At 43.6% G+C, this 258,606-nt stretch overlaps 3 protein-coding genes across 7 annotated transcripts; 2 read left to right on the top strand and 1 right to left on the bottom strand.

The window, feature by feature from the left end:
- Nucleotides 1–100,035: 100,035 nt before the first annotated feature.
- On the bottom strand, nucleotides 100,036–182,487 carry RBPJL (recombination signal binding protein for immunoglobulin kappa J region like). The gene is made up of 12 exons (XM_061630595.1): nucleotides 182,418–182,487; nucleotides 157,910–158,024; nucleotides 125,509–125,634; nucleotides 118,694–118,764; nucleotides 116,393–116,508; nucleotides 108,368–108,542; nucleotides 106,779–106,916; nucleotides 105,664–105,776; nucleotides 104,361–104,501; nucleotides 103,495–103,650; nucleotides 101,349–101,452; nucleotides 100,036–100,527 (listed from the first exon to the last, which is right to left on the bottom strand). The coding sequence occupies exons 1-12, from the start codon at nucleotides 182,485–182,487 to the stop codon at nucleotides 100,254–100,256; spliced, it is 1,599 nt and encodes a 532-aa protein (XP_061486579.1). The 3' UTR covers nucleotides 100,036–100,253.
- MATN4 (matrilin 4) lies at nucleotides 157,672–220,654 on the top strand. Of its 5 annotated transcripts, XM_061631449.1 has the most exons (13): nucleotides 157,672–157,992; nucleotides 160,821–160,894; nucleotides 186,070–186,153; nucleotides 195,048–195,172; nucleotides 198,251–198,823; nucleotides 201,385–201,507; nucleotides 202,498–202,620; nucleotides 203,890–204,012; nucleotides 205,356–205,478; nucleotides 209,150–209,569; nucleotides 214,290–214,442; nucleotides 216,631–216,735; nucleotides 219,754–220,654. In XM_061631449.1, exons 4-13 carry the CDS (start codon nucleotides 195,094–195,096, stop codon nucleotides 219,807–219,809), a joined length of 1,878 nt encoding a protein of 625 aa, XP_061487433.1. In that variant the 5' UTR covers nucleotides 157,672–157,992; nucleotides 160,821–160,894; nucleotides 186,070–186,153; nucleotides 195,048–195,093; the 3' UTR covers nucleotides 219,810–220,654. The 5 variants fall into 5 exon arrangements, with proteins under 5 accessions (XP_061487433.1, XP_061487431.1, XP_061487434.1 ...); XM_061631447.1 differs by lacking the exon at nucleotides 160,821–160,894; XM_061631450.1 differs by lacking the exon at nucleotides 186,070–186,153.
- An 18,579-nt stretch (nucleotides 220,655–239,233) lies between these two features.
- On the top strand, nucleotides 239,234–246,439 carry LOC133387191 (waprin-Enh1-like). Its single transcript, XM_061631445.1, has 4 exons — nucleotides 239,234–239,354; nucleotides 240,810–240,947; nucleotides 243,949–244,080; nucleotides 245,074–246,439. The coding sequence occupies exons 1-3, from the start codon at nucleotides 239,267–239,269 to the stop codon at nucleotides 244,077–244,079; spliced, it is 357 nt and encodes a 118-aa protein (XP_061487429.1). The 5' UTR covers nucleotides 239,234–239,266; the 3' UTR covers nucleotide 244,080; nucleotides 245,074–246,439.
- The last annotated feature ends 12,167 nt before the right edge of the window (nucleotides 246,440–258,606 follow it).

Below are 258,606 nucleotides of genomic sequence, written 5' to 3'. Positions count from 1 at the left end.
GAACGTGTGTAGTCCAACAACATCTGGAGAGCCGCAGGTTCCACACACCTGTGTTAGTGGATCTGTATCAGAATCAGGGCATAGCAATACTATGAACACATCACTTTTATACCAGTAATTATCATGGCTTTCCCAAAGGATTGATCATCATAAATGAAATTTAGTGGTTCTGTTGATCCTCTGAGAAAGCTGTAGCCCTTTTCACAGAATTACAGTTCTGGGGGTTCCCTAGAGACTGGGAGAGGGAAAGGATATGAAGCCAGTTTAAGTTTGTACTGTGTAGATATACCCTTACAATCTCCAGTGTTATTGTTGTGTTTCTTTACCCTGTAAACCTCCTGGATTTTTTAATATATTTGATGAATTGGCTAAGCTCTACTAATTGTAATATTTAGATTTCCATTTCAGATGAAGATTTGTTTGATGTGCCTTCCGCTTGGCTCGTTTGTCCCGTTCGCCCTGTATTCCTGCTTCTTCGAAGTCCACAGCACCTTTGATAATGGCTGACCTCCATTTGGGACGTTCATGCGCCAAGACTTCCCAGTTCTTGATGTTCATGTTGCATTTTTTTTAGATTTGCTTTAAGAACATCTTTAAACCTCTTTTGCTGTCCACCGATATTCCATTTTCCATCCTTAAGTTGGGAGTAAAGTAGCTGCTTTGGAAGACGGTGATCAGGCATTCGAACAACATGGCCAGTCCAGTGAAGTTGATGTTGAAGGATCATTATTTCAACACTGGTAGTCTTTGCTTCTGCCAAAATGCTAACATTAGTCCTTCTGTCTTCCTAAGTAATTTGCAGAATTTTCCAGAGGCAGCATTGGTGGAATCTTTCAAGAAGCTGGGAGTGGCGTTTATAAATGGTCCATGTTTTATAGGTGTACAGTACGGTCAGTAGTACAATGGCTTTGTAAATAAGCATTTTGGTCTCCCTGCGAATATCCCGATCCTCGAACATTCTACGCTTCATTCGGGAGAATGCGGCACTCTCAGAGCTCAGGCAATGCTGAATTTCAGCATTGATGTCAGCTTTTACAGAGAGATGGCTGCCAAGATAGGGGAAGTGATCAACGTTCTCCAGCGTCACACCATTAAGCTGGATTGATGGTGCTACAGAGGAACTAGTTCGCACCTGTTGATGAAGCACTTTGGTTTTTTTAATATTAAGTGAGAGCCCAAGCAAAGTGCTGGATTTCTTGAGCTTTCTTTAACCACCAGGCGTTCTTAAGTTCTCTAGTTCTTCTTTGGACCTCAGCCTTTGCACTGGTATAGATTTTTTTCTTAGCAGCACAGTTAATGTCTTTCTGCCATATCTGGAAGGCTTTCCTTTTCTTGTTGATGATATGTTCAGTTTCACGATCATTCTCATCAAACCAATCCTGATGTTTCTTAGTTTGGTATCCAATAGTTTGTTCACATGCTGCAATAATGGATGTCTTCAGTTTAATCCAGTGTTCCTTGACATTTTCAGGGAGTTCCGTCGGTAGATGTTTCTTGAGAGTTGTTTGAAAGCAAGCTCGCTTAAAAGGATCTTGAAGGACATGGATGTTCATTTTATGCCTTGGTTTTCTTCCTTGGAGCCTACGTTGAGGAACAATATTAATGGCCATAGTGGATCAAATTAATCGGTGATCTGTCCAGCAGTCATCTGCACTCATCATGGCCCTAGCGAGGAGTACATCATGACGATCTCTGGCATGGACAATTACGTAATCTAGGAGATGCCAGTGTTTTGACCAAGGGTGCTTCCATGATGTTTTAAATTTATTTTTCTGACGAAAGAGTGTGTTTGTAATAACAAGATTATCCTCTGCACATTTAGTCAGAAGTAGAATGCCATTCAGGTTGCTATTGCCAACTCCTCCTTTCCCAATGGTTTCTGGCCATAAATTGAAATCTCTTGCATTGAAATCACCCAAGAGGATAATTTTATCCTCCTTAGGTATCTCTGATAAGATGGTGTCCAGCTGGTTATAAATTTTTTCCTTGATGTCTTCATCAGCATCTAATGTTGGTCCATAGGCACTTAGAGTAGTTGCCTGCTGGGTTTTGGCAAGTTTTAACCGGAGAGTTGAGAGTCGTTCATTAATGCCAACAGGAACTTCTGAAAAGAGTTTCACAAGATTATTTTTAATAGCAAAGCCTACTCCATGTATTTGTTGTTCTTATTCTAGCAGTCCTTTCCAGAAGAAGGTATAACCTCCTTTTTCTTTCTTCAGTTGTCCTTCTCCTGCTCTTCGAGTTTCTTGGAATGCTGCTATGTCAATATTAAAATGTCTCAACTCCCTCGCGATAATGGCAGTCCTGCATTCAGGACATTCACTACCTGTATTGTCCAGCAATGTCCATATATTCCATGTTCCAAAGTTCAATTGTCTTTTGCGACCGCTTAGTGGTGACCCCACTGGAAGCAGTAATCCAGTCAGGGAGAGAGATGAGGCAGACTTTGTTTAGGGCACTTTTTCTACCCTCCTCCCCATATGGGGTGAGCAGAGTGGATCCTGAATAGGACTGCTCAGTTGTGGATATAGCTGCTGAACTACTCAACTGCCTCGGTCCTTGAGCCAGGATGACTGTATCTGTATCCATCACCCATGTGCCGGTCCATGACTAGGGGCTTCCAGATTTCTCACTCCTGCCCCCATCACCATTTGCCGATCGCCATGGGACTTTTCATTTTGTTTGGTTTGGTTGGAAGACACCTGTGTGTGAATTTGTTCTATGTGGGGAGATCAGTGCACGATCAACACACAATCTTGACAGAAAAAGGCTTTGATCCAATGGCATGGATACCATGACATTTGGAAGTCTTTTATCTGCTGCAGCCTTCATCCGCCTTCACAGCCATTGTAATGTACACATTATTCGTTTTCATTTCTTATGATTCATACAGGAAGGCAAGGAAGTCTTCTTGTCTGCTAAAGCTTTGCATTTCAGAGAAGCCTAAAGAGTTGACTTGCAGCATGGACAAACTACACCCTTAACAAACTATAGCTCCCAGGATTCTTTAGGGGTAATAATGTGCTTTTAAATATATGGGTTGCACACAGCCTCAGTTTTGGTTCAGACTATGGTGGTTATGTGCCCTACTTTATAGAAGAGAGTCCTCAGTTTCAAGGGCTACCCAGTCTGAGACTGGTAAAGATAAAGACCCATAAGAAAAGGAGAGTAGGGGGCTTGAAGTTGCCCATCAACCTAGGCAGCACACTGAGCAGGCACACACAAGTAATGTGGTCAGTCTTCCTCACTGTGGTGCAATGTGTTGTATTTCTGTTTAAATTATATTGTTTCTAAATGTGTATTTATATAAATTAGCACATGAAGATTTTACGTAAATATGCACGCTCTTTTGCCCTCTTTTTTTGGTGACGCACTTTCTCTTTTCAGATAATGCATAAGTAGCCACTCTCTTTCAGACATCATGTCATGAACATGATCCTCTGAGTTCATTCCAAGAGTTGGAGGCTTGGCAATGCGCCACAGGCTTCTACACTTTCTTCTTCTACTTTGTGATTTTTGGTCTAATCATAGTTTGCTGCAATGTCCAAATTGGAAAACTCATTTTAGTATTGTCTCCAAAACATAGATTCATAGCCTGCTTCTAACCATAGTTTCAAATAATGGTTTTACAGCAAGCCTCTAACGATAGTTAGCCAATTCAGGTGACATGACAAACCATGGTTACAGAAAATAAGGAAGTGGAGGACTGTCCTGTTCAGAGCGGGATTCTTGAGGCTGAGACGCAGGTGCAATCAAATCTTGTTTTATTAAAGTAATGGATACATCAAAAGCGGTGCGCTTCATAGAAATCTCTAAGCTAGCTCACTAGAAGTCCCTAACCGCACTCTAGACATGCTCTGCAACGCATGTAGAAAGTTGACTCTGCAACGTAACCCAGAAAGCTGCAGTCTTAAGTAGGGAAAGTTTTAGATCATAATCTCTGACTCCTTTGCAAGTTCTGCCTCTGTCCTGTCCACTTCTCACGGCGTCGAGAGCGGGGTGACGGTGTGTGTGCTTCCAACGGCTCATCCAAAAGAACTGTCTCCTTAGCAACCGGCTCAAGGTCAGGGGGCGGTGACGCACTCGGGGCATCTCGAGAACAGCTTGGTAAACGGGGAATCAACGCCCCCTCTGTGACATCTTCCAACGGCTCCTCCGACGTGTCTGGAGGCAGCGCGCTTTCTGCTTCCAAGACCATGCCATCCATGGGAATTGGCCCGGAGTCAAACTCACTCCCCCTCCCAAGGTCTTATTCAGACTCAACATTTCCTTGGTCTTCCGCACCCTCTGACAGCTGGGAAACCTGGAACTCATGTCTCCCCCCTCCCTGGCCCTTGTGGGGCAGCGGAGGCTCAACAAGGAGAGAGCTTAAAGAGAGCGGGTGTGAGCCCATAACCCTACCCTTCAAGGTCCCTTCCAATTCTGTTGTAGGATTGGGATTTGGGATGGATGATGTCTGTGGGTCATCTCCAAGCCTGTAATCCTGTATCTGGAAGTTGGGATCTGAAGTGGAAGAAACCTGCTGTACTGGTCAAACAAGTCCCTTTCATAAGTTAATAGTTCTGGCCAAGTCAGTCTGTGAGTTAATGGGCCCGTTGAGTAGCTGATCTGCATACTAAAAGATGTGGTCCAGAGCAATTCTGTGGCTTATAGCAGTGGTTCCTAACCTGAGGTGTGTGATCCAAAGGAAGTAATCCAGAGGAAGCTGCAAACAGTAAGGAAATGAATTATTTATTTATTTAAAAAAAACCCCTTTTTATTCCCTGGATGCTGTCTGCTCCCCACTGCTGCTGCAGATGACACCTCCCCCTTGCTCCAAATGAGTGAGGAGGACTTTTGCTGAAGGGCCAGAGCATCTTGCACATGTGCTGAGGCATCTGCATATAAAACATCTGGCAGACACCACAGGAGGCTGAGGGTGGAGCTACCAGGAAGAAGGGGATTACTATCGTTGACTCCTGTCTCCTCGCACTGCTGCTGCTGACGACACCCTTACTCTGAACAAGAGGAGAGGGCTTTTCATGAAGCAAAAAGAAGCAAGGCTGCAAGCAAATACTGCTTTCCCCCTTCCTTCCTGGCAGCCAGCCTGCCTACCTTTCTTGGCTCCTGCTTCACTGCGACCTCCTTTCAAAATTTATTCTTATTTGCAAGGCTGCCTAGATCTCGCCTTTGGCTCAGGAGTTGCTCGCCCCCCATCTCTGAGGCTAAGGGAGTGTGCCAGCATCCCCCCTTTCTTCCACTTACACTCCGCCCCCCAATCTCTCTCTTCAAGATGCTGGGGCAGTTGAGGGCTTCCTCCCTCCCATGTGCCTGAATGCATGCACGCCTGCAGATGCTTGCAGGAGGGGCAGGTGTGTTTGTGTGTGTGTGTGTGCGTGCGCTGATATGTCTTCTGTTCCACTCTCATTCCCCAAGTGCGTGCTAACTAAGTCATCAGTTCTGACGATAATCCCAAGGCCTAAAAGCACTAAATCCCTCCCTCAATCTATCCACCCTTTTGTCTTCACAATATAGCATCCCCACCACTACCACATTAATGCTTTTTGATTATCATTATCATTATTAATTTTTAAAAAGGTCAGCAGGTTGGCTGAGGTCCACATACTGTGGCAGAAATGTATTAATTTATTTAATTATTATTGCATATATATCCCACCTTTCTTCCAAGTTGCTCAAGGTGGTCACATGGTTCCCCCCCTTTCCATTTTATCCTTACACCAACCCTGTGTGATAGGTCAGGCTGAGAGACTGTCTGGGGATTTGAACCTGGATCTTAGTCCAACATTGTAACCCACTGGTGTTGGGAGACAGGACTATACATCTTCAGACTGTGTATGTGGGGGGAGAGGGATACCAATTTGATTGGACTTTTGCATTGAGAAAAGAAAGCAACACCTCCCTGTCTGCAGGGAGCTTTTTATGGAAAGGGATATTTGCAGACGTGATTTTGCCATGCATCATTTTTTTCAATTAACAGACACTGCAATTACAATTAGCGGGGGGGGGGAGGTCACAAAATGTTTTGAGCTTACAAAGGGGGTCCCATACTCATAAAGGTTGGGAACCACTGGCTTATAGGAATCTTGGCAGAAAAGTAATTTTTCATCCCCCATCCTAGGGCCAGGAGGTGATATCTGTCAGTCTGAGGTGAAGCTGGAAGCTGGAAAGACATACAGAGGCTTGCCTCGCTCTCTGTGCTGAATCCAAAGCCATGGCTTTGGGGAGTCCCCTAGAAATGAGGAAGCAAGATCTGTTTGAGTGTTAACGCTGAGAATCCCTCCATGTTATGTTGTATATGTATGTAAATAAAACTATATATCCTAAGGATACCACAGTCTCTGGCTGACCTTCATTCCAAGGAAACCAAACCCTGGGTAAATGCAGTAACCCCTGGAAGTCTCATACTGCTCAGAGATTGTGGTGTGCACAACAATACTATGATTGGGTTTATGATATGTGAATTAGGCCTCTAGAGCGGAGGTTTCTCCTGGAAGACTAGTTACTTTCATAGCTCTGCCCCCTCTCTCAAAGTTTGCCCTCAAGCAATACTTCTATCAAAACTCCTCAAACAGATAAAAAGAATACAGCCTGCAAAAGATAAGAACTGGATCCAGACCTACTGAGATGCAGCAGCACTAAAATAAGGGGAAGGGATTTAATGGAGTCCCTGCCAACTCTCTGGGCAGGATAGCAGTAATGGCCAACTTCCTTGGGTCATTGTTTCTTAGAACTCTCCTGAAGGAAGGTGTGAAGCAGTCGGTGAGGGCGTGGCCTGGTAAGACTGAGAGGCCTGGAGGCCCTCAGTTCTTCACCCCTGGCCTATTAGCAAAAGTGAGTTTCATAGACAAATCATGTTCTTTGAAAATATTGATTTTCCTGGCTATAGGTGAACAGTCTTGCATCACCCATGGATGCATCGCTGCAAGATCCAAACCCTTCTTTTCAGCCAGATCCTTCTATTTTCAAATCTTATCATTCAGAGCTTTTTAAAATCCAGGCTATTAACAAAGCCTCACTGCTGGTGCCAAGTGGAACAGAATAATTGCCTGGCTTGGTGTCCACATGATCTTCAAGCTGAGCACTTGCCCTGTTTGGCAGCTGACTCCCCTTGACTCACAAGTTCATGCAGCAGCAGCAGCAGCAAGGCGGAGGGTAATCAGAGAAGGTCAGAACTGGAGCAGAAGGGAACAAAGGATTCTGCACAGAACGAGACAAATTTTCAGGGTAGCCGAGCAGGACAAAAAATGAGTGCAGGGACCAATTACACCCTTGGATAACAAAGGATTAGAGAAACAAAGGTTTATCACAAACAAAGGTTTGTGATTTATGGCTCTGTCACACCCAAAGGCAGTTTGCCCAGTTCCTTCCCTGAGTAGAAGCGAAACCCACAGAGTGCTAGGTCTCACCTAATCCCCGTCACTAGAAATGGCCCAGGCTTATAGCACTGTTGAAAAGAGATAATCCAGTCAATTCCAGCCTAAATAGCTGGATGCAGGAGGTGGCTTGCTTTGGGAGAGTGCTGATACCACATCCAGAAAATGTGCGCAAAAGGAACACAATGTTTTGCCCCTGTACGGGTTTACCAAGGAGAACATGCACTGTGCATCTCTAAGCTGCTGCAGATCTAGCCTCCTAGCACAGAGATTCTCAAATGCCACTCTGAGGCATACTAGTCTGCTGAAGACGGGCTGGAAAAATTAAGGTGCCATAGGGGGGTACAAGCATCATCCTATAACTCCCCCCCCCAGAATAGGAGGTCCCATTCAGAATTAATTCTTTCCTTTTCTAGTATTCAGGGAAAGGCATCACCCCCAAGTAGGGATGGAAAGATCTGTCAATTTCATTTCTCTCAGTTTCTCATTCTTCCAGTCTTAAATGAAGTGCTGCAGCAATTAGAATTTTTTTTAAAAAAAATCCTCATGAAAATTCTCCAGCATTTGAGTGGGAATTTTTCTTAATGACGCATGTTTGTATGCAGTTTTGACTAATGTACATTTTTTGCAAGCAATTTCTCATCATATAATGCATTTTGTATGCTATTTTTACTCTTATATTCATTTTTATGCGCATTTTCCCATAAAATGCATTTTTGTAATCAGTGTTTAGTTGGTGAACTGCATCACAAAATTTGAATAACTCCTAATTTCAAAGGATGGCTGTGCTTCAGTTCTCATGTTGTTTCAGAAAGTGCAAATTCGATAGATTCGGCTTGAAATGCAAACCGAATCTAATTTCTGCCCCATCCCCAAAGAGAAAGTGTGTATTTATTTTATTTATTTATAAAAATAATATATATCGCACAGGGGGGAGGAGAGCCTGGCTGGGAGTCCAGAGTCCCTGCTTGTGTCTCCTGGGAGTCAAGGGCCAGCTAAAGATCATCCCCACAGTGAGTGGCTCAGGGGTTACGTGCCCTGCCACCTGTGCAGCAGTGGGCAAGCTGCATAGTCCCAAGGAGCCCAGTTGCCCCCCAGCTGGCAGTTGCGGACAAGGAAGGGGCCAGCTTGTGCAGCTGTGGCCCCTAGCCAGCTGGGGAGGACTAGCCTCAGAGGGAGGCAATGGTAAACCCCCTCTGAATACCTCTTACCATGAACACCTTATTCATAGGGTCGCCATAAGTCGGAATTGACTTGAAGGCAGTCCATTTCCATTTTTTATTTCATTGTAATGGGCCTTTGTGTGCTGCAGATGTTCTAGGAAGCCTATGCAGAAATACAAATGCCAAGCACCTCCATTACCTGTATATTCTGTTAAATTTCTTCTTTTGTTGATGTGATTGCTGTATATTTTTCTGGAGTCAATGTAGATCTTTCTTTTTCTGTAAAAAATAAAAAGTTTATTAGGAAAAAACCCCCAACAAATGCCAAGCACCATCTTGGAAGACCACTATCCAAAGTGCATAGATGTACATATGCCAGGTGCATATGTACAAGAAAAGGAGAGGGAATCAGCTCATTTATTCATTACATTTCTTATCCCACCCCTTTTCGAAGGAGCTCCAGGCCAGTATAAATGGCAGCTAAGATGATCAAGGGGCTGGAGCACCCCCCTAACAGTATGGGGAACCTGTGACTCTCCAGATGTTAAGCTTCTTAGTTTGGGGGGGGAAATCAAATAATTGGGGACATGAAAAAGGTGTATAAAAACATGCACGGTGTGGAGAAATGTTTTTTCTCCTTCTCTCAAAAGACTAGAATCCAGGCCATCCAATGAAGCTGAACATTGGAAGATTCAGGACTGCACAAAATGAGGTACTTCTTCACACAGCGCATAGTTAAACTGTGGGATTCACTACCACAAGACATAGTGATGGCCACCAATTTGAGTGGCTTTAAAAGGGGCTTAGACACATTCATGGAGGATAAAGCTACTAGTCATGATGGCTATATTGCCTCCAGGATCAGAGGCAGCATGCCTCTGAAGATCAGTCGCTGGCAATCGCAAGGGGGAGGGGAAAAGTGCTGTTGTGCAGTGCTCTCAAGTCCTGCTTGTGGACCGCCCAATGGCATCTGGTTGCCCACTGCAGTAACAGGATGCTGGACAAGGTGGGCCTTTGGTCTGATTATCCAGCAGGCTTTTCTTATGATTTTATATTCCCGTTTTATCCTCACAACAATCCTGTGAGGTAGTATAGGTTGAGAGATGACAATTTACCATGTAAGAACATAAGAACATAAGAAGATCCTGCTGGATCAGGCCAGCGGCCCATCTAGTCCAGCATCCTGTTCTCACAGTGGCCAACCAGGTGCCTGGGGGAAGCCCGCAAGCAGGACCCGAGTGCAAGAACACTCTCCCCTCCTGAGGCTTCTGGCAACTGGTTTTCAGAAGCATGCTGCCTCTGACTAGGGTGGCACAGCACAGCCATCATGGCTAGTAGCCATTGATAGCCCTGTCCTCCATGAATTTGTCTAATCTTCTTTTAAAGCCATCCAAGCTGGTGGCCATTACTGCATCTTGTGGGAGCAAATTCCATAGTTTAACTATGCGCTGAGTAAAGAAGTACTTCCTTTTGTCTGTCCTGAATCTTCCAACATTCAGCTTCTTTGAATGTCCACGAGTTTTAGTATTATGAGAGAGGAAGAAAAACTTTTCTGTATTCACTTTCTCAATGCCATGCATAATTTTATACACTTCTATCATGTCTCCTCTGACCCGCTTTTTCTCTAAACTAAAAAGCCCCAAATGCTGCAACCTTTCCTCGTAAGGGAGTCGCTCCATCCCCTTGATCATTCTGGTTGCCCTCTTCTGAACCTTTTCCATGTAAGATTAGGTGAGGTTAATTGAATGTATAGGTCGCTTCACAGACAAAAAGATCCCAAATCCTAGAAAGTATTCATTCGCAAAAATCACCCAGCAACATAAAATAACCACGCCACCCACGTAAGAATGAACACCAAAATAAATGACCAAAGTCAGACCATTAGTGCACCCAGATGCCCAGGAGAATAAAAAAAATGCAGGTGAGCCTCCCAAGTGCCTGTCTCAAGGCTACCAAGGGAACGTCATAGCTGAATGGGAATTTGAAGCAACGTCTCCCCAGTTGTAGTTCAACACTCCAAATGCAGGGGTGCCTAATTCCCAGTACAGGGGCCTGATCTGGGCCCCAAACAAAATTTTCTGCCCCCCCCCCAATTCTGACAGCAGCAGTAGAAATGATTTTTTTTAAAAAGCAGGGAGCTCTGCACCCTGCCAAGCATGCAAATTGTCCCCTCCTCAGTCATCAGACTGATCATTTGATGAAAGGGGGCAATAACCCCTCCCCCATGTCAGCTAATCTGCACAGATCAGCTGATGAAGGAAGGCTGTGTGTCTTTGTGCGTGTGTGTCTGCATGCGAGAGTTTTGGGTGGTCAGTCACAGCTACTTTTTGCCACATCCACCACTAGTATATGGCCTCCAGAAGGGGGCATGTGACCCCCTGGATGATTGAAAGGTTAGCCACACCTGCTGTAATAGCTACCGCACATTAGATCTCCTTGGGTATCCGAAACATTAAGAAATGTGGGGGATGATCTTTCAGAAGGAGAGCAGAGATGTATGAGAGGAGGTTGCTGATTGTACCACTCTATAAAAGGAGCTGCTTTGAAGCCAGACCTCTTGTCTGTGCCAGGGTGCTCCCACTATTATTTTGGCTTGCAGCTTCCACTCCGAGGAGGAGTTCAAAGGAACACCCTTTCGCTCTTTTGTGGGCATCGCAAGTAGGTCTGGTGTGGGCAAGGCAGAAGGCCAGGAAGGAACATAGACAGACTCTTGCCACGGCAACAAAGAACAAAACTCAAAAAATTAGGTTAACTCTTGACAGTGAGGGACTGGAGGGGATATGTAAATGCCAGCTTCAGGATTTTGAGATCCCTTGGACAAGGTTCAATTGGCTGATCCCTCCCCCCTTCGGACTTTCTGTCTCTTGTAAGAATGGCAGCATTGTTGGGCTGATGGGCCCTTTGACAGTGGTGGGCATCCAGGCAACCTCACCACTCTGGAGCTGGTCCTGAATTATCTGGTGAAAATGAAACTGTACACATGGATATCTCAGTTCGACAGTATACCTCTGGATCCACAGAAGCTGGTTAGCCACTACAGGAATGTTGAAACCAGATAGGTCTCTGATCTGATCCATCTGGGCTTTTCCTACATTCTTAAAGGGAAGGGCTGTAGCTCAAGCACAGAGCATCGGCTTTGTGTACAAAAGGCCCCAAGTTCAATCCCCTGCATCGCCAGGTACAGCTCAGGGAGACCTCTGCCTGAGTTCCTGGAGATGCTACCATTCAATTTAAAACAATATTGAGTTAGGTGGACCAAGCCTTGATATAAGGGATCTTCCATGGTTCCTGTCCCCCATTACTGATGCCAGGGGACTTCTGGAATTGAAACCCTCATCATCTGACAGAGATCTTGTGAAGTTCTGTAGTTTGCAAGATAGACTTGGAATTTGTACTTTTTTTTTTCAGATTCTTGCTCTTCCTCTGAAGAACTCCAAACTCCCTCTGAAGAACTCCAAACACAATATACATTGGAACAGCCAAGCCCAGACCTGCCTGCCGTTATAGGAGCCAACATGAGGTTAAAAAAAACAATTGTATTTGCATCCCTCAGTCTTAAGCAACTCTCTTTTCAAGTGTAGATCATTATAGGTTGATAAATTAGGCCAAATCAGTATCCAGTATTGACAGGCAGTGCTTAGGGCCAAAACAGAAATAATGCCGGTGAAAGGCGTATTTTGCAATAGTGAATTCCATTATGTTCCATGAGCAGTATATTGGTTTTTCTCTCTGATTCATAAGATCTTGCAATGGGCTTGTTAAGAAAAACCAACAGAAACAGTGAAAGAAGGTTCTGAGTTTGATCAGAGCATCAGTGCTAGGTAAGGGAGGTTAATTCTATTTTATTTGCTTGTTTGCTTACTTGCTTTAAAGCAAGGGCAAGCAGGGTATAATCTACTGGTAGATCTGAGTGTGGTGCAGTAACAAGGATTAGGGCTCCAGGTTATTTAGAAGCATTAACCATGAAACAACCCTTCCCCTTTTAAATTAGGTTGTTTTGATGGAAAAAAAACTAGAGTGTATTTTTGTGTGACAGGATTGTGAGCTCAGTTCTGATACTGAAAACAAATTTCCTGTTCCTTAATTCTGTTGTGAGAGCCAGTGTGCTGTAGTGGTGAAAGTGCTGGACTAGGACCTGGGAGACCAGGGTTTGAATCCCCACACAGCCACGAAGCTCACTGGGTGATCTTGGGCCAGTCATTGCCTCTCAGCCTCGAAGGAAAGCAATGGTGAACCACCTCTGAATATCGCTTAAAATGAAAACCCTATTCATAGAGTTGCCATAAGTCGGGGTTGACTTGAAGGCAGTCCGTTTCCATTTTTTTCAGTTCTGTTGCAACCCTTGCCACTATTGCGCACCTGCTGCTGGCTGGTGGACTTCAGAGTTCTAGTGAAAAAATAACAACACAAACAAGAAGGGGAAGGGATGTAGTTCACTAGCTGGGCACTTTGCATGCAGAAGGCCCCAAATTTGATCCATGCCCTCTCCAGATTGGCCTGGGAAAGACTCCCTGTCTGAAACCATGGAGAGCAGCTGCCAGTCAGTGTAGATACTGAGTTGACTAGACAGCTTCCTATGTACTTATGCTCACCACCGGTTGAAAGCATTTTTTAACACCCTTGTCAGCTGAAAAAGCTCTCAAGAGTAGCTCATGTAAGATCAAGAGCAACAAGATAGTTCCTGCTAGGCTGCAGGCTTGCAATCTAAAATCGTAAGAGAAAGGGGAAAAGGAATGGGGAGGGAAGAAGAAAACAAGGAAACTCAGGCACCAATTATTTAAATTAAAAATGTAGTTCTTAAAATGAACAGGTGAAGTGTAAGTGCTACAGGAAGAGAAGTCAAATAGAACCAGGTCTCGTCCACATGGGAGTTTAATCTTGATTTCAAGGTACTTGTATATATATATTGCAGCATCCACATTATATCTTCTTCATCCAAGTAGTATCCTGCACTTTCTCCCCAATTAGTTGGGATTTTCCTGACCCACAAATATCTGATATAAAACTGCTCTGTTGCACTGAACCACTCTTCCTCCCGTTGGGTGCAGGAGAGACTCAGTACGAAAAGCATTAAGTGCTCCCTTCTGGTATAATGGGGAGGAGAGCCTGGCTGGGAGTCCAGAGTCTGTGAGTTCAAATCCCCGCTCGTGTATCCTGGCTGTCAAGTACCAGCTAAAGATCACCCCCACAGTGAGTGGCTCAGGGGTTACGTGCCCTGCCACCTGTGCAGCCGTGGGCAAGCTGCATAGTCCCAAGGAGCCCAGTTGTCCCCCAGCTGGCAGTTGCGGACAAGGAAGGGGCTGGCAAGGGGCTGCTTGTGCAGCTGTGGCAAGCTGAGCAGACCCTAGCCAGCTGGGGAGGACTAGCCTCAGAGGGAGGCAATGGTAGACCCCCTCTGAATGCCACTTACCATGAAATGCCTATTCACTGGGTAGCCATAAGTTGGGATTGACTTGAAGGCAGTCCATTTCCATTTTCAAGTGTGCAGGGAATGATGTTTTGCTTTCATCACACCCCTTTCCATGCACCCCACCTCTGTGCTCCTTTTCATTTTTTTTATGGCAGCAAATTCATTTTTTAATTTTCAAACCTGCTGTTTTGTGCAATATTGCTATATTGAAGAACAGCAGCACTGAGGGAGGGGCTGTATTGGGATCAGTATTGGGACCGGTGATTTTTAACTTGTTCATAAACAATCTAGAGAGTTAGGGGTGAGTGATGAGGTGGCCAAGTTTGCTGATGATGCTAAATTGTTCAGGGTTGTTAAAACAAGGAGGGATTGCAAAGAGCTCCAAAAGGATTTCTCCAAACTAAGTCAATAGGCGATAAAATGGCAAATGCAATTCAATGTAAACCAGTGTAAAGTTATGCATATTTGGAGCAAAAAATATCAGTTTCACATATATGCTCATGGGGTCTGAACTGGTGTTGACTGACCAGGAATGAGATCTTGGGACCTTAGTGAATAGCTCAATGGAGATGTCAATCCAGTGTGCAGCAGCTGTGAAAAAGGCAAATTCTGTGCTAGGGATCATTAGGAAAAGGACTGCAAATAAAACAGCCAATATCGTAATGCTGTTGTATAAATCTATGGTGTGGCCACATTTGGAATACTGTGTACGGTTCTGGTTGCCTCATCTCAAAAAGGATATTGTAGAGTTGGAAAAGGTTCAGAAGAGAGCAACCAGAATGATCAAGGGGATGGAGCAACTCCCTTATGAGGAAAGGTTGCAGCATTTGGGGCTTTTTAGTTTAGAGAAAGGGCGAGTCAAAGGCAACATGATAGAAGTGTATCAAATTATGCATGGCATGGAGAAAGCGAATAGAGAAAAGTGTCTCTCCCTCTTTCACCACATGAGAACTGGTGGACATTCAATGAAGCTGAATGTTGGAATATTCAGGACAAAGCATAGAATAGAATCATAGAATCATAGAGTTGGAAGGGGCCTTGTAGGCCATCAAGTCCAACCCCCTGCTCACAGCAGGAAATCCACAGCTAGAGCATCTCCCGCAGATAGCTGTCCAGCCTCTGCTTGAAGACATCCAGCGAAGGGGATCCCACCACCTCCCTAGGCAGTCGGTTCCATTGCCAAACCGCCCTTACTGTCAAGAAGTTCCTTCTAATGTCCAATCTGAATCTATGTTCCTGCAACTTAAAACCATTAGACCTAGTCCTACCCTCTGGGGCAGCAGAGAACAAATCTGTACCCTTCTCTATGTGACAGCCCTTCAGTTACTTAAAGAGTGCAATCATATCACCCCTCAGCCTTCTCTTCACCAGACTGAACATGCCAAGTTCCTTCAACCTTTCCTCATAAGACTTGTTCTCCATACTGGCTATCATCCTCGTCGCCCTCTTCTGAACCCACTCTAACTTGTCTATATCTTTCTTAAAATGAGGCGCCCAGAACTGAACACAGTATTCCAGATGAGGCCTGACCAATGCAGAATATAGTGGGACTATTACTTCCCTCGACCTGGAAACTATAGCTCTGTTTATGCAACCCAAAGCCACGTTTGCCTTTTTTGCCGCAGCATCACACTGCTGGGTCATGTTCAACTTGCGATCTACTACAATTCCAAGGTCCTTCTCACACGCACTACTGCTAAGCCGGGTATTTCCCATCCTGTACCCGTGCATTTTGTTTTTGTGGCCTAAATGCAGAATCTTGCATTTGTCTTTATTGAATTTCATTTTATTAATTTCAGCCCAATTTTCTAGTCTATCAAGGTCCCTTTGGATTTTATTCCTGTCTTCCATTGTGTTAGCTATCCCTCCCAGTTTCATATCATCCGCAAACTTCATAAGGCTTCCCTCCACCCCATCATCTAAGTCATTGATAAAAATGTTGAAGAGTATCGGCCCCAGGACAGAACCCTGTGGCACTCCACTCGAGACCTCCTTCCAGTCCGAAGCAGAGCCACCGACGACCACTCTTTGAGTACGGTTTTCCAACCAGTTGTGAATCCACCTGACAGTATTTCCATGTAGTCCGCATTTGACTAGTTTGCTAATCAAAAGGTCATGGGGGACTTTGTCAAACGCCTTGCTGAAATCTAGATAGATGACATCTACAGCATTTCCACCATCTACTAAGCTAGTGACCTGATCAAAAAAAGAGATGAGATTTGTTTGACAGGATTTATTCTTGACAAACCCATGCTGGCTCCTTCTAATCACAGCATTGTCATCTAGATAGTTGCCAATGGACTCTTTTATTATCCGTTCTAATATCTTTCCCAGTATTGAAGTCAGACTGACCGGCCTGTAATTCCCCGGATCTTCTTTTTTACCCTTTTTAAAGAGCGGGACGACATTTGCCCGTCTCCAATCCTCCGGCACCTCTCCCGTTCTCCAGGATTTCTCAAAGATGATGGCAAGAGGTTCCGAGAGTACATCCACTAGTTCCTTCAATACTCTGGGATGCAGTTCATCAGGCCCTGGAGATTTGAATTCATTTAGGTTAACTAGGTATTTCCTGACTATCTCCTTATCAATCTTGAACTGCAGTCCCGACCCCTTACTGAGATTGCTACTGATGCAAGGTTGCACACTGTTCCCTTTTTGGGAGAAAACGGAGTCAAAATAGGTGTTGAGCAGTTCTGCTTTTTCCTCGTTATCTGTCAACATTTTGCCATCCTCATTGAGCAGCAGTCCCACCATTTGCTTGGTCTTTCTCTTGCTTCGAACATATCTGAAAAACCCCTTTTTGTTGTTCCTCGCTTCCCTCGCCAGCCTCAGCTCATTCTGGGTTTTAGCTTTCCTTACGCTATTCCTGCAAGCCCGAGCCGCTCGTCGGTACTCTTCCTTGGTGATGCGTCCTTCCTTCCATTCTTTATACATGCTCTTTTTTACTTTTACCTCCTCCACCAGTCTTCCATGTAGCCACATTGGCTTTTTCCGATGTCTTCCATTTTTCTTCCTCTTTGGAATTGTTTGCGATTGTGCTTTTTGTAATACATTGTTCATGAACTCCCACGCTTCTTGGGCTCCTTTTTTCTTTAGTCTATTTAGCCACGGGATCCTACCCATCATTTCCCTGAGCTTGCTAAAATTTAGCCACGGGATCCTACCCATCGTTTCCCTGAGCTTGCTAAAATTGGCTTTCCTGAAATCCAAGGTCCATGTTTGACTATATTCTTCTTTGGCTTTCCCCAGAATCCCGAATTCCAGCATTACGTGGTCACTTTCCCCCAAGGTACCGACCGCTTTAATTCCCGTGACCAATTCGTCCGTGTTAGTTAAGATCAGGTCCAGGATTGCCGATCCCCTTGTTCCTTCTTCTACTTTTTGAAAGAGGAAATTATCAGCAAGGCCCATCAGGAATTTGTTGGAGGCTTTGTGCTTCGCAGAGTTTGTCTCCCAGCAGATATCCGGGTAGTTGAAGTCCCCCATCACTACTACTTCTTGCCTCCTTGAAAGCATCTCTTCACACAGTGCATAAACTATTGAATTCACTGCCAGAGGAGGCAGTGATGGCCACCAATTTGGATGACTTCAAATTTGGGTTAGACCAGAGCTTGGAAAAGTTACTTTTTTGAACTACAACTCCCATCAGCCCAATCCAGTGGCCATGCTGGCTGGGGCTGATGGGTGTTGTAGTTTAAAAAAGTAACTTTTCCAGGCTCTGGGTTAGACAAATTCATGGAGGATAAGGCTATCAATGGCTACTAGCCATAATTGCTATGCTCTGCCTCCACAGTCAGAGGAAGTATGCTTCTAAAAACCAGTTGCCGGTAGCCGCAGGAGGGGAGATTGCTTTTGCACTCAGGTCCTGCTTGTGGGCTTCCCATGGGCATCTGGTTGGCCACTGTGGGAACAGGATGCTGGACTAGATGGGCCACTGGCTTGATCCAGCAGGCTGTTCTTATGTTCTTCTTAGGGTTGTCAGGTGTCCAGGTTATGCCGGAGACTCTGGGTTTTGGGGGTCCTCTCTGGGTGAGTCACGTTAATCTCTGGTCTCTTAACTTTCATTAAAAAAAGTTTCTAGGTGGTCTGGTTTAAAAGATATCAACCAAAATGTCAGCTGCCCCTCCGCAACTTCTGTTAGTACCGGTTGCTCTAATCCCTGCCCTTTCAGGTTTTTAGCCAATAAGTGAAGTCAGGGTTGTGATTGACAAGATTTGTTGACCTCTGGCAATAGCTAAACAACATTTCAAGTTCTGAGAACAGTTTCCTTTTCCTGCTTGTCTCACATCAGAAATTCAGTAAATATAAAGCTTTCAGTGGCATAAAGAGTACATTCTCTGTACAGGACTGGGACTTGCTTCTGAGCAAGCATGCATAGGATTGCACTACAACAGAAGATCACAGCAGGATCTTGGTGGGCATACACAGTAAACAATTTTAGTTATAATTAAAATAAAAGTGTACATGCAGGTTTTTTAATTACTTGCAAAAATGGCATATTATATATGTTTTAAAAAGTGTACATGCTGCAGTGTTATACTTTTCTAATTAAGGAGTCAACAAATTTAAATTTTACTGGACTGTTGAAGAAGGCAGTTTATTTGTCTTATTCATAACCTGTTTTGAAAACCTTCTCAGTATGAAGTTTTTCTGGGAGTAAACCTTCAATGCTAATTCCACATACCTAGGCGTTAACCCCATTGAATTCAGTAGGACTTACTTTTGAGGTGACATGGTTAGGATTGTGCTGAAAATCAATGGAACTTTTCAGTGTTTCACATACTGGGAAGTGTTCAGTTGCTGTTGTTCCCAATCTACTGCCTGTGAACATAGACCAAACCACGTGTGTTTTCTCTTTGCCTGTTATTAATCACTGGAATTGGGTTGGCTGTCAAAGTGAGTTTATAGCAGCCCACAGGGTAGGCAGGAAAGTGTAGAGAATCTTCTTAACTTTTACTCATTTTCCAAACCTCTCTCCACAGTGAAGTCTGTAAAGATGTTTGAAGTGGCCATGCTAAAAGGCAGGCAGGGAGTTGCCAACCCTGCTTTGATATGGATATCATTGCAGAGGATCCCTAGTCAAGTCTCACCAACAGCACAATCCTTACAATATCTACTCAGAAGTAAGTCCTGTTGAGTTCTATGTGTTTATAATTGCAGCCTTCAGGGCATCAATCTTTTATCCCAAGTGCTCCCATCTAACATAGCCATAACACTAGGCTTTCTTCCTACAATGGCCTTCTGGTGATGGGCCTGGCCTGAGGGCACTTAAATCCTTCTTGCCAGATGTAAGTAGGCTAGATTAAATGTTCCTTCCCTAGGCTCTCTAAGCAGGTGAAAAAGAATCATCCTGTCACTTCAGCTGGACTTGGAAACACCCTCATTTAGCTAAGATTTCTATCTTAATTTCCAATCAGAGGGTTGTTTTTTTTGTTTAAGTGGTATGCTTCAAGCAACTGTGGTTGATGCTTAATGACATCACTAGGGACCACCCCTATGATATCACTAGGGACCACCCTATGACATCAATAGGGCATGCCCACATCACTAAGGCCCGCCCCTGAAATCTCAGGGTTTGGGATGCTTCTGACCTGGTAACTCTAGGCTTAGGAAGATAACAATAATTAAAATAGTGTGATCTCCTGGCAAAGCTGATGAAGTGGGCCCTGCTTCCTGTGCTGTCTTTCCAGTCAAAATCATGGCTGCAGCTTATGTTACTCCTGCTGAGAAAGAAAACAACAAACCCCATGTATCTGTATTGTGCATTTGTATTTTTTTGTTTTCTGCTGAAGGGCAAGCAGCAACTTAGAAAGGCGATGATTTTTGTCAGGGAAATAGTGCCAGAAGAAAAGAGAAGACACCTCCTCGCCTGACATCTCTGCTCTAATAAAACCTGGAGCCCAGTAAAGGGAGGTGAACAGTCTTAATGTGTATATCTTCTTCCATTTTATATCTGTCTTGGCTCCAAGTGTATGGCAGGAGGACTCACCAGAGTCCTTTCCTAAAAAGCTAAACCTCAGTAAACCCAGCTTCTTTGAGAGAATATAGACGAGGGCACCTTGACTACATGCAGAATGCTTTTCCTTTTATTATTTAGTCTAATGTCTGTTGGCTATGCTTTGGGTAACCTCTTGTGTTAGATAACTGCAAGGTTCAGAAACTGCAGCTGGTACAGAATTCAGTAGCCAGATTGCTGACCAGGGCAAGATGGTCTGAGCAAATAACACCAAACGCCTTGGGCTCCTTCTGGGAGGAAGGGCAGGATATAAATTTAATAAATCATAAATTTAAAAAGCACAATTGCATTGGCTACCAATTTGTTTCCAGGCTCAATTTAACGTGCTGGTTCTGACCTATAAAGCCTTATGCGGCTCAGGACCCCAATATCTCAAGGACTACCTCTCCCTGCATGAACCAACACAGACACTACGTTAGTCATCAGAGGTCCTCTTCCATATGCCATCTCTGGGGAGACGCAGAGTGGTGACATGAGAACAGGACTTTTACAGTGGTGGCTCCCTATTTGAGGAATGCTTTATATATATATCATCAAGGTGCATGACACTTTAAAGAGTGTAAGAGGATAGGTCCCTGCCTCCGAGAAACATGCAATCTATAATTCTGAAGAGGGGAAATGATAGAGGAAGGGAAGTGGAGGCAGGGTAGGGTTGCCTGGTGTCCGGTTTTGCCCAGAGACTCTGGATTTTTGGGGTGCTCTCGGAGACTCTGAGTGAGTCACCTTAATCTCCAGACTCTCAGCTTTCATTGTTTTTAAAATTAAGTTTCTAGGTGGTCTGGTTCCCGAGATATACACTAAAATGTCAGCCGCCTCCCACAACTTCAGTTAAATGAGCTTGTAGCTGGCTGCTCTAATCCCACCCTTTCAGGTTTGTAGCCAATAATTGGTCAGGATTGTGATTGACAAGGCAGTAACTAGAACCTTTGCAAGTCAGAAAACTTGTTTTTTCCTGCTTTTCTGAAAATCTCGTAATTTGAGTAAGTATATAGCTTTCAGTCTTTTTCTCTCTTGTGTGCAGGAGTCAAACAAGTTTAAATTTTCCTGGGCTGTTGAAGAGGGCACTGTTTGGAAAATATGAAGCTGTAATCCAGTACTAGCTTTTCTGGGAGTAAAGCTGCAATGCTACTCCCACGTATCCAGAGTAAACCCCATTGACTTCAATAGGACTTACTTTTGAGTAGACATGGGTAGGATTGTGCTGTAATTGATGGGACTTTTGAGTGAACATAGCAAAGAATTGTGTTTGTGTTTTAAATCTTTCTCTCCTCCTCCAAACCTATTTTTAAAAACAATTAGGCAGGGCTTATATAGGTATCACTGCTTTTATTATGTAGGAAACGTATACTGATTTTATTACTTTTAAATGTTCTGCAATGACCAACTGGTTTTGACAATACACTATTATATGGGGTGTATATTTTTACATCTCCAGTGTGTGTGTGTGTGTGTGTGTGTGTGTGTGTGTGTGTGTGTGTGTGTGTGCGTGTGTGTGTGTGTGCGTGTGCGTGGAGTCTTTCTAACAGGCTGCTGAGTACTTTCCAGGCTGGGTACTTTCCAGGCTGGTGTTCTGTTGTGTCCTTTGCAATGGTGGAGAAATTAAGTGAGAGAGGTCGGAGTTCCTTCTCTTTTTGACCTCAGAGAATGCATTGTTCCACTTTTTACAGGGCCTTTCCATGCGAAAAATAAGCACTGAAGTTCACCTGGCTCTGAATCAGCACCAGGATGCTCATGTGAGTCAGCAAGTAATAGATGGAGTTAGCCGTGCTTCAAGAGGGCATCCTAGTATTCAGCTCCCAAGACCTGTCCTTGAACTGCTATCTGCCCTCTGTTGTTTCTTCACTGTAAAACTCAACTGGAAGCTCACTGGGGCAGAGACATATATATCCCTCAACAGCTTGGGACCAGTTTACTTGAAGGGTTGCCTTACTCCATATACCACTTTGATCTGCAGAACTGGCACTTTTACAAATGCCACATAATATTCGATCTGCATTTGTAAGGAACTGATCCTTCAGTGTGGCAGCACCTAGTTTTTGGAACTCCCTGCCAAATGCCCATTGATATTTGGCTGTATTGTTTTCACATCTGCTACAACTTTTTATTTTGGCAAGCCTACCCAGACATGTAATTTTAACATATCTATATACAGTGCCGTGCAAAAGTAATCAGACCCCTGACCAGTGCTCTCATATTACTGAATTACAAATGGTACATTGTAATTTTGTTCTGTATGATATTTTATTTTGAAACACTGACACTCAAACTCAATTATTTGGTTTTATGTTGGGAAATGTTTGTAAGAAACATAAAAAACTGAAACATGTTGCTTGCATAAGGATTCAACCTCCACACATTAATAGTCTTTCCAACAGCCCTGTGAGGTAGGGTTGCAGATGAAACCAAGGCAGCTCACAATAAGAAATAAATCCCTTTAAAATCCAATAACCACAAAAACAAGTATAAACAGTTGCAAAACAGCTTAAGGTGGCATGATTCTGAATTTGGGGTTGGGTGAGTGTCCCTTATTACCTGAAGCTGCAGTTCTGTGCATGCTTCCCTGTTTGAGTAAGCTCCACTGAATACATTGGGACTTGCCTCTGAGTAAACAAATGTAGGATTGCACTATAAATATTTTTACAGGTTGTGTAAATAATAAACATATTTGACAGTCATGCTTATGTAAATATTTCTTTATACTATGTCCTGATAAGTATCTGATTTCACACTATGGTTGTACAGTATTATTTCCTCTACATTTTCAGTATGTCCTTCTTCCTTGGGGTGTTCATGGTTCCCCTCTGTTATTTTCATCCTGAGAGGCAGATTAGGCTGAGAGATGGTGAGTAGTCCATGGTCATCCAGTAAACTTTACAGCTCGCTTCCATTTAAAAGAATTAATTAAAACAATTTACATGCAGGCAAAGTTTATTAAGTAGATACACACATTTATTTATTTATTTATTTATTTATTTATTTATATCCCGCCCTTCCTCCCTGCAGGAGCCCAGGGCGGCAAACAGAAATGCTAAAAACACTTTAATACATCATAAAAACAGACCTTAAAATACATTAAAACAAAACAACATTAAAAACATTTTTTAAAAACATCTTTAAAAAGGGTTAAAAACATATAATTAAACATAGCATAAAGACATATTATTAAACAATACATATTATTAAACAATACATTTAAAGCACATCCAACTTGCATTTGATTTAAAGTATGTCTTACCCTAAAGAATCCTGGGAAGTGTAGTTTCCCTCTCACAGTTATAGTTCCCACCACCCTTAACAAACTACAGTTTCCATGATTCTGTGGTGTGATTAATGTGCTTCAAATATGTGTTGAATGTTGAATGTGCTTTAAATGAATGGTGTGGATCTGCCCTTGCTATGATGTGCATTCATTAGTGAATTGAAAAGAACAATGTTAAAATATACTTTTTAAACAGGGGAAGAGTTGCAGCTCAGTGGTAGGGCACATGCTTTGCATGTAAAGGTCCAAAACTCAATTTTTGGAAAACACTATTGCCTGGAATACTGGACAGCCAGTGCTAGTCCATGTCATCAGAACTCAGCTAAATGTCACCAAATGGCCTGAGTGGGTATAAGGCAGATTCCTTTGTTCCTAAAAATGGAAAGAGAGCAAAGGGTCACACTGATTCCTAAAGTTATTCATGTTTTTTAATTGTTGTAATGTGCTTGCAAGTCAGTCACGACTTATGGTGACCCTATGAATCAGCGACCTCCAATAGCATCTGTCGTGAACCACCCTGTTCAGATCTTGTAAGTTCAGGTCTGTGGCTTCGCTTACGGAATCAATCCATCTCTTGTTTGGTCTTTCTCTTTTTCCACTCCCTTCTGTTTTTCCCAGCATTATCGTCTTATCTAGTGAATCATGTCTTCTCATTATGTGTCCTAAGTACGATAACCTCAGTTTCATCATTTTAGCTTCTAGTGACAGTTCTGGTTTAATTTGTTCTAACACCCAATTATTTGTCTTTTTTGCAGTCCATGGGATGCACAAATTTTAATTACAACATTTATATACCACTTTATTGTAAAAAAATCTCAAAGCAGTTTACAGAAAGAATCAAAATAATAAAATTATTGGCAAAAACAGTTAAAGACAGGTATTTCAAAATACTCAAAATAATAAAACCAACAATGAGTTAAAAATAGATAAAAAATAATAGCTTCTACATGCCTGGGTAGGCTTGCCTATACAAAAATGTTTTAGCAGGTACCAAAATGAGTATCATGAAGGCACCTGCTAATGTCAGTAGGCAGGGAGTTCCAAAGCGTAGGTGCTGCCACACTAAAAGGCTGATTTCTTACAAGAGCAGAACAAGTACTATAACCCGTAACATGGAAAGCACACCTTGAACCTGGCCTGGTAGCAAATCAGCAACCAGTGCAGATTTCAGAGCAGAGGTATTATGTGCTGATAGGATCTCACTCATGTTAGCAATCCTGCCGAAGCATTCTACACTAACTGCAGCCCCCAGGTCAGGTTGTGCTGCATGGGGATTTCTGTGATCTTGGCTGACTGGCTGTCAGGATTTTTTTAGTTTTTGTTTTTGTTTTTGTTTAGGAATCCTGACTGGTTGTGGGATGCTGAGTTTTCTGCCTTACTCACAGGAATTTTGTTGTGGTTGGTATGGTATTGCATTTAAGAAATCATCATTGACTTTTGTTTTTGTTTTTCTATTTGCATTTCATTTACCTTTATCCTCGCTCCCTGTCATCCATAGAAGCAACAACAGTGGTTCCATGTGCTCTGCTCAACCCCCTTAAACCCACTGATGATGCTTCTTGTTGTTTGCCTGATGGTTTTTTCCTTGCCCAATAGTGGTAAAAGAGAATTTACATACTGGGCAGAGTAGCTGCAATTGTTATTGTTCCAAGTCTACTGCCTATGAAGGTACCAAACCATGTGTGTTTTCTCTCTGTCAATTATTATTCACTGGAATTGGGTTGGCTGTCAAAGTGAGTTTATAGCAGCCCACAGCAGACAGAAAAGAGCAAAGAATTGTCTTACTCTTACTCATTTCTCAGACCTCTTTCTGAAGTGAAGGGTCAAATCTGTAAAGAAATTTGGAGCAGCCATGTTAAAAGGTACAGGAGGGCTTTTGGGGCTGGGGGTTGCCAATCCTTCTTGGATATGGATATCTTTGCAGAGGATCCCTGGTCAAGCTTTACCAACAACACAATGCAAACCATATCTACTGAGAAGTAAGTCCTATTGAGCTCTATGGGACTTGGTTCCTTAGTAAGTGTGTTTAGAATTGCAGCCTTCAGGGGCATCCATGTTTACTCCTGAGTGCTCCCATCTCCATAACACTAGGCTCCTTTCTTCCTACAATGGCCTTCCGGTGACTGGCCTGGCCTGAGGGCATTTAAACCCTTTTTGCCAAAAGCAAGTTGGCTAGATTAAATGTTCTCTACCCAGCCCTCATCTTTTAGCTAAGATTTCTATCTTAATGTCCAATCAGATAAATGTTTTTTTTTTAATTGTATGCGCCAAGCAACTGTGGTTGATGCTTAATGTATCATGCTTAATGACATCACTCGGGCCCGCCCTGTGACATCTCTTGGGCCCGCCCCAAAATCTCAGGGTTTGGGTTGCTTCTGACCTGGCAACCCTAAGGCAGGGTTAACAGGGAAGAGATACACAATTTACCACTGGGTAACCACACTGTGCCTCCTTGTACACCGAAGAGCTGCCAGGTAGGTTCAAGCTCCAGCACCTCCTATCTGAGGGCCAAATGACATGCACATGCCTGTATTAAAATGGCAGCAGCTCTCTTCCAAGCTGTGTCCTCAGGAAGGGACAATCTGGAGCAGAGAAGTGGTGATAGAAGGGGTGCTTCCCCCTTTCTCTCCAGCTGTTTTTCTGCTGCAATTTCCCTGGGTGCCTTTTTTCCTCTCCCCTGTGGAAGAGGGTGTTTTTCCCCCTTTTGATCTCTACAGCTTTTATATAATGCTTTTGGGGCAAAGAAGCCCCCACCCAAATTGGTTTACAAAGCAATAAAATATAGTACCATAGCAGAAGGAGGTAGTCATCAGGGTTTGTTAGAAAGCTGGTGTGGTTTGTAGAGTGTCAGTTGATGTTGCGGGGGGAGGGAGAGTGGGAGACTTGGGCTCAAATAATCACCCAGCCATGAAGCTCACTGAGTGACCATGGGCCAGTTTCTATCTCTCCACTTAACCTACCTTCCAAGGTTGTTGTGAGGATAAAATGGGCAGAGGGATAGCCGTTGAGCTCCTCAGCGTATACAGTGGGATAAAAATTGTAATGAATTCATAAATAATTACATATTTTTGCATTCAACATGTGTGCTGTCCGCTAGAAACTGAGTAAACAGATGTTTCATGTGTCTTATAGGAACAGCAGAGGCTTCGCCTTATAGTGAGTAAGATCAGGAATCCCTTGAGCTCAGTATTGTCTACACCCGGGGTTTCCAAACTCCCCCCCCCCCCATGGATCTCTTGAAAATTGCCGCTGGTCTTGGTGGACCACTTACTGATTTTTCTGTGTGCTGTAGCAATTGTGCTAGATGCTGTATGATTTTTCATTGCATTTGTATTGCTTCTTTTATTTCTTTTCCAAGCTGTCATACAATAAAATACAATATAAGAAATAAAAGATATGATTAAAAGATAAAAATATGATTAAAAATCCATGTGAGTATTGAATGTGGACGTGTCACAGGCTACCTGAATGAGACCATTGGTGGTCCACAGACCACAGTCTGGGAACCTTCGGTCTACTCTGTGCTGACCAGCAGCAGTTTTCTAGGGTTTCAGATGGGGTTCTCTCCCACCCCTTCCTGGAAATGTTAGGGACTGAACCTGGGACTTTTTCATGCAAAGCATGTGCTCTGCCACTGAGCCACAGCCCGACCTCTTATTCTTAAACTATGATAACGGAGAGATATGGATGAGATGCTCAAGAGCTCCATACAATATACCTCAGTTAACTAATCCTTCAGGAAAGAAGATCCTTTTAACAAAGTATTTTTGGGTGGGGGGGGAAAGCACACACTCTGACAAGAGTCTAAATGTGGCTCCTTGTCGACTGGATTGCGGCTGCTGCGGGCAGCTCTCTCATGCGTGGCTGGAATGGCTCTCCTTGCCAGGTGGCATAGGCACCTCTGCAGTAAGGAGTGCTTTGGGGGGGGGAGAGAGAGACCAAGGACGGGGTGCGGGGGTGGTGGCTGCCCCTTGCCTGCCTGCTTGAGTGTACAAAGCCTTCAAGTGGTCTGTATGCAAGGCTTACCTGACCTCATTGTTTCATTTGTTAGTTTTGAATAAAAAGTTTGCTGAAATATGTTGAACTGGTCTTCTTTTTTTGTGATGTAGGAACCTATCTCTATTCTTTCCATGTTATTCCTACCTCTGGTACCAAAGTTTCTGCTAAAGAAGTAATGTCCAGGAACGCATCTGCTTTGTCAACTGTATTTTGATAGCCTGGAGCCTGCACTGCTAGGGAGCACACAAGGGGCATGCGAGGCTGACAGAATAACGAAATGAGCTCTTTGCTAATCCTTTCCAAAATAAACGGGGGGAAAACTCTTTGGTATATGGAAAGCACCCAGTTGCCTCTCTCGTTTTGTAATCTGCTGCCACCTGCTGCCCAGGTTCATTTCCTGCATCCCAGGCAGGTGTTCTCAGAAATTGGGTTTTTCTGTCTCTCTCTTTGTGTGTTTTTTGTTTCCATTCCATGCTCCTGGCGTCATCATGACCCCCCTGGAAGAGAGACGGGAGGAGAGGAAGGAAGGGGCAAATCAGATGTTTCCACTTCATTCTTTGGGAGCTGGAGTCAGCCCGATCATCCCAGATAACAGCTCAGCAGCATCCAGCTGGCGCTTGTCTCCGGACGTGAATATTTTTCTCCCACTTATTTTGCAAGCGAAGGTGCTCCCCCACCCCCGCAATTTTCTAGTAGATGATTCAGAGAAACAGGAAGAAAGGGGGTACTTTCCAAGCTGGTGTTCTGTTGTGTCCTTTGCAAATGGTGGAGAAATTAAGTGAGAGAGGTTTGACCTCGGGGAATGCGTTGTTCCACTTTTTACAGGGCCTTTCCATATGAAAAATAAGCCCTGAAGTTCACCTGGCTCTGAATCAGCACCAGGATGCTCATGTGAGCCAGCACTCAGCGAGTAATAGATGGAGTCAGCCATTCTTCGAGAGGGCATCCTAGTATTCAGCTCCCAAGTCCTGTCCTTGAACCGCTGTCCACCCTCTGTTCTCTCTTCACTGTAAAACTCAACTGTAAGCTCATTGGGGCAGGGATGTATATGTATCCCTCAACAGCTTGAGACCAGTTTACTTGAAGGATTGCCTTACTCCATATATCCTCATTTGACCACTGTGATCTGCAGAACTGGCACTTACTTACTGGCCACATAATATTTGATTCACATTTGATCCTTCAGTGTGGCAGCACCTAGTTTTTGGAACTCCCTGCCAAATGCCCATTGATATTTGGCTGTATTGTTTTCACATCTGCTACAACTTTTTATTTTGGCAAGCCTACCCAGACATGTAATTTTAACATATCTATATATACAGTGCTGTGCAAAAGGAATCAGACCCCTGACCAGTGCTCTCGTATTACTGAATTACAAATGGTACGTTGTAATTTCGTTCTGTATGATATTTTATTTTGAAACACTGACACTCAAACTCAATTATTGTAAGGTGACATTGATTTTATGTTGGGAAATGTTTGTAAGAAACATAAAAAACAGAAACATGTTGCTTGCATAAGGATTCAACCCACACACATTACTATTTGGTAGAGCCACCTTTCACTGCAGTAACAGCTTTAAGTGTTTTGGGGTAGGTATGTACCAGCTTTGCACACAGTGTTGGAGGGATTTTGGCCCATTCTTGGCAGATTCGCTTCAAGGACGTCGCTTGTGGACCGCACTTTTCAAAGAGTGTCACAGATTCTCAATGGGATTGAGATCAGGACTTTGACTGGGTTACTGTAGGAAATTCACTTTTTTCTTCTTGAGCCACTCCAGTGTTGCTTTGGCCTTGTGCTTCAGATCATTGTCCTGCTGAAAAGTGAATTTCCTCCCAAGCTTCAGTTTTTTAGTGGGCTGAAGCAGATTCTCTTGCAGTATTCTCCTGTATTTTGCTCCATCCATTCTTCCTTCAATTTTAACCAGATGTCCAGTCCCTGCTGATGAGAAGTATCCCCACAGCATGATGCTGCCACTTCACTGTGGGGATGGAGTGTCGTGAGGAATGGGCAGTGTTAGGTTTGCGCCACACATAGTTGAATTTTGGCCCAAAATCTCTATCTTGGTTTCATCTGACCATGAAACCTTTTCCCACATAACAGCTGGGGCACTCTCATGCTTTCTGGCAAACTCCAAACGTGCTTTCAGATGGTACTTTTTGAGTAATGGCTTCTTTCTTGCCACACTCCCATACAGGCCAGTGTTATGCAGAGATCTTGATGTGGTTGACTGGTGCACCCTTACTCCACTCCCAGCCACTGAACTCTGTAGCAGTGGTGTCACTAGGGTTGGTGTCACCTGGTGCGGTAACTCATGGTGTCACCCCCATGGACTTCCTCCCGTATCAGACCATACAGAATCCTTAGTAATGTTTTTTGTACTAATGTTACTCATAAATCGTAATTCCCATATATCACTGAATGTAATGGCAATAGTAGTGACATAAACTACTAGCAAAATTAAAATTACACCTTTAAATTACAATGTCATACGCACAGCTCAAATTCTTGCTCTTATTACTAATGGGATTTAATTATCTTGCATATGCCCATAGTAAATTTTCAGATACTTTCAGGCCCTCAGCAATTTTCAAGTGGTCTATGTAGAAGAAAGGTTTGGGAACCCCTGAAATAAGACACCTGCTTATGTCCCTATGCTGCTCTCTCCCCTCATTTAGGTGCCTGGGATGCATGCGTGTGGACACACCTCCTTACAATTATGGAAAGTGATTCTTAATAATAAGTCTCCAGACACAAAGTTACATAGGTATTTATCAGTTGTTTAGTAGAAAATTCAGAGCTGCAGGGTCCCTTCATGATAGTTACAGCCACATACACCCTTTTTTGCTCCTGGATTAAGAATGAGATCTTTGTTAATGCATTCTCTCACAACAACAAACATCTCTAGGAGCCAATCAGCATGTAAGTGGAGAGCGTTAGCAACTGAGAAGAGTCTTCTCAGTGGCTGACTCACCTCCTTTCACTCTGATTGGCTCCAATCAGCAGGAAAGGCAAGGAAGCCTATTAGAAGACTCTTCTCAGTGACTAACACATTCCCTTTTCATGCCGACTGTAGGATGCTTGGAGACATAGGGACCCTGCTCCCAAAAAAGCAGAGGGACTAAGATCCCCTGGGCGACTACCCTCCTGGTGCTTATGGACATGACCATAATATATTTTGTGACATGCAAGTTCGACATTATTTATTAAGTGTGTTTAGGATTACACTGATGGCATTCCCAAATATGTACTTTCACACAGACTTTGGTTTTCCATAACACAATGTTTGTCCAAGCCTCCACACTTGGGGGGGGCACTACTTGCACACCCCTTCCATAAGCACATCAAAGTTAGATACACACCTGAACCAAGACCCAGACAAAAGGGCACTCAAAACAAAAAGGTAATTACAGTGGCTGAGTAGATCTTGTACAGTGGTTATACTGACTGGGCAGCCACTGTCCTTCATATTTTACAAAATATTTTTTCCTATACAAAGATTAAATTTCTGTGTATGAAAAAGTAATATATGAAGTGGTCTCAACAGTGAGAAAAGTAAACAAGTGAATGGTGATCCAAATGCTTTTCATTCTCACGTTATGAAGCTAGCTGCCAGATGATGTATCACCTTCCCTACACATGCAGCGTAGATGGAAAAAACAGCACCCAAGCCACCATTCAATACGTGCACGTGTTCTTTCCAACATGAATCTACAGGTCTCAAAAAGTAATGTCTGACAAAGTCCTCAAACACCTTATAACATGCCTCAAACATGGTCTCTTGTTCTACCAGCATGCCTTCACACCATCACTTTGCCAAAACATAAGGATAGGTAAATTGCTTTTAGGGAGGTTCACAATTATGATTTCCTATTTATTTAATCTAAAAATATTTAAAATACATAAAAACAGCCAAGGGAAGATATTGGAGAAATATAAAATAAATACAAATAAAAAAGGGGGGGGGGAGGTGAAAAGACCTTAAATGTGCTACTCACCATCTCTCAGCCTATCCTCCCCTCAGGGTGAAAACAATGGAGAACCATGACCACCCCCAGAAAGAAGGGCACACTTAAAATGTAGAGGGAAAAATCATCTACAACCATAGTGTGAAATCAAATACTTATTGGGACACAGTATGAAGAAATATTTATATAAACATGACTCTCAAATATGTTTATGAATTACACAATCTGTAAATATATTTATAGTGCAATCCGATGTTTGTTTACTCAGAAGCAAGTCCCAATGTATTCAATGGGGCTTACTCAAACTGGGAAGTGTGCACAGAACTACAGCCTCAAGTGATAAGGACCTTGTTCTTTCAACTTGTTCTTTTAAGTTGAGACCTTATCCAAGTCTGAGTCTGTGTTGGAATTGCTTTTTAATATGTTTTGAAGCCTTTCCTTTTTTTAAAAAAAAATGTTTTTTTAAAGCTTTTAAAAAATATTTTCAAAGATGTTTTAATATATTTTAAAGTCTGTTTTTATGATGTTTTAAAGTGCTTTTAGTGCTTTTGTTTGCCGCCCTGGGCTCCTACTGGGAGGAAGGGCGGGATATAAATCAAATAATAAATAAATAAACTTCATTCACCCAACCCAAAATTCAGAATCATGCCTCTTTAGGCTGTTTTCCAACTGTTTATTCTTGCTTTATGGTTATTGGATTTTAAATGGCTTTATTTCTTGTTGTGAGCTGCCTTGGTTTCCAACCCTACCTCACAGGGTTGTTGGAAAGACTACACACACACACTGCAGATGTATAAATACATACAGCCCATATAATAGTTTATTGTCAAACCAGTTGGTCATTGCAGAAAAATCAGTATTAGTTTTTAAAAAATCAGTATTCGTTTCCTACAGAATAAAAACTGTAATACCTAAGTAAGTCCTGCCTACTTGCTTTAAAATAGGACTGGAGGAGGGGGGGACAGAAAGACAACACAAACACAATTCTTTTTTACATTCACTCCAAAGTCCCATTGATTTTCAGCACATTCATAACCATGTCTACTCAGAAGTAAATCCTATTGAATTCAATGGGATTTACTCTGGAGATATGGGATTAGCAATGCTTTTACCCCCACAAAAGCAAGTATTGGAAAGGTTTTGAAAACACTGCCCAGGATCTGACTCCTACACACAAGAGGGGAAATTCTGAAATATATATACTTACCCAATTTATGAGATTTTTCAGATAAATGGGGGGGGGGAGAACCACCATTTTCTAGCCTTGCAATGAGGTTTACTAGACACTGCCACAGGTCAAACAAACACTTCACTGATTGGCTGCAATCCTGAATGGGCGGGGTTAAAGCTACGATGTGCTATACAGTAGTTTAAAAAAAGATTTAACGGGGCGGCTGACGTTTTTATGTATATCTCGAGAACCGGACCACCTAGAAACTTTTTTTTTTAAATTAAAGCTGAGAATCACCCCCCTCTGATGGTGTCACCTGGTGTGGTCCGCACCCCCCAGATCCCCCTAGTGACGCCACTGGGGGGTGGCTGATGTTTTTATGTATATCTCGAGAACCTGACCACCTAGAAACTTAATTTTTTTTTAAATTAAAGCTGAGAGTCACCCCTCCTCTGATGGTGTCACCTGGTGCGGTCCACACCCCCACACCCCCCTAGTGACGCCACTGTTCTGTAGCTCCTTCAAAGTGATTGTTGGTCTCTCTGTGGCTTCTCTCACAAGTCTCCTTCTTGTTCGAGCACTGAATTTTGAGGGATGGCCTTTTCTTGGCAGTGCCTGCATGGTGTGATGCAGCTTCCACTTCCTGATTATTGATCCAGCTGTGCTCACTGGGATATCCAAACACTTCGATATTATTTTGTACCCTTTTTCTAATCTATGCATTTGTATTACATTTATCTCTCACTTCTGTAGAATGCACTTTAATCTTTGATTTTATCAGTTATTTTTAATGAATAGTTTGGATTGTACTTTGTAAGACACATAGAGGCTTTCAGTCAAGTAAGTAGTTAATAATTTTTAAAAAATAAATCAAAAATGAAAATGCATACTTAACATCGTAATACAGCAGGTGCACTGATGGCATTGTATAAATAAATAAAAGCAGTTATTGCCATTTATTTTTTTTGCCGTTTAAAAATTAAAAACCAAAAGGTTCACAATGGAACCAACATTACCTACGTGGAGACAGACCAGCCTTGCTGTATTCACCCCCTAAAAAAAGTTTCAATGAGCACTTCTGTACTTGGATGGTGCAACAAGGGAGCAGTCAGCCTCTAAGCCTGCAGGCTGACTATTGCCCACTTTCCTAGGAATAACCAGGGGTATAGTTGTCCAGGGTTGTGGAGGATCATAGACCTGTTACTTCTTGGGAGCAGGGTCCCAGCGAGATCCCTGTGTGTGAGCCAATCAGCATGAAAAGGGAGCATATTAGCCACTGAGAAGAGTTCTTATCCTTTTGTGCTGATTGGAGCCATTCAGAGTGAAAGGAGAAGACTCTTCTCAGTAGCTAATACACAGCCTCCCCCTTTATGCTGATTATTTCCTAGGGATGTCTGTTGTAGGGGAGTGTGGACTCATGAGACAAGAGGGAGAGCAAGGGAGATGAGGGAAAGTGGAAAAAGGGGCATGGCTGTGAGGGGGCACAGTGTGACTATGATGGAAGGACCCTGCACTTCTGAATTTGCTATACACTCCTGGGAATAACCCCCATGAAACACAGGCTGTATCTGCCTTAACTTCTGAGTAAACATGCATAAGTTTGGGCTCTAAATTTGTATCTTTATTCATTTATGTAATATATATCCCCCCCCGGTTTTCAGACAATTATTGCTTCCCAAAGCAGCTCACAACAATAAAAGGAAAAAGAGACAGGCCCTGCCATCAAGCTTACAAATGGAAAAGACAAGACACACAAGGAAAGAGCATAGGGGGGAGACCAGTTCTTCAAGGCCAGAACAAAGGTGTGAGCTGTTAATTAAACGTTTATCTCTGATAATCTTCCCTGGTTAGTGTTCTTGCTTGAACAAATGAGTGGCTCTTGTTCCTCGGGGCAAAGGACAGGGCTAGAGTGGTGTTTCCTTCCCTTGCTTCTGCAGTCCCAGGGCAATGGATAGTCTGAGCCAGAGTGTTCTTTCTGGCAGGATGGGGAAAAGAAACCAAACTCCCTGCAGCTGCTCCTCACTGGCTGATGGATGGGGCCAGGCTGGTTTTCCCCTTGCTCATAACAAGATGGTGTTCTTCCTAGGGGGATCCTCCTAGAAGCCTTTGGCCAGTGGCAGAGGCCACAGCATGCTGCCCTTCAGCTCCGCAAGTCCAGACCATTTAAGCATATTTACCTGGGATTATGTCCCACCGAAGTCGGTGGGGCTTACTTCTGAGTAAACATGCTAAGGCTTGCATTGCCAATAAGCTGATGACACCATTGCTGCTGCTACAGCTACAAATAGGGCAGTGTTTAAATTTATTTATTTATTCATTCATTAGATTTAGATCCTGCCCTTCCTCCCTATAGGAGCCCAGGGCGGCAATTGGTTGGTTACCTTTGTTAGTTTAACCTGTTTGACTTACAATGACCTTGATTAATTTGACAGCAGTTTTTAAAATATGTACATCAATACAAGTACTTAAATAATAACAATAATATTTTGCCTTCCATATACCTGTCTAAGGGCAATGTACACAATATAAGAAAAACAGCTTAAAAACAGTTAAGAACATCATAGAAAATAACAGAGGATGAGTTTAAAAACAATGCAAAGTAAACCCCTGTGGCAGATACCTATGCATCCAGCTGGGAAAGCTTGTCAAACATGTCTTCAGAAAGTGCATATCGTGGGTGCCTATTGTATCTTGGCAAGAATGCTGCTCCACAGAATAGGGGCAGCCACACTAAAAGCTCTGTTCCACATTACTGTGGAACGGGCTTCTAGTATCTTTGGAACCTTTAGGAGAAAGTCTCCCACAGACCGCAGTGACCTACAGGGTATATGAGGGATGAGGTGGTCTCTCAAGCAACCTGGTCCTGAGCGGTATATACAAACTGCAGATGGCAATCACTACCTTTAAAGTACCATCCAAGATGATGCCTGCTATATCGTATGTGCACATTATCTAAAAAGAGACAGCCTGCTTCTTGCTTCAGAACTATTGTGTTTTTTTAAAACTGAAGTGCACATGTATGGAAATGTGAACAATCAATCTATCAATGCACAGGACAACTAAATGATCCACACTAAAATGGCTGCCGCTATGCTGGAATTTATCCTGGTGTAACCCATCAGTATCCCATGCTCTGCTGTGGCTCTGTGGCAGCAGGAATAAGTGGGAGGAATACAGCCATCTTGGCCTTTTCATTAAGTCCATGGGTGTATCTGTTTACTTATGACATTGTGTCTTAACTTTACATCAATGGGAGAGGTGGGGCTTTTGTTCTGAGAAATCAAAGGATCTGGACTATGCTGGCTACGAGCAGGATGCAATTTTAGCAACTTCCCTGTGCTTAGGCTCAAAATGATTATTTTCTCCCCATCCTTCTCATTTGAGCAAAGGGCTACAGGTGTGGCCATTAACGGGGCCATCCCTACCATTAGGCAGAGTGAGGCAATGGCGCCAGGTGGTAGATGCTGTTGCACTTAAGCCCTCTGGCCATTTCCTTTGGTGTGAGATCAGAGCTATGTGTGCTAAGGCCTATCATACATCCCCCAAACTAGCCCGATGCCCTCATTTGCACTGAAGGATGGTATCCTGCTGCCAGTGTTGAAGCAAGATTCAATTGCTCATCCAGTCAGCTTCTGTACAGGCACAGCAGTGGGTGATGCCTATTGGGACCACTAGTGTAGACACCCAAACAGTAAGTGGAGCCAGAGCCAATGACAGGCAGACCAACATTTATAATATTGTGCTATAGACTGGTGGGGAGGAATGCAGGGAGCCCAAACAGTAGGCAGAGCCAGAATCAATGACAAGCACAGCCAACTAATTATACAGCCATGAGAGTGACTATATACTGTAGCCAGCATGGATTTTTCACATTCTGCCATATTAAATTGAAAATACCCCCCATGCTAATCTGCTGCTTCCCGTAAGCTCAATTCAAAACAAAACCTTGCTTAACAACCCTCTGAGTTTTCATGGTGATACACAAAGCACTCAGAGAGAATCTAGACTTCAAAATGTAAAGCAAGAGGAAAAAAATCCAGACCCCTGTTGGATTTTCTTTTGTCAGTGGTCTCATAATTTGTTGAAATTAATTAAAAATCACTCATGTTCACAGGGTACATGTAATCCTATTACTGTCTTTGCCCCATACTCTGACCTTCATCTTCTGCAGTTTAAAAGTTTAAAAAATGCATGGCTGATTTTTAATTAATTTAAGAAATTTAACATTGGAGTCTATGATAGTGCAGGTATGCTCAGTAAGAATCAAATGTCAGTGTTCTAAAAGCCAGACTAACAGCTGTTTCGCTTGGCTAATCAGGGGGCCGTAACCACACCAGGCATTTATTCCACTTTGAACAGTCATGGCTTCCCCCAAAGAACCATGGGAAGTGGTTGGTCTTTCACAGTCCAATCCACTTCCTGTGTAGCTTGGAAGAATTTGGTAACATGTGCCTCTGAGCATATGGTGAGTGGTGGCAACACCTACAATCAGCCCAAATAACAGAAACCAGATATGTGCTGTTGTGATCTTGTTTTAGCAGGGAAGAAGCAACAGTATTAAGATAGTTGATATAGTTCAGATATTAACTTTAAATATGTTTGATTTACCTTGCAATTTTAGTGAAGTTTCCTACGGTAAATTATTTTATTTTGCTTCTGTTTCTGTGAATATGTGTACAACAACGCTTTGTAAATTTACACTAAAAACTCCAAAAACAGTTGTGGAATAATGGCATTGATTATTCTGCAGAATAGTCTCCAGTGGACATGAGGTGTGTCTCAGTTAGCACAAGATAAAACAGTAGGAGGTGAAATATGTTCGAGCAAATTTCTAAGTGTGCTCCTGTTTTTAATTGACCATGCTCACACTTCCTTAAGTGGAGTGGTTTAAGCATAGCAGGCTGCACACATGCATCTTGGGCAGGCCAAGTTTGTTTTTTCCAGCAGCTAGATCTATTGCTTAAGTACCAACATATTGTAATAACTCAGTCTAATTTTACATCAAAGCTGCAGTTTCAGATTCAACTGTTAATACACCCAAAATAGAAATAAAAAATAACCTCTAGTTTGAAACACAAAAGTCTGTCTTCACCATCATATGACATTGACCAATAAAAAGGCTTTGAAATTAATAAATATAAATTTGACACAGATTTCTAGGATGAATAATGAGTGAAATATGATTTTCTAAGTTAGACTGTAGAAATTGTAGTAACACAGGAAAGAAGCAAAATAAGAACACAAACATACAAAAACGTAATTCTCCATCTTTAGAGATGTAGTCCTGAGTGCAGGTGTTGCCACCACTCACCATATGCTCAGAGGCACATGCTACCAAATTCTTCCAAGCTACATAGGAAGTGGATTGGACTGTGAAAGATCAACCCAAATTGTCTTTGCATTTTGACAAATTTGTAGGGCTGTCCAATATCTCAGAGAGGAGGTCAGGTCTCCTGCTCCCCTTGTGCATTCACTATAGCTGCCCAATTTCCCTCCTTTGTAAAGTTTGATAGAAATATCTGTTGGCTATAGGTACGTTCTTAAACTGCAAGGGTGTTTTTGCCTATTTGTGAATTCTAGTTTTGTCTCCATCCTCCTCCCTTCTGAGTTCTCCAAGGGTAATTCTGAGATTAAAGAGGAGGAAGCTGGCAGGCAGTGTCACCCCCTGGACTGGATGTAACTAAGGAGGCAGGCACATAGGGGCTGGCTGCAGGCAGATTCAGATTGGTAGGCAGTGCCCCACTTGCCCAGCCTCTCCTAATGTTTAGCTGGAATATGCTTTCTTGCTATTCCACCCATTTAGGGGCAAGAGATCATAGCTCAGCGGTAGACCCATAATGTGTGCATTGGTTGAACATTCATTTTTGTTGTCTAGCCTTTGAAGGAGCATGGCTGTAGGAGTTGTCATGAAGAGCCCCTGCGCTTCAGAGTTTACCATTGTACCACTGGACATATCCCATCAGTATTCCCTTTCTATGAGGGCAGAACTGACACTAAGGAGGAAGAGGAACCTGACTGGCAATGCCACCCCTTGGACTGGTTGTAAGTAAGAAGCCAGGCCGGGGGGGGGCTGGCTGGGGGCAGACTGAGATTGGTAGGGCACTGCCCCATTTGCCCTAATGGGCCAGCCTCCCCGGTACATAGAATGGGGTGGGGTGAGGGCCTCCATCTTGCCTTTTGCCCTAGTCAGCAAAATATTTTGGGCCAGCCCTGACCTTTAGCACTTACTTTCAGGAGAAGATTACATGAGCGATACAAGGAATCACTAAAATGGGAATTCACAGGAACTGTGGGCAGAACGGAAACAGAGCGGTGCAGTTAGAAGAAGTTTGTGTATTCTGAAAAACAGAAAGTAAGCAAAGCACATTGTGTTCTTACTTCTCTAAAATCACACCCCCAGCCTCCTGGAAAATTCAAGATTCTGCTCCTTCCCCAATATGTCAGATTTTACTGCAATCTATTTATGAGCATAGGAAGCTGCCTTGTACTGAATCAGACCATTAATCTGTCCCCTGGGAGGCACGCCTGACGTCATCTTTAGGTGCCAGGCAAAGACATCTTTCTTCACCCAGGCCTTTGGCCCTTGATATGTGATGTTCCAGCTATTCCTACTGTATTTGATGGGTTTAAGTTTTCAGTAAGTTCAGTAAGTTTTCATTTACATACTATTATGTACGTCTTGGCTGGCTTTTAATGTATTGAGTTTTTATATAGATTTTATAGACTATGCGTGTTTTTATCTGTTTTTTAAATCTAAGTTGATTTGAATCACTTCAGTGAGAAAAGCATTTACTACTACTGCTACTACTACTGCTGCTGCTACTACTAAATTTAAAGCACATGGCTTTCCCCAAAGAATTCTGGGTACTGTAGTTTGTTAAGGGTGTTGGGAATTGTAGCACAGTGTGTGTAGTGGTTAGGGTGTTGGACTATGACCTGGGAGACCAGGGTTCGAATCCCCACACAGCCATGAAGCTCACTGGGTGACCTTGGGCCAGTTACTGCCTCTCAGCCTCAGAGGGAGGCAATGGTAACCCCCCTCTGAATACCGCTTACCATGAAAACCCTATTCATAGGGTTGCCATAAGTCGGAATCGACTTGAAGGCAGTCCATTTCCATTTTGAGGGGGTAAACTACAGTTCCCAGACTGATTTAAATGTGCTTTCAGTGTATGACATGTTTGCAGCCCAGATGCCTATGGGAAGTGCACAAGCAGGACCTGAGCAAACAGCACCTCCTCCCCTCCAAGAAATATACATTCATGATTTCTGGCAACTGGTATTCAGAGGCATATTATCAGAAGCAGCAGCCTTTGACAGGAACCTTTCCAATTGCACAGAATTCTTCTTCAGGGTGTCCCTGCCTGATAAAGACTCCTGTCTTAGCTATCCTAACAACATAGCTGGCTGATCAAAACACAGAACTGTTTGGGATGCTATATTTATATTTGGGGTATTCTTGGATCCATTATTGTAGACACTTGTGGAGGAACTGTTTCTCCAGTTTTTACAGGTATCACATTTAACGAGAGGAATAAAAAGGAGCAGGCACACCTTGAAATATAACTCCTAGCTTGTCTTCATATGATATATGTTAAGTGCTGGGCAGTGTCAGGTAATTTTTTTAGTAGAGGCTATGGTTAATTATGATAATAGTGTCCATAAAGATGGAAAAGCTCATGATGGCCTCTGTGCATGCCTCTGCTTGCCAATTGTTGGTAAACATTCACCACATCTTAGTTTGTAGGCACATAGCCAAGCCCTGGCCTGAAGCTCTGTGATCTGTCTAGGTCAGGAGATAATCTCACAGAGGGTTATTCTGAGGCAACCTGGGAAATGCATTAAAACAATTGGAAGGCTATGACCTCTCACAGCTAGCTTATGCAAAGAACACATCACATTGTCAAACTGCTGAGATCGTAACTAAGGAGTGGCTTGTTTGAATTGCTCCCTCATATAGCATATATATGTATTCCATAGAAAGCAAAATGTGCATCTGCGTTCTGTGGACAATAGAATAAAAGGTACACACTTGTTATGAAGGATATGTTAGCTGTAACACAGGCGTGGGGAACTTTTGGCCCTCCATATGTGTGGCCATGCATTTGACTGTGTCTAATAGTGGAGGAAAAAGGATGAGGCTGACCCCATCATTTTGTTTATTAATTTCAGTTAGGACAAAACTAGATGCAACACTGGAGATGCATGAGTGGATTTCCTTTCTTATAACTTTTGCAAATAGCAGGGGGAGGAAATTGATCCAGATCAGGACTATGGCATGGGGTGCCAGGATAGAGAAAGGGGGTGTTTAACTCCCTCCCATGATCACCAGTCACCATAGGCTACTATTTTCCCATATGGAAAAACTTCCATGTGCATGCATTCATTCGGGTACTTCGTAGTTGTTGCTACTACTACTACTACTACTACTACTACTATTACTGTGATCTGCCTTTTATGAGCCACTTTTCATTTGCAAAATGCTTTGCAATGTTTGTATTGCCCCTCCATTCATAGCATCTCTGTGAGATAGTTTGCTACTTCATTCATCCCTGTTTCTAGTGTTCAGGGTGAGTGTTCCTTATTTAGATAAAAATGCATCACCCTGTACAACAAAGGGATCTCAGCAGGCTCTGGGAAACTCCCACATTTGCAGAAAAAACAACAAACAGAACAAAACAAATCTTCATTAAAATGGGACGGGGAACAGCTCAGTGACAATGCTGCCTGAGTGTAGAAACGCACTTGTGGTTTTGCTGGCTTCAGTGCACCTCCACCTCTGTTTTGTGAATGTGGGGACACACAACACCAGGCAAACTCCGCTCCCTTTTATTCCAAAATCTCAGATGTTTCAGCTCCAGCGCCTTTTTACCTTGGTCAGATTCATACAGACTTCAAAACTGATTGGTCATCAACCTGTTGCCACTGCAGGTGTGTCTAATGAAAATGCTTTGCTGTATGCTCTGGCAAAGAATCCTGGGAAGTGTAGTTTGTGAAGGCTGCTAAGAGTTGTTAGGAGACTCCTCTTCTTCTAAGGGAGCTACAATTGCTAGAGTGGTTTAACAGTAAGCTCCTGTTCCCAGGAAACTTGTGAGAATTATAGCCCTATGAGGGAAATAGGGGTCACCAAACAACTCTCATAATCCTTCATAAACTATACTCCCCAGGACTCTTTGGACGAAGCCATGGGCTATTTAAAGTGAATAATAGTGTTACAAAAGGAGCCAAGCCTGCATGGAGGCCAGACCGATAAGAGCTCTGAATTCCTTAAGATGCCAATAAGGAATAGAGACGAGACCAGACTATTGCAAATACTTGCCTTTATTAGAACCTTTGCAAAGGGAGGGCCACCCTCAAGTGACTCTCCAGAATTGCTGACAGTCATCATATTTATAGGCTATAGATGTGTCACATACATAATATCAGAAATACATAGCTAATCAAGAATACATCATTGTTTAATTTCTCAGCATCTGTCTATTCTGGTCCATTTCTCTGTTCTCCTTCCAAACTTCCTCTATCCTTGACCTTTGGTCCGATAAGCTGGAAATAACATTTTTAATTGCTAAAGAAGCAGATAAGCGGAAAACTCCCATACTTTTCACAAGGGAGGTAAGCAAATGTTTCACTTAGCATTGTTTGATTTTATTTCAGTACAACCTTTTTAATTTTAACTCATTGCAACAATAGTGTAATAAATGTATGGTGTGAAGGGAGTCACAGTGATTGGCCCAACACTTTGCTGTGGGCGATCCTAACTCAGTAGTGGGGAAGGGAGATGTGTCCAGCCGTGGACAGAGTTGTTTCAAAATGCAGCCAGAGAAAACAGTCCGGCTGCTTTTGAAGCAGAAGCAACTTGTGTGTCTGCAGCTTAAGTGTTGGTATGGAAACACAGAAATGGTAGCAGACCAGGGGTGGGGGGAGAGAGGAAAATGGAGGAAGGCATGGCTGCCTGGCTGGAATGCTGAACAGGAGCACTCTACGCTGCAACATTTTGTTGCAGGTCCAGAGTCTGAAGGATAGTGACTCAACACTACATGAAGACATCTCAATGAGATGTGAACTATTCAAGAAAAAAGATGGATTCCTAAGGCAGTCTGCACCTAAGAAGATCGCTCTCTTCTTCAGTCTTTACCAGAAAAGTAAGATTTTCTAAGATTGAAATCATGGGGAAAAACACAGGAGAACAACAATTTGATGATGACATGTAGATGCCCCATAAAATAATAATAATAATAAATTTAATTTTTGTGTCGCCTATCTGGCCGAAACCACTCTAGGCGACGTACAACATTAAATTCAACAATACATAATAATACAATACATAATAAAATACAATGCAGTCAACAATAACCATTTTAAAAAGCGGGAGTACAGGGCCATCAATAGACAATTTTAAAACAATATAAAGAAATTAGCCCACCCCGGGGACCCCAAAGGCCTGTCCAAAGAGCCATGTTTTTAAGGCTCGGCGAAATGTATCTAGGGAAGGGGCATGGCGAAGATCGAACGGGAGGGAGTTCCAGAGAGTGGGGGCCGCCACTGAGAATGCCCTCTCTCTAGTCCCCACCAACCTAACTGTTTTCGTTGGTGGGACGGAGAGAAGGCCCTGTGTGGCTGATCTGGCCGGGCGGCTTAGTTGGTGGTACTGGAGGTGCTCCTTCAGGTAAACTGGGCCGAGACCGTATAGGGATTTAAAGGTTAAGACCAACACCTTGAATTGGGCCCGGAAAACAACTGGAAGCCAATGTAGATGAAATAACACCGGCGTGATGTGATCACGGCAGCGGCTGTTTGTAAGCAGGCGTGCCGCCGCATTCTGCACCAGTTGTAGTTTCCAGACCGTTTTCAAGGGTAACCCCACGTAGAGCGCATTGCAGTAGTCTAATCGAGAGGTGACCAGGGCATGTACCACCAGTGGGAGCTGATGAATAGGAAGGTAGGGTTGCAACCTCCGTATGAGGTGTAGTTGATACCAAGCTGCCCGGCTCACTGCCGAAATCTGAGCCTCCATGGACAGCTTGGAATCAAGAACAACCCCGAGGCTGCGGACCTGATCCTTCAGGGGCAATTTTACCCCATTAAGATTCAGGTCAGCAACACCCAACCTTTCCCCTGTCACCCACAAGTAGCACTTCGGTCTTATCAGGATTGAGCTTCAGCCTGTTTCTTCCCATCCACCCACTCACGGATTCCAGGCACTTGGACAAGGTCTCTACAGCCAACTCCGGTGAAGATTTAAAGGACAGATAGAGCTGCGTGTCATCAGCATATTGGTGACACCGCAGCCCAAAACCCCTGATGATAGCTCCCAGCTTTTTAACATAGATGTTAAAAAGGAAGTGAAAAAAAGTGTGGTAAAACAAACACAGAGTAATCGAAATTCCCCAGACTGTAGCCAGTCCTTCCCTTGAGAAGTATCACTAGGTGAAGCTAGGGTCTCTGAAAAGTAGCCAATTTGTCTATAAGGGGAAAGGAAATGTCCAAAGTAATATCATTTTATTGTGGCTTATGGCCAACACTGAACAAAGAAATGTTAAGTGTGCAGCCAATAATGGGTGTAAAGAACTGCACTTATTATCATCAGTTTGAAAAGGTAGATTAAAGGAAAGTGTTTGAAAAAGACTGTTGTGGGTATGAACAAACACGTTGATTGTTTACCAGAAAAGCATGTTTATCAGGAAGACTGATATTTGTCTGACAAAAGGGACATTTTTGCTAAGCCAAGTTAATGGAAATATAAAACTTAAGAGAAGCACAAACTAAACTATCATTTATACAGTCCAAGTACAAATCCTCCTTTTCTTCCACACACAAACACTGGGCAGAAATCCAGTGTCATTCAATGTATGCATGGAGGAAGGGAGGATTGCAAAGAATGAAATGTCTGGCTCTGCCCTCCCTTTCTATGTGTCCATGGTCTGCACATATAGTAGATTCACTAATAGGCAAAAACCGTTGCGGTTTAAGAACGTACCTATAGCCAACAGATATTTCTATCAAACTTTACAAAGCAGAGAAATTGGGAGCAGGAGACCTGACCTCCTCTCTGAGATATTGTACCGCCCTACACATTTGTCAAAATGCAAACACAATTTGGGTTTGTCTTTCACAGTCCAATCCACTTCCTGCGTAGCTTGGAAGAATTTGGTAACATGTGCTTCTGAGCATATGGTGAGTGGTGGTGAATTTCTCTGCTTTTTAATCCAGGAAGTAAGAAATGGGATCCTGTGCAAATTTGCTGAGAATGGATTGATCATTTGCATGTTTATTTAGTTGAGTGGGATTTACTCCCCTGCAATCATGCTTAGGATAGGTGAAACTGACCACAGGGGATGGGGAGGAGGGGAGGAGGAGGAGGGAGGGGAGGAAGGGCGGAGGGGTGTAGGGGGATGGGAGCAGGAAAGAGGGGGAGGGCAGGAGGAGGGCAGGTTTGATCATTTGCATGTTTATTGAATTCAGTGGGATTTACTCCTGTGCAATCATGCTTAGGATAGGTAAAACTGACTGGGGGGGAGGGAGGGAGGGATGGAGTGGGCAGGGAAGGAGGAAGAAGGAAGAGGGGAGAGGAGGGGGAAGGAGGGGAAAGCCAGGTCTGATCATTTGCATGCTTATTGAATTCAATGGGATTTACTCCTATGTAATCATGGTTAGGGTAGGTAAAACTGACCATAGGGAGGAGCAGAGGGAGGGGAGAGGGGAGTGGAAGGAGGGGAATGGGGAAGGAGGGGATTGGAAGGGGAAGGGCAACGGAAGGGGCATGGGAGGGCAGGTTTGATCATTTCCATGCTTATTGAGTTCAATGGTATTTACTCCCGTGCAATCATGCTTAGGTAAAACTGACCATGGGGAAGAGGATGGGGAGGGGAGGGGGAAGGAAGGGATTGCAGGGGAGGGGATTGGAGGGGAAGGAAGGGACAAGAGGGAGGAGATAGGAAGGAGGAGAAGGGAGGGTGGGTTTGATCAGTTGTATACTTTTTGAGTTCAGTGGGATTTATTTCTGTGCAATCATGTTTGAAAATGGAAACGGACTGCCTTCAAGTCAATCCCAACTTATGGTGACCCTATGAATAGGGTTTTCATGGTAAACGGTATTCAGAAGTGGTTTTCTAATTACCTTCCTCTGAGGCTGAGAGGCAGTGACTGGCCCAAGGTCACCCAGTGATTTTCATGGCTGTGTGTGGATTCGAACCCTCATCTCCCAGGTCCTAGTCCAACACTGACCTGGGGGAGGGGCAGAGAGGGTATGAGGAGGGAGCGGGTAGGAAATTGGATGGGTTGCACTGAGCAGAGGGGAAGTCCCTTTCTCTTCCAAAAGGAAAACATTGTGAACAGTATCATTGCTTTTCAGGGTTTCCCTCACCTTTTTATTCTACAGCAGGCACATGTAGCCTCCCATCCAAATTTAAACCAAAGCTGTCCCTGGCCACATCCACACCAGGCCTTTATTTCACTTTAGATAGTCATGGCTTCTCTCAAAGAATCCTGGGAAAGTGTAGTTAGTGAAGAGTGCTGAGAATTGCTAGGAGATGCCCTGTTCCTCTCACAGACCTTCAATCATTGCAGCTGACTGTTAACCAGTCTGGCCACTGGAGCTCTCTAAGGGAAAAGGAGTCTCCTCTCAACACCCTTCACAAACTAGAGTTCCCAGGATTCTTGGGGAAGCCATGATTGTCTCACGTGAAATCAAAGTCTGGTGTGGGTGTGGCCCTCGATTAGCCAACCCCAGCAGCTGGGTGTCTGGCTTTTAGAACACTGACAGTTGGTTCTTACTGAGCATGCCCGATATTATCATTCAGTTCAATGCAAAATTTCTTAAATTAATTAAAAGTCAGCCAGGCATTTTTTTTTAACTTTTAAACTGCAGAAGATGAAGGTCAGAGTATGGGGCAAGGTCAGTAACAGGATTACAGGTACTCTGTGACCATGGCTGATTTTTAATGAATTTCAACAGATTATGAGAACTCTGTGAGAAAAAAAGTCCAAAAGGGTTCTGGGTTTTCTTTCTCTGTCTTTAGACTTTGAACTCTCAATTCTTTCTGACTGTTTTGTTTATCATCATGACAATTTACAGGGTTATTAAGCAAGCGTTTCTGAGTTCATGAGTATAAGTTTTGTAAGTTTTTGTTTTCAAATGAGCTTATGGGAAAATCAGAATGGCACGGGGGGTATTTTCAATTTAACATTGCGGAATATGAAAACTCCATGCTGGCTATAGTATACAGCCGCTCTTGTGGCTGTATAATTATATGCACAGTGATCAATGCATATAGGTATGAATTGCATAGCTGCCTTATACTGAGTCAGACCATTGGTCCATATAGCACAGTATTGCCTGCATTGACTGACAGCAGCTCTCCAGGATATCAGTTTACCTGCAGATGTTGGGGATTGAACCTGGGACCTTCTGCACGCAAAACAAATGCTGCCTTGAATGTGGATCTGTATTGTATTTTGTATTTGATTCTCATTTGTAGTGTTTCATTTTGATATTTTGTAACGTTATATTTGATGCTTTGTTTTTTGTTGAAATGTAAAGCAGTATAGAAATGATTTCAGTAAATAAATAAAATATATCACAATTCCTCCCTACTCATAGATACTGCTCATAGGCATACAGAGAAGGAGGTCTAGAAGACTCCAAACAAGTTACCTCTGAGGGCCAAATGAACAATGAAAGTTGTCACAACAAGGAAAGGAAACAAACTAGGAACATATATGAACTTTTAAAGGCATAGTTTATCCTGATTTTAGAACTTGTAAATTGCACTGGACTGAAGAAGGGCAACCCTCCTCTTTCCCCTTCCATGTCATCGCAGGAAAACGCTGTTTACAGGGGCAGCCGGTAGGCAGAGCAGCTGCTGCACACCTTGCCTCCCAGCAGCTGCATCACTGTGCTTACTGGGAGGAAGAGGGGTGAGGTGCTGTTTGTATGGCTTCCCTGGCTGTTTGATAGAGTTAATATTGTTGTGCAATGTAAGATGATTGTGAGCATGGAGACTTTGTACAATGGGAGAATGGAGAGCCCATGTGGTGTAGGGGTTAGAGTGTGGACTAGGACCTGGGAGACCAGGGTTCAAATCCTCACTCAAGCCATAAAGCTCACTGGGTGACCTTGGGACAGTCACTGTCTCTCAGCCAACTTACCTCATAGGGTTGTTGTGAGGATAAAATTAGGGGAATCGTGTACAGCACCTTGAGCTCTTTGGAAGAAAGGTGGGAAATAAATATATCCAACTCACACCTCCTGTCATTGCAAAGAATTCTGCTTGCGCCATGGGATTTCCTCTCTCCACACATGCTCTTCACCCTCCCCAAATCTGCTTGAGGGTTGGAGGAACTCCTAGAACAGATTGAGGGGCTACATGGGGGGGACAGTCCTATTATGCAAGAGGAAATCCTTGCTTAGATGTTTAGATTTTTAAATTTTATTTTCTGTGACTGATTATAGATTGTATAGTTCAAGATGTAATAAATACCATTAAAAAGGGGAAAATAAAGAAATCCTCTTACAGAGTGTGCTTCTGATTCTTTCGTTGCAGATGTAGCTTGAATTCTTTTTTAAATTCAAGCCATGGCTTTAAAGGAAGTTTCAGTCTTATAGGTTCAATCATATGATGTCAGGTGACTGACATGTGCAGCTCCACCTACCTGTCAAAGTGGCCCATCATCAGTACTTTCATCCTCAATGCCACTTATATAGAGGAAAAGATGTATAGCCATCGCCTCTCTGTCGCCTCCTGTGTACACAGTACATGGATCCCATACTGGTCCCTCACCTTTCTGGTATGCTACTTCTCTTGGCAGATATATCCTAAGATTTAAGGATCCTCGGACCCAAGGCTCTCTCAACTTTCCCTGTTGTGTTTATTCAGTTGGGAACAGTTCTAATGGCTGGTTCACCTGCTCACAACAATCCTATATGTGTGATGAAGCATTGAGCACACATGTGACATTCCTCCCCCCTTCCAAAAGGATATTGTAGTGCAGGAAAAGGTGCAGAACAGTGTGACCAGAAATAACAAGATGGTGGAACAATTCCCCTGTGAGGAATTGCTCTCATGGCCTGCTTTTTGGCTTCCCATTAGCGTCTGGTTGGCCACTGTGGGAAACAGAATGCTGGACTACATGGGTCTTTGATCTGATCCAGCAGGGCTTTTCTTATATGTGAACCAGCCCAGACCCTTCTCTGTGTGTCCCACCTGAGGGAGGTGTGGAGGGTGGCCACACGAAAACAGTCATTTTCAGTGGTGGCTCCCATCTGTGGAATGCTCTCTCCAGGGAGATGCACCTGGCACCATCTTTGTAAGTTGACAAAGATCCCAGAGTGCAGGACACGGAATAATGGGCTCAATTTGCAGGAAGCCAAATTTCAACTGAACATCAAGAAAAACTTCCTAAGAGCTGTATGACAATGGATCCAATTACCTAGGGTGGTGGTGGGCTCTCCAACACTGGAGGCATTCAAGAGGCAGCTGGATAGCCACTTGTCGGGTATGCTTTAACTTGCATTACTACATTGAGCAGAGGCTTGGACTCAATGGCCTTATAGGCCCCTTTCAACTCTATGATTCTAAGTTTTCAGGTGTTACACTAAGACCTTTCTGTTTACTCAGGCCTTTTGTTAATTAATGTTGCCTCTGAGGCAGGGCTGTGGAGTTGGAGTCGTGGAGTCGGAGTCAGAGTTGGGAGCAATTTTGGGTGGAGTCGGAGTTGGAGTTGGTACGCTTCTAGTGATAGTCAGGGCTGGAGTCGGTACGCCAGACCTACGACTCTGACTCCTCTATTTTTCTACTCTCCGACTCCTTCATAAATGGCAAATGTATATTAACTAGTAATAACAAATTTACTGTAGTAAAATGGTAGCACAAGGCATTTCATCACCACCACGTGAATCCAGAGCTTGGAAAAGTTACTTTTTTGAACTATCTTTAGTGGGGTGGGTAGGACTTGGTCCGTATTAATATGGATTTTATGTATTTTGTACTGTCATTTTAATATTTTCTGGTTTTAAATTGCTTTTGTGTGTTGCATTATATTTTGCCAAGTCACTTTGCAACTTTTTTGTTATATGAAGCAACTGATACATGAAATAAATAATAATAAATAACTTCATGTCTGGGGTACAGTTAGTAACACCTATCCGATCAAATCCCTGTGCAACAGGTGGATTCACTGGCATGTGTTTCGTGTGTATGAAACGTACTGTCAAAGTGAATACATGCATGCTCTTAGTGGTGGTGGGACAGTGACCAGCTTTCATGTTGGTGAGACAGGCTATTGGCCTGGCCATTGGGGAACGTGCATGCAGGTCAAAGACAGATCAGGTAGCAGTTCTAGGGCCTGCCTGTTCCCAGAGTAGGTGGCTGGCAGGATTTGCAGAGACAATGCTGGCCTGAAATTTACTTAGCATTCAGTTGCACTATCATAGAATACACGAGGAGACACACATACAGGTTCATTTATTTATTTAAAAGAGGTTAGGTTACCTTCCTCTTTCTTTGTGTTCCACCGGGAATTGAAAACATTTCTTTTGATTCTGTTCCTGCTTAATGCATTGATTGCTGGTGCTGCTCTTTGAGGGTGTTTTTTCTTTTTGCTGCTGTTTTTAGTTCGGTAATTTGGGTCTTACTGGTTGGATCATCCTTTTTATATTTGCAAGCCACTCTGACCTACTCCTTTGTGGTGGAGGGGAAAAGGGGTTATCAAGTTTTAAACATAAAAAATGCAATCATTTATATCATGCCCTTCCTCCCTAAGGAGATCAGAATGGTGTGCATTAGAAAGAGTAAAACAATAAGCACCACAATAAGAAAATAAAACAGGGAAGGGCTGTAGTTCTGTGACAGACAATCAGCTTTGAATGCAAAAGGTTCTGGGTATCTCTAGGTATCTCAATACCATGACATCTCTAGGTAGGGCTGAGAGAGACTCCTGCCTGAAGAACTGCTGCCAGTCAGTGCAGACATTACTGAGCCTGATGGACCAATAGTCTGACTTGGTATAAGGCAGCTTCCAATGTTTCAAAACTCCAAAGCTCCCCACATTTACGGTTTAATGTGCCAGCATTCAATTTAGAGCATGGGAAAGTGCTGTGTGGATACGCCCTAAGACTTTACCTTCTACTAAATAAGTATTTTTTGCATTGCTTAGGTACAGAGTCCCTATATGTAGGAACAGAATAAGGCTTTTGTGCCTATGATATAGGTATAGTCTGGGGACAGGGAGGGAAGGAATGTTTATGAATTCCCCTCAGTAATCCTTCATGTAGTTTGCTTCCCAGCGGCATATGAACAAGAATGTTTCAAGACATTCTTTGCCCTGTTATTGACTTTTTACAAAGTACAAGGCCTGTTTTATCGCATCTGATTATTCCAGGTTAACTCTTGAAATCGGCTCCTGTGGGCCAGTGGGGAAACCAGCCCCCAAAGAGCTTTGGAGACGGCAAGGGGGAAAACAAAGTCTTCCCTGTTATGTTTGAAGAACTGAGCTATTTGTTTCAAAACCTTCGTGAGCAGTGAGAGGCTGCCCTTCAGTCAGGAGTTTTCAACACATTTTTATTCCCACTCTGAGATATAATTGCCCAGAGGAACAAAGAGCCTTTCAGTCCCATTGCTGAGAAGGGAGGGCCTGTATCTGACAGACCCGTCAGGTGAGGCCTAAGTGAGCACTTCCAGGTAGGGAAGAGGTGGAGTGGAGGGTGAAGGGAGGGGTTGGCTGGGTGTGGCGTCCATACCTGGTGGCAAAGGGATCCGGTGACACAGCATCATATCTAGTAAACAAGAATGAGCTAATGTCTCCAACCTGTTGGGCAAGGTTTTCCTAGTTTATAAAGAAAGACACAAATCATTACTGTAGAGATAAACTGAGTGTTGTTTCTGCAAGTTTTAAGGCCTCTCCTTCTTTCCCTTATCCTGTTTACAAGGTCTTGCTTTGGGAGTGCCCTGCAACAACTTATTTTATGGGATTGAAGTTTAGTCCTTCCACAAAACTATCGGAAAAGACAACACAATTGCCACCTGATGTAAGCATCACTGGAGAGGGCTTTCTAAAAATATTGGGGTGCTGTGACTGAAATGGGGTGCTGTGACCCTCTTTCCAGTCACCATTAACTAGGGATGGGGGAGAAATTTGATTCAATTTGCACTTAAAGGTGAACTTTTCTAGTTTGCACTTCTGGAAGCAACATACGACCTGAAACATAGCCATTCTCTGAAATTTGCACCTCTCTGAATTTTTGCAATGCAGTTCTCTAGCCAAGTAATATGTGCAAAAAATGCATATACTGGGTTAAAGTATGCATAAAAATGCACATATTAGTGAAAATAATATTAAAATGCATTATATTAGGGAAAATCACTTTGCAAAAATGAATACATTAGGCAAAATTGCATACACAAGTGTGTATTAGGAGAAATTCGCTGATGAATTTTCATTAGGACTGCATTACACTGATGTAGAAATGTGGAGAACTGAACTTTAGAATGGAAAAATGAGAAACTGAAATTGTCAGATTTGGCCATCCCTACCATTCGCTTTAATTCATTGTCATATCTGAATGACGTGTTCGCAATATGAAGCCCTTTGCCTGGAAGTACTGTTCAGGTGGTGGGGGGGCACAGTGTTTTGGGCAGGCTTTTGGCACTTTAGGCAGCCAGGTCCCATACTGTTTTTTCCAAAGTAAGCTTACAGAGTAAGGTAACCATATAAAAAACAAAATAAGGCTTCTGTCTGTTTAAAAGCTGTGAGGAAGGGAGCAGTTCTATAGTGTGGAGTAGTGTTTAGAAGTTTGCCTACCTGGCACCAACGATACCAACTTTTAGGTTCCTGTTTAGCTTGTTCCTGTTAAGCCAGGCACTATGAGTGATATCCAATGTCCTTGTTCTGTTAGCACAAGGATTTATATATGTCGAATGGGGCTTTCTCCCTCTCCTCTCCACGTGCACTGTATGCCCTCCCCAAACCTGCTCTGACAGGTTGGGGAATCCCCAGAACAGATTTAGGGGATGCAAGGAGGGTGGGTAGAGGGGGACATTCCATTGCAGTGTAAGCACTTGTGCTAATGAAATGAGAGTGCTATTTTGGATGCAAGCCTTGGTTCTTAATTGGGATCATATGGTATGATGATACCCTTGTCTGTTCTGGTGTTCCATCTTTTAGTAAGGTTGGGTGGGATTCATCCTTTTTAAAAAATCATATTGCAGGATGAGCACTTTTAGTAAATAATGTGGTGTAAATAATGTTGTGGTGTTCATCTTTTACTGGGGGTTGGATTTGTCCTTAGTGTATAATTTTGCAGGATGAGCACTTTAAGTAACTAACATTGGTCTGCTCTTTTGGTGTTTGCTTTAAACTTTTGTATTTGTATGTATGCCAGTCACTGTCTCTCTATCTGACCTACCTCATAGAGTTATTGTGAAGATAAAATGGAGATGGAGACAACAATGTATGCTGCCTCGAGCTCCTTGGAGGAAATGAAATGAGTAATACAGGTGCGGCTTCCTCAATCACAGTGTTGTACCGATAGAACAAAACTGATGCTTGTGGAATGTGTGCCACCCCCTTAGCCATCTTGTGCAAGAATTCACTAATAGGCAAAAAACATACAGAAATTGTAATTCTCCATCTTTGGAGATGCAGTCCTCAGTGCAGGTGTTGCCACTTCTCACCATATGCTCAGAGGCACATATTACCAAATTCTTCCAAGCTACACAGGAAGTGGATTGGACAGTAAAAGACCAATCCAAATTGTGTTTGCATTTTGACAAATGTGTAGGGCAGTACACTATCTCAGAGAGGAGGGCAGGTGTCCTGCTCCCCTGCTGCATTCACTATAGCTGCCCAATTTCCCTGCTTTTTAAGGTTTGATAGAATTTTGTGTTGGCTATAGGTACGTTCTTAAACCACAAGAGTTTTTTGCCTATTAGTGAATATTTTATTGTGTTTTATGTGATTGTATGCATGGAGTGAGAGATGCCAGATGTCCAAGCTGGATTTTGAAAGAAGTACCAGAGATCATATTGCAAACATACATTGGACAATGGAATGGTCCAAGGAATTTCAGAAGGAAATCACCCTGTGCTTTATAGGTTACAGCAAAGCCTTTGACTGTGTAGATCATGAAAAACTATGGAATGCTTTAAAAGAAATGGGGGTACCACAGCATCTGATTGTCCTGATGCGCAACCTATACTCTGGATAAGAGGCTACTGTGAGGACAGAATATGGAGAAACGATTGCTTCCCAATCAGAAAGGGTGTGAGACAGGGGTGTATTTTATCACGCTATTTGTTCAATCTATATGCAGAACATACCATACAGAAAGCAGGATTGGACCAAGATAAAGGTGGTGTGAAAATTGGAGGGAGAAATATCAATAATTTAAGATATGCAGATGATACCATACTACTAGCAGAAACCAGTAATGATTTGAAACGAATGCTGATGAAAGTTAAAGAGGAAAGGACAAAAGCAGGACTACAGCTCAACGTCAAGAAGACTAAAGTAATGACAACAGAAGATTTATGTAACTTTAAAGTTGACAACAAGGACATTGAACTTGTCAAGGATTCTCAATACCTTGGCACAGTCATTAACCCAAATAGTCAAGAAATCAGAAGAAGGCTAGGACTGGGGAGGGCAGCTATGAGAGAACTAGAAAAGGTCCTCAAATGTAAAGATGTATCACTGAAACTAAAGTCAGGATCATTCAGACCATGGTAATCCCAATCTCTATGTATATGGATGTGAAAGTTGGACAGTGAAAAAAGCAGATAAGAAAAAAAATCAACTCATTTGAAATGTGGTGTTGGAGGAGAGCTTTGCACATACCATGGACTGTAAAAAAGACAAATAATTGGGTGTTAGAACAAATTAAACCAGAACTATCATTAGAAGCTATAATGATGAAACTGAGGTTATCATAATTTGGCCACATAATGAGAAGAAATCATTCACTAGAAAAGACAATAATGCTGGGGAAAACAGAAGGAAGTAGAAAGAGAGGAAGACCAAACAAGAGATGGATTGATTCCATAAAGGAAGCCACAGACCGGAACTTACAAAATCTGAACAGGGTGGTTTATAACAGATGCTATTGGAGGTTGCTAATTCATAGGGTCGCCATAAGTCATAATCGACTTCAAGGCATATAACGACCAACAAATGCATTTTTTATTATGCATTTTGTACTCCACCTGTGGGATGTCTGGGGTGAAGGGCAGATTACAAGTAGCCACGGTAATGAATTCATTAAATTAATTAGGGCTGGTACCTGTGCAAAGGTACAAGCTTTCTAGCATGCTTTAAATCAAACTTTTAGTTGATTAGATTTGCTGAGGTACCAATTACATGTTCTGCAGCAAAATTTAAATAGTGGGGATGCCTTAAAGGCATACTTTTTTATTTAGATTTTGGAAAATATTGTTCTGATGTTGTAGGTGGAGGGAGAAGGGAGTTCTGTGACTGGCTCTCCTGATGGCTTTTAATTTATTCACTTGCAATAAAGTAGCTGGAGTGGGAGGGACGGATTAGGATCTGGGCCATGGCAGCAGAGGCAAAGAGGGCTTAGCCTGTCTCTCCATGTTATTTCCCTGATTTAAATACCTTCCTTCCAAGGTGTTATTAGATGCAGGGTCGGGGGACACAGGTACAACAGCGGTACCTGTTTTTCCCTCCCACTGTAGCAGCTTCAGGGATGATTTTAATCAGGGAAATAGCAAAAGGCAAATGGTTTATCTACTACAAAATGTTAAAGCAGTGAGAATCTCTCAGCCTGCCCCCTCCCTTGCCAAAAAAGTAGAGTTCAAAGAGATGCAGGCTGCAATATGTAAGATAACAGCTCCCATTGAATCAGCATTTATTTGTGAAAGGTTATCTAAGCAATTCTGTCTGACAGAGCTTTGTGGAACCTGGAAGGTTACGTAGTACTTAAACTAGCAGATGTTTTGCCTCTGAGATATGTCTCCTGCTTTTTGTTTGAAGCTGCAAGATTTCTGCACACAAAACAATTAAGTATCTTACCTATCATATATCTCTCTCAACACTGTTAGAGGTATGCAGTGAAAACTCTGAAGACAGCCTGCTAGGACAAGCCACCATTGCTTCCTGTCAACTTTTCCTCACTCTCACCTGAGAGTTCTCAAAGAACTCAAAGGTGAAATTGCTGATCTGCTAACTAAAATATGTAACTTGTCCCTCCGGTCCTCCTCCGTGCCTGAGGACTGGAAAGTGGCAAATGTAACACCAATCTTCAAAAAGGGATCCAGAGGGGATCCCGGAAATTACAGGCCAGTTAGCTTAACTTCTGTCCCTGGAAACTGGTAGAAAGTATTATTAAAGCTAGATTAACCAAGCACATAGAAGAACAAGCCTTGCTGAAGCAGAGCCAGCATGGCTTCTGCAAGGGAAAGTCCTGTCTCAGTAACCTATTAGAATTCTTTGAGAGTGTCAACAAGCATATAGATAGAGGTGATCCAGTGGACATAGTGTACTTAGACTTTCAAAAAGCGTTTGACAAGGTACATCACCAAAGGCTTCTGAGGAAGCTTAGCAGTCATGGAATAAGAGGAGAGGTCCTCTTGTGGATAAGGAATTGGTTAAGAAGCAGAAAGCAGAGAGTAGGAATAAATGGACAGTTCTCCCAATGGAGGGCTGTAGAAAGTGGAGTCCCTCAAGGATCGGTATTGGGACCTGTACTTTTCAACTTGTTCATTAATGACCTAGAATTAGGAGTGAGCAGTGAAGTGGCCAAGTTTGCTGACGACACTAAATTCTTCAGGGTTGTTAAAACAAAAAGGGATTGCGAAGAGCTCCAAAAAGACCTCTCCAAACTGAGTGAATGGGCGGAAAAATGGCAAATGCAATTCAATATAAACAAGTGTAAAATTATGCATATTGGAGCAAAAAATCTGAATTTCACATATACGCTCATGGGGTCTGAACTGGCGGTGACCGACCAGGAGAGAGACCTCGGGGTTGTAGTGGACAGCACGATGAAAATGTCGACCCAGTGTGCGGCAGCTGTGAAAAAGGCAAATTCCATGCTAGCGATAATTAGGAAAGGTATTGAAAATAAAACAGCCGATATCATAATGCCGTTGTATAAATCTATGGTGCGGCCGCATTTGGAATACTGTGTACAGTTCTGGTCGCCTCATCTCAAAAAGGATATTATAGAGTTGGAAAAGGTTCAGAAGAGGGCAACCAGAATGATCAAGGGGATGGAGCGACTCCCTTACAAGGAAAGGTTGCAGCATTTGGGGCTTTTTAGTTTAGAGAAAAGGCGGGTCAGAGGAGACATGATAGAAGTGTATAAAATTATGCATGGCATTGAGAAAGTGGATAGAGAAAAGTTCTTCTCCCTCTCTCATAATACTAGAACTCGTGGACATTCAAAGAAGCTGAATGTTGGAAGATTCAGGACAGACAAAAGGAAGTACTTCTTTACTCAGCGCATAGTTAAACTATGGAATTTGCTCCCACAAGATGCAGTAATGGCCACCAGCTTGGATGGTTTTAAAAGAAGATTAGACAAATTCATGGAGGACAGGGCTATCAATGGCTACTAGCCATGATGGCTGTGCTCTGCCACCCTAGTCAGAGGCAGCATGCTTCTGAAAACAAGTTGCCGGAAGCCTCAGGAGGGGAGAGTGTTCTTGCACTCGGGTCCTGCTTGCGGGCTTCCCCCAGGCACCTGGTTGGCCACTGTGAGAACAGGATGCTGGACTAGATGGGCCACTGGCCTGATCCAGCAGGCTCTTCTTATGTTCTTATGTGTAGGATCTCCAACAATTTTGTCCTGTAGCAACCAAAGTGCATATTCTTGCACTTCAAAGTGTGTGTGTGTGGTGGGGGAATATAAAGCTTTAATTCCTTTGTTTTCCTCTGAGCACTTTAGACTTGCTTGTTTTGTTTTGCTTGTTAAATTAAGCCCTGAGTTAATGAAGCACCTTTCCTTTCACCTGCAAGGCGAGGTCTTGTGTGCCATTCAGAATTCCCATACGTTTGAATTTTATTTTAGTTTTGCTTCACATCCTTGATGCGAACATACAGCTAGAAGAGGCCACAGCTTTCCCCTACCATTCAGGCAGGTGCCTCCTGGCAGCCCCTCTGCAAAGGGCTCTCTGTGTGCTCCCCAGTGCCCAGGGAGCAATGGAAAGAGGAAATTACCACTCACACTCCATTAGTTCATTCAGCTGCAGTTAAGAACATCAGGAACAACCTTTAAGTATGACCAAGCTGACCTCACTCAAAGGGCCAGGCACTGGCCTTCGGCAGGGCTCTATTGTTTTGTACTCTCAAATTCTTCTCTAGAAAGAACCCCCCCCCCAAAAAAAACCCCTTTCTACACACAATATAGCTACACACACTACCAGACAAACCTTTGCTTTACTGATTTTGCTGGGAGAGGAGAAGTGTGTCTTTGATCCTAAATCTCCCACAAGAGATGTTATTGGTGCTGGAGGTTGAAGGACTGATGATGGGAGGTTGGGGAGCATGGCTACTGCCCTGGAAAAGCCTGGTAGTGTGTGCTACGTGTGTGCTGAACTTCTTTCTCTAGTGGCAGGAAAGGGAAAGAATGACGTGGTATGCCCAGCGGTACAGTGGTAAATTTTGAAGTGCAGGGGTTCTTCATGACAACTCCTGTAGCCATGCTCTTTTTAATACTAGACAACAAAAATTAATGTTTGACCAATGCACACTTTATAGCTCCACCGCCCCTTGCCCCTAAATGGGTGGATTAGCAAGAAAGCATATTAAAACTAAACATCAGGAGAAACTTCTTAATGGTAAGAGAAGCAGAGGCTGGTCTGTTAGGGCAAGTGGGGCAGTGCCCTACCAATCTTAATCTGCCCTCAGCCAGACTCTACCTGCCTGCTTTTTTAGTTACATTCAGTCCAGGGGTGACACTGCCTGCCAGCTTCCTCCTCTTTAATCTCAGAATTGCCCTTGGAGAACTCAGAAGGGAGGAGGATGGAGACAAAACTAGAATTAGTTGGCTCCCCCTGTCATTGTCTCCGGCTCCTCCTACTGTTTGGGCTCCCTGCATTTCGCCCCACCAGTCTGTAGCACAGTATTACAAAAGGTGGCTCTGATTGTCATAGGCTCTGGCTCCACCTACTGTTTTGGTTTCTACCCTACTGGTCCCCATGGGCATCAGCCACCATTGTGCATGTACTGAAGCTGACTGGGGTAGCAACTGAATCATGCTTCAACACTGGCAGTGGAATACCATCCTCCAGTGCAGGTGAGGGCAGCAGGCTAGTTTACGCATAATGTGCAGACATGATTCTCTAGAAAAGACAATAATGTTGGGAAAAACAGAAAGGAGTAGAAAAAGAGGAAGACCAAAGAAGAGATGGATTGATTCCATAAAGGAAGCCACAGACCGGAACTTACAAAATCTGAACAGGGTGGTTCATGACAGATGCTATTGGAGGTCGCCAATTTATAGGGTCGCCATAAGTCGTAAATGACCTGAAGACACATAACAAAGCTACTAACCATGATGGCTATGTTCTGTCTCCACTTAGGAGACACAGTGCCTCTCTGAATGGAAACCACAGGAGGGGAAAGTGCTGTTGCACTTAGGTTCTGCTTGTGGGCTTCCCACAGGGATCTGGTTGGCCACGGTGAGAACTGAATGCTGGACTAGATGGGCCTTTGGCCTGATCAAGCAGGGCTGTTCTGATGTTCTTATGAATAAAATGTGGAAGGAGGCAGTAGACGTTCAAATGGTGCTCTGGTAAGTGCTTTGTAACATTTTTGTTGTCCTAATACAGGCATTTTTTTCGTATGGGCCAAGATAGCTACCTTTGTTATTAACAGAGACACCTCACACAGAGTTGCTAGATGCAGCAGTGCAATCAGTTGCCATGGCCAGATGGCTCTTGGGTTTGTTGTTTCAAATCAGTGGAAGCCTTGCACTTCTGTGGGAGAAAGGATATGCATCAAGATATGGGGAGAAAGAGGAAGGACAGCAGGACGCCAGGAATATCCTGGTTTCCAGCCAGGTAAGTTTTCCTGGGGGGATGCTCCAGGACGCAGCCCTGTTACTTTTTTGAAGCTGGCCCCTTGCTGGAGTCCCTCTGTTTGTCTCTATAGCCAGTCAAGCCACCGCAATTCCCGAACTGAGTATATGCTTGTGTTTAAAAGCTACGCCCTGTCCTCTTGCCTTAGGAGAGCCGGAGAATCCAACATGGTCAGGAGTCACAACACTAACCAGCAGTCAGTATGAATCTCCTTGCATGGTACTTGGCTCCCACCATCTATTGTTGTGGGGAGGAGAGAAACATGAGGAGGGAGAGAATCAGCAGGAGTTAAGAGAGGGACGCTTACTGAGAAGAGGAGAGACAGCCAAGCCTGATTGAAGACAGGTTTGTATCAGAGTCTTACTGAAACGAAGGGCTTTCAAACACTCCCATGCAGATCCATAGCAGCCAGCGCAGAGGGTAGGCGAAGACAGCCACATGGGGGGCAGGAAGGATGGGGCTAAGAGTGAGGCAAAGCAGCATTTTCTGACAGAGAAGGGGGATGAAGGAAGGAGGGCTGAAAAAAGGAAAGCTGCTTGTAAAATACAAGTTGCATTGCTTGTAAAGCATTTTCCCCCTCAATGGTGTTTTTGCAGATTGTCTGGAAGAAAGTGGAGGGTGGGGGGAGAGAGACAAAAGGGTAAGAAGAGTGGGGGTATTTTACAGACATCACTGCATGAGACAGAACTCTTTCTCACAGCTGATCTAAAAAAAGCAGGTTTCCTCCCCTTGTAAATACAGGCAGCCTAATTCTTCTTAGCCCTCTTTTTTGTCTTCCCCCACCCTCTCTGAGACTCTCTGTCTCTCCTCCCCTTCACTTTCTCACAGAAAATTTGCAAAAAGCACAACTAAAAACAACTGTTTTACAAGCAATTCCCCTTGTATTTTACAGGCAGCCTTCCTTCTTCCTTCACCCTTCTTTGTGAGGAAATACCACCACACCTCACTCTCCACCCACTCTTCTTAGCCCTCTCTCTCTCTCTCTCTCTCTCCCCCTGCACCCTCCGTTTTGGCTGCAGTGAGTCTGTGCAAGGAGAAAGAAACACTTGTCAAGCAATGCCCCCTGTATTTCACAGGCATCATGTGCAAGAGAGAAGTCTTTCTCTCAGCTGATATGCAAAATGCAGGGGGAAGAAATCTGCTTTTTTGCAGATCAACTGTGATGTACCTTTCTTGCAGGCAGCAATGCCTACAAAATCCCAGCTTTTGTCCCCACCCCCCATGGGGAGGGGAGAAACAACCACTTTGCTAGCCCTATGTTTGGTGCTTTGGGAAGCGCTGAGCACAGGGCTAGCAACACCCCATGTGCAGCGATTTCCAAGCACCTGATCGCCAGCAGGATGTTGTAGGTTGGGAACCCCCTGCAAGGGGTTTTGATGAGTGGGGTGGATAATGATGTCATGTGATTGACAGGTGGATGCCCCCAGTCACCTGTCAAATTTGGCTTATGAGGTCGATCCTGATGTCTCATGAAGGTATCCTGGACTTCTAAATTTGCCACTACACTACTGTTTCAAGTGTTGTCTTTATTACAATCCATTGTACAGCTTTAGACTTATTTATTTATTACATTGATACCCCACCTTCCTTTTCATCATAGAAACCCAAGGCGGCTTACATATGGCTCCCAGGCGGTCTCCCATCCAGGCACTGACCAGACCTGACCCTGCTTAGCTTCAGCAGGGTGCTGGCCTCATGTGCCTTCGGACCATAGCCTGGGCCCAACCACTTTTGCATGATGCAGGAAATGTACTTTAAAAGCACAAGGCTGTCTAAATATTTGCAAGGTCCTACATAGTGGGAAACAGTGTTCATGGGTGCGGGACGAAAACAAGCCGCGTGAAAGACAGCTGTGCGAAATGCTGGTATATATCGGCTGAAAAAGCTGTTCTTCCTTAATGCAACAGATACTGCAATGTGAAAAGGATTTTAGAAATCAGGACAGAAGTGCTACCTTTTTAATCCGTTAAACCAACGTAATCAGCCCCATGTGTGAAAGCAGCCTTAGTTTAGCATTAAGGGGCTCATAACAATATGTGCAATGCCTGTCTCCACAGGCAAGATCCTCAGTAATATACTTAGTGTTTAGCAAAGGTCCTACTTCTCAAGGTCCCACTTCTACAGGCCCTATCTAATTCCTCTCTACAAGAATCTTTTTCATTAGTTGTTTCTTATCTGCAGCCTGAGCAATCCTACTGCTTTGCTTTTCAATTTATTTCATCTTTTTTATTATTGCAATTGTGCAATTGTAGTAATAATACTGTTGCACGCCTCCCCCAATCTCCGAGCGGTGAAATTTTTGGGGTCCCTGCGCTCATCCAGGGTTTGGTTTCCTTTGTGAAGAAGGTCAGCGGAGACTACGGTGTCTTTATGAAATATGGTTTATTTACACACATTCCAACCTGAGCTTAGGATGGGTTCAAGGCATCAGCAGTCCAATATCCAGCTTTTCCATCTGGGTTGCAGGAGGCATCCTAAAGCCATGGTGTAGAGGGATAGCCTCTCTGCCTGCCTCCAGCCCCAGCTATTTTCCAGACACTTCTAAAACACTCAAAGCACAAACCTCTGGTAGCCACCAGGAGAGGGGGGAAAGGCTCTCCTGCAGAGTTTAAAATGACAAAAGGATCTTCCTGGCTCATTCACCAGTTGCTTGGCATCTCATAGACCCATTACAAACCTGGCCACTCTATTTGTTTAACAAAAGAAATTCATCTGGCCAGCAGGGCCAGCCCCAAATCACAGGATTCTAAATCAGAGGCTGGAAGGGGACCCACAGGGAGCATCCGTTCTAACCCCCATGCTTATAACAATATTTTAAACTTTAAAAAAATGAATAAGCAAATGATGTGATGTTTTTCTGCTCCCCCTGAAGATACATGATAACCACCTCATTTCATCTTTGCCAAAATCAGTCAAAATTGTATCAATGGAGTAGCATTTATATAATGTAACACCTGAAAGCCTGAAAAGCTGCCTTGCAAACAGTGCTTATACAGTAGAAGAAGAACAAAATGTTCTCATTCAAACTATATCACATATCAAGGCAGCCACATTAGAGACAGGTTTGTGGTTTGTGTGGTCAAGTTAAATATAGCCAAATTAGGGCTAATTATTTATTCCCTAGGTGCTACGAGTAATAATCCTCTCCAAGCTGAGAAGGGAGACTCAGCTAGGTCTAACTATGTTTAATTTGGCTGCTGCTATTTGTAAATGTGGTTGTTTCAGAGATTTCACCTTTGTATCTATCCAACCAGATGACGTATCTACTGAAAGGGCTTCTCTTAGCAACTGAATATTTGGCTTCAGGACAGTTTACAGAGGGCTCTCGGTGTGATACATGTGAGCAGGAAATATATATGCGTGTCTTTTACACATATATCTATATGGCAGGGCTGTGCTAATTACATGGATATCGGGGGGTGGGGACCTGGAGAGGGTGAAGGTGGTGGAGCCAAAATGGTGGAGCCATGGAAGGAGGGGGGAAAGCTATTTTTTTAAAAAAATAATATTTATTTTTATAATCCTGTCTACCACATCTGGCTCTCAATAATATATATTACATTTATGTCCCACATTAGTCTTCCAATTAGCTCAAGGTGGTGTATATATTTCTTCTCCTTCCCCATTTTATTGTCATAACAACCCTGTGAGGTAGGTTAAAGTCAGTGGTGACCCATGTAGTGGGCAACCCCAGCCTTGCTGCAGGTTACCTGGACACGCCTAGAGCTGCAGTGATGATGGTGTCAGGAAGGCAGCTCTGCAGTGCCACCCCAGCAGACCGGCTGCAATTTGTTAGGCTGAGAGATTGTGACTGAGGGATGGATGGATGGATTGTCAATTTCAATTCTCTCTGTTTAACATTTTTTCCAATTTTAAATTCAGTTGTCCACATTTCTGCAATTTGGAAAAAAAAATCCTCATGAAAATTCATCAATATTTTAGTGCAAATTTTTCTTAATAAGCACATTTTTGTATCTTGTTTTGACTAATGTACATTTTTTGAAAGCAATTTTCCAGAATATAATGCATTTTTGTATGTTATTTTCACTAATATATCCCTTTATATGCACATTCCCCCCTATGTATGCATTTTTGTAAACACTGATTGGAGAAGGGTATCACAAAATTTGGAGAAGTGCGAATTTCAAAGGATGGCTGTGTTTCACTTCTCATATCATTTTGGGAAGCGCAAATTAAGTAGTTTCTCCTCTAACTGTAAACTGAATTGAATTTCTCTTCATTCCTAATGGTGACTGGTCCAAGGTCACTGAGTGAGCTTTGTGGCTGAGTGGGGATTAGAACCCTGACCTCCCAGGTCCTAGTCCAGCAACATTAACTGCTATACCACACTAGCTTTCTATGAGTCCAGACCTCTGGCAAGAGCAACCTGTCCTTCCCATGGCAGCCTGCAGGCAAGAAAGAAAAGAGGGAGAGAAAGAGAGAGTAAAGGAGATAGCCCCACCCATTTTTGGCCCTGGCCCCACCCACTGCCAGCATGTGGCCTCCAACAATTGCCCCCAAGAGATTTCAGCCCTCAACAGACAATAAAAATTTCCCACTCCTGCTGTAGGGCTGAATTATAAATGGATGATACTTCTAAGAATGTCCACCACATATGAGTGTATATAGGCACTAAACTCTTTTCAAAATCCAGTTGTTGCCCTAGGAACATGTCTCCCTAGCTGAGTTCCAGTGACTGGATCTCCTCTAAAAATGTATACAGCCCTTGTAGTGTTCGTTTAAGCTCCATGCCTAACCTGCTTGCATACACAACACGAATGGAAACAAGCAATGAGTCACAGAGGAGCAGATCCTCCAAGTGGGAAAAATAGTTTCCATTGAGCCATTGTGAGCATGAGTGCCCTGCTGGATCAGACCAAGGGTTTGTCTCTAGTCTAACATCCTGTTTTCTCGGAAGTTTCCAAGCAGGGCACGAAAGCAGTGGCCATCTTCTCTTGTGTGTCCCCAGCCTTTCCTTCCAAATAATTGCCAGCTTTTCCTTGTCCTTAAAATGTCACGACTTTCAGTGGAGAATCAGGAACGATGGATACTTTTTCTCATGGGTAGAATTAAGATCATGATTGAAAGAGCATCAGGCAACACACACACAGATGTTAATTTTTTTGTTTGCAATGGATATATGTCACCTTACAAGGGGCAGCTGCTGATCTCTCAATGATACGGCAGAAAATCACAGAGGCAGTGGTGGGTGGTTCCCCTCAAGACTGGCGGGGAGGAATGCAGGCAGCCCAAACAGTAGGTGGAGCCAGAGCCAATGACAGGCATGCAGAGACAACTCATTCTACTTTTGTCCCCGTCCTCCTCCCTGTTGAGTTCTACAAGGGCAGAACTGACACTAAGGAGGGGGATGAAGTTGACAGACAATGCCACTCCTTGGACTGGTTGTAAGTAAGAAGGCAGGCAGGTGGGGGCTGGCTGAAAGCAGACTTTGAAAGTGCAATGCCCCATCCACCCTAATAGGTGAGTCTCTGCTGCACTGAGGTATTGTGGTAACACAGTGGCGGGCTTTTCCATTGGTGGCACTGGTGTCGTGGAGTGCTCTCCCTGCTGAAATACGAGAGGTCCAAACTGTATTGGCATTCTGCCGGATCTTGAAGACACACCTGTTTAGACAAGTGTTCACCAGATCTCCTGACTTAAACCTCCTGTTTTAATTGCTATGCAGTTTTAATGGGCTTGTTCATTGTACACTTTCATTGTGGGTATTTCTTTTAATGTTTTGATGGGATTCTTTTATTGTGCATTTAATTATGTGTGGCTATATATCTATTTATAATTGGTTTTATACTTGTAAACCACTTAGAAGCCATTTTGGCAAGTGAGCAGCATATAAATTAATAAAAAAGAGTAATGATCATCATAATAAAAAAATATGGATGCTGGGACTTGTTATGATGCCCTGGACTATTAGGAAGGGTTGGCCTGTAATTCTCAGTGTCAATGGTAAGGCGTTTTAGGCTTGGGTTTCCAGCTGGCAACTCACCCAATGACCAACACTGTAACACGGTACCAATCCCTAAGCTGCAAGGAGGGTAGAGTTTATACAGATTATAATGGAGGAGGATAGAAGGAAGCCACCACCTGGAGTTCAGGTTTCCAGGAAGTGACATTAGGTGCTACCATTAGGGTGGCAATGTGCCCTACTTTACAGATGACAGTCCTCTGTTTGAAGAGCTGTCAGAGTACAGACCTCTGTTTTAAGGGCTATTTAAAGATAACGAATGATATGAAAGGAGAACAGGGGCCTTGACTTACCCATCCACTGTTAGCCCCTTGACAGCAGTCTGACCAGGCACGCAAGTCACCTGTTCACAGTCTCCCCCATTATAGTGAGTGTAGTATTTCTGTTCATATTAAAGTAACTGGCTGATAGTCAATGCTAGTCCTACTCACAGGAGACCCATTAATAGACGTTCATAGACATGACTAACTTAGGTTCATTAATTTCAGTGGGTTTACTCTGAGTACGGTTTGGTGAATACAACCCATTATTTCTAACTATGCATCTCTGCATTTAAATTAGCTTTAATGTTTTATGCAAACCCGTGTCCTCTTTTTCTCTCTGCTTAGTGGCCCACACTTTGCAGCCTACCTGCTTCAATGTTAGCTCACCAAGCCAAGTATTATGGCTGCTGGTGCACTGCGCAAAAAGAGGAAATACATCAACCCCTCCCTCCCCAAATAACCCTGTGGATACGGTCTGCTAACTGCATGTTAAACTGCAAATGTCTGTGTTAATAACCGGTCCAAAATGGCACAAAAAACTAGAAACTAGTACAGTTAAATTCCTAACTCCAATAACATACTGTTTACTTATGCCACCTGACACATAAGACGTGAAGACTCCCTCCCCCAATGCATATATAGAACGTGCAGGGGTGAGGGGAGAAGGAAGTGAGACTATGACCACTAGTTATGCCTCTCAAATGCTGCTCATGATCATGAGTTTGGTATGGCTGAGAAAGGGCCCTATGTGTATCTTGCTGTACCCACATTGGCCTCTTTCTTATTAATGCTGTACGTGCACTTGCTGAAGGGGCATGCCCAGTGGGTACACCTGTTTGGGGGGCAGGGCACCTTCTGGGCACAAATGAGGGAGTTCATCTGAGCAGGCCCAAAACATCTTTCCAATGCAAGTAAGCCATCATGTTGGCTGGCGCCTTTCATTGGCTGCTCATCCGTGCACCACACCCTTCTTTAGCAACTCTTGAAAGATGATTTAATCCTTCTACTGCCTGGATCCTGCCCAGAGGTTTCATGTTAAGGTGCCTTCTGATGTCACTGAAAGAAACAGGCCATTTAAGGTAACTATCATATGGCGTGACAGCGAACTTACCCCGTTTTACATTTTTTGGTTTCTGTGGCATTGCATATTCCAAAGCTGGCAGTTAATAGCAAGCCATCAGGATAAATTGGACTTTAACCATGTACCTGGGATTGCTTGAATCCACTGCTGTCCTTTGGGATTGTGTGTTCATAGCAGCACAGTGGCCATCAGATGCCAGGCACAGAGACGGGCACAGATTATTTTTGGACTGATGAAATGGCTCATCTGCCCAAACTTCTTTTGAACAGCCAAATGGTTGGCCTGGCAAGTGATGGTCCCACAAGGCTGAGACCTGAGATAGTGTTGAATGGGATGCCAGCAGAACACTGGCAGATATCACACTGCAGGGCACTGGCAACCGTTCAACATTGCTGCCTTGGCAGACAAGTATGCAATAGAACCAAGGCGCCATCAGAGGCTGAGGTAAAGTTTTGTTGTGAATGAGACTAAAGAGAGGCTGCTGGCTAGCAGAGCCAACACCATCCATACATAGAGCCTCTGTGCCTGCCCACCACTGTTTACTCTGAAGGTATATTTAGTATTGCTGCTCAGTGTGGTAATGGAGTAAAAAGCTGCTATAACTGAGCTCACTCTGGGGTAAGGATGGGGCAGAAATTCAATTCAGTTTGCATTTAAAGGGGAACCTACCTAGTTTACAGTTTCCAAAACAATACACCAACTGAAACACAGCCATCCTTTGAAATTCACACTTCTCCAAATTTTGCAGTGCCGTTTTCCTGCCAAGAGACGTGTACAAAAATGCATATACTAGGGTAAAGTGTGCATAAAAATGCAGATATTAGTGAAAATAGCATACAAAAAAGCATATTAGAGGAAATTGCCTTGTAAAATGTGTATATTGGGCAAAATTGCATACAAATGTGTATATTAGAAGAAATTCAGTAAAATGCTGATGAATTTTCATGAGGAATTTTAAAAACCCACAAACTGATGTGATGTGGCAGACTGGAAAAATTAGAAACAGAGAGAAACCAAAACTGACAGATTCACCTATCCTTACTCTGAGGTCTTAGAGAGAGAGAGAGAGAGATCCAAACAGCTTCCTAAACTTACTCAGCTTTCTAAAGTGAGAGCTGTTGGGTTTGCCTTAGCAGAGCCACTGCAGCCTAAAAACCCCTAATTCCAGCTGTCTGGGAACAATCTGGGATAGTTTAGTGGGGAAGGAAAGGTACTCTGTACATGCTCAGGGATACTGACTTTGGATATTCAAGGAGTGAAGCCTGGCACTGAACGCTGAGAACTGGCTGAAAAAGAAAAAGGGCTTCTCTGACAAAAAGCTGGGAGTATTATCCATTTAAAAGGTCAAAAACCTGGGAGAATTATCCATGTATCTTAAAATGTCAAAAAGCATATACAGAACCAGTCCCTTTCTGAGCACAATTCAAAGTACTGGTCATGAGCTTTAAGCCATACATGGGTTAGGACCTAGGTACCTCGGAGACACAACTCCTCTGGTCATGTGGTGGATGGAACATTTATGTGTCTAAGTTATTTATTTAATAAATAACAACATGGAATAATGGGCTTAAGTTACAGGAAGCCAGATTTTGGCTGAACCTCAGGAAAAATTTCCTAACTGTTAGAGCAGTACAACAATGCAATCAATTACCTAGGGAGATGGTTGGCTCTGCAACACTGGAGCATTCAAGAGGCACCTGGACAGCCACCTGTCGAGTATGCTTTAACTTGGATTCCTGCATTGAGCAGGGGGTTGGACTTGATGGCCTTATGGACCCCTTCCAACTCTTCTATTTTTCTATCCCACCCTTTCTCCCAAAGGAGCCCAGGACGACATGAGACATGTTAACTGATAAAAGGCATTGGGAGTATTGGAAATCACTTCAGTATTAAAACACATTTTTGTGCTCCCGTTGACTCAGAACTTTTGGTTCTACATTTGGGACCTGTAACAAAACATTGCAATGGATCATCACTTCCAAAAAGAAGTCCTCCTAATATTCTCCATTGATCTCCCCCCCCTCCATTTCCCATTTCCTTTTTCCAACTGACACTGAACGTTCTGTGGCTTCTGGTTTTGGGGGAAATTAAATATTATTTGCATTTTAATGAGAAACTATCTAATTCACATTGCTTGAATGAATATGCTAACTGAAACACAGCTATTCTTTGAAATTGATACTTCCCCACATTTTGTGATGCAGTTCTCCAACTAAACAATGTGTACAAAATGCATATTTCAGGGGAAAGTGTGCATAATATAATATAAAATGCATGTTAGTAAATGTAATATAAAATGGAGTATGTTACGGAAAATTGCTTGCAAAAATATACATAAATGTGTTGATGCTGACAACTTTTCATGAGGATCTTTTTTAAAAAAAATGCAAATTGCTGCAGAAATGTGAATTGAAGATTAGAAAAATGAGAAACTGAGAGAAATTGAAAATGAAAGATTCAAGCATCGCTATGGCCCGGCAGCCACTGAGAATGGTCAATCCTCACTGGGTTGATTTTGGAGCTTTTTTTTGTATTTCATTAAACCTTGGGATTCCCCTAAGCATGTTGACACTTTCCTGTTGTTTCTCTGTAATTTCAGCAGCACTCACAGTCTGAGTTCACTATTAGAGGGAATGATTTCAAAATTTAAGGTAAGATTCTCAGGAGTCTTTGTCCAGTAAAGATTTTGCAGGGTTTTTACAGCACTCCCACAACAAGTCAGCAGATACATGGCTCTTCCAGTAAGTGCTTGTGGGTGACATTCATTTATTTATTTTATTTATTTATTTTATTCAGCTTATATCCCGCCCAACTAGCAAACAGCTCTCTGGGCGGCAAACATAGAAACATATACAATAATAAAATTACAAGATCAATATAACAAATATAAAAGTACATCATCTAAAATACCAATTACAACATTTACATAAATAACTTAGATTAAAATGCCTCAGAGAAGAGAAAGGTTTTAACCTGGCGCTGAAAAGATAATAGTGTCGGCGCCAGGCGTACCTCCTCGGGGAGACTATTCCACAATTCATTCATGCAGCTGAATTCCACGTAGAAGTTGTAACAGCAACTGACAGTGGGGAAGAATAATATTTCTCAGCAAGATTTAATTGACTATTATTATTATTATTATTAAAGATATTTATACCCCGCCCTTTCTCCAAAGACTCAGGGCGGCTTACAATTAAAACATAGTTAGGCTAAAAACCAAAACAATTAAAATCAAACAAGAATACAATTAAACAGTTAAAAGTACATTAAATCCAAAATAGACTATGCATCCCATGGGTCTTGCAGCACTTCCACTTAATTGGAAGAGAACATAAAGGTGGATCATGAGGATTGGGAGGATCTGTAGATCAGCTGCAGAGCACAGGCCTGGCATGCAGGTCCTAAATCATGGCTATGGAACCTTTGGTTGTCCAGACGTAGAAGGGCTCAAAGTCCAATCAGCCGCAGCTGGGATGATGGGAACTTTAGTCTAACAACACATGGAAGGCCAAAGGTTCTCCAGCAATGTCCTAGATTCAGTCCCTGCATTCTTCAATTAGAGGAATCTTAGGCTACTGAGTTGAGAAAAATATATCTAGGAGAGCAGCTTCTAGACAGATTAGATAAAAGGGGGTAGAGACCCAGTAGACTGACCTGGTATAAGGTAGTTCTTACAAGAGTCCTGTAGTTGTACAGAAGGATGTTTCTTTGAGACAACACAGAGCACCAAATAGCTTGGTCACATAAGCTCTACTTGTGGTATACTAATTTTGGTATACTGTCCTCCTGACTTATGCGTACAGCTTTTTATGTTTGATTTCAGTTGGCAAAACACATTAGCATAGTCAGCCTAAAATAAAGTTCTTGGAAAGTTTCTTACAAGCAGATAAATTGAAATTTTTAAGCAACAAAATCCTGCTTGTTTTGCTCTATATAGTAGTGTGTTCCCAAGGGAATCTGATTATAACTTTTATATTAAAAGGGGAGGTCACTTTGGGTTGAACAGGCAATGATACTACATAAATGTACTTCAGTGTAAACACAACCAGGCTAATAGCAAAGTCAACTAATAGGAATAGCACATTCAAATGATCGTTCGTACCCAGTGGTCTCCATCATGGTGATGGAAGGCTCTTTGATCCATCAGAGGCTTCTGTCAGTGGAATGGGAAGGGAGATGATTTTCAGATTCCCCCTTCTCTGTTCAGCTCCCCATGCTACCTTCCATTCTGTTCTGAAGGGTTCCCCAAACTCCTGGAACAGATTTTGCGAGTGCATGGTAGGGGCTGCTGGGGGAGTAGGAATGGTCAAAAGCCACCTTCTTCCCCTTTCTATCAAAATAAGTCTCTGCTGGACCCAGGGGCCTTCTGTTAGAATGAAACCCACCAGTGCGTACAACCTGTAGTTCATGCTAGTGTAGCCTTAGCTTTTATGTACATGACCTAGACCAGGGGTGGGGAATCTTAGGCCCTCCAGATGTTGCTGAACTACAACTCCCATCAGTCCCAGCAAGCATGCCCAATGGCCAGGAATGATGGGATTTGTAGTTCAGCAACATCTAGAGAGCCTTAAGTTCTCTACCCTTGGACCCTTGTTGTTATTGTTATGTGCTTTCAAGTTGATTACAACTTATGGCGACCCTATGAATCAGTGACCATGAGCATCTGTCGTGAACCACCCTGTTCAGATCTTGTAAGTTCAGGTCTGTGGAATCAATCCATTTCTTCTTTCCTCTTTTTCTACTCCCTTGTTTTAGCCAGTATTGTTGTCTTTTCTAGTGAATCATGCCTTCTCATTATATGTCCAAAGTATGATAACCTCAGTTTCATCATTTTAGCTTCTAGTGACAGTTCTGGTTTAATTTGTTCTAACACCCAATTATTTGTCTTTTTCGCAGTCCATGGTATGCGCAAAGCTCTCCTCCAACACCGCATTTCACATGAGTTGTTTTTTCTCTTATCCGCTTTTTTCACTGTCCTACTTTCACATCCATACACAGAGATTGGGAATACCAAGGTCTGAATGATCCTGACTTTAGTGTTCAGTGATACATCTTTGCATTTGAGGACCTTTTCTATTCTCTCATAGCTGTCCTCCCCAGTCCCAGCGTTCTTCTGATTTCTTGATCACTGTTGTTAAGAGACCCGTATTCCCCTCACAAAGCTACAATTCCTAGTGTGGTTTAATAATCAATCCCTCTTCCTAGGGAATTCTGGGAACTGGTAATAGGGGGTCTCCTAACGACTCTAATCACTGTTATCAACTGACAGTTCCTAGGATTCTTTTGGAGAAGCCATCAGTGTTTAAAATATGTATAGTGCAGATTGGGTCCTATTAAATGAGTGAGAGAGATGCTTACCTAAGGCCCCTCAGCCGCAGCTGTGCAAGGAACATGCGTCTCCTCAGACCCAGTTACAAATGTGAAGGGCTGAGAAAAATGGGGAAAAAATACTAGGAAAAACATGTTCTTCCCCATTTCTCCCCTAAATTGTTACAGGTTTTCTTTTCTGAAAAATATATATGAAAAAATAGGGAATAAGTTTTTTCCTGAATTTTCTATTCCCCCCCCAGAACTTCACACCTCTGTGCCCAGTACAACTCTCTATCTATATTACAGCACAGTGACTTCCCTATGCATGGTTTATAGCAGACTTGCTTAACCTGGCCTGTTCCTATGCCTTTAACAGCAGCTCAATCTGCAGAAATCAGCAGGCGAAGCTTTCAGAGCATGAAAATAAACATTATCACTTGCTAATGCTTGCAGATTAAACTGCTGTGAAAGTTACACAAATAAGGGGAATACAATTATGGCACATAAGGAAACAGGTTTAGAGCATGAATACCTAGTTTTCACCGCACATAGAAAAAGTATTATTTTCATTAAAAGCTCCAGTTTGCAATATGGTCCATTTTCTTTTATACTTTCATCTGGCAAACAAAACAAACAAGCTCTTATTAAAATAAGATTAATGCTTGGTAAATTGGCCTGCGGATGCTATGGTACACATGAAGAAAAACACTAGAGGGCAGCAGCTATATATTCAACAAAACCAGAGCATCCCTGGAATTCAGTTAGAACCTGGTTTGTATTCATGATGTGTGGAGCGGATTGCAGCTGTCCTGGACTATATACAACAAGTAGTGATGGATTGGTATGGGTTTGATATGTACATAATCACAGTCATCCCCAATGCATTACTCTGTTTACATGAATGGACACTAGACCTACTGGCCTGGGTTTGCAGGTAGGGCAACGGTGCTCTAATTTAATTGCCTCAGTTACATTCAAAAACAACTTGAGTCATGGAGAAACTAGATGTGTTGTCAGGCGTTCTGTGATCAAATCTCCCATGTTTTTTTTTAATCATGGAAGTAGTTACAGGGATGCAGGCATAATTGGACTGGGGCCATGGCACTGGTAGAGGGGAGATTAACCCTGGGATAGATCATCTGGCAGTTTGGAGAGTGGTGTGACTGCGATGCTGATGACATGTCCTTCTGTTTATCTTTCTCAACTGAGCTAGGAGAAGCAGTGTTGGTCTCCTGAACCAATGCTTAGAAGGGAGCCATGGGTGAGTGGATGAGATTGATGTGGTTGCAACTGGATCTAGGCAAGATGGAGGTTTTGGTGGTTAGGCTTTCCTATGAACAGTGGGGTATCCACACCCCAAATAGATCAGGCTCATAGTCTGAGAGTTCAGCATGTCATAAGACAGTAGCTGCTTTCTAGAGTGCTGTTTTAGATGGCTGTTTGTGACTGTGTTCTGAAAGTTGTTAGGGGCCTTGAGAGCTGATTGAGTAGATGGGATATAAATTAACACAACCTTGGTGCTACAACCTGCCCCTGGCACAACAATCTCCTTTTGATATTTTTCAGCATGGTTATTTCACAACTGAACATGGTCCAGGATGATGAGTGTCTAGTTCAATGATGGGGAGCTTGTGGCCCTCTAGATGTTGCTAGACTCCATTAGACTAGACTTAATTAGACCAGCCAGCCAGCAAGGTCAAAGGCCTGGGGTGATGGGAGTGGTAATCCAACAACATCTGGAGTGCCACACATTCCCCATCCCTGCTCTCTGAAACTGTTGAGATGGTAGATTGCTGCATTCTGCAGGAATGTTTGTACGACCCTTTCTGTGATCAGGTTCACAGCTCCCAAAACTGTTATTTTAACTAGATAATGAGAAGTGGTTGTAGTGCAGGAATAACTAGAGATGAACTCCAGATGATGTTGTTGGAGTACAACTCCCATCATCCCTGACATTGGCCATACGGGGTGTGGGTAATGGGAGATGGAGACCAACAATATATGGAGAGAACCACGTTAGTTATTCCTGTTGTAGTTCGGTATGAACACAGATGGGTGGAAATCCTGCGACACTCATTGTTGCAGGAGGGATCCATGAAGGTTAAAACAGACAAAATCCCTTATCTAAGTTGGTTATCCATCCCCAAATATAGGAAGGAGTTTTCTCTGGCATGGTTTAATGTTCTACCTTCTAAACTCTTAGATGGCAGATATGATAAAATTCCAGTGAAGAACAGATGTTACCCCTGCAGTATCGTTGAGGTGGAGTCCACCATGCATGTCCTTTTCAATTGCAGCTATTATCAAGGGGGTAGAAAAGACCTAATATATCCCATTACACAGTCCTTTCCAGGCCATTCTCTCAAGACAATTATTTTACTCCAGGGTTGTAATGTCAGCCACTGTGCAAGTGGCTAAATTTCTGAACCTGGCCATTCCAACCACACCACTTATAGTTGTTTGACCAGTTTATATAAATATCTTGTATTTTTATAATGTCTGTACTTCTTTTTTTTTGTATTAATATGCATTTTATACCATGTATTTTATTTTATATATTAATGGTCAAGTGACTGCAGATAAAGTTGTTGTTAACAGGTCCTTCTACAATTCATACCCATTGTTATACAGTGCACAAATTAGCTATGTATGCGTTCAATAAATGCATGAATAAATGGCCATACAAAACCTGAAAATAAGCCTCTCATTACCATGTGGTTGTGTCTCAAAGATTATTTCAGACCGGGTAATCTTCCTGAGGTTGCTGCTTGATTCACTTTTATTTCACCTGAGCTGAGTCTGTCATACAAATCTATAATGCGTGGGGCTTCTAGTTATTTCTCATTATCTGTGTGGTATTTTTTAAAGCAGAAGACAAGGCCATATCTCATTGATGCAGGTTAAATGGGCTTGTGTTCATTTGTTTGAGGAATATACAAGCTGTGGATTCATATTTCTTAGGAAAACCATCTTTTTCCTTTGTTTTATATGTTAGAGATTTTCTTTTTCTATTGATATACGGAGACATGTTATCAGCTCCCTGGGAGGTGAATAAAATGCGTCATTCAGCACAGTATGTGCTCAAAACTTGATTTTTTTTGTGGGCATGGGGATGAAATCCAACTATTTGTTTTCATTTTCCAGGACCTTCGCCTACCCCATCATCCAGGAAACTCTCTGGTAATGCAGATGGAGGGTAGAGGGAAAGACTCCTATACTGATAGCTTTGATTTTGAACCCATCACTTTTTGACAGAGAAATTAAGCAAACAAGCAAAATTTCCTTTCCCTCAGTGACTGGATGAAAACGACTGTGACATTTTCCATGGAAAAAGCCTCACCAGTTGCCAAGTGGTGCTGTCTTCTGCTGAGTTCCCTCGGGATCAGCAACAGCTGTGAGGCTATGCCTGACATAACTTTGGACCAGCCTTCGCCAACCCGGTGCCCTCTAGGTGTTTTGGATTACAACTTCCATCACTGTAGTCAAAAACATCTGGAAGGCACCAGGCTTTAGACACACAGGTGCTCACACCCAGGACTTCTGGGTACAACCTATCCCAAACAGAACATTGTGAAGTCCACATATTTCAATGGCAGCATCAACTATATATTTGCAGTGGCGATCCTATTCACACTTACCTGGTAACATGCCCCACCGAATATAGTGGAACTTACTTACTGAAAAAATATGTACAGATTTGTACAGTACATCTGTTCCAGGTTTGGAGAACCTGAGACCCTCCCAATGTTATTGGACTACAACTCCCATCTTCCCTGGCTATTGGTCATGCTGTCTGGGGCTGATGGGAGTAGGAGTCCAACAACATCTGGAGGGCCACAGGTTCCCCATCCCTGTTCTACATTATTAGGTCTACATGTGAGTAATGTATGCATAGGGCTTTAAGTGGTGTTCATGTGCATTTTAGAGAGCAGGTATCTAAAAGAAATATTGGTCAGCAGCACTAATCATGATTCAAGTAGGGTCACTGGACAACCAACACAAAGACCAGCATGTGTTATACATATGCTTGGAAAGGCCATAGCTCAATGGTAAAGCATCTGCTTTGCATGCAGCAGGTCCTCAGTTCAACCCCCAGCATCTCCAAAAGGGACTAGGAGAGTCCCCTGCCTGAAACCCTGCAGAGCTGCTGTCAATCAGCATAGACAATACTGATCTTCTCTGATATAATGCAGCTTCCTATGTTCCTTCCTATATAAATCCTTCCAAAATGACTAGCACTGCTACCTCTTTGTATGGTTTGAGCAGCATCTGGTCAGAATGGGAAGCTGGTATGTAAATCTTGTTAGATCATCATCTCCTGGTATGTCTTACTCTGTGTTTCCCACCATGCTTGAGGAAGAATAAACAGGAAAGGATCGTGTGACATTGGCAGCATTAACCAGACAAACGGCTTCCTTACTTTTTGACTGAGATAGCTGCTGCAAAATGCTTGGAACTGAAAAGGTCTATAAAAGCACTCACATACCTTATTTGGGTCTCTTATAGTAGTCCATCCAGCAGGACTATCCACCTATTATTATTTGTGCAAACTGAGATGACAATATCCTACTAGTATATAGCAGGTAAGATAAAAAAAGAGTTAGTAAGATTTTCTCTGGAAGTTTTCTGTCTGCTGTCTATCCTTATGTTCTATGGAGGTCAGCCACTGCTGACATTGTGACCATGCCACAAAGGTGCCCTAAGATGAAAAGAACAATATCCCATGTCAGAATGTGTTTTAAAAGTCACCATTCCTTCTGAAGTCAGGACCTTCCCCAATGATTCTTTTTAGTGCAATAAATATGAAGTTGATTCTCACTTGTAGCCAGGGGCAATTGGTAGCTCCATGCCAGTAGGGCAGTGGAATCCGCTCTGGGTTTTAGTCCAGACTATCAAAGAGCTGTCCCAGAGAGAAGAACCTGGAGCAGATTCCACTCCTAACTGCCACTGCTTATAGCCCACAATCTAGACTTCCTTCTTCCACTGTTTCCCCAGCAGCCAAAATATGATATTTTGTTGCTGGGATATCGTCTGTCTGTAACTGCAGCTTTCAGAGAAACATAGGGGAAGGATTGTTGAATACTTACAATCCTGGCTGCAGATGGAGCTTGGCAAGCAAGGAGGCAGGTAACAGAGAGGCACGTGAAGGGCGAGTCACAGTATCAGAACCTCGGACTGTGCAGGGGTGTAACGAGACAATTCTCATTAGGTGGGCAGAAACAAAAATTGGGGGGCAGAACGGTTGGGGCATTAGTCACTACAAAAGGTTTCTGGGGAAAAACGTTTTCATAGGTAATGACAAAAATCCCCAATTTATGTATTTTAATGAACTATGATTTGTGAAGTTTACAAAAAAGCAAATCTATTTAAATGCAGTAGTTTCCACATGCAAAAAAGCTGTGTAAACAAAAACAACAGTGACTAGGATGTAAATGTATATCATGTACCATGTGTACATGGTACCACATACCACATATATGGTAGTTATCCTACCATAATGATCTGAAACTGTTAATAAAGTCTAATGCAACGTGATTTCTCTGCAAACTTGCAGAGGAACTGTTCACTTGAAATTCCTTCAAATATGTTACTTTCAAAAGCCAAGATTACTAAGTTTGCTTTTCTCTGATGAAGCATTGAACACCTGTATGGTGTCAGCACATGCGTTGAAGTTGAGAATGAATTTCACACACAGCAGCAGATGCATCAAAGGCGAGTCCTGCAGCATACAAAGTATGCATGCATGGAAAGGCTTCTTTGTATCGGTACAATGTTTTAGCAAGCTCGTGAACTGTGAGTTCAGTTCTTCTGAGGCAGGTACTTCCCAGAACTAACTACCCTGGGTCTCCTTTAGCATGCGAAGACAGCAATTAAGAGGTTTCATTTTAAAAATTAAATTAATACCTATAAACATGACTTTTCATAAGGAAATGCTTGACAGCATGTCACATAGGAACTATATGTCTCTCCAAACTACAGGTGGTAGAATTAAATGTATAAGCACACAATCTCTGTTCTGCAGAAAGGCCCTGGGCCAGCTAGCTAACACCTCTTCTGATGGCTCTACCAGCAACTGTCACACACCCTATTTTGGTAGCACATAAACTCACGTGAGAAAAGTTAAATAAGGTGAATTATTTATAATGATTTGCACAATTGGGTGGAGATCTAAAACCATTGCAACTAAGGTTCTAGCCATATCATACTCTTCAAAATCTTTTTGAACTGGAACCAGCTTGAAAGAGGTTGAAAGGGTATCTTTTTCAACTTTTTAAAACAAACTAGGGAAGAAATGCACCCCATACATGCACACACAAACAATATGCCAGCTCCACATTGCCTGGGCTGTTAGTAAGGTCTCTTCTTCTTCTTCTTCTTCTTCTTCTTCTTCTTCTTCTTCTTCTTCTTCTTCTTCTTCTTTATTACATTTGTATACCATCCCATAGCCGAAGCTCTCTGGGCGCATTAGGCTGCCGGGGCTTTGGACAGCCAGCTCACTCACCTCTCTGCTTTTTCTCAGGCCCTACCCTGAACTAAGCTAGGCTGATGCACTATCTAGGCGCAAAAGCCTAGGCACACCCACGAGATGGATTAATAGCACTCACCTGCTATAGAGGCTGCCTGAGCACTACAGAGGAGGGGGAATATCGGTGTTGCCAACAAGAATTTTTTCCCACCAGACCCATGCCCCAAATCTGCCAAAATCTGACCTTAACCCACCAGACACTGCATTTGAAAACATTTTTTGCATTATTGTGAAACACTGTTATGAGGAATTGCTTAAGAAGGTGAATTTAAAAGTACTAGCAACCATTGGTCTGTTGTATTTAAGTTTGGAACTGCTGATATAAATATGTGTGTGTGTCTTTTAGGTCTGAGAGAAATATGGAGGTTTTACATTCCTGGGTTTTTTAGGTTTAAAAAATGTTGTCTGTGTGTGTTTGGTTGGCTACTCTGGGAACAGGATGATAGACTAGGTGGGTCTTTGCCTGACCCAGCAGACTCTTCCTGTGATGATTATAAGGTGTGCTGTTTATACAAAGGATACTTGTTGTGGAACCTTATTCAATACAGAGGTTCTTTTTTTTATCATTAATTTTTATTCAAATTTTCAAAGACACAAAACAAAACAAAACAAAAACAATTAAACAATAAAATAAAATGTTGACTTCCGATTTGTCGCAGATCAGTTATAGGTCTACAATATATAACAATCCTATCTCTAAAATTATATTATAAAATCATTTTCCTCCAGTAGTTATCTTAATTAATCATCAAATCTCATAAACATTACTTTATTCTTTCCACAAAAAGTCAAAGAGAGGTTTCAATTCCTTGAGAGATATATCTTTCAACTTTTCTCCAAATAGACATGTCGCTTAATCCATCTGATTCAAATCTGTTAGGCCCAATAATTTCAATAGCCATTCTTCCATTATCTATATTAATTCCATCTTCCATCTTCAATAATCCTGTTAAATCCAGTAATTTCAGTAGCCATTGTTCTATTATCAGTATCCCATAATAATCTTGTTGTCATAGCCATAGTCCAAATAAACATATCGATTAATCCATCTCGTCAAATCTGTTAGGTCCAATAATTTCCATAACCATTCTTCCATTATCAATATTAATTCCATCTTCCATCTTCAATAGTCCTGTTAAATCCAGTGGTTTCAGTATCCATTCATCCATTATCAGTATCCCATGATGATCTTGCTGTCATAGCCATAGTCATATAACAAGAGTCTGATGGGAATTTCCCCCATCACAAATATGTCCTTGCCATCAATTCTGAATATGTTGCTGAAATATTGTTGTAAAGTCACATCTCTGCTCTGGGTGCATCTCTGCTCTGTCACACATTTGTAGTTAATTCCATAAGTTTTTTCTATGTCAAGCCCCATCACATCATTCCAGTCAAGAATTCTGAATATGTTGCTGAAATATTGCTGCAAAGTCATATCTCTGTTCTTCTTTTTTACAAAATGCACTGGTTCATCTCTTAAGAGTTTCTCCACTGTCACATATCTGTAGCCAACACCATAGATTTTTTCTATGTCAAGCTCCATCACATCATTCCAGTCCAGAAAATTATCCAAGACATTGATAACTTTACCACCAAAATCTTCATTAATTTCTTCAGAGACAATGTTGAATTCCAAACAGTAAACTTTATTTCTAACATCCATAAACTCCAAATCTTTTTCCAATTTCACATTTGTTCCAATCTCCAGGGCTTGTAGCTTCCCTTTAATTTTTCTTTTCTCATCTCTAATCCCATCAAACTCCTCTCTCACAGAATCCTCTATTTCTTTAAGCTCCTGCGTCATTTTGTTAAATTCAATTTTCATCTCCTGTCTACCCTGTCTCAGGGTTTGTTTCGTTATCTCAATCTCACCCATTCTTTTCTGAAACATAATTTCTTCCATGGTCTCAATCACTTTCCTGGTTGTCATTCTTAAAACCACAGAAACAAAAATTATTTCAGCCACAATTGGGTTAATATTCGAGGCTTGCTGATATCAGTGTAGACAGTACAGCCTGCCTTATCTCTATGTGTTCAGGAATACAAAACAAACTTAGTTCCCAACATCAAAACAACTAGTGGCATCGTGAACAAGCAGATTCGTCAAAATGAAATAGACCAAAAAAAATTATTTTTTCCCCTCCTCGAAATAGAAATCCCTCTTCTGTTGGTATCTTTAGAATGCACCTCCAGGACAGCTTTTTGCGATAAAAACAAAGATAAGCTTTTTCGATTTCTTTCCACCTTAATTTCGTGAGTGAAAGAGAAAAGCCATAACTCACCTAGAAGTTCTTCACAGCTGATTCATTGACAAATCTCTTTTTTGCTACACCAATTTAAACCAAATGAAAAAAGAAAATAGAAAGAAGGATGCTTGTCTGCCTGTTAAAGTCCGTTTTTCTTTGAAGAAAAGATAAACGTGTCGCTATAATCAGCTAGAGCTTGATGAAAGTCCGTCCGGCATTGCAGTTTGAACCTTCTCTCATAAATAAATGAAATCCAGTCCTCCCCACAAAAACAGGCTTTGTGGTTAATCTCTACATTTCTCCCTGCCCGGGAGAAAATCTTTATCAGTCAAAAGAGCGTTCTGACTGATTTTAAAGCTGAAAAAGCTTCTTCTGAGACGAGAGCTCGACTCAGAGGCAGCACAGGCAAAGCAACCCTTCCCGGAAGCCAATACAGAGGTTCTTCATTGGTGAGGCAAGTGCACTCTATGCATGCTCAGGCCACATATTTCTGAGGCTTATAGTTCGTAAGCATCATGTCTTGTTTGGTAGTGCTTAGGCTGTATCACACTTTGATTGAGTAGAATACTGCCTGCATATTTTCCTTCTTAGTCAGCCAATTGGCAAGAACCTCCTGGGCTTTATACCTTTAAAAAAAACAAGCACTCCAGAAGATCTGGAGACAACTTAAAAATCCTCCTCACTGTCACTGGCTCATTGTGTTGTGTAAATTACTCTGGTATCTAGCCATGGCTTACAGCAGTAATTAAATAATAGTCAAGTAACACTTTAGAGGCTATGCATAGGACCAGAAATGCAAACAATGAACAATACAAGAAAATATCTGAAAGTAGTTTTTTTTTTAAAAGGCTAGATTTTGGCTAGACACTTACATGAAATACATAAGGGGGGGGGAGAGAAATTGAAGTATTTGTAAAAACTGCCAGATTCTGATGATGATATATTTGCCATCCACTAGATTTCCACTAGCCACTATAGACAGCAAAATTCGCTACCCGACATACGCCTAAAAACACTAGATTTTAGTCAGAAAATCATTAAATTGGCAACAATGGGAAAGATGCTCTGCAATGCATAACAATACTGTCCTTCCCACCTTACTTTCCTCCAGTTGCAAACCCTTACGTTTGCCAATTCCCTCCCCATCCAAGATTTGTGTTTACTTCATTCACATTTTCAGCTCTTATATTTGCTGTGTGTGGCATCTACCCCCTTTTATCCATGAGACAAAGATACTGTGGATTATTGAGGAGAACTTTATTGATCACATCCAGTCACATTCTTGACCTAATCCCTCCTGCCCCTTTTCCCTCTCCTTCCAGCTTCTCCCCTCAGCTATTGGGCCCAGCTCAAGATAAACATCTTAAACTCAAACTTATTATTAACAGAATCCAATACTGTGTTTGCATTCCGTTGGTAACTTTGCCCTGCCCCTCCCTTGGATGCCTAAACTGTATTTCTAAAAGCTCAGCTGAAGTTTTAAGTTACTGTCATGCTAGACTGAAGGAAATGGGGACTGAAGGAAAATTTTACTGAGGGGGCAAAAGTATCATTTGGGGGGGCAATGCCTTCATTTGATCCCCCCATCACTACACCCCTGGGACAGTGCAATGTGGGGAGCTGGAGGAAAGGCTAAGCCTAACCAGTAGGACCGAGGTCTGCAAGCTAGGACCCTGGAATGTTGCCTCAGCATGGGCCTAAACCGATAAGGGGAAGGGCTGTAGCTCCGAGATAGCTCATCTGCTTTGCATATAAGGTCCCAGGTTCAATCCCCAGGATCTCCAGGTAGGACTGGGAGAGAGCCCTGCCTGAATCCTTGGAGACAGTCAATGTAGACAATGCTAACCTAGATAGATCAATGGTCTGACTCAGTATAAGGCAGCTTCCTATGATGCTAAACTCTACTAAGGCCTGAAATAGTCATAGAGAAAGTTGTGTGTTCTAGTTTCTATGTTAGTGGTAGGGTTGTCAGGTGTCCAGTTTCACCCAGAGACTCAAGAGTTTTGGGGTCCTGTCCAGGCCTCTGGGTGAGTCAGCTTAATCTCTAGACTCTCAGCTTTCATTTTTTAAAAAATATTAAGTTTCTAGGTGGTCTGGTTCACAAGATATACACCAAAACATCAGCCCCCTTCCGCAACTTCTGTGAAATAATCTCTTAGGGGCTACTCTAACCCTGCTCTTTCAGGTTTATAGCCAATAGTGAAGTCTGAGTTGTGATTGACAAGGGATTTCTGGGCCTCCAGACCAGGCAGTACCTAGACTCCATTGCAAAGGTAGAAAACTCTTGTTTTTTTCCTGTTTATCTGACAATCTCATAAATTGAGTAAGTATATAGCTTTTCAGCAGTACCAAAAGTCTTTTTATCTGTTGTGTGCAGGAGTCAAACAAGTTTAAAATTTCCTGGGCTCTTGAAGAGGGCAGTGTTTTGAAAATCTTCCCAATATGAAGCTTTAATCCAATACTCTGGGAGTAAAGCTGCAATGCTAATCCCACATAGCCAGAGTAAACCCCATTGAATTCAATAGGACTTACTTTTGAGTAGACATGGTTAGGATTGTGTTGTAAATTAATGGGACTTTTGAGTAAACATAGCAAAGAATTGTGTTTGTGTTCTAAATCTTTCTCTCCATCTCCAATCCTATTTTTTGAAGCAGTTAGGCAGGACTTACCTAGGTATCTGCTTTTATTATGTAGAAAACTAATACTGATGTTATTTTTAAAAAATGTTCTGCAATGTGCATCTGGTTTTGACAATAAACCATTATATGGGGTCTATGTATTTTTACATTTCCAATGTGTGTGCATTAGGGTTGCCCGGCTCAGGGCCTGAGAATGATTCTGTATCTTTAAGAGAAGAGAAAATTCAGCCAGTGTAGGTTTACTTGCAACACTGTAATGGGAAAAACCACAAGATGAAATTCTCCCTTCCCTTCCGCCTGCACAATTTTTAAAGATACAGAAGACTGTGTAAAGATACAGATAAAGATATCTGTAAAGATACAGAAGAGTGTGTTTAGAATTGCAGCCTTCAGGGGCATCCATGTTTCTCTCTGTCAGTTATTATTCACTGGAATTGAGTTTATAGCAGCCCACAAGGTAGACAGAAAAAGGTAGAGAATCTTCTTACTATTATTCATTTCTCAAACCTCTTTCTGAAGTGAAGAGTCAAATCTATAAAGATGTTTGGAGCAGCCATGTTAAAAGGTATGGATAGGGCATTCTACCCTACTTGGATATGGATATCTTTGCAAAGGATCCCTAGTCAAGTTTTACCAACAGCACAATCCAAACCATATCTACTCAGAAGTAAGTCCTATTGAGTTCTATGGGTTTTAGTAAGTGTGTTTAGAATTGCAGCCTTCAGAGGCATCCATGTTTACTCCTGAGTGCTCCCATCTCCGTAACACTAGGCTCCTTTCTTCCTACAATGGCCTTCTGGTGACTGGCCTGGCCTGGGGGCACTTAAACCCTTTTTGTCAGAAGTGAGTAGGCTAGATTAAATGTTCCCTATCCAGGCTCTACATTTTAGCTAAGATTTCTGTCTTAATTTCCAATGAGAGCAATGTTTTTGTTTGAATTGTATACTCCAAGCATCTATGGTTGATGCTTAATGTATTATGCTTAATTACATCACTGGGGTCCACCCCGTGGCATCATTAAGGCTTGCTGCTGTGACATCACTTGGGCCTGCCCCTGTGACATCACTGGCCCATCCTTATGACATTACTATGACCTGCCCTGTGACATCACTATGGCCACCCCTGAAATTTCAGGGTTTGGGATGCTTCTGACCTGGCAACCCTAGTTGGTGGCCCCCCATGGATCAGATCCATGGCTCGTAATGATTAGAAGCTGTGCTTTCAGTATTGTGGGCCCAAGCCTATGGAACTCCCTCCCAAATGAGATAAGACAGGCACCCTCCTTGCTAAACTTCAGGGACATGACAAATACTTTCTTATTTCAGCAGGCGTTTTAAGATAGGGATTGGTTTATGATTATTTTATTGTTTTACTAGGGGCTCTACCTCTGTGTGCTTCATGTGCCGATCCCTCCCTCAAGTTGCCAAGCCCCCCTCAATTCCAGGTCACCAAGGCATATCCCCCTCCCCTTCTTGTAGGTCACTAAGCCTCCCCCTCCCCCTGATGGGTTCCCAAACTTTCTCTTCTCCTTCCCCCCAATGGGTCAGCAAGCTTACTCCTGTGCAGGCCTCACAGTAGTGACGGCAAGTCCTGTTGGAAATGCCCCAACTTGTCGCTCTGATGGTTGCCCAGGCCACCAGCTGCCACAGCCTGTTCTCTCTGGTACTCTCCTCCTCTCTCCCCAATGGATGTCCAACCTTTGTGTTTTGCAGGTCTCATGGTAGCGATGCCAAGGTATTCTGGAGCTGCCCTGGTCTGTCATCCACAACTGCCACTGCCCTGCCTAGGCTACCTACTGGCATCCTGCACAGGCTGCTGCTGACACATAAGCTGCTGCTATCGCCATGTAGGCTGCTTACCATTTTCCCCTCCCCACCCTTGCTTACTTTCTTTGCCCCTGGCTTTGAGGCCAGCGCAGCTGCAGTTCGCAGGCTCCCTGGCTTTGCTTCTTTCACTCCCCAGCCTGGTTTTTAGCCGCTGCACCCACCCTCCAGCCTTGAGCCCAGCACCACTCCAGTTCACAGTGCCATCTGTCTGTGGCCAAGTGAATTGCAGCATAATGAGCTAAGGGCTTACATATTTATGTATATAAGATTTTTTATTTTATGTGCAGCTTGTGTTTATGTACACTAGTTGTTTAAGTACATGTTGTCAATGGGGTTTACTCTCAAATAAGTGTGCATAGCCTTAGTCATCAGAACCAAATTAACACTGTGATGGGGTTGCCTGAATACATCTCCGTCTCTAATTTTTTTCTGATAGAAGTCTGTGTGCCTGTCTATGTGTATTTACTTATGGAGCAAATAGAAACTTTGTGGGGGTGGGGGATGATTTCCATTGGGAAAATGACTTGGGTGAAAGGGTTCAACATACCATAGTCCCAGACTAGATCTACCCCCTTCATGAGAAAAAATAATTGAAGAAACGGAGGTGAATTTAGGCATCCCTGTCATCACATCTATTTTGGCCCTCCTTTCATCTATAAAAGAGTATTTTTCTGCAGATAGATGAAACAGGCAGACGTTGTTACCCACCCTCTGTAACAGAGCAGGGATGGGGAACATATTTCAACTAACACGCTCCATTCCCATCTGGGCAACCTTCTGGGGGCCGCATGCCAGGAGTGAGCAGGGCTAGAGGCAAAACCAGGTAAAGCAGCTAATGCAAATGTTACCTTTGTACAGTAGGTAAGTTTCTGCACCCCCTCACATACCCCTCTCTATTCTCCATCCAGGTAATCAAGAGGCATTATCAGAGTTCAAGGATTAAATAAAAGGGGGGTATGAATTAGGTGAAGGGTGTGGCCGGGGTGAGTGGGTGTGGCCAGGGAGGGGGTGTGCCCTGGGAAAAGTCTTGCAGGTCAGATAGAGAGGCCTGGAGGGCTGCATTTGGCCTGAGGCTCCCCACCCTGTGACAGAGATACAGAGGACTGTAGCCCTGTTATAGCTTTTGCACTTGCTCCAGTGTGTTGTGCCACAGAGAGTACAGTGCTGGTTTCTTTCATCTGCAAAAGAAAAAAAGGTGCTCACAAGTTGTAGATGGGGGAGATGGGCTGATATCTCCTCTTTGCTTGTGCTTCATGAAGCCCACTGCTCATTTGGCATTCACGGTGGAAACGACAAGGCTGCTGATGTGCAACTTGTGAGTGAGGAGGATTTCTGGCTGGCGTGAAGATGTCAACTGGGCCATCTCCTGTGATGGCCAGCAATGGTGCAGATAAACACTTTGCACTTTTCTCCCAGTAATGTGCCGGTCTATTTGTTGAGAGGCCAAGCACGTATTCCAGAGAGTTGCAAGGACAAGTCAATCCCTTTGTGAGCTGCAGATCTGTATTTACAGCCCATTGGTAGGGCTGGGAGAAAAAACATCAAATCCAAGGCCAGAGTGTTCAGAAGAGTCTGCTGGCATTTCTGGCTGGTTTAAGGTGAGAATGAAATCAATCCTGACACGAGGCAGAAGGAAGGACTGGGTGACCCACTCCTGGTTGTTTCCAACGCATCCCCCCCATTTGAGCATATGATTTAAATTACTGCTGATGTTTGCTGAATCCATTAAGCTGCAAGAATGTTGCACTCTTTGCTCCCCAGCCATCCTTCCCGATAGCTTTGCAGTAAACAAAAGACATTTGCTTATTTCAGAACATCAAACTGGGAGGAAAAATGCTGCCTCCTCTGCTTGCACTTTGAAACATCTGAAAGGAAGAGGGAGGCCTCTTCATTCATAAAATGAGAATGGCAAACAGCTCAGCTGGGCGTTCTTCAAAAGGGAGGAGAATGGAATTGTTCATTCTATCTCTTTGGGTTGTGATGTGATCACTTTGGATAAGCAAAGAACACACTGAAATATTTCCGTATCCTTTTTTCGTCTTACTGTGCTGCCCAAAAGGGAGGGAAGAAGATGCTTTCAGATTTACTGGACCTATCTAAAGTGACCATGCAATGGAATCCACAACTGTGTATTCTCAACGCCTGGGATGTATTTAAACGTAGAACTGAACCAAGAATACAGGGAGTTTTCCACACAAAGGCACGTGTCTTTCCTCTGAGATAACCCCATGCACTCTGCCTACTGAGCATGTGCTGATCCTACACTTGTTCTCATCAGCCATGGGTGATGTAGGCTGGCTGAAGCATATGCAAGTGCACTGGGTTGTTTTTACAGACAGGCAAAGAGTCTGAAAGGGAAGCGTTACTTGTTTCCTACATCTCCATTATGGGAAAAGATTGACTTCTTGGTTTCTGTCTCCTTATGTAGCTGGTACAGCAAGGATGGGAACCTGTGGCAGTCCAGATGTTGTTGGACTCCTTCAGCCCTGGCCAGCATGGCCAATGGCCAGAGATGATGGCAGTTGTAGTCTAACATTATCTAGAGGGCCAGAGCTTAATTAATCCTGTGTTAAAAACCTGGAACCTCCAGTTAAAAAAATAATAATAATGGCATCCAGGGCTTAATTTATGCCAGAGTTTACTGAGGTTCAGGCTTGGAATCTGTTTTAACTCTTCTGGAATAAATTTCCAAACAAGTGAAATAATAACTGAAGAAAAGTGCTTCTGAGCAGGAGCACATGCAGAATGTATTGTTCTCACCATTGAGTAGCCACTGCCTGTCACATATTTTAAGATATTTTAGGCAGTAGAGTTTCCAGCCCACATATTTTATTGTAGCCAATTAAGGCCACATAGCAACTCAGCACCAGTGCTCTGGGTATCAGAAGTACATCCAGCCATTAAGCCAGGGATGGGGGAACCTGTGGCTCTCCAGATGTTGTTAGACTCCTGTCATGAACCTGGAGATGTTCATGAGTTATTAAAATTATAGGTAACATCATGGTTCTGTGCAAGGAACTCTGGGAGGTCATCTTGTGAAGAAACAGGCCTCTGAAAGAGTAAAAAAGTTAAGTTTCGGTTTCCAGCTGAAGATGGTTATGGAAAGCCTAAACAGAAGCACCTGGCTATCTGTGCTGATTAACAAGAGCCTGGCACTCAAGGCCATCCTAGCCTGTGAAGTTTGAAACACCGTTGGGAGGGGGGCCTGAAGGCACGCAAAAGTAGAGAAACATCTAGAAAGGGATTACATCAGAAAACTCCTGATTGGTTAATTAATCCTGGACCGTTGGGATTCTTTTCCTTAAGTATAGGGCTAGAGACCCATAGCCTTTGTTCCCTCAGGAAGGTTCTGAAAGGTTCCTTCTGACTGTTGCCTATGGGAGGTAACCTACGCAGGGTTCCATTGCTTTGTGACTGATGCCAATCTCTCTTAGGAGAGATGCCATTGCAACCAACTACCTCATGTGTAAGTAGAGAAGGTTAGCTAGGTTGTTATTTTCTTGTTGTGTGTATGAATTCTCTTAGATGTATCTAAACCCCTGTTGGGTGTATGGTCTTAAAGGATTACTTGCTGCTATATTTTAATGTGCACTTATATTTTGAATAAAGCTACTTCTATTTAACCTGGTGTGTTCATTGGGGGGTAAGGGTGGTTCTGAATCCAGCACCTAGACCAACTCAGCTACCACTACTGAAAAGGGAAAAGGAGTTAAAAGCTTAATTCTAATTTGTGGGGTTTTACCAGAGGTTTCCTGACAAGGAGTGTACTTTGGCTCTTGTCTTATAGGACCTTGGTTTACCTATTGTCTGGGCTCAGAGTTCCTCTAGCTCTGAGTGGAACCAGTAACAGGGGTGGTGGCAGCCTACTTCCTACCTTGCAGAGTTGGTGTTAGTTTGCACAGCCTTGGCAAGGAGGAATTTGAGATTTGGTTTCCAGATCAATTACCCTAAGGGTGGGAATTGGGTCTGAAGCGTGACTTCTGGTGCCTTGAGGGGCTCAGGGGCATGACAACTCCAACTCCCATCAGCCCCAGCCAGCGTAGCCAATCGGCAGGGATGATGGGAGCTGTAGTCTAACAAAATCTGGAGGGCCACAGGCCCCCCATCCCTGTCTTTAGCATAAGCCAGTGGTTCCCAAATTTCCCCCCCCCATGGACCACTTGAAAATTGCTTAAGATCTTGGCAGACCACTTGATGATCTTTCTGCCTGTTGTAGTAATTGTGATGTGCATGCTGTATGGATTTTTTAGTTGTATATTTTGCTGCTTCTTTTATTTCTTATGTTGTATTTCATTGCATTCCATAGCATTCAAAGTATAATACAATAACATACAATGTAAGAAATAAAAGAAGCAATACAATACAATTAAAATGAATATTAATATTTAATATAGGCACGTTACAGACCACCTGAATGAAGCTTGGAGACCACTGGTGGTCCATGGACCATAGTTTGGTAACTCCTGGCATAAGCAATGTGCTTTCTGATCACTCTAGTCTTGTACACAGTGGCACATTGCAGACAATCAAAGGAGCTCTTTCTAAGGCCAGCTCCAAAGGGTGGCAAAGTCAGGCATTTTCCACCAACCCTGCTATTTTTAGATAGCACAAAACCCTCAAGAAAGTTGGAGGCAGTCTGGAAGAATATGCAGTCTGCATGCTCACCTTCTTCTAGGTAAGAGGGGAATGTAACCCCCTCTCCCCAAATTCAGAAGTCAGTATAGGCCTCTGTATCAAAAGGAAATGTGTATGGATAGATAATTGGGAAACAACATAGAAATCGTACAAAGCTATGGAGGGGCATATGGCTGTGCTTCTTGTTTTACTTCATTTTTTAAAAACATGGCTGGCAACATGTACTGCTGTGACTAACACAAGGAAAGAGTCATCAGTAGCTGACATTTGAATTGTTACAGCTTCTACCTGAAATTCATTTTAGAAGGTGGAGATTTTAGATAGGAATGGGGAACATGTGCCCTCCAGATGTTCTTGGGTTCCAACTCAGAAGCCCCAGCCATCATGGTAAATGTCAGGGATGATGGAAGTTGTAGTCCAACAACATCTGGAGGGCCAGATTCTTTTGTCCTGTTTCAGAAGGTCAGTCTCTCTGCATCCACTTGTAAGATGTTTGGTGGCAGAAGTGGGCAATCTAGCTTCTGCCAACCTGTGGCCTCTTCCAGTGGAGAGTTTTGTGTCTATGTAAAAAGCGAACTCAACAGCATATACTTCGGTTGCCAATACAGGTCCCCAAGATGTGGCCAGGAGGTGGAGCCAAAATAAAATTTTGCTGCTTATGGACAGAGCACATGGTGTGTTGGGGTGGAGTATGGCAGAACGTGGTGTTTATTAGCTTTTCAGATTCCAGTTTTGGTTACCCAACAGCAGGTGTTGCGAACCTTGTAATTCTGCAACATTTGGCCTTCCAGATGTTGCTGAACTACAACTCCCATCAGCCCCAGCAAGCATGGCCAATGGCCAGGGATGATGGGAGTTGTAGTTCAGCAACATCTGGAGGTTCCCCAACAGAATGCTGCTTCACTTGTCAGAGCAGTATAACATTATCTGCTTGGTGATGCTGGCACACACAAGAAGAACATTGTTACATCAGAATTCTTGGAATTCTTGGACTTAACATTTTCATGGGCAATCTGTTGAGCAGGTCTTGTTGGGAAAGGTGCTTCCTGGCTTCCCTTTGGAGCAATTTTGCTACTGATTGGTTGGGACAAACTGAGGGTGGGGCTGGTACTACATTAAGTGACACCCCAGATCATTGGCATCCCATCCATTTGTTCAACTTTTGAATATCCTATTTTTTAAAAATGCATTTGTATGCCATGTCAGAACTTACAAGATCTGAACAGGGTGGTTCATGACAGATGCTATTGGAGGTTGCTGATTCATAGGGTTGCCATAAGTCGTAATTGACTTGAAGGCACATAACAACAATGCCGTGTCTGTTGCAGGATTTGCATTCATTATTTCTCCTTGACACATAAGGGATCTGCTCACAGTTAGTCTCAATCACAGTCTGTACTCTGATCACAGTTAGGCCCCATCTTCACTAGACATTTATAGCAGTATCACTCCAGTTTAAACAGTCATGGCTTCCCCCAAAGAATCCTGCGAACTGTAGTTTGTGAACGGTGCTGAGAGTTGTTAGGAGACCCCCTCACAGAGCTGCAATCCCCAGAGTTCCCTGGAAAGAGGGAATAATTGTTAAACCACTCTGGAAATGGTAACTCTGAGAGAGGAATGGGGTGAACTTGCCAATGTCGTAAGCTTTCCCACAAACTAAAGCGCAACAACAATGATAATTAAAGCCACATTGGCTTTGCAGGTCAGTGCTGTCATTTTTACAAGTCAAGATGAACTGTTTGTGTACCATTGTTTTCAGCCATTGAATGGATAGTTAAGCAGACAGCCTGTGATAGGCTTTCCGTGAGTCTAGTGTGTCCAAAGCACTAGAGGTTATCAGGGTCATCTGCCCCCAGATCTAACCATGGCTGAAGATGGCACAAATGATGGGGGGGGGGGAAATCTGGAAAGAAAATCTCATATAGGCTGTAATCCTAAACATAGTAGGTAGTAAGCCGTATTGAAACCAGCTGAAGTTATATCTGAGTAAACATAGTTAGGATTGGGTTGCTGATGTATACATGACTTCAGTCACTAAGGACAAGATGTCCTCTGATTTTTTTTAAACATTCTGGATCCATGGATGAGAATTTCATCTTCAAAAATATACATTAGTTCTTTCTGAACTTCACATGGAAAATGTTACAGGTAAATGGGATCATCCTTTGATGTATGCTATGGAGTGGAGTATGATGTACATGTGGAGTTTATCTGTATAAGGCTTCAGCTAAAACTTTTCATCTAGCTACTCTCAGGACCCAACATAATATTTCCATACTTGCCTACTTAAGATGAATGAACAAAACAAGACCAAAAGAAAAAAAAGACAAAAACAAAGAGGTACATGGGCAGACAAACCCTTCATTTTGCTGTTCTTGGCCTCTCCTTGTTGATTTGAACCAGTTGTTCCCAAGGGGCATGGTCTTGAAAAGTTTTCTGAACATAATTTTTATATGGAATCTCTGTTCCCAATTGGCAAATATTTATTTAGCTGGTCGCAGCAGCAGAGCCAATCCCTTGAAGCACATATACCTTTTACCTATAAATGCTAGCAAAGCAGCTTTTTAGGGTCTTTAGAAATATGATTGGGGTGGTAAAAGAGGCTCATCTAGGCTTCAGAGTGCCCGGTGGATGTGTTGAACTTATCATAGGGATGTTGCGAAAAACCCAGAATCGCTACAAGCAGTTGTAACACTTATAACTTCTTACTGAGTAGTTGAATACTTAAATATAACAGATATACTTCGACTGCTTTCATGTGCTGTGGAGTATTTTTCTACTGTATTTTACAGTATTGTTGTTGTTATTTAAATTTATATCCTGCCCTTCCTCCCAGAAGGAGCCCTAGGCAGCAAGCAAAAACCCTAAAAACACCTTTAAAAACAAATCTTTAAAAACATCTTTTTAAAACAAATCTAAAAACAATTCCAACAGATGCAGACTGGGATAAAGGGCTGATTCTCATGGAGGTTAAACTTCAGATTAAAGACGCAGCTTTTGGCATCGCGATAGATTTGCAAGGTTCACACTTTCCACCTTCCAATCTGCTGTTTTCCATTCAGACAATTGATGCTCCTCTGGAAAGGTTTAGTGTATCTGTTTCCTTGTGGCCCCATCCCCCAAATCAACATGTTTAGTCCCTCTGGAGTATCCATATTTCTAATGGAGAAGGGGAGGGTTTTTTGTCAGTTTCATTGTTTCTTGTCAATTGCATACTGGAGAGGGAGAGTGTGGGGGTGCAATAGGCAGGAAAACATTTTTCTTGTCAGTTTCATTTCCTCCTGCAATATTTATAGTAAAACCCCTGTTGCTGCTGGAGAGTGGCAGAGGCGCCACTGCTGCGACTGCCCAGCCTGGCTTTTAGCAGGAGCCCAGCAACCACGGCCTCTACTTCAGTGATCACTGCCAGGTCATGCAGGCGGCAGCAACAGCTGTAGCCAGCAGTTACCCAGGCATCACCATTAATCATTGGTCTGCCTGCCAGGCACTCACTGCTATCTCCTTAGACCGTGGTAGTTGCCACTGAGAGGCTGAACTGGAAGTTGCTGAGGAGGAAAGCCCCTGCCAGGTCCACCTGATGGAGCGCAGTGAGAAGCTGGCGCTGGACTTGGCTGAGGTGGAAAAGCAGGGCAAGTACCTGCAGCAATATTTATAGCAACCCCCCTTTTTTACTAAGTATGTATGAAATGCAATTTTTTGGGTGTGTGCGTGTGTGCGTGCCTTCTGTCACATTAGGGGAAAGAAAGGCTAGAGCGACTGGAAGTGGCTTGTTAAGTTGACGGAAACAAAATGAAATTCAGGGAGAGTTTAGTGGGCGGAGAAAGGGGAGTACCCAGCAAAAAAATCGGAACAAAGCAAAGCACTTAACTTCATGGCTGAGTGGGGATTTGAACCCTTGTCTCCCAGGTTATAGTCCAGCACCCTAACCATTATACTGGCTCCTCAGTTAGCTCTTCAGGTAGCTTGCCAGACTGCATCAGTGGACAGCTCAATGAAAATGCCTATCCAGTGTGTGGCAGCTGTGAAAAGCGGGAATTCCATGCTGGGGATTATTAGGAAAGGGATCAAAAATATAACTGCCAATATCATAATGCCTTGATACAAATCTACGGTGTGACCACACTTGGAATATTGTGTTCATTTCTGGTCCCTGCACCTCTAGAAGGATATTGTAGAGCGGGAAATGCTTCAGTAAAGGGCAACCAAAATGATCAAGAGGCTGGAGCAACTCCTTTAAGAGGAAAGGTTACACTGTTTGGGGCTTTTTAGTTTAGAAAAAAGGCAAGTAAGGGATGGGAAATGATAGAGCTATATAAGATTATGCATGGCATGGATGTACCCCCCCAATAATATTAGAACCCAGGGTCATCCAGTGAAGCCAAATGTAGGAGATTCAGGACAGAGAAAGGGATGTCCTTCTTTACACACCACATAGGTAAACTATGGAAATAATTACCACAAGTTATGGGGATGGCCACCAACTTAAGATGGCTTTAAAAGGGAATTAGATTCAGGGAGGATAAAGCTATCAATGGATACTAGTCAAAAATGACTAATGAATCCTCTGTGTTCAGAAGCACCACACTGGGAGAGTGCTATTGTGGTTTCGGACATCCCAAAGGTAGGTGGCTGTGAGAATAAAATGCTGGACTTACATTCTTTGGTGCTTTAGTGCTTGCTCTTTGACTGCATACCTGTTTCTCACCCATGGATCCTGGTTTGCCTTCTCTAGGATTCAGAGCATTCCAGAGAATTCAGACAATTGCCTGTTTTGGACCATACCCCAACGGCTAGTTCTTGCTGTTTCTACCTATCTAGGGCAGACCCACACCATGCATTTAAAGCACGTTCAACACACATTTGAAGCACGTGAATCCCACCACAGAATCATGGGAACTGTAGTTCGTTAAGGGTGGTGGGAATTATAACTGTGAGAAGGAAACTACACTTCCCAGGATTCTTTGGGGAAAGCCATGCACTTTAAATGAGAGTTGGGTGTGCTTTAAATGTATTGTGGTTAAATGCAGTGGTTCCGCTCCTACTTGGCGGATCGTCACCAGAAGGTAGTACTTGGGGAACATTGCTCAACTCCTTGGACTCTCCATTGTGGAGTCCCTCAGGGGTCGGTTTTGTCCCCCATGCTTTTTAACATCTACATGCAGCCTCTGGGTGCCGTCATCAGGAGTTTTGGAGTGCGTTGCCACCAGTACGCTGATGACACGCAGCTCTATTTCTCCTTTTCATCTTCTACAGGTGAGTCTGTGGATGTGCTGAATCACTGCCTGACCGCGATAATGGACTGGATGAGAGCTAATAAACTGAGACTCAATCCAGACAAGACTGAGACACTGTTGGTGAATGCCTTCCCTGCCCAGATGGTGGATGCTTACCCTGTTCTAGATGGGGTTACACTCCCCTTGAAGGAACAGGTTCGTAGTCTTGGGGTTCTTTTCGATCCTTCCTTGTCTCTGGAGGCGCAAGTGGCCACGGTGGCAAGGAATGCATTCTACCACCTTCGGTTGGTAGCCCAGCTACGCCCCTATCTGGACAGGGATGACCTCGCCTCATTTGTTCATGCTCTGGTAACTTCTAGGTTGGATTACTGTAATGCGCTCTACGTAGGGCTGCCCTTGAAGACAGTTCGGAAGCTTCAGCTAGTGCAAAACGCAGCAGCCAGACTGCTGACGAGGACCAGCCGGTCAGCGCATATAACACCTGTTCTGGCCCGTTTGCACTGGCTACCTATTTGCTTCTGAGCCAGATTCAAGGTGCTGGTTTTGACCTATAAAGCCTTACACGGCGTGGGACCGCAGTATCTCGTGGAACGCCTCTCCCGCTATGAACCGACCCGGTCACTTCGCTCAGTGTCTAAGGCCCTCCTCCGGGTACCAACCCATCGGGAAGCCCGGAGGACAGTTACTCGATCTAGGGCCTTTTCTGTAGTGGCCCCCGAATTGTGGAATAGCCTTCCCGAAGAAATACGCCTGGCGCCGACGCTTCTATCTTTTCGGCGCCAGGTTAAGACCTGGCTATGCTCCCAGGCATTTTAAAGCGTTTAATGTTACCATTTTAAATCTCTTTGTTTCAGTTTATTTATTGTGATATTTTGTATTTCTGTACTTTTAATCTTTTGTACTCTGCCCAGAGAGCTATTCGCTATGGGCGGTTTAAAAATGAAATAAAATAAATAAATAAATTGTGTGGATCTGCACTACGTCTAGGCTTGACCTTTAGAGCAACAGCAGTATAGCAGAGCCTTTGAAAACTTAAATGACAAGAAGCTTTTCACTTCAGAGACATTTAAAGCACTCTTATATTATTTTAACACTCATCTTCTCCTCCCTCCAAGAATCCTGTAGCTGGTTAAGGGTGCTGACTTCACAAAGCTAAATTCCCAGCACCCTTAATCAACTACCATTCTCAGGATTCTCCATGACTGTTAAAGTGGTGTAAAAGAATTTTAAATGTATACAACCTAATAAAATACAGGTGATGACTTGCATTGGAATTGGAGTTATGGGAAAGGAGGGTTTGGGCCCCCTCTAGGATATTTTAAGTCCCTTCTCTGAATTTTCATCATGTTTACTTATGGAGATGTACTTTTACAACATAAAACTCATACAGGCAATATTATACTCAATTGATCTGTGAGGAGTGAGCTTTCTGCAGGCTCCTACTATATAAAGTCTGTGACTGCAAATTCAGTGGGATAACTGACAAGCTTTTTAGGCACTTGGTGGTGGTTTGTTTTTAATATTATTTTTGTTATTGTATTAGCATCGTTAAAGCCTTAAAGGGATTAAATAATGTTAATTTAAACATTTTAGAGTACTTGTATTTAGCAGTGAGGTGATATATGGGCTAGAGTGTTGGATTTAGACTGGGGAGACCCAGGTTTGAATCACTGCTCAGCCAAGAAGTTTCCTGGGTGACCATGGGTCAAATCACTACCTCTCAGCCTAACCTCCTTTGCAAGCTTGTTGTGATGATAAAATGGGGAGGGGAGGCTCTAAAGGTACACTACCCTGTACACAACACAGAAAAATGTCATAAATAAGATGCATTTTGTCAGCCCCCTCCTGACCTATAGTCTCCTTCTCCCCAATATTTGCTTAGCTATGAGCCCAATTTCAACTGCTGTTTCAGTGCTGAACTGGGCAACAGTTGGGAATGGAGTAGCCCTGGAGCAAGAGTTGAAAGGGTGGGCCAGGTGTTAAAAATTCCCTTGAGTAAATAAGCTGACTCTTTGACACCATAGAAATACCCACATTGACATAAAGGGATAAGGAAGCTCATCTCTGAAACGAACGGCATAAAATAACCTGTGTGCTGTAACCTGAACTGCGCCAGCCATAGCTTTTCACATGCCTGCAAAACACACTAATGAAGAAGCGACTCTTCCAGCTCTGGAGTCATGATCAGGGAAGGCAGAGAAAGGGTTGCTTGTTGGCACAGCTTGCCTGGCATCTTTAGGAGGCTGACGTTCACTAGGCTGCGGTCTCTTTCCAGTGGGCTCCTCTGCAGGCCTTCAGGAGTTCAACACAGGTTAAAAGCCAGTGTGAGGTTTTGGCAACATGCGCCTTTCTAAATCAGCCCCTAATGCTAAAACAACATGCTTCAGAATATATGTTTGTCCCTTTGATGCTGCATTCATTTTAAGGTCCTAAATAAATCTTCAAAGCTTGCAACATGCATACAGAGGATATCAGAACATCCATGGAATGTGGATTCCTCCTAAGGCCCTTTGAAATTTGCTAGAGACTCAGTAATTAAAACAACTATGTGTGTGTTTGTGTTATAAGTGGGCCTGATAAAGAAGTAGGATTAGGTCCCAGCTTAGGTTAGAAGTTGGGTGGCATCCAGGAATGGAGGAGGAATCTGCAGAACATGGACTCAAAAGCAGAATCCCTTGATTCAATCCAGGCAGGCCACAGATCAGACCAAGTCCACTTTTGAAGACACAGTGCTGCGGAGGCCTACGAGGCAGTCCAAGGGCTCCAGCTTTGCTTCTGTCCTTTAACCATTTTTTCCTTTTTAAAAAACTTCAGTATAGGTCATCCAGCCAGCATAGGACTTGTTGCTGCCACAATCTGTAGACTGTGGGAATACTGTGGACATAATATATCTCGACTTCAGCAAAGCTTTTCACAAAGTGCCCCATGATATTCTGATTAGCAAGATAGCTAAATGTGGGCTGGATGGAACCACTATCAGGTGGATCCACAGCCGGCTCCAGAATCATACTCAGAGTGCTTATTAATGGTTCCTTCTCAAACTGGGCAGAAGTAACGAGTGGGGTACCACAGGGCTCGGTCCTGGGCCCAGTGCTCTTCAACATTTTTATTAACTACTTGGATGAGGAGGTACAGAGCATGCTTATCAAATTTGCAGACGATACAAAATTGGGGGACACAGCTAATACTATGGAAGACAGAAACAAAATTCAAAGGGACCTTGACAGGCTGGAGCATTGGGCTGAAAACAACAGAATGAAATTCAACAGGATAAATGCAAAGTTCTACACTTAGGAAAAAGAAACCAAATGCACAGTTATAAGATGGGGGATACTTGGCTCAGCCATACAACATGCGAGAAGGATCTTGGAATTGTTGATCACAAGCTGAATATGAGCCAACAGTGTGGTGCGGCTGCAAAAAAGGCAAATGCTATATTAGGCTGCATTAACAGAAGTATAGTTTCCAAATCATATGAAGTACTAGTTCCCCTCTATTCAGCACAGGTTAGGCCTCATCTTGAATACTGCATCCAGTTCTGGTCTCCACACTTCAAGAAGGATGCAGACAAATTGGAACGGGTTTGGAGGAGGGCAACAAGGATGATCAGGGGACTAGAAACCAAGCCCTGTGAGGAGAGACTGAAAGAACTGGGCATGTTTAGCTTAGAGAAGAGAAGACTGAGGGGAGATATGATAGCACTCTTCAAGTACATGAAAGGTTGTCACACAGAGGAGGGCCGGGATCTCTTCTCAATCGTCCCAGAGTGCAGGACATGGAATAATGGGCTCAAGTTGCAGGAAGCCAGATTTTGACTGGACATCAGGAAAAACTTCCTAACTGTTAGAGCCATATGACAATGGAACCAATTACCTAGAGAGGTAGTGGGCTCTCCGACACTGGAGGCATTCAAGAGGCAGCTGGACAGCCATCTGTCGGACATGCTTTGATTTGGATTCCTGCATTGAGCAGGGGGTTGGACTTGATGGCCTTATAGGCCCCTTCCAACTCTACTATTCTATGATTCTTCCTGCCTGAAACCTTGGAGAGCTGATGCCAATCAGTGGAGACAATACTAAGCTAGATGGACCAATGGTCTGACTCGGTATAAGGCAACTTACTATGTAAAAGCTAGGGGCAGCCATTTTTTTTTCATATAGTTCCCTCTGAGTGATGGAACATCATCATATCCCATCACTCCCAAGGGACTTGCTGTTGGAATTCAAAGCCCACGGCAGCAACAAGTTGTGTGCTGGTTGGTATGACCTATATAACCGATGGTTTTTTAAAAAGGAAAAAATGGTTGAAAGGATAGAGATGGGACTGTAGCCCTCTGACCACCTTGTAAGTACTTTAATTTTTAAACTTCATATTTCTCTTACAAGGCCAGTTGCCCTTCACATGCATTTCATAGGGATGGGATCTCATGTCACTAGCACAGGATCCGAGTTAGCACTATAATAAAATTCAAACATCTGGTCATCTGAAAAATGCCTAACCACTGTTGTATGTATAATGCACTATTTTTGTTAAACCCCACAATGTCCAGGCAATTCAGATCCAGCACATGGAAAAACTACATTTCTGCAACCTATTTAACTTCCGCATATTGAACAGTTTTGCACTATTTCCCATAATTTTATTTATTTATTTATTTATTAAATTTATATACCGCCCCATAGCCGAGGCTCTCTGGGCGGTGCACAAGACCAACATCAAAATACAATACACACATATTAACAATTTAAAACACATTAAAAGATTTAAAATTTTTAAGAGATAAAACAATTCCAACACATGCTAAAACATAATAATGTATAATATTAAGACATTTTTTGCTATTTTGACATAATTTATTTCAGCTCCCTAGATACTCACAGCAGGGCAAGGACCCTAAAGCTCCACCTCTACCTCCTGACCATTTTATTCAGCTACCTCTCTGGCTTCTGGGATTTCCGGCTGGTATAGTCCACCACATACTTTCAAAGAGATGAGCGAAAAACATGCTTATTTAAAATAAATGCTAAGATTTGCAGGAAGCCAAATTCTGTGTTCAGTTCACTATCACTTTTGCTTTTCTGTCCTGTTGAACTGCGGCATACACAGAGCTCTGGCTCTAACTTTGCATGAACAGGTGAAAGTTGGTCCTGGTGAACTCCTGATGGATGGTGTTGAGCAAGGTGTCAGAATCCTGTGTCATCTCCGGCAAGATTGGTTGTCCAGTGAAAAAACTCTGCTCTGGTGTATATGTGAAGCTGAAAGTGCTGGAATAAACCAGACCATCATTCCTTAACAGGAGGAGAGGGACAGTGATAGGGTACCTCAGCCATCTCCAGTCACGGCTAAATGCAGAGACATCAGGAACAACACACACTAAGGTCTTGGAACTCCTAATGAGGAAAAAATGCACAACACAAGAAGAAAATGTGGGTTCCTTTCCCTCCCCCCAAAGTTTTACATTAGAGTCATTATTATTATTATTTATTATGTAGTAATAAACATATAGGGTAAAATCATGTTTTGTATCTCTATTTACAAATCAGAGGCTTGCTGACCAGGGAATGGAAAGGGACTATTTTTGCAATGGACAGAGAGAGCATCTTCACAGAAGTCAAAACTTTATATGACTAATCCTGTGTGGTGCTCAGTCATCTCCCTTTTCCCTCAGGAAGGCGCAGAGGGATCTTGGGTCCACCAGAAGGTGCTGTTTATCATAAGTGAAAATATTCAAATTACTATTACTTCTGTCAGATGTTAATTTTTACCAGTTCAAAAATATGTCGGAAAAGATGGCACAACAGTTGATGGTGTTACACATTCATTTTCTTTCTATGAATCTGATTGATCCCTCCCATTACTGCACAGGGAAGAGATATTAGGCTTGTTCATATGGTACACTGAGCATAAGTAAAATACAAGCTATCGCTATGCATGTAGAAGTGATTGCATGGGAAAGAATGAACACTTCTTGATTTGTACAACTCAACTATTGTGTGCACAGGCAGGTGCACTACACATACACTCAGTGAATGTTACATGAGAACAAGTCTTGGAGTTTACACCTCAACCATTTGTGTACACAGGTGCACAGATTATATGCTCATTGAATGCAACGTGTGAACACCCCAGTTGCGTGAACAAAGAACAGTGGCTGTGAAACTGCTCAGATAAACATACCTTGTCTTCACAATAGAATGTCTCTCTGCTTTACCTGTACATAGTCTCAGCTTCCACATCTCCAAACCAAACCTTTAGGTTTGCATGAAAGTACTCGCCCTGCACTTCTAGCATTGCCACGTCCCCTCCACCCGTCAGCTGTGAGAAGCAGACCCAATCACAGGGGAGAGGATTACACATATCATAAAGGTATAATACAGCCTCACTCCCTCTTCCCCTTCCCACTTCTGTACCTTCTAATATTAAAGCAAGCACGGGAGCTTCCAGACAGGCTGTTTATTGAACATTCATGCCAGTATGTTTGCATAAAACTTGTGTAGAGGTTATACGACTTTGCCTGTTTATTGAGCTTTCATCCTAATATGCTCGCATCTTGAGGTTATACAACATTGCCAGCTAGTGGTTATCCCATATGGCATTTTCCAGTACCATCCCAAATGGTACTTTCCAGGGCCATTTTCCATCACTTTTCTTATTGGACTTTTTTTGCGGTTAGAAAAGTGACAGGAGAATTGCACTAGAAAATGTGAGAAAACAATCACATTTTGTGTGGATAAACAGCACACCTGGAAGTGTCCCACATTGACAACTTTTTTTGGAAGGCTTCCTAGCCTAGCCTCCAGGGAGTTCTGGGAGGGTGAACATGGGAACAGCCATAGCTTATTCATAAAGCACTTGCTTTGCATTCAGAAGGTCTCAGCTCAGTCCTTGGCATCTCTAGTTAAAAAGTTCTCAGGCAGATGGGCTGGCAAAAGATCTCAAATGAGACCATTGAGAGCTGCTGCCAATCTGAGTAGACAACACTGGGTAGATAGGCAAAAGGCCCAACACAAGATAAGGCAGCTTTATCGCTTTCTATGTTTGCATTTCCCTGGAATTAGCAGTGGTTAAGTAGGTTAGAAAACTTGAAACTGGCCATTATTTGGGCACCTGTGCATGACATATTTTAAACTACTTTCAAGAATGTTTGAGCATCTTAGCTTCCAATCTAACAAACACTACAATTCTCAACTTCTTTGAGAAAGTAATGAGAATTAAACTACTTTCAAACAAGCTCCAATATATAATGGAGATAGGTCTTTACAGCGTGGGTGGTCAAAGTGGTGTCCTCCAGGACTACAATTCTTATTATCCCTGACCATTCACCCTGACTGGGGCTGAGGGGAATTGAGAGTCCAACAACATCCAGAGGGCATTGTGTTAGGTACCTTTGCCTTAGAGTTTAAGCAGTGGAGGTAGGGAAAAAGGAGAACCAATGGATGTCATAACAGAACCAATTGGTCACCATGAAAGAAGGGGTCAAAAAGTATTGATCCCAATCCTATCTACAACTAATCTGAGACTGTATAAGATTAGAGGAAAGTCCTATAAAGCAGTGGCCTCCAAACTGCATATTAAAAAGGACAGAAAAAACCAGAAAACAGTTATCCAACCAACAGTGGTTACATCTGAATGCTTTGAGACTGGAGAAAAGCACATGGTACCAATATAGTTCTTCATTTCATATTAATGACACCTTTCTGCAGCATCCAATTTTCAACTCCTCTTCCCTTCTCTAAGGGTCTCCATAATAGCCCTACATCATATACACAAGTTCACACCCATGTGAAATGGAAACGGACCGCCTTCAAGTCAATTCTGACTTATGGCAACCCTATGAATAGGGTTTTCATGGTTAGTGGTATTCAGAGGTGGTTTACCATTGCCTTCCTCTGAGGCTAAGAGGCAGTGACTGGCCCAAGGTCACCCAGTGAGCTTCATGGCTGTGTGAGGATTCAAACTCTGGTCTCCCAGGTCATAGTCCAACACTCTAACCACTATGCCACACTTGCTTTCTGTCACACCCTTGTACTCCACATTAATTCAGCTCGAGGAATTGCTACCTTCTAGTTCCACAATTAGAATTATTAAAGCTGTTAAGATGCCCCATTTCACATGCATCAAAAGAGCAAAAAAGTGCATCTTTTGTGTACCCTGATTGTGCAAGAACAGCCATGTCATTAAAGGGTATTTAATGTCCTCCAAGTAATCGTGAATGACACCCCAGGAAATTGGAATGCCAAATGGAATTTTAGCTTCCCATATTTCATTTTACTCGGTTAGCCAAAGTATCTGCCCGATTTTTTTTTTAAATCACAAGCAGTCAGATAGAAGGTGGGGGGAAAAATACATCTGCTCACCTCCAGAGATGTTATAAGAGGGACTGGGCTCACAGAATCCCAAATGTGAGTGAGGCTGTCACTGAATGTGTATTCCACAGTTTCTGTCCCAATGATGGTCCAGCAAGAGCTGTCATTTAGCAGCTCACGGTTAACGTCCTTTGGACATGGGGATGCCTGTTTAACAATCAGCCACATCACTGGTTATTTTAAAAAGAGGAATTAAACTAAGCCCACCCCTAATTCATGTATTCTGAACAGCGTGGCTGTGGTCACATCCTTATATATTCCTATTTTCCTACAGATGTTGTTGTACTCCAACTCCCAACAGCCTTAGCTGGCATGGCTAATGGTCAAGGTTGATGGGAGCTGTAATCCATCACTGTATTTGTGGACAAAGAAATTGGGGAGAGGAACTTCCCAAAATATTTTGAGGGGCAGGAAAAATGCTCCAAAAGTTTCTTAGGGCTGGGGGCACTCTCCATTAGCAATGGTAGTAACACAGCTTCTTTCCTTTTTTTGTAAGGGTTTCCCCTCCTGTTCCTGCAAGTGGCAATAGAACCAACGGAGCTGGCAGTCTGAGACCCCATTCCTCATCTTCCACAGTGCCCTGGACTTGGTATCATTCTGGGCATAGTGTGTGTGTGGGAATGGCAACCACCACAAAAATGGTAGAAAATTTTGCAGTGACCTTTTTCTAGGCTTAAAAAAAATAAAATTCCAGAAATTTCTCTCCCTACTTCCACAAAAAAAAGTAATCTGAAGAAAATTCAGCTCAGCTGTAGTCCCATGTCACAGATTCCACATTAAAGAACACCACCATCTATTGATATAGCTGGAGGGTGATGTATCTCATTTGATTCCCCAGTTCTGTCCATTCCCATTACCTGGAACTGGATCACTTTCTCTGTTGAGAGGCCAAGGTACATCCCATCACTGCCATGAAGCTGGAAAGCACATTTATGTAACTGGGAGACAGGTTCATCCACATCCAACAAAACTGATTGTTTAACAACTTTCCGAATGATCTAGGGACATAAATACAAATCTGGACTAATAGCAGCTCAGAAAAAAACGCCAACATTTAGCCTTCAGAAAGGACATTTTAAACTCCGTCCCTGGTTTCTACATTTGAGTACAGAGAAATGTTCTTAGGACACAGTTGCATTGAAGTATCAGGATGGGGCCATAAGCAAAATGTATTGATGCAGCCACCAGGGTCTTCACACGTGCCATAAATGTCTCATGTGCATGTGTGTTTGTTTACCATTCTCCATTAATTAATGAGAAAAGGAATCACATTCAAGTATTATCAAAATAGAGAGAAAGTCAGGATGACATCCAATGATGGCCTTCTGACTGAGCAGTGGGACTTCCCCTTACTCTTCTGCTCTCTGAAGCCCCCCTCCATACCCCAAAAATCTGTTCCAGGGTGAGGCCCCTCAACCCTCTGGAGCAGATTTGGGGGGCTGCAGGGGGGAGGAGAGGAAGGTGAAGTCTTGCAGCATGAGCGGAAGTCTGCTTGTGTGACATTGGATGTCACCTTCACTTTCCTTTGGGTTTTGCACTTCTCCAGATTTTGCAATACAGTTATGATTTTAAAAAGTGTAAAAATGTATATGAAAATGTGAATTTTAGGTTAGTGTGTGCATAAATTGTATTTTAAGGTAGAAGAAGTATTCTTTGATATAGATTTCCATGCCTGTTTTAAAAATAACACCGATTGAGGATGAAACTGGATGGAATGGATTTATGAATGAACAAAACTGACATTGACTACATATGACGTGAAAGTGACATGGGCTAGAAATATGGTGATCTGCCTGTCTGTCTGTGCCAGCTGCTCATATTTTTGCACGCCAACCATGCCAAATTCCTGGGGAGGAAGAGGGGGTGGGGTTAGGAGAACCATCAGAAAATCTGGTTGGAGCACAGGCCACACTCCTTCTTCCCAGGCTCCACCCCTCAATAGCTCTGCTCCATGGCCTCCTTGAGGCCATGGTGTACTGAATTCCAGGTAATTAAAAAAAATGTAATATGTTTCATGGTGGTATTTTTAATGTTTTTATTGTATGGTTGTTTTTTAGCTTGTTGTAAACCACTTTGATGTTTTTAATGAAATAGTGGTATACAATACATTTATAAATAAATAAATAAATAAATAAATGTTTCCCTCCCATTAATCCTTACCAGAGGGGGCAGTGCCACGCCACTGGCCGTGCAGATAAGCCGAACTATGGAACCATAGTGAATGTATCCTTCCCGCAGGGAGAACTCACCCTGGGACTGGGAACAGAACTCATCTACTTGATATATAAAAGGAAGGGAGAAAAACGAAGTGAGAGAATGATGGGAAGCCAAAGGCAAAGATCCCACCTTCTCCAAACACACTGATGCCTTTTCTATTACAAGCATTCCAGATAGATCTTGATATCATGAAACCATCTCTTAACAATTAGCTCATATTAAGAGAGATCAATTGGCCATCCTGGGTCACTATGAAACACTAACATTCCTTTGACAAATCCTAGTCTATGATCAGGTATTGTTTTAAGGAACATCATGCTTGGAGGCTGAATGTGGCCCTCCAGGCCTTTTTATCTGGCCCTTGCCACACTCCTTCCCAGGCTCCACCCCTCAATGGCACTGCTCCATGGCCTCCTTGAGTGCTTTTGCTTGGCTGGAGCATGCCCTTGACCTGTGCTAATGCCCTTTGCTTGCCTGGATAGAGAAATGTGTGCTTTGCTTGTCTGGATGTGTAGGAACCTCTGACTTTTACAAGGTTGGAACGCAACCTGCTGTGCAAAGAAAATGGTCACTTCTCTTGCTCCATCCACTTTTGCCTCTGGCACCACCTACCACTGCCATGTGGCCCCCAGAAGGTTGCCTATGAAGTAATGTGGCCCTTGGGTTGGAAACGGTTCATCACCCTTGCTTTAAGGCAATCCCATTGCAATAGTGTCACTCACAGTACCCAGACAGCGACCTCACACCACTATTCCCCTCCAAACAGTATTTTATCCATCCCTTGCAGAAAACTGTCATCCATTTGTCATTTTAACTGTATACAGCAGACCACTTGCCTCCAAAGCATATTTACAACTTGAACAGGGACCTTATAAAGAATGCTTATTTAAATAATTTGATTAACTGCCAAACCTTAATCAACTACTTTTATTTTGGGTTAGGTTGCCACCCACTCATGGGCACAGTTCCACTGAGTTCTGTGGTACCAGTGGCTGGGAGGACAGAATCGCCAGTATCCCACATGAATGAAGAATGAACATGTCATTAAGAAGCCTCACCCAGATGAAGTGTAAATGCTGCCCACTGCCTGGCACTTGCTGTGAAGGCGCCACCCTCGAATGAAAGATACCGGGTGCTGACAGTTTGGGAGCGCAGGCGGTTGAAGAGGGAGACCTTTGACCCAGATAGAATACACACTGTGGAAGGGCAGGTGGACAGAAAAGAGAAGAAGTGACAGAGAAAAAACATTTGGGGTGTTTTCACATGTAAATTTGAATTGGTTTCTAAGGGTGCTTCCAGATTGTTGCTGTTTTCAGGCGGGATTCAATCACATACCCGCAAATTCAGGTTGCATGATTATAGTTGATTGGGAGGTCTTGTGCAACAAACCCACTTCCCCAAAAGATCAGACTTTCTGCGACAAGGAAAGTGATGAGAAAATGCACTGGAAATTGTGGAGTAACACTTGCTTTGACTGCAACATCACCTAACCTCTCCACAAATATGTCAGAATGAATGCTCATTAAATAGCCAACGTCTTCTCCTCTCCCTGCAAACAAATGCTCAACAAACAGGTCATCTGAATGCACCTTAAGTGCAAATTTAATGCTGCAGTCCTGTGCACACTCCACATTTAGGAGGAAGCCCCATAAACACAGTGGGATTTAGGTTAAGAGTAGACATAATAATAAATAAATTTTATTTTTCAGCCGCCTATCTGTCCGGGTTAGGGACACTCTAGGCGACGAACAACAAGAATAAAAACAATACATATAGATCAACATAATCAAATTTTAAGCTAAAAAACCATTCATTAATTCAGAACATAAATTAATCTGTCCCAATCTTGTAGGCCTGCCTGAACAGCCAGGTCTTCAAGGCTCGGCGATAGCTGGACAGGGACATGCATAGGATCGCTCTGCATGGCATGGATTGGCAAAGAAGCATTAGCTGAGACTCCTGTTCTGCAGCCTCCGTTATTTTGTCCCCCATCTTGCCCCATAGCTATTTCCTCCTTTTGCTTTATACTTCCTGCTTTAAGACAAGAAACAACCCAAAATCAGGTCAGACTATTTGCCCATCTAATTTGTATTGTCTCTTCCATGGGTGGGGATCTTTGGACCCGGAGCCCAAATGTGGCCCTCCAAATCTGTCCAGCCCTCAGAACGCTACCCAGGGCACACTCCTTCACCCCTGCTTCTTCGCACTCAAGTGTTTTTGCCTTGCTGGAATGTGTCTTTGAACTCTTGAGAATGCCTCTTGCTTCTCTGAATGGAGGATCAAGAGGGGTGTGGGAGCATGTGGAGAAACTACCTTACTGCACAATGGTAAAACTTGCATTTGTTGCTCTGCTCACTTTTGCCTCTGGGTCTTGCCTGCCACTGGCACGTGGCCCTTGTAAGATTGTTCAGAAAGGAATGTGGCCCTCAGGCTGAAAGAGATTCCTCACCTACCCTTAGTGGCAGCAGCAATCCAGGATCTCAGGTACAGAGGCCTAACCAGCACCCCTGCGACCTGATCCCTTTTGCTTTGGTCTCTTCCTTGCTTTCTTCAGCTGCAATCAAGCTGCCATCCTTTCTCATCAGCTGCCTCCAAAGAGACATGGCAGGCTGCCCTCACAGGCACTTACAAATGCTTGTCCACTTACAGTCTGTATTCTTCAGGGATTGTTTCTTCTGCGAGGGCTTGGAGATCACTTTGATCAGCTTGCTGTGGAATGTGCCAATCTCCTGCCCGTTGCTGAAGAAGAGCTTCAGGACCAATCGGAAATGTTTCCTCTTGTCAGAGTCCGAAATGTACAGAGCTTTGGCACAGCTGAATACCTGCATTAAAGGGGGTGGAAAGAGTTATCTCAGAACAAAATGGGGCAAAGAAGTATTACCCAAAATGATAAGAAATGCAAGAAAGGAAATTGTTGCAGTACTTACAGATTATTGATAGGGTTCGTTGCAGATGTCAATCCTATCCTGCCCTTCCTTATGTATCTTCTTGAGATATTTCTAGCTACCGGGCAATCCAACACCTGTTAGCCAGGTATGGAAAGTGGCAATCTCTAGGTTATCATTTCTAGTCTAAATTACTAGCTGAGGAATCGGCAACCATACCCCCCATGGTGGAAGGTGATTCTTTCTGAAGGTCAATTCCACACCCCCTTTTCAATTTAGTGATACAAACACTATAATAGTTGCTGGGGAAGTAACATCTGGATATGCTCTTCAAGTGTTAGAAGTTTTAAACAATATCCAGGTCAAACAGCTTATGTATCTACGGTAATCACATTTCCTATAGTCCCTGGTCAAAACAAACAAAAAACCCTTCTCCACTCCTGAATGAAGAAGTTGGTGGGAAAGAGACATTGTTGCCTGTAGTATGTATTGCTTGACCCACTGACATCTCCAGTAAAAAAGTTTTGCAGGATTTCAAAAACTGGGACAGAAATAAATAAATAAATATGTACAGAAATTGTCACATTCAGTTTCTTAAAACCTATTTCTGTCTCCAGCCTGGTCTGGTCCTGAGGAAAATCCGCTCTCTGGAGCTGTTACTGCATTGGGAGAAAGTCTCCCATTGGGGCCAATGATGAGGGATTTCCTCCCAATGCAAACCCCTGCTTCAGAGGAGGGATTTTCATCAGAACCACAGCAGGGGAGGAAAGGGTTAAACTTCCCATTCCCCACCTGCTGTGATCCCAATTACTTATTTTGAAGGGTGCCTTAATTCCCTTTACAGCAAACAGCTAGAGTGAGCAAAATGATCCATTTTATCGAATCAACTGATACTGGGTGTGTGAGCTTTTGAGTTACACAGAGCACTTCCTCAGAGGTAGGATTAAGCATTTTTAAAAAGTATTTATTATAAAACAATAAGATGTTAATAGCCTGATTAAATTCAGGCTACAATCCTATAAACACTTGCCTTGGAATAAATCCCATTGTATTCAAAGGGTCTTACTTCTGAGTAAAAACAAATTGGATGGAACTGTGAATGTCTTTAAGGTACAGAACAGGAAGGCTTAAACAGGAACTATGTTAATTGGATTACAAACCGTCTAGCCTTGATGGAGCAATCAGGTTATACAATCCCCAGAAACAAGGTAGCAACATCTTTTTGAACAAGATGTAAGGAGGAGGGGAGGAAACCCTTCACCAAGAAACATAGAGAAACATGATGGTGAGGCATCATTTCATCTCCAGTACAAATGGGCAGGCAAACAAACTGGCCATCACAGGGAATCGTAACTACCACGAGCTCAGCTTGTCACCAGTGAGAATGTAATGTGGGATGAAGCAGCTCCCAGTAGAACTCATAATGGTCCCAATTCAAAGCTCTTTGAGGTTCATTTCAAAGGGAAAGTGATCAGAGATGTTATTACAGGTGGGATGAAAAACTTGGGAATGGTGAAGCCTTTATTTATTGGGGGGTTAAGGAAATCCAAATGGAAATTAATGTTCCCATGCAATTTTGCTCAGTGCAAGGAAGCTCCTAGGTTTACAGTTCCCAGTCATCTTGGCACTCTATCTCTCTCTGTCCTGATAGGCTTTGCTTTCATCATGCGTTAAGCATTGCAAAGACAAAGGTCCTTTCTGTAGCCTTTTTGGCCCCTCTCCTGGTCTCTGCATTCTTCCAAGGCTCGAGATAATGTCATAGACATTTTAGTACTATAAAAAGGTGCCAAGCTATCACTCCCACTCTTGATCTTTGGGGACTGTTTAGAGTTTTCTTTTGCTGCTTATCTGCCAACGAAAGAAGGCACTTTCACTTGGCAACCAGCAATATCAATGTGCATCAGCAGAATCCTACAACTTTGCAAGCTGTGTAATCCCTGGCAGATCACCAGGCATAGAAGACTAGCTGTGGGAGGACAAAGGTGGTGATGAAGACAGATGGGTTTCTTTGAAGCTCCTGAGACTGACTTTTTCTGGCAGCCACATGTAAGAAGATGGTGGTGAAGAGGAGTTTGACTTTTAAAGAGGAAAGTACTGTATACTGCAGACAAAGACAGACAAGAACCAAGAAGTTTTAATTAAGCTGAGAGTCCTCTTAATATTTGAGCATCTCTATGTCATTGTATAATTTAGTCACTAGACTTAGTTGCATCTGGATGAAGTTTCCTGTCCTGTTCTTGTTGGACAGAGACAGTTAAGTGCTTGTCTAGCTTCCCGCATGGATAGTTGTTTAAGCCTTAGAGTCTAAGTCAGTGCTGGGGGACCTCTGGCCCTATAGATGCTGTAGGACTACAACTCCCATCTTCCATGATCATTGGCCATGCTGTTTGGAGTGGATGGGAGTTGGAGTCCAACAACATCTGGAGGGCCCACAGGTCCTCCACTACTGATCCCTAAGATTAAACTCCTCCTGGTGGCGGGCTCTGTGCAGGAGAGGAACTGCTATCTTCTTTGAAAATGAGAGACATCATTATTGCCACACATTATGCAGAGGCAACATACCCTCAGCCAGGTTTTTGTTGTTGTGTGCCTTCATGTCGATCACAACTTATGGCAACCCTATGAATCAGTGACCTCCAAGAGCATCTGTCATGAACCACCCTGTTCAGATCTTGTAAGTTCAGGTCTGTGGCTTCCTTTATGGAATCAATCCATATCTTGTTTGGCCTTCCTCTTTTTCTACTCTCTTCTGTTTTTCTCAGCATTATTGTCTTTTCTAGTGAATCATGTCTTCTCATGATGTGTCCAAAGTATGATAAACTCAGTTTCATCATTTTAGCTTCTAGTGATAGTTCTGGTTTAATTTGTTCTAACACCCAATTATTTGTCTTTTTCGCAGTCCATGGTATGCGCAAAGCTGTCTTCCAACACCACATTTCAAATGATTTTTTTCTTATCATGGCTCCCCAATGAGCATACCTACCTTAATGATACATGCATTTGTGAACTCACGGTTGTCTCATTCACACTTTTATTTTAAGGTGTACACTTAAAAGCATCTTTGCTATACAGTAAGAATGGGTGAACGGACTCATGGGCAAAAATCTAAGCCCCTTTCTCTATTGGCTCATGTGATTGACCTGATGAACCAAGCTTTTGGCATCTGCCGCGGTGGTTTGTGTGGGGAGTAGGGTTGCCAGTTTCAGGGCCTGAGACTGATCCTGTATCTTTAGAAGACAAAGTCAGCCAAGTGCAGGTGTTCTTGCAACACTGTAATGGGAAAAACCACAAGGTTTAGTTCTCCCTTCCCCCTGCACAATTTTTAATGATACAGAGGCTGGGCCTGGCAACCAAGAGGTCTTCTGTATCTTTAAAAGTTGTGCAAGGGGGAAGGGAGAATTCCACCTTGTGGTTTTTCTCACTAAAGTGTTGCAAGAACACCTGCACTTGGCTGACTTTCTCTTCTCCTAAAGATACAGGATCAGTCTCAGGCCATGAACCTGGCAACCATAGTGGGGAGTCAGTTGCCATCTCTTCCTGCTAGTGGGAAGCTCCAGTAATAGGGCCCTGATGTTTTGTACACTAGTTTTTATGTCATCTGACATATATGTCCTTGTGGCATTTGCCAGCTTGTAGCATAATGCTACACCAGACTTCATCCAAAGGCAGTGTGCCTGTCCCCAGACAGCTTCCATTACAGGAATGTAAAAGGCATTCAAGCAATCAAATGCTAAAATGAAAGGCTCTTTTCTAAGCAATACAGGCTTCAACTATGAGGGATCTTCCTCCTATCAAGTTACCAGAACTTTATGCTCTAAGATGGATGTTGCCTTTTCCTGTTCAAGGCACTAGCTGATCTGCTAAGGGACTTAATATCTTCCATACCAAGCCCAGCACTTCAGCTGCCTCTTGGCTAAAACCATGTTTAGGTTGTCACATTGATTGTTTATATCCCACGGCAAAGAAGCAGTAATGGGGAATCACTTTGTATTCCAATAATATCACACATTTATTTATAGGAGTTGACCCCATATTCTTTTAATCTGGTGGCTATATTCTGGTGGCTTGTTTCCAAAGAGGCTCTATGGCCCAGAATCAGAACTGGAAAGGATGGCACTAAATATGACCACTGGGTCTAATTTTCACAACATTCAGATTTCATTTCAGATTGTGGGGTTTGCCCGGAAAGATATTTTCAGTGCACTCACCCATTTCTCCCGAACTTCAGAAGCAAAAATGGTTTGGCTGGAAGAAGATCAGTAATTTGAAAGCCACACTACTCACTGTTTAGAGATAGTGATGCACAACATGGGGATGTACATGATGAGTAACAAGTAGTAAATAACCACACATAATAAGACTGAGGGGCAATCAAGCTATGGTATTACATGCATCCTTGAGGAGGGTCTGTGTGTGTGCTGAAAAGTTTCAGAAGTTCAGGGAAGGGGGAGTATAACTGTTTCATCCCCTGGTCTGGTCCTGAGGAAAATCCGCTCTCTGGAGCTGTTACTGCATTGGGAGAAAGTCTCCCATTGGGGCCAATGATGAGGGATTTCCTCCCAATGCAAACCCCTGCTTCAGAGGAGGGATTTTCATCAGAACCACAGCAGGGGAGGAAAGGGTTAAACTTCCCATTCCCCACCTGCTGTGATCCCAATTACTTATTTATTATATGTATATCCCACCTTTCCTCCAAGGGGCTCAAGGTGGTATACACGGTTTTCCTCCCTCTCCATTTTATCCTCACAACGACGCTGTGAAATAGATTCAGCTGAGAGACTGTGATTGGCCCAAGGTCACCCAGTAAGCTTCATGGCTGAGTGGGGATTTGAATCTTGGTCTCCCAGGTCCTAGTCTAATTCTCTAACCACTACACCACATTGGTTCTTCTCCAGCAGATGGATTTGCAATGTTTTTTTTTTTTAAAAAAACAACCCTGCATGTTAAATGCAAAGAGGCATTTAATGTCACATCTAGTTTGGCCCCAAGACATCAAATAACCTGCCTTTAGTAGAAAGGAAAAAGAAGGGATGCAGGGCCACCCTCTTGTCACAGCTAAGAGACCAGCAACTCTTGGTGTCTTCTCTCATGAACCTTTCCTACCCCAGCTTGTCATTAGAATCTGTAACTAAAAACTTGAACCTCAGTCAACTTATTTCCACCTCCCTCCCCAACCTTTTTCCTTTTGTGCTGTGTCTTTCAAAATTGTAAGCTTGAGGGCAGAGATGCTCTGGGAGGTTGTTTTTTTTTTTTGGCTGAAGAGCAGAATTTAAAAACACACTTTAAACAAACAAACAAAGGCTATGGATTCCACTGTCCATTGCATGGTAGATGGAAAGGCACAGCTCCAGCTATAACACTGTGCCGTGCTAGCAAGGATCTTATTGGCTGGGTTGTATGTTATGTGGCATGTATATGATCTGATCCTGATCTTGTATCCCTTTTTTCATGTACATTGGCAGTGTTACTAATGACATTGTGCCAAGTTACACAAATGGAAGGTGACTCTCTGGATCTGTCCTTTTTCTCTGTGCACAGTGGAATCCTGTGTACAACTGTACACATAACACCACCTGCTGGATTTGGATGACTATACTTCAGTGCGCTTGGCTCAAACAATTCCCTTTGAGCTCTGTTTTCATGCGAAATTTCACTGCAAGATTATGAGGCTTCAACTTGTTTCGGCTCTCACAACAATGCTTTAAATCTTCTTTCCTCAGTAGGCATGAAGGCTGCATTTGGATGGTTTCACTTCAGATCAGTTGCAAACTAACAATTTCTATCATGCAGTTGCCTTTGTGAGATGTAAAATATTTCACTTTAAATGACTGAAGTTAAAACACTGTAAAAAAAGAGAGAAAAGAATAGTATGTGTGCGACAGGGCGAAGAGAGCACAATCCAGTGCATGTCTACCCAGAAATAAATTCAGGATTCCATGGTTAACTGTGTATTGGACTGCAGCCTTAAAGTCAAATGGATTTAAGCAAGTTATGCAGGTGGACGGAAATAAGTATATGCTTCAGTCTCCCACTGAAATCTACATATTTACCTGGGACATGCCCCAAATCACTGAGAAATCAGGATGCCCCCCTCCCAAAAAGCAGTAGCAACTTTAAAAAGAATTAATGTGTGTGCATGTATTTCGAAGGACTCTGTGTGCTGCTGCAGCTGTTGCCATTTGCCCACGTCTTTGCCATATCTTCTTTCTGCTCCAGGTATATAAAGGGGAGGGGCTGCCTGAGGCTCAGCATGCACTTGGAGTCAGTTTGGAATCCTCTCCAAGAAAAATCATTGCTGCACTTTGCAAGTACTGAAGAGAGATGGGCAAACCAACAGGTTATTGTGATTGAAAGCCTGCGCCTTTTTAGGGTGAAAGCTTGATACTTAAAATAGTTTCTTTATTTCTCTGGTGAGATACTAGGAAAGTGTCATTATCTACTATGTTGGAAAAAGTGGTTTCTATATCCCCAGGGTGAGAACTTGGTGGGGATAGTTTTTGCCCCCTTGAGTGAGAGACAAGGAGGAATGCCTGGTATGAATGTTTTATTTAGTGTGTGTGTTGTTTATTTGTATGTATTTAGATTTGAGTGGTTCTCATGGTGTGGACATGTGAATGTACTGTTAGGATGAGAGATTGAATTATGTGAGTGCTTGCAGAGTGCGATTTGAGGTGTGCTAAAATAGTAAACTTGAGTGTATTGCTTTTGAATGTTATGTTTGATTTATGTTGATGTGGTTATCTTTTAAGGGTGTACTTGAGTAAACAGCATGATATTTATTTCCAGTAAAATAAATTTATTTCCAGTAAGTGAAATTCTGTTTGCTGTTATACAGGGGCTGGCTGTTTTAATTTTATTTATTTATTTATATTATTATTATATAGTGATTAAGAAATGAGTTTATTTTCTTTTGCCTAATCTATTATGTTTGAAAATAAGGTTGATTTTTAAAAAACTTGATTTTATTAATTTTTTCTTGAAGCCTAGGGGATATTTTGTTCCATCTACTATGTTATGATTTTTCCCTTATATTTTTGTAGTTCATTTTTATGTTTAGTGTTTATACTAAATATTGATACTAAAGAGGATATCCTGTTCAGTTATTAATTCTATTTCATATATTGTGTAGTGTGTTCTCTTACTTGTTTTAACTTAAGATGTTTTAACTTACAGTAGGGCCCCACTTTACAGCGATTCACTAATGCAGCGGCTTTCAATTAGGGAAAGTCCCCGCATTAAGGCGCTTGTTCCATTTTTACAGCGTTTTTTCCATCGCGCTCCATTTTGATGTCATTTTCGCGTGACGCGTCCCATTATTGTCAATGGGTTTCGCTTTACGGTGATTTCCACTTTACAGCGGGGGTCTGGAACAGAACCCGCCGTATGAGCAGGGCCTTACTGTATATTGTACACCGCTTAGAGTTTCATTTAAATATAAGCAGTATATAAGTTGTCTAAATAAATAACATTAAAGTCTTCTGCACCAGGCACAAACTGGTAAGCATTGAGCTCCATCATAAAAAATTATAGCCTGTGCTGGGTTTATTGATGACACATATCATACCTGGTTCCCCTGATCAGATCCACCTTAGGAACATAGGAAGCTGCCTCATACCGAGTCAGACCATTGGTTTATCAAGCTCAGTATTGTCTACACTGACTGGCAGCCACTCTGCAGAGTTTCCTGAAAGGGTCTCTCCCAGCCCCATCTGGAGATGCCAGGGATTGAACCTTCTGCAGGCAAAGCAAATGCCCTACTACTGAGCTATGGCCCTCATGCAGATTACCTTGGAATCTGGCTGTTCCTCAAAGTTTAGCTTCTGGGTCTCTGCGAAGCCGCCGCCTGTGATATCAAGTCCTATATATCCACACACCTTGGAACTGGACTCTGTTAGATCTTTGGCTGGAAAAGGAAAGGAGGCGAGGCAGAGATGTCACAACAATACCTAGGAAACAGCAACAGTGAAAGCAGCATGTGAAGGGGAAACCAGCAGGAAATTGTTGATTTATTGCATTACACTTGTATCCTGCTTTCTTTCCATCATGGAACTCAAGGTACCAATAATCTAGGCACTGAGCAGCCTTGCTCAGCTTCAGGAAGGTTGCTGCATCATGTGCCCCGAGATGGACTTAGTGAATAGGTACATGACCTTCACATGTTTATGCGTGTGCTCATGTATCATACCATGGAGGTAATCTGCACTTTCCTCTTTCTCATGTAATAACGGAAGAGTGAAAAGACATTCCACACACATCTCCTGCAGTGTGAAACAGTCTTTAGCTCTGTGGTCTGACCATCTGTTTTGCATGAGAAGGTCCCAGGTTTAATCCTTGGGGTGCCACCGCTAGTCAGCGTAGACACTGCTGAGCTAAATGGAACAATAGCCTGACCTGGTATAAAGCAGCTTCCCATTACTGTTTCAGAAGAGAACATAAAAAGAATCTTGCTGGGTCAGAGCAAAAGGCCATCTAGTCCAGCATCAGGTTTCCCACAGTGGCCAACCAGATGCCTATGGGAAGCCTGCAAGCCGGACTTGAGTAGAATATTCTTTCTATGCTGTATCTCCCCAGCAACCGGGATTCAATGCTTTCCCTTCTTCCAGCCAGGATAGCTATCTCAACCCATCTCAAAAATACAGCACAGAGATCAGATAAAACAATGGACACAAATTAAAATCATCAGCAAATCCAAACCACCCATAAAGCAGATGATGCCATCTCTGTTGAAATGTGCAACTAGCTACCAAACACCTGGCAAGATAGATGAATCTTGCACCGAGGCCTAAATGTCAGCAATGAGGGGGACAGCTGAATCTCAGCTGGAAAAGAGTTCTTGAAGTGGGGGCCACCACAGAGATGGCAATCCCTCACTTATAGAACTTGCTCCGGATGCAGTATCTGCAAAGAGATAACCAATGTGGTATCCTCTGGATGTTGCTGGACTCAGGTTCCCATCAGCCCCAGCCAGCATGGCAAGCAGTCAGGGAAGATGAGAGGTGAAGTCTAATATCATCTGGAGAGTACCACATTGACTACCCTGATCTACAAGATCACCTCTGTCCACATCCTTACTGATGTTCTCAAAGAACTCTAAAAGTTTCTGGTTTGTGGTCAGAACTTTCCAACTTTTCTCCTCATCTCTGAAAGAGGGCATCTCAAAAGAATATGGAATCCTCTACATTTCAGCATAGCAGCGTACCCAGATCTTTCTTTTTAAACCACCGTCAGCCTTTATGTGATCGCCTTCCACGACCCCTTGATGTGCAAATCCTGAGGTGGTAAAACGCTCCCTGTGGTCTAGACACATTTCCTGTAGTTGGCAGCCCAACTGCTCCAGGCTTTGTGGTGTTTTTACAGGCTTGGGTAGTGGACTTCTCTGTACCCAATGCAGTCAATAATCTGTCAAGTCTACTAGAAACAGAGGCCAAAGTAAACTTTGACCTAAGTAGACACACCTGTTGATTCCCCTTGGTGTCCTATGGTGAAGGGAGAAGCAGAGACACCCTTAGGCTAATAAAAGGAGGTATCAACAGAGATTCTGCATGGCTCCAGGTGAAAAGCATTGTTGCACGGAGTGAGAGCATAGTGATGGCTGAGCTGGGACAAGGTGGCATAGAGCATATAGTGCTTTTGAACATTCAAAGCACGCTAGATGCATTATCGTGGCCTGGGGAGAGGAGGGGGAAATCTCATTGTGCTACCAGTAATCCTTGCACTGACGAGATCTTGATTCCAACTCTATGGTTTCTTGCACTCTATTTCTATTTAAATTATAGTAATTATTTCTAAATTTGCATCTGAATATCTAAATTAACATATGAAACTTATGTAAATCTGTACCTTTCTTTTGACCTCATTTTTGGTGATGCAGAATCTTTTTTCAGGTAATGCATGAGTGGCTACCCAACTTGGCTAGCATTGCTCACCCCTAGAGTTAAGGCCTTGCTATAGCTTGTTCTGAAAAACTCCTAGACTCCGCTGCTGAAGGCTGAAATGTGTCCCTCACACCCCCTTATGGAGTGGACATAGTCAAGAACATGTGTCCTTCCTCAGTAATTCTATTGCTATGGCTTCTAACAGGGTGTTACCTTTAATTTCTTCCTCCTTTAATTTCCAGCCCAGTCCAGTGAGGTAAACGCAAGGTGGAGGACAGAAAAACCTGATAAGAAAAAACCACAAGTATTTTGTCTGTCAATGGTGCACATTGTTTAAGCTAAGAAAGCCTGTCTGAGAATTATTATTTTTCTGGAAAATTGTGATACAAAATATATTGTATAAGGTGCAATGAAGTCTTGTACGAGACAACACACAGGAGACAGGGGAACCAGGGATTCTGTTATACATACAACAATCTGCTTTGCACAGCTCATTTTGTGTGTGTGTATTAGGATGGGATCCATTGGCTGGTGCCAGTTCATAAGCATTCTGTTGACCTAACAGGCTGGCATTGATTCGAGTTTATTCTGTATCCACTAGCCGCTACTTTTACTGATCCATGCTTTTTTGACTTGGAAAAATATCAATATTACTATCATTTTTTAAAAAATATATCAATATTAATATAGATATTTTAAAAGGAAATAATATTTCCCTTTAAAATATTGATATTTTGAAGAAAATATTGATATTATGATTCTTGCAATCAATGTTTTAGAGGCAGATTTTTTTAAAAAATTCAAAAATAGCCGCAGAAATTCACTGCATTAAAATCTGATACTGAGGGACTGAGAATAAGTGGAATTAATGGAAAATTTGATACCAAATCTGAACTGGGTGGAATTCTAGCACATCCCATGTGTGTGTGTATGTGTATTTCTTAATGCAAAGATGGCATTCCTAAGAATGTCGTACAAGGACGTGTATTCCCATTACAGTTCTCTGGATCACTGTCTGATTTAAAATTTAAAAATTATTAAATTATTATCACTATTATCAAATTATCAATAATGCACAGCTAGGGATGGGGGAGAAAATTGATTCGGTTCACATTTAAAGGTGAATGTATCAAATCCGCACTTTTCAAAACAGTATGAGAACCGAAACAACCATCCATCAAAATTTGCACCTATCTGAATTTTGCAATGCAGTTCTCCATCCAAAGAATGTTTACAAAAATGCATGTATTAGGGGAAAGTGTGCATAAAAATTAATATACTAGTGAAAGCAAGATGAGTCAAAATTGCATACAAAAAATTGTTTATTAGGAGGAATTCACACTAAATTACTGGTGAATTTCCATGGGGATTCAAAAAAGACAATCACAAATTGCTGCAGAAATGTGGAGAACTCAATTTAAGATTAGAAAAAATGAGTAATTGAGAGAACCAACACTGAAATAAATAAGTTTTTAGAAGGTATCTAAAAAGGCGCAATGCTGGTGCCTGCATAGTGTTAACAGGCAGGACTTTCAAAGCAAAGGCGCTGGCACACTGAAAGATAGGTCCTAACAAGATGTGGAACTAACATTACATGGCACTTGTAAAGGTGCAAGTTCTGCAGATCAAAGTGGTTGAATAGGCATGTACAGGGCAAGGCAACCCTTCAAGTAAGATGCTCTCAAGCTATTAAGCATTTTATATATTAATAGTAAAACCTTGGTAAGAGCCAGTGTGGTGTAGTGGTTAAGGAGTTGGACTACGACCTGGGAGACCAGGGTTCGAATCCCCACACAGCCATGAAGCTCACTCAGTGACCTTGGGCCAGTCACTGCCTCTCAGCCTCAGAGGAAGGCAATGGTAAACCACCTCTGAATACTGCTTAGCATGAAAACCCTATTCATAGGGTCGCCATAAGTCGGAATCGACTTGAAGGCAGCCCATTTTCAGTAAAACCTTGAACTTGGCCCAGTAACAAATGGGCAGCCAGCGCAAATCTTTGAGCAGAGGTGTAATATGTTCATAAGATCTCATCTCTGTAAGCAATAATACTGCCACATTGTGCATTAGCTGAAGTTTCAGGATTGACTGAAAGGGAAGCTGCACACAGAGTGTTGAAGTTACCTGTGCCTAGACTCACTGACAGGGGCAGAGAATGCAGTGGTGAGGGTCGACTCGGCAAGCATGGCCTTGTTCTCCTACTCATGACTGGAATCATGTCATAATGTATAGGGTTTGATTCTCATCATAATCCCAAAGATATTGTTAAGTGCACCCCAATTCTCTGAGCGGTGATAACTCCACAGGCACAGTGTACCCCGGGTCTGTTTAAATGGGGTCATTGGAAGCTTCTGGCATTTTTGTGATGTAAGTTATTTATTTGCATATATACAGGCTGAGCATAAGTGGAGATACAGCTTATGGCTCCAAAGGTGCCACTTTGTTTTTCTCTTACACACACACACCACCTTGATGACATCAACTCCAATTATTATTATTTTTTGTTGGGGGGAAGAGAAAGATATGCCTTCTTTACTCACCTTCCACAAGTATCTCTAGTTATTTAGTTTCTGTGACAAGCCATTGCTGTAAGCTTACACAACAAAGGAGTTATTTAACAGCCTGGTTAGAAGTACAAAAGAAACTGGTTTGACCATTCACAGGGCTGGGATGTATCCCTAGAGGATATCCAGCTGAACCCCAATTCCATAACAATATTGATAGGATGTGACTATCAATATAATCCCTTATACGTCACCTGAGTTCCTTACAGGGATACAAATGTGACAAAAAATGAACAGATACAAAATGTTTTAAAGCCATTGGTTGGATAATTTTCCACCCCAGAATCAAAGATGACATAACAGAGCCATTGTTGCTTATCCTGTGCACATTAATTTTCTCCTCCCTTTCCACTGTCATCTTGACAGGTTTGTTAGGTTTCTGTGGCACTTCAAAAATCTGCAAGCCTGTTTGATCACATAGAATCTTGAGACAGGAAAAATGAGGCTGGAGACAGTCCGTTAAGCAATATTGTTTAAATTAATTAGGCTTATTAGTTAGATGACAAAAAAGAGCCAGCCACATGCAATTAAAAGATATAATTTATGAGAAATATATGCAGTTAAAAAGTTAGGCTACAATAATCCATCCTCTGACTATTAGAGATTATGGGTTGTATTCAGCTTAGTCCTGCTCAGAGGTGACCCACTGAAATTAATGAAATTAGTAATATCTATTAACTTCAGTGGGTCTTCTCTGAGTAGGGCTAGTATTGAACACCACCCTATTTGTTTCCCCTCTATCCGTTTTTGTGTCAGAAAACAATAGTTTTTATTTTGAAATATGTTTTGTGTTTCTCATGATGTGTATGTGGTTGCTGTTTGAGTCCCATTGCTGCCTCTGGTCAAAAGGTTTTGTAGGCTTTTTTGAAACAGCACAAAGCTCTGTAAGCTGTTTGTAAGAAGTGACCATGGGATGACTGCACACCATGTATGACAATCCCTCTTTCAAACTGCCCTTAACTCCTTAAAAAACCTCAATCCATTCTCTGCAGGCAATGAGAGCTTTATCTGACTACTTTCAACTCTCTTAAAGGCTATTGTCTGTCTTCGACTTTTATTTCATTCATTTTCACAACAGCCTTGTGAGGTAGGTTATTATTTTTTTCCATTTGGAAGACAGAAGACTGATGCTAAAGGAGCAACTTGCTCAAGGCCAATGGGTTGAAGGCCAACACTCCCCACTGGATGTATCTTTCAGCTGGTTAGTCACCATGTATTAAGAACATAAGAAGGGCCCTGCTGGATCAAGGGCTCAAGCCACTGGCCCATCTAGTCCAGCATCCTGTTCTTATAGTGGCCAACCAGATGCCTATGGGAAGCCTGGAAGCCCAAATGCAACATCACTCTCCCCACTTGTGATTCCCAGCAACTGGCATCTAGATGTTTGGTGTGGAAATTTGTATCAGTTTCTCCTATTGGAAGCATATCCCTAAATACATCCATTGGGGAATGTATGGGGAGGGAGGAGAACAGACATTTCACCATCAACAGTGACATAAGCAGGGGAATGAACACCAATGGACGTTGCCAAGGGAACTTCTTGCTTCTTCGCTGATTCTTCCTCCAATCCCAAATCCAATTCTTTTCAATAGTGCTGAGTGGGAACAGTTATCTCTTGCTGTGATTTGAGCACCAGACCTTGGCATGAAGCAGCCACATCTATCACAGGCTCAGTAACCGTAACACGCCACCCTGGTCTTGCCATGGAAGGTGGTGGAGCTTATATTGAGGGGAAAACTCTCTCTTTTTAATTTCTGCTTGAGTAGAGGAAGAACTTGTCCCTGTGACTTTCTCAGCCTGGAGTGTGGAAGTTTCAACAGGGTGAGAACAGAGCTGACATTCACGGCCAGATCCTTACACCAACACAAATAAACTGAGGTCCAAAGGTTTGGAAACATGTTTTCCTGTGTTTTATTTGGGGTTTCCGCTGTCTTTAAACTCATGTGAATGGGTGGGATTTATGCCGCATTGGTACTATGTAAAATGTTGGCTATAAAAGACATCAAAAAGGGGGGATTTTATACTCCCACAGCATAATAGTATTTTTGAGGATGTTACTTACAAAACAGGGACCAGGCCCAAATTGACTCATTTAGCTACAAGTTTAGAGACAGTTCTTAACTGATTTCCTCTTCCCTGCCAAAACCACACATGCAACCCCCCACAATTTTCTTTTCCAAGTTTTATTACAATTAGGTTTAAGAACATAAGAAGATCTGTGCTCTTATCTTATAATGTACTTTTCTGGGTCATTATTTTACATCTTGGCCATAAGAATGTAAGAGCATACTTGCTGAATCAGACCAAAACCCCATCTACCTTAGCATTCTGTTTTCACAGTGACCAACATAATGCCTATGGGAAGCCCACAAGCATGACATGGGTGCAATAGCACTCTCTTACTCATGCTCCCTGACAACTGGGATTCAGAGCCTTTCATACTGGCAGCAATATATGGCCACCATGGCCACCAATAGGCTTATTTCTCAAATTCCCTTTTAAAGCTATTAAAATTGTCATCAGTACATCTTGTGGTAGCAAATTCCATAGTTTAACTCTGTGGTGTGTGAAGAAGTAATCAGAGATTGTACCGTTTTGTCAAAATAGATGGCAATGTGAAACTGACCAAAGGTTTTGCTTGCAAAGAGACAGCAGTGTATGACTGGTCCTATTATGACCACTTAAGGTGCTGCCTTGATCTAAGGCCCTTTTCAATTCCTACTGGAGCTTCGGGGGGGGGAGGTAACAGCTCAATCAGTGGAATTTCAGACTACCATTGGCCTTTTCTCTACCATGTTATTTCTTCATCCAAAGCATGATGAAATTTGGAAGAGAGAATTGATATTTATTTATTAGATTTATATCCCGCCCTTCCTCCCAGTAGGATGGTCAATATCTTTAGCATGGCAAGGGGAGGGAATGGACTTGCATCAGACAACCTGTTTAGACCACAAAGTCACCCTCCCAGACACACCAAAGAACTTGCCCATGGAGAGTCTGCCCCCCTCCCAAAATAAAAATGTGGAGGCTGCTTCTCATGCAGGTAATAAATGGGGAACTGGAGATCAGCTGGAGACCTCTGCTCACGACAGAAGCCCCTGGAGTGATCACTCATTTCTTGAAAGGAGTAGTAACTGTTCAATGAGAAATGGCATCTCACATGTTGTTTTTGGACTGGCCAATACAGGTCTCCTGACAATTTGTTCAGGGACAACAGCAGTGGCTGGTCCAAAAGTGGCATGAAAGTGTTATTTCCATCACGAAATCAGAAACCACCTTAGACAGATCTGTGCTAATGCAGAGCAAACTTCTCATCTGCTGAAGGATGAGACACCTGCCAGCCAGGCGAGAAGCAGCTTGCTAAATTCTCACTCCAGTGAGAGGTAGGGATGGACAAATCTATCAGTTTTGGTTTCTCGTTTCTCCACTCTTCAGTTCTCCGTTCGCAAACTTAAAAAAAAAAAAAGGCATCAGCATTTTTGTGTGCCATTTCCCCTGATATATACATTTGTGCAAGCAATTTTCCCTAATAAAATGCATTTTGTATGCTATTTTCACAAAGATATACAGTTTTATGTACACTTTCCCCTAGTATACATTTTTGTACACATTATTTGGTTGGAAGACAGCACTGCAAAATTTGGAGGAGGACAAGTGGGAGGTGTGAATTAGGGAGTTTCACATTAAAATTCAAACTGAAGCAAATTTCTCTCCCATCCTAGTGGGAGGCAAGGGTGTCGTCCAGGGACGCGGAGGGTCATGGACCTGTTACTTGAGTGCAGGGTCCCAGGGAGCTTGTTCTTTCATGCTGATTGGAGCAAATCAGAATGAAAGGAGGTGAGCCAGCCACTCAGGAGACTCTTCTCAATAGCTAATACACAGCCTCTCATGCTGATTGGCTTGCGAGATGACAGGGAGAGCAAGGGAGATAAGGGAAAGTGGAAAAGGGGGTGTGGCTGTGAGGGGGTGGGTGTGACTATCATGAAGGGATCCTGCACTTCTGAATTTGCCAGTACACTACTGGTGGAAGGTGCTACTTCTTATCCAGCTGCCAGGCACCAGTCAGAAATCAGGGGTCACACTGATCCTTCAGGGTTACTTCTCCTTTCACAGCTGAATAGGTAGCCACCAGCCGAATAAAAAGCATGACTCATACATACATTGATTTTGGACATGAGGTAGCACCATTTTTGAAACCAGTGTTCCAAGATTCAAGGATCTCTGTATTAGGCCTGAGACTTTTCCCTCTCTTGCACGCTAAAATATGCAAGAATTCAAATTTGGTCAGCACAGCATGATACGTCAAGCAAGAGCAGGAAGAATGTGCCACAACATGTATGTGTGCCTATTCTTGCACTGAATAAAAAGCATGGGCAACTCTGGCTCTATGTGCTTCCTAGACAAGATGGTGACTGGGAAAGTGAAAAATCTGATTTCAACAGGAAGTTCAAGATGATGTCCTACCTTTTCTCATTGCCATATGATTTCTGAGCAACTTTTGCATGAACTATCAGCACAGTCTGGTTAGATGGAAGCTCAAGATATCTGCGCACTCCATCTCGGAGAGTGTCAGTTTGATCTGCATTGGATCTAAATGAGAGGCGGAAGAGAAGAACCACAGATATAAGTAAAAGGAACTCAGGTGTGCATATGTACCATTCTGAAAGCCAGAGCACATGATCACCAGTCTCATGCACCATATTGATTGCTGGATTCCCCCACCGGCCCGCTGACATGGTACAGTTTGTTTTATTTTATTCTGTTTAAGACATTGATATACCACTTAATCGTTTGCATTTCTAAGTGGCGAACATAAAAACAAAACAAACATAAAATAAACAATAGAACAATAAAATCATCATAAAACCAAACATTACCTTAAAATGCCTGCTGGAACAAGAAGGTTTTAGCCGTGTGCCTGAAGTTCAACAAGGAGGGTGTCTGGCTAATCTCAGTTGGGAGGGAGGTCCACAGGTTTAGGCCCATTACACTGACAGCATGGCTTCTAATTGTTATGAGCCATTCATCTGAGCCATGGGGGTCCAGGACCACTACAAGAGACTCCCTCAAAGACCTCAGTGATTGGTCCAGGATATTAGGAATCGGGTGGTCCTTCAGATATCCTGGACCCAAGTTGTTAAGGGCCTTGAAAATGAATACAAGAACCTTGAACCTGGCCCAATAACATGGGCCAGCTAGTGCAAGTTTTTAAGCACTGGAGTTATGTGCTAGCAGTAGTCTGTCCCCATCAGCAGTCTAGCCACAGCATTTTGCACCAGCTGAAGCTTCTGGATCAGGTGCAAGCATAGCCCCACATAGAGCACATTGCAGTAATCAAGCTCAGGGGAGTAGTGGTCCAGGGTGTAGTGGGATCTTAGACCTCTTACTTTTTTGGGAGCAGGGTCCCAGCCAGGTTCCTGTCTCCAGCATCTTACGAGCCAATCAGCATGAAAGGGGGATGTATTAGCCACTGAGAAGAATCTTCTAACATGGTTCCTTGTCCTTTCCTGCTGATTGAAGTCAATCAAAGTGAAAGGAGGTAAGTCAGCCACTGAGGAGACTGTTCTCAGTAGCTAACACTCTCCCCTTTCGGGCTGATTGGCTCCAAGGGATGTCTGTGGTTGTGGGAGAAGGTGCATGTGGGAAGGACTGAAGAGTGTGAAGATGACAACAGAGAGAAGGCAAGTGAGTGAGGAGGCATGTGAGTGAGGGGAAGTGGCATGACTACCATGAAGGGATCCTGCACTTCTGAATTTGTCACTACACTACTCATCACACCTTGAGGTTACCATTGCATCACTGCAGCCAGGCTATCCCTGTACAAAAATGGCTGTACCTGGTGGACCAGCTGTAGCTGGTAAAAGGCATTCCTAGTAACAGAAGCTGCCTGAGCCTCAAGTGACAAAACTGGATCCAGGAGTACCTGGAGCTGGATCCTTCAAACTGTTCAGCAACATATCATATGATCATGGACAGCTGCTGATCATATATGATTTGGCACCCATGGTAAGCTGAAATAACCAGGAAGGCATCTTTTCAAGTTCCAAATATTGTATTTTATGTATTTTAATTATTTTAATGTTTTTGTGGTTTTACTGTTTACAGTTTTATTCTGTACATGTTTGATTTTATTTTTGTAAGCCGCCCTGAGTGCCCTATTATAGGGTAGAAGGGCGGGATAGAAATATTTTAAATAAATGAATATTCAAAAAGAAATGCATGAATTGATCACTGTACCAATTATAGGTAGGACAATGAGCAATGGGCTAAAAAAATGAAACAAGAGTGCTTCCTTGCACATGTGGACTTTTGATCATGGTGTTGTTCTCATGCTACCCCTTTTCCTGATAGAGACCCCTGTGTTTTTAATCCTAGCCATAATTGAGAAATTCAACCAGTGAAGATTTTCTCAGTACAGATATGCCATTGTGGAGAAATTAGCAACTGCTGGATTTCCTATTGTCATGCAGGAAAAAAATAAATAATTTAAGAGCTGGCACCCCTAGCATTAAAAGTAACAAATGTATTTTATAACAACATTTCCTTTCAGAGAAACAATCTTGAATATATTTTCTGAAAGATATTTACATGTTCTTGCAACATCATCATCAACATCATCATTACTAGAAACCATTATGTGTTAAGAAAAACAACTTAAGAATAAGAAGGAAGAATACTCAGGAATAGATGCTGGCAGTTTGCTATAGCCACATAGCAATTGCTAAAAACCCACCCATATTGGTTTGCCTTAAAAACTGAGAATTACTTTCTCAGCAGAAATAAATGAGTGAAGAGTACCATTAGCTTCAACACTATATTTGCAGTAGAGAGGCCAAGGGAAGGGCTGGAGCTTAGTGGCAGAGCATCTGTTTTGCATGCAGAGGGTTCCAGTTTCAGTCCCTAGCATCTTCAGGTACGGCTGGGAATATCTTCTGTCTGGGGAGAACTGCTACTGTACTAGTAGTTGATATGGACAATAATGAGCTAGATGGACCAATGGCCAGACTTAAAAGCTACCTTCCAATGTTCCAGGTTTGGAGAGGGCTCCTGCACCTTTAATAGTTGTGTAGACAAGAGAATTTCAGCATGTGTAGCTTGAATGTCCTCTTTTGCAGCTAGTCACAATACTTTACAGACTTGCTCTAAGCGGGGGAGAGGCACATCCTGGTCTGCACCTCTGCCATTTTGCTGCAGCTTGGTATAAAGAAATCAATAGGTGAAGCTTTTCGCGGCATGGAAAATAACATTTATCGTCTGCCAATGGTTGCAGATGAAGCTGCTGTTCAAGGCAGAGGAGCAGGGATTGACAAGCATTTGGCAATCCTAACTTGTTCCATCAAAGGCTGAGGATCTTAAAGTCCAAGGAACTAGCTTTCTGATTTGTTTTAAAAGGTTCCCATTTTTCTGCTAAAGGCTTTTGTGGGGACAGCTCAATGGTAGGGCACATGCTCTGCATGCAATAAGTCCCAGATTCAATCCCTGTTGTCTCCAGCCATGGCTGGGAAAGAATCCTGTCTGAAACCCTGGGGAGCTGCTGGCAGTCAGTGTACACAGTACCGAGCTAGATGGACATGGTTTGACTTGGCAAAAGGCACCTTATGCTCCCATTTCTAATTCCTTAAGATAGAAATTCAGCAGATGCAGCTTTTCTCAGCATGGAGATGCAGTGAAAAGGAAAGCTGCACCTGTATTTCTGCCTTACCATTCAGGGCTGTTATAAGGATTAGTGTGACAAATGAATGTGAAGTGCTTTGAAGACTGAAAGCACAATATAGATTCTTATAACTGAAAGGGAGTTGGGCCATGAACAGCACAGGAGCCCCGTCATCCTGGGTAAGTTGGAGGGAACACACCAGAAGGGGAGGAACCGTAGCTCAGTGGTAGAGCACCTGCTTTGCATGCAGAAGGTCCCAACTTCAATCCCTGTGGCATCTCCAGTTAAAAGGATCAGGAACAGGTGATAGAGAGTACCTCCTCTGCCCAAGGCCTTTGAGATTTGCTGCCAGTCAGAGTGGACAATACTGAGTTAAATAATAATAATAATAATTTAGATGTATTAGTCACTTGAAAACCAAAGGTCTCCAAGCAACAATGTTAAAAACAAAAACAAATATATCATGTGATTAAAAACAAAACAATAAAACAACAACACTGCCAGACTGCCACAGGAAGCTTTGGCAGAATACTGAATAAATAATAATAGACAACATAATCTTGGTCTATCAAATGCCTGGGTGGTAGGGTTGCCAGGTCAGAATCATCCAAAAACCTGAGAAAACGGGGCGGGCCCTAGTGATGTCATGGGGCGGGCCCTAGTGATGTCATGGGGTGGGCCCTAGTGACATCATGAAGCATGATACATTGTATCAACCACACTTGTGTGCAGCATACCATTCAAAAAAAAATTTCTGATTGGAAATTAAAATAGAAATCTTACCTAAAAGAGGTCCAGCTGAAGTGACAAGGTCATTCCTTCTCACCATCTTAGGGGGTATGGATGGAAAATGGAAATGGAATGCCTTCAAGTTGATCCCGACTTATGGTGACCCTATGAATAGGGTTTTATTATTTATTTATTTTATTTATTGGATTTCTAGACCACTCGACTAGCAAAAGCTAGTCATGGTAAGAGGTATTCAGAGGTGGTTTACCATTGCCTTCCTCTGACTTTGGACACATAAACTTTGGACACATAATGAGAAGACATGATTCATTAGAAAAGACAATAATACTGGGAAAAACAGAAGGGAGTAGAAAAAGAGGAAGACCAAACAAGAGATGGATTGATTCCATAAAGGAAGCCACAGACCTGAACTTACAAGATCTGAACAGGGTGGTCCATGACAGATGCTATTGGAGGTCACTGATTCAGAGGGTCGCCATAACTCGAAATCGACTTGAAGGCATATAACAACAACAACGAAGTGGCAGCACCTACGCTTTGGAACCTTTTCTTTTTTTAAAATGTTTTTAAAGATGTTTTGCTTTAATTTAAAGTCTGTTTTTATTATTTTAAAGTGTTTTTAGTGCTTTTGTTTGCCACCCTGGGCTCCTACTGGGAGGAAGGGCGGGATATAAATCAAATAATAATAATAATAAAAAAAACTTCATTCACCCAGCCCAAAATTCAGAACCGTGCCACTTTAAGCTGTTTTGCAACTGTTTATACTTGTTTTATGAGTATTCAAATTAATACACACCAGAAGCCGCAGCAACAGTCTGAGAAATAGTGATATATTTCCCCCACCCAGCCTTCTCAGTGCCAAACCACAGCATTCCCCACCAGCTGCAGTTTTCAATGGGTGCCTCATGTAGACTGCATTGCAGTAGTCTACACAGGAGGTTATCAGAGCATGGATCACTGAGGCCAGGCTATCCCACAGTAAAGTCACAATGTATGGCACAGGGGCTTCTTGATTCAGAGTTCAGTTGGTCAGCCACTGAGTTATGCTAGCTTTGAAAAGTAAATAAACAAAATTTGCTTCTTGTGTTAGGAGCCCAAATCCCCACCCTCCACAATGGAAGGGCCGATATTAAAAAAAATAAATCTCATGGCACCATTCAAAAGATAATTCTTGCCTTCATCTATCCCACTGATCCTGCTACCTAAAGCAGGTCACTTCACACACACACACACACACACACACACACACACACACACACACACACACACACACACACACACACATACTGTCGGAAGGCAGAGCTGGGGTCCCAATCCCGGGGAGCTGGATCCCGGAGAGTTGGGAGAAGAGTATTCGGATGGATGGCAGAGGGAAGGGGGAGGAACTTCCCCCCTTTGGAGCGAAGATGAAACGGAGGAACTGCCAGTGATAAGGTCGCTTAGCAACGGGGAGCCTGAGCCCTCCCTGGACATTCTCACGCCTCCCCCTCTTTCAGGCTCAGAGCAAGAGGGGAAAGAGGGAGGGCTGCTCACAGCCGAAAAGCAGGGAGGCAGTTTACCATCAGCCCCTCCCCTATCCCCCATCCTGGAATCGGAAACTTCAGAAGAGGAGGGGGTGATGCTTCCCCCCTCACCGCGCACACGCAGACAGCTGAAAAGACAGGAGAGAAGGGGGGGAAGGCAGGCAGTACCTGAGGGGCAGTTAAGGAGGAGCGAAAGATTGCGCGCCCGTTTGGCCCCTTCTTAAAGAACAGGCGGGAAGAAGTCCCTTGCTCTGTCAACTTTCTCCCAATGCCGCAGGACCTGTATCCCTGTATTGCTTCATGAGAAAACGCAGTCTTTGTTTGGACATTACCCTAATAAAACACGAATTAACTACAGCCGTTGGTCTGGTTCCTGAGTCACATCCTGGGCCTGACAGCTTGACAGAGCCACCTAAATCACCCTCAACGCTCTCTTCACTTGACTGGGACAAGATGTCAAAGGGAGCAGCGGGGGGGACGAACCCCACTTCTGAGACGGAAGAAGTGGAACTCTTGAGGACTAATGTAGCTGATTTGCAGACGGATGTTCAAGCCCTGCTAGCAGCAGTCAAGGCGCTGAAGATGGATAATCAAACCTTGAAGGCCACGATAGACCAGATGCGAACAGCCCCTCCAGCTGCCGTAGTAAAGGTTCCCATTGGATTGCCCCCAAAATACGCAGGACAAAGTGATCAGTTGGCAACCTTCGTGGCTCGATGTGAGTTATATCTGGATGTCAGGCACACGGAATTTCCAGACGATGGGGCTAAAGTAGCTTTCGTGATTAGCCTCCTGGAGGGAGAAGCTGCAAAATGGGTGACTCCGTATCTCGTGAGAAAGGATACTGTCTTAGGAAGGTACAGAGGATTTATACAGGAGATGACCGAGATGTTTCAAGACCCGCAAAGGGCTGAAACAGTAGCGCGGCAACTAGGCGCTCTGAAGCAAGCTAAAGGGACTGTTTCCGAGTACACTAACACTTTTAAAATTCTGTCCCAGGAAACTGGTTACAATGACGCCGCCCTGATGTTTATGTACCGGAGTGGATTAAATGCTGAAATCCTGGATGAGTTGGCCAGGACCTCCCCCCCCCCGCTGACCTACCAGGGCTCATCCGGCTATGCCTACAGATAGATCACCAGATGGAAGGAAGGCGCCTGGAAAGGAAGCAGGAGGTCCCGAGATACTCAGCCTCGGCATCCCGCAACAAGACCCTTCCCAATGCAGGGATGGCAGGTAATGCAACTGAGGGACAGGGAGGGGCTAGGCCAAGACTGTCGGAAGAAGAAAAGGAAAGACGACGCCGGGAACGTTTATGCTTTTATTGTTCAAAGCCGGGCCATGTGGCCAGAGACTGTGGACTGAAAGGGGGGAAAGCCGAGCTGGCGGGAAACTAGAACACCCAGTCCACGTGCAGGCTGGTGGACTGGGGGCAGCATTGTATAAAGGCCCCCCAACGATCCAACCTCCCTCAAAGGGGGTGTTGGTCTTGCCTATTCGGATTACAACTTCCAGAGGAGTGGTGTTTAATTCCACTGCCTTAATTGACAGTGGAGCCTCCACAAATTTTATTGATGCAAAGTTAGTCAAGCATCATGGAATTTCCCGGTGGAAACTGGACGCTCCCCTAGCTGTGGAGACTATCGATGGGAGACCCCTGAAGTCAGGAGGGGTGACACAAGCCACGGAGGAAGTGAAACTTCAAATCCCTGGGCACGAAGAGTTCATTTCGCTATACGTGTCAGATCTCTCGAACTTTGAGGTGATTCTGGGAATGCCCTGGCTAGCAAAGCATGAACCCAAAATAAGTTGGAAGGAGGCGGTGGTGTGGTTCACCTCACAGTATTGCCAGGAGAACTGTCAACCTGAAGGAATCAAGAACACCTTAGCGGGGGCAGTGCAAGAGATCGAGCAAGTGACCCTGCCGCCAAAGTATGAAGAATTCAAAGATATGTTTGATGAAAAAGAGGCAGAGACTTTACCCCCCCACCGCCCTTACGACTGTGCGATTGACCTAGTGCCAGGAGCCAGCATCCCATCAGGGAGAATCTACTCTCGCACAGAGAATGAGAGGGAGGCCCTGAAGGAATTCCTGGATAAAAACCTGAGGCGAGGATTCATACGCCCCTCACAATCCCCTGCTGGAGCGCCACTGTTGTTTGTGAAAAAGAAGGGGGGGGAACTCAGACCCTGTAATGACTATCGCGCATTGAACCAGATCACCATCCCCAACAGCTACCCGCTGCCCCTGATCTCAGAGTTGCTGGACCGACTGTGCTCTGCAAAAATCTTCACGAAGTTGGATTTGAGAGGAGCGTACAATCTGATCAGAATGAAGGAGGGAGATGAATGGAAAACAGGATTCTTGACCGCTTACGGACAGTATGAATCCCTGGTCATGCCGTTCGGGCTTTGTGGAAGTCCAGGAATTTTTCAAAAATTCATGGACGTGTTTAGAGACTTGTTGGACACGTATGTAATCTGTTACTTAGATGATATCCTGGTGTTCTCAAAGAACCAGGAAGACCACGACCAGCATGTGAAGACGGTGTTGAAGAGACTGAGAGAAAATCACCTGTATGCTAAATTAGAGAAATGTGGATTTGACCTCAAGTCTCTAGACTTCCTTGGATATCGAATCTCAGCGGAAGGCGTGGAGATGGACCCAGGGAAAGTAAGCTGCATATTGGACTGGGGCCAACCTGTCACCAAAAAGGATGTACAACGGTTTTTGGGGTTTGCCAATTATTACAGAAAGTTCATTCCAGGGTTTTCCAAATTAACAGCTCCTCTGACTGACTGTTTAAGGGGGAAGAAGAAGTTTCAATGGACAGAGAACGCCACCGAGGCCTTTGAGGAGCTGAAGAGAAGGTTTGCTACTGAGCCCATTCTGCGCTTTGCTGATCCGAACCGCCCTTTTGTAGTGGAAGCAGATGCTTCAGATTTTGCCATCGGGGGGGTCCTGCTACAATTAGACCAAGAAGGGAAGGAGCTGCACCCCTGTGCGTACTTCTCTCGGAAGTTAAAGCCTGCAGAGAAGAACTACACAGTTTGGGAGAAGGAGCTGCTGGCCATCAAGGACTCTTTTGAAAACTGGAGACAATACCTAGAGGGGACCTCTCATCGAATCGAAGTGTGCTCCGACCACAAGAATCTTGAAAGCCTCCAAACAGCCAGAAAGCTGAACCAGAGACAGATAAGATGGTCCCAGTTCTTCACTAGGTTTAACTTCCAGATTACTTACCATGCCCAAGCCAAAAACCAGAGAGCGGATGCCTTATCCAGACAGCCACAATACAAAGAAAGTGAATCCGAGGACCAGCCTCAGTACGTAATCCCGCCAGAGAAATTAACGTTGGGAGTATGCCAGCCTTCATGGGAAGAGGAACTCAAAAAGGCACAACAAGAAGATGCAGACATGCTAAAATATCAGCAGGAGACGGGACAAGGTCAAGACTCAGAAGTAACCTTTCACTGGAGAAATGGACTGTTATGGTTCAAAACCGCCAGATATGTGCCAGAAGGGGAATTAAGGCTCAGAATCCTACGCCAGTGTCATGATTCCATCACAGCGGGACACTTTGGGATTTACAAGACCATTCAGAACGTGGCCAAGGACTTCTGGTGGCCTAAAATGCGTCGGGATATTGAGAGTTATGTAAAGTCCTGCTCTGTCTGTCTGCGGACAAAAACACAAACAGGGACACCAGCAGGACTGTTACAACCGTTGCCTGTCCCACACGAACCCTGGAAGGACCTCTCCATGGATTTTATAACTTATCTACCCAAGTCCCAAGGAATGACAGCCATCTTAGTAGTGGTGGATCTACTTACCAAAATGGCACACTTTCTTCCTTGTGCAGGGGCCTTAGAGGCTAAAGAAATGGCCAAGTTATTCATAAAAGAAGTCTACCGGCTGCATGGATTGCCAAACAGCGTAGTCTCAGACCGAGGAACTCAGTTCACAGCCAAATTTTGGAGAGCAATGTGGAAACAGTTGCAGACGGAATTAAAACTCTCCTCCGCCCATCACCCCCAGACAGATGGGCAGACGGAACGCTTGAACGCCGTTTTGGAAAGATATTTACGAAGTTATGTGTCCTATCAACAGACTGACTGGGTATCATATTTGCATTTTGCAGAGTTCGCCTACAACAATTCTCTGCACTCCAGCACTCAACAAACCCCGTTCTTCGCTAATTATGGATTCCATCCTAAAGTCTTTCCAAGCAGCTCAGAAGGAATGCTGGTACCGGCAGCTGAGAACTTCCTTAAGGAATTGCAAGCGGCGCAACAGACACTGAAACAGCAGTTAAACGAAGCCAAAACGGAGTACAAGCGAGTTGCTGACCTGCACAGGAAGGAGGGCCCCCCCCTTCAACCGGGAGACCAGGTATGGCTGTCCACCCGCTTCCTCCAGATGCCGGGCAAATGTAGAAAATTACAAGACAAGAGGGTGGGTCCTTTCGAAATAGAAACTCAAATCAATCCCGTGGCGTACCGACTGAAGCTGCCTGACACGTTTAAAATACATCCTGTGTTCCATCGATCCGTCTTAACGAAAGCCGCCCCTCCCAGTGAGTTACGGCCGGAGGAACCTCCCGGAGCTCCACTCCTGGTAAATGAGCAGCTTGAGTTTGAAGTTGAGGAGATCTTAGATTCCAGGATCAGACGCCACAAGCTGCAGTACTTGATTCACTGGAAAGGCTATGGGGTGGCTGACAGATCATGGAAAGATGCAGCTGATGTGCATGCTCCAGAATTGGTAAAACTTTTCCATCAACGTTTTCCCCACCGTCCCAAGCCAGACAAGGGGAGGGGGGCACAGCCTGGGAGGGGGGATGGTGTTGGAAGGCAGAGCTGGGGTCCCAATCCCGGGGAGCTGGATCCCGGAGAGTTGGGAGAAGAGTATTCGGATGGATGGCAGAGGGAAGGGGGAGGAACTTCCCCCCTTTGGAGCGAAGACGAAACAGAGGAACTGCCAGTGATAAGGTCGCTTAGCGACGGGGAGCCTGAGCCCTCCCTGGACATTCTCACACCTCCTCCTCTTTCAGGCTCAGAGCAAGAGGGGGAAGAGGGAGGGCTGCTCACAGCCAAAAAGCGGGGAGGCAGTTTACCATCAGCCCCTCCCCTATCCCCCATCCTGGAATCGGAAACTTCAGAAGAGGAGGGGGTGATGCTTCCCCCCTCACCGTGCACACGCAGACAGCTGAAAAGACAGGAGAGAAGGGGGGGAAGGCGGGCAGTACCTGAGGGGCAGTTAAGGAGGAGCGAAAGATTGCGCGCCCGTTTGGCCCCTTCTTAAAGAACAGGCGGGAAGAAGTCCCTTGCTCTGTCAACTTTCTCCCAATGCCGCAGGACCTGTATCCCTGTATTGATTCATGAGAAAACGCAGTCTTTGTTTGGACATTACCCTAATAAAACACGAATTAACTACAATCGTTGGTCTGGTTCCTGAGTCACATCCTGGGCCTGACACACACACACACACACACTTGCTGTTTCTGTCTTTTCCTAATGAGACGGGGGACAGGACGATTGAGCTTTTAAATCAGTGGGGAGGGCAGGCAGGGGAAGAGAATGGGGGTGAGGGGGACAGGGAGAGTGAGCAATATTATTATTATTTCAATTTGTATGTCACTTTCCCACACAAATGTGCCCAACGTGGCTCACAACATGACAGCAAAAAATGTAAATGATGTATCATTACATGAAAAGTCAAAAGGCTAATTTATTTCAAAGCATAATATAGCAATCCAAATAAACAATTCATTACAATAATAGGCACAACATTTTAAATTTATTATAAAATAAACTATCAACCATAAAAACATATTGTTAAAATATGTAATTTTATAGCAAATACCTTTACTCAGCATTCATATGCATAGTCCTTATCCTATACTCTTCAATTACTGTTCATTATTCTTTAGTTTTTATAGTTTTATAGAGATAGCTGCATTGAGAAGTTGTGACTTGGAAGCAAAAATGTGAAATGTTTGCCACCAGATTCTGCTATCTACAGTGCATTGATTTCATAGACAACAATTCAATGCAGGTATGCAATTTAGTCATTAGAGAAGTTAGCACATAGGCTTTGTTTACTCTAAGACATCAGACTCCGGTAAGAGAATGGCAGAGTCTTCTCTGTTCACCTAGAATTAAATCCCCTGTGCCAATACAAAGTTTATCTCAAATCTAAAAGTTTAAGACAATGAGTGTGGATTAATTATTTGCAAAAGGTGTGAATTTAGCTCCACGTTTAAAAAAACAAACAGTTTTTGTAATGAAATATCAAGCAACCCTGTTTCCCACTTGCAACCATCATATAAAGCAGGGATAGCCAATGTGCTGCCTTCCAGATACTGGTGCACTACAACTCCCATCAGCTTCAGCCATTATGGTCAAAGGACAGGGGTGACAAGAGCTGTAGTCCACCACCATCTGAAGGCATCAAGTTGGCTACCCCTGTTATAAGCACAAAAAGGCTTGCAAGATCAGACTTAAAGTAAGGGAAACACCGTGGGTCTGTGGCTTCAAGTGCTTCTTGTATCAAAATATATCCCCACTGGTATGTTCTGAAAAAAAATCATAGGAGAAGGGGGGAGAAACAGGCAATGTTTCTTAAAACATGTATGTTCCTTAAAACAAAGGATATCTGGCAAATGTACTTCTTGACACAGCAAGCCAGGGCACAAACAGAATAACAGGAGCCAGAGAGGGAGGTCTCAAAAGGATCAAGTGAAACATACTCAATGAACATAATAGGAAACAGACAAGTGGACAAGTCAGGAGGTGAGTTGGCAGGGAACCAAGGAAAGCCAGAGGCTCCAATGGAAAGGTTCACAGAGATTTTACTTTTAAACCAGTTAGGAGGGCAGGCGCGGGAGGGGGGAGAAAACGGGGGGAGAGAACGGGGGGCAGGGAGAGTGAGCGATTTTACTTTTAAACCAGTTAGGAGGGCAGGCGGGGGGAGAGAATGGGGGTGGGGGGGCAGGGAGAGTGAGCGATTTTACTGTTAAACCAGTTAGGAGGGCAGGCGGGGGGAGAGAATGGGGGTGGGGGGGCAGGGAGAGTGAGCGATTTTACTGTTAAACCAGTTAGGAGGGCAGGCGGGGGAGATAATGGGGGTGGGGAGGACAGGGAGAGTGAGCGATTTTACTTTTAAACCAGTTAGGAGGGCAGGCGGGGGGAGAGAAGGGGGTGGGGAGGACAGGGAGAGTGAGCGATTTTACTTTTAAATCAGTTAGGAGGGCAGGCAGGGGGAGAGAATGGGGTGGGGGGCAGGGAGAGTGAGCGATTTTACTTTTAAACCAGTTAGGAGGGCAGGCAGGGGGAGAGAATGGGGTGGGGGGGCAGGGAGAGTGAGCGATTTTACTTTTAAACCAGTTAGGAGGGCAGGCAGGGGGAGAGAATGGGGGTGGGGAGGACAGGGAGAGTGAGCGATTTTACTTTAAAACCAGTTAGGAGGGCAGGCGGGGGGAGAGAATGGGGGTAGGGGGCAGGGAGAGTGAGCGATTTTACTTTGCTTACTGTGTTATGCCGGCCCTTCCAGACAGGAAGGAAGGGGGGGGAGGGAGTGAGCAGCAAGCAGAGAAGGATGGCTGACTAGGAAAGGGCTGCCTGCCAGATCCTTCGGTGTATGCATGTGTGAATCACGCATGCGTGGCTGAGGGGGCCACTGGAAAACCGGATATCCACGTGTTTAAGGTGAGTATGGCCGGAGACCGGAGAGGGGCCTCTTTTGCCGAAGACTCCGGCTGAAAACCGGAGATCTGGCAACCCTACTGGGGGGAAAAAGGTGTTTTTACCTGGCACAAACAAGATGGCAATGAAGGCACCAGGTGGACCTAACTAGGGAGTGTATTCCACAGATGGGGAGTCCCATCGGAAAAAGCCCTCTCCCTTTGTCACCACCCTCCAAGCCTCCCCCAGAGGTAGGGTTACCAGAACTCCGGCTTTTGGCCGGAGACTCCAATTTCTGGAGGTCCTCTCCAGGTCTGCAGGTAACTCACCTTAATTTCCAGACTTTCAGCTTTCATTTTTTTAAAAAATTAAGTTTCTAGATGGTCTGGTTCCCGAGATATACAACAAAACATCAGTCGTCCATCCCCCACAACTTCTGTTAGTTCCCCTAAATTCAGCTCTAATCTCTGCCCTTTCAGGTTTTTAGCCAATAAGTGAAGTCAGGGTTGTGACTGACAATAGCAAGAGCTAACCTCATCTCAGGTTCTGAGAACAGTTTCCTTTTCCTGCTTTTCTCACATCAGGAATTCAGTAAATATATAGCTTTCAGCAGCATAAAGAGTATTTTCTCTGTACAGGATTGGGACTTGCTTCTGAGTAAACATGCACAGGATTGCACTACAACAGAAGATCACAGAAGGATCTTGGTAGGCATAAAGGTGTACATGTAAGATTTTTTTTAATTACTTGCAAAAATGATATATTATACTTTCTATTTTTCAAATAATTTTTGAACAGAAGTTTTAAAAACTGTACATGTTTCAGTGTTATACTTTTCAAATTAAGGAGTCAAACAAAGTTTAAATTTTACAGGACTGTGGAAGAGGGCACCTTGTCTTATTCATAACCTGTTTTGAAACCTCCCTAATATGAAATTTTTCTGGGAGAAAAACTTCAATGCTAATTCCACATACCTGGGAGCTAACCCCATTGAACTCAGTAGGACTTACTTTTGAGTAGATATGGTTAGGATTGTGCTGAAAATCAATGGGACTTTTGAGTGAACGTAGAAAAGAAGTGTGTTATAAATCTTTCTCTCCTCCTCCAATCCTTTTTTTTTTTGAAGCAGTTAGGCAGGGCTTATTTAGGTGTCACTGCTTTTATTTAGCAGGAAACTAATACTTATTTTTAATAAAAATGTTCTGCAATGGCCAATTGGTTTTGAAAATAAGCCATTATATGGGGTGTATGTATTTTTACATCTCCAGTGTGTGCGTATATGGAATATTTCCAACAACCTGTGAGGTAGCATTGGAAACCAAGGCAGATTACAACAAGAAATAAAGCCATTTAAAATCCAATAACTGTAAAACAAATATAAAACAGATGCAAAACAGCTTAAAGTGGCATGATTCTGAATTTTGGATTGGGTGAGTGAAGTTCCTTATCATTGAATTGTAGTCCTGTGCATGCTTCCCTGTCTGAGTAAGCCCCATTGAATACATTGGGACTTGCTTCTAAACATGCATAGGATTGCACTATAAATATCTTTGCAGGTTGTGTAAATAATAAACATCTTTAACATTCATTCTTATATAAATATTTATTCATAGCATGTCTTGCTTTGTATCTGATTTCACACTATGGTTGTAAATTATTACTTACAAATGATTATTTTATCTACATTTTAGTGTGCCCTTCTTCGTTGGGGAGGTCATGGTCCCCCTCTGTTCTTTTCACCCTGAGGGGTAGGTTAGGCTGAAAGATGCTGCGTAGCCCATGGTCACCAAGTAAACTTTATAGCTTATTTCCATTTTAAAATTTAATTAAAATGATTTATACGTGGGCAATGTTTATGAAGTAATGGAGATCCACATAATACATTTAAAGCACATCCATCTTGCATTTAAAGCACATGACTTCCCCCAAAGAATCCTGGGAAGTGAAGTTTTCCCTCACAGTTACAGTTCCCACCATCCTTAACAAACTACAGTTCCCATGATTCTGTAGTGGGATTCATGTGCTTCAAATGTGTGTTGAATGTGCTTTAAATGCATGGTGTGGATCTGCACTAGTATGCTGTGCATTCATTAGTGAATTGAAAAGAACAATTTTAAAAAATACATTTTTAAAAAGGGCTGTAGCTCAGTGGAAGGGCACATGCTTTGCATGCAAAGGTCCAAATTTCAATCTCTGGAAGAGACTATTGCCTGGAATCCTGGAGAGCCAATGCTAGCCCATGTTATCAGTACTGAGCTAAATGGTACCAAATGGCCTCAATACATAAGAGGAAAGAGACCCAAGGGCCACAGTGACTCCAAAATTTATTTATTAATTTTATTTACAACATTTATATACTGCTTTATTATAAAAACCTCAAAGTGGTTTATAGCAGGAATTAAAAAAATAGAATTATTGGCAAAAACAGTGAAAGACACGTATTTAAAAACATTCAAAATAATAAAACCAACAATGAGTTAAAAATAGATAAAAAATAATAGCTTCTACATGCCTGGGTAGGCTTGCCTAAACAACAATATTTTTAGAAGGTGCTAAAAAGAGTACAATGAAGGCACCTGCTAATGTCAATAGGCAGGGAGTTCCCAAGGGTAGGGGCTGCAACACTAAAGGATTGGTTTCTTACAAGAGCAGAACAAGTACTATGTGGCACCTGTAACATGGAAAGCACACCTTGAACTTGGCCTGGTAGCAAATAAGCAACCAGTACAGATTTCAGAGCAGAGGTATTATGTGCTGATAGGGTCTCACTCATGTCAGCAATTGTGCCATAGCATTCTACACTAATTGAAGCCCCTGGGTCAGGTTGTGCTGCATGGGAATTTCTGTGACCTTGGCTGACTGGCTGCAGGATTTTTTTAGTTTTGGGTTTTGGTTAGGAATCCTGACTGGCTGTGGGATGCTGAGTTTTCTGTCTTATTCATAGGAATCTTGTTGTGGTTGGTATGGTATTGCATTTAGGAAATCATCACTGTCTTCTTTTTCTATTTTCATTTGATTTATCTTTATCCTCACTCCCTTTCATCCATAGAGGCCACAACAGTGGTTCCATTCGGTCCGCTCAACCTTCTTAAACCCACTGATGATGCACTCTGTTGTTTGTTTCTTGCTCAATAGTGGTAAAAGAGAATTCACATACAGGGCAGCGTGGCTGCAATTGTTGTTGTTCCCAACCTGCTGCCTATGAAGGTAGACCAAATCATGTGTGCTTTCTCTCTGTCAGTTATATTCACTGGAATTGGGTTGGCTGATGAAGTGAGTTTATAGCAGCCCACAGGAGAGACAGAAAAGGGTAGAGAATCTTCTTACTCATTTCTCATACCTCTTCCTGAAGTAAAGGGTCAAATCTGTAAAGAAAGTTGGGTGTTAAAAGATAGGGCAGGGCATTCCAGGCAGTGGGTTGCCAACCCTGCTTGGATATGGATATCTTTGCAGAGGATCCTTAGTCAAGCTTTACCAGCAACACAATTTATTTATTTATTTTATTTATTGTACTTTTAGACCGCCCTATAGCAACAAGCTCTCAGGGCGGTGTACAACAGAATAAAACCACATTAAATACAGATGAGTGTGGGTACAATACAACTATAAAAACATTTTAAAAGCAAGGTTAAGACAAAGATAAAATAAAATTACAATTAAAATTAAAATTAAAGTGCCTGGGCAAAGAGGTAGGTCTTTACCTGGCGCCGAAAAGATAACAAAGAAGGCGCCAGGCGTATCTCGTCAGGGAGGGCATTCCATAATTTGGGGGCCACCACTGAGAAGGCCCTAGATCTAGTTATTGCTCTCCGGGCCTCCCTATGAGTTGGGACCCGGAGAAGGGCCTTCGACTTCGAGTGTAGCGAACGGGTAGGTACATAGCGGGAGAGGCGTTCCATCAGGTATTGCGGTCCGATGCCGTTAAGGGCTTTATAGGTAAGAACCAAACCATATCTACTGAGAAGTAAGTCCTATTGAGTTCTATGGTGCTTAGTTCCTTAGTAAGTGTGTTTAGAATTGCAGCCTTCGGGGGCATCCATCTTTACTCCTGAGTGCTCCCATCTAACATCTCCACAACACTAGGCTCCTTTCTTCCTACAATGGCCTTCTGGTGACTGGCCTGGCCTGAGGGCACTTAAACACTTTTTGCCAGAAGAGAGTTGGCTAGATTAAATGTTGCATACCCAGGCTCCATCTTTTAGATAAGATTTCTATGTTAATTTCCAATCAGAGAAATGTTTTTGTATGAATTATATGCACCAAGCAACTGTGGTTGATGCTTAATGACGTCACTTGGGCCTGCCCCATGACATCACTTGGACCCGCCCCATGACATCACTTGGGCATCCCCCCAAAATGTCAGGGTTTGGGATGCTTCTGATCCTGCAACCCTACAGAGGGGGGATCTGGAGAAAGGCCTCAAAATAAGATTTAACGGTATGGGTAGTTTCATATCGGCAGAGGCATTCCAGAAGATACTGGGCTCCTGAGCTGCAAATAGCTTTATAGGTCAAAACCAGCACTTTGAATTGGGCCTGGAAGCATACAGGGAGCCAGTACAACTGGAACAGGATTGGTATTGTATGCTATGTTCACCTTGAACCTGTCTACAATTGGGCAGCTGCTTTCTGCAGTAATTGAAGCTTCTGAACCATTTTCAAAGGCAGCCCCATGTAAAGCACATTACAATAATCCAATCATGAGGTTACCAGTGCATAAATTACTGTAGTGAGGTTATCCCTGTCCAAATAGGGTTGCAATTGGGTCACTAGCCTAAGCTAATGGAAGACACTCCACCATGCCACTAAGGTGACCTATGCCTCAAGCGACAGCAATGGATCCAGGAGAACCCTCAAACTATGAACCCGCTCCTTCAGAGGAAGTGTGACCCCATCTAGAGCAGGCCACACATGACTCAGCTGGTCAGAGGAATGACCCACCAACAGCATCTTTGTCTTGTCTGAACAAATAGTCGAGGGTTCTTTCTGTGGGCGTGTTTGATACATTAAAAAAAAGGCAGATTCAGCAACCAGCTATGATTAGGCCTAGGCTGTTGCTGGAGCCTGACCAGTCTACTAATAGCAAACTGCAATTTGGTTTGGAAAAACAAAAACTAGCCAGCCACACAGTCGGTGGTTGTGTGAACTTATCTGGAATGGATCAGATTTCCTACAGTATCAAAAGGTTTTGGGGGAAATGATTTCTTTGATTCAGTCCTTAGATTCCAGACATGGTTATGTAAACCTCCTGTTGCATGCTGAAAAACATATCTTGGCAAAAATGGAAGAAAAATAGCTAAATTGTACTTTAAAACATGAGAAGCCCTTTAAAATGGCTCATCTACCAAGGATGTGCTTTTGTAATGAAAAATAAACCTAATGGGAAAGAGCACTGTTCTTTGCAAGTTCCAACAATATTAAGCCAGTAAAGGCTGCAGTCAAATAACTGGCTGGTTAGCTTCTCTCATTGTTTCTTTTTTGCCCAGTTCCCTGTCTCCTCTACTCTTTCTCTCAGGTTCAAGTTCCCTTGTCCATTTTCTACCCTGCATCCTTTCTTAGCCATTGCTCTTCGGGGCTTCCTTCCCCTTAGCTTTCCTATCTCCTAGGAACTCTTTCCAGCCCTCTGATTTCCTCATAAACCACTCCGGTCCTTAAGACCTGTGTGAGGCTTTCTCCCAAGCAAAACTGATGATGTGGCTCGACTTTACAGAAACTGGACTGACAACTCCTTGAAGCTGAAATCTTTCAGATTGTGAACATCCCACTCTAAAACATCAATACGGACAATCCATGTCAGGAGCTGCAAAAGCCCAATACTATATAGACGATCTGTGCTTCTTCTGATGAAATGTCATGCACTTGTGCAACTTTGCTGCCTTCATCTAAGGATGGCATTTTAGCATTGGCTGCCGTGGTGTGATGGGTATATCTGAGGTAGCAGCTTTTTTTAAAACTCAGGATGAATCGTATTCCTCCTGATATATAGTAAATGGGACTCCTGGTGGTAAAAGAAAAAACACTGTTCACGGTGCAGATTGCTCTGGTGCAGAAATATAAGCAATGAGGTTTTGTTTCTTTTGTCTGTCTGTTTTATGCATATGCATTTGCTGATAGGAGGAAAAAAAGAGCCTGCCACAAGACTGCACTCCTGAGTACTGTCACCTGGGAGAAAGTCTTGCTGAACTTAGTGAGAGTCACTTCCAAGTAAACACTCATAAGTGTGAACTTTGATCTGAGGGGCCTTAGAAGCCTTACATGGCAGCAGTTGGATTGTTATGCAAGGACATAGAAACTGACTGAACGCTTTTTTGGTATGTTTTGCAAATCACCCATCTCAGTTCCTGTATCTTTTTGTGGTATAAGCTTTTGTTTATAAAAGTCTGAAACATCAGATGCATAAAGTGTTATGCTAGGTTGGCAGGTACACACACACACACACAAAGTTGGGGAGGACTAGCCTCAGAGGGAGGCAATGGTAAACCCCCTCTGAATACCGCTTACCATAAAAATCCTATTCATAGGTAGCCATAAGTCAGGATCAACGTGAAGGCAGTCCATTTTAATTTTTTCATTTTTCAAAGTTAGAGGGAAATTAAATGTTAGATTCAGACTACCAATCACATCAGCATTTAAATCAGGGCTGGGGAAACTGTGGCCCTCCAGATGTTGTTGGACTCCATTTCCCATCAGTTCCAGTTAATGGTCCGTAATAATGGGAATATCAATCTAGCAACGTCTGGAGGGCCACAGGTTCCTTATCCCTGGCTTAAGTGCCTGTAAAATCATTACAGTGAAAGCAGTGTTGTATACCATCCTGGTATATGATAAGTGAAGTTTTTAAGAGAGTCTCAAAGTGGTTTGAATAAGGCTGTGCTTCCCGTAGGGTACACATCTGTCTCTTAATTTCTTTTGTCCTACTGTCACTCTTTTGCCAGTTTTTGAAACGCTACAAAATCCTGCAAGAGCTGTCTAGCAAGCACAAAAATAGGCTGAATGTTCACACTTTCAACAAGACTCACTCTTTTCAACTTCTGTTCCATCTGCTACGCTGTTCCTTTTTTCATTGAGTTGTAGATATCTGCCGATATTAATGTTTTATTTGGTAGCTGATTTAAGCTATCTTTGATGAGATAAAGTGGGATAAATGATTAAATAAATTATATCATCTAATCTGAGTCTTGGGGAGTCAAATTGCCCATCTATATTTTCTTGACTGTTTCTAATGGTGCGGAGCTCCTATAGGTGAGCAGGTGCTCATGCATTGGGTTTTCTTTGCAGAACTGTGTGCAACATGCAATTGTTGCAGGAGGAAGTTGTGATATGGGGGGGGTCTAAAAGTATGCTTCACAGTCAACACAGAAATGCCCTATATGTAAGTAACACGTGCCTTTTTTTCAGGACATATGCTTAAATGAAGACCATGCGTTAGATGTGTGGTGCCAGAATGGGAGAGGGAAGGGCTGTAGCTCTGCAGTAGAGCATCTGCTCTGCATGCGGAGAGTCCCAAGTTCAATCCTTGCCCCCCTCCGAAACTCGCCAAACTAAGCCTGCTGTAGCCTGGAAGTGGGTGTGTGGGGTGCAGCTGACTGCTGAATGGGACACAGCTGTGGGCAGCACGAGGTAGCTCCATCTACCTTGGTGCCTGCCCATAAAAACAAGCCTAGTGTGAGAAACGAGGATAATGTCAGCAGATTCCAGGAACCCTCTTTGTTCTGAGGTTTTGGGGGGTGAGCTGTGTTTGGACCCTGGCTAAGAGTTAGGGTGGAAGCGTGGAGCCCTGGGTGAGAGCCAGGAGGCTGAGAGGGGAAGTGTGTCACAAGGAGAAGGAATTGATATTGGTTTATGTTTATTAATATTTGGTATCAATGTAACATTTGCACATGTAGCATTTGTATTTTTGTAACGTTTGTTGTTAAGTTGCCTGTTTTAGTTTTCTGTAAACCACTTAGAAATATTTTTGTATATTAAGCAATATAGAAATGATATAATTAAATAAATCTCTGCATCTCCAGGTGCAGCTGAGAAACAGACTCCTGCCTGAAATCCTGGAGAGCTGCTGCCAGTCAGTGTAGACAATACTGAGGTAGATGGATGAATGGTCTGACTCGGTATAAGGTAGCCTCCTGTACACTCAGACTAGGGGGAGGTATTGAGTGGGGTACCGCAGGGCTCAGTCCTGGGTCCAGTGCTCTTCAACATTTTTATTAATGACTTGGATGAGGAGGTGCAGGGAATGCTTATCAGATTTGCAGATGATACAAAATTGGGAGGGACAGCCAATACCCTGGAAACAAAATTCAAAGCGATCTTGATAGGCTGGAGCATTGGGCTGAAAACAACAGAATGAAATTTAACAGGGATAAGTGCAAAGTTCTCCACCTAGGAAAGGAAAACAAATGCAGAGTTATAAGATGGGGCATACTTGGCTCATCAATACTACATGTAAGAAGGATCTTGGAATTGTTGTTGATAACAACTGGAATATGAGGCAATAATGAGATGTGGCTGCAAATAAGGCAAATGCTATTTTAGGCTGCATTAACAGAAGTATGGTTTCCAAATCGCATGAAGTACTAGTTCCTCTCTGTTAGGCACTGGTTAGGCCTCATCTTGAGTACTGCATCCAGTTCTGGATGCTGCCCTTTAAGAAGGATTCAGACAAACTGGAACAGATTTAGAGGAGAGCAACAAGGATGATCAGGGGACTGGAAACAAAGCCCTATGAGGAGAGACTGAAAGAACTAGACATGTTCAGCCTTGAGAAGAGAAGACTGAGGGGAGATATGATAGCACTCTTCAAGTACATAGAGGAGGGCCAGCATCTTGAGTGCAGGATATGGAATAATAGGTTCAAGTTACAGGAAGCCAGATTTTGGCTGAACAGCAGGAAAAACTTCCTAACTATTAGAGTAGTATAACAATGGAACCAATTATCAGGGGAGGTGGTGGGCTCTCCAACACTGGAGGCATTCAAAAAGCAGCTGGACAGATATCTGTCAGGTATGCTTTAAGTTGGATTCCTATATTGAGCAGGGGGTTGAATTTTATGGCCTTATAGAACCCTTCCAACTCTACTATTCTACTCTATGATTCTATTTAAGGAGCTGCGTTAGGTTGCAGTGTTTGGGTACATGGTTTGTGTATATTGTTCTGTAACATCTGAATCGGGGCCATGCAAGCCTGGGCCTGGGCCTGGACTCAGTGGTGGAGGGCCAATAAACTGAGTCTGAATCTTAGTGAGATGGAGGTGCTGTGGGTTAGTGGTTTCCGAGTTCAGATAAATGATCAATTGCCTGCTTTGGATGGGGTCATACTCCCTCTGAAAGAGCAGGTTCATAGTTTGGGGGTGCTCCGGGATCCATCCTTGTCGCTAGAGGCCCAGGTGACCTTAGTTACTAGGACTGCCTTTTACCAGCTTTGGCTGGTAAGACAACTGCAGCCATTTCTGGACCAGGATAGCCTGACCACTGTTGTCCACGCACTGGTAAGCTCCAGACTGGATTACTGTAATGTACTCTATGTGGGGCTGCCCTTGAGGTTGGTCCAGAAGCTGCAGCTGGTGCAAAATGTGGTGGTGCGACTACTCACTGGGGCAGGGTATTATCATCATGTCAACCGGCTACTGAAAGAATTGCACAGGCTGTCCATTAGCTACCAGGCCACGTTCAAGATTCTGATTTTGGTGTACATAGTCCTATACAGCTTGGGACCAGGATACCTGAAATACTGTCTTATCCCTTATATACCTAGTCGATCACTGTGCTCTGCAGATGAGGGCCTCCTGTAGATACCATCTTATCAGTAGATCTGTTCCGTACAACATAGGAAGCAGACGTTTAGTGTAGTGGCAGCTACCCTTTGGAATTCCCTCCCCTTAAACATTAGACAGGCACCATCTCTGTTATCCTTCTGGTGCCTACTGAAGACCTTCCTCTTTAAACAAGCCTTTTAAGTAGAGACCTTATCCTAGTCTGTATCTATGTTGGAATTGCTTTTTAAGATGTTTTAAAAGCTTTTTTAAAAGATGTTTTGTTTTATTATATCTTAAAGTCTATTTTTCAGATGTCTTAAAGTGTTTTTAGTGTTTTGTTTGCCGCCCTGGGTTCCTTCTGGGAGGAAGGGTGGGATATAAAATTAATAAATAAATAAATATTTTGATTTAATAAGCTGAGATATTCATGTTTACATTAATCTCTGAACATCTTTCGTTACTTGCATGCAATTTGGTATACTTGCCTTGCCTGCACCTTTTTGCCTATGACTCACCAAACTAGTTCTTAAACAGAGGACTGGGTTAGTGAAACAGCATTAGCTCATCTCCTTTGCATGTAGGAGGTCCAAGGTTCATTCCCATTCTGGCACCCCCAGGTTGGCCTGTGAAAGATTCATGCCTGAAAGCCTGGAGAGCCAGCCCACGCAGGGAATGCTAACCTAGGTGGACCATTGGTCTGACTCAGTATATGGGAGCTTCCCATAGTTCTTGTCCCTGTACCACCATGCTTCTGTTATACTACCTTCACCTTACCTTAAAACTCTTGTCTGTCTCACCTCTCTGTTTCATCTTGTGAAGTGCAATTTGAAACCCAGCCACTTGGCACGCTAAGCCAGTGGAGCACATCTACCCTGTTCGTTCACCACAACCATCTATTGGTCCCTAAACATTCTGGCTGAATTGTTTTGATGCTACATCTTTAAATTGTGTTCCATGTTTCAGACCTACTACTCAAGACCACCCAATGACCATCATCTGGTTTAAATTTACAGTCGGCAAAGTCAACGGACAATTGCTGAGGGGAGTTTAACAAACCAGCTTTATGTTTTCTGGCACATGGTATACGTTTAGGATTACAGGATATTATTTATCCTCCTGATGTTTATTGTAGTGAATCCATACAAGGCTTTGAATATTATGTTGTATTATTATTGTGTCATGTCTGTGGCACCATGTCATGTCTTCAGCTTGGATAGGGCTTTAATGTCTATAAAACGGGGGTGGGGGGAATCTGTAGCCCTCCAGAGCTTGCCAAACTGCAACTCCTACCAGCCCTAGCAACCATGTCAGGAATGATGGAAGTTTGATTTGATTTTAATATTTCTACCCCGCCTTTCGGCCAAAAGGCCCTCAGGGCGGCTTACAAAAGAGCACAAATATAAAGATACCTCAGCAACATTAGGAGGACTACTGGTGCCCCAATTCTGTTCTAAAGCTTTCTCTTCCAGTGCTTGACTTCTAAGCCAGGATTCAAAATGGCTTTGCAAAGTAGCGTAGGGAAACATGTGCTATGATCATGTCCATGACAGGCAGATTGATGTAGAGGTTAACGTGTTGGACTAAAACCTGGGAGACCAGAGTTCAAACTCCAGCTCATCCATGCAGCTCACTAAGTGACCTTGCGTCTGTCAGTCTCTCTCAGCCTAACCTACCTCACAGGAATGCTGTGAGGATAAAATGGGGAGGGGGGAACCATGCACACCACCTTCAGGTACTTGGGAGCAAAGGTGGGATATTGCCTGTTGGAGAAGACAGTAGTAACTAGGTTAGATGGACCAATGGACTGACAGCAAAGGAGACCTTTATGTCTTCATTTGATATATGCAGTCAGATGTTCACAAAAAATAAGCGAAAAACGTCTGAAGATTTTAAAAAAGGTTTTGTAGACTGAAACCTTTAGCAGTTTTACAGCTGAGGTGTCTGGGTCATCCTATTTTATTACTTATATATTTAAAACATTTACAAACTGCTTAATATTTTTAAAGCCTCTAAGAGGTGTGCAAAATGTTTGATTATGTGATTTTGACAATTGGTCTTTTTTCTTTTAACTATTTGAGACACTACTCAGTCTGGCTAAAGAGACCCTGAACAGAAATATGCATGAACTTTACCATGACAAAGTTGTATTGTGGCATTATTCAATTTTTGGGGGGTGATGTTGATTTACTTGTATGAGTCATCTAGAAGAAGGGCTAAGGCTTGTCGCTTTTCTAAAAGATATTGACTTGTTTGTGAACATGTCATTGCTGAATTTACAATTTAGTCATTAGAATGTTCATCAATCTCTTGGGCTTTCCCCATTTTTTGTTTTTCAGCCATGAACATTTCATGACATCACAGCATCTTGGCCAATGGCTACATGGGGCTCAAAGCCATTCGATCCTTTTCAAGGAACTAGGAATGACTATCCACATCAAGGGATGCAATAGTTATCTGTTAATTTATTGATTAATTTGGTGATCCAGCTGATTCATAAAGCATCTTAACTTAATATGGGACTGTAACTTTTGATCAATGCACAGCTGTGCCATTTTTCTTCTCTGTGGTCCCAGAGGAATGCATAACACATTCTAGAAAGTCAATGGATAAATATCACATGAGTGGAAAACTCTCTGCAGTGTAAAAGGGTATTCATCAACAGTTATCAACAGCTACTGTTGAGATGGGAGGGGTCTCAAAAGGTCATTTATTCCAGCCCCCTGCCAATGCAAGAAATTTGCTGCTACAGCATCCGTGATAGGTGGCCACCCAGCCTCTGCTTAAAAATCTCTAGTGAAGGAGAGTCTGCCACTTCCTGAGGCAGTCCACAGCTGAATAGCTGATATCATCAGGAAGTAACCTATTGGTTCGAGACCTACCCTCTGAACCAACAGAGAACAAATTTGTTCTGTCATCTATGTGACAACCCTTCAATATTTGAAAATGGTTATCATATCCCCTCTTTATCATTTCATCTATCGTTGTTGCTCTCCTCTGAACATGTTTCAGTTTGTCAATATCTTCCTTAAACTGCAGTGCCCAGAATGAGACATAATGTCTCCAGGTGAGGTTTGATCAAAGCAAAATAGAGTAGTATCAAGAGACAACCTCCCTACAGCAGATACTCTCCCTAGTCCAGGTGGTGTGCTTGATACCAGAAAGTGCCATCCTTGCTGGTTTCTGCTTCTTATACACTTTGGTAAGCTTTCGGTCTCCCATTTCCCTCTGCTCCTTCTCTGTACCTTCATTGTTAAAGAATGTTTCCAAACACATACTAATAATGGAAAAAACAAAACCCCTCCCTGGCTACTGAAGGCTGTGGACAGAAAGGCTGAGTAAGTGCAAATAATTTTTCAGTTATGTAAAGTTAGAATTTGATGGGCATGTTTCATGATTAATATTTCCACCTGAACACAACTTTCCTTACCACCCTCTTCTGGACAGACAGGAACATGAAGAGCTCAAGACAAATTAAATGGAGGCCTGACTCTGCCTTGCCAAGGCAATTCCATGCAATTAAACACATCACTACATGAAAAGCAATGAAATGTTATTAATGTCCAGTTCATGTGCTGGCCAATCAAGCACTCTCAGGGCCCTTCGAGTCTAATTTGTGCCAAGATTCCTATTTACATTTGTAGGAATCGCATGTACTTCAGCAGGTTCTGGACCTGATTTCTTTCACACGTTTACACCTGTTTACCCCAATTTAAGTGGCTGTCAAACTTAAAGCCATCCAGAGCCAAATATTGGTCATACAACCCTTGTTGGAGCAGAGAAGAAATCTTGGAACTATAACGTATGGAACCCTAATGGTTTAAAAGACCAATACAGATTGCAGAGTTCAATGCCTGATCGCATAATGTGCATAAAGACAAGACACCCCTAATCTTTAACAGTAGCTGCAATTTATACAACAGCACGGGCTCCACCTGTTCACTCTTCTCCACATGAGCCAAGACTCAGGCAAATGGTTCTCCAGCCTCTTCTCCTGTTTTAATGGGATTGGTTTATTGCATATTTTAATCAGGGTCATTTATATTTTAATGTTTTAACGGGATTATTTTTCTGTGTATTTTAATTATGGTGGTATTTTTAATTATTCTGCATTTTAACAATGTTGTACAATTGTTTTTTTATGTTTTGTAAACTGCTTAGAAGCCATCCTCACATTAAGAAGTATATAAATTAATACATAATAATATTAGCAACAGAGGCTCTGATGGTGTGAGGGTCGGATTTAGGGGCAGGTGACCAGGTGACTGTTTCTGTGGTTTATGCTTGTGTTGCAGAAAGGTTACTTGCTCAACAGCTGAAACAAATAGCACAAATGATTTGCTCTAGCTTGTAAACCTAGCAAAACTGACCTGTCAATAATTTAATTACAATTGTTTTATATGTGTGGGAAAATGTAAAATGTCAGTGCCTGTTCAATAAACCAAGTGTGTGCAATCATGATCAGATCTATACATTCAAATTTCTTATCTTATATGACATGGATAGAACATGCATTCACATTGTCCATTAAGGTTGTGAAATGGGTTGTGTATGAAGTAAAAAAAAAAGTACTCTAAAATAAGAGAAATGGAAGGGGGCATTGGAGAGATGCCTCACCTGGGGTACCATTTGGTCAGATTAAGATGATGATGATAATTTTGTCCTATTCCACCTAGTCTTCTCTGCTGGCATGCATGCACACTTATCCATTTGCATCCTTTAATTCCAGAATTAGTTATCTCCTGGTTGTGTACAGAAGACCTGGCAGCGGGTATATATAATCACCATGGGCTGGACACCATGGACATAATTATCATGGGCCCCATGGAGAATCTCTGGCAAGGTTGGGAGAATGCAGAAAGAGTTACTGACATTGGGGGGGACATTGCTAGCACTGATGAAGGAAATGCGGGGGGTACAAAGGATGTGTCTCCAGAAGCCTCTAAGCCAGCTTTTAGAGTTACTGAGGAAGGCTCAGACAGCCTTCTTTGTCTCAGCCGGCTGGTGAGTACTATCTGCAGTCACCAAAGCCAAGAGTAATGGCAAAAGAGATAAGTGCTAACCCAAACATTGGAACTTCTCAGGCAGAGGACAATGAAAGCAGAATCAAGAAACTGGCATGTCTCCAAGGCTGCAGAGGATAGAGAAGAGCTGGTTACAAGTAGCCCAATTTCATCCCCCCATCTTATCCCCTGCTTTGCAGCTCATGCTAAAAGGAGCCTGAATTAATTCACAGTGTTAAGTGCCTGCCCTTTTTCTGAATATAAGAAGTAGCATTGCTTCTATTTGCTGTTGTGGCAACTCATCTGTTGTTCCTGTTGGGATCCTGGTTTAGGCCTAGCGTGAGATGCTAGATCCTTGTTCTGATTTCTGGAATAAACCTTTATGCGGAAAAACCCAGTGTCCGAGTCCTGAGTTTGCTTCTCTGGTTTGGAGCCAGGACATTAATGGCCTTGTGCGGTATTCAGCTAAATAATAGCCCTAGCACAACAGGATGGGACTTTTCTCCTTCTCCTCCCCTGCATGCCCCCTAAATCTATTCTGGGTTTCCCTCAAACCTCCAGAGCAGCTTTGGGGACCCAGAGGGGGAGGAAAGGGAGAGAAAGTCCCTTTGTGCTGTGTTAATTCTTGCTCTAGAGCTATTATTTAGCTGGATACTGCCCCTTATGTTTCCCCACCTCCCCTCTTTCGATGGAACATGCACTACTTCAGGCCCCGCTGCATTTGAGGGGCCTCCTGCTCATTCTGCGTGGGCTTCTCCCACAAAGTCCTGCCCTGATGGTGCCATCATGCCCAATTTTTGCAGATTGTTTTCTTGCAACTAGTATGACCTCAAGGTCATGTGAAGAGAATCACTTCAGTGGGTTTGATTCAAGAATGCATATCGAAAGATGTAATGTAAATGTACTGCCTTCAAGTTGATTTGCAAAAGTGAGATTTTCTAGGTGCCAGATAGGGGGAGAAACTGTCCCTTGACCTCTGCAACAATTCATGGGGAGTCACCAGATCCATTTTTGGGTGTGAGCTAGTGGCTACTGTGTACCTGGAATTTTACACTGCTAGTTAATACATTTTCAGTTCCTATAATCTAAAATGTCTTTAACCATCCTTTGTGCTCAGGGCTCATCGAGACGACTGTATAATGTGTGACATGATTGCTTTGTGTTCTCATTATTTTTCGGTCGTCCAGATGACCTCGCGCGCTTTTGTGCATTTTCACACGGTTAAATCTGCTTTGGCATAACCGCGAAAAATGCGATTTGCTTTTTTAAATCGGGAATCATCCGCTGTGCCTTCAGCCGCTTGGATGCAATACCGCGGACTTTACAGCTGTGGGCAGTTCTTGGGCGTTTCCTTCCCTCATTCCCAGCCAATCACGTATTTCCACTTTTGTGCATGTGCGCGAATGTCTGGGGAAAGCCTGGGAAAAGTGAACCAATCAGAGCAATGGTCCAGTGTTTGGGGGGGCTCTGCAACTTCTACTGCGCATATACAGGAGATATTGGCACAGGAATACCTCGTATTAACGTACTCAATGGGACCAGAGCGAGTACGTAAACCGAAAATGTCCTTAAAGTGAAGCACTACCTTTTAAAACTTTTTTTACTTCTCCTTCATGCAGAGCCCCAAAGCCCCACGCTAAAGCCTCTGCTGCTGCACTGCCATGCCTCTCAGCTGATCATGCCTCCCAGCTGATTTGTGGTGGCGCGATCGCATCTATTTCCACTCCCACACGCTAAAGCCTCTGCTGCTGCGCTGCCGCGCCTCCCAGCTGATCGCAATCTCACCTCTCAGCTGACTGGTGTACGTTAAGTGAAGGTCCATATAGGGGTATTCCTGTAAGTGGTTTGCTACAGCATCGCGCTGCATTTCTGGAGAAATAAGTGGAATTGCCAGCCATGTGTATCTCCAGAAGCGTTAATATGCGTAAAGGTGGAAACGCATACAGTCGATTTTGTGAAGTATCACAAATACAAACTAACAGAAATACAGGTATTATTGGCATATAAGTGGTTTGCACGGTTCTTTTATCAGTGGGAACACCGCAAAGCCTGTGCTGGCCACTTCAGCGCAGCTTTGCACGGCAACGCAAAGGGCTCTTTTCTGCAATTTTAATATGGATTTATGGGTGGGGGGAGCCAGTTGTGTAACTAGGGCGCCCTCATCATCTGCAGGGATGCTTTGAGCCTCCCTCGCATGAAACTGACTAGCCTGTTCCCTGCTCTCTTGTCAATTTCAGAGGGGAGATTTTTTTGTTTTAAAAAAATCCCTTTTAAAAATCAGCACCTTAACCCCACACAAAGTTGACATGATGATGGCTTGCCCCATTCTCTCTCTAACCCCCCCCCCAATACCTCGCAGAATTGCCTCGATCTCTTAGGCTTTGCACAGCAGCGTGTGGGGCTCTTTGCCCGCATTCCCTGCCCAAGCCAAGAGCGGCCACCCACGGGGGGGGGGTGCTGCTTGCTTCCCTCGGGGGCAGCATTCCTGGGGAGGAGCTGGGAGCCACAGCCGAACACTGCACTGTAGAAAAGCTCAGCAAAAACACATACATTCGTTTTTGCGTAATATTGAAAATACAAGAGTGGCGAGTGGCAAGGAACTCCATTACTGACACAGGAAATTCAAACTTTCGCGCTCTTACATTCAAGCGCATGTGTGTTGCTGATTGTAGGTGAATGGGCAGAGGAGCACACATCAGATTTTGCGCACCAATTGGCTGGTAGTGGGTTGTGTCGGAGGCGGAGCTGGGAAAAAGCGAAAAGAATGTGGGGGTCCTCCCGTTGTGTGTGCGGGCGCGAAAAAAACATTTTTTTTACATCGGGAAAGAGCGAACAAACAGGTGAGTGGGGACTGTCAGATGACAAAGCGGATATGAAAAACATGGATTATCCCGCTCCATTTGGATGATTAAAGTGATTAAAGGTTACTAAGAAGTAACTTCTCTGTCTTAAGCAAATTCACACATGCACTTCTTTAATAGGGATTAGTTGTCTCTTAATGGCCTTTAATCAATCTGTCACAGTTTACAATCAGGATGATTAAGAGATTTTAAATTACAGGGACTGAAAATGTATCTTTCTATTAACTTTACTGAATTCCATCGTAGACTGAAAATAATATCTACATTTTAATGGTTATGGTATTGTCTAAGATTCACTCTTCAAAATCAAAACACTTCAGAAAAGTTAGCTTTTCAGAATTGTTTACAAGGAAGGTTTTTTTTCTATGTAGATTGTTGCAACTGTTATTCTATTTTATTTAAAATCTATTAGTCATGCATGTTTTCCCATAAAGAGGGAACATAAATCTGTTTTATTAATTGTGTGTGACTCCAGAATCAGGGGAGGTACTTACTCCGTGTTAGTTTATGCCAGGGTAGCCAATGTGGTGCCCTTCACATGTTATTGGGCTCCATCTCCCATCATCCCTGACCATTGGCCAAGCTAGCTGAGGCTGATGAGAGTAGGGATCCAATATCTGGTGGCAGGTACTATGTTGGCTACCCCTGGTTTATGCCTTTCCAACGTGGTGCCCTCTAGACTTTTGGACTACAACTCCCATCTGGCTCTGTCGTCATAGCCAATGGTCAGGGACAATGGGAGTTGCAGTCCAAAAAAATCTCGGGGGCAACAGGTTGGGAAAGGTGTAAAAGGGAAAGCCAACCCAGTGTTCCCTAGATCAGTGGTTCCAAAAATCCCCCACCACCGCTACCACTTGAAAACAGCTGAGGATCTTGGTGGACCATTTAATGTTTTTTCTGACTGTTGCAGCAATTGTGCTGGATGCTGTATGATTTTTAATTGTATTTCTACAGAGAAGCCGTGGACCACAGTCTGGGAGCCGCTGCCCTAGATCTTACTGGATCCCAACTTCCATCAGTCCCTGCCAGCATGGCAAATGATCAGGGATACTGCGAGCTGTAGTCTGCATTATCTGGAGGGCACCACGTTGGTTGTCCCTGGCTTATGCAGAGCACGTGAGTGGATATGTGATTTATGTTTCCTTTACATGGCATAGTCGTTACTATGAACAAACTGGCAGCCTGACTTGATTGAACTTCCAAATATCAGCCTCTTTGCAAAGTTTGGGGCTAGGGTCTGTCTCTCATTCCTAGACAGAACGACCGCCCCTTGGAACCTGAAGCAAGGCCCAAGATCTTCGCGGCAGAGACTGTCGATGCCTGGAGGGGAGGGGGTCCCCGCGCACGGCGCCACCCATCCTGTGCGTGCCAGCCGCCGGTGGGGGCGTGGCGGATGGGGCTGGAGCAGCGCTGCCCACGAACTCGCCATGGGGCAGCCCCACTCTCTCCAGTGGGGAGGGGGGAGGCCCCTTCTCTCCCCCCCAAGCCTCTACCCACACGATCCCAGTTAAATGCGGCGCCAGCCGCTCTGGTTCCTCACAGTCCGAAGCAGCGGCAACCAAGAGCGCCATCGCCCGGCTCAGCTGCCTTCCCGCTGCCCCAAGCCGCCCACTCCCAGGCTCCCGGCGGCTTTACCTGTACCTGTACCAGTACCAGGGAGGAGTCGTTCGCCCACCCTCCGCTGCGTTGCGTAGCTGCCCTTCCGCGCCTTCTAGACGGCCGAAGTGAGTGAGGGGCTCCGGGGATAGCCGGGAACCTGTAGGGCGAGAGAGCGCGGGACTGAGGTTCAGGGCGCGAGACGCACACGCCGCGCTGGGTGGGGAATCTGTTACATCTCTCCCCCCCTCGCTATTTCTGCTGCTAGGGGAGAAGCGCTACGCCACCAGGGGCAAGGGGCAGGCTGGGTTAACTGCTAAGGGAATGGGTAGATTCAGTCCTGGAAAGGTTTCTTTCCATCCCCCGGGAAACTGCCAGTCTGCCACCCACAGTGCCAACCCGAGGGTCTCCTTGCCTGCTCCCTTGAGCGAGTGCAGAAGACTTGAGGATGGAGTGTGTGTGTGCCCAGGTGGCAGTCCGGAAGCGGTCTGGGGTTTCTAAAATAGATTAATCCCACTAAGGGGTGGGTGGATGGTGGAGAGGTTTTTGGAAAGAGCCCAAAAGATCATCTCTCCATCCCAGGCATCCGGATCATACTGTCCTTACTCTTCTTTAGACCATGTTGAGGTATAGATATACATATACATCTAGCCTTTAAAGTTCCAGAGAAAGAGGTTTCCTGAACAGGTACTTCCACTGTTTTCCCTGGATATCCAGCTCTATGTAGCTTGATCCCATTTGGTCCTCAAATTTTCATCAGCAACTCTGGTAAATGGTTCTGTACCCTTCTTTGAAAACGACATTCCGATCTTTATTATCTATCTAGGTCTCTGTTCTTCAACCTTGGGGCCCAGGTGTTGATGGATGACAACTCCCATCATCCCTGACCATTAATCATGCTGTCTGGGGAGGATGGGAGTTGTAGCCTCACAGCTGGGGACCCAAAGTTGAAGAACAGTGAATTTTCTAAGCTACATAGGCTCAGTATCTTTTAGCCTTCCTGGCATGTTACCTGTTGCCGTCAGTTATCCTCTTGTTGCTCTTTTCTGCATTTATTTTTTTGGGGAGACTTCATAAACATTTATCCTATCCTTCAAGTTAGAAGATCAGAAATGTGCACTGCTTGCAATTACTTTCTGCTTTTCTGATCCAGAAACCTGTAGCTCCATTCTGAACACTTGTATAGGGCACTGGTTGGCCAGGAGGTGGATGTTAGCAGTTGGAGTATTATGGGACAGAACAGAGAGGCTCTTGCTTTCCCTCATCCCATTCTCTCATTCCATTTCCCCATCAATCTGCTAATTCCTGTATATCAGCCCAAAGATTTTAGCTTAGAGGCAGGTATGCTGCTCACTACTGTGAATAAGAATGGGAGTGGAGTTGGAATATTGGAGCACAGTGGGGAGGAAAGCCTGGCTGGGAATCCAGAATCTGAGAGTTCAAATCCCTGCTTGTGTCTCCTGGGTGCAAAGGGCCAGCTAAAGATCACCCCACAGTGAGTGGCTCAGGGGTTATGTGCCCTGCCACCTGTGCAGCCGTGGGAAAGCTGCATAGTCCCAAGGAGCCCAGTTGCCCCCCAGCGGGCAGTTGCGGACAAGGAAGGGGCTGACTTGTGCAGCTGTGGCAAGCTGAACAGGCTCTAGCCAACTGGGGAGGACTAGCCTCCGAGGGTGGCAATGGTAAACCTCCTCTGAATACCGCTTACCATGAAAATCCTATTCATAGGATCGCCATAAGTTGGGATCGACTTAAAGGCAGTCCATTTCCATTTTCTGCCTAGTATTGCCTACTTGGACTGGCAGCAACTCTCCAGGGTTTAAGGTGCAAGGCTTTTCCAGACCTAACTGGAGATGCCAGAGGGGACCTTTTGCATGCAAAACATGTGCTTTACCACTTAGCTACAGGTAAACAGCAGAGATCCTCACATTAAATAAAGCTAGAGGATCAGCTTTGGATGTCACTTGAAGATCTGGCAAATCCAAAGCAGAGGGAGCTTAAAAGAGGTGAGTTGAAGTATGTGCTTTGGAAAGAGTCACACTTCTTAGGAAGCAAGCCCTGGTGCTGGGTGTGGAGCAGAAGTGATCCGAGGGAGCAAGGGCACAAGACCCATGTCCTGAGATACTAAGGGGCAGTGCCTTTGTAAATGTAGATACTTCAAGGATGCTTTGCACATGATGATTGTCTTGCGCATGTATGACCCATGAGTAGAAAGTGCATCGCCATCACGTGATGAAGGCACACATCTCTTTTGTCAAACAAATACATGTATGTTTATTGCATGTTAGGGTGTGCATGCAGCTTTCAAAGCTTTTCTGCATCAAAATGATAACTGCATAAGAATGTCATCATGCGCAAAGCTGCCCTCAGAGAGGCTTGCTAAAACAGGATCCTACCACTTTCTCCCCCATGAAGGGCATTTTACCTGTTTTGCCAGTTAGCCAATCCCATCATACCCCATGCTTCCGCCAAGCTGTTCAAGGTGGTATAGGTAGCTTCCCCCACTTTGTACAACAATTGTGTGGGATAGGTTCAGTGGAGAGAGAGTGGTTTGACGATAGCGATTGGCCCAAAGACACCCAACAGTGAGTTTTGTGGCCAGGTGGGGATTTGAGCCTGGGTCTCATTGGTCTTAAGTACAACTCTCTGTCCGCTACACCATGGAGTTCCAAAGGTGCAAAAAGCAATTGCTTCCAGAGAAGAAAGAAGATGTGCATGGGTGCATAAAGAGCCCTTTGACTTTATGAGATATTTCTGGAATGGATATTAATGATGAAGGAAAAGTGGAGAGAAGTCAAGGAAGGCTCTTTTGATGTAGCAGTCTGAAATCTGTTCCATTAATCTCACTCTTCCTTTCATTCAGATTTTTGAGCCACCTTCTTTTGTTCCAGCCCCTTTTTTTGGTATAGTCCTGCACAGCAATCTGGAAAGATCCTATAGATTTTCTCTTTCACCCTAGGCCCTTTTGAAGCAGATAAATGGTGCTGGTGGGGATATCCTGAAATCTGCCTGTTGGAGTTTCCATAATAAATGGTACTTATTTCTTATTATTATCTTGGGCTGTCTTACAACTGGGGTTAGCAATCTGCTGTTGATATGGAAGGGAAATGAATTTGTCTGGAACCTTGAATGCTTTTTGCAGCTGTTGCTCCGTTAGCTTTTCCACACACACCCTCCACCTTACATGAATGTTAAGACTGATACATGCTTCACGGCAGTGCTCTGAGCAGAACAAGATCTGTCCAAGGCTATCAGATCTTCTTCCATGCCTGATTGTTTAGTTTTTACGCCATATATTTGCTGAAATTGTACTTGTTATCCAAGTAATTATCAGTGCACGTGGCAAGCAAGTTCGTACAGGGAGCAACTTGCTTTCGGCATGCTGCCTAGGTATGTGAACTGGCAAAATCAATTAAGCAGCTGTGAGTAGGGGATTGTTTGCTATATCAGGCACTTATGTCACGGCACTGTGACCCAAGCAGAATTAAGCAGGTGTTGGTGGGATCAGCGGCATCACTAGTGGGAGTGCGGACCTCCGGTGCGCGCCCTCCCAGGGGCATGGACGTGGTGGCTGGGCTTGAGTGCGCACACGTGTGCGCGTGCACTCGAGGCCAGCCACCCCGTCCATGCCCCTGGGAGGGCGCGCGCCAGAGGGGCACCCAGCCGGAGAAGGCCTGGGAACGCCGGCGCGCCTCCCTCGCCCCGCTGACGCTGCTCCTGGTCTCGCCCGCCAGCCTGCCTCTGAGGAGGAGTTGGAGCAGCCTTGCCGGGCAACGGCGTGGGGTGGGGCGGCTCTGGGTGTCACCCCCCTTATGGTGACACCCGGGTGAGGGCCGCACTCCCCGCACCCCGGTAGTGATGCCCCTGGGTGAGATGTGATGTGACCTATACTGCTTCTTTCCTCTGTAGCAGATACAGCAGAATCATTAGGCATGGAATCACCCGAGTCCTGTGTAAATGTGTGTTTTAAATTTTAAAACTAAGGCTGCAGTCTTAATGCACATTTAATTTATGAGAAGACATGCATAGGATTGAGCTGTAGGGCACCTACCCAGTTACAGAAGATGTAAGTTCATCATGTGGGATTTAATAAATTAATTATTACAGTAGCTGAAACCCAGAGAAAGGTGATCATGCTTAAATCCCTTTGAAATTAATGGGTCAGGACTTATTTGATTTCAATGGGATTTAAGCAGAACCAACTTCCTTTATATTTGGGCCAATAAAACTGCATAAATTTGCATGTGTATAAACAGTTCTGAAGATAGGGTACTCAGTTGCATTTTGATATGTGTGTGGTGGGGGAAGAGGGTTGCATCTCCTAAGATGATACCTGGCACTTGTGATTTTTGTGTGTACTTATACTAAAAATCCTATTATTACTGTTCCTATGAGTAGACTCGCCTTGATCAAAATTGTTTTAATCAGTTAATTGATCAAATAATGGAGTGATGCTATTTGCTTGGGTCACTTTTGTGACTCATAAACATAAATAATAATAATATTTACACTTATCTGAGAGCAAGCCCATTGAATACAGTGGAATTTTGCCAATGTGCAGTGATGAAATAAGTGTGTGTGCGCACATGCGCACGCACACACTTTTTCCAAACTTGCACAAATAGTTGTGTATCTTCCAAAGGAGAATGGGTGTGCTTGATGTGAGTATCAGAATGGAGAGGGGTGGGGAGGACCAGCCTATAAAAGAATTCTCTGTGATTGGGCAAACTTGTTACTGGAAGAAAACCATCGCATGTATTAATGGCAGAACAGAAAAAGCTCCTATGTAAGAGGTGAAGCATATTCTATAAGAGCCTCGGTTACCAGAAAAAAGTCTAGTGGTATTAATATTGAGAAGGCAGACAGGGAGGCCCTGGCTCCATACTTCTGGAGTCAATGGGACTTTTGTCCCATAAACCCAGTGGTTAAAAGTGGTGCAACAAATTATCCTTCAAAACCTTGCTTGCATCTCATACTGGAATCTCCAGACTGAATAAAATCTTGTAAATCTTGTAAAAGCCAGGCTAATAAGCTGTGTTAAGGCTGCCATTTAGGACCTGCAAGTAAACATTGTGAAGACTTTTCTGAAGCGAATCTTTATGGTTCGCTTGCAGAGCTCAGCTTTGGTATTTGCTTCTCAGAGGGTGGTTCAATACAGTAAATGGATTTACTTCGGAGATGGTATTGGCCCCATGTGAAATATGAATTCCTGCCTGGAACGCAGGCGGGAGAGTTTGGTGTTCCATTTTTAAAAAAGTGAAATGACACTATCTACCTAAGCTAATAGGCTTTTACTGCAGATAACTGGAAGAACTGTTATTCAAAGCTTGCATAAGTCTAACAAAAAAAGGTAGATGTCTTCCTCCTTCCCTTTTGGAAAAAAAGAATTCAGAAGATGCCTTTGGTGGGATTTTTTTTTGTTCTTTTTCACCAGACAAATGTATTTTTAAAAATCCACGTCAGTTTGTCCTTTGGTTGTTTCAATCACAATATATCTCCTGGGGTTTCCTGCAAGGCTTCTCAAAGAAAGCTTAAAACATTTTTCAGTGTCTCCAACAGGGGTTCTTCTGTTAAATTTCCTAGCTATGCGTCTAACCTTGTTTTGAGGAAAAAAATCTACTCTGCTCTCAAGTGTGTGGCTATAACATCTGAAGAAATGAAAAGTCAGCTGGCGTATTTGAGTTATAGTCTGCTGCTGGTGCTGGGAGAGCAGATAAGAGATTCTTGAGTACTCAGATGTAGGGTGACTAACAGTGCAAAGCTATGTATATTGACTTGGAAGTAAATCCCATGACATCCAGTGCACCTTACTCCCAAGTAAGTGTATATAGGATTGCAGCCTTAGGCTGTAATCCTATGCGCATTTACTTGGGAATAAGCCCTAATGAACACAGTGGTACTTCTGAATAAATACATATAGGATTATGCTACTTGACCCACTGAGGTCCATGCACAAGTGGAGCATTCCAGCTTTATGGTTTTCATTCTTTTTCTTTTTTCTTTTAAAGAGCTCCTGAGGTTTCTTGAAAAGAAAACGTGATCTGAGACTAATGGCAGTCTATCAGTTTGGGGTTGCTAGCAGCCAGGGTGTATGAGATTCTGAGCACAACTGAGAAGGGATTCAGCTTAAGTGTATTGAATGTACAGCCAAATCTGGAGTCAAGCTATTTTGATTTGATTTTTTCTTTGTGTCCCTACCCCCTCCCGCTTCTCTATGAAAGTAAATTCAGAGTAGCTACCTTACTTTAAAAATGCAAAACTAATAGAATCACAATGTAAATATTGTTAATGAAATACAGAATAACAGCATCAGCATCAAATAGATTCAGTGAGCCAATGCAGTAACCAAAAAAGTACCCAATTACAAGTAGGAAGAAAAAGAATGTGGCAGATCTCCCCAGGAATTGTGGTTTTGGTGCCATCATGGAAAAGGCCCTGTTTTGTGCTCACTGCCCATATCTCTGATGGGAATAGAGCAGGTCCTCTGAAGCCAGTCTTAAGACTTGGACAGGTTCATAAGGAAGAAGGTGGGTCTTAAATTAACTGGATCCTAGGCCATTAAAGTTGCAATGTTACACTCACTTACCTAGGAGTCAGCCTGTTGGCATATGTATGATTGTGCCATAAAGGCTTTAAAGGTTAACATCAACACTTTGAATGGAGTCCAGAGACACACAGGTAACTAATGAAAATTATATTAGCTCAGGGTGATATGGTCCACCTGCAGAGCCCTAGTTAAAACTTGACAGCTACATTTTAAACCAATGGATGTAATGGCCACCAGCTTGGATGGCTTTAAAAGAAGATTAGACAAATTCATGGAGGACAGGGCTATCAATGGCTACTAGCTGTGATGGCTGTGCTCTGCCACCCTAGTCAGAGGCAGCATGCTTCTGAAAAGCAGTTGCCGGAAGCCTCAGGAGGGGAGAGTGTTCTTGCACTTGGGTCCTGCTTGCGGGCTTCCCCCAGGCACCTGGTTGGCCACTGTGAGAACAGGATGCTGGACTAGATGGGCCACTGGCCTGATCCAGCAGGCTCTTCTTATGTTCTTATGTTCTATGTTCTTATGTTTCCAGACAGTCTTCAAAGGCAGCCCCATGTACATTACATTACAGTAATATAACTTGGCTTTGAAGGCGCCTTTACACTCATGATGGTCCCCCTCCATTCATATGGGAGAGACCAGGGCTATTCCGGCTCCAGCATGAATTATGCTGGCTATAGGTTTGGCTTCCTGTTGTCAACAGGAAGGTATCTTGGGAAAGAGGAACCTGCCCTTTTCCCAGAATGCTGCCGTCCTTTCTAGGTTAGGCTAAAATGCTGCCCCTACAACCCTTTGGTTGTGGTGTCCTTTGGGAGGAAAGCAGGATATTTTTTTTTAAATACATAAATAAATAACCCCAGAAACTGAAATATGGACACTTTCGTTCTCTTCTCTATAGCTCACCCTTTTGTTTATTTCAGTTCATATGCCGCTTAATACCATAGTCTCTAAGTAGTGTACAGTCAGGTTACCAATGAAGATTAAAAACAGTTAAAACTAACCATAAAATTAGAAAACTTAAAATGAAATCAACAGGTCTTCACCGGGCAGTCTAAATTCATCAACTGGTCTGATCCTAGATGGTCTCAGTTCCTCGTTCCAGCTTCCTACTGATATATCATGATGGTTCCTTCTATTGTTGCCCAAGCTTAAAACAAATCTTTAGCATTTTTAGAAGCCAGGATCAGATTTTAGGTGCCATGAAGTAATTATTCTAGATTTCTAGGTGTTGCCATAAATTTTTTCAAGGAGCACAAATGTCCAGGAACCTGGGCTAAGAACGCAGGGTCCTTGCTGGATCAGACAAATGGTTCATCTAGTAGTCAAGCGTTCTCTTTTTAATACTAGCCAGCCAGATGTTCCCTGAAAGTAGAGCTTGGAAGATTACTTTTAAAAAGTAATCAGTTACAGTTACATGGCCCAAAAAAGTAGTGATTACCGTTACAATTACAATTGCTCTGAAAGTAACTGATTACTTTACTTTTCCTCCGAAGTAATCACTATAATTACATTTCAGTTACTTTAAAAAAAACGCCTACAAGGTCTATGCAGTTGGCATGAAGATGACAGCCCATCCCTCTTCTTTGTCCCGTCCCACAATTGGCATTCCATGACGTATTGCTGGGGGTGGGAAACCTTTTTTTCAACCCAAGGGCCACATTCCCTCGTGGGCTGCCTTCTGGGGGCTACATGCTAATGGTGAGCCAAAGGCAAAGGTGCAGCAGATGTGACTCTTACAATTGTACAGTAAGCTACATGGATGCCATGCAAAAGTCAGATGTTTCTACGTGCGTGCGCACCCCCCCCCTCCATCCTTCATCTGGGCAAGCAAGAAGCATGACCACAGTTCACTTAGGCAAAGCACTCAAATAGGGTGTAGAAAAGGGCTGGGAAACATTGGAATTTCCCTTATACTGAGCTAGACCGTTCGTTCATCTAGTTCAGTACTGTCTACACCAGGAGCAGGGACCCTTTGGCCCTCCAGATATTGCTGAACTTCAACGCCCATCAGCCCCAGCAAGCATGGCCAATGGCCAGGGATGATAGGAGTTGTTGTTCAGCAAATATTTGGAGGGCCAAAGGTTCCCCACACCTGGTCTACACTGATGGGCAGTAGCTGTCTACAGGTTTAGACAGAAGTCTTTCCCAGCCCTACCAGGAGATGCCGAGGATTGATCCTCGAACCTCCTGCATGCAAAACAGATGCTCTACCACTGAACGATGACCCTTCTTTGGACTCTGAAAGGCGCAGAGCTTGGAAAAGTTACTTTTTTGAACTACAACTCCCATCAGCCCAATCCAGTGGCCATGCTGGCTGGGGCTGATGGTAGTTGTAGTTTTAAAAAAGTAACTTTTCCAAGCTTTGTGAAAGGGCGTGGCCTGGGGAGAGTCCCAAACACCAGACAGAGAGCACCATTTGGCTCTTGGGCCTAAGGTTCCCTGTGCTTGGCATGCTGCCTCTGAATATAGAGGTTCAGTTTAGCTATCATGGCTAATAGCCTTTGACAGATCATCCTTCATGGTCCACTCAGCCTTCCATCCATCCGTGGTGGGTAAAATGAATACCTGGCATATGCTGGGGGGTAAAGAAAGGCCGGGGACGGAACTGGCAATCCCACCCCATATATATGGTCTGCCTAGTAAATGTCGCAAGACGTCACCCTAAGAGTCGGAAACGACTCGCACTACAAGTGCGGGGACACCTTTACCTTTACCTTGACTGTGGAAGTATTTTGCAGTGAAAGTTATTGAAACAACTCTAGCACGGGGGGGGGCAGAATCTTGATTAAGCAACTGCTGCTATTGCCAAGGTATAGGGTGACTCCCTTGTTTGCCTTCCATGTATCTACTGTATGCATGGGGAAGGGAGGAGAGTGAGACAACACCTGTTGGCCTCACCCACAGTGCCTGCATGCCCTCCAGTCCTGCCCTTTGGCATCTGTGCATGTATTTAGTGGAACATTGTAAAGAACACCTAAAAGGAAAGCCTACACATATGCAGTTGAATGCTCATAACCCGTTCACCCAAGCAAATCCAGAATATGTAGGATTCCTGATGAAATACAGCATGGGTGGGGAACCTAAGGCCAAGGGACCAACTGCAGCCTTCCGGGCCACTCTATTTGGTCCTTGGAGCCGCCTCAGGCTGTGTCCTCTCTATTGGAAATAGGCAACCTTGCAAGCTACCACTAGGGGGCAGGTTTATACATGCTTTAGTGCAGTTAAAGGGAGAAGTGCCATCTCTAGCAAGACTCAGGGAGACTATAGTTTGCTGTGATGTAGCTCCCTATTTGGTGTTTTGTCCTCCCTCCTCCTCCTTGTCCTGCTGCCTTTTGAATTCTTCATTACCACATGGAGTAAGCAAGGCATGGGGCTGCTTGCCAGAAGCTGATAACTATGGACTGAAAGTAACCTACATTTCTTCTTTCTGATTTCCTAAGCTGTGCCTGTAGCACTGTATACATGAAGTTTGATTGCTTTCTTCTGCTAGACTGTGTGAGGGTGGAGGTGCGACTGGTTATTGCTCATTCCATTTTAACCATTTTACTCTGCTAGAGATAGAACCACATAACTGCTTTATCCCATAAACCCTAGCACTCTCTCCTAAGGCTACATCCCTCACTGGCCCTGTTTTGCACTCAAAGCTTTTTGCTTGCTGGCATATGTTGTTGAACTCTGATGATGCCTCGCTTGTCTGGATGAAGGATAGAAAGGAGTGTGTGAATGTGTAGAAACTAGGCTAAGTGTATGAAGGTAAATTTTGCATTAGTTGTTTAATCTACTTTTGCTTCTGGCCCTGCCTACCACTGGCAGGTGGCCTCTGGAATGTTGCTCAGAAGGGAGTGCAGCCCTCTGGTTGAAAAAGGGCCTCATCCCTGAAATAGAGTGCTTATGTTTATGCAGATTTACACGTGTAGGCTCTTTCTGACATTCTGCTGAACTCACGGATCTTGGAACAGGAATGATGATCCCGCATATTATACACATGGAAGGCAAATGAGTGAACTACTTGTGATATTTTTGTTTAACCAGTCAAGACTGATTTATTGATTACATTGAAGTAATCCACCAATATGTATCAACCAACTGTGTATTTTGCCCAGTTGACTCTCTCAACACTGAATTTTGCGGAATGTAGTTTTTCTGAAGTTTTGTTGAAAAAAGAAAAGTAGCAGCAAATTAAGGTTCTGCCCTTGAGTATGAATTATTGGCTTTTGATCAGAAGACTCTGGTTAATAGATTTGTGCATGGTGGTCAGAGAGAGCATTCTTCAGATTGCTGATTCTAAAAAACAAACTATAGCTTAGTGGTGTGCAAACCAGTGCACTGTGGAAAGCTTTGCATTGATTTGATAAAAATAACCATGTGGGCTCTGTAATCATTGCAGGAACATGGTTTCTAAACTTGCTACCTTGAAGGAACCCATTTCACATTGACATGTGTTGAGGAACCCTTACATCAAGCCTCTAGCCACATGGGAGATTTGGGGGTCTGACTCTCTTGAGGACATCCTGAGTCCCTTCTTTATGCTTTATTTTTGAATGAAAGCTGAATGTAAGCTTCTAGGCTTTTACTTGTAGAGACCCAAGGAAACGTTTGCAGGCATTACACAGTAAGAAGTAAACTGGTTCCCCCATTCTAGAGTTCTAGCCAATGAGTGCAAAGGCCCTGGGGTATGTGAACAAAACAGAAAAATGTATCTTAGAAGCTCTGGAAAAGATGAATGTATATTGTTAAATTAGCCTGATGCATTTCAGCTCAAGTGCCTTCTTCAAGGGCTTATTCACATTTCTTTACAAACTGCTCCAAAACAATCAGTTTCAAAGAGCTTGCAGGGCCCTGTAAGGTCTTTGAAATAGATTATTTTGGAGCAGTTTGTAAAGAATGCTAAGCCAAACTATGGCTTAGTTTACAGCAGCAGCCCCAGAGGAGCAAAGCAGCCACCATCTTCTCTCCATGGACCCACAGATTTGCTTGATCATGCTAGTCCATGGTTTGGTTTGGTGATGTCTGTGGACCAGATCACTGCCATCCTACATGTACACATTTGTGAGACACACAGCTGAACATGCCCTACACTCTCCTGCAGCCATGCATTGGAGGAGAAGAATATCAACAACATTTTTCTGCTGTCAGTTATCTTCTCACTGAGGAACCCCGATGAGCTTCTGTGGAAAAGTAGGGTTCCTGCAATTACAGCTTCAAAATTCCTGCAGAGCAATTATATCCTCCCTCAGCCTTCTTCAGGTTTCCTCCAAACAGAAGGAGCTTTGAATCTTGGGTTCAATCTACTCAATGTCTGTCACCCAGATTTCGATCAGGGATTTCATAAAGGTTTCATTCAAAGGCTGGCCCCTGAGACTCACCCTTCACACTTCGATGTTAACTGCTTGTATGGTGGAAGAATTAGCCCTCTGTGGATTTTTTGAAACACAGTCATAGCTTTAAGTATCATGTAAAAATTTTTTTAAGCATTTGGAAGTTGTTTCTCTCCCCCCCCCCCCTTCACATATCTTGGCAAAATGGGTAGATTTGTTTTAAAATAGCCTTGTTAAAACAGGGCTCGGAATAGAAATGGATGTAGCAAGTGTCACATATATATCAATAGCGTTGCCCCCCCCTTCTTTCAACAAATGGTCAAGGCGTAGCAGTTGTTCTAAGGGCAGAACGACACATTGTATTGGCAAATAGCTGTTTCCAAACCTGCATTTGCCAAGTTAATTTTGCCAATATAATGTGAATATCAGGAGGGGCATTCGTAGGGGAGAAATGCCACAGATTCTTCCCTACAAATGTCCCCCTCTCCTGAGGCTGTTTTCCCTCCTAGGCTGTTTGCCTAGGAGACATTTGCAGGAGAGACACAGTATGAAAAGCTTTAAGTGCTCCCTTCTGGTATAGCACAGTGCGGAGGAGAGCCTGGCTGGGAGTCCAGAGTCTGTGAGTTCGTGTCTCCTGGGTGTCAAGGGCCGTGGCTCAGGGATTATGTGCCCTGCCACCTGTGCAGCCATGGGCAAGCTGCATAGTCCCAAGGAGCCCAGTTGCCCCCCAGCTGGCAGTTGCAGACAAGGAAGGGACTGGCTTGTACAGCAGTGGCAAGCTGAGCAGGCCCTAGCCATCTGGGGAGGACTAGCCTCAGAGGGAGGCAATGGTAAAACCCCTCTGAATACTGCTTACCATGAAATCCCTATTCATAGGGTCGCCATAAGTCGGGATCAACTTGAAGGCAGTCCATTTCCCTTTTCTAATAATAGATTCTCCTGGAGTCGGCCCTACCTTTAGGCAAAGTGAGGCAGCCACCTCAGGCGGTAGCTGCGGAGGGATGTGGGGAGTAGCAGTGTAGTGTGGGAGGAGCTGGGTGTGCCATCCCATAGCCCGATGCCCTCTAAGCTAGCTTACTGTCCTCAGTGTGGTGGAGGACACTATGCTGCCGCTGCCAGTCTTGAAATAAGATACAGCTGATGCCAGTCTGATCCACTTCTGTACATGGAAGTGGGAGAGTGGTATCTTGTCCTTCATCTCAAGCAGCAAAATGTCTTGGACTGGATTCCCCCCTGCAAATGCCGCCTCCCTGCTGCTATACTGTCATACCAAGTGAAATGCTGGAACGGGAATCCCATAGTATTCTCCTAACCGGTTTTCCCTCGTCCCTTACACTTCACTATATTGTGCAGCGCTGTTCTGGTTTGCTTATTCGTGGTTTGCCACCACCTTTTCTTATATTCCTTTCCATGCCCGTCATGTGGGAGGCCCTTTGAAAGGCCTTTGCATTAAAACTTGGCTTCTTCCTGCTTCTTGGTTTAAAATGAACTAGACTCCTTCTGTTCTTGGTGCTGGACAATAATGTGCGGTATTGCTTAGTATTGCACATCCTCTTTTAACAGTGCAATCCTTTGCATGTTTATTCTGAAGTTAACTCCTGTTGATTTCTGTGACTTTTACCCCCAGGATATAGGATCTCAACTTAAGTCAAGCCAGCAACCAAGAATCAGGGCTATTTCAATTCCAGTTGAAATGGCCTCTTGAATTTTTCCACCCTGTTTGTGGCCAGTGATTTCTTTTCTTTTTTTGGGGGGGGGGGTTCACTGAATTTCTCTAAGGCAGTGGGTCTCATACTTTCTTCCCCATGGACCCCTTGAAAAATTGCTGATGATCTTAGCAGACCACATAATGATTTTTCTGCCTGTTGTTGCACTTGTAACGTGCTGTGCTAGATGCTGGATGATTTTAATTGCATTTTTACAAACATGCCACGGACCATGTGAATGAAGCTCGTGGCCCACAGTTTGGGAACCCCTGCTCTAGGGGAAGAAAAATTATCTAATAGCGTCTCAGGGTGGGGCTTGCCATTAGCAGTAGGGCGGCTGTGTGTCCTACTTTACAAGGGGCAGTTCTCTATTTTGAAGGGCTGTTCAGTCCAAGTCTGATTAAAAGATAAGGAAGCCTAAGAAGGGAGAGCAGGAGGAGCCTTGAAGTCGCCCATCAGCAGTTGGCAGGACCTGGTCAGCAGACTTGAGCAGGCACACAAGTCATCTGCTATGGTGAGATGTATTGTGTTTCTGTTTAAATTATAGTAATGATTGTGACATTTGCCTCTGCACATATAAATTGCCATACACAAATTTTGTGCAAATTATCCTCTTTGGACTTCTTTTTTGGTGATGCAAATCCTCTTTTATGTTTTTTTGGCAATGCGTAACTGAGCATCTTAATTAGCAGTGGCAGTAGCACAGCTTCTTCCCACCCACCCCTGCCCCGCTGGCCTCAGGTTTCCACTCCTTTTCTTTGTGTTGCTGCAACAAGCGGTAGCAAGTAGCAACAACCGTGTTGGCAGCCTGGCCATCATTTTGCAATCTCTTCCCCCCCCCATGCTCCCACAATGCCCCAGACCTGTTGTTGTTCTGAGGCTGTGTGTGCGTGTTTGGAAAATGTTGTCAATTGCAAAAAACAAAAAGTGGAGAAAATTCTGTGAAGGGGATTCTTTTTTTCTGGAGGTGGGGTGAGAAAAAGAAAAGCTCGAACAGTTTCTTTTTTTTTTAAAGCTTCCTAAGAAATTTTGGCTCTGCTGTAGTTCGAATCGATTTAGCAGATCTCTCATTGCAAACCTGGCAGAGCCTGACTACTTCCCTTTTTCCTCCTTGCCATATATCTAGTGCATCTGCACTGGAGTACAGAAAAATGCCAGTCAGGCTTGCAATGGTCTTCTCATGAGGCTCGCTTACATCTTCAGGAATTCAGTGGAGGAAAGTGGGGGAGAAATCCCAACCAGGGCCTCTCTCTGTTATATAAGGCAGGGTGGAGAATGGCAGCAGTGTAGCTACTGACAGAGCCAGAGCCAGAGCCAGGTTTGATGGGGCCCTTAGCAAAAGGCTTTCTGATGGTCCCTCTCCAGTGCCAGTGGGCTTAATTGGTGACAGCAGCAGTGCTCGAAGGGGCTGCCATTTAAATTTCCCACAGTGTCCCCAGAGCAATGCTACATCAGGGCATTGTGGAAAACTAAAATGACCCCAGATTCAGCCACCCGGCACTCAGATTCAGGCACCAGTTAAAGGATCCCCCAGAAGAGATATCATCAGTGGGCCCTGAAAGGGGACTGAGTCACAGGCAGCTGCCCAGATGTGCTGGGTGCTGGTGCCAGATGTGGCCCCTGGTGAAGGGATGCAATGCTTTGTGCAAGAGCTGCTCTTGAGTACGTCTCCAACGATTGTTCCTGTGGGAATCGATGCTTTGATGTCTAGTTCTGTATAGCCTTTGCAGAGTTAAATCTTATTTGTGCAAACTATTCAAAACCCCAGAAAAGCTTAGAAGAGAATTTAGGCTTTTACTTCTGTCCAAGTTGGGGTGTGTGTTTTCAAAATCGCATGGGTGAAGCAAGAGTCAGGCCGCAGCTTTAACTTGGTCACAGGCGAATATGTGATAAAAAAGTAATTTTATCTTTGACAAAATCTTCAAAAGCTCAAATTCCGTAGAAGAGAAAACCCACCCAGGGTTTCACCACTGAGATCTGTTCCCTGTTTCATAGGCACTGCAAACCTTTACTTAAAAGCTAAAGGACACAGAGTACAGTAAATTCACTCACAAAGCTGGCCTGCGTCTGTGATTTAGCTACTCCTCTCAGTCTGCAAAGGAACTTGGACAAGATGCCTGCATTCCTACCAGCTTACTGCACAGGGTCACTGCACCATGATTTTGATCTCAGTAGCCAGCGGAGATGTGTACACAAACGCAAAATCCATACATCCGTGGGAAGATCAAAGCGACCAGTTCCAGTGACACCCCAGAGCAGAAAAATTAACGAGGACAGTGTCCATCAAAATGTATAAATTGGGGTGGATTTTCAGTAACCATCAAACCATATTGCCCAAAGGGTTTTCACTGTTGAAATGCAGCAGCATCATTCCTTTCAAATCTAATTAAGTTGCTCTGGAGCTGGTTTGGTGTAGTGTTTAGAATGTTGATCTAAGATTCTGGAGTTCACATCCCAGGTTCAGATACCATAAACCGGGATAACAATGGATGGGGAGGAAGAGGACTCTGTGTGCTGCCCTGGGCTCCCAAGGCAGGATTAAAATGTAGTAAATAAGAACACAAGAAGAGATCTGCTGGATCAGACCAAAGATCCATTTAGTCCAGCATCCTGTTCTCATAGTGGCCAAACACCAATAGGAAGACTGCAAGGAGGACCTGAGTGCAAAAGTACTCTCCCCAGTTGTGATTCCCAGCGACTGGTATTCAGAGACATATTGCCTCTGATCTTGTAGGTAGAACATAGCCCCAGTCCTTTGAGCCTCTGCATAGAGGAAGCAGAGGGAAGGCTGTACCTCAGTGGTAGAGCACATGCTTTGCATACAAAAGATCCCAGGTTCAGTCTCCAATATCTTCAGGTACAACTGGGAAAGACCTCCGTCGACAATCCTGGAGAGCCAGTGCTGTGTATGCTCTGGTGTGTATGGGAAGCATGTAGGATGCCCTCCCATTCTGTTGCATAAATGACCCGTAAATACTGTGGTGGTAATCTGAGGTAAAGGAGGCAGGTTTCTTGCTCAGCTATATTGGTGGAAGTCACTCCTGCACCTTTGCTGTGTAAGTCAGTAGATAATATTACAAATTTGTTATAGAGTAGGAGTAGCCAATGTGGTGCCCTTTTTATGTTTATTATTTATTTATTTATTAAATTTATATATTAAAATTCCCCCTAGAAGGGGCCCAGGGTGGCAAACAAAAACACTCTAAAACATCTTAAAGACAAAAGACCTCAAAACATTAAAACAAAACATATTGAAAAAGATTTTTTTTTAGCTTTAAAAACATCTAAAAAAGTAATTCCAACACAGACGCAGACTGAGATAAGGTCTCAGCTTAAAAGATTTGTTGAAAGAGCAAGGTCTTCAGTAGGCACCAAAAAGATAACACAGATTGCACCTGTCTAATATTTAAGGGGAGGGAATTCCAAAGGATAGGTGTCACAACGCTAAAGGTCCACTTCCTATATTGTACAGAATGGACCTCCTGATAAGATGGTATCTGCAAGAGGCCCTCACCTGCAGAATGCAGTGATCGACTGGGTATATAAAGGGTAAGATGATCTTTTAGATATCCTGGTCCCAACAGAACCTTGAACTTGGCCTGGTAGCTAATGGACTCCAACTCCTATCATCCCCAACCAGCATGGCTGATGGTCAGGGATGATGGGAGTTGTAGTCCAGCAACATCTTAAGGGCACCACATTGGCTGCCCTTGGTCTGCCCTCTCTCAACATCCCTGATCACTGGCCATGCTGGATAGGGCAGATGGGAGTTATAATCCCAATACATCTAGAGGGCACCAGGTTGAGGAAGTCTGGTCAAGAGAATTTATAACCCACGTCAGATGCATGTCAGATGGGAATGGGTGAGGAGTGGAGGGAGAGATAAATGTTGTAAAAATGGGTGGTGGTTTGGTTAGAACAAGGCTAGTATAGTTCAGGACATGCTTTGTAATCCTGTTTTTTAAAAACTTGTAACAGAACAAAAAGTGACTGGATTTACTTCTGCAGCACAGCTACAGTGGAAGGCAAGAAGTTAGAGTATCCGAATGCCTTTCAGAAGATTGTGCTAGTACAGTGCAATCCTGTTCGTGTTTACTCTTAAACAAACCTTACTGTGTATATTGGGCTGATACCAAAATAAACGTTTTTAGGATTGCAACCTATATGTATTATGTGGGAATAAGTTTCATTGGCTTAACTTTTAAGTAGGCAATTCATATGATTGTGTTGGCTGGAAGCAGCCCTGTAGCCAGCGTTCCTTGTTTGGTGGAGCAGCCACATTTCTAGGTGGGGCATTCGTTTTTTGGGGGAGAGGTGCATAGTGCCAACTAATCACCCACCCCTCACTGGTGGAGAGGATGTGAGGGCCAGGCCAGGGGAATTGAAAGGCAGTGGCCTTCCCTCTCACTCCTCCTCCATCCAGAGACTGTGTTAACTTACAAAAATGAAGTTTAATTTGTTGTCTTGTCATAAGAACATAAGAAGAGCCTGCTGGATCAGGCCAGTGGCCCATCTAGTCCAGCATCCTGTTCTCACAGTGGCCAACCAGGTGCCCAGGGGAAGCCCGCAAGCAGGACCCGAGTGCAAGAACACTCTCCCCTCCTGAGGCTTCCGGCAACTGGTTTTCAGAAGCATGCTGCCTCTGACTAGGGTGGCAGAGCACAGCCATCATGGCTAGTAGCCATTGATAGCCCTGTCCTCCATGAATTTGTCTAATCTTCTTTTAAAGCTGTCCAAGCTGGTGGCCATTACTGCATCTTGTGGGAGCAAATTCCATAGTTTAACTATGCGCTGAGTAAAGAAGTACTTCCTTTTGTCTGTCCTTTTTTGTTTCACCCTTTTTTGAGAGATAACGTGGAATACCAGACTCAAAAGCTTAACTTTGCCTATAGTTAGAGTCCTCTTTTACCTGTGGTGTGTCCCTGTGCTCTGATTCTTCATGAACTGAACTTCTTTAGTAAAGACAGTGAGCTCCTGAGCTTGGCTTTGATGCTGCATTAGGTATCTTAGTTTTAGATTCTACCTGAAAAATAAACTTGTCCATACTATAGGTTTAGGGTAGGCCAGAGAGAAAATAAATACTACAGGATGTGTTTAACTCCTCCTTCAGTGTCCCTTCTTGTAGTCTGGTTCCTGGCCTTTTTCCTTCATGTTGGGCAATCAAGGGAAAACTTTTTAACTGGCTCCTATATAAAGGACGAACTAAGCAATAGGCAACTACTTGTGGAAAGCAATTGATTGTTTTTTAACTCGTTGGTGGGTTGATTTTTCTGTCCAGAAACCCTGAAAAGGCCTCATGCTGAGCTGCACATATTGGGAAAAACAGAAATTAGGCCTGAGTTACAGCCTAAGTGTCCAACCAGCCAGCTAGCTAACTGTAGTTTACACAGCAATATTTCTGTCCCTATAGGGCTGTTTTCATCCTTTGCCATCAAGTAATCATGAAAAAGAAGAAAAAATATGATTGTGAGTATAGTGAGTTCTTCAAAAAAGTAAAGGGTGACCATTTTTTCAGATCACCCAAAGTTATCTCTTTATTTCACCCATTAGCAATAGGCACCCAATCCTGCACTACTCATTATAATAACTGCAGAATAAACAAACTCATACTTCTTTCGCCTCTTCCCTAAATGTATTCCGTAAAGCCTTAAAGACCTGGCTCTTTCAACAGGCCTTTGGGATTTCCGGGGAGGGTTAACTGTTATGACTGAAATGCCTCTAGTACTAACACTAGTATTGTTTTTGCTGCTGTATTGTTTTTACATTGTATTATTGTATTTATTGTATTGTGTTCTAATTATTTACATGTATGTCGCCTAGAGTGGCCAATGGCCAGATAGGCGACACATAAATTAAATTTATATAATTTATATATTCTTTCTGCAAGCAAACAAAGATGCTTCTTTATTGCTGGCTGGGTAGATAGCACAACTGAAACTGAAAAGCAGAGGAAAGGAAAGTCCAAGGGGTGGAGTCTAACTCTAGTCCATGATACAAAGTTCTAATATTTAACTCTTCAGGGGTCATGTTACTATACATGCTATTTTTTTCAGGATCACTTAAGTAATTACAGGGTGATTGTGATCATGAAAAATCCACCCTCAGTCAAGGAAAGTCTTGAGTGAGCAGACATGTGGGGACATTCCAGATGAGGTTTGTGTTGTGTACTGGCCCTGCCTTATTCGCTGAATTTTTCAGAGGGTTCTATTGTTAAATTGCTCCTGTACTTAAAACAAGCTATCATTCTTTAAATGGAGGTTGCCATTGTCATGCCACAAATTGAAAATATAGTTTCCCCCCAAAATCCTAGGGTGTGTATGAAGCCCTGCTTCGGGGGGGCATGCCCCCATTCCTCCCCTCCCCCCAGCTACAGGCCTGGCTGACAGTCTCTTTGAGTCTTCCTCTGGAGAATCAGCTTCAGTCTCTCCAGGTAAACATGAAATGGAAGCCTAATCTATTGGTTTACAGAAGTCAAAGGTGAATGGATACGGTGCTGTCTTATAAGACTTTGAAATAAATGTTGACATCCGCTACTCCAGCTTACCTACGCACACAATAAATAAATAAATATTATTTACATATCCTATCTTAGCACTTAACATTCTCACAAAACTGCATATAAGCAATCATGCTAAACTGGTACAAAGGGATAATGGAAAAGATTAGGATTTTACAAGTCTGACTGAAAATTTAGGGCGTTTCCTTCTGGTCAGCTGCTGCCAGTTGATGCTAAGGGTCCACATATCTGGTATAACAAATGGAGGGTGCTTTTCTAAACAACTTTCTTGATACACATTACTCTAAAGTGTCTGTCCACATATCACACTTACGGGACTAAGTTTGTAATCCTAACCTTACTTAGAAGTAAGGCCCATTTAATTCAATGGAGCTTCCTCCCAAATAATTGGGATTAGGATTACAGCCTAAACGGATGTAGTTGTAAGAATATAAGAAGAGCCCCACTAGACAGACTAAAGGCCTGTCTAGTCCAGTCTTCTGTTCTTACAGTAACCAACTAGATTCCTGTGGGGAAACCCACACGCAGACTATGAATGAATGTGAAGTCTGTAATAAATCTGGACAGAAAGGAGAATCAGATAGGAATTCCTGGCTGTGTGTCATGGAAAGTGAAACCTTCACACAGATGTTAGCAACATTTTAGAAATCTTCCTGTATGTTGGTACATTGGTGTCCAGAAGACAGTTCAAACTTATGCCGAGCTGAAGCAGGTATAGGTGCAATTCATGAACACTTTCATACTCCATGACATACCTGCTTCCCATTTTGTTTATTTTTAGGGGTATGAAAAGTTGCAAAAATATTCATGTTGTTGCATTTATGTCGGTTCTCCAGATCATCATCAAAGCCCCTGTTGAGTGCTGCTTTGATAGTATTCTCCCCATCCCCCATTTCCAACAAGCACACCCTCATTCTGAATTATCTTTGCCCATAGTGATGCCATCACGTAGCCCAGCCTTCCCTGACCTCATGCTCTCCAGACATTGTCGGACTACAACTCTCAGTGTCTCTGACCATCAGCCACACTGGCTGGGACCAATGGGAGCTGGAGTCCAACAACATCTAGAGAGCACCCAGTTGAGCCACATCTGATTGTCTGTGTGATGACATCATTGCTAGTAGGAAGAAGGCAGCAGATGGAAACCTGCACAAAGTGGCACTGAAGCAGCCGCGGTTGTAGAGCCGTAAATCAACATGAAAAAGATTTATCTTGGAGGATCTTAGGTGAATATTTCCAGACCCTCTGAAGTCCTCCACTTTCTGCATGAAAAATGTTTGGTCATCATTTAAAGCACATGGGTTGCCCCAAAGAATCCTGAGCACTGTAGTTTATCCCTCATAGAACTAGAATTCCCAGCACCCTTAACAGACTGCAGTTTCTAGGGTTCTTTGGGGGAGGTTATGTGTTTTAAATGTACTTTAAATGTACTCTCTGTATATGTGTGTGTGTGTATATATATATATATATATATATATATATATATATATATATATATATATATATATATATATATGAGAGAGAGAGAGCGCTTGGTCCCTAAAACATTGGTATAGCACCCATACAAATGTCTTAGTGGTACAGAATATTGTTCTTAACCCTTTGCTGTGGGAATAGATTTGGAGTAAGCTGAAGCAAATCAGAAGAAATCTGCTCCTGCTCTGCAAAAAATAAAAGGCAAAACAATCTATGTGGTTTAATAAAGAGCTTTTTGTCCACTTCCCTTGCTCACCACCGATTCAGACTGCAAGGGAGCTGAGTTGGGGAGGCTAGCGCAGGTTTTCCATGTGTGAAACAATTTGTCACTGTGTCAGAGGCAAAGACAGGTTCATGTTTCAATCATTTGCAAGTGGTTTGCCTGGCTGGGAATGGGGTGTAGAGCAAAGGGATATGGAAAAATAATCGCAGTCACTGGTGGGAAGCATTTTGTGCCGTGCATTGGGCCAAGCTAGTCATTGTTCTCCACTGTGGTGCTCTCTGAGGCTGAGAGGTAAAGCAGCTGCCCGGCCATTCTCACGGCGCTGCCACACTGGCTCGTTCTTTTCTCTTTGTTTACATAATATCTCAAGCTGTGCAATCAGCACAGCCCCATGGAAGCTTCTTCTGAAAAATCCTATTCTTGTTAAAGCATAATAAAGCTCAGAGTGGAGTATATCCACGTTATGTAATGTGAGGGAGAAGATACTGGAAATTCAACTGTCCTGTGTCCAGAAGAGACCACCTATGTGAGCCAGCCAATGTGTCTGGTATTTGGCACTTGGAACTGCTCAAGATGCTAACAGACAGGTGTGCTGTGACCTGGGTTGAATGATTCTGGCTTGTATCCAGTGAAGTCATTGAGCTCACTGAATAGCTTCCGCTTGTGCAGTGGGGCTTCCCCTTCCTCTCCTTCCCCTCTGTGCCCCACAGATTTGAGGGGGTGTGGAGGGCATGTAGGGGTAGGGATGTCAGAGACTTCCAGGGGTTCCAGTGCTTACCCAGGGTTCAGTTTCCTTGGAATGAAGGTGACTAGAGACTGTGGTGTCTGCATGATATATGATTATATTTACACGTATATACAATCTGAGCACAAGATTGAAGGGTTCTCAGCATTAACACTCAAACAGATCTTGCTTTCTCATTAGACTTCTAGGGAGATGCCCCAAAGCCATGGCTTGGGGTTCAGCACACAGAGCAGTACAGCTTCTCTGTCTTTTCAGCTCCCAGCTCCACATCAGACTAAAACATACATAGACTACCTCTTGGGCCCAGGTTTGGGGGGGTACCCCTCTTGGAAGAGCATAATCAGTCAGTTGTTCATATGGCAACTCATCTGCTCTTGACCAAGTCTTTAGACATGTAAATCGGGTACTTGACAGACCCATTAACCTAACAAGGGAACTGCTTTGACCATTTGAGCAGATTCCTTTACTTATAAACTCCAGCTTTGAAAATGGAAATGGACTCCCTTCAAGTCGATTCTGACTTATGGCAACCCTGTGAATAGGGTTTTCATGGTAAGCAGTATTCAGAGGTGGTTTACCATTGCCTTCCTCTGAGGCTGAGAGGCAGTGACTGGCCCAAGGTCACTGAGTGAGCTTCATGGCTGTGTGGGGATTCAAACCCTGGTCTCCCAGGTTGTAGTCCATCACTCAAACTACTATGCCACACTGGCTCTCAGAATTACAGGCTTGGGAGGTTACTCAAAGTCATCATCCAAACCCAACCCCCCAATCCTATAACAATAGCTTTTGGCACAAGATGAGCTGGGGTGGAACAGAAACACATGTGACAATACAGGGCAATCCCTATGTAGAGGAGAGGGAGGTGAAGTTCCATTGTGTGAGCAGAAGTCATTCCACAAGTGCATTGATTTAATCGGGTTCAACTTTCTGTGCACTGCTGATTGAGCCATTTTCAGAAGTCAGAGCTTGCACATTGATAGACACATGAGTGGGGCCATCCTGGCTAGCCCCACCTCCAAAAACCATGTGTCCTTTTGCCCCCCTCCACTACCAAAAGGCTACATGTTAATTAGGATGTCTACAAAGGGGAAGGCTTCACACATGCAGCTATGTATGAAAAATGCTGGGTCTCCTTGTGGGGGATGCAGGAATTTCTCCTGTTTAGATTGATGCTGTTAGGCATTTGATCTGGGCCACCCCTCCTGTCACTCATGCATGGAGGGTTTTATGTATTTAAAATATTTCTAACCCGGCCTTCATGAAAAATAATCCCAGGGCTGGCTATAAACAGATTAAAATATGGACCATAAAACCATAAATGCATCCAAAAACTACCAGAAATATCAGCAGAGGATAAAGACACAGTAAATAACAGCAGTCTCCAGAAGTACAGAGCAGCTTCATACTTGCAAATAAATACACAACTAGCATCCTGTAAGTGTCCTTAGTAAATTGATGCATTTTGAATGGGCACCAAAAAGAAAAGAAAAAGAGTCCATGGGGGGCATTCTATAACTGGGGTGCCACCACAGAGAAGGGTTCCTCTGCATTTGAGTCACTCACTGTTCAAGATGTGGCTCATGCCAAATATACAGTGGAGCAGTTTCACCTCCTTCACTAAGGAACTAAGGGCCAAACTAGATGGCTTATGCACCAATCCATCCTAAAAGCCATGACTGCAGTGTAGCCTTGGCGTCTGCATACCCCTTCAGTGCTGTGAAACACATTCAGAAACTTTGCTGTGTCTTGTTTTGTACAGACAGTGCATTTAGATATCTTTTTAGCTTGCCCATGTGAGTCACAAATGGAATATTCAAAGCATCTCTATTAACCAGCAGCCAGGAAAGAAAGACAAAAGAAAAGAATTGACCAGGCAGGCCACACCAAAACCCAAGGCAGCTGCTTTTCCTAAAATTCAGTACTTCCCTGATAGTCCAGACAACACAAAAAGGGAACAGGGCAAGACCATACTGGGTAGAGCTGTGAGAGGGAAGACAGAACTCCTGTTGGGTTTTGTGTTCACATACCTGGCTCCATAATGTGATCAGGGACCTCTTCTTCTAGGTTGCGATCATTCCAGGAACCGAAATAAACCATCTGCGGCCTCCATTTGCTCTCTTTGGCTGTCTTTTATGCACTTGCAGGGTTGCTGCTGGCCAAGATAAGCTTTTTGGCTGCTCCCAGTTTCTGTGGTTGTCCCCTCATGCCTTTTTAAAATATCAGTAGTCACAGATTGCCTTTCCAGTAAGGCGTTTTATCTCCTGACCGGCTTCACCTGAATGGAAATATCCTTATCCTTCTGTGTAGACCGTGAAGGTCTTTGCTTGGGACAATCCATCAGAATATCCTTGGCTTTGGAGCAGAGCTTAAAAAAAAAACCCTCCAAGGTCTCCTGCTTAAATGCTTTCAGTGCTACTCAATATTTGCACATCCTTTCCCCGGCTGTTTTCCTACTGCCGTTTTCTCACGCGGCTCCTGCCACTATCAAGCAAGCAGCCACAGTGATGGAGCGATGGAAGTGTGCAAAGCAATGGTGGTTCCAAGTTTGTTTGTCTTTTTGGAGGGGGGACCTTGGGCATTATGCCCTTACTGGGCCTCTTCCCTACCATTGCCAGCTCACTTTTCCTCTGGGCCCAATGCCCACTGCTGTTTAGGGTTTGGTTGGGGAGCCCCAGGCCCTGGGGGCCAAAACCGGCCCTCCAGACCTCTGTGTTTGGCCCTTAGAACTTTCTCTAGGCCATTTCCCTTCCCCAGGCTACACCCCATACTAGCCCTTCTCTGTACCTTCCACGAGTGAGTTTTGCCAGACTGAAATGAGTCCTTGAGCTGTGGTATCTCTGGATGGAGGGCTGTGTGTGCATATGTATATATATGGAAAGCTCTGTTCTTTCCATGGGTGGAATGTAGACCACTGTACAAAGGTAAGAGTTATATCTGATACTCCGCCCACTTTGGCCTCGGACCCCATCTATTACTGTCATATGGCCCCCCAGTAGGTACGCCATAAGGGAATGTGGCCCTTGGGCTGAAATAGGCTCCCCACTTCAGGCTTATTATAAAAGAGCAAATGAATGGATAACAGCTGCAAACACTCCTTGCTCCCATCACTCACTTGCACTCTGCATCTAGGCTAAAAGGGAAGAGGAGGCTAGTAGGCAGCAACGGCAGAGTAGCAGCAGGGCTGGAAGATGCTGGGGGATCAGCTGTGCCCCCCCCTGCTGAGGTGTGGACCTTGGCAGGTGCCTGAATATGCGATCCCTGGCGCAAAGGGAAAGAAAAGTAGTTAGACTGCATTCTCATGAAAAAGAAATTACATACTTCAAGGATCCTGGGAGCCCCACAGAGGGGGCTGCCCACTGCATCTCTGCATGATCATTCTTTGCTTTAGCCTTATCACCTTCCATTGAGCCTTTGTTAACAATGGATAATTCTTGCTCTGCCTCTGAACCAGGTGATGAATGCACCAGAAGTGATTGGCCCAGCGGTGCAGCAGAATTACCTGCTCTTAGAAGAGACTGCCTGTTGCAACTCTGCATGAGTCATTGCGCTAGCATTTCCTCTTTCCATTTGGGAAGCACACTCATATTTGAGACTTGAGTGGAAACACGGAGTTGGCTCCTCTGGGGAAGGGTAATCTTTACCTTAGTGTGTCAAGTGTGATTCTGCTTTAGGGGGCAAATGTGAGAGATGGATCTACCCTTCTGGTGTAACCAGGCTTTTGGCGGAGAGGCTACTTTGTTTCCCACCACATCGTGCATTTCGTATTGCAAATGAAAAGTAGCACAAAATGCATGGGAAGGGGAGGAAGACGGAGTGTAACTATATGCTAGCCTTAGCAATAGGCTGGGAGCCGCTATGTATTTATTTATTACATTTATACCCTGCTTTTTTATCATAGAAACTCTAGGCACTGTGCATGTGGTTCCCAGGTGGTCTCCCATCTAGGCACTGACCAGACCTGGGCCTGCTTCGCTTCAGCAAGGTGTGGCCTCATGTGCCTTCAGACCATAGCCTGGAACCTGGAACTGGGTGGCTTCTCAGGTAGTTGCCAAGGTCCCAGCACCCTGGTAGGGCCCATCTGTGCACTGACACCTGCCCACGTCTCTTGCTGCTGGCCAGCTGGGTCTGGAAATTGCATATCATTTTCATTTCCCACAATGCCTCAGAGCAGTGCTCCCTTGGGAGCGCTGTAGGAAAACAAAACAGTATCTCCAAGCTTATTGCAGCACTGCAGCTGCCTGCCACTGGCAGTAAGCCTGGGCCTTTTGACTTTGGAGGGCGTCCACCAGATGTCATTGGTGGCCCCTTAAATTGGGAGCTTAGCAAGGAAGGAAATTTTTTTTGGTGGCTAGTGGGCTAATGCTGATTATTGAACTGAATTCCTCTGCTGATGTAACCATGTGGTCAAATCCTGTTTTAAGGTTTTCACTTGTTAAGGGGAAAAGAATATGTCACTAAACAGGTACTGACTTTTCTTGCAGCATTCCTTGTAGTGCCTGACCAGCAGTGGCAAGGATCGTTGTGCTTTGCTGCTTGAGAGAAGAATTCTAAAGCTCTTTGCACTGTTAAAGTTCTGTGCAACTGAAAGATAACAGTGCTTTTTAAAAATGACTATAATAATAACAAACTACAGTGCATCTGAATGTTCAAAGGGCTTCATTCATTCATTCATTCAGGCATTTATAGCCCACCCTTCACCATGAGGTTCCAGATTCAGTAATGTACAGCTCAGTATAAGTAAACTATATAGAGGTATTCTGGCTTCATCCTTCACCACAAAGGCCTGTGCAAAAAGGTGCATCTTCACCTGATATCAAAGTGTATACAACGATGAGGTCTGATGGACCGGGGGGGGCACGAGGGAGAGATACCACAACGTGGGGGCCACAGCAGAGAAGCCTTCTCATGCATTGCTGTCCCACACTCTTCACAGGGGGTGGAGCTTCCAACTGGGCCACCCCTGTAGATCTCTATTCTGGGTTTATGTGGGAGGAGGCTCTCCTTTAGAGATTTTGGGGCCCAAGTTGTTTAAGGCTTTGTATGACAATTTAAGCACCTTCACCTGGGCTTGAAAGTACACTGGCTACCAATGCAGGTCTTTAAGAACTGGTGTAATAGGTGCTTAGCCAGTCCTGTCTGCTGCATTCTGCACCAGTTGCAGCTTCTGAACTGTTTTCAAGAGCAGCCCCATGTAGAGTGCATTACAGTAGTCTAGTCTTGAGTTTATCAGAGCACAGAACACTGCAGCCAAGCTACCTCTGTCCAGGAAGGGCCAAATCTGGAGTACCAGCTGGAGCCGGAATAGGCAATCCTAGCCACTGAAGGCACCTGGGGCTTGAGCAAAAGTACAGAACTGGGTCAAGGAGCACTCCCAGCCTACAAACTTCATTTCTCCAGGGGAGCGCCACTCCATCCAGAGCAGGGTGTCTGCTCACTTTCCAGACCTCAGACTCTACAACACAAGTACTTTTCTGTCTTGTCTGTTTTCAGTTTCAATTTATATATTCAGTTTATATATTTTCTTGGTATTCCATCCTGACTGGGAAGTCCTGTCAGGATGGTCAGCAATATTGTTGTGTGATTCCTCTCCGATTAAGTTACTTGCTAATCCAAAAGTTGGTTCTCTTCTCTCTCTTTTAATAAAGCAGACCATTTTTTCCTCTCTCTCCTTTTCTTCAGAGTTTATTTTTTCTCTCCCCAAGTTGAGCTTTGAAATAACCTGGACACAGACGAAGCCAGGCTGAGTGCCAACCTGCTGTTGAGGTGAGGTTTGGATATTGTAGAATTCAAGAAATGTTATGCATGGCACAGCTGCCCCAAACAATTTTTGTGGTTATTGTTGCATTGCCAAACAGAAAAAAGAGGGGTGCAGAGGAGAAAAATAATTGAAGTGATAAAAACAGTGCAGATTTTAGGAGGAGTTTTTCTGTGTCAGTAGAGGCTTAGGTTTGTTTCAGCTTCATTGTCGAAGGGACTGACTGGCTACAACAATGCGTTACTCCAAAATTAAAATAATTGACTTGACTTGGACTGGTCCTATGGGTCATCACTCCATCCCTGGAGCATATGGGACAGTGGTGTAGTGGTAAATTCTGAATTACATATGCTGTTCATGACAACTCCCTTCGAAAACTCATATAATAAGGTATTCTTTGACCAATACAGACATTACGGTTTCAATACCAAGTCAGCTTTTTGCTCACCTCCATGCCCCCCCCCCCAGCTTTCCTTAACATCTGGTCTGATAAAGAGTTCTCAACAGCTTGCTCACTGATTCATGACCTTTTGGTTGGTCATAAAGGGATTTTGGAATTTTAACCCTTAGCCACGTATGCTAATGATTATCTTCTTTGGTGAGGATCTCTCTGAGAATACCTTCTCTGTTTGGCATGCAGAGGTTTGACAAACTTAAGGTTTATTACTCCTGGGAAATAAAGCCATTCTGAATACAGACATACATCTGGCCACTATGGAGTCATGAGGTTAATGCTACCTCTATCTAAGAAGGAAGGAAGTAAAGCCTGAGAAAAACAACCTACATATCAATAAGTAGTTGCTAAAGAAGGAATCGGTGACAGAAGAATAGATTGCTTTTCTGTCTATTACCTCCTACTGGTTCAGGTTAACTTGTTACAAGCCTTGGTGCTTTACACTGAACACTTTCAAGGCGCTAGCAGAGAAGCTGTCTGGAGGATGCTTTCCAGAGGAGATGCTAAGAATGCCCTATTCAGGCATTGTCTTCTGGGTGGAATCCATACATGAGGGGGAAGAATGTGTGTGAGTGTGCTAGCTCGACCCCCCCCATTACTATCCCCCTTGCCCTCTGAGATGGAGGATGATTGACTGTAACAGTAATTTTGCTCCACTCATGTAGACTCCCTGCATGATGTAGAATTCTGGGAATTCAGGGTTCTTCATCATGCAGGGACCGTACGTGAGTAGAGCAGACTCCCCACAGCAGATGTTCACCCTCCAACCTGTGGAGGGTAACAAGAGTTGGGGGGGCGAGAGATCCAGTGGACTCATCCCTTATCTCTCCCCACCCCCCTCTTGTTGATTTAACCCAGAAGACAACCGTCTGAATAGAGCTTTTGTTTTGCTTGAATGTGCTTACATAAAGCAGATGTGAATGTGCTTTTATGTGGCTTGCAATGGGGAAACAGCCACTTCTGTAATTTGAACAAGAATCCCTAGAAATGTAGCTATACACGTCCAAATTATCTGTGGGATTTTTATTTTCCTCTTCGCAGGACTCTGCCTCAAGGAGTTTATAATTTAAATTTAGACGGTGGGGAGAGGCCATGAAGGGGATGAAAAGGAACCTGGGATAAAGGAATGGAAGTTGGGTGGGACAGGCAGGAAGGTTAAGAAAGGGCCTGATGTAAAAGATGAGCTTTGAAGAGGGATTTGACATTGAATGAAGAGAAAAAGAAGTGACACCAAGTAGGTGTTCTGGGAGGGCATTTCAGAAATGAAGGGCAGCAAGGGACAGTTGGTGGAGCTCCTTAAGAGTGGCATACCTCAGGGTGGAACTGGAGTATGTTCCAGGGTTTTTAGCGATGAGGCAGAGAGGACAAGGCAGTTTTTTTGATGTTCTGTGGAATCAAGCAACTATATATATATAATTATTACATTTATACCTCACCTTTCCTCCATGGAGCTCAAAGTGGCATACATGCTTCTCTGGCATTGAACTCACTGGGGCTTGCTTCTGAGTAGACTTGTATAGGACCTCTTCCTGCTTAAAGGTCAAGAGTTCTGATAAATGTCAATGGATCTACCAATCGATTAAATAATGATTTTAAGCCACCTTGGCCACTCTGTTTTTTTGTGCATACAACTTTGGTGTCTGTGACCTTAATTTCCCAAAAAACATTCATTTAAAAATTGTATTATTTTTTTTTGCAAAGGCAGTTTTTGTTCTTCTCAAAAACAGCTTTCCTGAGTGAAGTCTGTTGGTTAGACTAGTTCAGATGTGATACCCTTAATTGCTTTTTGCCATGTTTTATTTTCTCTTTTGCATATATTTACATATTTAACCCTATTGACTAGAACCTTTTGGTGCTCAGAAGGAACTGGGAACACCCAACGACCCTCGGGAAGTATTCAGTTCCCTCTAAATGAAAAATTGCTGATTTTTTAAACTGACAACTGTGTGAATTGAGGTATTTGGGTTTACTTTTTGGCTCAGAGACAACTTTATGTCAAACTTTGAATACATATGAACGAGGAAACCTTTCTGGTGCAAAGAGAGAATACTGTATGTGTACAAAGAGAGCTTTTAGATTAACTGTAGAAGTTAAAAAGAGTTCTTAGAAATGAGGAAAAGGCATAAAGTGACAAGGTGTAAAATGATTAGGGCCAATGAACAAAGTCTTGTTTAGCATGAGCTCACTTGAAGTCTAATCTCTTTTATGAATGCTGGGGAAAATCTGTAGAATGTGTCAGTGTATTCATTCAGACTTGTTCAGAGTTAGTAGCCTAGTTCCCTTGGAGGACAAAATTCACCTATAGGTGACCAGGCAGTATTTGCACATTGAGAAGGATTAGCAGAGCAAGCCTAAGCATCATTGTGCTTAATAGCGCTTACACCCCCGTAAGTATGTTTAGATTGCAGCCTAAATAAGTGATCTGGCCCCCCTTTTTTCAGGTCTCCAGTATTGTGTAAGGAAGGACAAATCTGTCAGCTTTGTTTTCTCTCACTTTCTCATTTTGCCAGTCTTAAGTTCTGTTTGCCAATTTCCGCATCAGTTTGCAATTTAAACAAAATTCTTGTGAAAATTTACCAGAATTTTAGTGCACAATTCTCTTGATAGACACATCTTGCAAGCAATTTTCCCTGATATATTTTTGGGTATCATTTTTCACTAATGTATGCATTTTATGCACACTTCCCACACCCAAAATATATGTGTTTATGGTGAACATTTTTTGGCTAGAGACCTGCATCCCAAAATTTGGAGAACTATGAATTTCGAAGGATAGCTGTGTTTCGGTTTCTGTGTTGTTTTGGGAAGTGAGCACTAGGTAGGCTTATTAAAATGTGAACCCATCCAAACCTCTCCCATCCCTGCCAGTGCACCACCAATGGCTAAGAACCACATGAGCAGTGGTGGCTTGTGCAATGGGACAGAGTCATTCTCCTGACATGGGCGTCGCTACAGCTTAAACCCAGATGACAGTGGGGCAGGGCGGCAATGATGTCAGGGCTGTGCGGACACACCATTCGGACCACCTGATTGGCCGCACAGCCCCAACCGGCCGCTGCTCTTCCCCAGCACAGTCCAGGTAAGGTGTAGCGATGTTGGTGTCAGGACAGTGACTCTGCAGTCTTGCCCCACCACATAGACTGTGCTGTACGTGAAGTGGGTTGGTCATTCTTGCTCTCACCCCCCCCCAGGGTAAGAGTTTCACAACATAGTGCCGCCCTGGACTCCTACTGGGAGGAAGGGCAGGATATAAATCAAACAAATAAATAAATAATACTATGACTGTTTACTCACTGCTTAATTTTTTTCATTAAGCAGTTTATCATTCCCCCCCCAATAAATAATAAATAGAAGCCAGTCCCATTATGCTTAGTAGGGCTTGCTCCCAGGTCAGTGGGCACGGGCTGTAATCCTATACTCCTTTACCTGAAAGTGAGCCCTAAGAACACAGTAAGATTTTTCTCTGAATAGACATGTGTAGTATTGCACAGTTAGTGAGGTATGCATGAGTTGAATAGCAAGAGTTTGACAGCGCAATCCGATGCATGTCTGCTCAGAGGTAAGTGGCATTATCTATTCCCACCATGTAAGTGTGTATAGGATTGCAGCCTGAAAAGAGGATTGTAAGACAAAGTTGGGGGTTTTTTTTGGAAAAGCAATCTGGGAAGCTTACATGCAACATCTACCACACAAAATGACCAGAAGCAAAAGAGAAACTTGTCATTGTAAGCTACGTCTGCTGAAATTCCTTCTTCTGCACACCTCGTACAGAAAAAAATCCCCTTTTTCACCTTGCTCCTCTGTTGCCACCACAAGCTTCTCTTGGCCTGACTTAGATCAAGTCTATGTTCTACTATTTAATTGAAAGCACCACTGCTTTATTTTTAAAATAAAAGACCCAAGCCTGCATAAATTTCAGCTTCTGACTAGGAAGCTCCATCCTACTTCCTGATGTGCCAGAGGTGATTGTAGTTACTTTTGAGAAATGTTGGCTCTGAATGTGCTCCAAGGCCCTTTTCCCATCATTATCATCTCATGTATTCTGGGGCTGAGTCCTGCCTCTGCCCATGATATTTTGAATTATATATGTATTTCAAAGAAATAATATAAGTTAACCAAACACCCTTCTTTAAAACATATTGATATCACATCCCCCCCCACATTTTAATTTATAGGATTAACCCCCCCCCGAGGCATACAGCAGGGGTGGGGAACCTCAGGCTTAGAGGCTGAATATGGCCCCCCTCCAGGCCTCTATATCTGGCCCTGGGGACTTTCCCTAGGCCACCTCTGGTCCTCAAGCCGTATCCCCTCTCTTCATGCCATGCCCCTCACCAGCCCTACTCTGTGCCCTTCTGAAGCCTGGCTGGCTGGTGTGTGCCCTAGAACTGTAGTAATGTTGTTTGATTGTGTGGATGGAGAATGGAGACATGTTGGGGCAGGGTATATAGAAACCTCTGACTTCTGGGTGGCCGGAATGTAGTCTGCTGCAGGGGTTCCCAAACTGTGGTCTGTGGGCCACCAGTGACCCACAAGCTTCATTCAGGTGGTCCGTGGCATGACCGCATTAAATATATTGATTTTTTACTTGTATTTTTATTGCTTCTTTTATTTTTCATAGTGCAATGTTGTTGTGCCACCCTGGGCTCCTGCTGGGAGGAAGGGCAGGATATCAATCAATCAATCAAACAAACAAATTGTATTACAGTTTGAATTCTATGGAATGCAAATTGTAATACAATAAAATATAATGTGTAAGACATAAAAGAAGCCATAAAATACAATCTAAAATACAAAGTAAAAATAAAAAAACCATACAGCATCTAGAACAGCTCATTACAATTGCTGCAAGAGGCAGAAAACTCATTACTCCACTAAGACCATTGACAACTTTCAAGGGGTCCATGAGAGAAAAAAGTTTGGGAACCTCTGGTCTACTGTTCAAAGGTAAGAGTCATACCCATTGCTCCACCCCCTTTTGCCTCTGGCCAAACTGACCATGAGCATGCTGCCCCTGAAAGGTTGCCCATGAAGGATTGTGGCTCTTGGGCTAAACAAGGTTCCCCATTCCTGGAATACAGCCACCTACACCCCCAGGCCTGAAGTCAGCACTAAAAGTTCAGAGGGGCGCAAAAAAAAAGTAGGGGGATTTTTCTTCTATAATAAATTTAATTAATTTTTTGTAAAAATAAATTAGGGGGGCTGGGTCCCCTTGCCCCCCAGCATACCTACACCCCCACTTCAAAGCAAAACAAAGGAAGTTCACATTTCAGTTTACTTTCAGTTGGGTTGCATGGACGGCTATTTCCACCCCATCTCCCCACAAGGATCTAGGGCTGGTCACTATCCTGGATGTTAACGCAGTACTGGAAGGGATACAATTGTTCTCAAGTTTGCATCATGACAGGAGATTGAAGCCATCCCTCCCCAGTTGCAATCTCTGTGAAATTCATACAACCTCCTGCATGCAGAGGAAAAAAGCTCCCATGTTGCTGGCCTTCCTCATTCACAAATCTGCCACAGAACCAGCAAGGAAATAAGCAGGCTAAACTACCTTACATTACAGTGGCCCCTGGTGGATATATTAAAACACTGCAACTCTCTGGAATTCTAAGCATGTCCAGCTTATTAGAAACCTGGAAGGCCATTTCATGTCCCCATAATTTGCAAGCAATTTCAGCCTTGGTTTTTGGGTGAAGTCAGTGTTTACTATGACAGTAAACGTTTGGGCCTTTTTGGACAGTTATCCTAAATATTAGCAGCTGTTACGGAAGTTGTTTGTGGAGCATCTGGATAATTTCTGTGATGTCACACTGCCGTTGTAGCGAAATTGCATTTTCCTAGCGCTTCAATCTCAAAAAATGTTTCTGAGAAAATGTGATTCCCTCTCCCAAGCTGGTGCTCCCGTTGCAATCATCATTGCTTTGTGGGTTATGGTTTCATGAGTGTTGCGTGATGCTGTGCCTCCTCTTGGGTAAATGTATTCTGCAGGCAGAGCAAAAGAACCAAAGGAATTTGTTCACCATGCTGTGCAGGAAATAGACCAGTTCAAATAAGTAGGGCCCAGTGGGATTCAGAAACTGCATGTAGATGCATAGCTCGTTCCTTGACCAAGAACAAACTGTATAAACTGCGCCTTAGAATGTCTGTCTGTCTTCATCCTCAAAAGATCCTGAAATGGTTGGTTGTTGTGGGAGACCATTGAGATCTTCACAACAAATATATGCTTCTGGGAAAACTGCTCTGTTACTCCAACAAAGTACTTAGAAAGTTATCTTGAATTTGATTTAAAAAAAAGAGTTATACCTCCAAAGTGCAGAGAATGTGATTCTTAGTTCACTGGCAAGGATTGGCATGGCATGACCTTACCATCAGTGTACTTTTATCTTTGAAAGCAAAGAGCTGGGGCCATCCAATGTCTCTTTTAACTCCATTGCATTTCATCTCCAGAGGTCTGCTTATTTCTTGCTTCCTGTAGCTCCAAATCAGATAGCACGTATACTCTGCGAGGCTGGGCATGGTGTCCATCCTTTCATTGTCCTCACTTGACTGTGCCCAGATCATTCCACTCTCCTTTTTCCTCTGAAAATCCCATTCTCTAACTGGTCTGCTGCTGATTACATTCCTTGCTTTGGGGTGCTCTGTGGCTTGGCTTACAGGATGGGTGGGGAACCCCTGGGCTGTGGGCCAAATCAGGCCAGCCATAGGGTTGATATGATGCCAGGTGTGGGTCAGGTAAAGTGCACTCCCAGTTGTTCCTTTTGCAAGCACAGCACTAATTCAGTGCTGTTTAATTTTGGCGCTGAATGCAAGCTGCGCTGCTTTAGCTGTTCGGATCCACCTGAAATCATATGATGTTAGTTGATTGACAGAGTGTCAGGCTTCCATCCAGAATTGCAGTTTGCGGTGAAGTGGAGCTGGGGTCGATGGCTGGGAGATAACGGCTTGCCTAATGCCTCTTAGTGTCTTCATGGTGAGACAATATTTTCAGGCTAGGACTTTCTGGTTTGCAGCTCAGGCTTACTTTTGCCCTGCTTTTCAGCTGAAGGGGGAAAAAAAGCTTCCAGAGGGCTTACAAATATCAGTGATGGAACAGTCTCTGCCCCGAGGCTTATACTATAAAAGATACAGTTCAAAAGGAAATCGGATGGGGAGGGAGGAGGGAAAAAGCAAGCTTGTGCACTAGTTCTTTGTTATAGAGTTCTTGTAATGGCAAGCTGGAATGTGAAGATTTCAGTGAGAGGCAGCGACAGCTGGTGGCTCCATTTCAGTGGGACAGTGGAATCCACTCTGGGTGTTGGTCTTTCAAGGAGCTGTCCAAGGTGCTGATTCCTCTGCCCCACTGACATGGAAGCAGAGCTCATTAAGAGGCCCCACAGTCTCGTCTCTCTGCCTCTTGTGTTTAGCTTCAATGGGATACTTTTTGGCAATGAAAATTGCAGGCATCGCAGGGCGTGATAGATCATGCTTGCAGCTGGGGAAGGGGTAGAGGAAGGGTTAAAACCTCCCCAATTCCCCACACTACGGTTCTGATCTGGATCGGGTAGTCCGTAATGGCTGTTTGTTGAAACAACCACCACCCTCCTCTTAAGAGCAGAGCTGTGTGGCTAGCGTCATGTGTAGTTTGGCTCTAGCAGTTAAGCAAGGTAACTTCCTTCCATAAAATAGCATTGGGAGTATATAGCTGTCAATTGGACTTTTTGCACACAGTTCTTTTGCCCTTCAGAGGCATAAGCGAGACGCTTGACACAACAAGGCTAAAAAGAGTGCCTGCCTGCAATAAATTATTCCCGATTTATATGCTGAAGTGAGGTTTGTCCAGCTGCCAACTCATCTCCGTGTCAGAAAGCCAAGCTGCAATCTTCCAGTGCCTTTTGGATGAGGAACTGTAACACAATATAGCTGCAGCAATACTGCTAAACCACAAAGTAAGGGTGGAGAATGCCTGTGCATTAAGAGTACTTTCTTCAGTAATTTGAAACTCATCATGCTGAAATTTTACAAAGTTGCTATAAAGACATGGATGCTTCCATTGTGCTCCCCAGAGGATCCAAACGCTGATTCTGTGCCCTTTGTTTTTCCCAGGACAGATCAGAAACAGACAGTGGTGGTGTCTCAGTCCTAAGTACCCTGACCAGGCAGTAAAGCCTGTCGACCACAATAGGGCTTCCTTCTGAGTAAAACATCCTTAGGATTGTGCTATTGTTTGTTCTTGTAGTCCAGTTTGCTATTACAAATAGCAAGTTAGAACACTTACCATCAAATGTTGTTTTGTGAATAGGACTGCAGTATTAACTCCCCCACTTACCTGGGAGCAAGCCCCATTGAATTCAATAGGACTTACTTCCAAGTAAGACATGGTTAGGATTGCAGCCTAAAGCAGCAAGCTGGAATGCAGAAGCTCTGAAGTAAGTGTAGAATCTCATTGGGTATTCTCTCTTCGTTCAGAAAATCCTCTAGACGTCTTCCTTGGATTCCATCATCTTGAAACTGAATGATGAAGCTGCTATATGTTGCCCCTCTCCTTTTGCTCGCCTTTACAGCAGCCTCGGAAGCCCGACCAAAAGTCTTAGGTAAGCTGCCAGTCAAGGTTATGCAAAATACCAATTGAAACCGACTGTTTGAAACATTGCAAAGAATAGCCTAGGAATTCATTGTCACAAAAGGAGCATTATTATTTGGGTAAGGGCTCCTCCAGACTGGAGGTTTTCCCCAGGTGTATTCTGCAACATGTCATTGATGCAATAATAATACATTAGTGATGACTGTGAATATGATAGTGACCATGCAACAGTCCGCTGTGATGAATTCGCACGACATTTTGCAGATAAAGTCACTCAGATTCGCTCTGACTTAGACACCAACGTTAATACAGTCTCTGTGGATGTAACTTTGGCCTCTACTTGCTCGATTAGAATGGATTCTTTTCAGCTTGTTCAATCCGAGGATGTGGATAAACTCCTTGGAGAGGCGCATCCTACCACCTGCATATTAGATCCTTGCCCCTCCTGGCTTATAAAAAATGCCCGAGGAGGACTAATTGAATGGGTCAGGGAAGTGATTAATGCCTCCTTACTTCAGGGCAGAATACCGTCCTGCTTAAAGGAGGCAGTAATAAGACCCTTATTGAAAAAATCCTCCCTGGACCCCTCATTATTAGGTAATTATTGCCCAGTTTCTAATATACCTTTTTTGGGCAAGATAATAGAGCGGGTGGTGGCGACCCAACTCCAGAGATTTTTGGATGACATGGATTATCTAGATCCCTTTCAATCTGGTTTCAGGCCCGGCTATGGGACTGAGACGGCTTTGGTCGCCTTGGTGGATGACCTATGCAGGGAAATGGACAGGGGGAGTGTGTCCCTGCTAATTTTGCTGGACCTCTCAGCTGCTTTTGATACCATCGACCATGGTATCCTTTTGGGTCGCCTAGCTGGGATGGGACTTGGAGGCATGGTTTTATGGTGGCTCCGGTCCTTCCTAGAGGAACGAACCCAGAAGGTGATTATGGGGGATGTCTGTTCGACCCCTTGGCCTTTGACCTATGGAGTCCCCCAGGGCTCTGTTCTGTCCCCCTTGTTATTTAATATATATATATGAAGCCGCTGGGAGAGGTTATCCGTAGTTTTGGGGTTCGAAGTCACCAATATGCGGATGACACCCAACTCTACTTTTCTTTTCCATCTAATGAAACTAAGGAAGCCGTCAAGGTTCTGAACCGTTGCCTGGTATCAGTGATGGATTGGATGGGAGCGAACAAGCTGAAATTAAATCCTGACAAGACAGAGGTGCTCCTTGTCAGTCAAAGGGAGGATCAGGGAATAGGGATCCAACTTGTGCTGGACGGGGTTACACTCCCCCTGAAATCACAGGTTCGCAGTTTGGGAGTTCTCCTGGACTCGGCCTTGAACCTGGAGGCACAGGTCTCGGCTGTGGCAAGGAGTGCCTTTGCTCAACTAAGATTGGTACGCCAACTGCGCCCGTTCCTTGACCTGTCAGACTTGACTACGGTGACACATGCCTTAGTTACATCCCGATTGGACTACTGTAATGCGCTCTACGTAGGGCTGCCCTTGAAGACTGCTCGGAAACTTAAACTGGTACAAAGAGCTGCAGCCAGGATGTTAACTGGAGCTGGGCTCAGAGAACATACAACCCCGCTGTTGTACCAGCTCCACTTGCTTCCAATCTGTTTCCGAGCACAATTAAAAGTGCTGGTTTTAACCTATAAAGCCCTATACGGCTTAGGTCCAGGGTATCTGTTAGATCGTGTCTCCCTCTATGACCCTGTCCGAGCTTTGAGATCATCTGGTGAGGCCCTGCTCAATATTCCATCTTTCTCACAAGCTTGCTTTGTAAAAACACAGAATAGGGCCTTTTCAGTGGCTGCCCCTAGATTGTGGAATTCCCTCCCTAGCGAGGTTCGACTGGCTGCCTCACTTTCATCCTTTCGTGCCCAGGTTAAGACTATTTTATTCAGATGGGCTTTTAACTAATATTGTCTTTTTTAACTTTTACTGATTTAATCTATTTTTAATTGTTTTAAACTGTATATTGCTTGTTTTTAATTGATTATGGTTTTTATTTGTAAGCCGCCCTGAGTTCCTTGGAAAAAGGGCGAGGTATAAATATTTTAAATAAATAAAATAAATAAATAAATAATAATACATTAGTGATGACTGGACCATCAACAGAGCATTCCACTTTATTAGTTGGTCTGTAATGCTTTACTGCGTTATTGTTACCTGGCAGGGCACTCTTGCACTGAAACACCAACAAAGGTGAGACAAAAAAACCCAAACAAACCAGGAATATTTGTTATATAAAAAGTTACAGAATTTCAGCAGGAAGTTACAGGACATGCACTGATAGGAAACAAAGCAGCCTGTCCAACCTGAAACTTTAGCAGGTAAAAAAAGGTATTGGAAGCAGGATTGCGTATAACCTTGCTGAAACTATCATGAGCACAGATCATCATGAATGCACAATAAAAAGGACAACTGGAGGGGCCCTGTGTGAGGCAAAAACACTCTTTGTCATTGCTATTGCAGATTATTGTTTTATTAGGAAATGCTAATTCTCAGTAGCTGATTGTCACAAGGCCCTAAACTTCATTACACTGCATTTGCCTTACAATCTGTAAAAACTGCAGCCCCTTCCTCCTCTCCAATTCAGACAACCATTTTCTTCAAAATGAAAAGAACTCAGTGGTAGAGCACCGACTATTGCATGCAAAAGTCCCAAGTTTGATCTCTGGCCTGTTTCGTTAGGGCTGGAAGGGAGTCCTCCCTGAAACACTTTATTTTGGCAGGCAGTTGAAGAGGTACATTGTTATAAAGATTAGTTTATCTGCTCTGACCTGTCTCTAAGTTTTGGTTGTTTCTAATATGTTGCAAGCTGTCCTGTTGTGGCAGTGTTATGACAAAAGGGCAAGATGTAGATATTCTTAAATAAAGAATGAACTACCCTTTCCCAAAGGTATAGGAGGGATCAGATGTTTTTGGACTCTGACTCCCATCAGCCCCAGCCAGCATGGCTGATGGTCAGGGATGATGGGAGTTATAGCCCAGGAGCATCTGGAAGGCCACAGGTTTTCTTTTCCCCAGTTTAAAAGATTGCTAAACCAGATCTCTCCCATTTTCCCCCTCCAGGGACAACAAAGTGTAAGACGGGTCCCCTGGACATTGTTTTTGTGATTGACAGCTCCCGCAGCGTCCGTCCCTTTGAGTTTGAAACCATGAGGCGCTTCATGATTGACATAATTCACCACCTGGATATAGGGCCCAATGCCACACGGGTCGGGGTGATCCAGTACTCCAGCCAGGTCCAGAATGTCTTCTCCCTCAAGTCCTACTTCAGCCGGGTGGAAATGGAGAAGGCTATCAACGCCATTGTCCCCTTGGCTCAGGGTACTATGACGGGGCTGGCCATCCAGTATGCCATGAACGTGGCCTTTAGCACGCAGGAGGGAGCGCGGCCCCTGCACAAGAAGATACCTCGGGTGGCAGTGATTGTAACTGACGGGCGACCCCAGGACCGCGTGACAGATGTGGCAGCTCAGGCACGAGCGGCCGGCATTGAAATCTATGCTGTGGGTGTGCAGCGAGCGGACATGAACTCCTTGCGAGCCATGGCCTCTCCCCCGCTGGAGGAGCATGTGTTCTTGGTGGAGTCCTTTGACCTCATCCAACAGTTTGGCAAGCAGTTACAGGACAAGTTGTGTGGTGAGTGATTTGGGGGAGGAGGCTCAAGCCACATCCTGTAGACCGTGATAAGGTTTAAAAGCCTTTCAGTGTGAGATCAGGATGTGAATAAAAAGATGGGATGACATGTTCCCCTTTTGACATCCCAAATCCTTTCAGCTTTAGCCTTAACTCTTTCTTCTTGCAGAACCTCAACACTATCCCCTACATGTTTTTTACACTTCCCCTTTTCCTTGTCTTCTACATCAGGTGTGGGGAACCTTTGGCCCTACAGATGTTGCTGAACTACAACTCCCATCATCCCTGGTCATTGGCCATGCTAGCTGGGGCTGATGGGGGTTGGAGTCCAACATCTGGTGTTCTACATAGTTAATTATGGGCAAGATCTATTGTTAGCCATACTCAGAGTATTTGATTTCAATGGGCCTACTCTGAGTGTGAATCTGCCCTCCATAATCCACCTTTTTATTAAGGCTGTGTCCAGACGGCAGTCTTGTTTATTTATTTATTAAACTAAATTTATATCCCACTTTTCCTCCAAGGACCTCAAGGTGGTATACATGGTTCTCTCCAACTTCATATTATGCTCACAGCGGATAGGTTAGGGTGGGAGTTGGTGAGTGGTCCAAAGTGACCTAGGGAGCTTCATGGCCAAATGGAGATTTGACCCCTGGTCTCCCAGATCCTAGTCTGACACTTTAACCATTACATCACACTCGCTCTCATCAGTTTTTGTTTATTTAGGAGTTTTGCATTCTGCTGTTCACTGTTAGGCCCAAGAGCTGTTTACATGAAGAAAAATGTACAAAAAATAGTATAATCAAATATGATTAAAAACAATTCCATAATTCCAACAAGTAGAAGAAAAGAAAAAAGGCAGTATTAAATTGTTCATCAATTCCATAAAAATCTGGTTGCAAAAAATCAGCTAACAATTCCAGACAATTTCCCCAGTACTAAATAGGAAGTGTGTGTGTGCACCCGCGCACCTTCTGAAAATGTTTCTATGCCGGCAGGATTATTCAGGCAATTGAGAATATATCTTTCTGCAATAGTTAGTCAACAATTTCTGATTTTAAATGTTTAGATGGTTTTATTGTGTGTGTGTGTGTAATTGTTGCAAACCACTTTGTTTTTTATGAATAGCAGTATACAAATATTTTTATAAATTATGCATATTTTATTATTAGATAGTTATATATTATTCATTATATTATGCGTCATATTATTTGTACTATTTTTCCCTGTCTGTTAGGACTCCTAGTGATCAGAGGGGCACCATCTCCATTTGGCTTGAATAGAACAACCAGCAGGGAGCAGCACCAAAATGAATGACGATTATCCCCAAATATTTCTGTCTGGAAGCACCCTAATTCAGTCCCTTCCATATAATCTTTGACATCTCTCTGTTCTGTACCTCAGATTCTCAGTTTTGACTGCAGCATGTGCATGCATGTGCATTTATGCAAGTTGTCCTTCGGATTTGCCTTGTTCTTCCTCCTCCTGTGCCTTTTTACTCATGATCCTTTGGCCCAGCGATCGCTGCTGTCGGTCAGTGTAGACCGTACTGAGCTGGATAGGCTGGCTCAGTATAAGGCAGCTTCCTTGGATCCACTTGTTGTGTTTTTGTGTCTGGCTGCTTGCTGGAAAACGAAGTTGCAAGAGTGTATTTTTATTTTTTTTGGTAATATGTGTGTTCTGCTTTCAGTGTAATAACATGTCCTGGGCAGCTTACAAAGCAGTGCACGGTAAAATACAAAGCAGCAGTCAAAACAACAACAGAGTAAAAAAGAAGCATTAAAATGAAGATCCTGGGAAAGCCCAGTGCTTAAAACAGGGGTAGGGAACTTTATTCAGCCTGAGGGCCACATTACTTTATCAACAACCTTTCAAGGACCACAGCACTTTTACCAAGATACGAATATCGGCACCTCATTTTTTTTAACCAAAAAAAGTACTGCCCTCTCTGTCCTCCAGAAGAAGCACTGTCAGAGGTCAAGCATTAGGGACATAGGAACTTGCCTTATACTGGGTCAGACCATTGGTTCATCTAGTCCAGTACTGTCCGCACTGACTGGCAGCAACTCTCTAGGGTTTCAGGCAGGAGACATTTCCAGCCCTACTGGGAGATGCTGAAGATTGAACCTGGGACCTGCTGCATGCAGAGAAGGTGCCCTACCACTCAGCTGTGGCCCTTCCTCTTTGTTCATATTGTTGTGCATATAGTCTTCCTTCTCATGGGGACCATGACCTGCAATGGGCCATGAACGCCGTACTTGGGAGGAGACACCAAAGAGATTGTCAGCCCTGACCAAGAACATCATTCTGATGAGCAGGACAGTGTGATCCGTGTGATCAGCAGGACAATGTGACGTGTAGTGATCAAAACCAGGTGTCCAGGTGAAGACAGATGTCATATAAAAAGAGAACTTGCAGCAGTTCCTTCTGCTGCGGTGTGAGCTTCCAAATTGCTCCTGTATCTTAAAATTTTTACTTTTTGTCTTCACCCTGATGTATCGGTTTTCATGTATAACATAAGTAGGTGAATCCCCGTTTACAGTGTACCAACTTGCATCTTCCAGGTGTTGATATGTGCACAGAACTGGACCATGGCTGCCAGCACACTTGTGTCAGTGTCCCAGGCTCCTTCTATTGTCAGTGTAAACCAGGATACAAGCTCAACGCTGATGGAAAGACATGCGCCGGTAAGTAAGACCACTTGGTTCCATCAGACGGCTATTAGGGCAGATCAGATAGACGGTCGTTCTCCTTGTCCCTAAGCCTAGATAACAATGCAAATTGCACACTGGATGAATTTGATTTTGCAACGGTGTTGTTGTTGAGTTGGCAACAAGTTGTAAGATTCAACAGTGAAGCATCTATATAATCTGGCTGCATGCTGAACCTGGAAAAAGTCTGTGGAATTTGTTAACCAACACTGTTTCCTCTGTGCAAGGATCCCTTGAAAAACCAATCCTGCTGTGGAAGAGCAAGACTCAGAAATGGATATGTAGATAATAGAGACTACATTATACATTTCGGTATAGGATAGAAATAGTGAATGTGGCACTTGAAACACAGGAAGACTTGTTACAGAGATAAGGTTGGCTGTGACTTCTTGTAAGGATGGGGGAGGAATTGGATTTAGTTCACATTTAAAGGTGAACCTATCAAATCTGCACTTTCTAAAACAATATGCAAATTGAAAAACAGACATCCTTCAAAATTCCCACTTTGAATTTTGCAGTGCAGTTCTACGGCCACATAATGTCTACAAAGATGCATGTACTAGGGTAAAGAGTGCATAAAATGCATATATTAGTGAAAATAACATACACAACTGTGTTTATATTTGGGGAAATTCCTTTACGATATTAGGAAAAATTAGGAAAAATATGAGGAAAAATTTGTACTTAAAACGCTGGTGAATTTTCATGAGGATTTTCTTTGAAACAACAACAGCCATCTGCAAACTGATGTGGAAATGTGGAGAACTGAATTTCAGATTGGAAAAATAAGAAACTGAGATAAGCCGCAACTGACAGATTCGCCTATCCCTAGCTTCTTGTCATTGGGAACAGCAGCACCTGAGTTGTCTGTGTTAGTACTCTTAGTGCAAGGATGTACAATACTTACCTACAGCTTTGTTTGAAGGCCTAGACTATGATTTGTCCTTTTTTAAAAAACTTCTCCAGTCATTGATGCCTGTGCTGATGGGAGACATGGCTGTGAGCATCAATGTGTCAGTTCTCTTGGCTCCTTTGCTTGCCGCTGCCGGACAGGCTATCAGCTCAACCAGGACAAGAAGACATGTAACAGTGAGTAAACAGACCTGCATCTTGTTTCCCACAGTGGCCACCCAGGTGCTCCTGAGGAGCCCACACGCAAGAGATGAGGGCAAGAACTCTCTCCTGCCATTGTTCTTTAGCAACTGGCATTCAGAGGTATAGTGCCTCTGATCCTGAAGGTAGTACTGCATATAGCCATCACGATAATTAGCCATTGATAGCCTTACCCTCCATGAGTATTTCCTTGTGGCAATGAATTCCTTATGCACTGTGTGAAGAAGCTCTTCTTTTTGTCTGTCCTGATTTTCCTGCCATTCAACTTCATTCGATGATCCTGGGTTGCGTATTAGTATCCTGGGTTCTAATATCTAGAAAAACCTCTCCCTATCTACTTCTTCATGCCTTGCATGATTTTACACACCTCTCATATGCCCTTACTCACTTTTTTTCTTAACTAGATAGTCTCATGGTAACCTGGATTAAGGCCTCCCGTGGCTGCCTTTTTAAAAAAAAGAGTCTTGGAGAAGTGATCACATGTTAAAGTATTGTCTGTTTAGAGCAGGGATTGTGAACTTCTTGCCCTCTGGATGTTGTTCGACTCTACCACTCCCATCTTCCTTAAGCGTTGTCCGTGCTGACTGAGACTGATGGAGTTGGAGCTCATTAACATCTGGAGGGCCACCGGTTCCTCATTCTTGATTTAGGGCCTGAACAAGTGGCAATGTCAGGGAGTAACAGCCTCAGCTGGGTGGTGGAGGAGGAAGGGGAAGAGCTGCTTCTACCTGCTTATTTACCTGCCCCCCCCGGTCTGCAGTCAGGTATTACTCCCATAGTGGTCTACTCCTCATTACCAGAGACTGAGCAAGCTGGTGGCAGCTGCTGCTGCTACTCCTTGCCACCATCCCTGCTCACTAATCCAAGTGACTGAGCAAGTAAGGACAATGAGGACTAGCAGCAGTGACAGATCACAGGTCAGCAGTGGGCCCTCCCAGAGTCGCCTGGTTGCAGCATATTAACACCTGATATATAGAACAGCAGATATTGGTGCATACTTCAGTATTGTTTAATGCTGGGGGCTGGGGGTGTTGTGTGGGGTAGCAGTAAGTGGGAGCCGGGATCTAGGGTAGAATGGAGGCATTTTGCAGGCAGGGAGGGCAATGGGTCCTTGCAGGAGCTAAGACCTGGGCATTGTGACATTGGTAAATGGACACTGGAGATGGTTCCCTCTCAGATGTGGTGGTCTCCTCCAAAACTGAGATTTTTACAAAGCATTTTTTGGGGGGTATCTCTTTCTATCAGTGATCAATTTCTGCAACTTTGGCAACCACAGTTGCCAGCACGAGTGTGTGAACGTCCTCAACGGATACTATTGCCGCTGTCATGATGGCTACACCTTGCAGGCTGATGGCAAGGCATGTCAAGGTAAGTTTTCTATGTGCGTGGCTGTGGCACAGGATGCCATATACAATGGTGACAAAATAAAAGGAAGTGTCACTAAAGCATATAATGCAATATCTGGCTTTGATTACTCACCAGGCTTGCCAGGTGACTGTTTTGAAAATGAGCTGAGGTGTTTTAAAAAAAGACATTTGCTGAGCTTATGTGATGTATGGATGTGAAAGTTGGACAGTGAAAAAAGTGGATAAGAGAAAAATCAACTCATTTGAAATGTGGTATTGGAGGAGCGCTTTGCGGATACCATGGACTGCAAAAAAGAGAAACAATTGGGTGTTAGAACAAATTAAACCAGAACTGTCACGAGAAGCTAAAATGATGAAACTGAGGTTATCATACTTTGGACACATCATGAGAAGACATGATTCACTAGAAAAGACGATAATGCTGGGAAAACCAGAAGGGAGTAGAAAAAGGGGAAGGCCAAAGAGGTGGATTGATTCCATAAAGGAAGCCACAGATCTGAACTTACAAGATCTGAACAGGGTGGTTTATAACAGATGCTATTGGAGGTCGCTGATTCATAGGGTCGCCATAAGTTGAAATCTGCTTGAAGGCACGTAACATCAACAAAAAATAGTCTGACAACATCTGTAGAGCCACAAGTTTTCCATTCTTCTGATATCGCGTATGAGAAATGCTGTCTTTGAGTATAATATATTTATTTTGCAATAAGATGACATTCTTTAGAACAGAGATGGGGAACTTCATCCTTGAGGGCCAAATCTGGCCCTCCATTCCTCTCTGTCTGGACCTCAGGGCTCTCCTCAGACCTTGCCCCTCTCCAGGCAATGCCTTTCACTAGCTGTGCCCTGCAGTGCTTTTGCCTGGCTGGAGTGTCTCCTTGCACTGTGATAATGCCCCTTGCTTACTATCTGGAAGAAGAGGTGTTTGTATATATAGAAACTTCTTACTTTTGCATGGCTGGAATATAACTTATTGTACAAAGTTAAGCCATGTATCTATTGCTCTGCCCATTTTTCCTCTGGCCCTGTCCATCCCTGGGGTATGGCCCCTGGAAGGTTGCTCATGAAGATATTTAGCCCTCCATCTGAAAAACGTTCCACACCCCTGCTTTAGAGTAAGGGTTTGCAAATGATACCACCACCAGAGCCTGGCAAAGTGGGGAGAATGACATGTGTTAAACATTGCAGATAACAGTGAAATTTCCTTAATGCTTTGCTTACTTTGTGAGAGCCAGGTCTTTGAGAAGGCCATGTCTTCACCATATGGTCATAATGATTCTTTGCCTTGTGCAACTTTATGAATTTTGTAGCTAGATAAAATTATTCCTGTGATTTGTGTTTCAGCCACTGACCTCTGCAATAGTGTAGAGCATGGATGTGAATTTAAGTGTGTCAGCACCACAGGCTCTTACCACTGTGTTTGCCCAGAGGGTCAGCAGCTCCAGGCAGATAAGAAGACATGTAACAGTGAGTATTAGTGGCTGTGCTTGGTATGGAATGCATGGCTCCTTTAATGTACCTGAAACTGTTCCCAGCTAGGACATCTCATGAAACCATAGCCACACAGATGATTTCAAATAGACAGCAGACAGGTAACTAGCAGTATCTTTATCCTGACCCACCACTGTTCCTGGTGTATTTTAACTGAACACACATTCAGAGATACTGTTTATGCTTTGAAAATACACCAGGAAGGGTTCAGTTAGCATGCAATAGAAATGAAGGATTGGTTAGGAGCAGAACATGATGAGGGATGATGAGGGATGCATTACTTGCTGGTTGTTGATAGGCTGGATTTAATTATTATTATTTAGACAATTTATATACCACTTATATTTAAATAAAACTCTAAGCAGTGTAGAACATAAGTCAAAACATCTTAAAACAGCAGACACAAAAAACCCACCATCAAGGATACAATTGATAACCTTTTTAGTATCAACATAGAGTATAAACATTGTGTATAAAATTGTACAAGAAATAATCATAACATAGCAGACTAAACAAAATATTCCCTAAGCGTCAAGAACAAATTATTAAAAATCAAGTTTAAAAAGCTTATTTTTAGACATAGTAGATTAAGAAATGAGCTGACTTATTTTGTTTAATCACAATATAATAAAATGCAAAACAGTTAAAATAGCCACCCCCCTTTATAATAACAAACAGAATTTCATCTAACTACAGTTGGAAATAGATATAATTCAGTTTACTCAAACACACCCTTACAAGATCAACACACTCATGTTCACCAAACATATCAACATTCTAAACCAACACACTCAAGCTTACTATTTTTGCACCCCTTAAATTGCACTCTACAAGCACATCATTCAATCTCACATCCGAAGAACTGCACACTCACATGTCCACACCATGAAAATCACTCATAAGAACATAAGAACATAAGAACATAAGAAGAGCCTGCTGGATCAGGCCAGTGCCCCATCTAGTCCAGCATCCTGTTCTCACAGAGGCCAACCAGGTGCCTGGGGGAAGCCCGCAAGCAAGACCCGAGTGCAAGAACACTCTCCCCTCCTGAGGCTTCCGGCAACTGGTTTTCAGAAGCATGCTGCCTCTGACTAGGGTGGCAGAGCACAGCCATCATGGCTAGTAGCCATTGATAGCCCTGTCCTCCATGAATTTGTCTAATCTTCTTTTAAAGCCATCCAAGCTGGTGGCCATTACTGCATCTTGTGGGAGCAAATTCCATAGTTTAACTATGCGCTGAGTAAAGAAGTACTTCCTTTTGTCTGTCCTGAATCTTCCAACATTCAGCTTCTTTGAATGTCCACGAGTTCTAGTATTATGAGAGAGGGAGAAGAACTTTTCTCTATCCACTTTCTCAATGCCATGCATAATTTTATACACTTCTATCATGTCTCCTCTGACCCGCCTTTTCTCTAAACTAAAAAGCCCCAAATGCTGCAACCTTTCCTCGTAAGGGAGTCGCTCCATCCCCTTGATCATTCTGAACCTTTTCCAACTCTAGAATATCCTTTTTGAGATGAGGCGACCAGAACTGTACACAGTATTCCAAATGCGGCCGCACCATAGATTTATACAACGGCATTATGATATCGGCTGTTTTATTTTCAATACCTTTCCTAATTATCGCTAGCATGGAATTTGCCTTTTTCACAGCTGCCGCACACTGGGTCGACATTTTCATCGTGCTGTCCACTACAACCCCGAGGTCTCTCTCCTGGTCGGTCACCGCCAGTTCAAATCTAATCTAAATACATACAAACAAATAATAAACACCCAAACTCTAAATGAAACATTCATAGCAAACACTCCAGCTTGTCTCTCACTCAAGGAGGCAGAAACTATCCCCAACAGGCTCTCACTCATCAGGGTATAGAAACAACTTTTCCCAACATAGTAGGCAATAACACTTCCCTCATCTCTTAACTGAGGAACAAAAACCATACAAGTACCAATTTTTCGCTCTAAAAAGGGGCAAACTTTCAGTTGCAACTACTTGTTGCTTTGACTGTCTCTCTCCAGCACTTGCAGCAATGATTTTTCTTGGATGGATTCCAAAGTGCGATGCTAAAAGTATTTCATTTTGCATGCTGCCAAGGTGCACACTGAGGCCCTGCCTCAGGCAGCCCTCCCCTTTATATAGAAAGAAGATATGGCAAAGTTGTGGGCAAGTGGCAACAAATGGCAACAGCTGCAGCAGCACACAGAGTGCTGGGGTGGGTAACAATGGCCACAGAGAAGACAAAATGGAACCATGTTGTAAAGAGGGGAATAGATTTCTTTGGGAATGGTGGCAATGGAATGATAGGGGGACAGTGTTTCCCAAGCCTCCTATATCAGAGGTAACAATGGAGGGCTTTGTATATATTTTGCAAAACTATCTATCTGGATGTGAAAGTTGGACAGTGAAAAAAGCAGGTAAGAGAAAAATCAACTCATTTGAAATGTGGTGTTGGAGGAGAGCTTTGCGGATACCATGGACTGTGAAAAAGACAAATAATTGGGTGTTAGAACAAATTAAACCAGAACTACCATTAGAAGCTAAAATGATGACACTGAGCTTCTCATACTTTGGACACATCATGAGAAGACATGATTCACTAGAAAAGACAATAATGCTGGGGAAAACAGAAGGGAGTAGAAAAAGAGGAAGGCCAGACAAGAGATGGATTGATTCCATAAAGGAAGCCACAGATCTGAACTTACAAGATCTGAACAGGGTGGTTCATGACAGATGCTATTGGAGGTCGCTGATCCATAGGGTCGCCTTAAGTTGTGATCAACTTGAAGGCACATAATAACAACAACAACAAACGTGATGGAAAGTGCAAGATCCTCAGTTAAAATAATAATTAAAAAGTTAATACAAGGTGTACAGAATATCCAGAATGTCAGGTCTTGACCAAACTTGGAAGCAGGCCACAGCTGAGAGTGAAAGGCAGATAATGTAGTTTATGGGCAGCCAACATGGTGCCCCCCAGATGTTGTTAAATAACAACTCCCATCAGCTCCAGCTAGCATGGCCAGTGGTCAGGGATGATGGGAGTTGTAGTCCAGTGACATCTGAAGGGTACCATGTTGGCTAACCCCTGATGTAATCCAAAACAGGTCAGTAATTGGGTTCCAGAGAAAGCAGACAGGGAGCCAAAGGGCGAGAGGCAGAGGATGTGGTCTCAACTGGGCCAATGGTCAGGTAGCACAGATCAGGCAAGGTGAGGTGAGATCTGTTCAGCAGCTTCTCTCAGTGGTAAGTTGCTCAGATTGAGGATCTGACAATAGGGCCTGATGTGTCCTGATTAGGCTGTGGTATCAGTTGACAGCTTCCGGGCCAACACTGAAACCTAGAGGGCACTCTTGACCCACAGTTTAGTCTGCCTGGTTTGCTGAGGAACCCAGGCATTAGTGGTGGAGGAGGTAAGGCAACAAAGATTGTCTGCTGAAAAGCCTGGGTTTGAGGCCCGATCTCTGACAAATTGCAGTTCTCTAGAAATAGGACTGCAGTGGAATTTCTAAAGGTTTGATTAAGTGTGGGAATTCTTCAGCTTTGTGAAGCTGGGCTCCTTGGAGATGCCCAGTCTCCCATATCCATAATGTCTCTCTTTGCTCCTGTTTTTGGAGATGAGGCCAGTGCTCCCCTTTTTCTACTTGAGCTGCAGAATGCAAAGCAGGGCACATTGATTTGGTGCTGGTGATCGACGGTTCCAAGAGTGTCCGGCCTCAGAACTTCGAGCTGGTGAAGCATTTTGTGAACCAGATCGTGGACTTGTTGGACGTGTCCCCCCATGGGACTCGTGTGGGCCTGGTCCAGTACTCCAGCCGCGTGCGCACAGAGTTCCCATTGAACAAATTCATGACAGCGGCTGATGTCAAGAAAGCAGTGCAGAGAGTGCAGTACATGGAGAAGGGCACCATGACGGGCCTGGCCCTCAAGCACATGGTGGAGCACAGCTTCTCTGAGGCAGGAGGGGCCCGGCCTCTTTCCCAGAATGTACCCAGGGTTGGCCTGGTGTTCACTGATGGCCGCTCTCAGGACGACATCTCGGAGTGGGCCAGAAGAGCAAAGGAATCAGGTGAGGTTGCAGTAGGATAACGTGACAGGGAGATGCATGTGGGTATTGCAGAGCGTTTTATTCATTGCTGCTCAGATGAGAAGCTGGAAACAGGCTGTCTCTAAATTTCTCCGGTTGCTTAAAGCACTTGATCTCTAACTGTACTAACTTTTGCCTTGCAACTCTGGGCAGATCTGCACCATGCATTTAAAGCACTATTCTTCAACTTTGAGTCCCCAGATGTTCTTGGACTACAACTCCCATCATCCCAGCTAGCTCAGCCACTGGTCAACGGATCATGGGAGTTGTAGTTCAACAGCATTTGGGGACCCCAAGTTGAAGAATGCTGATTTAAAGTACATCCAATGCACATTTAAAGCACATGACTTTTCCCCAAAGAATTATGGGAATTGTAGTTTGTTAAAGGTGCTGGGAAGTTGTAGCTCTGTGAATGGGAAACCACAGTTCCCAGGATTCTTTGGGGAAGCCGCGCTTTAAATGTGTCTTGGATATTATTTAAATGTATAGTGTGGATCTGCCCTCTGTTTCTCTAGACATTTATTTATTTGTTTATTTACATATGTGTAGTTTGCCCGAAGGTTAGACTATAAATTCCTGCTGTAGCTTAGTGGCAGATTCTGCCCCTGCCCCTGCATGTGCACTGTGCCGAGGGCCTTGCCACTTCCCCTCTTGGTTGCTGTCAGCCATGTCTGTGTTGGGAAGCCAAGGAAGCAACCCTGCCATGCTGTCTGCCACTGCTCTTTTTTTTTAGAAATCTCAGATCTGCTCCATACCTGCTTAGCAGCAGAGAGGTGGATCTGTCTCCATTACTATCAGCTCTGAGGAGGAATTTGAAAACATTCCTGTTTACCTAGGCATTGTGTGGCTGAAAGGGACTGTTGTTGGCAACCTGAAGATCGCTGATGAAAGAATGTTTTTAAGCTGTATTTTAGAATATTTTTAATCATGTTTGGGAATGTTTCTGGAATGTTTTTAACTGCTTTAGTACTAAGTTTTTCTTTTTGAATTGTTTTATGTTTCCCACCCTGGGCTCCTTTCAGAGGAAGGACGGGATAGAAATTCATTCATTCAGTCAATCAATCAATCAATCGCTAACTAGCTAGCAAGCAATGCTAGTGGTCAATTGCTAATGCTAAATTTACACCTGCATATGGTTTCATTCATGTTCTGTTAAACTGTCATGGTTCCGTTGAAAGAATCCTGGGAATTGTAGCTTCGTGGGCATGCTGGGAATTTTGTTAAGCAATCCCTACTCCCTTCATCGTAGAACTACAGTTCTCATGGTTTCCTGGGGAGAGTGAACGCCTGTTTACTTTAAAGCAGTTTGACATCTGTGGTGTAGATGGAGCCTAAGCTGCTCTGTAGGCAGACTGTCTGGGATTGGCCAGCGCTTGCCTTTAAGGGTCTGGGCAAAGTAACGGCTTGGCTGTTGGCTGGCGGACCAAATGTTTGCTGAAGCATTCCAGCCCATTCGATCTGCCTCTGTGTTTCTGGGCAGTGTCAGGAATGTGTGACTAATTAGTGAATTCTGTTATTGCCAAAAGAAAAATGCATAGGAGTGTCAGATCACAGGGCCTAGAAAAACGGTTGTGTTTTAGTCAGTTACTGAACTCCTAAGAGATGAGAAGTGACCTTTCTGCTCTCTGCCCAGAAGAATACATGCAGCTTAAACCCAAAGCAAGGAAGAACATGCAAGTTTTCACCCTTTGCCAGGGTTACGTCTGGAAGCTCCAGCTTGCTTCTTATTGAAAGCTGTGTCTTTTCCCCCTCTGTTGTTCATTCATCTGGATCCAGGCTTCTTCACCTTGTGCTTTTCCCATAGATTGGAAAAGGCACTATCATGATGAGAAGAACAAGAGACACACATTATTTAACTAAGCCACATATTGTTTAATTCTGTGCTGCTACTCTCTCTTCCCAAATGATACAGTAATACTTCAGTTGACAAAGCAGATGCATTCCTGGATATTACTTCTGTAACAGAAACGTTGGTACCAGAGGTAGGAATACCATGGAAAGAAAAGGGATAGGTTCCTACCCCCACTCATAGATGGTGGAGGCAGCTTCAACAGGGGCTTTAAAGGGTGCCTACCTGCCTCCTGCCCCCCTCCCCCTCTGAATCATTGGATCCTTCCCTTCTCAACCCTGGGAAAAAGCAAGAGATCCCTTTAATGCAAAGCAAACTCACAGACTTGTCAGTTTCATTCTAGCAAACCACAGGCACAGGCTTGAAAGTTTATCCATAGCAAAGCAAATATCCTCAGTTTCACCTTAAAAAAGCCTCCTTAAAAGGAGCTTCCTTCCTGGAGGATTCTTAACTGAGGTATTACTCTATTCCAGTTAATTGCCATGTTAGATTGCTCAATCCAGCCTTCAGTGGCTTCTCATCTGGACCCCATTACTGCCCCAATCCCAAGGGATTCCCGTGAGTCTCATGCACTTCAGCTGTTTTCTCCCGCAGGAGCTGAGAGAGCAGCGGAGGGCACGTGAGCCCTTTCCTCAACTTGTGGCGATAGCAACAGACGTTTTGGGAGAGCTCTTTGTGGCAGTGGTAGCAGGGAAGAGCCATAGCTCAGCGGTAGAGCATCTGCTTTGCATGCAGAAGGTCCCAGGTTCAATCCCTGGCATCTCCAGGTAGGGCTGGGAGAGACCCTGTCTGAAATTCCTGGAAAGCTGCTGGAAAGTCAGCGTAGACAGCATTCAGCCAGATTTGGTTTAATGGAGCTTCCTTTGTTCCTCTCTGTGGCAGCAGGCTAGCTTAGTGGGTTCAGGGCAGACCATGTGACATACACAGTGCTGTCCCCCTTGCAAGGTGAGCCTGAGTCCCCTCCCCACCTTATTTATTTATTTATTATTTGCTTTATATCCCGCCCTTCCTCCCAGCAGGAGCCCAGGGTGGCACCTTCACAACAGAGTTGTCAGGCCACATTGTGTATTGAATGAAAGGCTGATTCAGTCATCTCTTCCCTCTCCCACTGCCATACTTAGATGGTCTATCCATTCTTTTTCTTTCTCTTGTCACTCCAGGTACACTTATTCATCCTTCCCTTTTTAAAAAGCAGAATTAAATTTTCAGCTCTTGGAAAAACTACTCTAGGAGGAGGGGAAAGATGAGTTAGTCATGCCATAGCCTGATTATATGCTTACAGAGACGTGGAGGCAGGCTTTTTGAATGGTGGCACCAGTGCTGAAGGATGCAAATAAGAGAGGGTCCATCCGTACTGGCATTCCACCTGCTTTTGGAGATGCACCAATTTACACAGGCATTCCCGTGATCTTTTGACCTGGGTCTCCTCTTTTAATTGAGTGTGGTTTTAATGGGATTGTGTATATTTTAATCATGGGTATTTCTATTTTAATAGTTTGATGGGATTGTTTTATTGTTTATTTTAATTATGGATGTATATATATTTAATGTTTGTGATTCAAAACATTGTAAACTGCTTAGAAGTGTATTTTACAGTAAAATCAATAATAGTGACTTCTAATCTTTGAGGGACCTACTTCCCTACAGACGTGTCCAACGGTTAGCCTGGGAGGCTCTCCTGGCTGTATCATCTCTAGCTGAGGCTTGCAGTGCAATGACATGAGAGAAGGTCTTCTCGATGGTGGTGCCCCAAACTCTGGAACTTCCTTGTCTCTGAGATATAATTGACGCAGACTCTATTGAGCTTTCAGTGCCAACTGAAGACCTGGCTTTTTGCCCAGGCCTTTGTTGAGGTTTAAAGCCAGGATGGATGTGTATTTTTTATTGCTTGGCTATAACTTCTGTGTCTTGTTTTATCTGCTTGTATTGTATTTTTAAATTGTAATCTGCTCTGGAATTGCATCTGCAATGAAAAGCAGGTAAGAAATGTTTTAAGATGAAATTAAGGGCATCTGAATGAGTCTTCTATAAGAGCACCAGATGAGAGGCATTAGGGGAAAACTTTGCCAAAACATTTGTTCCTGTTTAGATTGGGAGATTTAACTCAAAAGCCTTTTGCCTTTGTCTTGGCTCACATGAGAGCATGTTAGAAGGTAGAGCCAGGAGTGTTTCAACCTTGGATGGTTCAGAATTTGGCTGCTTTTTGAAAACTGCAGGCATAGATGTTCTGACTCAGATCAGATTGCCCTTCTAGACCTGCAACCAGAGTGACTGAAGCTCCAAGGTCAACCTGGGTGCCTTTATTCTTATAATAATTATTTATTTAAATTAATTATAACCCAGTCTTCATAGTTCACACAAATTCCAGTGTGAGGAACGACATTAGAACACAACATTGAATTGAATTAAACTATTCAATTTAAATACAATGAATGTAAAAGCGCACAATATATTAGCAACATAGCTACAACCACTGTGGGAGGGGTGCCGCTTTAGCCAAATGCTTGGGTGAATAGTCATGTTTTTACCTGGCATGGAAACTCCACTAGTGCTTGTGCTGCTCCCACCTGAGAGGGGAGGGCTTTCCAGAATCAGGGTGCCTCTATTAAGAATGCCCTCTCATGAGTTGCAACATACTATCTCTCAGAGAACTTTGGCAGCGCAAAAAGGGCTTCCCCTGATGACCTCAAAGTCTGGGCAGCCAGACACCTTGTATTTTAGGACCACCCAGTCAAGATCTTCCTGCACTGTGTGTGAATACCATTCCCTAGCATGGGCTGTTGAGATTCAAACAAATGGCCAGAGTCCCACCAAACTGAACTGCTTATGTCCTGTATGTTGCCGGTTCTGCAGGAATTGTCATGTTTGCGGTGGGAGTTGGCAAAGCTGTGGAAGAGGAACTGAGAGAAATTGCTTCCGAGCCAGTGGACCAGCACTTTTCATATTCTGCAGATTTCAACACCATGACTAATATTGTTGATAATCTCAAAGTCAACATCTGTCCTGGTAAGTGATGGCAGAATCTGTGTGAAAATCTTTATTGCAATGCATCTACCTTCAGATATGCCATGTTCCAGTAAATCCCGCAAGTAAATGGTTCATTTACCCCAGATTACCCCAGTTATCCCTGCCCCAGACTATAGTGCTCTCCAGATTATTTAGCACTCAATTTAGTATCGTCCTAAACTAAAGAATCTGTTGTTATGTGAGAAGCTGCAGGTAGTTGAGAATGCTGTAGCCTGGTTGCTAAATGGCAGTAATGGGGAAACTGAGGCCCAGGAGCCAAATGCAGCCCTCTGGCCCTTGAGACTCTCACCAGGTCACACCCTTTACTGGCCTTGCATCCTCATTGAGTGATTGTCAGATAAAGAGTGGTCTAGAAAAATTTATTATTGTTATTATTGTTATTATACAACATAGGAAATGGACCTTTAGTGTGGTGGCACCTACCTTGTGGAATTCCCTCCCCTTGAATATTAGACAGGCGCCATTTCTGTTATCTTTTTGGTGCCTTTTGAAGACTTTCCTCTTTCAATAAGCCTTTTAATTTGAGAGACCTATCCCAGTCTGCGTCTGTGTTGGAATTGCTTTTTAATATGTTCTTAAACCTTCTTTTTTAAAAAATGTTTTTAATCTTAGATGATGTTTTGAAAGCTTTTTTAAGAAACCTTTTTAAAGATGTTTTGTTTTAATGTGTTTTAAAGTTTGTTTTTATGATGTTTTAAAGTTTTTAGTGCATTTCTTTGCCACCCTGGGCTCCTGCCAGGAGGAAAGGCGGTATATAAATAAAAAATAAATTGTTGTTGTTGTTGTTGTTGTTGTTATGTGAACAAACATTTTGCAGTGATTTGGCTCTTTTTCCCACTACTTTTATCAGATTTATTTTAAAATAAAAAAATTAAATCTGATTGTTCTTATACTCATAAGCCTAGATTTCATATGCAAAACTTGTTTACCTTGGCCCTGATGACTTTCTGTGTCTGCAGTCCATGGGCAATATATGCTTGCTAGAATGCATTCAGTGCTGTTTATGTGTAGTTTTTATGACAAAGTTTGTCCTTCCCACTGCATCCGTGCTGCTGTATCAGTCTTGCCTATCTATAGTTTCTGCCACCACAGATGCCTTTGAAAGCCGGTCCCTTAACATCTCCAAGTCTCAGTGGTTATGAGGCTTGTTCACATGTTATGATAAGCAGGAGTACACACTGTCTCTACAAATGTAGAAATGCTTATGTAAAAGAGTTTATGCTTGTTGATGCTTGTTGCTTGTTGATTTGTAGAGCTCAACTGTTGTGTACATAGATTCTCCTGCTGGGAGGAAGGGCGGGATATCAATCAAATAATAAATAAATAGATTCTAAATTACATGTGAATAACTGTACATGTGCACAGCTCAACTATTAGACTTGTGTTATTGAACACAGGCACAAGCGGTCTCCACACTTGGACAAATGTTTGTACGAAAGAGTGTACACTTATTGATTTGTACAGCTCAGCTGTGTGTTGACACAGGTACATAAATGATACACTCACTGAATGTTACATGTGAATAACTAGAAGTGTACAGCTCAGCTGTCTGCATACACAGATTGTGCATGTTGAATATAATGTGTGAACATTCCTATGGTTTTCACAGAGACATAAATACTATACAAAACCTACTGCTAAGACTTGGTTCACCTTGCAGCTGAGCTGGACTTGAGCTTCTTGTCTCCTATAGTCCTGCTCCATGTGGCAAACTACTCAAGTGTTACACATGGCAGGTGTTGTATCAGATTGCTCCAGTTACAAGTGTATTTAATTAATCTTAATAGGCACTTCTTGCAACCAAGGGTTCTTAGTTCTCTGGATTTAGCTATCTGTGAGTTAGAACATTGCACATATCATTTGCAGTGTGTCAACTAAGGTCATAACAGGAACCTTTGGCAACCAAATATTTTTCGCCTGACTTATTTCAGGTCATTCCTTGTGCAATTTTTATCAATTGTGCAATTTTTATCACATAAAGCTAATAGGACCTCACATTACAGTTGTCTTTAGTCAACTAACTTCCTCCAGACCTCGTGCAGGAGTGTCAGGGTGATGACCACATCAATTCAAAGAAGGTTCTCTATGGAATCAAGAGCCTCTGGTGGAATTGAGCATTGATTAAGGATATCTGATTATGTTTCTAATACATTTTATGTTATTTCAGAGGAGGGCAAAGGAGAAACTGAATTCCGTAGTCCGTGTGAATGTGAGGCCCTGGTACAGTTCCAATCAAACACTCTTGCAATCCTGGAGGATCTCACTAATAAAAATATCCTTTTGATATAACCTTTACAAAGTGTGTTATCCAATAGGCAGGAAAGTTGTTATAATGTCTGTTTTGGCAGAATCTAGATTATTACTTTGAGTATCCCATTCTCTGGGGTTTTTTGTTGGAGAGTCGCAATGCTGGGAACGGAGAGTACTGAGCGAGCTTATGTGTGTGTTTGAATCTTTGCTAAAGATCATACCTTCCCTGCAAATTAGTCAGACAGAGACTTTAAGCTTTAAAATAAGAAATAACTACTTTATCCTGGAAGTACGTGCTTGATAGGAAAGAGTCGTATATCTAGCTAACTAGCTAAGTTGGAGCAACGAGCACTGAGCCCAGTGTTGCCCTCATGCTTTGGAGGAGAGGGAGAGACAAAGGAATATGTCTGCTCCCCTCTCAAGAGAAAGAAGAAGTAAGAAGGGAGGGAAGGAACTGTGATCAACATCCTTTGCATATCAGTCTAGCAGGAGATCAAAGGACAGGTATAGCCTAGCAACCAAGAAGGTCTCCTCTCTAGCTACCCTTTTTAACCCCATGCAGCCTCAACCCACAAGTTGGAGTTGAACCACATATATTCCAACATTTTTGAAGGTATATTCTAAAAAGGTAGTCTTGGGAAAGTGCTCACTAGGGCCAGCAGAATACATGTGCAAAAACATACCCTGAATATGCAGGAAGTTCAATGCTCTTGATGCCACCTTTGTGGCAAATAATTATTATGCAGAATGTCAGAGGAGGGAATATGGTCCAGCGGCTAGAATGACGAGTTTAGTGGGGAGGAAACCCAAGTTCAAATCCCAACTCAGTAATGAAACTTGCTGGATGGCCTGTGCAAGTAATTATCACTCATTCTAATACTGTTGGACCAAAATAGTAATCTTGTGGTGAAACTAGGGATGGGTGACTGTCAATTTCGGTTTCTAATTTTATCACCTTAAGTTCATTATGCATCAATTTGTGATGTCTTTTTAAAAAAGTCATGAAAATTTAGTGTGAATTTCTTCTGGTTTACACATTGTAGCCAGCAATTTTCTCCAGTATAATGCATTTTTTCATTTCCATGAATATATGCCTTTTTATATACACTCTACCTACTTTGTATCTTTTTTGTACATATTACTAGATTGGAGAACTACATTGCAAAATGTCAGGGAAGTGCAAATTTTGAAGGATGGCATTGTGTCAGTTTGCATATTATTTCAGGAAGTATGAATTAAGTAGAGTCACCTGTAAATGCAAACTGAACCAAATTTCTCACCTGTTCCTAAGTAGAACTAGGCATCAAGAGGAAGACATGCCCTGCCGCTAGAAAGGAGAATCAGCAGATGCTTAGCTCTTCCCCTGCTGATCAGCTCTCTCCCTTGGATCCCCCCCGCATCGTTTTTAATCCCTGTCACCAGCTGGATTTCAAATCTGAAAATGAGCAGTATTGGGAGAAAAATGCTCTGGAGACATTTTCAAAGCAGTGTGCGCGCATGTGTGTTAAGCACTCCTCCCTTGCACAAATTCTCCCCTGCAAGTAGCATCCCCGACCATTTCCATTAGGCAGCAAATGTGTGAACTACTTGCTTCTTGATACAACCTCTAGCTCCATCCTTGCAGGAAAGGCAGAATGCACATGTAACAAATATTTGGGAGACTCTCAATGCAAAGTGTACGCACAGGTAGACAAATGCAGAAGCAGCTCCCTGGGTGGAGTGGAGCCACTCTTCTAGCTTCCTGGTAGATGAGGCACTGTTGCTTATTGAGAGAGGAGAGGCGACGGGGAAGTTGGCACAATGCAAATGCGAAGCCAGTCTGATGCTCCTGTCAGCACATTTGCTCCAAGCTGCCCTCCCCAGTGTCTTTCCCTTCCCCATAACCAACAGCGACCCACATGCCAGGAAGTTAGTATGGCGGCTGTGATCCACCCGGCGAACTGCTTGTGGACTGATGGCTGCTGGTTTCAGTGGACCACCTCACACCTTGCCTTTTGCAGCTGCAAATAGAACTGTGCTATATCAGCTTAGCTGGACCGCAAAGGTCATGTCAAGATCCCCAATCATTGTGAATGGAGCCCTTGTTGTGGGTCCTCTCATGTGGCCCCAGAAAGAGGGAGAAAGCACCGAGGAAAATGAAAGAAGAAAAGAGCAGGTTCCTGTGCTTCTGGTAATCAACTGTTTATTAAGCTCAATGTATTTTGGACAAATCTTCATCAGGAGCTGTAGAAGCCATTCATTTTCTTGACAAAACCTGAATCTGAAAGGTCCAAACATTAACAGATTGTTCTTGATGCATCCTAGAAGCTGATTAAGCTGTACTGGCCTTATATTGTGAATGGGAGTATTGCCCCGAGACTGAAGCTATCTGCAGGGATGCTTCACAAATTTCTTAATGTTTAGACCTCCTTTTTGTTGTATTGTAAGAAGGGAGCCAGGGTGCCCTCCCTGCTGTGAATGTGACATGAGACTGGGCCTTAGCTGGTCATTCTGGTGGGATTTTGAGTTGCCCTCTGGGTTTGGTCTTAAAGGCAGCTGCATGAATGGGTGAAGGCTCCACAGAAAGGGAAAAGCTCCTGCAGAGACAAGGAATGATCACCCTTGGCCAACCTTCCAGGGGCCGCACACCAGCAGCAGGTATAGGCAAATGTGGGTGTGGTCATGCCACTCTCCTGTGCACACTTTCACATACAGGCATGTTCAAGCAGACCCCCCCCCCGCTGTTTAGGTGTACTCCGGAGTGGGGGTTATCTGTCCCTTTCTGTTTATCAAAATAATCAATCTGATGACCAGGGGAGGGGTGGATTTGCATCCCCATCAGGATCCTGGGCTTTGGGCACCCTAGTGTTGTACTTACTTTATTATTTTTTTCTTTTTGCTTTCCCTGCTAAAATTGGCAAGGTCTTGGGAGGGGCTGGAAGAATTGCTTTTTTGGGGGGGAACTGTATCATTCCCTTGAATTGGGGGTTAGTCACTCCTGCCTGAAGCAGGGAATAACTGCTGACACAATCTTGCATGCCAGTTTCCTTAATGCAGCCACTTGCTCAGATGATGGCCAGAATCGACCAGCTGGAAAACCAGGTTGGCAGGAAATGATCACTGTTGGTGATTGACAGCCACCTCACCTGTGGGGCACAGATGCAGCCTGCAGCTCATCATTGGCATTCCTGTTGTAAATGGTTCCCCCGAGGGGAAATTGAAACAGATCCCTTCTTCCGTAGTTTTTAAAATTATTTTAAAAAAACAACCCTTAAGTTGAAATAATCCTCCCCCCTAACTTGCCTTGAGATGGAAGGTTGGGCTGTTTGACAAAACTGGTCCAGCCCTAACAGGTGGACACTTCAGAGGAATGCACAGGAAGTGGGCTGTACAGCATCTTCAAGAGCTACTGGGATTGGTCAGCAGTGATGGAATTTTTCCTGGGGCTTTATAGCAAACTCAAGAGCCTCGGACAGCAACAAGCCTGGTTAAAAAGAGAGCCCCTTCCTTGCCAAATTGTATTTTTTAGGCCCGGCTATGAGCAGGAGAGACATTAGCAGCTTCTGACGTTTTCAAACTGAGAACTGTGCTGCTGTCTCCCTTGTTATCCTTCACTGTGAACAGCACACCAGCCTGCTCCTTTGTTTAAAACTTTCTGCTTCAGTTGCACACAAACACCTGCTTTTAAAAAGAAGGAAATGAGATTTTTAAAAAAATATATAAGTTAGAATAAGATGCTCCAAAAATTGAGCTGGGACATTTCTGATTGGAGCACTTCCCTCACCCCCTCCAACTTGCTTATGACAGTATTGATGGAGAATTGGTCATTACCTCCCTTTTTTAAATCAAACAATTATTTAATACCTTTCTCTATAAAATATGTGTGTATATATATTTCTGAAAGCAGAGCAGGTGGTCTTACTTTTAAACAAGCATCTTTTTATTATATGTAATTTTTTAATAAACTGACTAATAAACTTGCTGAAGATTTCTGGTTGGCTTCTGTTGTCTTTTCTAGTCTTTTATCTCAGTGCCATGGAGCAATGGTATGTAGGGGGCATTGTGTTGGAACTTGAGAGGTAGACCTAAAGAGAGATTGGGGTGGGTGTCAGCAGTGGACCCTGCCAGTGTGCTGGGGGCCCCAGCAGCTGCCCAAGGTTGCCATTCTAGGCTGTTGCATAGTGGCTCAGAAGGCAATAGCATATATAATGATGATAAATAACAGGAAAGGGCAGAGCATAGAAAGCCAAGAAAGATAAAAAAAGGACTCTTTCTTACAGTTCTATAATTACCAGATAGAATGGCCACTACAGCAGGCAGTGCTGGGAGAGGAGAAGCCAAGTATCAGGTGGTCTTGGTCAGATGGACTGAGGGGTCAAGCAGGTGGAATGGCTGCCTGCGAACAACCAATTGAAATGACTGAACTGCATCCCAGTAAATTAAACAGTGGTTCAGATGTCAAGTCATGCCCTTCCCATGCTGCAGGCAGACTTTGCATTTTTTAAAAGTGCAACATGAATGTTCATACATTTTTCTAACAGCTTCCTAAAAAGTGCAAACTGCTTGAACTGAGAGAGGGCTTCTTGGTAATGTTGGAGTAGGGGTATCCACTTGGTTTCAGCTTCAAACCTGAAGTGCGTTCTTCCCCAGAGCACCACCCAGGTGAAAAAGGGCATGTCCAGATCAGCTCTGATCTTAAAAAGTGCATCTGTCTTTGCCCCTATTATACAACATTGAAAAGTAGTAGCTGGATTCCACTGCTGTGGCTGCCTCCAGACTGTCGGTGTTTTGCAAGAAGGATTCCAGCACATATCAGAATTTCAGGTTTGTGCATTTAAAGAGGGTTAAAGTGCTCTGTCACCCTGGCAGAACAAATCCACTTTAAAAAAAAGTCTTTTTGCAGATTGGAAAGTTAAAGGGAAATGCATTGAAGAGTGTGGAATGAAGAAATGACTAATGGGAAGACATGCTAGAAACCTTATGCCAAGTCAGACCATTGGTTCATAAAACTCAGTATTGTCTATGCTGACTGGCAGCAGCTCTCTAGGGTTTCAGGCAGGAGTCTCTCAGTGCTATGTGGAGATGCTGGGAATTGAACATGGAACCTTCTGCATGTGAAGTAGATGCTCTACAATTGAGCTATGGCCATGCACCCAGCAAGGAAATCAGAATGAATGCTCATTATTGTATAACCACCCTGCAAACAAATCAGAGCTAATGTTAAGACTGGATATAGTCGAACCTCTGCGTAAGCAAATCAGGATGAAAGCTCAATAAACAGGCTATCTGGAGGAGCCCTGTGTCTCTCATAGCTGCATAGTCCCAGGCTATGGTCTGAAGGCACATAAGGCCAGCTCCCTGCTGAAGCTAAGCAGGATCAGGTCTGGTCAGTGCCTGGATGGGAGACCGCCTGGGAACCATATATGTAAGCCGCCTTGGGTTTCTATCATGAAAAGAAAGGTGGGGTATAAATGTAGTAATAATAATGACTGATTGCTGTATTGATACTATTCACACAATTGTTTCAGGTGACGGTGATAAGGTTAAGGGAAAGGACAGTAGTTTAGTTGTTGCATGCAAAAAGTCCCAGGTTCAATCCCTGGCATCTTCAGCCAGGTCTGGGAGAGGTTCCTGTCTGAAACCTGTCAGTGAAGGCAATACAGAGCTTGATAGACCAACTGTCTGACTCAGTATAAGGCAACTTCCTGTGTTCCTTCCTAAGTATTAACTTGCTACCATTGTCAGTTTCGCTTTGCATGATGTGTCAAGGAAAAGAACCAGCTAGACATACTAAGTGGCAGTAGGACCAACCATCACATTAAAAGTTACGACTCTGTGATAAGGGCGGAAAAGGAGTAGAACGTATGGGAATTTTTTGATGTGGTATGTTTGGCAAGCTTTCTGGGGGGAAAATCCAGCTGTTAATTAGCATGTACGTTTCTAGCCTTCATGCAGATAAGATCAAACCATAACATCAGAGTGATGATATGAGGGTGGTAATCGCAGATCCCTGTGTAGGTTGTGCAGAAGCTCCCTTCCTAAAGCTGGCCCATACTATATAAGTCATTGTTTCGGTCTTGCTCTACTGTCCGCCCTTTACTGGTAATCCACAAAGTTGCACTGTGCTTTAATTTATTTTCAATTATTCACCATCAATTAATGAGAAAAGAAACCAGTTGGTATTCAACAAAGTAAAGGTGCTAACGCAAGGTTTAGCACTAGCACAAGGGGATCTCCCCTGTGCTGTTCCTGAATCTGCTCTGGATGGGAGGAGAGGGTGTGTGTGAATGTTCTCATGTGTGGGGAGAAATCCTTGCGCTGACAGAATGTGATCCTTAGTGCTGTGCTGAATATAATCCATTGTGTTTGAAAATTATCAAAGGGAAGAGAATTTTTGGGTAACATCCTCATGGGTGGGGTGCAGGGCTTTTGTTGTCCTTACCTTACTTTTGGGGTGGCCAAGGGGTGTTTATGTGTCCTCTTTTATTCTACAGCTTTCATTCATGCAGTGGTCTGCACTCTATAGCCTTCCTGGGTGCCCATGCTTCAGTTAAAGTGCAGAGGAAGATACCATAAAATAACTCTTCTCAAGGGCCTTTTTTCAGATCAGGAAGTGTGGGCAGCTGGGGGAAGGGGGCTGCAGAGTGCTGGATATAAAAGCATAAATTTCATTACAGGAATGAAAAATGCATAGGCTGCCCTTGGCCATCTCGTAATACTAGGGTAAGCCCAAAACTTACCTATTCTAAAGAGAGCCCTGAGAATGAGGCTGAAAAAAATGAACGCCTCTTGTGCAAATGAAGAATACTTTTGAGAAATCAGGAGATTTCAGCAAAGCACTACCACAAACACAGTGATCTCTCGACACGTGGTTGCAATTCACAAGCCCCCAGAAACCCATGAATGTAAAGCCCTGATGAACATGGCACTTCCTTGTACAAGGAAAAGAAGACATGAACACCTTACTATGGTATCTAAGTGTCAGCTTCTAGCTGTTGGAGGATGTCTCCATGCATCATGCTGAGTAACCACTCCCCATCCACTCCCAAATGAAAGCCTCTAACTGCATCCACTCAGTCCTTGTCTCGTAAACTAGTTGTGCAAACTGGTAGTAAAGTGAATAAAATGAAAACTGGCATCTGAACAATTCCTCAAACACAGGTTTACTTTTGAAAAGCAACCCATGTTTACTCAGAAGTAAGTCCTAATTAATTCAGTGAGGCATCCTTGCATGGGATTGCTACCTTAGTTAGTCCATCCATTTCTGATGTTCAGGCTGTGAGCATTGTTCCATAGATAACCAAAACAGCACCAGCCATGCTCAAGAGGGAGGTATGGAAGGCCTGGGAGAACCCCAAGGTTTGAAGTACAAACCATCATTAGGAAAAATCTGTAAGTAGGGGAATAGCCCAATGAGGACTGTGTGCTCACTCAAGTGGCTACGTCAGGGGGGAGGGAACAGAAAATTGTGGGGGGGGGATGGAATGGAGTGACTGGAATCATGAATGGGGAGATCATATTGCAACATTTTGTTGCAGGTCTTGTATCCTAACAAAGGGTTCTCTTTGGAAGGAAGGATAGGGAACACATTTAATACATTAAAAATGTGCACACACAGAATTGCCACATGTATATGTGTATATATCTTACACACAGTGACACACACAAAGACACATGTACAGACACCATTCAAATACCTATGCATTCCTTCAACACCCCATTACCTTCCTACACAGCATGTTTCTAAGCAAAGTATTTCAAGATAGCCGTGAGAGGCCAGCTTCATAAATTTATTCTGAAATCTCCTCTCCTGGGAAACGCCAAGAAAAAAACTCCCCCACCCACCCTAGGCCTTATTCCTGAGCGCGGAGGGACTGAACAAATGAAGTGTTTGACTATGTTAATAAATGGGAGCCTGTGAAAGAGGCAGACACCCCGAGGAGGAAGCTTGAGGCATAGATGTTTTCACCCAGAGCCAGAACAATCCTTGTTTTCACAGGTGAAACACTGAATGGAGCATTAACTTCCCAATGGGATGGATTGCACTGGCTGATCATGCCACATACATTGCTGACAGCTCCATTCAGGGGGAAGAAGAGAAGAAATCCAGTGAATCAAAGCTGTGTACATTTAGCTCTGAATCAAGTAATTCATATATTGTACATAATGAAAATAAAATAAATGCGGTTTTGCACTAAAAAACCCCCAGAAAAGAAATCTAAACCTAAAACGGATCCTGTGAATAAACATTTATGGACATTTGCTTATTTTGCAGCAATATACGCTTTGTTGCTTGTTTTATTCTGAACCTAGTATTGATGCTTCTGCTGAGCTCTGAACATTTTAGCTAGGAACGATGTGTGGCGGCAGGAAGAGTGACATGCCCCATATGGGCTTGCATGGATGTTCGCCCACCACCACTGCCAGCAACCCTCCCTTTTCTGATGCCCACTTTCCCTTCACCCAGACTTACCAGCCAGCTTATCTGAGAGGTTCCATCTTGTTAATAATTGTATTTTTTTCCCAACACTTGTGGCAGGGGTCACCAACCTTTTGGGACCTGTGAACATATTTGCAAGCTGTAGAAACTGCTTTGGGCAACATGCACATATCATAACCAAGCAAACACCAGGGCATTTTTAAAGGAATTGTTATTGGGTGGATGTCCATTTGTTCTCATTCGAATGGCTTGCACATGGAAATTCATGTGAGATTAGACAAATTCATGGAGGACAGGGCTATCAATGGCTACTAGCCATGATGGCTGTGCTCTGCCACCCTAGTCAGAGGCAGCATGCTTCTGAAAACCAGTTGCCGGAAGCCTCAGGAGGGGAGAGTGTTCTTGCACTCGGGTCCTGCTTGCGGGTTTCCCCCAGGCACCTGGTTGGCCACTGTGAGAACAGGATGCTGGACTAGATGGGCCACTGGCCTGATCCAGCAGGCTCTTCTTATGTTCTTATGGAAGCCTCTCTACCATGTACACGCCCTGACATTTGGATCGAGGTGAAAGTGATTCAAAGAAAACAAACAGAGTGAATGCAGCCTTGCAAATGCACTTACACAAGTTACTAGCCTAGCAAAAATCTTACTAGCCTGCCCACCCACCAGTAAATATATGAATAAGAAAGCAAATTAAAATTAAAAACTGCTACTTATGATCTTGCAAATGCATTTACACAAGTTACTAGCCTAGCAACATTCTTACTAGCTTAGCAAAATTCTTACTAGCTTAGCAAAATTCTTACTAGCCTTACTAACCAGTAAATACATGAATTAAAAAGCAAATTAAAATTAAAAACTGCTGCTTTGATCCATGCCCTGCTGTACAAAAAGAAGAATGAAGATACAGAGAACCAAGCATCACAGTGTGCAGGGACAGAGATTTTCAGAAAGACTGGTGGTTTGTAATAACCCTAACAATTACTGTGTAATTACCTGTGTTCTAGTTTCTGTTTAATTTCACTAAAATTTCATAACTCTAGTTCGTGTTTCAGTGGCTTCCAATCTGAACGTGTGTTCTTGGTTCATTTATTAAATTTTATGTGTCCATTTGTGTCTACTGGGTGTCTGAAAGCTAGGAGTGAGTGTCCATTTGGATGTACAACCATTACTTGGCAACCAAGAGGTCTTCTGTATCTTTAAAAGTTGTGCAGGGGGAAGGGAGAATTCCACCTTGTGGTTTTTCCCATTACAGAGTTGCAAGAACACCTGCACTTGGCTGACTTTTTCTTCTCCTAAAGATACAGGATCAGTCTCAGGCCATGAACCTGGCAACCCTAGGGGGAGGAGAGGAGAGGAGAGGCAGAGAAAAAGGTTGGCATTAAACAGATGTATCAAGCCAGAGCAGGGCATTTTTTAGAAGACAACACACACTCTTTCTCACTTAGCCACAGCTCCAAGTTGATGAACTACTTACTGATGCCAAAACTCCAGCTGATGCAATCAGTTAGCATCAGCAAGCTGCCCCAAAGACAAATCACACTTCAGCAGCTCATTAAAATCACCGGAGGAAGAGGCAATTTGGAGCAGCATGAAACAGGAAGTCAGAGGCAGGGCTATTCACAGGATGGTGAGACTGTGAGGCATGAGGAGGAATGCTGCTCTAAAAGGATTGCCAGGTTTTCTGAGGCCCAGATATTAAGATGCACAGGTGGAGCTCATGAACAGTGCCTATGCTAGCAGAACAACTGGTGGAGTCTTGTAGTGTCTAGTTTCTAGAATCTAGTGAAGCAGAAGACAGCACCAAGGAGTAATGGGAAAAGCACCGTGGTGCTTGGTGTTTCTTGGAAGACATCACCCAATTTTAAAGGAAACAACAATTTTCACCCCTGTTGCAGGCCCCATCAAAGGCCACCAGAACAGGTATTCCCTGTTTTTGGCAGGCACAATGTTTTATGGAATAGGGGGAGACACATATCAGAGCAACTCCAATTTAAACCTAAATTTCCACTTGAGCAAATTATTTGCAGAAATCCAGTCCATTTGCAGAAGTGCTGCCAGTATGGGAGGAGAGGTTGGTAGCAAGGGTTTTCCACATGAGCAGAGTACATAGAAGGGAGAGGGAAGATTGTACCAGAGTACTGGGTTGGCATTAGGGTTGCCAGGTCCACTTTTAAAGATACAGAAGACCTCTTGGTTGCCAGGCCCAGCCTCCAAGAGGTCTTCTGTATCTTTAAAGGTTGTGCAGGGGGAAGGGAGAATTCCACCTTGTGGTTTTACCTATTACAGAGTTGCAAGAACACCTGCACTTGGCTGACTTTCTCTTCTCCTAAAGATACAGGATCAGTCTCAGGCCAAGAACCTGGCAACCCTAGTTGGCATGTAACAGAGTCAGACCCCCTCCTTGAAGTCTCTTTTTGGGGGGATTGCTTTGAAAGGGGTTGAAAATATTTATTCATTCAAAATGAGGGCAATGGTTCTAGAACTGGCTTTGTTCACTCTCTAGGAAGACTTGCCTTCACTCCCAAAAGGCTTTTGGTTTTCCTCACTGATGTCATGTAGCCAAGTTAGATTGTCTTTATAGAGTCATGATGTCATCCTTTTCCATACATAATCCTGGATTTTCTGGATCATCCATGTAATTAGGTTGTGATTTTAGGTTCTTTTTAATTGTTTTTAATGCTGTATTTTAAAATTGTTGTAACCCACCCTGGGACTTTTGGGTAAATGGATGATGATGATGATGATGATGATGATGATAACAATTCCTATGAAGAATACGACCCACATTATCAAGCTAAAGCTATGCTAAAGCAGAAGCAAAAAAGAGAAATAGTGGCAATGAAGACTCAAAGAACAGAACTTTATTTATTTATTTATTTATACATTTATTTATTTATTACATTTATATACCACCCCATGGCCGAAGCTCTCTGGGCGGTTTACAGCAATTGAAAGTATAAAAACAAATATACAAATTTTAAAACACAAAAAACAATTTAAAAACAATTAAAAACAATTAAAAAACACATGCTAAAATGCCTGGGAGAAGAGGAAAGTCTTGACCTGGCACCGAAAAGATAACAGTGTTGGCGCCAGGCGCACCTTGTCAATAAAATCATTCCATAATTTGGGGGCCACCACTGAGAAGGCCCTCTCCCATGTTGCCAGCCTCTGAGCTTCCCTCGGAGTAGGCACTCTGAGGAGGGCCTTAGATGTTGAGCATAGTATATGGGTGGGTTCATGTCGGGAGAGGCGGTCCATCAGGTATTGTGGTCCTAAGCTGTGTAAGGCTTTATAGGTTAAAACCAGCACCTTGAATCGAGCTCAGAAACATACAGGCAGCCAATGCAAGTGGGCCAGAATCGGTTTTATGTGTTTGAACCTTCTGGTCCCTGTTACCAATCTGGCCACTGCATTTTGCACAAGCTGCAGCTTCTGAACCATCTTCAAAGGCAGCCCCACGTAGAGCGCATTGCAATAATCTAGCATGGAGAGCATGGACAACTGAAGCCAGGTTATCCCTGTCCAGATAGGGACGTAGCTGGGCCACCAACCGAAGTTGGTTGAAGGCACTCCGTGCCACCAAGGCTACCTGAGCCTCAAGTGACAGAGATGGTTCTAGGAGAACCCCAAGCTACGAACCTGCTCCTTCAGGGGGAGTGCAACCCCATCCAGGACAGGTTGGACATCCACCATCCAGTCAGAAGAACCACCCACTAGCAGCATCTCAGTCTTGTCTGGATTGAGCCTCAGTTTGTTAGCCCTCATCCAGTCCATTGTTGCACCCAGGCACCGGTTCAGCACATTGACAGCCTCACCTGAAGAAGATGAAAAGGAGAAATAGAGCTGTGTGTCATCAGCATACTGATGGCAACATACTCCAAAGCTCCGGATGACCGAACCCAACAGTTTCATGTAGATGTTGAACAGCATGGAGGACAGAACTGACCCCTGCAGAACCCCATACTGGAGAGTCCAGGATGCCAAGCAATGTTCCCCAAGCACCACCTTCTGGAGCCAACCCGCTAAGTAGGAGCGGAACCACCGCCATGCAGTCCCTCCCACTCCCAACTCAGCCAGTCTTCCCAGAAGGATACCATGGTCGATGGTATCGAAAGCCGCTGAGAGATCATGGAGAATCAATAGAGTCACACTCCCCCTGTCTCTCTCCAGACAGAGGTCATCATACAGGGCGACCAAGGCTGTTTCCGTGCCAAAACCAGGCCTGAAACCCGACTGAAATGGATCCAGATAATTGGTCTCATCCAAGAGTGTCTGGAGCTGGCCTGCCACCACTCGTTCAAGGACCTTGCCCAGGAATGGAACATTATCAGAATTAAGTGTTTATTTTTTAACAGGCATGACTACAGCATTTGGGGGAGGACTAGAGATGGGGAGAAATTTGATCGAGCTTGAATTTAAAGTTGAATCTATCAAATCCACACTTTTCTAAACAATATGAGAATGAAAAACAGCCATCCTCTGAAATTTGCATGTATCTGAATTCTGCAATGCAGTTTTCCAAGCAGAGAATGTTTACAAAAATGCATATATTAGGGGAAAATATTCATCAAAATGAAGATGACAGTAAAAAATAACATACAACAATGCATTATATTAGGCTATATTGCTTGCAAAAATGTGAACATCAGTCAAAACTGCATTCAAAAATGTGTTCGTTAGGAGAAATTCACACTAAAATGTTGAAGAATTTTCATGAAGGGTTTTTTTCCTTAAAAATTGCAAATTGCTGCAGAAATGTGGAGAACTGAATTTAAGATGGAAAAAATGAGAAACTGAGAGAACTGAAACTGTCAGATTATTCCATCCCTAGTGGGGGCAATGTTATTGGGGGCAATATTATTTGGAACAATGGCACAGGGAAAGAGTTAAAAATCTCTCCCATAATGCTGATGCCCCATTAACCCCCCCCCAAATCCAAACCAATGTGAGCCACAGCTTAACCAACTTGCTACACAGTGGCAAAATCAGGTACACACAAAGAAATTTGCCAGCTAAACAGAAAACTTGAGGCAGTCCCTCCATCTTCCACCCTCCAAATAGAGACAACATGCTCACACTGATGCTTTTGGATCCACCCTTCCACAGCCAAAAGTTTTAACCAATAGAATAGCACACCCAAAGTGTTTTCTCACAGTCACCGATGCGGATAGCCTTCCTATCATTTAGGCTCACGTGAATGGCTTTCAGTGTATTGAAAAGAATGAAAACAAGATGTCTCATCAAAGCTATTATTGAGCAATATGGGAACTGCCCAGAGACTATTCAGGAGCAGATACTCTTTAATCAATACTTTGGTGTTGTGCAAGCAGCAGAAATGGCTGTGGTCCATATTGAGAGATATAATGATTGGGCAGGGCTGGAAAGATCAGAGCATTAGCGGGGACCCAGTCAAACTTCACATCTCTCTTCTTTTCCCATCATTAGCTTCAGGAGTTTTTAAATCCTCACCTGGTTTAGCACTTGCTGACATGTGGCATCTTACTGTGTTTGGTTCTGCTCAGCATTTGAGGAGGTACAAAACAGAAACTCTCATTTTAGGCCTAACATCCATCTATGCAGGCAGATGGCCAACTACACTGATTAGGATGAATAATCTCTGTATTTAAAGCCCTGTGGATTATGCACTAAAAACAAAAAGCATAATTCTTTCCAAGGCTGGCCCTAGAAGATAAAGCGAGGCAGCTGCCTCAGGTGGCAGATGCTTGAGGGGTAGTGATAGCACTCCACCGACTGTTCTCCCTCAGTCCTAGGCATTATCATCCTCCTGAGCTGATGTCCTGCTGGTGGTGATGCTGGTTTGTTGCAGGTCTGGGTTGGCTGTCTGTCTGACCTAGTCACCTTCTTCCAATGGGTTACAGATAGCACTGAGAGCCAAATGCATGGTGCATGCCCCAATAACAAAACTGCTGTGAGGACTGAAAGAATGCAGCAAATATGGGAATTGTAGGTAGGCAGTGGCATGTCATTGGCTCTCTGGGATCACCTGATTCCCTGGATCATGAAGATGCTAGACTATATGATTCTAATAACTCCGCCTCATGCCTCAAACTGCTCATAGATCCCTGGTCCAACCACCATTCCCAGGAGTAGGGAATTGGTGGCTGACCCATATGGTTGTTAGCTCATGCTGTGTATCTACTAATACAATGTTATTTCTTCTTTTTCTTGATTACTTGATGGCAAAGGATGAAAACAGCTCTAGAGGAATAGAATATTGTTGTGTACACTACAGTTAGGTAGCTGTCTCGCTGGACATCTAAGCTATAACAGGCCTAATTTCTGATTTTCCCAGTATGTGCAGCTCAGCATGAGGCCTTATCAGGGTTTCTGGACAGAAATCAACCCAGCAACCAGTTAAAAAAAATCCACTTGCTTTCCACTGTTAGTTTCCAATTGCTTAGTTCATCCATTATATAGCAGCCAGTTTAAAAAGTTTTCCCTTGATTGTCCAGCAGGAAGGAAAATCTAAAGGCCATGAACATGACTAGAAGGAGGGACTTTCAAGGAGGAATTAACAAATACACCCTATAGTATTTATTTTCTCTATTATCATCCCTAAGCTTGTAACGTGGACAAGTTTGTTTTTCAGGTGGAATCTAAAACTGAAATGCAGCATCAAAGCCAAGTGCAGGAACTCACTGTCTTTACCAAAGTAGTTCATTTCATGAAGAATCAGAACACAGGGACAGACCACAGGTGAAAGGGGACTCTAGCTATAGGCAAAGTCAAGCTTTTGAGTCTGGTGTTTCTGGGGATCTCAAGGCAAGACAATTCAACAGATTAAACATCATTCATATATGTTAACACACTTTCCGGATGGAGAAGGAGTGATAGGAAAGGTCACTGCCTTTCCCTTCCCCTGGCCTAGCCCTCACAACCTCTCCACCAATGAGGGGGTGTTTGGCTGGTGCTTTGCGCCTCCTCCCAAATGCCCTGCCTAGAAATGTGGCTGCCTCACCTAACAAGGAAGGGTGGCTGCAGGGCTGAAATGGGGGGTTTCTACAATGGATGATAATGATAATGATCATTTTATGGACTGCTTACTATTTGTAGATCCTGAAGCAGTTTACAGTATAGGAATGGGAGAGAAATTCAATTCAGTTTGCATTTAAATACAGCTACCCTTCAAAATTCCCACTGATCTGAATTTTGTGATACAGTTCTCCAACCAATGTTTACAAAAATGCACATCTATGGGGACTATGTGTATACAAATGAACATACTACTGAGAATAACAAATATGCATCATATTAGGAGAAATTGCTTGCAAAATGCGTACATTAGTCAAAACTAGGCAAAATGTATTTATTAAGTGAAAATTGCACTAAAATGCAGAATTTTGTTTTCAAAAATCACAAATTGATGAAGAAATGTGGAGAACTGAATTGAAGATGAACAATGGGCGACTGAAAGAACCAAAATTGACAATAAAAACAATGTCATGCACACACACACATACACACTCCAGTAGGGGAGGAGGGAGGAGGCACGGGAAACAGCTCAGACAAGCTATGCAGGAACATTCCTGACAGGCTGGTCTAAAAGAGGAGGGGGAGGGGGGCTAGCCAGCTCCAAAGGAGAGGAGGAAAGTGAGGGGGGACTTAGATAGCTCTAAAGGGGGGGAGAAAAGCAGAGAGGCTTAGCCAGCCCTAAGGGGGGGATGGAAAGTGGGGCAGGGGCCTTAGACAGCTCTAAAGGGCAAGGGGAAAGCAGGGGGGTTAGCCAGCTCTAAAGGGAAGGGGGAAAAGGGGCTTAGCCAGCTCTAAAAAGCAGGGGGGAAAGTGGGGGTGTAGCCAGCTCTAAAAGGGGAGGGGGAAAGCAAGAGGAGGCTTAGTCAGGCCCCACACACTGTCATGAGCCATGCTAGTAAGGGGTGGACTGCCCAGCAGGAGGGGGGTGAGGAGGACGGACTGGGACATTCCAGCTGGGGAAGTACCCAGTGGGGGAAGGGATGTTGGAGCAGCCCGCACTCCAGACATTGATGGGTCACCTCCAGCAGTCCCAGACACCCCCCTGGAGAACCAGACCAGCTGCTCATTCCTCCACCTGATGAGGTGCCTCTCCCAGCACCCGTGCCACCGCCAGACAGCACTCCCTCCATCGAGGGGACAGAGACCGAGGCCCCACCTTCACCCCAGTCCAGGAGGTGAATGTGGTGGGAGATTCAACAATCTCAGCTCAGGAGGAGCCTGCGCTTACGCGCATGCCTCCAGCAATGACTCGGGGTAACTAGAAGTTTCTCTCCCTTCAATAAAAGAAAAAACTATAGCTGAGTCTGAGTCTGAGTTCTTCGGGTTCAGATGGGACAGTTTGACTCAGCCACCTCCTCCTCCAACTGGTGCCCCCATGACAGAGAGGATGGAAGCATGTGGCGGAACAGGGGAAGACTTCCAGAGAGCCTTTGAGTCCATGTTAACCAAGCTACAGGATCTCAGACTCGAGACCCATTCCCTTCGGTTGGAGAATCAGACCTTGCACCTCCAAGTGACCCAGTTGGCAGCCCAAGTGACCACCTTGCAGCAGGGTCAGGGCCCCACTCTACCTGTGCCAGCGGCTCATGTCAAGATGCCTGTGGATCTGCCTCTCCAGTACAGTGGGAAGCTGGAGCAGTTCACCACGTTCATTGTCCAGTGCCTGCTCTACATGCAAGTGTGGCAGTCAGATTTGCCCAATGACTACTTTAAAGTGGCTTCACCATCAGCCTCCTGGAGGGAGAGGCTGCCCAGTGGGCAACACCTCTACTGCTCTGGAACAACCCCTTGTTAGTCCAGTATAACAACTTCATTGAAGCCATGGCAGAGATCTTTCAAGAACCCCAGTGGAAGGCAACCGTCTTCTGCCAATTGAGAACCCTGTGGCAGGGGAAGAACTCTGTAGGGACTTATGCTAACACCTTTTATATCCTGGCCCAAGAGACGGATTTTCATGAGTCTGCCTTGATGTACCTATACCATAACGGCCTCAGTGGTGAGATCCTTGATGCATTGGCATGCAGCCTGCAACCCGGCACCTTTCCAGAGCTCATCCAGCTGTGCTTGCAGATAGACAGCAGACTTGAAGGTTGCCACTAGGAGCTCAAGGCTGAGGTGGCCCTAACCCTGCCTCCCATACCTCTCCCCTGCACGTGCTTCTCCTCCAGCGTGGGAACCTCAACTCCATTGGGGTGGAGCGCATGCAGATAGGAGGGGCATGGCCATGCCTGGTGGATACAGAGAAAAAGCGGTGCAGAAAGAGGTTGTGTCTGTACTGTAAGAAGGTGGGGCACCTCACCAAGACTTGCCCCTCCAAGTCTGAAAAAGCCCCAGTGCAGGAAAACTCCAAATCCCAGCTCTCATAGAGGTCCACGAACTGGGATCAATGGTAAGCCAGGGACCTCAAGATGGACCAATTCCACCAAAGTCAGCGCTGCATCTCCCCATTTGTCTATACTTGCCCTCGGGCCAAAAGGTCCAGGTATATGCCATGGTTGACTCAGGAGTGTCCAGTAACTTTATGGACTTAGACTTTGCTAAATGACATGGGATACCAGGCACCAACCTTAAGATCCCTCTTTCTGCGGAAACCATAGATGGGCAGCCCATCTATGGAGCAGTTGTCCAGGCAATGGAGCGCTTGGGGATGGAGCTACTGGGACACATAGAGCAGCTGGCCTTTTACCTTGCCATCCTGCCCCATTTTCTGGTGGTGCTCGGGATCACCTGGTTGACACAATATGACCCCCTTATCTTGTGGGGGAAGGCTACCGTGATGTCCCAGTTGAACTATCACCAATAGCACTGCCAGTTTCCTGATTTGTGTGGAGCCTACAACCTGGTCCGGATCAGGGAAGGGGATGAGTGGAAAACTGCCTTTAAGACCCGATGCAGCCACTTTGAGTATCTGGTCATGCCATTTGGTCTATCGAATGTGCCAGCTGTCTTCCAAAATTTCATGAATGACATTTTTCAAGACTATTTAGATCGTTTCCTGATTGTCTGTTTAGATGACATCCTTATCTATTCAGACTCCCCAGCACAGCATGAGGCTCATGTGAGAGCAATGCTGCAGAGATTGAGGGAGCATCACTGTATGCCAAGCTGGAGAAATCTGGATTTGATCTGACCACCCTGGACTTTCTGGGGCACCATATTACCCCCATAGGAGTAGAGATCAACCCAGGAAAGGTGCATTGTGTGCTTTCCTGGCATCCCCCCAAAACCAAGAAAGATCTACAGAGGTTCTTGGGATTTGCCAACTGCTACAGACGCTTCACTGCTGCCTTCTTCAATAAGACATTTCCACACACAGACTGTTTAAAAGGGACTGGCCCTCTTGCTGGACTGAAGAAGCCCAACAGGTGTTTGAACAACTGAAGGTTTTGTTTTCTTCGGAACCCATACCACAACATGTGGACCCCTGCCAATCGTTCGTGGTGGAATCAGATGCCTCAGACATAGCTATAAGAATGATGCTGTTACAACCTACCAAAAAGGGAGGAGAGTTGCTTTCCTGTGCATACCTCATGAAAGCTGTCTAGCTCTGAGCAAAACTACACCATGTGAGAGAAGGAGCTGCTTGCTATTTGAGATGCATTTGAGACCTGGCAACACCTCCTGGAGGGAGCCCAGCATGAGGTGGAGGTCCGCACCAATAATCGGAACCTTGAGAGTCTCCAAAAGGCCTGGAAATTGAACCAACGGCAAGTGCACTGGGCTCAATTATTCACAAGTTCCACTTCCACATCAGCTACATTGCCCAGACACAAAACCACAGGGCCAATGCGCTGCCCTGCAAGCCAGAATATCAAGAAACCAGGCCGGAGCCCCCCTTGTGCACACCATTCCCTTAGACAAGATGGTGGCGGCGGCCTGTCCCGATCTATGGGTGGAAGAATTGGGTACAGCACAGGAATAAGACCCATAAGCCCAGGCATGAGTGCAAGAACTACAGCAGCCCCCACAAGACCACACCTTGGGCTTCACCCAGAGAGGAGGGTTACTCTATCATTTCAAAGCCCTTTACATTCCTCCTGGAGAACTACAGGCCAAAGTCCTACACCAGTGCCACGATGTTCTGACAGCAGGTCATTTCGGAGTGTTTAAAACTCTACAAGCAGTTGCAAGAGAATTCTGGTGGCCATGAATGAAGCATGACATCAAGAAATACATCCACTCCTGCTCTACTTGCCTGAGAGCCAACCACACCCAAGGGCGCTTGGCTGGGTTATTGGAGCCATTCTGCATGCCTGAGGGTCCTTGGCAGATGGTCACCCTGGACTTTACCACAGACTTACCCCCCTCTCAAAGGAAAGGTACTATTCTGGTCGTTGTGGATGCCTTTAGCAAGATGGTCCATTTCATTCCGTGTTTTGGCTTACCGACAGCCTGAGAGACAGCACAGTTGTTTATCCAACATGTGTTCCAGCTACACAGGCTCCCAGCCAGTCTAGTCTCGGACCAGGGCCCCCAATTCACGGTCTGGTTCTGGCACGCCTTGTGGCAGTTGTTACAAACTTAACTAAAGCTGTCGTCATATCACACACACCCCAGATGGATGGGCAAACTGAGAAAGTGAATGCCACTTTGGAGCAGTACCTTCACTGCTATGTGAACTACCAGCAGGATAATTGGGTGCCTTTATTGCTCCTGGCTGCTTACAATAACTTTGTCTATACCTCTACCCAGCAAACTCCCTTTTTCGCCAACTTTGGCTATCACCCTTGAATCTTCCCCACTCCTCCCTCCTCCCTGGTGCTGCCAGTGGCAGCAGAGTTTGCCCAAGAATTACAGGCCATGCAACAGTTGTTACAAGAACAGCTGGCAAGAGCTAAGCCCACTTACAAGGAGTAGCTGACCAAAACTGACAACCCGGCCTTGAAATACAGGTGTGAGATAGGGTATGGCTCTCGACCCATTATCTACCCATGAGGGCACCTTGCCATAAACTGGAAGCCAGGAGGGTGGGACCCTTCATAGTGGAAGCTCAGATCAATCTGGTAGCGTTCCGGCTCTGCTTGCCTGCTTCCATGAGGATACACCCAGTGTTCCACCGGTTGTTGCTTACCTTAGAGAAGGCTCCAAGCCCCTACCTGGAGCTTGACACCCCCACAGACACTGCTGATCATTGTTGATGGCGAGGAAGAATATGAGGTGGAACAGATCCTCGACTCTGCCCAGCGTTGAGGGAAATTATGGTACTTCATCCACTGGAAGGGTTTCGGACTGGAGGAAAGCATCTGATGTCCACACACTGGACTTGGTGAGAAAATGCCATGAAGAATACCCTGACAAAACCCAGCCTCTGGGGAGGGACCCAGCATGGAGGGAGGGATGATGTCACGAGCCATGCTAATAGGGGGTGGACTGCCCAGCAGGAGGGGGGTGAGGAGGACTTGGACTGGGATATTCCAGCTAGCGAAGGACCAGTGGGGGAAGGGATTTTGGAGCAGCCCCCACTCTGAACGTTGACAGGTCACCTCCAGCAGTCCCAGACACTCCCTAGAGAATCCACCAGACCAGCTACTCACTCCTCTGCCTAACGAGGCACCTCTCCCAGCACCTCTGCCACCGCTGGACAGCTCTATCCCCACCAAGGGGACAGAGACCAAGGCCCCGCCTTCACCCCGGTCTAGGAGGAGAATACGGTGGGAGATTCAACAATCCTAACTCAGGAGGAGCCTGTGCATGCCTCCAGCAATGACTCGGGGTACAAGCAAGCAGAGTGCCCACCCAGCCCTACTTAAGTTGGGTGAGGGGGATGGGTCAGCTGCTGAGTGAACATCTTATTGCCACCAAGTTGTGCCTAATTAGTTAAAGAGGGATGCTGAGTTCTGAGTAAGTTGTAGGTAGATTTATGACGTGCTCTGAACTAAAACTTTCTCTTACTTCAATAAAAGAAAAAACTACAGGTGAGTCTGAGTTCTTCAGGCTCGGGCTGGACACACACTAACTCATTAGAGCAACAGTGGGGAACCTTTTTTGCTCCCATCCTATGGGCCAAGTTTGACAGGTGTCAATCATGTGACATTACAGTTATGTCATGTGATTGACATTGGGGTTGCCTTGCCTACCTGTTAAAGTTTGGTCTGCAGGATGAGAGCAAAAAGGTTCTTCACCTTTGGTTTAACAAGTGTCTCGGGGGGTTGTCAAAGTCTAATGCTACAGGGATTCGTGAGGGGTTGAGGTGGGGTGGCAAGTAATGCAAGCAGGGGTGGAGCTCCTAGTATATATATATAATAACATCAATGGGTGGCATCTAATACTAGTCCTACTCAGAGTAGAGTTACTGAAGTTAATAACATGACTAGGTTAATTAATTTCAGTGGGACTACTCTGAATTGGACTTAGTTGGATACAACCCAATATACAGAAAGTAAAAGAGCATTAAGGCAGTAAAATGTAGAATCTCAACCAACATAAAATTTGCTAATCCTACAATCGCTCACCCAATCTCAATCTCACCATCCATTCCCAGTTTTTAGAGTGCAAATGGGGCTTTTCTATAGTTGTTAAGGCTCCAGCGGCCCAGCAACAGCCGTGGGGGCTGGTGCTGATATCGGCCATAAGTAAACCCATTGAACACTAGGGATAGGCCTACTGCTCCTAAAATTATTTTAATTAGAGGTGCCATGTATTGGGTGAAGTAGAAAATGCATGTGCTGTACTATTGAGCTACAGCCTACTCCACCTCATGGTTGCTTTGCCCTCCTTTTTGAAAATGTAACAATCCTAACAATCTCCAGTTGCTAGCTAGAATATGGGAACTCCTCATGGCTCTTTTACAAGGTAAGACCTGCGCTTGTATCAGTCCCACGGGTGAGTGAGTTTTCTTCACGTGTTAGAAGGAACTGTCATTAGGGTGTGATTAACAAGAGTTCTTTGAAGTATGGGTGTTTACACAGGTGCATTATAGGTGTCAACACCCTTAGGTTCCAGTCCTTGCTACAACAACACATGTATTCTATGAAGACGGTGCAATGCAATTATTTCAAATTTCTGAAAACAGTAATGTAGTTGATATTAAGTATGAGACAGACTTGGAGAGGTATAATCTTAACCCTACCCACTCACCTGTTTAAATACAAGCCTTGTTCCATTCTAAGCATTCATACCTGATCCTTGAAGGCACCATGAAGACACCAACTGTCCTTCTCCTTGTAGGGCTTCTGGCCCTTTGGACAGAATTACCTTCCACAACTTGTCTCAGAAACCCACGAGGTAAGACACAAAATGGTTGAATGGGGATTCCAGGATACAGAACAGGAAAGCCCATTTGGAGTAGCTAAAGCTAGATTATCAGTATTTATTTCCACGTGATCATTTCAGGGCAAATAGCTTGTAAATGGACATTACCTGACTTGGAGTTTCCCTATAGTCAAAATTAAGATGTTTCAAAATATGTGGTTGATTTTGGCTTTTGAGCAAAGAGGGAATTCTGAATTCTGCATAAGGGATGTGGAAGAGACAAAGGGAATTCATGCTGCATAATCCTGTGCATTGGTTTGAATCCTCTGTGTTCAGTGGGACTTATTCCCAGGTAAATGTCCATAGGATTGTAGCCTTTTTGCAGAATCTATACCGAGAAGTAAATCCCCTTGAGTTCAATGAGACTTATTCCAAGCCAGTGTGAGTAGAATTGTAGCCTGAGGAATAAGTCCCATTGAGCATAGTGGGAGTTAACCTGTAACTCTCTAAGGCTACCTTTGATTAGACAGACTAGGGTGGTAACCCTGAGGCACTCTAGAGGGGATTGTCCGTGGGCAAGGACAGAGTTTTTCAGTCTGCATAAGGGATACAAGCCAAGAGCAATTTCTTAACTCTCTTTAAAGCTAAAACATATCCTATTTTTTTGGTGTGAGGACATACAGTAACTGAATTCTACTTATTTAAGAATATTTATATCCCTCCTTTCTACTTAGCAATGCTTAAGGCAGTTAACAATATAAAATATAAACACAATATAGAACCAGGTGACATATCACAATGAAAATAAAAGTAAATAGGGTGCCTGATAAAATAATTTAAAAAATCAACCAAATGCATGAAACCATCTGCTGAAACAAGCAGGCTTTTAAAAGGCACTAGAAAATCATTAGAGATTATACTGATGAAACATCTCCTTTTGGGCTTATCACAGAGGTCAAGTCAACAACAAAAATTTTTTTTTGCCAGCTAATACAGCGTGAAAAAAATGTCAAATCAGCAGAAGCGGTGGATTGTTATTAATGAGAAATAGTTGCTTCTCTATATTGTTTATTTTTATAATATTCAAAACATTAAATATTTGTAAACTGCTCTGACATATGGTTTAAACAAACAAAAGTACTGAACAAACCGTATACCAATATCTATCAGTCTACCTGTCTGTCTGTCTGTCTATTACAGTTTACTGTTCCTGCCAACAACGTTGCATCTTTAGAGACAGGCAACAATTTCCTGATTCTCATATCCAGGACAGTTATCTGAACACAAAGTCAAAATAGCTGTAGAATCTATAAAGTACATGTGGGGAGAACACGAGACAGTCAGATCTTGCACTCCCAAAGTGTGAACTTGCTGATGATCAATTCAAATGTGGATTTTGCTGCAGGCGACAATATGGCTGGACCATCATTGAGATAATTTAAAAATGCATGCACGCTGGTATTGAGATGCTGTTGTTCTTTATTTCAGGGCTACCTAGGTTGTGCCCAGGAAATGCATTTCGGTGCCCTATGCTAGGAATTGATCGTTGCAGGAGTAACATTGACTGCCCACAAAACCTAAGGTGCTGTAACTACAGGTGTGCCAGGTTCTGCAAAGCCCCACCAGGTATCATTCTCTATGACTAATGTTTCTTGTACCTTATCTCTCAAGGTACAATTTCTTATGATATGCACGGTGCAAGCAGGGATGGGGGGAACCAAGGGTGTTATGCCAACACCAGCTGGTTTAAGATCTACCATCGCACATTTTATTCTCTAAGGCAGCATCAAAGGCTAAGCTTTGCCCTTCAAAAAGGATATTGGTGTGTGCAACATAGAAGAACAAAAATAAGTTATTCAATAAAACATGAGCCTTCACTTTCCCCTCTTCTAGAGACAAGGTGGGAGGGATCTACTCAGAGATCTTCCTAGTCCTGGGCTCCTACTGGGAGGAAGGGCGAGATATAAATTTAATAAATAAATAAATAATAAATAATAAAGTAAATAAATAGTAAGCAGATACAATCAGCAGTGAATAGGAACAGAGGCCGATCTTTTCTATGATGGGCCTAAGGGAATGCATCAGTTCACCTTCCTGGAGCTGGTATCAGAAGTAGGCACTGTTGGGCAAGGCCCACAGCCATGCAAGAAGCCCATTGACAATGGCCAAAGCCTCTTGGCGCTGATCCTCATCTGCTATTCACTTGCCCTCTTTTACCGTGCAAGCAATAGTAAAAGTAAGGAGATGGGGAGTGGCATCCAGTTATTCCCTTCCGCTCTTCCTGTGGACAGTTGTGCCTAGCGGGAGAGGGCTATTGAATGGACAGCCATCACAGTAGTGAGGAAGAGGACAGTAGTGATTCCAAAATGCGTGCAAAGCGAATCTTTTTTGAAATGGCCTACAGGGAGTCAGCGCTGCCACAGTTATTCTGTTTGCTTCTGCAAGTGGAAACTAGGTTTATATTGTGATTTTTTGCTGGTGGGGTCATATCAAATGTTTGGCATTTGACATAAGCAGCAAAGATTCTAATCAACAGAAGGCTGTAGGGGCACCTACTGTAGTACAGTATGGGAGATTAAATGCTGAGCCCTTGTCGAAGAGTTTGAAATGTATGTAGTACATTAAATTTAAGGAAAGGGGAGAGTGCAGAAATGGAACTTGGGGGGGGGGTTGTCAAATTTTCCAGCATTGGAATAATAGGCATATACACACACGGATGGTGAATTGTTATCAGATCATATCTTCTGAATTTATTAACAAGCTACATCATGACATTTTAATATTTTAAAAGGTTTTGTAAACCACCTTCAAAATGTGATGAGGTGGCTTATAAATTATTAAATGATATGAAATGAAACAATAAGAAAATGGAAATGGACTGCCTTCAAGTTGATCCCGACTTATGGAGACCCTACGAATAGGGTTTTCATGGTAAGCGGTATTCAGAGGGGTTTTTACCATTGCCTTCCTCTGAGGCTGAGAGGCAGTGTCTGGCCCAAGGTCACCCAGGGAGCTTCATGGCTGTGTGGGGATTTGAACCATGGTCTCTCAGGTCGTAGTCTAACACCTTAACCACTATACCACACACTGGCTCTCGAAATGAAACAATATTTCACCGTATTGAATTAGAACTTCCCATAAGTATCTGGTTGCCCACTGTGAGAACAGGATGGTGGTCTAGATGGGCCACCAGCCTGATCCCGTAGGTTCTTCTTATGCGCTTATATTAGCTCAGTAGTGGAGCATCTGCTTTGCATGCAGCGAGTCCCAGGCTCAATCCACGGCATCTCCAGGTCAGGCTGGGGAGACTCCTGCCTGAAACCCTTGGAGAGCCGCTTCCAGCACGTGTAGGCAATAATGAGTTAGATGGACCAATGGTCTGATTCGTTATAAGGCAATTTCCTGTGTTCTGTGTGCTAGAACCACTTTGTCTGTATATATCCTGCCATGCAATCCAGTGAAATGCTTCAACCTTTTCTTATTACAGAATCGGTCCAATGGATCCTTATTTGTCCATATCCATTTTTATAGCTTCACGCAGATGCCAGTGACAGATATTTTGCCACCGCATGAGTCAATCTTCGCAGTGCCACAAGATTCCTTGTTTGTGGCTTCTGATTGTTTCTGTGCTACTCACATGTAGTTTGTTTACAGTTTAAATTGGACAAAGGTTCCAACATAGTAAGACTTGATAATGTTCCCCGCCCCTTTTGCCACCGTTTGCAGGATGTACGTTGGAACATAGGAAGCCTTATACTAAGTCAGACCATGGTCCATCTAGCTCAGTAATGTCTACACTGACTGGCAGCAGCTCTCCAGGGTTTCAGGCAGGGGACATTCCCAGCCACAACTGGTGGGGATTGAACCTGGGACCTTCTGCCGCAAAGGAAATGCTCTGCCACTGAGCTATGGCCCTTCCTGGTATCAACTTGATGGCTGTTCCAAAGGAACGCAAAAGAGCAGGGCCGCATTATGACTTTCGTGGGCCCTAGGCACTTTTGCCTTCGTGGGCCCCTCCCACCATAATAATATCAATATTAAAAATTATTTTTGATATAACTTTAAATACTTCAACATTTTATTTTTTTCTGTTTTAGGCAAAATTTAATAGATTTTTGTGGGCCCTAAAAGTTTCATTTTTTTCTTACGTGAGAAAAAAATTAAAACATTTCCTTTGACCCTAAAAGTTCATTTTTTTCCTTCTGATTTTAAAAGAAATTGAAACATTTTCGTGGGCCCCTAAAAGTATCCTGGGCCCTAGGAACTGTGCCTACTGTGCTTAATGGGTAAGTCGGCCCTGCAAAAGAGGGCCAAGGGCAGCCACCAGTCCTCAGCTACCATCACACCAAGAGGCATCAGAGTGAGGGCTGGCATTGTTGCCCTCACTCTGATTGGCTTCAGAGCTATGCTACCACAGCATATTTCAATGGATGTGGAACCTGCACAGTATACTGGGGAAAAAGAGCACAAGATAGTCTTGACTTGCAGGCTAGTGTGAAGCTGATTACCCATTAAAATCTGGCTTTTGGTACACCCAATATGGCTGCACTATAGTCAAAAGAAATGAGAAAATATATTTGTTTTTGTTTGAATATTGCTTAACAATGCTCCTATTATTCTTCCCCAGTGGTACCTTGGATTTGCCCACAAAATCCAATTAAGTGCGCTGTCCCAGGAATTGATCGTTGTCGTATTGACAATGATTGCCCAGGAAGACAAAGATGCTGCTACTACAATTGTGCCAGGAGCTGCAGATAAGGTATCATTTCCCAGCTATGACTAAGGACATTTCTTGCACATTGTCTTGCTAGGTGCAGTGTCTTATGATATGCATGATGCAGTCAGGGAAGCTGGGGACCATGGAAGATTATCCTTACACCAACAGTAATCGGTGCACTCAAAGATAGCACCCCATTTTGTTTGGATTTGATTTTGATCTGATTTAATATTTGCACACTGCCTCGCAACAATAATAAAACATTAAAAAAATAACAAGCAAAGTTTCCATCAACAGAATCTTATTTAAAAAACCCCCACAACAACACAACAGTAAAGCAAAAGCAAGCTATCCAATAAAGGTTACTGTAGCCCCCTTGGGCTGCGGGTGTGTGTGTGTCTGTGCACAGCCGTATTGAAAGCACCTCTGCAAAGTGCTTTTAAGCAGCCTCCCCTCACTACTTAAGCCTCCAAAACCAGACTCAAACATGAGCGCTGTGCTGCTTGAACAGAGCAGGATTTAACCCCCACTGATCAGGTGATGAGCAGGGATTAAATCTTGTTGCCTTGGTTGTGCAAGCCTGCTCCCTGCTAGGAACAGGTATGGGCAGCCAGTGCAGGATTAACCCTGCCCTCCCACCCATCTGTAATGTCAGCTCATGGCAGGTGGGCATGGTTTTGTGAAAATGGCCTCACTGGCCAAACTGGGCCCTTGGTGGGCCAAGATTGGTCCGCAGGCTGGAGGTTCCCCACTCCTGCAATAAACACTAACCTTCAAAGGGACTTTTATAGGTGCAACCAATAAGAACAACGTAAGATATTCAAAATGATAAGGTACGAGTCCCAGCATTCCTGACTGCAAGGATTTAGAAGGAGGGACCTACTATGAGTTCTGTCTTTCAGGGAAGTATTAATAATAATGGGTGGGAACATTTTCGGAGATGACTCCGAGGCTGACAGTGAGGAGGTACATTTTACCAGTATTATTTTGTTCTCTGACAAATGTTGTTGCTTTCCTCCTTTCCTTCTCACCTAGCATAACATCCTACTGAAGCATCGTACCAAAAACCCCCTCAAAACACCTGAGATGGAATACCTTGGGCTAGAATTCACCTGAACATTCATCTTCTCTTGCAGAGGATCACTTTCTTCTACCCAACTGAATAAAAATACAGGGTGGTATCTGACTTATAGTCGGAGTAGACCCATTTTAATCAATTGACAAGCTAGTAAGCCCACTGATTTCAATGGGTCTACTCTGAATATGATTTAATTGGATATCTCCCATAGTCTGTCTTGTTGGCATTTTTCATCTGACGTACAAGGATGTCATTTGGAAGAAGAGCAAAAGTGGAAGGAAGCCTTCTTTAAAATGCTTGTTGTTGGCTATAATGTTTCCATAGGAACTTTCCTGCATGGAATACAGAATGAAACAGGAGCACCATTTTTGTACACTCATCTCTTGGGTTAAAGTCACACATATTGATGATGCTCTATAAAAATAGTCTTGTTCTTGTGGTTGCCAATGGAGGAGGCAGAAACTGCAGCAAAACATGTTTATGTAGCAGGTTATGCCTTATTGACAATTTAAATTTAACATGCAACTTCTAAGTCAGAGCAAGCTTCCAGAATCATCCCAATGGGAGGGCAACTCTATGCAGCCATCCCTCTGACAGCTTCTTTCCAATTCCTGAATCAGTCCAAGAAGTGCTTGTGCAAAAGAAAAGAAAAAAGAAAAAAGGAGTAGCAACATTTAAGGTTTTACCAACAGCCTCTTCACAAAGTAGGAACCTTATTCCTTATGGATTTGGGACCCATTTCTTTCTTCTTCTTGTTATTATTTTGAAACTTTACAAAATGAGAAAGGAAATACAATTACATAATTCTTGCAGAAAAATTAGTGCATATGGTCCAACATCATTATGAAAATTACGATTCCAGTGTGTTAGCAATATAGAAGACCTACAGTCTAGATGCTTTTATACCAGTATATTTACACTAGAGATTCCCAAGTGATAGCAATACTCCTGTGGTAGAACAGGATGTACACAGCCAGTTCTATTGTTCTACTGGGTGAGGAAATTCCAGGCAGAATCTCAATGAAGAGATGACTTTACAAAAAGGGAAGTGGGGAAGTCAAACTGCTGCTCATAATTATCGCCACCAGAGGGCAGATGTGGACTATTTGTTAGAAGATTTTGGGAATGCTAACCATTCTCTTGAAAGCTTCTTTAGCCCTTTGCAAATGTTCATGGTTGCTTCCAGTAGATAACCTGCTTAATGAGCATTTATCCTGATTTGGGTGCACAAGGTTTGTGTGGAGGTTATATGATGTGGACTGTTTATTGAGCATTCATTCTGATCTGTTTGTGAGAAGGTCATATTAAAAAATCTTTACCCCACACAGTGCTTTTCCCCATCACTTTCCCTACTGCAAAAAGTTTGATCTTTGTTGGAAGCAGGTTTGTTGCTCAAGAATGCCAAATCCTCTTTAACTGTGCAACCTGAATTTGCCAGTACAGTATACGACTGAATCCCACCCCAAAAATCTAATGACAATCTGGAGATGCCCCAAATGTATGTGAGTACAGTCAGGATGCTACAGATGTTGTGATATCTGCTTTTCAAAGATTCTGTGGAACAAACTCAAGGATACACATGCCTTCCATATGGCAAACAGGTTTATGCATTAGTCCAAATGCAAGCAAGTACAAACACACACATCAGGGAAGGAATGCTAGACTAACGCACTTGGCTGATTAAATACTTTTCACCTGTGCTGGCAAGCAGTTCCTAGATCTTAAAAGGACATTACACCTTTTCATAAATAAAAACATACATATACAGTATATAAAAAGATTATATTTAACATGTTAGGGGGCTCTGCCCCCCATTCGCTTTAGTTGCCACCCCCCTGCTCACTCTGTTTGCCAGTCAGGGACTCCCCACCCCACCTCTCCCTCCCTCTCTCTCAGGGACTCCCAACCTCCCCAGACTCCCAAACACACATAGGCAATTCCCAAAACTGTTCCCCACACCCAGGCAACTCCCCAAACTGCCCCCATTCCCAAGCAACTCCCAATACCCTGCCCCAGGCAACTCCCCAAAGGGCCCCCGCCCCCAGGCAACTCCCAAAAGGTTCCCCCACCCCAGACAATTCTCAAAAGGGTGCCCCATACCCAGGCAACTCCCCAAAGGGCCCACATCCCCAGGCACCTCCCAAAACAGCCCCAGGCACTTGCCCTTGCCCTGTCTAGGCAGCTTACTGGCCTCCCTCCTGCTCATGTGGCCACTACTGCCCCACCTCAACCACTTACCTGCCTCCTGCATTGTCACTGTCACTCACCTGCCCCTCAACCTTGCTTGCCCACCTGCGCCTGCTGCCACCCACTCATCTGCCCCCTCACTTGCATAGTCCTGCCTGCCATTGCCCCTGCCTGCCATTGCCTCCTCACCTGCCATCCTTGCTTCCCTCACTCTCCCGCCTCACTTGCCTACCATCCTGCTGCCGTGCCCTGCCCCCATGCATGACAGCATGATGGCTTACAAAGATATTATATAGTTAGATATAATAAAAAAGAGCATCGTAATCAATTACTCTAATGGGGCCAGAGGTCACCAGTACTTAGCCCACTGTTGAAGATGGTCTTTCCCACCATCCTTCCTCATGGGACATAGGCCCTTAATCATACTGGTAGGAGACAGGCCTGCTTCAAGATGTTACTCATTTAGGAAACCTTTCTTCAGCACGTCTCACAAGATACAGTGCTGTCCTCATGAGTGTCACTTTCTACTATTCTATTGGATTGTGGATACCCTGAGCTATGAAAACACTGTTCAAACCCCCAGTCATGAGCAAACTCACAAAAGGCATATTATCGCTCACAACTGTCCTTGGAATTCCATGATGAGCCAACACAGCTTTAAGCTTAGCCATCACAGTTCTTGCTGTCTTCTCAACCTCACTCAGTTCTTCCTGATACTTTGCAAAATAATCAACCACAAGAGAAAAAGGAGAACAGCCACACTACACCATAACTATATCCAATAATGAGCTGCTTTCCTCTCCACTGTTTTATACTTGGTTTATCAACCCAATGTCATCTCTGGAATAGCACAGCAGACCACAACACTAATCAAGTGTGTATTTTAAAAAACATTTAAACCAAATAAAAATGAAAAATAGCAGTCAGAAATTGATTTCCAATTTCTCAGTGCCTGATCAGAGGCTGAAATACAAGTGGCATAAATGAATCTTCATTTTCCTACATACTAATGTACCTCATAAAGCCATGCGTCCAACTTTGCAGAGGACAGCCTTCTATTTGAAGGTGTCCTCTATTTGAAGGGCTGTTTGCTCCAAGTCTGCTTTAAAGATGAAGAACTATGGGTGACGTCATCCAATGTCATTTGAGCAGACTCCGCACACAACATGAGCTCTCCTTCCTCTCCACTTCCCTGCAGCCCTCTGGAGCAGATGGATGTACGTGCACAGGGCATCGCAGGGGGAAGGTGAGATCTGTTCCACCAATGGTGTCTGTTCCATTGGCTGATGAACACCACTGGATTTCACACCATAAAAAAGAGAGCAGAAGGGCCTTGAAGTTGCCCATCAAGAGTTAGCTCCTAGGCAGCGGACGAAATAGGCACAGAGGTTACCTACCTGCTCACAGTCTTCTCTATTGTGGTGAGATGTATGGCATTTCTATTTAAATCATAGTAAATAGTTCTACAACTACACCTGTACATATAAACTAGCATATGCAAACTTTATTCAAATCTATGTCATCTTTTGGGGGGCGGTGATGCATAAGGAGACATCCTAGGCCTAAAACTTGTACAAGATGTTCCCCCTTCTTCAAAACTCTTCCAGGGATTTGTCATGGGGCATCTTGTGTGGCAACCCTTGTATCTTCTTCCCAAATTTCTCTCCATTTCTGTTGTAGGTCCAAACCAGATTTTTATTTTTACAGTAAAATCCCATCATTTCCCTTTCTTCTGGCAGTCTGCCACTAGACGTCAGTGGCCAGAATCATATAGTGAGCCTATATTTGTCCCTGACGTTTTTCACTGCCTTCTACTATAGTCGTAGCTCCTAGTTTTCAGCTCTACAGGACCTGAAGTGGAACCATGCAAAGATATACTGTACATGGAAATATCCCTTGCCTGAAACCCCAGAGATCTGCTGCTGTAGACAATAGTGGGCTAGATGGAGCAATGGTCTTACTCAGAATAAGGCAGTGTCCTATGTTCCAGATTAGGGTTGCCAGGTTCAGGGCCTGAGACTGATTCTGTATCTTTAGGAGAAGAGAAAGTCAGCCAAGTGCAGGTGTTCTTGCAACCCTGTAATGGGAAAAACCACAAGGTGGAATTCTTCCTTCCCCCTGCACAACTTTTAAAGATACAGAAGACCTCTAGGTTGCCAGGCCCGTCCTCCAAGAGGTATGAAGCCCCACTTACCTGCGCAGCATGGATAAGCGGGGCATAGTTGCGAGGAGGGAGCGATGCTGCCGTGGCCATCTTCGTTAAGGGCAACATCATGTGTCGCAGCGTTATGTGTGCGTGACATGCGGCAGGGAGGGGCCTATTTAAGGCCAGGCCGCCCCTCCTACCTCCTCTTTCAACGAGCGACGAGAGGACGATGAGGGACATAGCAGAGAAAGCTGCAGGACAGTCGGCGTTGGTTGGGCCTATTAGGCCTAATTGGTTACCCCCAGAGGGGGTTTTGGGAGCCCCAACAGCTGTGGGTGGTAGCGTTGCGGCGTGGCTGCGACTGGGGCAGGCCTTGTAAAGGGGCCTGACCAGTGGGTCTCGTAGTAGGGCCTCGTCCGATACCCCCCCCACCTAGCAGTTGTGGAGGGGTTGATTGAGGCTTTTTATTGAGCAGCACGACATTAGTGCTGCTGCTGGTTAAAAGAAAGACACAGGAAGTTTAAAAATAAATGAGACTATACTGGATATACAAACAAAATTAAATATAGTCATGCTAATACACTGGTTAAAGACAGACTCATGCACATAAAGGGAAATAAAAAATAAATCAGAATAAAAGGGACGAACAAAAGAAATTGTGTCTAATCCTTCTAGTTTAAGTTCCCTCTGAGCACTCTCCCCCCAACAGGTTCAGCTTAGCCCCCCCGATGATATACACAGGTTTGTTCTTTATTATATTATTACAGGGTGGATGCATGATGTGATGGCAGAGCCCTTTTGTGAGGCTTATGACTTCTTGCTAGGCCCAGACATAGGGGGAGGATTGCCCATCCCCGCAGGTTATCCAGCTTAGCCCCCCCGATGATATACACAAGTTGGTTCTTTATTATATTATTATAGGGTGGATGCATGATGTGATGGCAGAGCCCTTTCATGAGGCTTATGACTTCTTGCTAGGCCCAGGCATAGGTACAACTTCTTGCTAGGCTAGGGTTGCCATATTCCAGTTCCACAAATCCGGGCAGGTTAATTTGCATATTATGTAAAGTGTTTGCATATTATTTTGCATATTTTGCAAATATTTGCATATTAATACTTGGATTGTCCAGTTGTTTTGTTTTTGTGCCTAGGAATTACCACCAAAAACGGGAAAGATGTGAGAAATCTTTTTTTTAAAAGCAAGATTTTTAGCCTTAAATGCCTAGACTCTAGTTTCCAACACTATGGGGTATTTATTGATTGATTAAGAGAATTTATATCCTGCCCTTTTCCTGTTAAAAACAGAGCTCAGCACAGCTTACAAATATAATAAAAACAATAAAAATACACAATCAATATAAAAACATAATAAAAACACAAAATAGCAACAAACATAGAGTAAGTCAGGGCAACAGTACGGTTAACCATATACAATATATTTCAAAGATGTGGTGGGTGGAGAAAAACAAGAAGCCAAAATGTTAGGAAAAGGAGTCTTTCACACCACATGCTCAGTTGTAAATACTGTTGCAGCAAGCTTTACAAGTTCCTCCAGTATTCCACTGGTGCAGGCACTCAGACATTCAAAGTATCTGTATGTTTCTTAGGTTTTATAAAAGCAGAGCTTTGCTTAACTCAAAATTTCTTCTCCCTTTGATCAACCACATCTACACAGGTTCCACCTCCATACTCAAAATGAAACTGGGCCTGGAAGTGTGCAACAACCCCACACATACTTTGCTAATTAGATTACCAATGCCAGGATGTCTGTCTTATCGACTACTCTCCTGCTCCCCCCCCCCGGGCATCCTGAAAGACCCAGTCCTGGGCTCAGAAAGAAAATAAATATCTGGTCCTCTTCAAAGTATTGATAAGCCTCTTGTTTTAATTGAAATAATAATTATAAATTCTTGTTCTTATCACTAATGGGAGTTAATTATCTTGCATATACTGCTGTTGCTTCTATGGCTGTAAGGGAGTGAGGTTAAAGATAAGTGAAATGCAAATAGGAAAAAAACAACACAAAAGGCAGTAACACTTTCCTAAATGTAATACCATACCAACCACAACAAGATTCCTATGAGTAAGGCAGAAAACTAAGCATCTCACAACCAAAAATATGATAAATGAAGAAATATTTATATAAAAGCATGACTATCAAATATATTTATTATTTACACAAACTGTAAAGATATTTATAGTGCAATCCTAGGTTTATTTATTCAGAAGCAAGTCCCAGCGTATTCAGTGGGGCTTACTCAAACATGGACAGAAATGCAACTTCAAGTGATAAGCAACTTCATTCACACAACCCAAAATTCCTAATCATGCCACTTTACGCTGTTTTGCAACTGTTTATACTTGTTTTTATGGTTATTGGATTTTAAATGGCTTTATTTCTTGTTGTCAGCTGCCTTGGTTTCCAACCCTACCTCACAGGGGTGTTGGAAAGACTCCATACACGCACACGCACACACTGCAGATGTATAAATACATACAGCCCATATAATAGTTTATTGTCAAACCAGTTGGTCATTGCAGAAAAATCAGTATTAGTTTTAAAAAAAATCAGTATTACTTTCCTACAGAATAAAAACTGTAATACCTAAGTAAGCCCTGCCTACTTGCTATAAAATAGGACTGGAGGGCACAAACACAATTCTTTTTTACATTCACTCCAAAGTCCCATTGATTTTCAGCACATTCATAACCATGTCTACTCAAAATTAAGTCCTATTGAATTCAATGAGATTTACTCTGGGCATATGGGATTAGCATTGCTTTTACAAAAAGCAAGCATTGGGAAGGTTTTCAAAACACTGCCCAAGATCTGACTCCTGCACACAAGAGGAAAAAAAACTGAAATGTATATACTTACCCAATTTATGAGATTTTCAGATAAACAGGGGGTGAAACCACCATTTTGTTTTCTAGACACCGCCTAAGGTCAATGAAACTGAAACACAATCCCTGATTGGCTGCAATCCTGAACGGGCGGGCTTAAAGCTACGAAGTACTATACAGTACTGTTTAAAGAAAGATTTAACAGTTGGGGGGGCGGATGACGTTTTTATGTATATCTCAAGAACCGGACCACCTAGAAACTTAATTTTTTTTAAATTAAAGCTGAGAATCCGGGCCACCTAAAGGGCTAGCCGGGTGCCGGGTGGCATGCATAGAATCCGGATAAAACCCAGCTAACCGGGCAATATGGCAACCCTATGCTAGGCCCGGGCATGTATGAGGTTTGAAGTACGGTACTTAATTATATGATTATTATACTACATACTAATATATTGGTGGGGCCTAGTGAGCCTTTTTAGCCTTTGGGCCTTTCATAGTTATATGATAATAAGGGCGGAGATAACAGTTTGCTAGAAAATGTCTAAATCGCTGTATCTTAAGTGAGCGGTCCTTTTGCATTCCAAGTGTTAATTTCAGGCTATTTGTTCACTCTGAGACAGAAGAGGCATTTACTTGAATTTAGTTAGGAATGGAAAGTTTAGCAGATGGTAATCATATTGATTGGGGAATAGGAATAAAGAGGAAAGCCCGATTTGCCTAATAGAGATCCCTCATATTACAGGATCTTAGACTCTTATTGACATAGGGCTGCCTTTTAAGGTCCAGGCAGACTCTTCCCCCCTTTACTGAGGATTGTGGCACCAACAACAAAACATCATTACCTGAAATTACATTTTAGTTAGGACTTCTGATATTATTACCTGGAATTACATATAGCGTGCAACTGTTGCATTGGCTCATCTATTTAGATATGTGTTGGAAAACCTGCTATAGTGCAGCCACATATTGGTGACAGCAACACATCCTCAGCATCTGCTGCTCTTGGATTTATGATATAATTTACTAGAAAGGGATATAGGATGTTAATTTTGCATTTTGGACATCTATTATGATAGGTGTTTGGAAGCCTACAAGGGGGAGGCCGCTGCAGTGGGCCAAATATGGGTGGCAGCGCCATATCTCCAGTATCTGTGCTTTGGGGAACTGGGTTAGCTGCACTAAAATAGTGGCTGGGAAAGTGTGCTTACTCATAAATTATTTCCTTTCTTTATGTGAAACAGGGAAATATGAGGCCAGTGGCCCTCACAGCAGTGAGGAGAAGCACCCAGCAGTAGCTGTTCAGGAAAGCATTCCTCCCCTGTTAAGCTCGAGGTACTGGGACCTTGCTTGCAGACTGCCCAGTTTCTGGGGAGGTTTGTTTTGTTATGGGGTTTTCTTTCAGTTTCTGGATCCCATATTGTAGTCTCAGGGCTTGCCTTAAGGGACTGCACTCTTAAATTTGTCTTGGGCATAGACGCAATGGCAATCAGTGATGGCTTCCTACCAGTTAGTTAATGCACTGCCTATGGGAAAGTATGACATCTAATCTGTTTTTTCATCTACTGTGGGGATACAAGGGGATTTATAGCTGCTGGGTTTTTGCCTTTTCAGTCAATTCTATGAGGTAGAGCATTACATATAGGCTGCTCTATTCTCGCATGGAGCGCTTCAGCTCCTTCCTTGAAGAATCCTTGGGATGAGAGGGTAAAAAAAAAAAACAATTTGGATGCATGTTAACACCTGATGTCACAGATTATGGAATGGCTATGTAACTGGTTCATCTTAATGGCTGTGTCAATGGACCATCCTGCCCGGTGTTAACCTTCCTGAGCATACCACCTAAATCACCACCAATCATACTCATGTGGTCAGTCAGTAAGGGTTTCATGCCAGTTAGGCCAAGAAAGTGTTTCTTGTCTGCCTTCCAGGTATTAGAGGTCTTTTCTGGTGGTTTATGAGGTCATAGCAGGGCTTCCACAGCCTTACTACAGGTTCAGGTTTGTGGCTGTATAATAATTTAATGCTTGTTGTGATCAAATATTGATCAAGAAATTAGAGCCAAACTGCAGGTTACATTTTATATTCTTGCCCAAATCATTTGGTCTAGTTTTCCCACACTCCTGGGGAAGAACTAACTAACTTGCTGTAGAATTACGTGACATAGCTCAGGGCTAGAGCCTCTGAACTGCAGGCTGAAGGTCCATAGCATCTCTAGGTAGGGCTGGGAGGTAGAACTGGAAGTCCGTGCATTGGGGTTTTTGTGCTGGCTGCAGGCTTGGACTTATAGGCAGTGAGGCTTGGGAACTCTCCTGTCCATTTTAGGTAGGGTTATGGCCCTTGTCTGTTCCTTTGTTCTCTAGTGCCCAGATTTTAATGTTTTCTTTTGGGGCATGGTAAGGTAGACTCAGGTGGATCGGTTCAGCTGTGCTGTGCAACCGCACATTGGGAGATTGGGGAGCAGAGTCAAAGATGGCCATAAGCCGGTCTGTCGCCCCAGCATGCTCAACGGCTATCAGAATGCAGGAGGGGTTTTTCCCAGGACTTCTGGGCCGGCAAGGGCTATGCACCAGAGTGGCCTATTCAGTGAGTCACCTGCTGGGATTGCCTAGTGAATGGCTGGAGACTAGGCCTCTCAGTCCAAGCACTTCGAGGTAAAGGCTGATGATTTTCCCACTTATTCCAGGGACTTCAGAGTCTGCCGTATGTTAGCTGGGTGGGCTAGAGAACACCCTGCCACCCTCGATCCCCGTTGCCCTTTCTCATGGGACATTTTATTGAGTATGGTGGGCCAGTGAAAAACAGTATGCTCCTCAAGCTATGAAGCCAGATTATTCCAGGCCCTTATGCTGGTTTTTGGAGCTTTTAGGATAGGTGAGGTGGTGGCCGGATCCAAGGGAGATTTGTCTCGACGGGCCCTCCAGCAATCAGATGTCTCCATGGAAGGGAGTTGTACCTGTATAACATTGATGGACTGGCAATGTTGCTGGACAGGGATGGAGCAGCTGCGCACCCTATCCTGGGCTTACAGTTAGGCCTCAGTCAATGGGCTGCAGTGTGGTGGCTTGGCTGGCGAGGAATACTTTGGGACGGGCTCCTACCCACTTTGTCCCAGCTTGGTTCAGTGCAGACATCTCCGCATGTGGTGGTCATTCCCAACTCAGTATTTGAGGCAAGGCCTTCAGGTGGCGGGCATGTGCAGACATGCAGTTCGGGACGCAACGATGGCCTCGGTTACCTAAGGGCATGGTCCTCAGTTTGGCAGGCATGTGCGGAAATGCAGTTGGCGAGGCAACGGAAGGGCATGACCCTCAGTTTGGCAGGCATGTGCGGACATGCAGTTCAGGAGGCAATGGAAGGGCATGGCCCTCAGTTTGGCAGGCATGTGCGGACATGCAGTTCAGGAGGCAACGGAAGGGCATGGCCCTCAGTTTGGCAGGCATGTGCGGACATGCAGTTCAGGAGGCAACGATGGCCTTGGTTACTTAAGGGCATGGCCCTCAGTTTGGCAGGCATGTGCGGACATGCAGTTCAGGAGGCAACGGAAGGGTATGGCCCTCAGTTTGGCAGGCATGTGCGGACATGCAGTTCAGGAGGCAACGGAAGGGCATGGCCCTCAGTTTGGCAGGCATGTGTGGACATGCAGTTCAGGAGGCAACGATGGCCTCGGTTACTTAAGGGCATGGCCCACAGTTGCAACGAAAGGGCATGGCCCTCAGTTTGGCAGGCATGCATGGCATGCAGTTAATAAGGCAATGTCGGCCTTGGGTACTTCTGCTTTGGTCAGACATACTCCCGCGAAGGGTTTGGTGTGGTGTCTGGAGCCTGATAGGGATGGACCAAGCGTGAAAGAAGGTCAACCGGCAAATTCGGTTGACTATTCTGGGGCAGGGGGGGTTGGCTATTTCACACCCTGCATTCAGCATTGGATGGGTGAACTGTACAGGGCCGATGGCGTTCACCTGTCTGACGCAGGTAACGTCTTTTTGGCAGACCTGCAGAGGTGTCTGTGAGAGGTGCTTCTTGGCAGTGGGTAAAAGGGGACTAAACAGAGATTTGTCCCCTTTTTGTGGTGGGAAGGTGCAGAAAGGGAAATAGGTAAGGACAGCTCGGTGGCCCCCTTAGGCACCTTTGGAGGTGATTGGCGGTTCCAGAGGTCTGTCTGTCAGAGCTTTGCGGCTTGAGGGCAGGATATGAGCTGCTTTTGGGGCCAACTTAACTCATCCACCCGAGGGTTGTGCGGCCCCGGGGGGTGGTGACCTGAGAAGGCCCCCCTACTCACCTACTGGGTGTGGCTGGCGGAAGGGGTAAACAGATGGGGCTTGCCCTTGTTCCAAGCAGGGGCTGGTCGCCCGTGAGCTGTATGGCAAGATGCTTGCTTATAGATAGTTCCGCACTTAGGTTTCCCTCTGCAGGTCACTTTAAAAGGTGTTTTTGTATAGTTTAATAAAGTGGCCCTTGTTCAACCCAAGCTGATGTGTCCTTGTCTTATTTCGCCCCTTCACTCGCAACTTCTGTATCTTTAAAAGTTGTGCAAGGGGAAGGAAGAATTCCACCTTGTGGTTTTTTCTCATTACAGAGTTGCAAGAACACCTGCACTTGGCTGACTTTCTCTTCTCCTAAAGATACAGGATCAGTCTCAGGCCAGGAACCTGGCAACCCTATTATTTGGCCATTATGATTATTCTTATTTTTATATATATAAAAAATCTTTGTTCCTATATTCTTTACTTCAAAGAAGATTATAAACTGTTACAATGTATTATCCTGGTTGGGTCCAAATCTTGAAAAGATTTTAATCTGAGTATAGACCTTGTGAGATGGGCACATGTTCCTTGGTTTTTATGTATGGCCTGAAGGCACGTGAGGCCACCATCTTGCTGAACTTAAGCAAATCTGGGTCTGGAAGGTGCCTGGATGGGAGCTACCTAGGAACCATATGTATGCTGCCTTGGGTTTCTTGATGAAAAGAAGGCAGGATATAAATGTATAAACAAAACCCAAATATATTCAAACACGGCAAGCAGGACCTGCAACAAAATGTTGCAGTGTATCCTTACCTCCTAAACAGAGTGGTTTTGTTCAGGGTAGCCAGCCTTGCACTCCTCCAGGATACTATGAGTTCTAGTAGTCTAATAGTCAGGCATTGTTCCTTTTGGACCCCCCTTTTGGAATTTTCTGCATAGGGATCTGGGAGAAATTCAATTCCTACCTAATTCACACTTTCTGAAACAATATGCAAACTAAAACACAACCATTCCTTGAAATTCTCAATTTTGCAATGTGGTTCTCCAAGAAACGTGTACAAAAATTCACAGACTAGGGTAAATTGTGCATAAAAAGACATATATTAGTGAAGATAGCTTACAAAAATGCATTGCACTATGGAAAATTGATTTGCAAAGATGTGAATATTAGGCAAAATTGCATACATAGGCATGTATGTTAGGAGAAATGCACACTGAAATCCTGAAGAAACTTCATGAGGATTTTTTTTATAATCAATTTGGTATAGAAATGTAGATAACTGAATTTAAAACTAGAAAAAAAGAGAAACTCAGAGAAACTGAACTTGATAGATTCAGCCGTCACCCTGTTTCTGTATCATTCACTCCACCATACCAGTACCTCCCTTTTGTTTCTCAGTGGCTTGGTTTGGACTCCAAACATTTTGGAGCAGGCCATGGATCAGCATGAGTGATGCACATGTATGGACATTTGGTGTGTCAGAGGCAAAGCAGGAGAACTCAGTGAACAGATTGGGAAAGTGCTCTCCTGTTTCCTTACCATGTGTACAGAACTAGTAATGCCAGGTATCATCTGAACCGGGCCCTGTGAAGAGCATCTGACAATAGCCATGCTAATTGCAATAGAAAGGCTGGCCTCCTGTCCACAAACAGCAAAAGGATTATGTCACAAGGAGGAAAAAAAATGACTCATTAACTTGAGAAGTCAGTGAAAATAGAAAACCCAGACTTGTTTCAGCTCAGTTATGGAGAAGGTCCAAGGTTCAGTCCCTGGCATCTCCAGTAGGTCTATCTGAAACCCTAGAGAGCTGCTGCCAATCAATGTAGATGATACGGAACAAGATGTATCAATGGTCTGACCCAGTATAGGAACTTTCTGATGTTCCAGTAAGCATTGGCCAAAGCTTTTTGGCCATTAAGGTCACAAACATGGCTGTCCCCTCCTGGTGTCACAATCCACTTCTTCCCCTTCTACACTCTACCATAGTGATCAAATTCAGATGTTGTGGCTGCAACAACAAGCAAGCTTCTTTCTCTCTCTCTCTCCCTCCAACCCCTCTGGCTTTGTG

This window comes from Rhineura floridana, chromosome 6 (assembly GCF_030035675.1).
Source record: "Rhineura floridana isolate rRhiFlo1 chromosome 6, rRhiFlo1.hap2, whole genome shotgun sequence".
NCBI classification, from domain to species: domain Eukaryota; kingdom Metazoa; phylum Chordata; class Lepidosauria; order Squamata; family Rhineuridae; genus Rhineura; species Rhineura floridana.
This window is presented reverse-complemented; position numbering and strand designations above follow the sequence as displayed.

What these genes read in the sequence shown, in the direction of transcription:
- MATN4 (XM_061631446.1), top strand. Translation starts at nt 195,094, where the DNA reads ATGATGAAGCTGCTATATGTTGCCCCTCTCCTTTTGCTCGCCTTTACA. An exon ending in AGATAAGAAGACATGTAACA is followed by an intron (nt 205,479 to 209,149) that starts GTGAGTATTAGT and finishes TTTCTACTTGAG; the next exon opens with CTGCAGAATGCAAAGCAGGG. An exon ending in CAGAAGAGCAAAGGAATCAG is followed by an intron (nt 209,570 to 214,289) that starts GTGAGGTTGCAG and finishes CCGGTTCTGCAG; the next exon opens with GAATTGTCATGTTTGCGGTG.
- RBPJL (XM_061630595.1), bottom strand. Translation starts at nt 182,487, where the DNA reads ATGGTTTATTTCGGTTCCTGGAATGATCGCAACCTAGAAGAAGAGGTC. An exon ending in TGATCACATTATGGAGCCAG is followed by an intron (nt 158,025 to 182,417) that starts GTATGTGAACAC and finishes CTCGCCCTACAG; the next exon opens with GTTCCCGGCTATCCCCGGAG. An exon ending in GCGTGGCACTGCCCCCTCTG is followed by an intron (nt 104,502 to 105,663) that starts GTAAGGATTAAT and finishes TTATGTCCCTAG; the next exon opens with ATCATTCGGAAAGTTGTTAA.
- LOC133387191 (XM_061631445.1), top strand. Translation starts at nt 239,267, where the DNA reads ATGAAGACACCAACTGTCCTTCTCCTTGTAGGGCTTCTGGCCCTTTGG. An exon ending in TTGTCTCAGAAACCCACGAG is followed by an intron (nt 239,355 to 240,809) that starts GTAAGACACAAA and finishes TCTTTATTTCAG; the next exon opens with GGCTACCTAGGTTGTGCCCA. An exon ending in GTTCTGCAAAGCCCCACCAG is followed by an intron (nt 240,948 to 243,948) that starts GTATCATTCTCT and finishes ATTCTTCCCCAG; the next exon opens with TGGTACCTTGGATTTGCCCA.